Genomic DNA, 257,473 nt, shown 5'->3' on the forward strand with positions numbered 1-257,473 from the left:
GGTCTACAGGGTTTATACAGGAATGAGTAACATACAGATAGATAGATAGATAGATAGATAGATAGATAGATAGATAGATAGATAGATAGATAGATAGATAGATAGATAGATAGATAGATAGATAGATAGATAGATAGATAGATAGATAGATAGATAGATAGATAGATAGATAGATAGATAGATAGATAGATAGATAGATCTACTCCGCCTCAAGCTTCCTTTACAAAGCTTTCCAGAAGCAGTTCCGCACAAAACACACGGAACCAGTTATATCTGATATAATATACATGACGGAATTGTTTTTAAAAACGTAAATGCCAAGATAATCACATTTAATAAATTTTAATGCCAAGCAAGGCCTTCATTTAAATATAATAATTTATTAAGTAACCTGCGGAAACCCTGCAAATGATTCAAATATATTAAACTGCATGAAGTGAAATTTATTTTCAATTATGTTTCATTAAAATTCTATGTCTTATTAGGAGGATATACATTCATAATTATAGTTTTCTATAAAATCTGAATTAGAACTCAAGAAAAAATGATAAATTCAGTTTTTTTTAACATTTGTTTTGAAAAAACATTTAGCAAATGAAAACGAGGATCCTGTCTCAATTCCACTGAAGCCTTATTGTTTTTGAATAATTAGTAAAACAGAATTTGTAAAGAACAAAAATGAAATAGATTTAAGAGACCTATTAGTAATCATGTCTATTCCAGCGCATATCATCAGTAGAATTTTAGTATTATGTCTTCAGTATAGGGGCCATAACAGGGGCCAGGACATGATCGGGAGGGGCACTGGCCCCCATTGGCCCCTGTCTAGCACCGCCCATGCCCTGTTGGTCAATTATTTCAAACCATTTAATTCAAACATCTTAGCAGGGACATTCTAGGATCACAGGTAGGGTGACCAGATGAAGTTGGCTGAAATTCGGGAAGGAAGAATTGCATTTTGCAAGCTTGTCACATCTAGGCAGGCTTGGACTGGTGATCTGTGATACCGGTCCTAATTTCAGCATGCGAGGGGCGGCCCATACCGGCCCTAAAACGTACTCTCCAGCCGAAGCACCTACCTGTGACAATAAATAACTCAAGGAGCTCAAGAAATAATACAATGTTAACTAAATAAATTATGCATGCAGTATATATAGCCCTTTCTTGTCATCAATGGCGTAACTATCGGTAAGCAGAGACTACTGTTGCCTAGGGGCCCCCCGACCTCTTAGGGGCCCCGTCACTAGGACGTCTCTTTACAGATGTAATGGTGCGAAAAATTCCTCTTAAACCTACCTGATACTGGGATGACTGACAGGACCTTAGGTATACCCCAACTCATGGCAGATTTCAACAGGATGGTGAGCCGTTTAAACACAACACCAATAGCAAAGCAGACAGCGGTACTTTTAATTACTATGTTAATAACTGTGTATAGCTCATTAGACGGTTGGTAAAAATACACTCATATAATATGTTTCAAACCGCAATAAAGATCTTAAAAAAACAATGCATTTGAGTATTTCATTTTTTACAATATAACTTGGAATTATGGGTAATCCAGAGCGTAGATCAAAAGCAATAACCGTTACATACTATGTGTTAGCGATGATGGATACCAAAATTAGGTGCTTAGAAAAGAAAAAGCGAATAAGAGCTGCTGGAAGATTGGCAAAAACTTCCCCAAAATAAACACATAAAGAGGGAACGGTGGATGTTGCTGCTACTTGAGTGAAGTGCAACCAGAAGATGAATGGAGGGGGCGCGGGTAAGGGGGGAGCTGTTAAACCCAAGGTAGCCCGATAAAACTCATTTTACAGCGGAATATACTAAAGTATATCCATATCTAGTGAAGAATGATGAAATGATGGACTGTGTATGTATGGGGCACATTTCGGGTCGTTGTCGGCTGCAGTGGCGACAGCGTAGGGGCTGGGGGTGTTGTACTTCAGATAATGTTGCTTACGGGCCTATTGTTGTGTCGTTACACCATTGCTTGTCATGCAGATCCTTGTGACGGTTGGCATATGGTGTAATTTTCTATTTCTTCAAACTGTAAAATCCTATTTCTTCAAACTGTAAAATCCTTGCAACAAACTAAATTATAATAAAACTAAAATATGATTTTCCTCTTATATTTGGCAAATGTATATTTGAATATTTAGCAAAAATATGTTTCAGTGCATGATGGGGCTTTGCATCTAAAGTCTGCCGTCTTACATGCATTGTTGCCAGGTTGGGAAGTTTCCCAATCTGGCAGTATAGGATGGCCGTCTATGGTTAAAAATGTTTTCTTTAGATTTATGGCCTAAGAGATCAATACACTTTGGTTAAAATTTGGTTCAAAGATTTTGTATATCTAGGCAGTTTATGAAAACTTTTTGGGCTGGAAAACGTGAGTCAGTGACATCTGGCAACCCTGCTGATGTGGTGAGTGGGGACGTTACGCAGCAGCAGTCACTGCCGCGTCCGTCTTAAAAACCAAAGCCAGAAAAACTGTTAGACTTGGTCACAATCTTTATTCGTATTGGGTTTCACATTTGAGACGCATGCGTTTGACTGTGCTTCTATTTTCCTTTTTTGTGGGTGGGGGCTGCATCTAGGCCTATGCTATTAAAGTCTTTATAACCTATATTAATCAGATGTGATTACAAGAGCAATAAAACTATGACTGCTTGTGGGTGACACACTGAATCAGGATGTTATCTCAACAGCAGTAACTTTATCATACACTGTGTCATCCTGTTTCTTAAAGAAAGAAGACACCAGAGTGTTTCTTTTTATTGTTGTGGCATTCTACAGTGTAGTTTACTAGCATGCAATTTCACATCTGACTCTCCTTCGTGAGAAACACCAAAATCTTTTCTGCACAGTTTACAGAAAACCTTCGAATCACCTGTAAATTAATTGGTAATCCATGAATATTTCCCTTCTCATTCTGTTTTTCACACGTGGGGTGGGGCTCTTTGTCTGCCATGTCGCTAATGTCAGTGAAAGTGAAAATTTGCGCCGGTCATCATTCTGTTGCAATCAAATACAATTAGGATGTCAGAAAGATTACAAAATATACATTCTAGCGGGGGTGGAACACAGCCACTTAACTAATTTGAGGAGGCACAATAAGCCTCTCGGCAGCACAGACAGCAGTAGCAAAGAGTTTGAGATGTGTACCTGGGGTGAAAAAGTTATGATGTGATATAAGTTTAATTTTCGAGACACGCACAGCCAGATTTGGGATTTGGGATGAAAGCTTAGAAATCGGGACTCTCTGGACTTTTTCTGGACATCTGGTTACCCTAATCTGCGGTTTAGGGGTGCTGAGCACCCAGGCCGCTGTCTGGACAGGCAAGATACATTTCACTGTTTTTTACATACAGTTTCTACATTTTTGAAACTTGCACATTGCCTTTTGCTAATAACTAACTCTATTATTCACCAACACATCGTATCAGGGACTTTTGTGTTCAGTCTTTCTGTGTCTTCTAGGACGGGCTGTACTGAAACTTACCAACTTTTCCTGACCTTCCACTTTGCTCCTCTCTAACCCTTGTAAACCTCTCCCTCTTTGGACTGGCAATCCTAAAATTGATTATAACTATTCTAATGACAAGAAGCTGAAAACGATATATAAATAAAAACATACAAAATTATGATATGATAGATTGAAATATTGATTTTTAATTGTGGTTTTACAAATGACAATGAGACACATTAGAGCAGCTTGTTCCTGAACATTTCACCAACAAACCATCAACAGGAGTAGAAATCTGACTGAACATTTAAGAAAACACCTGATTGCAGTGATGCCCGCAACATTTTAGTTTAGGAGCTCCATCGTGCTGCTTTACCTTTTTTGTTTATTTGATTGTTTATTATTGACATTTCTGTTGAACCACTATTCTAAATTAATGGCACGACTTTCATGAAATATTTACTATTTCAGTGGCATTTTTTGCTGTAGAGTATATTTTTAACTTTTTGAGTATTTTTCTTTTTCATATTTTGTAGTTTCTTTTTCTATTCTGTTTTGTAATGTAGCTTAATTAGATAAGCATCTATTTTTTCCCCTAGGTAAGTTAAACGTTATTTAAACAGACCACTGTTGGTTTTATTTTGGACCCAAACAGTTTCAAGGCTAAAACCAACCAATGACCTTCCATCAGACCTCTAAACAAATCATGTGCTTCTGAACTTCCTGGAAGCTGGGAAGAAGAGAGATGAGTCACACGAGCCAATAACTCTGTGATAAATAAGGCCATAAATAACTCTTCAGGCAAATACATTTGTTCAAACAAAAGGGGTGTTTGGAACGGATGCAGTTACATCAAATTAGGAGCTGAATCAGAAATTGACATGAAAAGTTATCTTGTACTTTGCAGAGGACAGTGGTGAGTCTGAAAAGTTTAATATCATCTTAAAGTTTAACCAAAGGAACTTTAGAGTGCAACATCCATCTATGTTTTCTGTTTGAATTGATGAATAAGTTGGTTTACAAGAGGAAATTTTGCCTCTGGTTTTAGGAAAACTAATTTGAAAAAAACAAACAAAACAAAAAAACAGGAATATCAAGGACCCAAGATGTATTTGGAGTCCCAAAGAGAGATGAGGGACAGCAGACAGCAGCTTATCTGGTGTCCAGACATTCAGTGATTTAGTGCCTGATTAGTATTCCTGCATTTGGTTGTTACTCAATGCTGGCAGACAACATAATAATGGGAGGATTTCCTGGAGGAACACACAGCAAAGTAATTTCAATTTGTCCAAACAAGTAAAAGGATAGAAAGAGGGAAACCTTAAAGGAATAGTACACCCAAAACATGATTAGCCTTCATTTTCTACTCACCCCCATGCTGAACAACACTCTGGAGTACTTTTTTGATATCTCAAATGCATCTGGAGATCTGGGAGCTTCTTGCTGTCTGCTGACATTCAAATAATGGAGGTCTATGGCGCCCGAGGCAGAAAGGTCCATAAAAGTCCACAAAAAACGTGTCAATATTCCTCCATACTGCTCGTCCAATGTATTCCAAGTGTCCTGAGTGGGTAGCATCCAGAATTTACTCGAAACGAAGTCATTTAGAATGTTTTTAGAGCATAAACAGCATAAATTACAATATTTCACTGTGACATATAGAGGAGTGAAATATATAAGTGTAAGTAAAGATACTTGAAAAACAGGAACTTTAGTAGAGAAGCCAAGAGCAGTCGTACTCAACTTATCGTACTTTTTTTTCCTTTGCCTTCTCGAGATAACGACATAACTATCTTGTTATCACGGCTTAACAAATAATTATTTTCTCCACATAACAAGATAATTATCTCCTTATCGAGAGGAAAACAGTTACTGATTTCCCGAGATAACGAGATGATTTACCTGTATGAGTTATAAATGAGGCTAGCCAACAGCCCTGGATTCCCAGTCCATCCATGCTCGCTGTGCCAGTAGTTTTGCAGTTGCAGTACCTTGTGTGTGCAAATATTTTTTTTTTGTTTTCTATTTCTTTTCATTTGTTGTCAGGTCATGTTGGATGATTGGATTGCATGGATTACAGCAGAAAGAAATCGGAATGTTTTTCAATGAAATTTGGGAGTTAATGCATCTTATACCTGTTACAGGCGTAACACTGGGTCTGTTTAGAAAACTAAGGCACAGGCCAGAAGCTAATGCACAGGGGGCATAAGTCTAATTGCTTATGAATCAGAAGAGGAAACAAATCGTGAAACCAACAACTTTGGATTATTTAAAGAATTACACATAGGCTGCCATTACTTCCGTACTTTAGTATAGTAATCAAGTAAATGTATTACGTTACTTTCCATCACTGATATTTAAATACATGTATATTCATGTGAGGTTAACATAAGAATGTACTGTTGTTTTTTTTACAGATCAAAAGGCCAAACCTGCATCTTCACCAGTGTATGTTGTTTTCAGTCATCTGCTCATATCCTGTCCATTCAGATGTTAATATTTATATTTCAATATGTTTTATAGTAGTACTCACACAGTTTGGACATCATTGTGGTCCAGATCTGACAGGCCAGTTTCTAAAAGGCCTTCCTCTAAAAACATACCCTCCGTTTTTAGGTACCACACAGGGATATTGTGTTACACCACAATATCCCTGTGTGGTATATTTTTATTTTCTTTTTTATCTACTTGTGTCTTTAAGTATAGAATCTACATCTCTTTTTTCAAATGTGTACTATTTCAAAGCAATGCGGTTTGTATAAAAACCTCCAATTATTGTCAAGAATTAAATACGTTCTATTGCGCTCAGGCTGGGAATAGTCTAGGAATGAGGGAGGACATGGGGCAGACATGGGTGAAAGTTCGTTGGTGTGCACAAGGAAAGCTAAGCTGGAAGCTAAATTAAGGGAGTCCTGAAATATGACTTGCTTCGAAGGAGGTGAGGACCCATGATGCTGAATGGCTGGAGCTGGAATGTGGGACATCAGCAGGTGAGGCTAATGAGACTCTTCCAGAATTAATTTTCACTTAAATTCGTAGGGAAGCAGCTGTTCCAACGGTTGCAGTTTAGAATTTTCCCGAGTGGTGCACGACTTTACAAGAATGAATAAAGTGAATGTTATTGGTCAATTATCAAGAGGGCGGGATTGTTGTGGCGGAAGGTTCGCAAGCTTTTTGGTTGTGGCTGGTGTCTTGGAAGCATATTGCTAACCAGTTAGCAACTTAGTGCTAGTAGGTTCCCAATGGGAAATTCCATTGGATTCAGTAGCACTAAATTGGTGACTTAGAAACGACACTATCAATGAACGCTATGGACAGTGGAAACATGCAAGAGGAAGAGAGTTTTGTGTCGGAGGTTTTGTGTCAGAGGTCATACATTTTTTTATTTAGAGGAGGAAAGCAGAGACGAAGTTGCTGTGGAAGAGGACACCAGGGCGGCAGAAGCTTGGTTTGGTGTAGAAGGCTTACAGCCGTACATGATTGAGCCCTTGCCTCACAACGCTGCCAGTTCTGTTAGCTCCAGAGATGGGAAGTAACGTAGTACAAATACTTCTTTACTGTACTCAAGTAGATTTTTCTGATATTTTTACTTTACTTGACTACTTATTTTTATGGCGACTTTTAACTTCTACTCCTTACATTTTTACACAAATATCCATAGGCGGATCTACTGGGGTGGCATAGGGTGGCAAATGCCACCCTAAATGACAGCCTTGCCACCCCTGCTGCCACCCCAGTTGGTTGTAGGGGTGGCAAGGCTTATAAATTATGGATAATCTGAGAATTACGACCGCTAATTTCCAATGTCGGACTGCAGTGAATGCAGCACGAGATGACGCGAGAGCGACTGAGACTGATTAGTTTTGAAAACCGAGTGGGGCAAAGCGAGGGAGCCAGGGGTGATGGGGAGAGGAGACACAGGATGAAACAGGTAAAAACTGATTAACTATCTATCGAGAAATTAAATCATAATGAAAGCACAATGTTGCTAGCATAGCTGCAATGCTGAATTTGAGATGATAAAAATCAGGTTGCAGAACGTTATTTCTCTGACTATGATGTTAGTTAGGCCTGACGTCTCAGACTCATAAAGACATATTTGCGGTCAACTATGACAGAAAAGAGACTATCAAGTTTGGTTGTACTCAAATCAAAACGCACAAAGGCATTGGATCTAAATAAATTTGTGAAGCGTTTTGCTGAGCAACATGGAAATCACTGCATTCAGCTGTTATAGTCATGTTAACTTTATGTTATGCTCTCTGGTGAGCCTTTACAGAGCTGCTACATTTTGTTTTGGCACCTGAGAAAATGTGATATTTCCTTTAATAAAACCAAAAGTGTTAAAAGTTAAAAATGTGATACTGGTGTGAATCCTGCTTAATATGAAGCAGTGTTGTTGTTTCCTTTTTTTTGTATATATAGTATGAAACTATCCAGAAATGACCTGTATGAACCTACTCACTAAATGTTTTGTACTTTTTCAGACTGGAAGCAAAATTAATTTTTATGTTGCTTCTTTTCAGATTTTTGGAGATTTTGATCTAACATACAGTACCTGCCTTTTTGTTGATTTGTTGATACAGCAGCTCTATCTACAGCATATTTACATGCATGAAATGTCCCTTTCATGTTGCCTAAACTGCTGTATGTCAAGTTACGGAGGAACAAATGGGGTAAATGTGTGTTCAGAGTAAACAATACATGGATGTCCGGTACCTTGTTTGGGTGCCTTGACCCATTTATTTCTACTGTGTAGTTCTGCTCACTTTAATACAGCTCAGTCCATAGATCTCTGATAGGTAACTTTTTCTTTCTATCGTTTCTTGTTGTGCAAATGCTGCAAAGCTGCCTCTCTGACAGTCAATCTCACACATCTGCCACTCAGCACCTGTGTCTTACCTTAATACCTTTCCTGTGATAATGCCCCTCTAGAAGTAGTGTTATCATTCTTCTATCTCCTATTAAGTGAGATCACATTGTACGATGTATTACTAATATGAACTGTTTCACATGAAACACTTACTGTACATACTATTCTCACCAAACTGTGATAACTGTTAAATTCAGTGTAAACAAATGCCATATGTCGCCACCCCTCAAAAATTCCTGCCCCCCTCTCGCCACCCCATAAATATTTTTTTAGATCCGCCACTGCAAATATCTGTACTTTCTACTCCTTACATTTTAAAAAATTGGCTCGTTACTTTAGTTTTGAATCATTTCAATGGAGTTACCGTTATTATTTTTCACGTCATCAATACCAAATTCAATCTAATTGGATGGGAATCTACGTTGCATTTGACGCACCACTACAAGATGAATCGACAGATTCGGCGGTATTCATTGGCGGCAAATCATTGCAGCTTGGTGGCGGTGGCGTTAGCATAGTAGTATGGACGACGAGATGATTGAAAATGAACACAACGGAGATCTAGTCCTATTGGCAGACATCCATTTAAAATGTAGGCAACGGCATGAAAAAAGTGGTTTCTACTTTTACTTTTATACTTTAAGTAAATTTACAAGCCTGTACTTTGTTACTTTTACTTGAGTAAAGAAGTTTAATCGGTACTTCCACTTTTACCAGAGTATTTTTTAACACAAGTATCTGTACTTTTACTCAAGTACGGAAAGTGAGTACTTTAGCCATCTCTGCCGAAGACACAGACGTCCATCCCCATGAACACTGGGATGGAACTCAATGGGAAAGTCAGTTATTCTTATTTCTTATTTCAACCATTGCATATATTAGCTGTGACATATTAATCAAAATGCTATGACCGAAAAAATTTGATTGACAGATGACCTTTGATATATGATTGGAAGAATTTAGGTGTACAAGCTGACGTATAACTAACTGGCCTGCATAAAATAACGGGGAAAAAAACACAGATTTTAAGACAGGATTTTTTTTTTGTTTTTTTTTTTCTAACTTTGGGGACCATATATTCCAATAAAGAGTACAATTATATACATGTTTAAGCCAGAAGGATTTAAAATTTTAATTTGTCTCCCCTATGACTTAATATGTATTTTCCATTTCATTTATTCTATGCTTATATAATCGTTCTTACCTTTAAAAAAAATGTCAAAAATCTGATCAAATGTAAATAAAAAATCAGAAAAAGCATTCAGACCCTTAAACTATTTCTTTAAGATTTTAAAGTAAACACTTTAAAAGGGATCTTTTTCAACTGAACTCTGTTGCCTTGGAAACCAACACAACCAACTGAGTTACAAAACAAATAAAAAACAAACAGATCTGCAAAGACCAGCTTGTAATCTTTCCCTGAGAAACGGTAATGTTTTCATATGTATTTCATAGTTATTGGCTTAAAGTGCAAGGTATTCAAAATGGAGCATAGTTTTATTTGTAAGGATTAAAAAGGGTAAATAGTATAAAGTAAATAACTGAAGCTGTTCTGCTAGAGTCGTCTGATTTACATATATACCTGAGTAAAGTTCAAGCTAAAATTAATTAGATATGATTAATCAGACTGAAATAGCTACAAATCGGTTCATAGTTTATTAAAAACTTACTAGATCCCATGTAACAGATCAGGCCATACCGCAACCCACTCATGGTTATACAGTATATCTTTCTAAATCCTATTCTTTATTGTTGTTGTTTGTTTTTTTTCTGAAAAGTGAAATACTGAATTACAAAAGCTAAAATGAACCAAAAAAGTCAACTTTTTCATAAACTATATGATTTTTTTATACACTATTTGCTGGTAATACATTGTAATTACAGACATGAATGTATTATTTGCTTGCAGTAATTTACACCAATTTCAAATGGAAGGCTCTCTGGATTTTCTGGATTTTCCATTGAACAGCAGCATAAGTTGCCCACTCTTAACTTCAGAAGAGGTGAGTCGTTTAAAAAGATGTTCCCACTTAAGGTATAGGATATAAGTCATACTTACTCCTCTATTCTGAATTTCTCAGTATTACGTATACTTTTTTAAACATGCAGCTGGCTGGTCACTCAAGTCATATTACAGTCATATAATCAATACATCACAGCAGTGATTTGCAAAGTCATCTTGCCTGAACATAACTTCCTTACCTAGTGATCTTTAAAGTTAAACAATTGTTTTGGTGATTTTGGGAAGTTTTCATTTTCAAACAAATAAGCAAGAATGCATATATCATGTTATAACTAGGAGATTATCTAGTTGTTGGACCCCAGCAGGTCAAAGCCTAAATTGCCTGCACTTGTATAGCATTTTTTCCTAGTCAGAAAACTCCTACCTGCTGTTATTCCAGTTTGATTAAATGTGGATATGCTTTACTTCTCCTCAGACAAAAGACTCTTGTTCTGAACCTTCCAAATCACGACATTTAAACTTTTGTCAACTATTTGTGCTTCTAAAATCAGATTGCTTTTTTAATTCTCTCTTGATACAAGGTTTTATGAAATGTGCAGCTGCCGAGATCAGGTAAACCTAAAGAAATTGAGATTTTCTAAGAAATTTCAGAGGTTCCTTTTAACCAAACTCAAACTATTTTCCATGCATACGATACACTTTTAAAAAGGATGGGCCAACTCACCTCCAGTGAAACATATTTATTATTGCAGAAACTGCAAAACAGAACAAACAGCAGGTTATAGGAGTTGCTGGGTGCGTTCGCTCTGAACTGCTTCACAACACGCCGGTCAACTTCTTCTGTTTTACAACAGAAGTAAAACAATATATTTGTACTGTGCATTCTCAAAATCAAACAATAGTACTTCAACAGTCCTTATTACGTCCAGTCAGAAAGACCGTCTCTGTGCTTCACTGTTTTATTTTAACTTACATCATTTTCATGAACTGCCTAGATAAACAAACCATATTTTATTATATGAACAAATACCATCATGAACTCTTATCATGTTTTAACCAATAATTTTTTTACCTGTTTTGTTTCCTCAACCTGTTTAATCCTGCACCGCAACTCCGCAAATAGTCCACCATTTCCATCAAATTAATCATCTGCAACCACACATTAATCACTTAAATGCATGGTTTCACCGGTTAACTTTATGCCACACAGCACTCAAAAGAAGGCTTTGTTTTGGTCCACTCTATAAAGCCTCAAACTCAACACTATTTCTGACATTTTGAATTAAAAAAGCTTGATGGGAAGCAAAACATCTTCAAACTTGAAAACAAAGTCCAGTGGATTGTTGTTGTTTTTTTGTTTTTTTTACTTTTTTGTAATCAAATATGAGAAACTACTACTGATAGCTACCATATATTTCAATCTGAAAAACTCACACGAAGAGAAAAGATAATTAGATGAAATTTATTGATACAATTACTTTGTCTTTGGCGCTCAGACCTCGGCAGGAGACATAGCACTTAATTGTGATAGATATGCATGAACAAGAGCAAAGAATAGGCTGTTTCTCCCCAGGCCTGAAACTGGTTGTGGAGCGGAGATAGATGAAGTTGGTCAGTCTGTAGACTGCTGGTTAGCGAGAGGGTACGCTGAGCTTTATGGGGAGATCCAGTGGACTGCGTGAGCTGATACTAGAAGTTCAGGGACCTGGAAGGTGGAAGTCCATTTGGATAACACAAGTTGAGAGAAGCTGTCCATAATGAGCAAGCATGAAGCGACAGTGGAGAGGAAAAACTCCCCTAACCATAACCCTAACCTCTGGCAGAACCAGGCTAAACATAGCCGTCTTCTGCCAGACCGGTTAAGATGAGACAGGGAACGCGGTAAGAGTGCAGGATGAATGAAACACTGATGAAGCTTTAGCTACGAAGGTGGAGGAGGGGCTGGAGGTGGGTTAAAACTGTGTCATCTGAATACAATCACAGTGCATACGCTGCCTGTGCACAGGAGCAGACAGGTGCGTATTGGAGGCCTTTTAAGATGAACTTTGGATGCCGATTGGCTTTCTTGGACGTGTGGTTCAAAGCTGATTGGCTGTGTCGCAGGTGAATGAAGGAAAGCAATGAGTTTCTTCAGTTGAACTTCCGTCTAGGCTCCATATATCATTAATCAACCAGCTTACCTGCAAAACAGAAACATACGGCAGGTTATAGGAGTTGCTTGGTGCGTTCACTTTAAACTGCTTCACAACACCCTTGCCAACTTCTTTTGTTGGCCAAAGCATCAGAAACTTAACATTGCGCTGCAAGCTGGATTGTCGTGAGATCAGAGTTTTTTTTGGGTGGGACATGTAAGAAGGCCAACAGTCAGAAGCGCTTGCTGGAGCATTACAAACATGCTGGAGGACTCCCCTGTATTAACTAAAATAGTAACAATATCTCATTTAAAAAAAGAGTAAATAGAAGCACTTTGTGCATTTGTAAATGGGAAAGATGTCTGTGATTTTCTTCCGACAGGATTGGGAAAAGGTTAGATTTATCAGCTTATAAAACGGAAGGCAGGTACTAGCTGGCATGTCACTCAACCAGCTCGAAGTATTGTACTAAACATCCCTCATTTCATGGACAGACTGAAAAGAAGATTGATAACATAGTTGAGTGTAGTTAAGCTAGAACTCAACTCAGTTCAACACATATCAATCTGACTACTGTTAGCAGCAACTGGTATATGCTTCCCTGAGCACCCTCTGCTGGCGAAACTCATATTATTCTTTTAAAGTGAATAGAATAGAATTAAATAGAATAGAATTAAATTTTAATACCATTACACTGTCACAAGTACAAAGCAACTAAATTTAGTTTGAAGCTATCCAGAATTGCTATACAGCATATAAATATTAATTTACATGTGTACAGAAACTATGCATGTATGGACTACAAATGGTATATAGGCCTACTGTATTCACAGAGAGATAGATATAGTAAATCCTAACAGGGGTTTGTTTAAAAGAAAGTGACCTTACAAATTAAAATAAAATGGGGGAGACTAATTTATTGCAAACATTTCTTTCTTAGTGCCACATATAGATGCTTCACATTGACTGCTAGATCTGTGGTACATCTACACAAATATGAGGGCTAACATTTCTTAAAAATTAAGTAAAACTACAGCATAGGCTCTGTGAACGTAGTCCTATTTGCATGTCTATTTTAGCATGGAAATAAACACTGCATACATTTTAAAGTTTTCCTTTTACATTTGTTTTATTTCCAAATATGTCAGGGTAGATTTTTCTTTCTATTTTTTTTATGCCCCTTAACATTCAATCATATACTTTCTGTTTCAGCTCTTTTCATGCTCACAGGAGGAGTTCCTCACCTTGCTTAATGCCATTTTTGATGAGGAAGCCATCTTTGATGAAAGAAAGCATGATCAGTCAGCTTGTGGTAATGAGGATGTGCATGGCTATGATGCCAGCAAAAATAATTGTGTTTCCTCCTTGGATAATCAGCTAGTTGACACTGAAACGAAGGTTCATATCTGTGAAGTCAACCAATCCACAGGGTTAAACTATCATCAACACATCCAAAAGACAGAGAGACTATTTAGCTGTGACCAGTGTGGGAAAACTTTCACAACGAAATCCATTTTGAAAGCTCATCAGCGCATCCACACTGGAACAAAACCATACCGCTGTGACCAGTGTGGGAAGAGATTCACTCAGCAAGGTCACCTGGTTGTCCATCACAACATGCATGCTGGCATAAAGCCATACAACTGTGAGCATTGTGGGAAAAATTTCAGAAAGAAATACCATTTGACAGTTCATCAGCGCATCCACACTGGAACAAAACCATACCGCTGTGACCAGTGTGGGAAGAGATTCACTCAGCAAGGTCACCTGGTTGTCCATCATAACGTGCATGCTGGCATAAAGCCATACACCTGTGAGCATTGTGGGAAAAATTTCAGAATGAAATACCATTTGACAGTTCATCAGCGCATCCACACTGGAACAAAACCATACCGCTGTGACCAGTGTGGGAAGAGATTCACTCAGCAAGGTCACCTGGTTGTCCATCACAACGTGCATGCTGGCATAAAGCCATACACCTGTGAGCATTGTGGGAAAAATTTCAGAATGAAATACCATTTGACAGTTCATCAGCGCATCCACACTGGAACAAAACCCTACAGCTGTGACCAATGTGGGAAAACTTTCACAACGAAATCCCATTTGACAGTTCATCAGCGCATCCACACTAGAACAAAACCATAAAGCTGTGACCAGTGTGGGAAGATATTCACTCAGCAAGGTCACCTGGATGTCCATCACAACATGCATGCTGGCATAAAACCATACAGTCTACTTGAGCCATACTTGTCTACTTGAAAGCTCACCAACGTATTCACACAGGAAAATAAAATAAAAAAAGACATACAAGCGTGAAAGGTGTGGGAAGAGATTTACTCAGAAGGGGAATCTGTTAGCCTATCAGCGCATTCACGTTACAGGAAAGTCTTTCTGTAATGTTAATTGCTGGTTGGTTTTAATTAAGTTTTTTTTTTTTCTTTTTTTTTTGATAAAAGTAATAATATACCCAAAACTGTCAGATAAATTCCAGAGTGTCATCATTTTTATGGAAGCCAAATTAATTTGTGCTCTCTATGGATGCATCCGTACTGTCTCAGGGTGAAATGATTAAGATCAGGACAAATTTTATCTGTTCCATATAAGATCAAAACTTGTCCTGTCCTGTCTGTCTGACAGCTTGGATTTTACTGTGGTGAATTGGGTCGGTTTGCCTTGCAATGTCAGGGGTAGATTTGCCCTCAACAAGGAGAAGCAAACTTGCAAAAGGATCCAGGTGGTGGTGGCCTTGACTGGTACTTAAGTTCAATTGGTTGTCTTCCTATTTAGCACTTGTTTTTAAACAAAGTATAAATAGTAAATGTGGACTGTGAGAAGAGATTTACCCAGAAGGGGAATTTTTTAGCCCTTCAGCGCATTCACATTACAGAAACCTCTTTCATATGTAATCAGTGAGGAAAGAGTTACATTAACATTAATTGCAGTCTGTTCTAAAGCATCAGATGTCAAAACAACATTATATATATATAAATTGCCTCAAGTCTTAATTTCATTATGATTTCATTATGAATGTTTGGTTAATTTTACTCTTAAATTGGCTACATTTCAGCCTTGTAAAGCAAAACAAACGTTATATAGAAATGCAACTCAATTAAATGTCTTAAAGGGTCATTCAGTCATTTTTGTTCAAGCAAAAGCTTTCTCCAGATTATCTGCAAAAACTCAAACTAGAATAAAACTTCATCCTAGCATTAATGTAAAAATTATATTAGTTCATGGTTCAGAATTTACATTAACAACTGTGGACCTTTATTGATAAATTATAAATAAACTATTTGTTTGTCATTCAAGCCAAATGAGGTAAAAAAAAAAAAAAAAAAAAAAGATAAAAAATACTGTACCAATATGTTTCAAAATTGTTGGGAGCTGGAGAAGTTCCACCTTTCTCCAGCAGAGTCCGCCGTGGATCATCCTGAGTGAGCCTCCTGCAGAGCTGCAGCCCATCAGAGGATCCACTACTTAAGCTGTCTTCAGACCTTGCCTCAACGCCGCAGTGTTGATCCAGTTGGTCAGCGCCTAAGCCTAGACTCTCAGTGAATCTTTGTGACCTTTGAATCCAGCCTGGATTCTAACCCTTGTCTCTGTCTTCCAGGAAACCAGTTTCTCCTCTGTGGAGCTCAGGAAGAGCTAACCTGCCGAGCCTACCCTCAGAGCCAAACCTGAAGAACCTCAGAGAACTTCCATGCAGCTCAGGACTAAGAGCTGGAAAACTCAAAGCCAAGGTCTGCTCAGAAATAGAAGTAAGACGCTGAAGCAGCTTGCGGACTCTGCTGATCAACTCCTCTCCAGATCCAACAGTGACCCTCTCAAAGCTATCTACAAGAACCCTCAAGGTACAATCAGTAACACTGCATGAAAAGTGAGATTTTCGTCCCCGTAAACCCCCGTAAACTCCCGCAGATCTGCCTGATTTTCGTCAGTTTCCGACAATTTGCAACCCGTGCTTGTCCGCGTTTGTCGTGCCACAAATTGTCGGAAACGTACCATGACGTATGTGGAGAGCGATCAGCTGTACTAATGGCCCTAATTAGCATATGAATGCAGCAAACCCGCGCGGCTGGCCAGGTCTGGCTTGAATAACCTTCTCAGTATTGGCTGAAACCACTATTCTCAAACAAGTGAAATCGCTTGTGATTGGCAGCAAAACCACACGTGGCCACGCCAGGCTTTAATTTTCTTACTGAGTATTGGACGGAACCGCTTCTTTTTAAACAAGTAAAGTCGCTCGTGATTGGTTGGCATATATATATATTTACATATATATATTTATTCATATATATATATATATATATATATATTTATTCATTCATATATATATATATATATATATATATATATATATTTATTCATTCATATATATATTCATATATTTATTCATTCATATATTTATTCATTCATATGCTGTGTATTTGTGTTATCCTACACTACTACACAATTATTATGCTACCATCAAGGACATGAATGAATTTATACAGGAAATGAAGATTTGCCAGGAAGCTGTTTATGCAAAGAAAGAGCTTTATTAAAACACACACACAACTATATACAACGCGTATCCAAACACATGCGTATCTAAAAATTACAACTCCGTGAACGGTCCGTTTGCTTCCTCGGGGTTGGAGGTAACTGGCAGCATTCCCTCCGAGGCAGGTCCGATGTGCAGACGCCTACTGTGCGTGGCCCTGTACTTCGGCATCGCTTCTAACCGGGACTGCAGCTTAACACAGAGTTCAGTGAAATCCGGCCTACGAAATGGCGGCGACCGTACAATCCATCCAGAGACACCGCCGACGACGCCATCTTCTTCGTCGACATGAGGTCGACGGTGGCGGACTTACAGAGTTCCACTTCCTCATCTGCCAGCACACTCTGCCTCGCCTTCAGCAGCTGAAAAAAAAACAATGAATCAGCGCACTGCATATGGACACAACACATCTATCAATGCACCTGAAAAATTGTCACCAAATAAAGTCTTACCCTCTTTCTTCTGGCCCGACTCCGAGCAGATAGCCTGGCAGCCTCCGCACGCAGCGTGCTGGCTAGCAGTGTGTATCTGAAGCTCCTGCATATAGGGTGGCCATTTCTATAGCACCAAAAAGGAGGACATTGTGCGGCATATCAATAAATTACTAAAAGAGGATGCTTGTGTAGCTGAATAGAACAAAATATTAAAGAAATGTAAAAAAGAATTGGTTCCCAGCATTTGTATTTATTTAATACATTGTGGTGTTTAAAAAGTGACCATTTTTTAACACGATTAATTTGCGCAGAACTCCTGCAATTGATCATAAAGCAGTTGTTTGGAAAAGAAGCTCGAGAAAGAGCTAGAGAATAGGACAATGCAAACTGCAAAAAGTGGCTGGAAAAGAGGTATTCATGACATGGCCGCAGCCTGTCGAGAGTAAAGATGATTTCACCATGTTCTCTATCTATCCATATCTATACATATATATATAAATATATATATATACATACATATATATATATATATATATATATATATATATATATATATATATATATATATATATATATATATATATATATATATATATATATAAACTTGAGTCATGGAACTGTGCTTACAGCTCCTTATTTCATGTAAACTAATAACTTGTGTACATGATACTTGTTGATGGCATTAAAATTATTTCTAATAGCATTAAAAGAGCATTAAATTAGAGTTCCTCATTCCTGTATAAAACCTGTGAACGCTTAATTTAATCTGACATATTAAAAAAATCCCCATCATCATCCAGCAGATGTTCAGTTTCTGCCCAAATATTTTCTTTCTGTTGTGGATTTTTGTAACAGGGATAACTAGGATCATACATAGTTTGTATGAACTCTGTTTATTCTCTGCTTCCAAACTCATCATCTCTTCATCCATTCCTGCAATAAGAATTTTCTTTTAAAGTTGTGAGATTCACTCTAGAATCTCACAACTTCTTCCTGGTCTGATTATTTAATTAATTGCTCTTAGTTTTTGGGAATATATACAAACTATGCTCTAATTTCTAGATACCAATCTGTTTTTACTATAATTTAATTTGACAAACCGGGTCTTCTCTACATTCTTTTTTCTGTTTGGTGCGATTGCAATAGCGGGTCTTGATCTGGACGGACCGGAGGGGAGCAAAAAATAGCTCAGCTCCGTATTTTGACGGTGAAGGAGAAGACGTACGTGGGCGGTGACGAGCGGAGGATGTGGAACAGCTCTCATTGATTTACATGACAGACAAGTACTCCGTACGTGAGCGGGGCGGAGCACTGACGGAGTATGTGGAATCTGGGAGTAAAGGAGGACAAATACACGTCCGGCTGGGTGCAGCGCCGGACGCCGGACAGTGCAATGAAAATCCGGACTGTCTGCCCTAAAGCCGGACATCTGGCCACCCTACCTGCATACCGTCTCATAATACGTCTTACAGGCAGCTGGAAAACAATTAAATGAGAGTGGTATGAATAAAAAAAAAAAAATCAAACGCAAGTCACAGTAACAAGGAAGGAGAAAACATTAAAACAAGTCACTTACACACAATGTCGTCTTTATCAACATCGTGCAAATCCGAGCAAATAGGAGGTCACCGCCTCATTGTGAGGCGACTGTAGTCTGTGAAAAAAAAAAAAGTACAGCTATGGTCGGTATTTATCCGTATCCATGTCCTTTTACCGCAGAATGAAAGCATATTCTTTAAACCTTACCCCTGCTCCGGTTCATAGCGCCTGCAATTAGTCTCCGAGTTGTTAAGACGGCATACTGCTTCCTGTGAATCACAAAAAATACACTTTAATAAAGCTTTAGGCTAGGCTGCTTTTAGCTTACCTAGCTAGGCTAGGTTGTCTTTAGCTTGCCTAGCTAAGCTAGGCTGCTTTTAGCATAGCTACCAGTAATCGAACATATATTTACCGCTAGCGTGGCGTTGTGCACCCGTCTTCTCTTCCTCGAGTTCGTATATCCCGCAAAGTTGCTCGACTGCAGAGCCGCCATCTTGTCCTCTATGGACTGCAACCTGGAGTGCATCGAATTCTCCAGCTGAGTGAGGCGCTCATTCATGTCGGCAGTATGTTGGGCAAGCTGACGAGACAGTCCGCTGATAGCAATCAGCAGTTTCTTCTCGTCAGTCTGCGGGCTGGCCGAAAGTTGTGGACTAAGAGCAGTTGGAGGCGAGTTGAACGCGAGACGTCGTGCAGCCATTGTTCACGTAACAACAAAATACAAACACGGTAACTGGAGATGAAGTTCTTCTGAGTATAGTAACACAAACATGTCTGCTAATATGCTGGTCTCGCGAGAAGTCGTAGTGCACAAAAGCTCACACGTGATTGGACGATGGGGCCGAAGGCTCATCAGGCTCCTCCAATCACATACGACGTCATTGTTATACGGAAGGACTCGCGAGAAGAGCTCGCGTCGCTCCATTCTGGAAGGTGGCGGTAATGCACCTATAAATTGTTTGCAATTGCAATTGTTTGTCTCCATAAGATTGAATTTGAGCAGGTGGACATTAGAGATAATAAATGCAACAACAAGTTTTTGAATCAATATTCTATAAATAATATGTACCCAGGAAGAACAAAAAGCACAGCTCTCTTACAAAATTTTAAGAAATCTATGATAGTCAAAATTAGGACAAATTATTTGAAATTCCCAATTCCTCCTAAATATAAAGAATTACAATTTAAAATAATAAATAACATATATCCTTCAAATGAGTTTTTAAGAGAGAGATTTAAGTTTAATGTTGAGAATTGTGGCTTTTGTACAACTCAATTGGAAACAACTAAACATCTTTTTTATGAATGTAAAGAAGTATTAAACTTATGGGATCAACTTCGAACCTTTCTGTCTTCTAAAACAATCAATTTAGATTTTATTTCCTGGCAAAACATTCAATTCGGTTTATCCATTAAAGAAAAAAATTTTTGAATTTTTAATCAATATTCTAATAATTGTAACAAAGTATTATATCCATAAATGTCGCTATGCAAAATGCTCCCTCTCAATCTCTGCTCTCAAAAATGAACTTTCCCTTTTCAAAAGATGTCTGAGAAAGATGCAGAATTTTAATGCAATTAAATTGTTTGAGTTAATTGAAGAATTTCAGTTGGTAGTCCCCACTGATTAATTTACTTTAACTACTATTATTATTTTATTTATTTTTATTTATTTTATTTTATTTTATACTTTGTTCCAGCCTGTGCATTTAATTTTATTTTTCAAAAGCAGGAGTTGTGATATTTCTTCTTGTATTGAAATATTTGTTATTGACTTGTTATTTGAGATTGTTATTGTTTTCTTATATATTCAATAACAAAAAAAAAAAAAAGTGGAAATCTAAAAAAAAAAATTAACCATTACAGCCAACTGATTCTGATTAAAACTAATTTTTGAAGTAAATTATTTTGTGTATTTTTTTTACATCACATTTGCATACACAGTAATCTAGCGTACTTTAATTAAATAAATCAATTCAAGCTAAAATGTAAGAGTCTATAATTAGGCTATACTGAGCCTGATCTATTTCTACCATCTATTTGGGGGATATTTATTGCCACACTTTGGGCCACTTAATACCAATTTAGCATGCTGACCTATGTCCTTATGATCACAGTGTACCAATCTTCTGATGGCTACTTCCAACAGGATAATGCGCCATGTTATAAAGTGAATCATCTCAGAATCATTTCTTGAAACTTTTCCACTTAAGTAATTGTGAATTGAGCATATTGACAGACAACATTTTATTTTTTATCTTAAATGCAAATTTAAAAAAAAATAATTACTGCTCTAAATGTATTGCTCTGTCAGCTAAAGATCTGTTTTGGTCTCTATACTTTAATTAAATAAATCAATTCAAGCTAAAATGTAAGAGGCTATACCTGATCTCTTTGTATCAGAGATTTTCTTACCCAGAAAGATGTCACTTGGGGTAAAACCCCCCCTGCAACCCTGGTTTGCATTTGTATAGCTCACAGCATGTTCATTTACATGTTAAAGCCTCCCCTAGAATTCCATGGGGGGGAGGCATGGGGGGAACACTGCCTAAGAAATTCCACGTCAATTTCTGACAATTTAGGGGAGTTTTCGGCGAAGCCTGCAAATTGCCGTAAACTGCCGCTAACCTGAAGTTCCACCACAATCTACAGTGCCGTATATTGACGAAAATCCCACTTTTCATGCAGTGTAACAATCAAGAAAGCAAACTCCAAAGTACAACGCTAACTGAACTGTCTCTCATGTAGACTCCGGTGAACCAGTTTCCAGGCCCGAACCAGAACCAGTCATATCAGTGTGCTTGTGACAAAATAAACTTGTGAAACTTTTACTCCTGTGTCCGTCTAGTGGTGTTCTGCATATTTGGGTCACTCTCCGTGCACCCATCATGACAAAAATAAAATAAAGTTCACAAGTGCTTTAACACTCAGTATATACAGAAAAGAAAAACATTTAAAATAGACAAATTATAACAGTAGTTAGTATAGTTCTTGCGTCATTGGGGATATTTTTTTCTAAAGAAAAAAGATTATCAAATAAAACAAAACAACTATTGTGCTGCTCAGTGCAGTCAAATCTAATAGAAAAATAATTTATAAATCCCAGAGTTAAGTCAAATATTTGACGTGCATTAAAATGTACTCATTGATGTTAAGGGCCAACCAACTAAATGTTCAGTTCATGGGCGTTGGTTTGCATAGAGACCATAGGGACATGTCCCTGCCAAAATTTTGGACCGACCTACTTGTCCCTACCAATAATTGGATGTGAACAACATGTTTATAATTTACAATACAGCATTGTTGCAGCAGTGGATTCTGGAAATGAGAGGCTCGTTTCACGTGAAATGCCAGAAGAAAGCTAACTGGAAGTAGCTTTCGTTTTTCCTGCATCAAAAGTCACGGATCGCAGTGTTCCATCGTACATAGCGGCTGCGCTAACTGGGGAGACAGCTGACTGCTGAGTGGAGTGTTTTTTTTCCCCTTTTTCGTAAGGATCGGCCGAAGGGATGCCTTCCGCCGATTACCTCCACAAAATCAATCTTCCTCGACTTAAGAGCACATCAAGCCCTCTGCTGTAGCATTGGACTGACTGAAGTTTCCCGAGAGCGGATCCGGTGCTGAAGGAGAACCGCATGGCCGGAGCAAGACCACGTGCTCCCTCGGAACCCCCCCTGCTCCTTCACGGACCGAAGGCAACTCTCAGAAAATCAATTTCTTTTGATGCATTAATGAGGTACTGCGCTCGGCGAGAGAGACAGGTAGATTCAGGGATTTGAATTAATGCTGATTTTAATCTGTGTTGGTTACAACACAGATTAAAATCAGCATTAATTCCCACATGTGGAGAGGGAGGTCCCTCATTCATTTACATGCCTTCCCCACATGCACATACTGCTGTGTTGATGCTGTTTTGCTAAAACGACTTCTGCTGCTGTTTGTTTAATGCATTTTAATCATTTACCATTTTTAAGCTAAAGTATTAATTTTATGTTGATTAATTGCACTGTTATCATCATACCTGCTGCTATTCCAACGGACATTAGTGAATGTATTAACATTTTGTCAGAAAGCGGTGTTGGTTTGGAGGAGCCAAATGCAGACGAGTTGGCAGAGGTGAATTTAAGTGGTTTAATAAGGTTCACAGGCAATGAGGCAGGAGGTTCACAGGCACTGAGGCAGGAATCAAAAAATCCAACAAAAAATAACTCACGAACCAGAACCTAGGAGACATCAGGGGAAAACCAAAATCTAGGAACCAGGAAGAGACGAGGAAGGCAGACAGACGATTTACCAGAGGTTAGACGAGGATCCAGCAAACAGGAACTGAAGAGGGAGGGCTTTTAAAGGGGACAGAGACAGGGAGAGGGCTAATGAGGGAATTGAAAACAGGTGAGGGCTGAACAGAAAACAGAGCAAGAGAAAGAGGGCACAAGAGGGCAGCAGAGGACAACAAATGGAAAACCTGGAAGACAGGAACTAATAAGAAAACAACAACAAAATAATCAAATAACTAGGATAAAGAAACATGGTGAAAAGAAAACTAAACACTAGAAATCAAGGAGCAATAGAAAAACATAACAGAAACAGAAACCTAACACATTTGGCATATTTTGGACAATCTCAGAAGCCAGTTAAACGGACTTAGGGTTTCTTCTTTTTTTTCATTCTTTATTTCGATTTCTTTTAACTAGTCATTAAATCTCGTGTTTATTTTTCTAATAGTGTGTAGTGTTTGCATAGATGTTAGATTATTTGTAATCCTGAAATATTAGAATAAAGACATCATTGTTTAACTTGTAGTAGTTCTGTGTTTCCATATAGCGGACAGTTTAACACTCAGGTCAGATTCACCCCCGTTTGGCAATAGTGTGAATAAACAGAGATAAAAGGTTCTTTATTGATAATTAATAGCTCTGCTGATAACTTAGCCTGGGCCACTAGATTGGTGGATACCTGGATTTTAACAGCCGGTCTAGGAACCCTCCAGAGGTGAAACCACAATCCCTGGTAAGTAAGTAAATTAAAGCTACAATTATTCAACTAAGAACACTAAATTGATTTCACTTTTGATTTTGAATAGGTTAAATAACTAACTATAACTCCAGTTCTAGTTAATAATTTATTCATTATCTGCAGAATATTATTTTGCACAACACATCGCAACGCTGCCAGTTCTGTTAGCTCTACGCCTGCCGAAGACACAGACTTCCATCCCCGTAAACACGGGGATGGAACTAAGTGGTAAAGTAAATAATGATTCTTTTTTCAACCGTTGTGTATATTAGCTGTGACATATGAATCAAGATGCTATGACCAAAACAATTTGATTGACAGATGACCATTGATATATATGTTTGGCTGAATTTAGGAATACAAGCTGACATATAACTAACTGGCCTGCATAAGACAACAAAGAAAAAAAAAAACATAGATTTTTAGAAAGGTTTTTTTTTCTTGGGACAATATCGTCTGATAAAGAATACATTTATATACATGTTTAAGCCAGAATGATTTGACTTTTAAATCTGATTTCCCTACGACTTTAAGTAAAGGGCAGTCTTTATAGCAGTTGTTTTTTTTGTTTTTCTCAGGTCATCTAGCAGATAGGCATGTAGTCCTCACCTACAGTATGACACAGTATAGTGTGTTTTCAAGTCCTGCACCTGTGCAGCCACGCTGTTGTAAAGAGTGGACAAAATGTGTTTAGGTATGAGTGTTTTTTTCTATAGAATGTATAATAATGTCTTTGTTCCTACAGTGACTTCATCCAAACTTTCTCATCACTGCATTGAATCTGTCACTGGCTTTGCTCTGGATTTTTTGCAACAAAACTCAAATCCTCATTGATGCTACGTGACAGCTGTTGCAGATCATAAAGCCTCTGACTTCTGAAGGTCTTTGTGAGAGATGACAAGGAGTTTCTTTTTAACAAATAGAGCAAAACATTCTGCTATGCAGACAGAATCATCATTGCCAAAACTGTGATCCTTCTTTCTTACTGAAATTATATAAATCAGTTTTATTTTTAAAAAAATATCAGCACATAATAAATATTTCATTAAATCTTTTTTTTTTTTTTTTAAGTTCATTATCAACATACACAAACGGCAGAGAAAAGACTAGAATCTATGTTTGAGTTAAGTGATACTTTGCGAATGTTTGGTTCATTTTACTCAAATTACTTTACTTAAATTGGCTACACTTCAGCCTTGTAAAGCAAAAATTCAGAAAATTCTAAATACACGTCATATAGAAATGCAACTCAATTAAATGTGTTAAAGGGTCATTCAGTCATTGTTTTTCAATCAAATTCAGGAAACAAGCTCTAAGTCCATAACACTCACAGTAAAATTCACAGCTCTGAGCATCTTAAACGCTGTCAGTTTCCGCCCACAGTCCGGAGACAGAAGCTGTGAAGCTGTTGCTCCAAACTGCCTTCTTTATAATGATTTCTAACTAAAACACAAATAAAAATGAGAAACTGAATACAAACCACTTCATAAAAAATGCCTTTTTTCTGTAAATGTGTTTGTATGATTGCTGGTCTGTTTTTATTTCATTTATTTTTTTATAAAGGAATAATATATCAAAAACTGTCAAATATATTCCACACTGTCATAATTTGCATGAATGTCGAATTAATTTGTGCTCTCTATGGATGCATCCGTACTGTCTCTTTACCAGGGTGAAATGATTAGGATAAGGACAATTTTTCTCTGTTCCATATAAGATCAAAAATTGTCCTGTCCTGTCTGTCTGGCAGCTTGGAATTGACTGTGGTGAGTTGGGTCGGGTTGCCCTGCAGTGTCAGGGGCAGATTTTCCCTCAACAAGGAGAAGCAAACTTGCAAAACAATTCAGGTGGTGGTAACCTTGACTGGTACTTTAGTTCAATTGGTTGTCTTCCTTTTTAGCACTTGGTTTACATATATATATATATATATATATATATATATATATATATATATATATATATATATATATATATACATATATATCCACTATGAACCTGTCTACATCACAGAGATGGGGATCTGGAGTCAGCAAGTATTCTCTATGTCATGTATTTGTTCTGTTAAGCCATTTTGGTTTCACCTGTGCAGATTGGAGTCAAAGGGTTGAGTGGCTGGGCAGAAAAAACACCTGATGTAGAGACGATTTGATGACTCCAAATCCCTAATCTCTGCTACATCATTACATATTATGCAACTGTGCAGTTATAAATTATGTTTTTATTCCTTGACAACAGAAGTATCTGTCACTCACAGGGGGACACTGGTTTAATTTGTGGTTCTTTTGTCAAAAGAAAGAACAGTCAGTGAGCTCAATGTGAGACCAAGCTACTATTTAGATAACATCTGGAAAAGAAAATGGATAGAAAATTAAGAAAGGATGTTCAGCAACATTTTGCAGCTTGAAACTCTTCAAAAATGAAGGCCTGAATTACTGTATTTAATTACTGACTGACATGAATGATTTTTTAGGTAGTAAAATAAAATAGGGCTTGGATTTGTTTTGCTTTCTGAGGGCCCAACTGAACAATTAAACAAGCCTCTAGCAACCAAAAAGTAGGTTTTTATTATATGTTTGAATTCACCTTCAGCTTTGACACACATCCAAACCAAGCAGAGGAACAGACTGGATGTAGAGAACAGCCTGGGATCAGCTGTTTTTCACTCTGAAGTATCGGAGCTCATCAAAGCAGCTCAGGTGTCTTGATAAAAACAAAGCAACGCAAATTAACTCGGTCTGACTAATTTTTTTCCTAATTCATCAAGTTGAAATGTGATTATAGGGAAGCTACGTTTTTTTTTTTTTTAATTCAGGTTTATTTCAATTCCTTACAAACTTCCAGGCAACATATTTATGTTATTTTTATATTTGAGAAGGAAAGCATACATTTATAAAAATCAAATGGTCCAATGAAAAGATTCAGTAAAACAGTCTTTATTTCAGTTATTGTACGTTCCTCTTTTGGATAATTATCAATACTTTTGACTGAGAGGGGAACTCATGGTACAAAAAATTCCTGAGGAATGCTTCCATTACCTTGTTGAATCTATGCCACGAAGGATTAAGGCAGGTCTGAAGGCAAAAGGGGTCCAACCAGTACTAGCAAAGAGTCCTTAATGATCTGGCCAGTGAGTGTCACTTACAAAATGTACAATGTTTCAGGTTAAGAACAAAAAGTCCCAGTATTCGATGCGGAAAGACAGTTAGATTTAACAAAATGTTTATTTAAGATTGAACTGCAGAGATCAGAGTAGCTTTCTAAGGCAGGAACCTCTGCAGGGGGAGAACACAGGTTAGTGATCACGTCTATCTGGTAGCAGATGATAATGAGCATGAGTCACTGACCTAGTCTTAAAGTTCAGTCCAACTCAGAGGATGAGGTTTGGTCCATCTGGTCGGCTGCCAACAAGAGGCAGAGAGTAGGATAATTCAGAGGGCGAAGCCAAAGCACATGTCAGGGACATGCTCGGGAGTCAGAGCCAGGAGATCAAAGGTCCAAAGAGGTTCAGAAAGGAAATCCAGGACGGTGTCGGGAAACAGTTCCAGGTTCTGCACACAGACAGGCAGAATCTAGCGGGAGTCCAAAGACAGGTCAGGCAAACAGATCAGAATGGGGACAGGCAAGCTCAGAGATCCAGAGGCAAAACGGGTCAGAATCAGGCAATCAGAAATATCATATATATAATATCAATATAATAACGTCAAAATCGAATAATCTGGCACTGATGACTGGTTGAAGGCTGGTTGAAGGCATTTGGCCCAGAAAAAACAACAGGCTAAATAATTTTCTATGTGAATAAACCCTTTTTTTTCTTTAATCCTATAAATTAGCCCTTTCAAAATTTGTGTCCTTTGAGGTATTTGCAATAAAGTCAAGACGCCTAAATGAACTACCAAATTCTGCCAGGAAGATTATTCAAAAGCATGGCGGCGTTATGCAAAAAGCTTTTTTAATGGCTAAAAAGTTCATTTACACATGACTGGTGGTTAATAAATGAATTAATTAACTTGATATGCTTGGAGGTATTTCATAATTTATACAACCAAAAACATTATTAAAAAAACAGTGTTTTGCAGACATTGAGTGGGTTCTTCTTCATCCATTCATTCTGTTGTTGGGTTGCAGTCCACTACTGTCCTTTTAGAAGACAAAAAGTTAATGTTGTTATGCATAAATGATAAATTATGGATTAAGATTAAACAGTGATTCTCGGAGCAGGACATGGAGAACCAGTAAACCTCAATAAATAATTACATTGACCTTAATTACCTTCTTGCTGCGAGGGAGCAAAGAAAAAAAAGGTATTTATAAAACATTAGAAAGAGTGGAGAGTACAAAATGTCTCCTCAGCCACTCAGGCATTAGTTTTCTTGCTCCTGCTGAATCAGCTGTTGAGGCAAAGACATGAAGAGATAGTTTCTACCTTAAGTCCAAAATATGTCAGTTTTTTGCTGCAGTATTGCCCCAAATTTACAGTTTCTATCCACAGGAGAGTAGCAGAGTCCTCCATGTCATTTAAAATCTATCTTGCAGTTGTTACATCGATTGCCTGGGGAGATATATCAGTGTTAAAGTATTCTGTAGATTTATATAGAATGTATTTTACTTCTATTTGGTTCAGATTTAACTACACTTTGCTTTGAATAAGAAACAGGAAAATCAAAAATTATGGTATTTTCTCTTTTTAATGCTCCATAATGATGTGGTGGGCATTAAGATGACCTCACCATTCTGTTATAGGCTCTCTGCACCTATGTTAGGCCAATCATTTCTCTGCCAAGCTCTCGTCACACAGACGTAGCATTTACAGTACAGTTTTCTCCCAACCACCAAATGTGTGGCATCTGTGTTCTCTGCCTGGTAATGTTTCCAACGTGAGCATGTGCAAATGATCCAGGCTGCACAGAGCGAGAAAAGAAAACACTAACTGAAGCTCGTAGTGGATTCTGTTGTATAAAACAGCCACTCCTGGATGTTTACATTTAATAAGATATCTGATTATACATGAGTAGTGTAAGCAAACCTGTCATATAAAAATGTACAGGGACAGTTTCTGGCTCATATATAGAATGAAGATTCTGATGTAAAACAGCGGAGAAACTTCAGCAGGATGAAGTTTACTCTGCATCTCCACTAAATAACCGCTGCTGGCCCTTTAATAGCAGATGTTTACTTTTTATGAGCACAGCAGGGTGGCAATTCAAAATATACTTTCAGCTTCCCTTTTAGGTTTAACTTCAGGACAAATTAATTTATGTAAAAAAAAAAATCAGATTTGGATTACATTCTTTGAAAGATGATTTTTAATTCAGTTTATTGTGTTTTTTTTTTATTTAACAAATATTTTTTGACATACATTGCTGCGTTATTAGATTGATTTTGTGTGTAGTTTCTCTTTATTATAAAGAAGTTGCACCTTGTAAAAAAAAAAAAAAATATATGAAATTCTTCTAAGAACCAGGGTTCTTTGCTGGAGTTATTTTATCCCTTTTCATTTCCAGTCCATTTACCAGGATTAAAACAGATTAGCCAGGTAGAAATCTGCAACAGAACACATCTCCGGCTGGAAGTGATGACTTTTGTCTTACCCTGAATCTTCAGGTTGGAGCTTTTGTGGATGAAGCTGCTTGATTTTTCAGATTAGATTGTTTCATCTGGAATCATGCTTTAGTCATCCGAATTCAAAATCTCTGCTAGTTCTGCAACAAATATCACTGAAGGAAAGTCAGTATCAGTGAAATAAATGTAAAACCTGTCACAATTTTAGTTTTACAGCACTAGTAGCTATTTTTTGGACAGTAGGCTGACAGGAAAGAGGATATGAGAGAGAGGGAGAGACATGCAGCAAAGGACCACAGGTCAGATTTGAACCTAGGTCAGCCCCATTGAGGACTAAGGCCTCCATACATAGGTCATGTGCGCTAACCGCTGGGCCACCAAAGCACACCCAAAACCTGTCACAATTTTACCTCTTATCCTTTTCATCACATCTTGTTTGTAAAAGGTCCATAAAAGTTTAATGCATTCAGCTGCTTTCTTTACTTTGAAAAATCCTGTGTGTGATCCTTCAGCAGATCCAGTTAGCGATTAAGCAATCATCTCTGTCTTTCAGTCAGGAAATAAAGACTAATCAGTTAGAAGGAATTCATTATATTAACAAATTTGGAATGATTATTTAAATCATGAAGTTTGTGTCCAGCTTATCATGTCAGGTACGCTTCCTTTTCAATCATAGTCATTTGCACAAAGAGTAAAAATATAAATAAATGTAAACTGTCCACAGCAAAATGCATGTGTTTGTTTTTTGGTACCAACAAATCTGTCTATTTAAAAACGAGATTGTTAAAACTTGTTAGCAGATATAACTATGCAGCAACAGTTGCTCAGCAGGATTCCTTTTCAGCAGAGAAAAATAAGACCATCACCAGGGAAATGCAGTTTTATTCTGAGAGAGGTGGAGCAGTCATTTTGCAAACCACCTGCGCTCAACGTTTTATTCACCATAACACGTGACATAACAAACATGGCCAATTGGTTCTCAATTTGTACATCACTTCCTGTGGAAATAAAAGGACAATTTAGAGCATAAATCTTAACCTAACTCATGGGACACAAGGGCTGGGTTTATACAGGAAGTGGAAAATGTTGAGTGCAAAGTGTTTAATGACTAAGTCTTGTAAAGCTTGAGGTACATTTTTAGTTAGAGGGCACTATTGCTCGTCTTCAACTGGTTCAAAATGCTGCTGCACGTCTTTTAACTGGCACACTTAAGTACAAGCACATTTCACCTATTTTAGCTTCACTCCACTGGCTGCCCATCCATCTTAGGATTCATTTTAAAATTCTTTTATTTACTTTTAAAGCCTTGAATGGCCTTGCCCCAATTTACCTCTCTGAGCCGCTGCACCCCTACACTCCCAGCCGATCTCTCAGGTCAGCTGATCAGCTGCTCCTGACAGTGCCTAAAGCGAGGCTTAAGCTCAGAGGGGATCGAGCGTTTTCTGTTGCAGCTCCAAAACTTTGGAATGGATTGCTGCTGCACATTAGACAGGCCACCTCTCTGTCTCATTTTAAAACTCTTCTTAAAACCCACCTCTTTTCTTTGGCTTTTGACACCATGCCACCGTGTTGATTTTATGTATACACATGCATATTTTTATCCTGTGCGGGCAGTGCTTTTATTTTATTTTATTTTATTTACTTTTATTTATTTTAGTTATTTTATCTTTTTTGTGCAGCACTTTGGAAACCTTGTGTTTATTTAAATCGTGCTATATAAATAAAGTGGATTGGATTGGATTGGATATTGATTATGAGCAGATTAGCTCAACATTATATGCAGAAAAAATCACTCAGTTGTATTTTAGAACCAGTATAAAAAACAAATATGTGAGAAATTTTAAATATTTTGAAAAAAGCTTGGCTCGTCACAACCACAATTGAGCATTTTTCCTTTTGATAAACTTTACATGCACAAGTGCACTATCACAAACAACTACAGGTGCTTGGTTCCAGGTACTTAGAGATTCACTTTCATACAGAAAGCCCATATTCTTATCTTAACTACCACAGTATACATGTCAGTATACATGTCAGAATAATACTAATAATACTATAAAACTACTTATACGTATTGTATACGTATCTCTAATACTATATCCATTGGTTGTGCTGTTCTTTTTACATCTCTTTGCAGGTGATGAAGCAGACAGAAGACGTTTTATCGTTATCTCCCTTTTATCTCCTCTTTCTTTCATATTTTCTCCTTTTTCTTGTTTTCCCTTTCCTGTCCTACCTTCCCATTGCAGTGTCCATATAATCTGTCATACTCCCTGCATGAATTATAATAAAGCTATTTACATGCTTAAATCAAGCAGCACACTGTGGCGATAGCCGTACTGCTCCACTTGTAAAAGTAAAATCTGTTGGGCTATTTTTTGGCATCAAGACAATTATTCTTATCACACATGGCCAGACAGGACACTGAGAAAAATAAATAAATATTTTTGTCTGAGTTTGTGACTAATAAGGATTTTGCTCACCAAAGTATGTAGCATTTTTTAGTTTTAGCTTTCTTTGGCTCATTCATCAATCCTTCCCTGTAGGCCTGTAGCAGCCCACAAGGCTTAAAGGTTACAGATAAACATGCTGCACCTGATCCTCTCCTGTGGCGTCAATCACATTGTGCACACAGGCATGCTGCGTGTGAGGCCATGAATTCTACAGGGCTAAGAAGAGGAGGGTTGTTTCTTTTCTTTTTCATTGCATGATTGTGTAGATCAAGTGATTTAAAAATTATTATGGTCCATAAATCCTTAATTTATAAAATAAAGATGCTCTGAATACGGTTATTGCTACTGCCGAAATTGCAGAAATTAAATGTAAACTTTCTTAATAACCAAGCATGAATTTAATCTTCCCTGAAGTCATTTCTAGCCAAACTAAACATTACTTTTAAAGCAGAAGAAGTATTACAAGCAGATTTAATATCCTGTGTAAGTATGCATAGGCATGTGTGGATAAAAATAGCAGCAGCTGCTTTTTAATGCAGATTGATTGTCTGTGCTGCTTGACGCCACTGCAGTATTTCTCCCCCCTGCAACATAATAATAGGAAAGACAAATTACATTTTGCATTGTATTCTTTTGATATTTTTCAATCAAATCTTCATTTCTGCTTTCATATATGGTGCTAATGGGAATCATTAACTCTTATTGCAAGATTTAAAGGATATTGTACATTATAGGAAAGGGTGGTGAAAATGTCAATTGGCCTACCAGTCTTTTTTCACACAGGGGTGCTGCATATATTCTCCAAATGCATAATCTGAAAAAGTATTTCTGCTGAGGGAGCAGCTGGTTCAGCTTATTCATGGAATACAGCAACTTTTCATGAGGTGGTTTGCTTAAAAAACTGGTTTACTTACAAGGCAGAGGAATAAAACTGTAAAAACAGCTCAAAAGTAACAAGGTGCTCCTTTTCCAGTCCTTTCCAATGACATCCACATGTTAGAGCTTTAGCAAATATTTTTGTTTGTTTTTTAGACCAATGGCTAAGAAATAAATTCACACACAATAGATTCAAATTTTGAAATCAAGAAGAATACATATACTGGTCAAATTTGGCAGTTTAGGTGATTACAGATAAAACAGTTAAAATCCTAACTCTCAGTTTTAATGGTGAAATTGATGTTAGAATTTTGTGAAACAGACCATATGATGTTAGCCTGAGGAGGCACTGAATGATCCAGGACACACAGCAGGCAATTAGCACATATCTCCCCTAATCTCTTTGCACCATGCCTGCGGTTTAACACTCATCTCAGAGGCAGAATGTTTATGATTCATAGGATTGCTTTGTGGTTTACCAGTCAGCTGTCAGGCGGGAATGGTTTCCACAGAATAAATTCAGACACTCCGTTTGGAAGGCATCAGTCTCCGAGGCGACACCTTCATTAGGCGATCATTTGGTTAATTAAGTCAATTTGCTTGAAGAAAGGATTCGTAAATGAGCTAATCAAGGTCATTCACCCACAGCTACTCTCACTTAATAGCAGATTTTCAACCAAATAAAACTTTGCTGCTGCCTCATGGGGGTAAATAAAGCTAAAAAAAATAAAGAAAATCAGCCTCAAGTCTGATGCATCTTACAATAATGAACTTTAGCAAAACAGAGACTGTGAAAAATACATTCATTAACTCAAACACAGCAGAGAGGTCAAGTTTACTTGCTAAAGCTAATTTGTTTTTTTCTTTTCCAGTTTTTATTGTCAGTACACTGACACAAATACAGAGCAATGAAATGAACTACACAAAACTGCTGAACAATTTTCTTGGCTCACTTTTCTCGATATGTCTGGAGGGAGAAAGTATACATAAGGTATTAAAGTGTTTCAGAGTTTAGTTCATGAGCTGCAGGTTGTCTGTGCTAATGGGGATTAAAATGATGGCGTTCACTCTGTCGCCAAAGGATATGGAAAATTACATTCATTTATTCACTTCTTTGATTTGCTATGTGATCCTTTTTTAAATTTAAGTATTTGGCCATAGCAATAACCTACAATGGAGTGCATTTCCTTTAACATAAAACCAAATTAAAGCTTTTTTTAGCCTGTTTCTTTTAAATAGTCATTACACTGTCACAAGTACAGCACAATGAAACCTACTGTCTGCATTTAACCCATCCCCTTGGGGAGCAGTTGGCTGCCATTGTGCAGCGCCAGGGGAGCATTGTGGGGTTAAGGGTCTTTTGCTCAGGAACCCAGAGTGGCAGTCTGTGGAAGTGGGGTTCGAACTCAGAACTTCAGGATTCCAAGTTCTATGCCCTAACCACTCCCCACTTTGTTAAGAGTGTTAGAAGTTTAAATATTTACATTTTCATCAATGAAAATAAGATTTTTTTCTGGGTGAAAAGCTGAGTAAAATTAGAACAGTATAAGCAGAGTAAAAGAAAATAAAGAAAACAATATCATACAAGCAGGTAGTAAAACAAATAAAACAGTTGGATTACAACCTTAAACTAATATTACCTAAATTAGCAGTTTAACTTCAACAGTCAAAGGCAGCTCTAAACAAATAGGTTTTTAACTTTGACTTAAAGAACTCAGGCTTTCAGCACTTTTACAGTCATTTTGCACCAGATAAATGGTGTCTAGGAACTAAACACTGCTTCTCCATGTTTGGTTCTGGTTCTGGGTGGACATAATCGTCTGGAACTAGAAGACCTCAGTGGTCTGGGAGGTTGATACACTGACAACACATCTGTTATGTATTAAGGTGCTGATCCATTCAGTGATTTATAGACTAAGGAAGGATTTTAAAGTCTAATCTCTGAGCTACCGGGAGCTAGTGATGGGCAAGTGAAGCCTCATGAAGCAATGAAGCTTTCCAAGGCAAAGTGTTGAAAAAAGTTCATTACTCGATGCTTCATTCATCACTCACTAGTGACATCTGCTGGTGAAACTGTAACAGCCTTGTTACTCAGTTGGATCATACTTCCAAATATTAGGAAATGCAATATTGTCACAAAGTTTTCATCAAACTCATGTTTAGTAAGAGGAGAATCCTATTTAATTATCATGTTTTAATGATTAAAATGATTTGTAGCCAATCTAATCCTTGACCATCAGTGGTGGTGTTAGGTTTTCTTTTATGTCATGGACTTATTAGACAATGAAGATATGTGTTACTTTAATGTATTGAGAACTGAGTGACTGTTGCTGCAGACTCTGTATACTTTGAGCTTGAAACTTGCTTCCTTAAAGACAGAATTTGTTTAAAATCATCTCTTCCTAGGAGTTCTTTCTGATTCTTAATATTAAGTTTGCCTCTTCTAATGGCTTTTAGTCTGGTTTTGATGTGTGATTCTGATGCATCTCCTGATTAAACAAAAGAAAATATAGAAATTTCTGGATTTTAGGTTTAATTGTTTTTATTTAGGAATGGGATTTTTTTCACTGTTTCAGGTTTTACACGGTTTCTTCGTCGGCAGATGACCTCCCCCGCCTTGGAAAAAACTCGTTCACACGGCACTGATGATGCAGGTGAACAGAGGAACTTCAGTGCCATACAGTACAAGTGGGGATGCACATGTTTCTGTGTATGCCAATACACCAATGGATCTTCATGTCTCCTTAGGTTCTTTTCAGCAAGGTATCGCTCCACTTCAACGATGGCATCTGCTGTGGCATTGGAGCTATGCCTCTTCTGGTCCACTGTAGTATCTAAAAGAGACCACAGTTCACCTATAAATAAAAACAAAAGATCATTACAGATAATACACAACTCCAAGAGCTGAAATACAGTAGTACAAATGTCACAAGAAAATGTCAAAATATATAAAAACTCACAGGATCTGCTAGCGCCTTCTCCTGCATCTCCTGATTCCTGTAGCTGGACTCCTTCATTACTTGCAATCAGTGTCGAACATTCTGCTTTCAGCCGCCTTACCGCCTCTTGTGCTTTGCTTTGACTGAGAAAACCAAGAGTTTTGAACCTAGGGTCCAGCAATGTGGCCATTGTCATGACACTTAATGATTCAATATTTGAGACTTGTTCTTTGACACGCCTCAATAGGTTTTCAGACAGAAGTCTTGCAACATCATTTTTGATATTTGCCATCTTTGTAAGCACTGCATGGTGCAGCATGTTCATTAAAGGTATAACCTTGGATATTGACACTCTTTTCTCTTCAGAGAGCTCTGAAGTTGCTTGGAAAAATGGGAACAACACGGGTAAGGATTCCTCAATTATCTCATAATCCTGAGAAGTCAAAGGAATTATATCAGTTTTGAGTGTTGTGAGGGCTGCGGCCACAGGTTCTTTTTGTTGAAACAGACGTTCCAACATTAGGTAAGTGCTGTTCCAGCGTGTCTCCACATCGATTAGGAGCTTTTGTGATTGTCTTCCCATCTGTATTTGAGTCCCTTCTAGCCTTTCTTTACCTGTGGTGCTTGAGTGGAAATATGCCACAATTCTTTTAGCCTTTGCGCGGATGTCACAGAGGTCAGGGATCTGGTCAAATGATTTTCGGACTAATAAATTCAGTCCATGAGCAATGCAGATGGAGTGCCTGATCTTTAATGCCTTAGCACATGCAATCATGTTAGCAGCTGCATCAGTCACCAGACAGTTCACCTTATCAGTAATTCCCCACTCCGCCATGTGATTATGCACTACCCTGGCCAGACTGTCAGATGTGTGAGTGGAAGGGAAATGCTCCACTCCAATTAATACAATGCTCAGTTTGTCATTGGGATCAATGAAGTGGCATGTTACGGCCAGGTATGCCTCCATATTCATGGACGTCCACATATCTGCTGTCAGGCTGACGGCAGTCACCTTTTGGATGTCTTCTTTGGCCTTTTCTTTTGTTTTGTAAAAATTTATCTTCCACCATCTTTTTTAATGCCTAAAATAAAAAGCAAAATTATTCATTTTAATAACTGAAATGATTTCAAATTACCACATTAGCTGTTATTGTTTACACATATAAACCTTTCTAGTAGGAAGAACATAGGTTGGATCCAGCAAATGAATGAGCTCTCTGAAGCCCTCATCCTCCACCACTGAAAAAGGTTGGGAATCCTTTACAATCAGATTTGCCACAGCCTCATCTAGCACCTGCTTCCTGGAACCTGCAAGACGCATAAATATAAAACAATTTAATTGACACAATAATATACTGATAGATATAAATATGAATGAAATAATTTACAAAACATAAGACAATGTCATACTCTGGCTGGTGTCTCCTGTGTCTGAAGTGTGCTTATTTTCATGCATGGCCCTGTAATGCCTAATCATTGATGATGTGTTGTTGTTGTAGACCAACACCCTGGGCCTGTTTCAGAAAGGAGGTTAAGTGAAAACTCTGAGTTTGTTAACCCTGAAATGAGGGAAACTCTGGGTTTTCTGTTTCAGAAAGGGAGGTAAGTTAAACCTGAGAAAGCAGAGTAAGTCAAGCCGGTTTCTGAAAGAGAGGTAACTTATACTCAGAGTCAGTTACCATGGGAATTTACTCTGTGAACCTAACCTGGTCCGGAGCAGGTTTTCTTCAGAAAATCCAGAGTTTATTTTGGTCTCCTCCCCTTTTTTAAAGAGGAAGTGGTGTTTAAACACCTCATTGATTCTTTGGGGACATACAGTATTCATTGCACACATTTCAGTCACGTAGAGCGCATTAAAGGGAATGAAATGGCATGTCCTTTTATGGATGATCCTGTTTGTAAAGCCAGGTAGCTACTCTACCCCCATGATGTGCTCAAGGCTTACCTGCTTGAAGTATGTTTTTATATTTCATTTTCAGCTGCTGCCATGTTCTTTTGATGCCTGCAGGATTGCACCTATCCATGAAAACTAAATTAGGTTTAATAAAATACTGTTCTTCCAGTTTCACCTCTGATATTATAACAGTTGGGTAAGTTACTCTAAAATAGTTCTTAATTACTAGCTACAAATTTTATCTTCAACAAGTCTAATTAGATTAATGTAATAATTACTGTCTCTAGAAAGTATTGGTCTACTTACTAATTTGTTTTACTTACTTATTAATTACTTTCTAAATCCCAAATCAACCTCAACCACTTGAACAATACAAGGAGAGACAAGAAACTGCACTTCTAATGCTTTCAAATAAACAATATTCAATCTCATGAATTAATCTTAAATTGACAAAAGTGTGTAACTAGAGGGAGAAAGTTCAAATCAAAATATACCTTTTAAAAATTTTATATTAAATCCACTATTTTTTAATAGTCTTTAATTTAATTACAGTATTTATATGACTTAAGTAACTTAATTCATTACACCCAACACTGTATAAAAGTAATTAAAATGTAAACTTACGCATTGACTCTAGCAGCTATTTTCACCCAAGCTAACTCTCTCTCCTTCGCCGCTGCAGCCGTGTTGCTTTTTTTTTAAAATACATGTTCAAATTCTGCATATGCTTGCATAAGCACATCCAGTTCTGCTGGTGAGAAATATGCACACCTTTTTTTGTCTGACGCTGTTGCCATGGTGACTCGTAATATCTGTGCTCCATTGATAATGGCTTTTTATAGTTGTGGTGCACGCACTTAACTCAGAGTCAGTCAATTTAGAGTTGATTGAACTAACTCATTTCAGCTGTTCTGAAACCCAAAACTCAAGAGTTTCCAATCTCAGGATAAGTCAACTCAGAGTTCAAGTTTTAATTCAGAGTTGGTTGAACTTCCTTATTGAAACAGGCCCCCTGTCACACAGCAAACATTTCACCTGAAATAAAAGGATGTGGAAGTTAACACAACGTTGCTATTAATGAGGAAAATGTAGTCAGATCTTGGGTAAACATTTTACAAACCTTATTGTGATCTGTCATCTCATAATACTCCCACATATGAGAGGTTTTTCTCTTTTTTGACGGCTCCATTTCAACCACTGCTGATGGAAACTATTCTGCTGATACCAAACCACCTACTACAACCCACGAAGCAACAGGATTCATCGCGCTTTTATTTTGAAAACCGACACGCAAAATGAAGCAGTCACGTGACCAATGCAATTGAGGCCTCGTTTTTTGGCAGTCACGTGGTTTTCAACAAGACAACACAGGCCTCGAAGCGGGGCTTCATTGACACGCCCCCTTATTACTCTGTACAAGCCTCGAAGCCTGGCTTCAGATAGCCCATCACTACAGGGAGCCAGTGGAAGGACTTCAGACCCCGGCTGATTTGTTCAACTTTCAGCAGCGTTTTGGATCAGCTTCAGCTATCTGATGGACTTTTTAGACAAACCAATGAAGATACAGTAGCAGATATCAATACTAGTATAAATAAAAGCATGAATGAGTTTTTCTAGATCCTGCTTGGACATTAGTTCTTTAATCGTGGAGATGTTCTCAAGATGATAAAAAGGCTGACTTAGTAATTGCCTATATTTACCTCTGAAGCTTCAGGTTTCATTACCTCTTAACGCCAAGATTTCCTCCATAATCAGTGGTTTCTAGCTTTGCTGAAGCTGTGAGCTAGCTCAGGATCTCTCCTCCTTTGATCCAAAGGTTATGACCTTAGTTTTGTTCTTATTCAGTTGGAGAAAATTATAGCACATCCACATATTGATCTGTTCTAAGCATCTAGGCAGTATTCTGATGGGTTCATAGTCACCTGGTGCCATTATGATGTAAAGCTGTGTGTCGTCAGCATAGTTATAGTAACTAATCTTGTTGTTTGCTATAATCTGAGCTATGAGGTTAATGTAAATATTAAATAGGAGGGGCCACAGAATGGAGCCTTGAGGAACCCTGCATGTGATTTTTCTGGTCCTTGATTGAAAGTTCCCTACTTACACATTGAAGTCCCTGCCCTTCAGGTAGAATTTAATCAGTCCAGTGCGGGACAAGACCTGGTTTTCCAAACACCTTCATAAAATCAAGTAATCAACAGTATCAAACACCGCACTGAGGTCCAATAATACCAGCACAGTGGTTCTTCCATAGTCTGACTTTAAACAGATGTCATTGAACGCCTTAATCAGGGCAGTCTCTGTACTGTGGTTGGCATGGAAACCCGACTGGAAGACATAAAAGCAGCTGGTCATTTTTTAGAAAGAATTTAACAGTTGAAATATTTTGTTTTGATAATCTTAATGATGAAGGGGAGGTTTGAGACGGGTCTGTAGTTCCGAAGGACCAATTTGTCCAAGCTTCTCTTTTTCAACAATGGTTTGATAATTACTTGTTTTTAAAGCTCGGGGGATACCGACATGAGGGATGTGTTTATGATTTGAATTAAATCAGATTCTAAAACAAACAAAACCTTCTTAATAAAACCTGTGGGTAAAAAAACGAGACAGAAGGAGGAGGAGCTTAGCTGTTGAACAGCTTCTTCTAAACTTCAAAACAAAGTTTATTCTAATTGGTGACAGTATTGGTGCTGAAGTTGGCGTTGATGTGTAAACTGTTTTTCTCATACCTCCTATTTTCCCACAGAAAAAGTTTTCAAAGTAATTGCAGGCCTTTTTAGATTGGAGTTCATCAGCCACAGAGATTGGATAGTTTGTTAACCTGTCGACTGTGGCTAAAAAGGTACGAGCAATGTTAATGATTTTGTTGATAATATCATAGAAGAAAGATCATCTTGTATTTTTTAGTTTAAAATTATATCTATGAAGTTTCTCTTTATAGATTTCATACCATACTTAAAGTCAATTATTTCCCCTCCTTACACTGGAAAAAATCTAAATCTAGATAAGTAATTTCTTCCTAAAATAAGTGCATTTATTCTTGAATGTAGAAGGTAAAAGAGAAACTTTGCCAATGGAACAAGACAACTTACACCTAAAATAAAAAACACAATTGCAATGTCTTATTTCAAGTGCATTGTATCCAAGTATCTTATTTTAAGAGTAAATACTCATTATATTGGCAAATTATCTTACTTACAGTACCTACGCAAATTAAGGTTAAATACACTTGAATAAAGAATTTTTTTCTTATTTCTAGATCGTTTTTCCAGTGTAGTCCGGCTTTTCAGCACTCCTCCTTTTTTTTTTTCCTTGCTGGAGCATTTCTCCACGGACATTTCGTCTTTCCATAGACAACTTTCACTTTAACTGGAGCAATGGAATCAACGCTGTCTGCAGCTTTAGAATAGTAAATATTAACCAGCTTATCTAATGAGTGTAAGCGGAAATAAGGGGATAAACCTGGGTAAAGTTTTCAGTTGTACTGTCCTAGGTAACACATTTTCTTATAAAAACACTTTTGGTAATTATATCAGTTGAAAAAAAGGATTCAAAGTAAATATAAAAATATGGCAAAAGGCATGTCATATCCTACAGTGGCTGTCATATCCTACACAAGGACATGCTTGGGAAAGAGGGAGTGATAGAACAGTGTGGGGTCCTCTAACTATGCCATCGACTAATTATGCACCTTGGCCCGTTGGTCAAACGGACATCCCGAGGACCGGGTCCTCTGCTGTTGGCATTGCTACACATGTAGGTGTCAGAGTTTTTTTTTCTAAGACCTTTTTTTCCTACAGTAAAAAAAAAAAAAAAAAATCATCTCAGTCAAAACTCATAAAGAACACGGTATTGAAATATCTGACCCTACAGGTTGGGGCAGGAAACCAGCCTGCTGCAAGTTTTTAAACACCTCCACCATTATTTGGTAAAGAAGACAGAAGACAATAAAAATGTTTATAAAATGACATTTAGTATGTTTCAAATTGGGATTATGTGAGATATAAATCACTAACAGTTTCCTGTGATAGAAGAATGTTTCTGTGATGGACTGCATCAGGCCTGACTGTGCCTCTCGTTCAGCTTAAGATAGACATCAAATCCCCTAAATGACCCAGCAAGGAGAAGAGGGTACAAGCAATGGGACAATGGATTAGATTAAACATAAACAAGCATCTGAATCATAATGAAATACTGGATGCATTCGCACATATAAAAACCACTGTGTATGTGCAGGGTTTGTCGTTTCTAGTGATATCTTAATATCATTAAGAGTGAAATCTGCAGTGAGCTGGTCGGGATTGAATGTGACAAAAATGGTTAATGTGATCTAGAACCTTTTCCAATGGAGCATTAAATAAACACCTTATCTGTAACTAACACAACAAAATAAATGAATAATTTAATCCTCAACAGAATCTAAAGCCCCCCGCAAAAAACAAACACCGTATCAGATACACTAGGAACTGCCAAGGAGCTTAGGATTCCAAGCACAATACCCCAACCTCATCCTTACCATTTGAGCTAGCCAGCCGCATAAGATATAAGTAATTTATTTGAAGGGTATAAGTAATTTAAACTTTACATTTTATTTTATGATAATGTAAATAACAGATCTTTGTGTGTTGAAAAAGTCTTTTAACATTATTTTAGTGTCTTTTAGATCCCCATCTATACTTATCTTTTCCTTCGTAAACAAACTTCATTCTAGATCTGATGGGTGTGAAAAACTTAAAACTTTCTTGTTCTGAACTTGAAAGTTTTAGAGAATCACAGGTTCATGATGTGTAAATCATTGCACCCTGGACAAAGGGATATTCTAAACAGAGCTTTGTTAAAAACAAAATGTAACCTAAATAACCGATAGGTTCTTGATGTACCGGTATAGTTCTAATCACATTTCAGCACCAGGAGCCACCATGTCTTCACCGGTTTATTAAAGTCCAGTGTTTATTTCAGGCCATACATGAAAATTCAGATACAATTTTCAGAAATTCTATGGTCTAATGAAAAAAAAAAAAAAAACATATAAAAAAAAATCAACATTAAAAGCAAACAAACATGGAAATTTGAAAAAACATTTTTAAACTTGCTGAACGGCCAAAAAAAAAATCCCAGACAAATCAAACCCAACTGACAGGAGATGATGTGGTAAGCAGATAGAAAGTGATGTAACTTTAAAACAAAACTTTATAACGAGAGAAACAATATTAAACTATTATAGTCATACTTGCATCAGAAACTCTATAGCCAATCTAATACATAGAAGAGGGAATGGAAAATAACTTTTCTTTAATGTCGGGAAACCAATTTAAAGAAGAAGAAAATAAAAACTAAACAATCTATGTACATCCATGAAAAATATGAAACAAAGGAAAGGTTAGCGAATATGAAGATGGTATTAGTAGCTTTACATTCATCCAGCTGCAAAAAAATACATTTAAAGATCCAAATATAGGAAAAAGACGGAGAAGGTTCACAGAATGTCTAAAGATAAAAACAAAAACCCAGCATTTAGGAACTTTTCATAAAGATGCCCCAGTTTGGTTAATTCAATCACACCTTTTAAAATATGAACTCTTTTGAATCAGCATCCAGAGATGTCTTTGGTTTTGTTGCGTCTCTGAAAACGAGTGTCTGCGGGGTCGAACCCTTGTTCGTTTGCCCCAAACAGAGCCCAACTGGGGGTCTTAGCGATGTAATCTAAGGCTGAGAAGCTCTGCTGCCCTCCGCTGTCATCGTGAGCTTTGACCAGCTCCTGGAAACGGTCGTAGTCGATCCACGTCCACCACTCACCATTCACCTTGAACTGGAAAGACGGGGAAGAGAATTCAGTATCAGCAATGCGGATCTTTCATAGGGCTATTTTAACACAAAATTTTCACATTGTAAAAGCATACATACTTATTTGTTATACCCCTATTTTGTTGTTACAGCTTTAAACTTCAAAACAATCCACTAAGATTTCATGTACTGTATGTAAAGTTAAATTTATGCTAACTTAGATATGTTATACTGGCCGGGCAACTATAGTTTCTGTTATATTGCAAGTTTGATTAAAGCAGACAGACGTTTTAGGTAATCTAGGAGCTGCAAGTGAACTATAGTTAACACAAAACACCTCGGCAGCTACACATGAATGCTAAATGATAAAACGAACTGAAACTATTTATCAGGATAAGACAAAATAAAAATAATATGCCGCACATAATTCAGAAGAACTTTAACCTAGATTTTCATACACAAAATAGCCATTGCTAGGGGAACCACTGCAGGGATTGGGACGCAAACTCCCAATGTCTTTATTTGGTGACATAAAAGGCTGCTCTGTTTATCTGCACATTACAATTACAAGGACATTTGATTTGAATTGGCATGAATATTAATACAACCAAAATGCATGCACACATAAAAATGTCTGCAATCTATTTCTGCCTAAAATGATAGTTAGGTTGTTTGTATGAGTTTGAAATGGATGGTCAAATGTAGTTTTTACAGAGACTTAGTTTTTGTCAAGGAAAAAACAGACCTATATGCTACTTATACACTTGGAATTCCTGTTATGCTGTGCATCTATCCTGACATTGTATTAATTTCTGTTCCAGACTGAAGATACACCGACCACCAACAACCACCCAGAAACAATGACAGGCCAGCTATACAAGCTTCCTTAATTGCCCACACCAAATACAAAGCTGACTCTCAGGACAAGAAAACTATGCCTTTTTCACCTTAAATACTGTACCTTTATATACCATGTGAACTAGCGGGCAGGAAACTCAGTTGGAGATTTTTTTTTTTTTTAAACAACATTGATCTCAATTCTATTTATTTTATTATTCTATGTGAACTAGCTTTAAACAGCCAGCACTTGTGTAAAGTTCATAAGACATTTTATTTAATTTATTTGTTTCCTTTGTCAGGTGTATTTTATTTGTTTTAATGTTCAAAATAAATATGCAAATATTTTTAGAACATCTTCCATGTCTGCATGTGTTCCTTGAAATTGTGTTTTTTTTTTATCAAAAAGATGAGAGAAAATGTTGAAATGCGTAATCATTTTAGGAAATGTTAAATATTATCTGCTGACAAAAAAGTAAAAGGATAAAATTATGTCCTGACTAAAACTAGAATAAAATGTTGACAGTTTTTCTTGACTAAAACTATACGAATAAAATTATGTTTTCTTGGACTAAAATAAAGACTAAAATGCTCTGGCTTATAGTCGACTAAAACTAGACTAAATAAAAATGGGATGATGTCGACTAAATATGATAAAAACTAAAAAGCGATTCTGAAACTGGACTAAAACTAAAACTAAATTTAAAAATGGCTGCTAAAATTAACACTACCATAAAGAATACATTATGAATGGAATATCTTCAGAACAGCTCCAAATGACACAAAACTAATATGGGTGAGTAGAACATGGTGTAATAACATAAAATCAAGGGCCCAATTAAAAAAAAACGGTGTTCCCCTTTAATTTTGATAAGGACTTCCCATTTAAAACCCATGTCAAAGAGCTTTCTAGAATTGTTTTCTTTCAAATACAGAATATCGCAACAACTAAAAAGGCTGATCCAAAATGCGACCAGTTTTGATAACAATAAAAAAGAGAGGTATTAGTTATCTTATCTTAGCTTCCCTTAATCGGCTTACTGTTTAAAATTGTCCTTCTCACAAAACAAAACCCCAAATAAACAAGCTTAATCTTATATCACAGATCTGATTGTTCCATATGTTACGAACAGTGTCGGGCACGTTACTTTGAAAAAGTTATTAGTTATAGTTACTAGTTACTTTTCCCAAAAAGTAACTGAGTTACTAACTGAGTTACTCCACAATAAAAGTAACTAGTTCCAAGTAAAAGTAACTATCCCGTTACTTTTGCATTTCTCGACCCCGTAACCCTCACCACCCAGCCCCCACCTTCTCTCCTTGTGTTTCAAAAGCCAGCTGAATAGAGCGGACGACAAAGACAAGTACCTGCAGAGAGTTTTGCATTTATTGCAACTCAACATAAATGACATCGGGGGGGGAAACGCTATCTCATGGGCCTATAAACCCCTTCAGATAACGTTCCCCCTGCTTAACATGGGGGGAACGGTATCTGATGCGGTGTAAATATCATCAGGCTGCATTACCTCTACTCATGGGTGTGAACTTTTTTAACAGTTTAACTGTTGGGCTCTTTTTGGCATCAAGACAATTATTCTTATTGCCACATTGCCAGAGAGGAAACTGTAAAAAAAAAAAAATTGTTTTATGTCCTACCCTGCTAAAATAATAATAAAAAAGTTAAAGTAACTAAATATGATTAAGGAAAAGCCGAAAACTGTTGAATTATTTTTTCAGAGTATGTAGAACCTACAGCCAGGCTTGACTTATGTGGGCGGAGTTTATAGTTCCCGCCCACATAGTTTAGAATTCTGATGACATCATTACAGACATCAGAATACTACCAAGCATTCAATTTCCGGAATTCTCCTGTAACGTGTGCATCTCTTGAGTTAACTCCTTGTAATTAGAAAAGTAAAGACTTTTCCACAGAACAAATCTGCCCGGTTATCAGAAAAAGAAGCTTTTAGTTTAAAACAAAGCTTTGTGTTTTAATCCAACCAACAATTTTATTGTTTTCCTTAGGAGGCTGACTTGAATCAGCAACTAAGGCTGGAATTGACCAATTCGTCCTTTTTCATTTGCAAATCAGGTGAATTAAACGTTATAGCCGCCATGTCAACCATATCTAAATCAGGTAATACTATGGGAGTTACATCTGGTAGCACAGCTACAAACCCTTCTGGAAATGTGACTTGGGCTCAAGTTCTTACAAGTAAGAAAAAGCCAGAAAATGCTCCAAAAATAGCAGCGGGACCCACTTTGAGTCAAGTTTGTGCTTCTAAGCCTGTGGTGAAGCCATTGCAACCAGCCCCAGCTCGTGTTGAGGGACCAGCTAAAGCTGCAAAGCCTGAAAATCCAGGAAGAAATCCACTTTTACAACTCCAAAGTGAGAAAGCTGTTCATGGAGGACATGGAGCTTACAACAAGACCGGACGTAATATGATTTCTAAGATTGAGTTTCACAGAGCCTTAAGCTCCAGAGACTGGATGATCACAGAACTTCAACATCAAAACAGGAGTTTAGCCCAACATACCAATGATCTCACTGCTGAGCTCAACAAATTAGAGGAAGCTCGTCAACATACCAACGAGAAAGCTAGGCAGCTGGAGTCTGAGCTAACTCCTAAAAGGAAAAAGGGTCAGAAGGCTGGGATCTGTTTAAGCTCAAAAGATTTGAGGATCATAGCTTCGCTACAAGAAATCATCAAGTTATCAGCAACAATTAAGAAAAATGTTGCTGTGTCTTTGGATGCAGGGTTTGGATATACCGATGAGAAAGCTAGGCAGCTGGAGTCGGAGATAACTGCTGAAAGGAAAAAGGTGCAGGAAGCAGAGACCTACTTACGCTCAAAAGATGAGATGATCACAGCACTGCAACAAGAAATCATCAAGTTATCAGAAACAACTAAGAAAAATGTTGCTGTGCCTCAGAAAATGGATGCAGGGTTTGGATATACCGATGAGAAAGCTAGGCAGCTGGAGTCGGAGCTAACTGCTGAAAGGAAAAAGGTGCAGGAAGCAGAGACCTACTTACGCTCAAAAGATGAGATGATCACAGCACTGCAACAAGAAAACATCAAGTTATCAGCAACAATCCAAAGTTTTGTTGCCTTGCCTCAGAAAATGGAGACAGCGCGTCAGAATACCCACGAAAAAACTAGGCAGCTGGAATCTGAGCTAACTGCTCAAAGAAAAAAGGACCAGGAAAATGAAATCTACTTAAAATCTAAAGATGAGAAGATCGCAGCACTTCAACAAGAAAATATTAAATTATTAGAAATCTGCCAGAGACAAGCTGCTGATCTTCACAACATGGAGGCAGTGTGTAAAAATGCCAACGAGAAAGCCTGGCAGCTGGAGTCTGTGCTAAATGCTAATATGCAAAGGGTGCAGGAAGCTGGTTTCTGTATTAACTCAAAAGATCAGGAGATCGCCGCACTTCAACAAGAAAATGCTAAATTATCAAATTACTTGCAGAGACAAGCTGCTGATCTTCACAACATGGAGGTAGTGCGTAGAGATGCCAACGAAAAAGCCTGGCATCTGGAGACTGCGGCAACTGCTTTGAAGCAAAGGTTGCAGGAAGCTGCTATCTGCATAAGCTCAAAAGATAAGGAGATCGCAGCACTTAAACAAGAAAACATAAAATTATCAACAAACCAGAAGACGCATGCTGAGCACGAAACAATGCCAAAATATACCGACGAGGAAGCTAGACAGCTGGAGTCCACGGTAACTGCTCTCAAGCAAAGTGTGGAGGAAGCTGAGATCTGCATGAGCTTAAAAGATGAGGAGATCGCAGCACTTAGTGAGAAGACTGAACTATCAGCTCAATGGTTAAGGAACGCTGAGCTCAAGTTAAGGTTCACAAGAGAGAGGGTAGCAACACTTCAACAAGAAAACACCAAATTATTAGAACAAATTAAGAATCTCACTGTCTTGCCTCAGAAAACGGAGGCAGCTGTTCTTGCTGAGACGGCAAATGCAAAGGAGGCTGAGATCTGCTTAGCCCAACAAGTGCAGGAAACCAGTGAAATCAAGGCTGCAATGGAAAAAATGCAGAAAGATCTGGAGGAACAGCGGCAGCAGTTGGAGGAAGAAAAATCCCATTTTATGTCCAACCAACAACAAAGAGATGAGTGTGAGCAGCTGAAAAAGCAGTTGGAGTTACAGGAAGCTGAGTTAGAGCAGGGGAAAGCTTCTGCAAGAAAAGTCATGGATCTGGAAATTAGTCTGCTTGCTGAGACAGCCAGAACAAAGGAGGCTGAGATCTGCTTAGCTCAGAAAGAGCAGGAAACCAATGACATAAAAGCTGTTTTGCTCAAGATGGAACAAGATGTGAAGAACCAAACACAGGTCTGGGCCCAGGAAAAGTCCAGTCTCCTGACAGAGCAGCAGAACACTCTTAGAGATATGGAAGCAGCTATGAAACACCTTCAGGAGGTTCTGCATTGTGAAAGGCAGCTGTGGCAAACAGAGAAGTCCTGCCTTCAAGAGACAGTGGCAAACGCTAAGAAGGCTCTGACAGAGATGGAGGAGGAGAAGAAAAGATTAACAGAGAGCCTTATGGAGGAGTTCAAAAATCTGCAACAGGAGACTGAAAGATCCCAAGAAAGAAAACCAAAAAATAAATCTTTAAGGAAAAGAATTTTCAACCTCTTTCAATGCCATCAGTCAGAAAAATAATTTCTGCTAAACCTCAAGAAACTGTCCTCCAAACAAACTTAAAACTGAAAAAATATTTACTGAGCCCCAGATCTCAAACCTTATCACCTACACGCTTTACAATTACCCCCCAACACCCCCACCCCCCTTCCCTATAACCGTTACCCTTAACCCTTCCTTTAACCCTTAACTCCCCACACCCATTCACTAAATCCATAATCCAGTCCACAATATTTAGCCCTCACCCTCCATAAAACTCTATGGTTCCCTTTAAATAAAAAAGTACCGCCTCCATACCAGGGTCTTTTTCTGAGGTAGATTCCTACCTTGGTATTGATTAGATCCTGGTAAACAGAGTGGGGCTGCACGGTGGAGCAGTGGTCAGTGCTGTTCCCTTGTAGAAGGAGACCTTTCTGCATGGAGCTGCCATACTCTCCCGTGCCTGTGTGGGTTCTCTCCGGGTGCTCCGGCTAGCCCACCCTTACTTTGTCTTCTTACATCACACTCAAATGTATTTATACAAAAAATATATATTTATTATAAATACAAACATTTATTGATGATACAAACAAAAATTTATTTAAAAAAATTCTAAAAAAAATCCAAAACACCTTTACACATACCTCCATTACACTTCATATATACACACACACACACACGCACATACCCACACACACCCGCCCACCCACACACACACACACACACACACATAATAATCCTGCCACAAGGGGTCCACAGTCCTAATGTGCTCCTGGTGCTGGTCCCAAGCCCAGATAAAAGGAGAGGGTTATGTCAAGAAGAGAATTTGGTTTCAGTTATCAAGATAATATTCATACTGGTGTAACATTTTTTTAACATCTTGAGGGAAAGAGTGGTCCTTTACAATAGTTTTATTTTTAGTAATCTCTCTAAAAATAATATAAAATTACACAAAAGGCTTCTTAACATTCCATATATGAATTTTCCAGTATAAATGATTGGGTAGCTGTTAATGATTAAAGCTAAGTGCTGAATTACAAAGCAAGCTTAAATCAGACAGCAACCTGGCTTTCACTAAGTTATTTGAAGACATTTCAACATCTATCCAGGAGTCTTTAGCCGGGCATACACTGTGCGGGCTTCGTCGTACAATCTGAGTTCACAGCTCACGATGTATGTGCAGCACGATCCTCTCATACGATCTACCTGCTCACACTGCATGACTAAAAAGAACGTTGGACTCAGCTCCGCAGTGATATGGAACTGCTCTGACTCGTCTATCTGGAAGCCAAACAAATAGAAGCAGAATATGAAGGCCACCATAGTGAAACGTGCTGCCTTAACTAATTGTGCAATTTTGTGCTGAAAGCCCTAAAAAGAAAAGGCGGCGAAATATTTGGGAAAAAGACATGACTGAACAAACGTGGCTACTATGGTCTGTCAATTTTACAGACATAACTGCATTTCACTCATTGCATCCCTGCCATGTTTCTGTGTTTACAGAAGAATCCTTGTTTGCGCATGCGCACTGAGCGATTCGCCCACGACGGTCAGGAGAAATTTCCCCTGACCTCACGATTCCTGATCGGGAGGTGGTTGTGAGAGGCTTATCGCCCCTTGTTACCCCCTGTACACTACCAACTAACGAAACACGATGAAGCTGAAAGTCTGCCCGATCGAAAGATTCTCGCACGACTGGAAAATCACCCTGAAAATCATACAGTGTATGCCCGGCTTTAGTCATTTTGGTCGGCTTGCAACAGAGCAATCAGTAGTTGGACTGCTAATGTATTTAAGCAGCATGAAGGTCCATCCTACTAGGATCATTCCAAGCAAATAGCCATCCCTTGTTCTTCTGGGTGGCTAATTGGTCTGTGTCTGCCTAGGAAAGTGCTTGTATAAAAAGATAAATAAATAAATCTGCATGTTCTCTCAATGGTAGCTTTATCTCGTCTGTTCCTGTTTGGCTGCTTGTCCTTGCCTAAATAAAAGTAACGTTCCAATCTCTGCTGCAATGTAGGCAGTTGAAGCAGGGGTGATAAAAAGCAGTTGCCCGTCTACTCTAGACAAGGATAAACATGTCCTTAATGTGTTCAAGGGTCTCAGATCCTTCTTCTGTTGTGAGCTCCAGACAGTTGATGTCATGAAGGGAAAACAGTTGTTCTGAAATGTTTATCTGGATGGATTTAAGTCTTTGGTGAATATAAGTTGTTTTCCTTCTTTTCTTCAAGTGTGTGAGAAAGCTCTTTTGTGCAGGGGTGGGTTTAGTTTCACGAGAGAGAGAGCGTGCTGGGAGTTCTGAAAAGTATAAATGTACACTCACCGGCCACTTTATTAGGTACACCAGTCCAACTGCTCTTTAACACTTAATTTCTAAGCAGCCAATCACATGGCGGCAACTCAGTGCATTTAGGTATGTAGACATGGCCAAGACAATCTCCTGCAGTTCAAACCGAGCATCAGTATGGGGAAGAAAGGTGATTTGAGTGACTTTGAACGTGGCATGATTGTTGGTGCCAGAAGGGCTGGTCTGAGTATTTCAGAAACTGCTGATCTACTGGGATTTTCACGCACAACCATCTCTAGGGTTTACAGAGAATGGTCCAAAAAAGAAAAAACATCCAGTGAGCGGCAGTTCTGTGGGCGGAAATGCCTTGTTGATGCCAGAGGTCAGAGGAGAATGGCCAGACTGGTTCGAGCTGATAGAAGGGCAACAGTGACTCAAATAACCACCCGTTACAACCAAGGTGGGCAGAAGAGCATCTCTGAACGCACAGTACGTCGAACTTTGAGGCAGATGAGCTACAGCAGCAGAAGACCACACCGGGTGCCACTCCTTTCAGCTAAGAACAGGAAACTGAGGCTACAATTTGCACAAGCTCATCGAAATTGGACAGTAGAAGATTGGAAAAACGTTGCCTGGTCTGATGAGTCTCGATTTCTGCTGCGACATTCTGATGGTAGGGTCAGAATTTGGCGTCTACAACATGAAAGCATGGATCCATCCTGCCTTGTATCAACGGTTCAGGCTGGTGGTGGTGGTGTCATGGTGTGGGGAATATTTTCTTGGCACTCTTTGGGCCCCTTGGTACCAATTGAGCATCGTTGCAACACCACAGCCTACCTGAGTATTGTTGCTGACCATGTCCATCCCTTTATGACCACAATGTACCCAACTTCTGATGGCTACTTTCAGCAGGATAATGCGCCATGTCATAAAGCTGGAATCATCTCAGACTGGTTTCTTGAACATGACAATGAGTTCACTGGACTCAAATGGCCTCCACAGTCACCAGATCTCAATCCAATAGTGTGTGATGCCATCATGTCAATATGGACCAAACTCCCTGAGGAATGCTTCCAGCACCTTGTTGAATCTATGCCACGAAGAATTGAGGCAGTTCTGAAAGCAAAAGGGGGTCCAACCCGTTACTAGCATGGGGTACCTAATAAAGTGGCCGGTGAGTGTATGTGCTTAGGATGGTTAAGTCAGAGCTTTTAAATATACTCTCCGTCTCACCTAAGGATTTTAAATAAATTTGAATATTATCTCTTGCAAGAAATGCTTCCCACTAAGTTTCCTAACTTCACACGAAATCCTGTAGATAAATATCAGCTGGCCTGCAGCCATCCACACTTGGGGTTTCAGATGATAGTGTTGGGTTAGTAACTGGTTTATCTCTGGAAGGTGAGGCAGCAACTGAGGTAACTATGACCCCTAAACTGCGTTTGGTGCCTTCTCTCTGATATCTGTGTGCACTGCACAAAGTATACCTGTTGCAAATGCAGGAAGAACTCACCTTGGGTTTGTGCAAACTACTAAATGGGACAGTTGTAGCTTATATAGTGCTTTTCGTTGGGTGAAATAATGTTACTCCAATACTGAAGTCATACTGTTTGTCATTTTCTAAGTTGAATGACATGAAAAGGCGAGACAAGACAAAATACAATTATTCTTTAAGTTGTTCTTTCTTTCACATAGTGAACTTTGCAATATAAATGAGTCTGTTGGTGAATGGACAATATAAATAGGCTATGCCTTGCCTTGTTGGAAAAGCATGGTTATGAACTGTTCTCAGCTCAGGAACTAGAACCCGTATGATACCTGGTTGTTCCATAGGTTTGACTAAATAAAAGATTTAGACATGAATTATCAATATATTCCTGCAAAAAGTTCTGATGTTGCAGGGGCAGGTAATGAGTGCTTGGAGCATGCTCTTGTTCTGATGCCAGTTTGTTTCAGCCTTCATCCAGTCTCATGTAGAAGGGCTGGTCATATCATAGGCTATTTGCATTACAATAGGGACATTTAGGAAGGTAGAGTAAATACACAAACTTGAAGAGGGGAGGGGGGCTTGCAGGAAAACTGAGGCCCCGTCCACACGAAGTCAAAACGAACACGAAACGCTGATATTTTCCAAAACGTTTGCCGTAAAGACGGAGACGTAAAATAAATGTGAGCGTCCACACGAATGCATGAAAACGCTGCAAAATGTATGCCAGGCCTGTAAGTGGCGCTGTGGTGCCAAAGCAAAAATAAGCGACGAAATGTTGGGCATGTGCACTAATATTTATACAAGGTTGCCCTGCGGGTCCATTTTCGTGGTTAAGTTAAATTCAGGTGCTGAACTGAAATTCTCTAGGACTTCTAGTGTTAACTTCACTTAACTATGACCATTTTTACCTTTTTGGTATTGGGTTGAGTTCTGGAGACTTTTCCTATATTGAAAGCACAGCCTCTGGGTAAAAATGTTTTTAGTACAGAGTTGGAATGATGTTGTTATTGGGTATTCCTGCGCATTGGAAATATTCAGAGTATCAGTCAGAGCAAAGCAATGAAGCAACCCCAAACAATGGTGTTGCAATCTTTTTGCTTCTTTGTCAAAAACATCTTGCTCATAAATGTTTATCTTTTTGTTTTTGCTAATCTTGTATTGAAACAAGAAAATAAATTATTAGTTGAGTAAACAGATAGCGAATACAGACTGTTTTTCAGACTGGTCTGTCATTACATTTGATTTTATTTGTTCCTGCTCCCGATGGTTGGCAACTTTGTTCCACTCTGGATTCTTGGGAGTGTAGTCTTTGTTCACTTTATAATAAAAATAAATAAATAAACCAACAGTTTTGGAAATTTTGGTATTCATTCTTTTCCTGCTTTCTGTGTCAATTTTCACAGTTGCTAAGCAACAGACCATACGGAGATAAAACCCGCCGAAGGGTAAACCTGTCCGGTCGCATTATTTTCACGGACTTCGAATGATCCAGTCTAGGTAGACAGCGTCCTTGAAGGATGCAGCCAAGGATTTCGAACAGAGCCATAGTATAGTTTAAATTCATCATCCAGCTGCTGCTCTGCAGAATTCTCTCCCCAAGAGCTGAATCATGCCATCTAACGGAAAATCACGCGAGAATGTGTACAAAACAAAAATGGCACCGGCAACGCTTGTGGGTCGTATTCAGCGAATGTCGGTGATTTTAAAGTAATTTTGAGTGATAAATAATTGTTGTTTTTTTTTGCGATCATTATTGCACTTGCCCGCCGGGCAAATGCAATGAAATTTGTAATCTCCTGACAATAAAAACTACTTGCCCCGGGCGATCGGGCAATGATTAACATTGAGCCCTGAACATGTAGACGAATCACTGTCCCCCAGACATCCGCGGTTATATTTTTTATATTTATATCTTTTAAAAACAAAGCGGCACATGTATGACGTCATCCACGCGCCAGACTAGATTAGTGACAGGCAGCCTGGGGAACAGGCGGCACGACACTGTAAAAAAATTTAAAAATATAAATATGAAAAATATAACCGCAGATTTCTGGGGGACAGCGATTCGCCTACATGTTATGAATGCTGGCGTACCATAAAGTGGTGTTAATTTCGTTAACGAAAACTAAACGAAAATATTTTCGTCAACGCACATTTTTCACCGAACGAAAACTAGACGAGACGAGACGAAAATCCCCACTAATAAACAATAACTGGGAGTAGATCAGAAATAATTTTTGTGGACTAATAAAGACGAGATGAAAATGCAGTTCGGTAAATAAAGACTGGACTAAAATCTATGGACATTTTAGTTCACGAACAAAGACGAGACGAAAATTACATATTATTATTTTATGGTTTTTTCAAACCCTGTCTCCTCCGCCACACTCGGAGGAGACAGGAGACGTGATATATGGACATATTTTCACTTCATTGAAGTGGAGAACAAAACCAAATGCTTGATTTTAGTCGAAGGGAAGGAATGGGGCCACATAGTAGCTGGAAAAAACACAACAAACCTGAAGAGACACGTCCCAGTTCACCACAAAGACATTACGGTAAGTTAACAGAAATATTGTTGGTGGTTGTTTATAATGTGACATTAAATCAACGGCTATAATGTCCCAATGATAAACTAACTAATGTTGGCTAACTTTCATAGCATTTAGTATCCAGGTTGGCTACGTTACGTTAGCTTCTTAGCACGTAGCGACCGTAGCCACTTGTTGATAGCATTGTACTGTAATGTCCAAAAAAAAAAAGTGAGTTAAATGTAGGTGATAAATAACATTGAATGTAACCTTTAACCTTTAAAAATAGGTGACCTTTACTACCAACATTCATTAGTTTGGCTGTGCGAGGTCGAGAGGCTAAACCATTTCCTTTGCATATATTCCAGAGTCCTGCAGGAGTCAGAGTTTTCAAAACTGTATCTGTAGATTTTAGAACAGAGACCTGATCGAATACCTGCAATTATCCCCATTTAAAACCCATAATAAAGTGCGACCTGACCTGTGATAACAAAGTGTAGCTACACAGCTGTTTTAGTGCCTAAGCGCAACATGCTTTATTTTTCCAGCTGCAGTAGAATACTGCCTTAATAACAGAAAGCAAGAAGGTTCCGGATTCGATTCCCAGCCCGGGGTCTTTCTGCATGGAGTTTGCATGTTCTCCCTGAGCATGTGTGGGTTCTCTCTGGGTACTCCGGCTTCCTCCCACAATTCAAAAACATGACTGTTAGGTTAATTGGCCTCTCTAAATTCTCCTTAGGTGCCAATGTGTTCAAAAACGGCTGTTTGTCTTGACTGGCAACCTGTCCAGGGTGTACCCCGCCTCTCGCCCGTAGACAGCTGGAGGCACCAGCACCCCTTGCGACCCCGCTTGGGACAAAGCGTGACAAATCTATGGATGGATGGATGGATATTCTTGAATCAATTTGTTTATTAAGATGCAGAATTAATAAATAAAAAATATATAAATAATAAGTTTCAGTCATGTTGTAACTCTGTATGATACCTGCTTGCATTTTGTTTATTTATACCCATGCCTGCATCCGTGAAATAATATGGATATTATTTCTACCACTAGCTTTAGTTTTATACGGGTTCCCACTGGATACAATTTTTTTCTGAATTGGAGTTTAAAGAAACCATTGAAAATTAGAGCGATCAAGTGTCTATCGCAAACTTGTTATCGATTTCTTAGCCCTACAAACAATCAAGTTTGGTTCTGTAAAGCGACAAAAGTGGAATGAATAATTCTGTGAAGGGCTGCAAATCAGTGATCTGGGACAGAAAAGCAGAATCAAATCAAAGTCAGGCTGTGAAATAGGGAAATGTTAACAGCTCCGTCTACTATCTAGCAGGGCAAACTGCACAGTAAAGTTTGATCTTTAACATAGGTCATGCTGACAGAAATTGTATCATCAGTACAGACTGAACCTTTCTGATAAGCTATAAATGTTGGTGAAACGGTGCTAAATTGGTCTTGAAAATGACTGCAGTGCTGTTAGGGCTCAGCTTTTAGCATTCAAAAGCACCTTTAGGTTCATCGCCACTTTGCCAGACCTGTTGCAGGACGCTGGGCTGACACATTTAACCAGGACAACTTTCACCCATAGTGGAGTGGAAAACATCATGGTTTATGCCTGATGAGTTTTTTTAAACAAACACAATTATAAAACAAATATAAATGATGCAGGACTAACAGTTATTTGCACTGCAGAAGACCCTCCTGCTGAAGAGTCCTCACTAAGGGAGCATCAACTGTTTGTGTTTGATACTTTGTGCTGTGACATTACAGAAAAGAAAAACTCCCCTGCTGCATTGCTAATGAGGCTTGAGAAGTAACGCCTGTTGGGAATGATTGTTCGTGGTAATGAGAAAGGATCATATTTATTCAGGCGGCTTCCTGGGTAATATTTTCTGTCTAAGAACAAAGTAGAGTTATGGTGTCTGGGAAGAGAACATGCCCGCATGTTGTTTTAACTAATAGTCTCTTACTGACAGTCACATGGCTTCTATATTATTATTCCTCCCCCCCACAGGTAAACATTCAAACATTTACAGAAAAGGATTTTTATTTAGGGTTAAAAGATGAATAGATGGATGGATGCAATGGATGATAAGTGTCGCACAAAGATGAAACAAAATAGCATTCTCTCTAAAGTCTTCAAATACCTCTCAGAGATTTGTGTGTTCACTGTTATTTTCTCAGTGCTGTTGTCTTAAAGTAAAAAAGAGAAATACAGATGAAGAAAAGAACAGAAGAAAGGGTACATAGAAAAAAGAACAAGGATCTGGCAGAGAGAGTGAGAGGAGGGATGCGACACCAGGAGAGATCCAAACAAATGCCTTGCTGTGTTTCCAAGGGATCTAAAAATGATGTGTCAACAACATATAATAGGATCTACTGGAATTTGTAGCAGAGAGAGAAAGCAAAAACACTTGCTAACAACAAAAATGGCATGTGATTGTAATGCTGTTTAAACTTTGATGTTTCAACTATCAGTACAAATTGTTTTTAATTACTTTTCCTGCAGAAATAGTGCAGGTAGAAATGTATCCATCACTTATGTGCAAAATGCAACCTTGTTATCCCCAATGAAACACAAATTCTTTAAAATCAGCGGGATTATTAATGAAACAAAAAGGCCTTTAGTTTTTCATATTTAGACACATGGAGCTTTAAGGATTTCTAAAATGATTTTTTTTTTTTTTTTACCAGAGAACATACCATTAGTGTGTTGCAGTCTCTTTTTAAGGTTTGGTATTTTTGGATTAATCAGAAACTCAACAATATAGGCACCTACTTGATAAAAGAATATGACCTTAAGTTTTTTTTCTCTTTTTTATTCAACTTGAAGTGCATTCAAAGTGCTTTGGGTCATAGGATGTACAGTAAGGAAAATAAGTATTTGAACATCCTGCTATTTTGCAAGTTCTTCCACTTAGAAATCATGAAGAGGTCTAAAATTGTCAAATAGACAAATCCAAAAAAAGAAATCATAATATATATATATATTTTTACTATTTATTTGTATGATACAGCTGCAAATATGTATTTAATCACCTGAGAAAATCCATGTTAATATTAAGTACAGACCACACCAGGTGAGATCTAGCATGGAGCCCCAGTCCGAGGGAGACTGACAGTCATGTTAAGCTTCTTCCATTTTCTAATAATTGTTACACCAGTGGACCTTTTTTCTACCTTTTTTCACCAAACTGCTTAGCAATTTCCCCATAGCCTTTTCCAGCCTTGTGCAGGCATATGTTTTTGTCTATAGTGTCTTTTGGACAGCTTTTTGATCTTTACCATGTTAGTAGTTGGATTCTTACTGATTGTATGGAGTTGACAGGTGTCTTTATGCAGCTAACGACCTGAAACAGGTGCATCTGATTTAGGATAATAAATAGAGAAGAGGAGGACATTTTGAAGACAAGCTAACAGGTCTTTAGGATCAGAATTCTGGCTAATAGGTGTTCAAATACTTATTTGCCGCTGTATCATACAAATACATAGTTAGAAAATCATATATTGTGATTTCTGGAATTTTTTTTAGATTATGTCTCTCACAGTGAACATGCACCTATGATGACAATTTCAGGCCCGTCCATGATTTCTAAGTGGGAGAACTTGAAAAATAGCATTCCTCATTATATTATATTTTATATATATATATATATATATATATCACTTTGGATCGACCTTGTGAATAAAAGGTGCAAAATAAATGTATGCTTCTGAATAAATAAGCTCAAACTTTGTACCTCAATGTTTTTTTTAATACTTTTTTTCTTATTTGTACATTATAATGTGAACCAGCAGCATCGGTTATTACTTCAGAGTAGCCTGAACCTAAAGGGAGCAGAAGTTTCATTGACACATTTTAATGATTTCACTACAAATGCTTGAACACGTGTGCACTCCACTTCGCCTGAATAATTGAGGAGGAATTTTCCCTCCTCACTGCAACTTGAACTCAGCTCAGCTCATTATGCCTAAAAGCAAAGCCAGAATGTTTTGAGTAGTTTGCCGTTCCATCTGCCAAATTTCATGCTTCATATTAGTAACTGCAGTCACTGAACTATGACCTTGATGTGCAGGGCAGTCTGAAAATAAATAAAAATCATATGTCCTTTTCACTCCTGCATGGAGCCTCAATTATTGAATAAATGCAATAAATGTGAGCAACCTGCAGACCCAAGTTCATCCATATATGTCTGCCCAGTGATTTGTAAATGAATATCATACTTTTTGTTCCAAAAATCTCTATTTTACTCTTCTTCATGTTTTATCGACTTTTGTTTACCTGTCAGGATAATTAAAGTTTTTTCCAGCTTCCTCACATCCTGTTTTAGACCATTAGGGACCAATTAGCAGAGCTGTGGTGAATCTCTACCACCATTCTCTTCCTCTGTATGCAAAACAGGGCTTAGATCTGGACAGCTCAAACCAGAACTTATTGCTTCAATAGTTTTGGGATTAAAATGTGCAATAATCTTCCTTAAGTTTAATACTGTCAAATCTATGGATAATATAAATGCTGCAGTAGAAGAATCCTGGAATATTTAAATATAACTTTAACTGTTTGCAATATTTGTCACAGGTTATCATTCCCCGCTGTGATAAATCAAAGAACGACTAAACACTTTGCAGAACACCTTTAGGTCCCTGCATAGGATCCTGTTCCATCTCCAAACTGGTACGAACAAAGATTGATCTCTTTCATTCTTTTGGTCACAAATGTTACATAAATGCTAATTTTATAAGCTTATATCTGAGATGGAAATGTTACTCTCATAGCTTCTACTTGGGTGGCCAGTGTTTTATAACCCGACAAAGTTTGGACTCACCATCTTGGCATTCTCACCCTTTGCCAAACTTTTGCTGCATTTTTTAACAACTTAAATGTCTTTAAATGATATTTTACCTCTAAATTTGTAAAAGATTCTGCTTAAGAGATACAAAGTATGGCAAACAGTAAGAGGAAAGCTGGGGAATTTATTCATTTTGTGTCCAATCCGAATTTTTTTTTTTTTTTTTTTTAATGAAACTGTTGAATAAGCATGCTTTAAAAGCAAAGTGCTTTGGCATTTAAAAGGTTTGAGGGGCTACATACAGATTCCATTAATTTGGTGATAGAAATGAAATTCAGGCAACAGAGACGTGAAATCAGAGGCTGCTGAATCTATATCCTTATAGAAAGATCTCTTAAAAATTATGTTCATCATCCTTTGATACAACTGAGCACCAACCAACTCTGAGAGGTCAAAGAAAAAGTTCAAGTAGTTAAACAAGTTGTGCTATAAATCAATAAATCCATGTTTTCAAAACTGCTTTGTTGAACACAGCGTGGAATCCATCATTCATTCTGGCAGCATGTTACCGCTGAAGGTTGTGTGTTCATTTTTTTTCATTGGGTTCAGCTGCTGAGCTCTTACCTTAGTATGTGCAATGAGCAAACAGTTGGAGTGCTCATGCTCACAGGCAATCTCATACTGAGGTAGCATGTCAGCCAGCTGTTGGACGAAGGCGACCACTTCCTGATGCCAGGGAACATTGGCCATGGTCAGACTGCTGGCAGAGCTCTCCCCGCAGTACGTCACACCCTGCAAAAGGACAAGGACGTGGTCATAAATAAAGAACAGAGAAAGGCTTCTAATCAACGGTATTCCGATAATGCAAGTGGGAACAGAATATAAATTTAGAACGATAAAAGGAATTAATTAACATACTAATTAGAATGAATCAATCTAAAGTTAGAATAGTTCCATCAAACTAATTTAATCAGGCTTCAAAACAAAGAATCTGTAGAAATACAGTTTCTCAAAGCATATACTTCTGCTTAGTTAGCTAAGGTATTAAAAATGGCTTCTGTTTAGCTTCGTTTAACATAAGAAGCACCTAAGCGTAAACTGAGTTTAGGAAAACAGCTCTGCTTTAATGTTAAAGCAGCCCCTGTATAACCCTCTTATACCCTGTAACCCTGTCCTTAAAACAAAGGAATGGCAGCTACAGTTTTAAGCTAAATTTGAAATGTGTTAAATCAAGCATATAAACCATAATTTAAAGTTAAATCACATTTAAAGCAGTTAAACATTTCAGAAAATTCAAGAAGAATAATATATATGGAAAAAAGGTTTTCTTTGTTATCATTGGTGTTGACACATTGGAAATTAAAACAGCGTATTTCAAGTTCACAATACAATGTATTGTGAACTTGAAATGTTTAGATTAGAGCAAAAGCAAATAATTAGGCCAACAAATAGTTATTATTTAGCAAATTGATTAATCTGTTGATTATTTCTTCGATTAATAATTGATAGCCAAAGGTTCCTTACAGAAGTATTTTTTTTTTTTTACGAAATTAAGCCAAGTGAAACTAAAACTTTTCCACTTGAGGAGTTCTGGAGAGAGCATATAGTCAGAGGAAAGCATTTTATTTTATCTTATATGCAAAATTTTTCTATATTTGTTTAGTGTTGCACTGATGCCAATATCGGCCAGGGCCCTGATCCAGCACTAAAATGGAGGTATCGATATCAACAAGTACCAACATATAGGGCATTGATACCTTTTTTAGAGCCAAAAGTTTATTCAACTATTGTCACCCATCCCAGGTAGGAAATAAAAAGTTCTACTGGATTCACTTTGTGCTAGTCTTTTTCCTGCTTCACAAAGGTAGGCAGCAGCTTGACAAAGCCATGATGGCAATTATTTTACATCCAAGTAGTATGCAGTTCTATATATATATGCACACACATAAATTTCAAACGGATTGTATAGGTATCGGCCGATATTTCACAGCCGGGTATCAGGTATCGTATGGGGGCCAAACAAATGGCATTGGCGCAACACTAATATTTCTTTGACAATTTTGGTATAAGTACTGCTCTAAGTGGGTTGCTGTGTCATGTAATGGCATGTTTTAGAGTCTCTATACTCCAGTTAATGATTAATCTATTACTAAACTAGTTGACGGTAATTTTAAAAATCGATTAATCATGATTAATCCGATTAATTGTTTCAGCGCTACAAATAATGCTAAGATTAAGGGACAAACTACTGTATAAATTTGAACTAATAAGAGAAGATAAAGTGAACTGAAAACCTCAGTGACTATAGACGTAGAAACAGGTGTTTTTTACTCGATAAGGAAAATATTCCCTTTGTTTTAAATCATGAGAAATTCAATTAAATTTCAGGACAGACTTTTGAAATGTTGCTTGATATCACATAAATGATCTAGCAGCACATTCTTAATATTTTTGCTTACTCAACATATAATGTTTAACTCAAAACAACAAAGCATTAAATAATAGATCTTTTATTTAAAAGACAATCAATCATGCTTCTCAAGGGCAAGAATATTCACAGAAAAAAATTAGACGTTACAGAGCCTATGCAGTATTTAAAGGATATGTTTTAAGGTGGAATTTTAAATAGAGGATTGAATCAGTATTCCAGTTGCTGATTCCCGAACTGGGAGCAGAAGAAGAGAAAGTTCTGGTCACCACAGAGCTGAGGTGGACAGAAAGGACAGAGCGGCAACTGGAACAGAAAGAGCTGAGGGACCAAGAGGGTTTAAACAAATAAAGAGGGGAAAGGTTGTGGATGGCCAAAAGTAAGGATACGTGATGATGTGGGCCCTTTAGAGGAGAACATAGAGAAGATAATCACTGTATTCACTGTATTCAAAACAGGAGGTGACCAATCCATGAGTTAGGACAGGAGTTGAGGGGAGACTTGGGGAAATAGTGAGACGGTTTTTGGTGCGTAGATGGAAATAAAAAGATCTAATTTTGTTATCAATGCGGAGGTGAAAAAAGAGGAACGCTATCAAGGATGAATCTAAGACTCTTTATCTGAAGGTATGGGAGATTAAGGAGTCATCAATGTTCAATGAAAGTTTTTTCATTTTAGAGAGGGTTGAATTGTTGCCAATTAGATGGATGTGTGTTTTATCTGAATTAAGCTTAAGAACGGTTGTTGTGATTCATGAGTTGATAGCAGAGAGCGGTGAAGAGAGATGACAGGGAAATGATTTGCAGGAGAGGTAGAGGTGGGTTTCATCCAACTAGCAGTGGAACGAGATATTGAAAAGATGAAGAATAGAATCGTGAAGGAAATGGGGCAGATCCAGGGATGAAGCCTGAGAGACCAAAGGTGCCAAAGGTGACAGGAGAGGGGCTGGGATGGAAGGTTTATAGGCGATTAAACAGAGTGCGGTCAGGCAGAAAAGGTAAAATCTGTAACAAGAATAGAAGAGTTCTTGGAGGATGACAGAGCGAGAGATGGTGTAGAAAAAAGAGTCAGTTCTGGATTGAATTATGCTTTACCCATACATGTACATATAGATAGCTGATATTATACTATAAAAAGTTTATGGTATTAAAAAAAAACATACAAAAATAAATCTTATCAAGGCTAATTTCAACACAGTCCCACAACAACCAGATAAGAAAGTTTTGTTTTGCCGCACAGTACATTAATACACATTGAAACCTTAAATGCAAAAAAACGACACCCCACCTTCTAAAGCCAGTACTTTGTAGAAAGAGATTTTGCAATTAGAGCTGAAGCGGGCTGAAAAAGTTTTAATAAGCTTGTCATATCTTGCCATCAAGAGATTTTCAGTTCTGACCATAAACTCGCAATTCGATTGAGGTACTTTAACTACCCTTTCCAACACACTTAAATGTTTCCCCTTAAACAGTGTTGGGCACGTTACTTTGAAAAAGTAGGTTGAAAAGGCAGAGTATCTATCTATCCATCTATCCATCCATCCATCCATCTATCTATCAATCTATCCATCAATCCATCCATCCATCCATCCATCCATCCATCCATCCATCCATCCCCCTTTCTCCATATAGACAATCATTTGATCGTTCACGCTCACCGTAGTCCCCATGTGGCGCGAGCACAGGGCGACTGTTGCGCGCCTTTAGCGAGCATGCGCGTTTCCTGTCGCTTGCGCGGTGAATCGTGCCGCCTGCGCTGTGCGGAGATGCAGGGGAAACCGTATGTGATGAGGAAACGCAGCTTGACGTAACACCGGTATTTCCATCTGGAAAACGCTGTTTTGCTGTTGGAGTCATCCTCACTCTCCATCTCTCTGTGTGTGCTGTACGTTAACACCCACCAGCAGAAACACCCACCTACCCAACTGACAGACGGAATCTCACTATACATCAGCCATTCTCATCCTCCCCTCTCTCATGACAAGGCGCGCACGAGTCCTATCATGAAAAAAGGTTCATTGTGCGACCTGAGTAACGCGCAGTAACGGGGTGTCTGCAATGGTAACTGTGTTATAGTTACAGTCAAAGTAATTAGTTAGATTACTCGTTACTAAAACAAGGTAACGGTGTTAGTAACGCCGTTACTTTCAACGCTGTTAGTCCCATCACTGCCCTTAAACAAATTCAATGCTGCTTGAGTCATCTCGCTGCTAAAAGGTCAATCTATATCCCAGATAGACTGACACAGGTTTGTTAAAAAAAATAAAATAATTGTTTGTAACTGATATTTCTCTCAATTTGGGCCAGCTTATCGGTCCATACTGATGAAACAAATTCAAACAGCATGATCCTGTCACTACAATGTTTTCTTGTGGGGATGTTGACCCTGGTATGATAGAAAGTGTTTGGTTTGTGTCAGACATAGTGTTCTCCCGAAAATCTAATCTAAGTCTTATTTGATCATAGAACTTTTCTCCATAAATTTAGAGATTTTTCCACATGTTTTTTTGGTAAACTGAGGATATTACTTCTTACTGTTTACACTAAGTGTCCTGACCACTTCTCAATAGATCCAGCTCTAAGGATTGTTTGGCTTAATGTGGTCCAATGGGCAAACATTCTAGTTGTCGTGGTGGAAATCTGCACCCCGCCTTCATGGCTGTCTCTGTTCTCTGTGCAGCCTTTATTATGAATTCCCTCCTTGCATGGTCCATGAGTTTTGGTGGATGGCCTTCTCTAAGCAGGTCTGTTTTAGTACCATGTGCATTACATTTGAAGCTGATGGATTGGATGGCTCTCTGAGTGAACATCACAGATTTAAATATTTTCATAACCCAGCCCTGACTTATTAACTACTAAGTCCTTGACTTGATAGTAGAGCTCCTTGGTCCTTATGACTTGTGGTGCTGCTCCCTATCTGACATTTCAGGTGTTCATGTAAAACTTAAGCCTACAGTCACTGATATGACTATCCATCTGTGTTTGGAAAATTTTGTTTCTCTTATTTCATATATTAATTTATCTTATTTGACTCACTATAAAAGTTTTCACTCCGTCTGTTTCATATGGAGCCCCTAAAGGGACATGAAGGAAAAAATTTACTTTTGCCAGATCCCGCAATACTTTTGCAAGATCTCGCAAAACGTTTAGTGAAATGTCGCAAAAGGTTTTCCCATGTCAGCGAACCGGAAGTACAACAGACACACAACAGTGGTAGCGCAAAGTGTACTGCTATGGAAGGATAATACGCCCATGTGTCAGCTACAACCATGGAGGATGATTTGGAGAGGTTCTTAATTTCTAGAGAAGTCCCAAAAGAAGACATTACACGAATGAAGAGAGACAATGTCAGTATGCAATTTTTTTTTTGCTTTGAGAGATCTCGCAATACTATTGCGGGATCTCGCAAAAGTTTCTTTTTTCCCTCCATGTCCCTTTAGGGGCTCCGTAGTTTCACCTGCAAAGCCACACAATTCCCCTGCGTCAGGGTGTTTTTAGACAAGACATGCCTTCTTCCCATAAGAAGCCAGATTCTCTCTCAAGGTTCATTCAGAATATTTTAATGATAACCAAAGTGTCTGTAATTTGTTTTGACTCTGACTACTTTCCATTACTTTAAGTAAAGGGGAACAAATGCTGCCCAGACAGAACAGGGCTGATTACCAAGCAAAAAGCGCTGTATGATGAACTTTTCTCTCTTTGCAAAGATATAAAAAAAGTTACGACTGAGTGAAACCCATCAATCTCCTTTTATTTAACTGGGGTGAATAGCTGAATACTTTTTTCCCACTACACCGTATTAAGAATATTTTTTACAGATCCGTCACATAAACTTTGATAAAAAAAAAACAAACAGATTTAATTGCAGGATGGAATGTTAAATCAATAAAAAGCCAAGGGAGCGAATAGTACTGTATCCTATCTATGGATGGTCTGTTTGGTATCTGTGGCTTAAGGGCTGCTTGTGCATCCACTGTGTAAAGAATACTAAAACAAATGGAAAGTCTACAGCATCAGTAGGGGGTTGTATTTTTTTTAAGAGACAGTAAGCAGCAGGCTGGGGGCAAAGGAAAGAACACTGTACAGAATTGATGATAGACCTTGGAGATACCAGGTTTGCCTGGAGGCCGTCTGAATAAAAATAATCCTTCTGGGACGTATAAATCACATAGAGTAGCAGAATCAGGAAGAGGGCAACAACAGATTGAAAATTAGTTTTAAGATGAATTGAAGGAGTCTGTGTTTTGTATCAATAGAGGGCATGTATAGAAGCAAGGAAGCAAAAGAATTCAAGAACTTCAATGTTCAAATAATCTATTGCTTCTACCTGTAATGGAAATCGTAAATATTGATTGCTGAAGCCGAACACGCTTCAACAGACACCTGTGTGCGTTGCACCAAATTTATCTCTGCCACATTGACACTGTTGGCTGAATCTTTTCACACTCCCCCTCTTTCAACCCATTTCTTACAGCAGAGGAGGAATCAGTGAAAGGCAAATGGAACCAGTGCTCAGCTGACATGGTAAATCACACACTGGACAAGAGTTGACTAGATTTTAAATTGCACAGGGAGAATACAGTGTATCACTAGGAGGACTAGATAATAGCTGATGCTATGATAAAGACTGTACGCTGTAGTTTAGGTGTAAAAAAAAAAAAAAGGAAGTACGTATAGCCTAATTAATATAGTCTATTAACCTAAAGCAATATGCATGGTATGGTTGTTACATGTCAGGTACACCGGTGATTGACCTTGACCAAGGCACCTTACAGTAGAACTGCAGTTAGTCCCTGGACTGGCATGGCTATCACTGACCCTACATACCGTATTTTCACGACTATAAGGCGCACTTAAACGTCTTTTTTTCCCCTCAAAATGTGCGGTGCGCCCTTTGGTGCGGTGCGCCCTATGTGTGTTGTAACTGCGACTTTTGAGACCACCTCATTGAGGAGATGATGAAAGAGTGGCTGAGGGAGGTGAATGTAAGGAGACCAGGTGGTTTTTTTCCACTCATCACCATCGCTGTTAATCTGTGACTCCATGCATGCCCATCTCACAGCTGATGAGAAAAACATGGTGAAACAAATTAATGCTGTGCTCGCTGTTCAACCGCTTGACATCGGTGTGAACCGGATGCAGCAGAAGCAGCGAGTTTACATGCAAAGTCAATGGTTGACGCGCGTATAGGCGCAGCAAAAGCTCCCGCAGCGCGTTTTGAGCAGCAGGCGCAGCGCGTCGGGAGCGTTTAAGCATCTGACGCACCGCCAACGCGCTGCTGCTGCTCGAGATGAAAAATTGAAGTTTTGCTGCTGGAAGCGCCGCATCAACCAATCAGAGAAGCTGATCTGGGAGCTGACAGCGAGACAGACACAGCGCTCTGATGACATATGATATTAAGGCAAATGAAAAGGGCTGGATGGATGAGGAGATGATGAAAGCGTGGCTGAGGCAGGTGTATGTGAGGAGACCAGGTGTTTTTTTCCACGCATCACCATCGCTGTTAATCTGTGACTCCATGCGTGCCCATCTCACAGCTGATGTGAAAAACATGGTGAAACAAATAAACGCTGTGCTCGCCGTTATCCCGGGGGTCTGACAAAGGAACTTCAACCGCTCGACATCGGTGGGAACCGGCCGTTCAAAGTAAGGCTGCGAGCGGCGTGGGAGCGATGGATAACAGACGGAGACCACAGTTTCACGAAAAGTGGAAGGCAGCGCCGAGCAAGTTACGCCACCGTTTGCGGATGGATTGTAGATGCTTGGACTAACGTGTCTGCTGGCTCTGTTGTTCAAGCTTTCGCAAAAGCCGGCATTATTTCTGAGGAGCCGCGCTGCACGGAAAGTCACTCTGACAGCGAAGAAGGGGCAATTGGCATTTCTGATTTAGCGCGGCTGTTTAATTCAGAAACAGAGGATGATGACTTTGATGGGTTTGATTAATACTTTGTAATAAATACATGAATAAAGCACAATCATACTCAGTTTTGCTCTCGCTCTATTTTTCTACCTGAAAACTTAATTCAACAGCAGCCTCTGGGCTGCGTCGCCTCTGGTTTCACCGTGGCGGCTGGCAGGTGTTTTTCATCTAAATAATCTAAATTTTGCAGCTATATTTGCTGTGATCAGTGGGAATAAAGTAGTTTTAATATGTTTTAAGTGAGAAAGTCCACCTGAAAACTTAATAATTGCAGTCAGTTCATCCAGATTATTATCGTGCCTATACTATTTCTGTCGGAGGCGCTCAGACCCCCACATAACCAGCGGTGCGCTGACAGTAGAAATCCCTTCATCAGCAGCCTCTAGTCTGGGCAGCCTCCGGGTTCACACGGTGGCTGGCAGGTGTTTTTCATCTAAATAATTTAAACTGCAGGCACCAGGATACCGGTAATAAAAGCGAACATATTCCGTCGGCAGATTTCAGGATTTTAAGTTAATTTAGAAGTGATCACAGCGCTTTGTCATCTGCGATGTGTCTGTCTCACGGCCAGCTCCCAGGTTTGATTAATACTTTGTAATAAATACATGAATAAAGCACAATCATACTCAGTTTTGCTCCTGCTGTATTTTTAAATATGCAGTAGAGGTATTTAAACGTAGCAGAGGACATGTACCTGTATATAAAAAACACACATAACTGAGACTGCGCCTTTTAGTACGGTGCGCCTTATGGTCGTGAAAATACGGTAGTTAGGGACAAATGCAGGGACATATTTCCTACTGGGGATCAGCTTCATAGTCATGGTAGGACACTTCTTTGATTTTATTTATTTTGCTCAGGCTACACTTCAGCCCACAGCACGCTAAATGTTGAAAGGGCGATATTATTGTCATTACTAGTGTTAATATATAATAGAAATTTTACACATTCAGAAAAAAAGATGTCACAGGGGACTGTCTTTTAAAAAGTGGGATAATTTAAAAAAAAACTTTCATAAGCGGGATGCCATCCCCCCTCAACTCGAGTACTAATTGTACCCCATTTAATCATAGAAAGCCCTAATTTGGCCTACACTATCAGATGACCAAAAGGTAGCCATGTACTGGTTATAATCTGGTTCTTCACAGAGAGCTGTTTCCATGCATATTTATAGAAAATGGAGTGGAGTGAAAAGGTATTCTGGATAGGGGCCACAAGCTACAGAGATAACCACAGGCTCAAAGGACTGTCGAGAAAAATCCATTCAAGAATTTATCTTAGACCATGAAACCTTTTCCTTTCACGTCTTAATTTACTCACCACTTTGTGTTCAACTATTGTAAGGCAAACCAAAGGGGAACAGTTTCCATTACTGTACCTCTTACTTTGTTTCTTTAAATACTTTCATACATTTTTAATGTTATGTGTAAATCTCAAAAGCACAAATGAAAGTCCCCACTACCTTAACTACAGAAGGAGTTTCAAGGGGACCATTGTAGCTTCTTCCATCAGTCAGCGCTGACAGCTAATTTTAGAGTCATGTATGTGATTGAGCAGCTCGGCCGTACTGTCACCAGTCCAGTGTGGGATCCACCAATTACTGGGCTCATGATGAAGTCGATAGCCTGCTTGCAGCTCAGGAGGCCAGAGTGTTTTTATCTCTTAACCATTGGGTAATATACTGCTCATAGGAAGGAAGAAGAGAAGGGAAGGGTCAGAGAGATAAGAGGGAGTAATAGAGAAGATAATTATGTGGGGAAAAAGACAGAAATAAGAGCAAAAGTTTATTCTGACAGTGTGGAAAAGAATCTTAATATAAACCAAACACCTTAAGGACAAAGAGATTCACTGAGAACCACACTGACGTCAGGAAAAACATAATCATCTTTTAGGATTTGTTTGATATTTGCTTCTATAATGTCCAGACAATATACCTGTAACAAACAATGACTAAAAAGAGTTTTTTCTCCTTCTGGCTGTAAAGGGTGAGATGCTTTAAACTTTCACTTGGACACATTTACTTTGATTATGTGTCCGTTTTACCACTAAAGCAGCCTCATAGGCACCGACAGGATACTATAATATTAAATCAAAATTGCTTTGTCTCAATAGACCTACACATAAGAAAGAAAAAAAAACAACCAAAAACAGCAACTGGTATGAAATCAGATGTAGAATTAATTGCATGAAATATGCAAACAGAAATGCATTAAATCTCAATCTCTGAGCGCTGGGCGAAATATCTTAAAAATAAAATCTCAGATTTACTTTTTATAGATCACAATCCCTTTGGTTACATGAAAAAAATCAAATAAAAATGACAGATATATGTACAGAAAAATTCAATCCACCCTTTTGGGAGTTGACCTGAATTTGAAAAGCAGCTAAATCCAAACTGTGAAACATGCTTGATAAACCAGCTGGCAGGCTGTTCCATCGTAAACAAAGAAAATATAACACCCCAAAGGTTTGCAGAGAGTGGTACTATCAGCTACGTTGTCAGTGTTAAGCATATATCTAAGAATGAAAACAACAGGCTGACATCACTGAACTACTAAACACTAAGGAATGAATTAGAGAAATCAATCTGTTTTTCAAATAATGAACCCATTCATCACCAATCCTTAGAATCTGCTATGAAAAGTTGATACTAACAGTAAAAGGGTTAACAAAGAGTTCAAATGTGTGTGACTATACAACTATATAGACTTGCTGGTGCAACTGCAGTAAAACAATACTGTAAAAATAATTTAATGAGAATTTTTAACCAGCATGAGAGAATTAAGGGTCAAAGATGAAAACTTTCAAAGACTTATGTCACATATTTTCCCATGGCCTAATATGGAGCAAAATGAACCTATAAAATGGTGCAACAACTAGTTAAAACGAAGTACATTCTATAAAGCTTTAATCCATCACTAAGTAATATAAAGGGGCAAATTATTAACCAGGTTCTGAAATGATTTAATAGAAGCCAGGAGCTGCTGATCAAACTGGTTTGATCAAACTTTGTAGATGAAAAGACGACACAATTGGCCAATTATCTCTGAATATAAAGACGAAATCCATTTATGACTATTTAAAATCTGTTCACATGACAGAATCTTAGACGCCCATCTACAATCCCAGGACTGTAACAGAAAATACATTCGCTATTCAGACTGTGCAAAGCTCAGAGTAACTGTAAAATACCTTAGAAATTGATCTTAGAAATTCCACAGACTTCAGTTAGTATGTTGAATATACAGAGAAAAACCTAAAAAATAAGATGGGATGACATTTCAGGTTTGCAAAATGCATCTGAATTAGCTCTGGAGCAAATGTCCTTTGGACAGATCATAAGAGATCCCTGGCAGTAAATGTAGGTTGCAAAGTTGAGTGAGAGTTAAATGGAATAGATTATTGCTATTGTGGAATAGCACAAATTTCTTAACCTTTTACGGTGGAAGAAAACTGATTTGGACTTCTAATTTTGGAGACACAGGATCTAAGCATCTGATAGACACTGAGTTTACAATGAGCTCCTGTCTACAAAGGTATTGTAGATTGAAATCTGATTATTTCCTTAAGAGCTTAAGGTTTGCTTTTGTAATCTGTCCTTACATCTTTTTCTTGACTTCTGCTTCCAAAGAAGCAGTTTTTGTTAAATTTTCTTATCCTTTCCTTGTTATGAATATTCATTAGTTTCTTGGCACATCCACTCCACGGAAGACTTGGAGTAAAATGTTCTTAACTTGGAAAAAATTTATTTATCTGTAAAACAGCTGTACTAAAACTTTAAGGAAATGCTTTCACAGGTTTAGAAGGTAGAAACCGATTCCCTGTAAACATTGCTGATCAGTAAAAGAATTGAAATTATAGAGCCCTTTCAGTAATACGACCCTAAAAGGATTTTAGGCAGAATGACTTTAGGAAAACAGGATATACAACTATATTGGTGAATTCTGCAACAAATATACAAGTTAGGGTAAAAGTAGTTGCAGAAAGTAGTTGCAGACTGCAGTGTATAAAAAAACTCTCCTCTAATCGGCTAAAAGTCAATGAAACATCAATGATTGCTTTTTATGCCATGCAACAGTGGCAAAAGTTGAACATTTCTCAACTTTCGTGTGTCGTATTATAGTATACACATTCCTGTGCATAAGCTTGATATCTGACACACGACTTTCACCACTCACAAGTTGTATAGAGAACTGAGGGACAGGAAGTGATGTCGCCTCCCTTTAGTATGCAACTCAGGTTTTCCCATTAACATGGTTTGTAGATTTGAGAGTGATAAGATAAGTTTGTTACACATAAATGATCCTTTAGCACTCTTCTCAGTGATTTATAGTAAATAATATATTTAATAGGATGCAAACAGAATTCATCCTTTCTTTTGAATGTAAATGTATTTTCTTGTTGAATTTTTTGTGCTTTTAACTTTCCACCTTAAATGTAAACTAGAGATGTACCTATATTTATTTTTTTTTTTACCTCTAATCTAATCCTAAAACCTGAAAGAATTTGAATATATGCTGATCCTGATAATCTTCTGATAGCGGAGCTCTATTTGCTTTAATGTTATTATATAAATAAGAGTTTATTTTTTTTAATAGGCCGTAGTAAACTTTCGACAGGCATGTAGGGAAGTGTTGGCTTAGTAGGTTAGAGCAGTGTGTTTTTGCTCTGAGAAGATTGAAAATTCCTGCTTCGATCAATACAGCCTCCACTCTGGGTTCCTGAGCAAGATCCTTAAGCCATTATTGCTCCCTGGGTGCCGCACAATGGCAGCCCACTGCTCCACAAGAGAACAAATCCCCCCATTATAGGACAATTAAGGGATTTACATCTTTTTTTTTTATATGTTATACTTTATAGAAAATGTTGCTTAATGCTATCAGCACAGAATAGGTACAAAGATGCATTATTTAAAGTTAAGCCGATTGTTAAATGACTCCAGAAGTGATTCCTGCTACAAAAAAGAAAGAAAATGTGATCAGTGGTTCTAATATTTCAAATAACTGAGTAGAAATGTTATAAGCTCTTTTTAGGTTTTAGTTTGATTTACTGACACCCTGTTTGGGTTAATGAAAGCTTCCACCGCAAGGAAAAAAATCAAACACTGTCAAATAGCCAAAACGTGTCCTAAATTAGACTATGTGGGAAGTTAGTGTTGTGTTTGCTTCTGTTTAGGAACAGGTATTTCATAAACACTCAGAAGCTTTTCAATTTTTCTTTTGTGTTTTTTTTTTGTCCACAACTTTATAAATGACAGCTGCTTTACATTAGAAGTATGAAGTGTATTCATGAATGAAGACTTAAGTGACCAACTCACTTGCACCTGAGCATTAAAATAGGTGTAATTAATCCCAGCTCTCACTTAAATAGAAGATCCTGGCTCTGATTAACTGAAGACGAAAAACAATGAATGTCCTATAGGAGAAACTTCAAAACATTAAACTCCACATGTATTCCTTGTATCCTAAACTCATTCTCAGTCGTTTGTTTGTTTTTGTTCTTTTTAACAATGAGGGGCTATTACAGAGAAATAATTCAACAAACCTTTTCCTCTGATTATTGTTCTATTCTGACTGGAACAAGACCTTGATTTTCTGAAAAAATGAACACATACTTGCTGCTCGTTTGTTGCTACGACAACCACAACTCAAACTATCACCAGGTGCCACTTCCAGCTGTAATAATACAATGTTCGCCAAATCGCCACACTCAGGTCAGCAGGGTCCACAGCCCACTCCTTTTACGACTTCTCCCACTTAAAGGGCTTCAAAAGGATTGAAATTCATATAATATTTAAGAATATCATCTTAACTTCATCTAAGCCGGTTAAAATATATAGATTGGTGAGAACTAGAAAAGGGAATAAAAATGCTGCAAATCTGACTTTACATTTTAGGCAATGAAGCAAAGAGGAAACCTTTTTTCTGTACAAACAAATCCCAACAATAAACAAAAAAAAACCTAATCAGCAATAAATAAATATATCTTTACAAATGCATGTATTTTTTACGTTACAGTAAATACAGTTTAAATAATTTCATCTAATGAACATTTTTAACGGAAATAGCTCCTTATGTGGCTCAAGAAAAGGAAATGGTAATTCATTTTCCCCAAAGTCTTGCACAAGAAACATAAATTGTTGTCAACTGAAGCTCAAAAATAAAATTCAATGGGCAAAATGAAAAGTTCAATGTTATAAATGTAATTAAATATCTTTAACAGAAAAAATGTAAAAAGTTCTTGTTTTCCACTTTGTGTGAAAAATTCGATCTGCATTCTCTGAAACAATCGGTTTCTCTACAAAAAGATGCACTTTTTATTTAAATACAGTAAATGAGGTTTTTTCATTAAATAAAAGTAAAGCAGTGCTGATTAAAAATGTTTTGATGAGATAAATGAGGGCGATCAGCTTGTTTCACAATCCAGAAATTAAATTAAGTTAATGATTATTTCCCTGATCAAAATACTTGCTTGAATATAAATTCATGCATGTACTCATTTTCACAAAACTATGTCAACGACATCTGACATCTCTTACAATTTGCTTTAATTTGTTCTTTTTTAAAGTATATCAACCAAACATTCTGTCTATACTTGTTTATTTATGCAGAAAAACATCAAAGATAAGTAGATAATAAGAATTGCTCCATAAAAGAGTATGAATAATTAACTATAGATATTTCATAAATCTTGACAAGTCTTACCTTAACCTCAATAAAGTCGGGTTGTCCCAGAGCAATGAGCTCAGAGTAAGCCTGCATCTCCTCCACATTCCATGCTTTCACCAGCGTCAGTCTGTACACTGTCCTCTGTCTCTAAGTGGGGGACAGGAGACACGGAGTTAAAAAAAATATCTATGGAAAATGTCTCAAAAACTGTTGGAAAAAAGGAACCAAAAAAAAAAAACAATGACTATTGGGCAATATTTGTACTTACTTTCAGCTCAAACATTGTACTTGATCAAAACTATATTTAGTGTAGCGTATGGTTACAAATAAGATAAAATGACCAAATTGTGGACAAAAATTCAACAAACATATCTATCTATCTATCTTTCTATATAGATATATGTATAAAAAAATATTGAATCACGCATGTAAAAGGAGCAAAATGATCAAAATCAACAGTTTTGAAGACAGACAGGATAGAACTATTGATGATAATAACTATTAGATCTAGAACCAAAATGTAAAGAAAAATACAGCACTATAAAAAAACCTAATTCATAACTAGAAGACAGATTTTCTACGCTGGTTGTTTTAGAAAACCCAGCGATTATTGCTCCTGATTTATACAAATCTAAACATCAAACATCTAGGTCAACACTCAGGTAAACTCTTGTGAATAACAAAGCATGAACTGCATCACACAGGGACTCACTTTAAACTTAATAAATAAAAGAGATGAAGAGGCTTTGCTTGACGTCCACGCAACAACTTTAAAACATTACTGTCGGTATTGGATACGTGACATGATGGAGATGAGAATAAGCACAAGAATAGGGATATGAGAAGTTAGTATGTGATGGTGAGAATAAATTATCATGAGAAATGGCTAATCCAAAGAAAAGAAATTGCTGATGCTTCTCATTCGTCTCCACTCTGACTCTGCTACCCAGCATTATAAACAGTGAGGAGAGGAGACCGCAACCTCCCTTCATTTCCTTCCAATTTCTACCTTGCACTGGAAGGTTATCTGCAACATTAGGTCCTTTCAGGCTGGTAGAGAAGGGGATAATTGGCCAGTAGCAGCAGGGAGGTGAGATATTTCAAGCTGCCATGATTCCAAATCTGACACAGACCCACAACTCTGACAATTCCCAAAGCAATGGCAGGGGGCCAGGTGGAGTAAAGAAGAAAGGCTGTCGAAAATTAGGCAAAGAGAGGAGTGGTAGGGAAAGAATGGAGATGAGCACACTCCAAAATAAAAAAAAAAAAACTTTGGGGTTTAGACATTTATTTATTGGGGTCTAGATATTTACTTCTGGAGGGTGAAAGAAAATAATCGAATCACAAATAATGGTATTAACCTTAAATTATTAAATCTCTTATTTTTTATACACTATTTTTATGTCTTCTATTCTTCTGATTGAACAGTATAAACAGAAATGTCGTAACATTTTCCACAAATACAAATCCTGATTACATTTTGCCACATTTAACATAAATTCTATGTTCTCTAAATATAATAAACAAACTACATTATTTTATCTCCAAATGGATTCAAGCAGCTTTGTATATTTTAGCATATAAGGTTAAAAAAATTTAAAATCCAGAAATCTTAATATGTGATTTTTTTAACTATTAATTTGTATGAAATAGCTGCACATAAATATTTGTTAATATTTGGTACAGTAGTCTTTGTTTACAATTCCAGAGGTCAAACGTTTCCTGTAGTTTTTCATCAGGTTTGCACACACTGCAGGAGGGATTTTGGCCCACTCCTCCACACAGATCTTCTCTGGATCAGTCAGGTTCCTGGGTTGTCACTGAGAAACTTGGAGTTTGAGCTCCCTCCAAAGATTATCTGTTCGGTTTAGGTCTGGACACTGGTTTGGCCACGCCAGAACCTAAATATGCTTCTTCCAGAGCTACTCCTTGGTTGTCCTAGCTGTGTGCTTTGTGCCTCTACACATCTTCAATGCTCCAACTGAGAGAAGGAGGTTGTTCCCTAAAACCTCGCAATACATGGCCCCGGTCGTCCTCTCCTTAATACAGTGCAGTTTCCCTTTCCAATGTGCTGAAAACACCCCAAAGCATGATGCTACCACTCCCATGCTTCACAGTAGGGATGGTGTTCTTGGGGTGGTACTCATCATTCTTCTTCCTCCAAACACGTTTAGTAGAATTACAAACAAAAGGTCCTATTTCTGTCTCATCTGACTACATGACTTTCTCCCATGACTCCTCTGGATCATCCTAATGGCTTTTTGGCAAACTTGATATTTGCCGGTTTAAGCAGGGGGAACCTTCCATGCCATGCATGATTTCAAACCATGACGGCTTAATGTATTACCAACAGTAACCCTGGAAACAGTGGTCCCAGCTCTTTTCAGGTCATTGACCAGCTCCTCCCGTGTAGTTTGAGCTGGTTTCTCACTTTTCTTAGGACCATTGAGACTCCACCAGGTGGGATCTTGCATGGAGGCCCACTCCGAGGGAGACTGACAGTCATGTTTAGCTTCTTACATTTTCTAATAATTGCCCCAACAGTGGACCTTGTTTCACCAAGCTGCTTGGCAATTTCCCCGTAGCCCTTTCCAGCCTTGTGGAGGTGTTTTTGTCCCTAGTGTCTTCAGACTGATCTTTGGTCTTAGCCATGTTAGTAGTTGGACTCTTACAAAGGATGGAACGGTTTTTGAAAACCGTCCGAACCGTTCGGTTCGACTGTCTCGATTTGATTCGCGTGTGTTGCGTTCGGTTTATGCGCTGCTCCTTTTTCTCATAAGCTAAGCGTGTACACTCAAGAGCAGAAAGTGGTGGTACTGTGACCAGAGCCAACCACCACTAGTAAACAAGAAGAAGAAGCGAAGCAGCGTAGCCGGGTGTAGCAGAGAAAAAAATCTGTTGTTGTGGAGAATTGTGTGGGTATGGCGAGTGGGAAAGAACAGGAGTTGGAAGACGCGCCAGCAGCACTTTATAGGTCTGCTGTATGGGAGCGCTTTGCATTTAGAGTGACCTATGATGACGGTGGAAAGAAAGTTGTGGATAAAACAGTGTGCAAGCATTGTGCAACACGTTTTGTTTATGCTAACAGCAACACGACCAACATGTCAGGCTAACAATCAACATATACAGAACTGAACCGAAAACCGTGACCACCAAACCGTGAACCGAACCGTGGATTTTGTGAACCGTTCCACCCCTAATTCTTATTGATTGTATGGGGTGGAAAGGTGCCTTTATGCAGCTAACGACCTCAAACAGGTGCATCTGATTTAGGATAATAAATGGAGTGGAGGTGGACATGTTGAAGGCAGACTAACAAGTCTTTGAGGGTCAGAATTCTAGCTGATAGACAGGTGTTCAAATACAGACAAATAGTTAAAACAAAATCATATATTGTGATTTCTGGATTTTATTTTTCTGGATTTTTTTTTTTGTTTTAGACTTTGTGATTTCTAAGTGGGAAGACTTGCAAAATAGCAGGGTGTTCCAATACTTATTTTACTCAATGTACCTTGCATACAAAAAGGAGGAGAGTGTTGTGAGGGTCTCCTCTGAGGCACCATTAAACCAATGTTTTACTTTTTAACTTATTTGCTTGGTAGTTCACCATATCCCTATTTATTTTCTTTAGCCTTAAGCAGAACACTAAGAGAGACCTAACTTGTGCAAACGGTTCAACATTGTGAAGGATAAAAGCCTCTATGATTTACTAAGACTACAGTAAACATGACTGAGACACTGAACCCCCACTAAAGAAAGTGGCCAGTTGTTAAAGTTTGCTAAAGTTTAAAACTCAATAAAATTAAGCAAATCCATCTCAGAATGTTAGAGGCTTAAAAACCTTTCAACCTGTTTAATACAGCCTCCCATCATGGAAAAGAACAAACAAGGAGCTATTTAAGCTGTTAGCAGCAGAGAGTACAGTTTTACTTCACTGAATTTCTCCCAATGACAGTAATGGAAGTTAGATAAGCATGTTTCAGGAATTAAAGCACTGTTCGAAAAATCCTATAAGGATAAATGTATTTTAAGTAAAGAGATGATACACAACCATTTCAAAATGGAAAATAAAGACTAACATTTAGAGCATTGTTAAGAAAACAAAATACAACACATCTTTAATTAGATTATCCTGGTTATCATTGCTTAGCAGTAGTCCAAGCCAGTCAATAAGAGAACGTAAAATTAAATACAGTGTAATTATAGTGACATTATAACAACACTGAAACCCATTCAATATATTAATGCACACAGTTTCCTGTGTGAATTAGTGCTGCTCTTAATTAAAGCCTTAACTAAAGCATTGTTCTGCAGATAATCTAATCATTCAACACAAGCCTGTTTGAATACATACAAAGGTACATAATTAAAATGACTTATCAAAGCAAACATAAGAAGCTATTCTGAGCTCACAGCACAAATAAGCTATCTGGAAAATGCCTAGGATGGACCTCCATGCTGCTTAAAAACATCAGCTCTCCAACTACAGATTGCTCTAGATCAGCAGACTCCAACTCTGGTCCTCAAGATGTTCTGTCCTGCAGATCTTAGATGGATCCTGATCAAACACAGCTCATTCAAATGAGTGAATTATTCAGCATGCCATGAAGTTTGGCAAAGGTCTGTTAACGAGACATTCATTTCATTTAGCTGTGTTGAAGCAGGGATTCATCTCAAACAGGACAGTGGATCTTGAGGGTTTGAGACCTCTGATCTGGTGCAAGCTGACAGAATTGACATATGCTGAGTTCAAATTCAGTGGCTGCGTCCTCCAAAGGCCAGATTCGTCAGCGTATTATGTCATAACAGGGCGCCATAGCCTGTTCGGATTGGAAAACTCCTTATCATGCGGCTGACAAATGCAGCCGGCTGCTCTGTGCTAAGAGGAAAAAGGGAAATGGAGCCAAACAGTGCTGAATATTGTTTAATAAAATACAATATGTGAATCGATCCATCCTAAATTAATGAAAATGTTTTTTTATGGTTACTGTGTCAGATATGTGGCAGATGTTTGGTTTATTTAAAAGTTTTATTTGTCCCTCTGCAAATGGGTTTGGCTGACATTTAAGCACAGATTCCAATATCCCTACAGTGTGAGGACTATAAATATGATATTCATGACAACGGTACTGCTGCTGAAGCTCCTCTAAAATGTAATTAGCACCCAGAATAACAGTAGAAGTTTGACATCCATTCTTTGTCTGCTTTGTGTGACAGGTGTCACGGTTGCTAGGCGAAAGAGCTTACAGGCGGTGAAAGCCGGGGGAGGCTGGAGCTCTTTGAATCCACAGCCAAAACTCTTCCGGCCTCCTTATTTTCATGGACCTCCAAGTATCCGGTCTACCTGGACTTGGTATATGCAGCCTCTGAAATCCAACACACCCATAAACTCCTGGACTGGTGTTGAATTGTCTTACTTTATTTTCTTTTTTTACCTTGTTTGCTGCAACAGTAAAAATGAGATGGGTTGATGATACACTGAAGCTGCTCCAGTCAGGGATTATTGGTAAACAAAGCTACCATGTTAAAAAAAAACACGGCTGACACGGCTCAGAAATCGGAATGATATCACTAATATCTAACTTACCACGAAATTGATGTCTCTTTCCTGCCGCCGCTATGATTGACTTGTCATTGAGAAGAGGTCTTTTTTTTTCCTGGGCTGCACTCATATCTTCTTTCTATTATGTGCATTTGATAATCATGTCCACTCCTATTTCTTTTAATACGGTAGTTTCTCCACACAGAGGTGATATTTATGTCTCCCCTTCATATGCAAACTGTCAGATTTACCCTATGAGACATTGCTCTAGACTACCTGCAGCTACAGCTACACAGTTGCAGAGCTATGATTCTTTTTTCTAAACCTGCTGAACCTGAACCAGCTACCCGTCTTCAAAGGTTGGTCTCCTGTCAGCTTGCGGGGCAGGAGAGCAGCTATTCACCTGCCTCCAAGCACCCATGCGATGAGTCTGAGTTAATGACAGAGTCTGGACTGTGTGGAGCACGCGACCAGTCAATGTTTTTAAAGTGCTAACTGGAGATCCGCAAACAAAACGGTTTCTTATGTGTATGTGCAAATATGGAAGTGTTTAAAAACACAGTTTCTGTTGCAGTTACAATTATTGGAATTAAGCATCGACCTAATTCCAGCATTTGGACTGTAATCTCGCGACAACAAATCCAGGGAGAGGAAGCCTAGATGTCAGCCAAAGGGCCGATACATTTATACAAAGTGAGCTTCATTTTTGCATAGAGGGTACAGATTTATTATCAGCCAGCTCTTCTGAAACGTGTTGATGTAATCCTTGATTTCTGATACTTAACACAGTTTGAATGGTTAATTAGGATAAGAGAGGAAGAAACTGTTCCTCAAAAATACAAGAAAAGCATAAAAAATGCTGCAGAATTGTTCATGTAAATTAAGAGAAGAAGACGTAGACATAGACAGATTTATTTGTCATTTTGTTTACAGAAGTGTAAAACAAAAAGAAATTTTGTTTGGAACAGCTCTCTGGACAACTTCTTCTTTTTAACGAAGTCATTTAAAGAAAATGTGACATAGAACGGTACGACAAATCTGTTTCTGCTCTTTAATGTGGTTTCTAACTACATCTAGCCCATGGTCTCTCATCACGTGACATTCAACATTTTAAGGCTCTCTCACCTTTTCAGTTAAATGTTAATCAGAGCATTCTTGCTAACATGAAACATGTCAGCACCTCATTGCATGACATCTGATTAGCTTTTTTTTTTTATATATATAAGTATATATTCTCTGCAGAAGGATGTAAAACTGAAATCAGACAAAGTTCTAAAATGTGCCCGAATAAAATCAAATCATACCAAATTTTAAGAAATTAACAAGATTTTGCTACACTGGCATTGTTCATTGATGGAGGCAGTCTATCAGCCTATTGAATTGTTTTCAAATGCTAAGCAAGCATAAATTCTGAGGAACATTAAAGATTGATTATCTGCAGCTTTATAAGCTGTAAAACACAAAGTAACAAACAGCAAAGTCAAAAAGGTTCATGCAAGTAAAATGATATTTTTTTTTCAAGGAAGGAAGGAAGGAAGGATGGATGGATTTGTGTTTTCAGGCATTAAAGTAAAATATAGATTCAACCAGCAACACCTAAATCAAAATAGCAGAACTTACTTTTTCTCCCAAAGCCTCGAGACTGTCCAGGAAACGAGTCCAGAAGTCCTTGAAAAGCGGCCGATCAATCTTCTTCAGACTATCCTTGGTGCTGGCATCCACACTGACATACAACTGAGTCACTGGCACCAGGTTCCTGAGGGGAAAACAAACAGCAAATATGTGTAAGAAAGACATTCAGGTGAAGATTAAATTTAACGCTTTAAATAAGAAAGAATTGTACATAAAAAAAATGAGAAGAAATTGGAATATTGATAAAAAGTAAGATATTTTTCCACTCTTTTCCATTCTTAGAAAGTAAAACTTACACAGTATATTGTAATAGATTCAATACACAGGATGAAATATTAGTCCACTGTCTCCATAAATCAGAATATTATATTAGAAAAAAAAAAGATGTTTCATAAACACAAAATCTGGCTTTTAAAAAGTATGTTCTTTTATTTAACTGGACCTTCTTTTGCATGTATTAATACATTAGTTACCTGCCTTAAATGTACCAAAATAGTACTTATGGGTAAACGATTTAGTCAGAAGAATATCAGTCATAACCAACCATCTATCCCAAGGGTCACCAATTAAAAAACCAGCGGGGTCCGAATAAAGAAAATCCTCAACCAGTAAAGGTCCGGAGACATTTTTAATTATAATACATATATATATGTATAATATATATATATGTATATATATGTATAATATATATATATGTATATATATGTATAATATATATATATGTATATATATATATAATATATATATATATGTATATATGTATATATATATATATAATATATATATATGTATATATATATATGTATATATATATATACATATATACATACATATATATATATATATATATAATATATATATATGTATATATGTATATATATATATATATATATATATATATATATATATATATATATATATATATATATATATATATATATAAAATAGAACAATTTTCCATTTTAAAATCTAAAGTTTTTCTTGAAGTAGAGAACAGCAATCTTTCAGTTTGGTATATAGACAATTTGCCTGATTCATACATTTTATAAAACTATTGAACTGAAAGTTTGATCTTTTTTTTCTTCTTTTTTCTGGCTTAATGTTCGCAGTGGGTGTTATGCTGCCCTGCAAGGCTTTAAACCTGGGTTTGAATGGAGACAAAGCCATTCTCAAGCACATATCGAGGTGATCATTTTGAGCCTGGATCCATATTTATTTTTGATTCTGTTCATGGTGGAGAATCCTGCTTCACAGCAGTAAGTTTAGCCAAACATATTCAAAATGTGCAGGGTCATCTCCAGTCCGGCCGGGTCAAGATCTGCTATTACAATCGCACCAAACAGGAAAAAGAGCAGCGAGAAGTTCCGGTTTGTCAAATTAAAAGATGCGAGTGCTCTAGGAGCTGCTGCTTAACTTATCAAGGCTGCACTTTAAAAAATTAAATTGTCTAGAAAGCTGTTCTAAACTGAATTTCTTTTTGAGTACACCTGTGTATAGAAAACGACAAAATAAATATAAGTATAAAATATAGTAACTACAGATCGGTAGCAACAAATTATTATATATTTCAACTAATGCTGTTTATTTAAAAGATTGGATGCAAACTATTGGTACTTCAACAGACCAGGAAGCAGATTTCTCATCTCCATCAGAAACTGTACCTATAAGTCGGAGCGCATCAATACGTGAGGAACAGCGGAGGCTGTAGGCTTTGCTTCGCACAGGCGGTCTGGAGCACAGCTAGGCGGAGCGGTGACAGAGTATGTGGGATTTCGGGGTAACAGTAGAAGCGGTGCAAGTGACGTTTAGACACTGTCGTCAGACAACATGTGGTAATTTATAAATGTTTCAAATCAGGTTGGGTCCGGATTAGCCAGCAGGTGGGTCTGGATCCGGACAGCGGTCCGCTAATCCATGACCTTTATTTTGGGAAATAGACTATATTTCTTATAATTAACTAATGAATAAATGAAAAGCAAAATTAGAACAGAATTAATTGTAAAAAAGGTGAATATCTCTGCCCTCTTAAGGAAACCAAAAAAGCTCTTCTTTACCAAGGCAGCTCTCTGGACAAAAAAAGAAGAAAAAAAAGAGGAGCTGCTGACTGGTATCCTTGCCTTCACCTTAAAGGACAAGTGCGTGATAAGTGAGTCGCTGACAGGCTGGTTAGCTGTGTGTGGGATGTCTTAACAACCTTGAAGTGGTTCTGGACAGACAGGTTTAAAGTTGCTGAGCACTGCAAAATCCACGCGTCAAAATGTCACTTCATATTCAAAGAAACTCAAAAAAGTTGGAGTGTAGTTAATATTTAAGAAGGTTATCCAAGTTATCCAAATTCTGCTTTGAGACTAATTAGTGTTTTTGAGGAGCATATCTGAAAACTACATCTTCCTTCACAATGAAAACAACACCGGTCATGTTTCTGAAGCGTTCAAATTAACCACAAACATCTGCAAAAAACGTCTGCTACATGTGAAGGCAGTGATTTCTAAAAGAATGCCACAACCTGCCTGCTCTCTTTGTTTTCAACCATAACTTTCTCTCTGTCCTCCCCATGCACCTTGCAGGCAGTCAAGCTGTTTCAGGTACTCAAACTAAAGATTTTGAGACACATTTTAATTATTTGTATATAACTCCCCTAAAGCCAGATATTGTTTGAATGAGTTAGTGTTCTTGATCAACACTTCTTAAGGCTTTCTGCTGCCCTTGCACAGTTTTTTTAATTTCTTATGTTTCTACAGTAGGTAAATAAAGCATATACCAAAAAAAATATCAGAGGAACTTAAAGCTACAGTGTGTAATTTTTAGCGACATCTAACGTCCAGACTGCAGACCGCAGCAACATGAACATGCCCCCCCCCCCCCCCCCCCCCCACCCAACAGTACGACGAGCGTTACTGGACAAAATGTCTTCCACGACGTCCGCATCACCTACCTTCTCAAGTGATGAGGTTTGTTTACATAGATAATTTTACAGATAGTATTTCATTAGTCTGTGTAGGGTATAGATTTCAGTACAGTCTCAGTTCATCTCTCTCAACTTGCCGTAGTTACTTTCGAGCGTAATGGGTGATCTCGCAATCGCTAGTTTTTTGGCTCTGCGCTGCCGTAGCAAGATGTCTGCCTCCATGGCTGCGAGACCCGCTCCTATGTAATTATAAATAACGAATTCTAAGGCAACGCAAATATTAAGGTTAAGAGGCTGAGCTCGTAGATGATGATAAATAACATAGTTATGTGTAATATATTACATTTCTGACTGTATATCCCTGTAATTATTACACACTGTAGCTTTAAAGTAAGACTTTTTAAAAGTAAAATATAAAGGGAAAAATAAGATTTTTTAAGATATGTGAACATATTCTCATATAAAAATAAGAAACCTCTCTCCAAACAATATAGCATTAATTCCACCCACCTGATTTCCTCTGGGAACTGTGCATTCGTGACCAGGAAGCTGGAGATGCCATGAGAGTGAAGGAGGCGAAGAAAGGTGTTGATTTCCGGATACATGATTGGCTCGCCCACCAAGGACAGGGCACAGTGCTTGACGGCCAAACCTTCCTCATACCGCTCAGGCTTCACTCCAGGGACACCTGGAGGCAGAGAGTCAGGGGAGTCAGGACATTTGAAGGTCAAAGAGTTTGGATTAGTCAATGACTTAAAGGTATAGTGGAGGATTTTTTTTTTTTTTTTTTCCGGGTGGATCAACAAAATAAGTGGTCCTCCTAATTGTCAATCATTTAGTGATATGTTTACGTTAAGCTGTCCTACTGTATGTGCTCGTCCCCAGCTAGCTATATTTTTATCCAGTCAAGCTTGCCTTTCTCACCGCGATTCTTTGAAAACTGCTGCGGGTTGTAAGATAAAAAGTGTCAACGAAGTGTATGAGAGGAAGAGAAAGGCCTCAGAAGAGAGAAACAAGAGTGTTTTTGGGAGATTCTTTCACGTGATGGCGTACACTTAAAGGACAGGACGGGTTTCCCACTGATGCCTCGTTTGCAAAATTTCTATTCAACAGGCAAAGTTTGGCATACTATTTGGAGATATCCATTTCACATCACTGATAGTAAAATGTATCTACCTCTATATTGAAACTTTCCAGGGCAGGTAAGTATATTTATTTTGTAATTTGCATCATCCTTGTTTACCCCAAACACGTTTTTTTTTATTTTTTCAATGTACCAGTAGTCTTATTTGTGTCTTGTAGTCTTATAAATACAGGTGCTGGTCATAAAATTAGAATATCATGAAAAAGTAGATTGATTTCAGTAATTCCATTTAAAAAGTGAAACTTGTATATTATATTCATACATTACATACAAACTCATATATTTCAGATGTTCATTTTGTTTAATTTTGATGATTACAAATGACAACAAATGAAAATCTCAAATTCATCATATCAGAAAATTAGAATATTACTGAAGACCAATAAAAACAAAGGATTTATAGAAATGTTGGCCAACTGAAAAGTATGAACATGAAAAATATGAGCATGTACAGCACTCAGTATTTAGTTGGGCCTCCTTTGGCCTGTATTACTGCAGCAATGCGGCGTGGCATGGAGTCGATCAGTCTGTGGCACTGCTCAGGTGTTATGATAGCCCAGGTTGCTCTAATAGTGGCTTTTAGCTCTTCTGAATTGTTGGGTCTGGTGTATTGCATCTTCTTCTTCACAATACCCCATAGATTTTCTATGGGGTTAAGGTCAGGAGAGTTTGCTGGCCAATTAAGAACAGGGATACCATGGTCCTTCAACCAGGTACTGGTAGCTTTGGCACTGTGTGCAGGTGCCAAGTCCTGTTGGAAAATGAAATCTGCATCTCCAAAAAGTTGGTCAGCTGCAGGAAGCATGAAGTGCTCTAAAACTTCCTGGTATGTGGCTGCGTTGACCCTGGACCTCAGAAAACACAATGGACCAACACCAGCAGATGACATGGCACCCCAAACCATCACTGACTGTGGAAACTTTACACTGGACTTCAAGCAACGTGGATGAAGTGCCTCTCTTCTTTTCCTCCAGACTCTGGGACCTTGATTTCCAAAGGAAATGCAAAATTTACTTTCATCAGAGAACATGACTTTGGACCACTCACCAGCAGTCCAGTCCTGTTTCTCTTTAGCCCAGGCAAGACGCTTCTGACGCTGTCTGTGGTTCAAGAGTGGCTTGACACAAGGAATGCGACAGCAGAAACCCATGTCTTTCATACGTCTGTGTGTGGTGGTTCTTGAAGCACTCACTCCAGCTGCAGTCCACTCTTTGTGAATCTCCCCCACATTTTTGAAGGGGTTTTGTTTCACAATCCTCTCCAGGGTGCGGTTATCTCTCTTGCTTGTACACTTTTTTCGACCACATCTTTTCCTTCCCTTCGCCTCTCTATTAATGTGCTTGGACACTGAGCTCTGTGAACAGCCAGCCTCTTTAGCGATGACCTTTTGTGTCTTGCCCTCCTTGTGCAAGGTGTCGATGGTCGTCTTTTGGACAACTGTCAAGTCAGCAGTCTTCCCCATGATTGTGTAGCCTATAGAACTAGACTGAAAGACCATTTAAAGGCTTTTGCAGGTGGTTTGAGTTAATTAGCTGATTAGAGTGTGGCACCAGGGGCCATCAATTTTGAACCTTTTCACAATATTCTAATTTTCTGATATGATGAATTTGAGATTTTCATTTGTTGTCATTTGTAATCATCAAAATTAAACAAAATAAACATCTGAAATATATGAGTTTGTATGTAATGTATGAATATAATATACAAGTTTCACTTTTTAAATGGAATTACTGAAATCAATCTACTTTTTCATGATATTCTAATTTTATGACCAGCACCTGTAAATATGGGTGAGATGAGATCCATCCATATTTGCATTCACAATATCTGTATTACGATTGGCTTTACACATATTTTTTTTCTAAAGGTTTGCTTGTCATAAATACATTTTTCCTTACCTGTGGAGAGTGTGAGATAGTGGAAAAAATGCTAATCTTCTTTTGGAAAGTAAGCTTGCATGAGCGATGCAAACAATGACTTTTATACAGAGCGTGCACGAGGAGAAATGGGCCTCGTGCAGGAGCGGGTACAGGGTTGTGCATGTGCATTATTTTTATTTTTAATTGGAGAGAGCGTGTCTTTTCAAAAATTCCTGAAAATCCCCTAATATACCTTTAAAGATGAACTGAAGAGATTCACAGGTCAAGTTTTAAATTCAAGTTCTACCAATGGAAACATTCAACATGGAGTTCTCAGTGTCCTTCATGATACAGTGCATCATACGGTGATATTTATGTTTGAGCTGTACACTGTCCTTTTCAAATAAAGTTTAGTATTGTTATTATATGAAATGATTCACTGCTTCAGCACCACTGAACTGAAATCATGTGAACCAGATATGTCAAGTAGCTCTTGACACGAATTTAGGTGAACAAATTATTAGATGTTTGTTGAAACATTTTATCTCTCCTCCAAGTGATTTCTGCAGGCTGAGGAGTTACAGGTAAGTTCAGCCTTATTAGTATTATTAGTACTTACAAAATGTTTAAAGGCTGCAGCATGTCGTTCTGTCCCACTCTATAAGATATAAAACGTTTTCTATTATGGCTGCATAGAGGCTATTTCTATAGATCACCGGGCACTGGGCTTGATTGAGCATTCGCAGAAGAATATGTTGCAGGATACAAGCAGAGTGTTGAACGTTAATATGTGGTTGCTGCTGCTGATAAGTTCAAAGACAGTCACTGTTTCAATGTATCTGTTTTCTGTACAGAGTAATTGAAGTGTTTATTAAGGTTTTTTACTAATTGGGTTTATCCAAGTCTGCCCTGATTTTGTATGTACATATTGTTTTTTTTTTCTTCCAGATGAACCCATACAGGCAAACCTGGCTTGTTTATCTTACAATCAGAGACTTTTCTTTGTACTTTGGCCGACAGCCAGCTGCTTCCAGGTAAACTGGAAGCTTCGAAAGGAGGAACATTTTAAACCAGAGCAGTAAAAGATCAAGCTGAAAAATCATCCCATGTTTCTATTTTTACATTTCTCATCTCTACCTGAATAGACATTTGTTGATTAATGCAAAGTGATTTTTTTCTTCTTAAATATGATTTATTTTTGTTTTGTGGAGCTTTGCTTGTAAAATTTAGTTTCTTTTTTGTACAATTTAGTTTTTGTGTGCATCTACTCATTTTACCTATATAGCACTAAAATATCCGGAAGGTTTTTTTATTTATTTATTCTAATTTCTTATTGAAAAATGGTCAAAAGAGGCTTATATGATTTCGGTTTTGCGTTGGCTTTAAAGCTCCAAGTGAACAGACAGAAATAATGTACGTTCAGACAGGAAGTTCCAGATGGTGAAAGTGTACCGTGCGTGTTAGTGTGTGAGGAACACAGTTGAAAAGTGATTTATGAGGCACGGTGGCAAAGCTGTGACGAAAAAGCGGGTACAACAGCTGCATTTTAATTTTCACTCTTCTTCATTAAACTCAAGGTTGGAAGAGGTCGTGAGCAGGAAGACTGCCAGGATGCAATGTGCACATGATAAAGTGGCGCTGAGTGCAACTGTTGCTGTTTGTAAAGCATAAGGGGAGAGCCCGTTCCTAAAATCTGATTAGTTCCAGCATTACACATGAACTCCAACCCAGAACCTGCTCAAACACTCACCTCTGAACTGCCGTATCATGAGTTGGTGCTTTTCCAGACCATCCTGCAAGATTTTCTCTGCTGGGTCCATTTTCCAGCGCCATTCAGTCCCCACTGGGTTGGTGTGATGTCTGATAAAAGTGGTGACAGTTGACACACCGAAAATCACTAAAATTGTTTTAAAACATTAAAAAAGCATAAACAAATCAGCTGCTATTCTTTAATCCTAGAGAGGGTCTAACATGGCATATAACTCTGTTGTAACGGCAGACTTGGCCTTATTGTGGGAGTATGAGGCTGCAAATTTGGAGACACAACATATGTCCTGCAGACAAGATGCGACAGTTAAATAAAATCGACATTCTGAAACTTAACACTATTGGAAGGCATCTATGTTGCCTACTGCAGAATTACACCAGAGTGCATTAAGAAGAAGTCATCTTTTCAATAACCTCTCTTAGAGAAGGCCTCAAGCTGCTCCTGCAACATGTTTCATGAAAGTATTCATACCTGCTATTAAATATACTTTGATTATCACACATTGCTTATAGAAACTAGAAGAGCACTCAGAGTGTAGACCTCCACCAAGCAGCAAATTTTGCCCCCTCTTGACTGAAGTATAACTAGAACTTGCACGTGATCCAACAACATTCCCTTTTCTTGTGTTTTTGTCTTCAGTAAAACACCTGCAGACTTTTTGAGTCCGATACTGAGGCGGTCAATAGTCACTGCTGCCACCCTCTGGTTTAGAGGGGAACTGCCTGATTCTGCAATCTCATAATGTCTGAGATTTTTTTTTTTTAATCCTATATCCAAAATATGATCTGGATCCTCACCAAAATGTAATGGATTGTTTCTTGGCATGAGGCACACCTCTGATAAGAATGTCATAAAAAATTGTTCGTAACTTTTTTTTAGGCATTTTGGAAAGATCTGGTGAGTTGGCTTTACCATAGAGTGTACTCGATGAAAGAACTTCCAAGTTTATCACAAATCTCTAGTTGTAAGACTTGACTCAAGACTTCATCATAAAAGCTTGAAACCAATTTGAGACTTGCAAAACATGATAGCCTTTTTTAAATTCACCCTACCAAGCTCTACTTTTGAGTTTTTAATAACCAATTGTAATATTGTAAATCTACCTTTACTGCACAGCCTCCTTTTGTTTGTCCATAAATGTCACCCTAACTTTTTATCTTTTAAATTATGACCGTTTGGCTTCCTGAAGAGTCTCTCCCTGGATAAGTCAATTAAAATCCTAATGGGCATCCAAGGTGAATACATTTTAAATTCTATATAATCTATATTTTTATCAGTGTGAAAAGGGTTGTCTAAAGGCTGATGTCTATTTCAAATAAATGTCATCAGTGCTGTGTGTAGTCATCTATTATAAGTACTAACATGAATTCCACTGTTATAAGTCTCAACATTCTAATAGCAGCTGTTGTGACAGCAAGGTGATGGCCAGAGCAGCAATGCATCTGTGCCCTGAAATAGCTTATTTCCTGTCATCCCACATAACAGCCTTCAGAAAGACTAGCAGATCTGTGTTGACAGGCACGCAGTTTCACCGCAGCACGTTCTTATGGCGACCTTTCATAGCCTCTGTTTGAAATGGAACTTGAGGGGACCAAACGCTCAGCTCTCTCGCCAGTGCCAGAATGAATCAGTGTTCACATTTAGACTCAACACAAGTGTTTTGTATGTAAATAATTACTTTGACTTACTAACAGGTGGAAGTTCTAAGATATGCATTTTTTTTTGTTTGTTAATGTGACTTATTACATGTTTTATCCAAAGAAAAGGCCAAACATTATAGATGTTTTGGTTCATGGCATATTATACCATGAACAACTGTATATACACACACATACAGAGGCTTATGTACAAGTCTGTGAAATTCAAGAAAAAATGCATTTTATTGCATGACATAAGTATTTGCTACATTAGAAAACAAAGCTAAATAATTTGTACAGAAACCTTCTTTTGCTATTTCAGATATCAGAAGCTTCCTAAAGTTCTTGACCAGATTGGCACACACTGCAGGAGGGACGCTTGATCACTTCTTCATTCAAATCTTCTCCAGACCCTTCAGGTGTGTCGCTGGGCAAAACACACTTTCTGTTCCTTTCAAAGATTTTGTATTGAATTTAATTCTGAAGCCTCGCTAGGCCATTTCAGCCTTTTATTTCTTATGGGCCTCAGCTCTGGCTGCTGCTCTGACTGTGTGCTTTGGGCTGTTTTCATGCTTAAAGACCCAGTCTCGACCCACCTAAGATGTCCTAAGGCCAGGCATACGCTGTACAATATTTTGAATCGTTGTACTCAACTACAGCTCAAACTGTACGACGAAACCGCAGAGTTTAATGTGGAGTGTTGGCCTAGTGGGTTAGAGCAGTGCACGTGTGCTCTGAAAAGGTTGCAAGTACCCAGTGCGATCCCCACTGCCTCCATTCTGGGTTACTGAACAAGACCATAACTCCCGATTGCTCCCCTACACAACACAAAACAACGCCGGACGCACAATGAGGACGAAACTCAGCCCGATCCCAACAATTCTCGCATGCCTGGAGCATAGTACTGAAAAGGGCAAAAACTCGGACAGTGTATGGCTCCATTTATCCTTCCCTTAATAATTTGCAGTTACCCTGTCGCCCTACGTGCATTATGGTTGGGACAACATTATTGGGGTTGCATTCATCCTGGTAAGTCATAACACGGTGGGTGGAGTTTAGACCAAAGTAGCTTTATTTTTGTCATATCAAACCATATGTCCGTAACCAATTCCTTCTATGGATCATCATAATGGTCTGAGGCAAACTTCGGACAGGCCGGGACAAGTGCTGGCTAGAACAGGAGGACCTTGTGTGTGCTGCAGGATTTAAATCCAGAGCGGGTCTTTGAGAGTGGTCTCAGCTCCATTCAGGTCATTTACCATAGTCCTGCCATTTAGTTTTGGGCTGATCCTTGACCTTCCTCATATTCATTAATGCCCTGAAAGGTGAGATCTTGCATCGAGCCCCAGATTAAGGGAGATTGCCCGTCATTTTGATCTTCTTTCATTTCTTATAACTGTACCAGCACTTGTTGCCTTTTGATCTGGCTGCTTGCCTATTTTCCTGAAGCTCTTCCCAGGTGTGCAGGTCTATTAAGCCTGATGTCGTTCACAGCTCTCTGGTCTTTGTGTGGAGAGGTGTCTTTTATAGAGATAACGAGTTCAAATAGTTAATGCAGTTAATGAGTCAAGAACAGGACTTCCTAAAGAAGGACTAATAGGCCTGTATGAGCCTGAATTTTTACTGGTTAGTCAGAGATCAAATGTGTATGTTATATTAATAAGAGAAAAATCAGACAATGTCATTTCTGGATTTTTGCTTTAGATTCTGTCACATTTGAAGAGAACATATGATAAAAATCAGAGACTTCTACCACATGCCTTGCAAATGAAAGGAAAACCTGTCAAATCCACAGGCAGGGACAATAATCTAATAACAATTTAAATTGAATGGTAATTCTATTCTATAACTGTGATGACATTTTTGACAGGGAGCTGTCCTGGACATAATACGGTTTGTGAATTTACTAATTTTGTTTTGCCTGAGCCGTAAAATGAAGGTTTGGTTCAAACGTTACCAGGGTTGTCAATGCTTGCTGAAAAAAAAAGAAAAAAAAATGGCCTCTGATATTTTTTTGTTTTTAAGTAAAGATAAGAAATAAAAATAAGCCAAGCTTTTAGGTAAAAAAAACAACTGTTTTTCTTAAAAACAAAAAAAGCAGTTTATTGTAAAGTGCTGCCTAGAATGTCAATAGAGTTTATCAAAGTTTGACTTCCATAAACTTATTTCTAGCATTTAGTGTATCTTTTTAGAGGTAGTTAAGGTTGTTAGTTTTGCTCAACATCCAAATCCTGCCCAAGGATTTGGACCTTAGTTGAAAATGAATAAATCCAATTAAGAAAAACAAACTTACCTCCAGCAGAAGACACACTTGTTTGCACAGGCCAAGCTGGGTGTAGTCTCCATGCAGCGGTGGGACTCAATACCATAGAATGTGTGCTTGTAGCAGCCTCCTCTGCCTCGTAACATGGACTAAGAACATAGAACAAAAGAAAAACTCTAGCTGTTATTCAAACATCGGTTGCCTGCTGAGTTGGTAAGAATTTCAAATCTTTTCACCTTAGTCCATCTGCAGAGCTTCACTCCAGAGTGACTTCCAATTAATTTATACCCTGAAAGACACAAAGTTGAAACATGTATGAAGTTTGAAGAAAAAGGCTTTGATTAAGACAAAAATCAGCTTAAAGTTAGCAAACTGAAACAAGCCTTTAACTTGGGGTTATTGTTAGCGTTAACCCCTTGGTGGGCCCAGCAGCCTCCAGTGGCTTATACTCATTAGGCTAGGCTTTAAGACAAATTAAGAGGTATTTTGTTTAATCAAAAATAGCAGTGTGCTCTATTATACTACAAACTCAAACTGAACAAATTGGCGTAATGCAAAATCTGAGGTTAAAGCTTTCTAGTTTTCAGCCTACAGACGTTTGCATTCTCCATGGCCACTAATACAGCCATAACAATGACAAAACCATTTCTCAACCATTGCAGTATTTAGGCCACACAGCATTAAAACATATTGCCTTACCAACACTCCATAAATAATTAAGAGCTGAAACAAAATTTAACTACCGCACTGTTCAGTGGAATAGCGTCCATCTTGACTGCAGAAGTTGGCGTTACGGCTGAAATTTAGGGATTTTGAAAGTAGGAAAGTTCCCAGGACAAATTAAACGCACCATAAATAAGCCATGGTTACATCTAAAAATAGCTGAAAATGCAATAAGCTTTTTTTTGTGTTGTCTTATTATTATTTTTTTTATCTTTACACCCGTTTGCATCATATTTGATTGTTCTTGATTTTTTGTTGTTGTATATTTTCCGATGGAAGTTAAGTTCTAAAACTCTCTGGGCTTAACGGGCAAATTCTTTGCAGTCTGTACCTCAGGCCCTTGTCTTATGTTAGTACCTTTGTCAGCATCTCTCAACCAGCTATATAAAAAAAAATATTTTAACGCTAGCAGGCAAAGTGTCTTGCCCAAGGACCCAACGACCGATTAGGGGGGAGCTGGGGTTCTATCAGAAGAAAATCGGTCAATCTGATTCCAATCAGTCACCAGAAATAACACCTGATAATGATCAATAATAATAAAAAAAAATAATAATATAATTAAAGAATAGGGATGGGAGAAATACCTAGCTCTAGACTTGAATGGCTCCGAGTTGATACAAACATAAATAATTAGGGGGGCCACATGCCGAAGGCATGGCCCACCTATTACTATTGCACATATTTATTCCGCGTATTATTATAGCTTATTGGGGGGCCACATGCCGAAGGCATGGCCCACCTATTACTATTGCACATATTTCCGCGTATTATTATACGAAACTTCGGCACCTAACTATTCCCGCACGGTTTGGCGGATCGGGCCCAAAGTTGGCACACGTGTCGGGACCAATGGTGCGATGCGTGCTTGTATAAAACTTTCTCATTAGTCCGAAGGTTCGCGAATTATTAGCGAAAACGTCGCAAAAAAAACCCCATAGGAAATGAATGGGGAGAGGAAAAAATAGCATAAAAAACAGCACTTCACTGTGTCGGCATACATTCATGTAGAAAAACAGTTTAAAGCTCAGTTTGTAGATAAATCCTTCGTCTGCATAAAACTGAAGACGGCATGTTGATAACTGCTACGGTTTTTGTATAATCAGACCTCAAGCGCCACAAAGTTTTGGCAAAATCCAGCCTTCTAGAGTGGAGCAACTGAAAAGCTAGAGTGTGAGGCAGCCGTTTTTTTAAGACCAAAAAACATTTTAAACTCGCCCTCACGGCCACATATTTATAGCTAGAGTCACCATTTTTGGTCAGTTTGTAGACTAAAATCTCTGGACCCACACAATGTCTTCGGAATTACGGTAGGATTAATACTTTTCCTTAAAAACCCTCCAGACCGACCTAAAGTCGATCAAAATCAGAGCCGTTTTTCATTGGTTTTGGAGCAGAAGAGGGGAGAAAAACGATTGACAGTATGTGTTTTAAACTCGTCATAAATATTGTTCTGAAAGACACACATACACCAAAGTTGGCATAGTTGGAGTCGAAGGATGCCTGACGCTCACGGTGAAGAAATTTTTTGAATAACTCATACGGTTTTTGCTCAGCAGTCGTTTGTTCGGAGGGTGTTCTAAGCACTTTAAAGCTAGGGGACAGTGAGCTGCTGCAGCTAGCTCAGTTAGAAGCTAAGGACTGAGGACCCGTTTTTTCTTATTCTTTCTCTTCCCATTCAGGTTGTAGATGACCTACAGCCATGAAAGTTACTCCAATTGAAGAAAAGATATAGCTGTCGCTTAGATAAAAAAAATTTTTCAGATATCATTTATGGTTTTTACTCAGCAGTCGTTTGTTCGGAGGGGTGCTTTAGCAGCAAAAAGATGAGTGAGAGGAGCTGCTGTAGTTAAACCAATGGTAGGAGCAGGTGGGACCCACCCTTTTGTTTGTGCTTCGTTTTGGGTTGTGAAAGACCTACAGACATGAAGGTTACCCAAGTCTGAGACAAAGGATAGATGTTTCTTTCACTGAAAGAATTTTTCTAATACCTTTTACGGTTTTTGCTCAGCAGTCGTTTGTTTGGAGGGTAGGCACCTGGAAGCTAGCTGACAGTTAGCTTCTGCAGCAGCCTGCTAGTGTGCAGCTGCTGACATCTTAGTGTGAGGCGGCCGTTTTTTTAAGATAAAACATTTTAACTCGCCCTCACGGCCACATATTTATAGCTAGAGTCACCATTTTATGTCAGTTTGTAGACTGAAATCTCTGGACTCACACAGTGTCTTCAGAATTACGGTAGGATTAATACTTTTCCTTAAAAACCCTCCAGACCGACCTAAAGTCGATGAAAATCAGAGCCGTTTTTCATTGGTTTTGGAGCAGAAGAGGGAAGAAAAACGAACAACACTATGTGTTTTCAACTCGCCATAAATATTTTTCTGAATGACACACATACACCAAAGTTGGCATAGTTGGAGTCTAAGGATGGCTGACGCTCACGGTGAAGGAATTTTTTGAATAACTCATACGGTTTTTGCTCAGCAGTCGTTTGTTCGGAGCTGTTCCTCCTATTCAAAAAAGCCTGAGAGCGAAGGAACGATAGTGCTGCGCTTTTCTCTCTGTCACTGACAGGCTCGTTAAGCGTTGTCAAAGTGACCGTGCTTCAAAGACATTTTACCTCTGCTCTTTTAAACAGCACATATTAATCTAATGGAGGGTGAAAGCACTGATTTAACATTGGGAAATGGATACTATATGACTGCTGTCCATGACACTTCCCTTGCCACTCAACACTGATAGACTTTCAAAATAAGACTCCAGGGACCCTACAAAATAAAAGCCTCTATATTTTTTTACATATATTTATTGCCCTATATGGCTCAACATTATGACCCAAACTCAACCCCACTTTAGAGAATAGACTCTAGGAGACTGTTTTAAACACCCTATGGCAAATTTCAAAATAAAAGCCTCCCTTTCCGCTTCATCTACTGCCCTAATAACATAGAAAAAGAGTGATTTAACGACTGGAAAGTCATCAACTATCATTGCTGGGTCTTAACATTTTCTCTAAACACAACTGTGTTGGACTTTCAAAATAAGACTCCAGGAACCCTACAAAATAAAAGCCTCTAGATTATACTAATGCAATAATTGATGCAAATGGCTCAACATTATGACCCAAACTCTTCCAGGTTGTTTTTATTAGACTCTAGTGACCTTTTCAAAACACACCCCAGAGCAAATTTCACAATAAAAGTCTCCCATTTACTCTGTAATACAGCAGCTATTCACCTAATAACATGGAAAACCAGTGATTTAACATTTGGAAATGGATTCTATATCACTGCTGGGCATGACCCATCTTTTGATGCACATCCATGATAGACTTTCAAAATAACACTACAGGGACTCTACAGAATAAAAGCCTCTTCCTTATACACACTCATACATTCTGGCATATTGCTCATAGCCATTTGTAATTTCATCACTGCAATGGCTCTGAGCATGCGGGCGGAGCCCGCCATTGGTGATTTCATCACTGCAATGGCTCTTAGAAGGCGGGCGAAGCCCGCTAAAGGTGATTTTATCACTGCAATGGCTCTTAGCAGGCGGGCGGAGCCTGCCATTGGTGATTTTTTTCATCGCTGCAAGGGCTCCTAGCAGGCGGGCGGAGCCCGCCAACTGCGCTTTACCCACTGCGGTTCAATATGGACAACCCATATTACCCTTGTGCATCTTATGCTGTGCACGTCTATTCCCCAGATTTCAGCACAAGTGGCACACAGCTCTCTTTGCCCATGACCTAGCCCTCTTTCCTTCCCTCAGCAGCCCTCCAAGGCGTAAGCAGTTGGTCTGGGGAGCCCCAATGTCACTTGCCAGGGCCGTATTGGCCCAGTTACCCAGACGGGCAGTAGGTGGCCCCCCTCAAAAGTTCTTTAGAAATTTTCTAGTTAGCTTAAATATTAACCAGATTTTCATCAAATGTGTCAGTCTACAGGATGAACTTCATACCAACTTCCGTATAACAGGGAGCGAAACGTAGACTAATCGATTAGTGTAGCACACATCTTAGTGCCATTTCAACCGATATCTTCTTTGCTGGATCAGTGCAATGATGCTGTGTCACCATTTGCCCCGCAGCTGAATCAATGTTTAGGAGGGATTGCTTTCAGCGCCTTTGGGCGGACAAGGGGAACAGGGGCAGGAGCTACAGCTGCTGAAGAAAAGTTAAAGACTTCAGCTTTAAAATGCATGACAGCAGGTGTTCTGTAAGCTTCAAAGAGAAGCAGGGAAGGAGAGTTGCTGAGCTCTAAATATTAATGGGCTGTATATAAATGTAGCAGGAAAGGCAGATAGCGAAAAAGAAGGTTATTTTTTGGTCAAAGATGTGGTGAGACACTTTAGATTCAGCTGTTTTTTTTGGTGAAGGAATATGCTGCATTGGTTTAGAGATGGCAGAACATATATATACATAGCTTGTGTTTATTAATGATCTAGGGGCTGACGCCTGTGTGCTGGTTTGTGTGTGTGGTGAGGTTAAATGTTGCACAAATAATTATCTTTTAATTGAATCATAGCTATTTGAATCACAATCGAATTGTGCAGTGCAAACATATTTGCAGTCCTATTACACAGACTTTATAAAATAGAATAATGATGTCTTTTATCTTTTATTCAATTTAACCTCCTTCTGTGACACAAGCGCAGGAATCAATGTCAGAATCTTTGTTCTGTTATATTCTTCTCTGTGAGGTCTTTCACAGAGCATATTTCACCTCTATCACATAACTCACTGCAGAACCGCTTTCTGACTTCTAAAGAAACGTTTAAAGGGGTGGATTCATTCACATTGAAGACTTTTGGAAATGTTAATGGGTTTCAGCTGCCAATACACCCAGAAATACATGAACAAGGTAATTCAAAGAACAGCAGGGAATTTGTAGAGAGAACTGAAAGATCCGGGAGAGTTGTAGCCTTCCCAGGCTGGATGAAAGATTAGTCCAATTAACATCTTCATCGAGGCCAGAAAACCTTATTTTTCCCCGTCTCGTATACTACTAGAATTAGAACAAGCATTGCTTAGGATAGTTTTGTTAAGAGGACAAAATATGACGCAAATAATAAATTAAAGAGCTTTGTTCAGACACCAGATTTTTTTTTTTTTTTTAAAGAAATTTCTTTAGAACACAAATCCTCATCCGGCTTCGCTATTTCCTTGAAGTAAAGCAGAAGCAACCATTTTTTATTGCCTTTTTTATGTTTTTGAATGTCTTGACTACCTAAAATGCATGCTTATTTGTATAATTAAACAAACATTACGGAAAGAAAAACATAAATTTCACATAATCACCATGTCCTCCGTTGACCCCTGCATTTTTCCATGGCTTATTGTTAAAAATGATGACCTGCTTCTTGTTTGCATGGCTTGTTGAACTGCGTTATTTCCTCTATAACCTATTAATTTGCTAGAAAATAAAGGCTCACTTATCTGTCCAAACAGTCTCTTTTCTATCACAATAGAGCCATCCTGCGAAATTCCAACTTTGGTTGAATCAAAGCATAAAAAAGCTTGTTAACCAACCTGAGTGGCTGGTTAAAGCAATAATGTGTAACTTTTGATCCAGGTATTAGCTTAAATTAACATATACTAAATTATCATTTATGCAGAAATACAGCACTTCGATATATCGTTGCTGCCTCTCTGAATAATGGACCTATATAACTTTAGAGCAGAGGTCACAGATTAGCGGACTGTGATCTGGACCCACCTGCTGACTAATCCAGACCCAACCTGATTTAAAATATTTATAAATTACTGCATGTTCTCCAACGATAGTGTCTAACTTTACTTGCGCTTTTTCTCCTGTTTATATGGTAATGCCCTCCAGAGCGTCAGGCACCAGGCTGCACTTCATACAAATTAGCCAATGAGCTGTGTGGACTGCTGGAAGAACTGTGGTGAACTGGTGAAAGTGAAATGGTGTGCTCAAAGATGACCCTGCACATTTTAAGTATGTTTGGCTCAACCTGCTGCTGTGAAGCAGGATTCTCCACCCTGACCATAATCATAAATAAATATTGATCAAGGCTCACTAATGAACACCTTGATATGTGCTTAAGAATGGCTTTGTCTCCATTCACACCCAGGTTTAAAGCCTGGCGGGGCAACATAAAGCCCACTGCTCTCATTAAACCATAAAAAAATAAAATAAAGTTACAAACGCTCAGTTCAGGTGTTTTTTTTTATAAAATATGTGAATCAAGAAATTGTCTATATACCAAAGTCAATGATTGTTGTTCTCTACTCCAAAAACCATTTGACATTTAAAAATGGAAAAACATTCTACTCGTTATAAAAATTCAATCTATAACATGGATGCAAAAACACCTCATTTATTTCAGTGTTAAATTATTTTTAAAGTAACAGATTATAATAAAAAATGTCTCTGGACCTTTACTGATTGATGATTTTCTTTATTCACATCCCGCTGATTTCTAATTGGTTACCCCTGACTTAGAGGGTCGGATCCGTAATTGAATGAGTTATGTCAATAGAAAAACAACTATACAGCAATCTGATTTTTTAATGGAAGACCTAACTAAGATAAAAAGTTGTTAGGCAACAAATCAGACACTTGCATGATCACAAATGTTTTAAATTCTGCAGGATTAAATCTGGAGGGTGAATGTGACTTTGTTTTTATAAGCATGATGACTTCTTCATCCGGCTTAAAGGTGTAGTGGAGGATTTTTGTGAATTTTCTAAAAGATCTGTCCTTACCACATTTAAAAAAAAATTATGCATGTGCACAACCCTGTACCCACTACCGAGAGGGAACGCCTATTAAACGCCTGCCAGAGCATGCACGAACCCCTTTTTTTCCTCATGCACGCTCTGTTTAAAAGTTGCTGTTTGCATCACTCATACAAGTTTACTTTCCAAAAGAAGATTTGCAATTTTTACACTATGTGAGATTCACCACTGATAAGTGAAAATCGGGACAAGCACGTAGGACGGCCTTACGTAAACATATAATCAGACTGATTGACAATTAGGAGGACCACTTATTTTGATTCTCACACCGTAAAACGAACATCCTCCACAGTACCTTTAAGGGTTCACACCCTATGTTCTACTCTGTCCAGTAGTGGATGGACCACCTTTTGCTTTCAGAGGAACGCCAAAATATCACTTAATTCAGACCGGAATAAAGATTACATTTAAAATGAAAGTTAAATGATAGTTTTTAATAAAAAGAAAACACAACACACGCTTTAAATCATGCAGACTTTTTGGAAACTCTGCTTTTGGCTGCTCAAAATAACTTCAATGACAAAGCCCAGGGTGCTTCATCAGTTACTTGGAAAATCCGCCAAGTCAGGATTTGTCGGAACCATTTCCAAGATAAAAAAAACTAAAACAGAACAAGCTTGATTTTATTATTTTTAGCCCCAACTTTCTTCAGCCAAAATGAATATATTCCCATGTGTAAATACTACATTTGATAACTGTCATCTAAAACCACCACAAAACAAAAGCATTTTTTCTTATCAAAGCTAATTAGTATTACTTTTTTTTTTTTTTTACAGAAGAGGTTTTTTATCTTTTCACACACAGGAAAATAATTTGACCTTTGTGAGCCCATTGAAGAACACACGCTAATAGAAATGACTTTTGGCATTTTAAGCAACAATCACGCTGACTGGGGTGTCTACTTTAAACCAGACAGATAAAACATCAAAACAATTCAAAGCTAATTTAGATCATCTTAAAAAAACAAAACTGTTGTAATATAAAAAGCTTTAGTGATGGAAAAAAATAGATTAAAACTTTGCTGGATGCTCAACAACAGTTTCATCAGGATGTGACTTTTGCGCAAACACTCTGCCAAAAAGACTGTACAGGAAGCACATCTCCCCCAAGACTGAATGCCATGAAAACAAAGCCAACACTTCCATCCTCCATTCTTTAGTTCCAAATACACCAAGCACCTGCCAGGACTGACTGCTGCCAGCATAGCACACAAAACAGGTCATTATTTGGTCAAACAGAGAGAAGTCTTGCTAAGAGGGTCCTATTTTTAGTACGAGCCTTCAGCAGGAAGTGTTGGTGGAAAATGGCTGGACTGTGCTATAATACTGAAAGGTAGAAAAAAAATAAGAAACATCATAGAAAGTGGCATAATACAGTTTTCTTCACAACTGATGACATACTGCATAAGGAGGAAGAAAAATATATATATAACTTTTAACAAAAATCTGACCTAAATTAAAACAAATGTATTCAGCTGGAGGAAAAAAAATGTTTAGATATATTTTACCAGAATCACTTCTTCCTTTAAAATAAAAATATAACTGGGCCTTTTATTAATTTATGTTTTACTTCTTTTTACTGTTCAGCGTAAACCTACAGCTATGATTTCAATTGGTATAAATATAACACATATCAAAGGCTACGTTCACACTGCAGGCCTTGATGCTCAATTCCAACTTTTTTGTGAAATCCGATTTTTTTGTGTTGTCGTTCACATTTCCAAATATGTGCGTCTTGTATGTGATCTCCTGTGTGAACTGCAGACATACAATGCAAGTGCCCCGCATGCGCAGTAGAGGACACAATGACGTCACAGGCCAGTGGCTCTGTGTTTACGGACGTCAACATGGATGGTAGTGCCGGAGCACATCTAGCGATTCCCAACCATAAAAACTCAATGTTTTCAAGATGGTTAAACATAAATACTACTCTCTGCATCATCGTCTGCCGTGGTTGTTGTTTTTCTTGCTGCTTCTTCATAGCAAGACCCAGAATAGTGACCTTTGTCGGGTATTAATGGGGTTAAGGTCGGATGAATGCGACCTGGACGTTCAGACACAGGTCGCATTTGAAAAAATCTAATTCATATCGTTTTCAGAACCACAAAGCCAAGTGGCCTGGGTCACAACGGAAAAAAATATCGGATCTGTGTTGTTCAGACTGCCAGGAAAAGATCAGATCCAGGTCGCATATGGGCCAAAAAATTGGATTTGGGTCACTTCAGGATGCTGTGTGAATGTAGCCAAACAGGCCCACATCTTTTGGTCACAAAATGGAAAAAGATAAGGACGGATGCCAATTAGGAAACTATGGATGCATTTTGAAGACAACTCATATCTACTGCATAATCAGAGCAAAAATTTGCAGTTTAAAGCAACTGAAGTGGAAAATACCAGGCCTGGAGAGGGATAGTATGGTGGAGAATGTATGATGCTGTGGGCTTACTTCTCTTCCAAAAGACTGGGGAGCACACTAAAAATAATTTGGCATCACAAAAATATTTGAAATGAGAGAAAACTTGACACAAAGATCTGGTGGTTTCTGTTAGAAAATTAAAAATGGATCTAGATTAGATCTCTTAGCAGGATAGCTTAAAAACAATATGGCTAAACCGACACAGAAAAGGATTTCTATAAACAAGTTTCGGTGTCCCAGTGAAAGCCTCAGATTTAAGCCTGGTTGCAATTCCCATGACCCAAAAGACTGAGAATACACACAGGCAACAAGTAGGAAAAATACATAATTATTAATAAGAATTTATACATAAAAGGGTTAAAGCAAAACAGTAATTCCTAAATAACTGTATTTCGGGGACAGAATGGCCTCAAATTCTGTTCAAATGGGCCAGGCTGTGATTCAGAAGTGAAGAGTAGTCGTCCAACAATCTGACTGATTCTGGTTGAATTATGTCATAAACTGCGTACCAACCTGAGAGCAACTGTACAGGTGAGTTTAACTGGCACTTTAAGTTGTAAGGTCAGAAATGTTCTGTTGCAATCAGCACCAATAAAATGAGATGTTTACTTCCCTGCACTGCATCATTAACTATCATCAGACAGCGTACTCTTTTTAAATTCCTTGTGCAGCGCTTTTAATCAGCTTTAAGCAACTGGAGAAAGAATCAAATAAGATGTAATTTCTCCACCTGATTATCTGAAACATAATTATCAACAAATTACCTCTTTCCTTAGTAGCCTAATGAGCATCTGAGTCTACAGAGTGCTTGATAAAACTCAGAAAGTGAGATATAAAATAGTGGTCAGCCTCAGTCTCTTGCTTCCTTATGCAGTTCTTCAATCTGAGTTTTACCAATGTCTCAGCAGAATGAAGGGTTCAAGTGGACCCACCACTGCAGTGATAGACCCTGTGATGTGGTCACAGAACCAAAGCAGACATGGCATGGAAGGGAGAATTGGGATTATTGGGCATATTTGACTCGGACCTCATCTACCAACGTACAGGCCACAAAAGTCAAATGTAGACAATTCTGCCATTTTCTTTTTTTCAAAAATTACTTATCTTACTTTACTGTTGTAACAATAAATCTAAATTCTTCTCATGAGAATAAATGTATAGATGATATCAACAAATTATATGATAATTGCCGAAACCCAATCCTCTGATGGAGAAAGTCTTACTACTTCATGATCCTGCAAAGGCCGCTAATGGTAGCAAAATCACACTAGTTTTATAAATGGAAAACCACACACAAGGAAATGTGGATTTATTGCAAATTAAATCTCTGTAATTGTCTAAAATGTAGGGTTAGGGCTGAATAATTATTTAAATAAATTGTTCCACTTTATTTTCAGTCCAAATGATAACAACATAACCATAAGTAAAACATCTTTTACATCATTTTGATGAATGCAACCTTAAAGGTATGTTTTAATTTCTTCTGCCTGTTTTGGAGGCTAAGCAGCTGTTGCCACTGTTGGTCATTATATTATGAGACTTTTTTCCAGAAGAATTATATTTTTTGTTTTCAGGCAAACAGGGAGGTTTTTAAGAGTCATTAAAGATATTATGAAGTCATTTTTTTTTCTTTTCACTAATAGCCCTATTTTTGCTAAGGGCAAAGAAAAAACAGAAAACAATAAGAAATGGAGGAAACCCTAATGTTTGAACAAAATATCCTCCTTCGAAAGTGCAACAGATGCTTTTGCAAACCTAATGAATAGTTGTTTTAAATGACTGCTGTAAATGAATAATGATGAATATTTATGAACACATATGCGCTCTGGAGGGTTTGCTTTTCAAACAAGGACTGTTATTCCAATATAGAAAGAAAGCTAAAAGGTTTCCTCCTAAAAATATCTTAAAACGTTCTTATAAAAAAAATGTCTAAAATATTTGGCTGCTTTTCAACAATTTTTAGGGACCTTTATAATTACTAATGTAGAGTTGTGAATGAAAAATTTCACTTCAAGTATTGACTAGTGCTTTATTTCCATCCTCTTATGAGTATTTTAACACAAATGTATTCTAACAGGCGCAAATAGAGTCAAACAAGTGCATCATCCATTATCCTCAAGATGCTGAAAAAGGCCGTATAACTGAAGCATCAGGTTCCGCCTCCTAGCTCCCCACGCAAATGCTTTAACACATTTTTAGAAGAAAACAGAGATTTTAGCAAAACCCCTCGACACTCTGCTTGACCATTTCTAGCCGATTTAAAACCACTTTAGTAAATTATTCTGTTTTTAACATTTAAACACCCTTTTCAGTTATCAGCAACCTCTTTAAACCTTTTATATTCTTAACTTCTCCTTCATAAAAACAAAGTTCTTCTTACCTTGCTTAGTCAGAGCTTCCCTTAGAGCAGGGGTGATCATCTCTCTTCTTTCCTCTTCACCTTCAGTCTTTGACACTCCGTTCAGTTTGGACAGCTTCACCATCTGGCCGTTTACCTGATCCTCCTTCCTAACCTGAAAGAAATGCAAAACCTTGACTTAGTTATTCTTTTTAGGCACTATTAGCCTTTTATTTTTATTATTTTGAAAGTTGGCAGAAAGGAAATGGGATTAGGAGAGGGGCTGTAAAAGTTATTTGGTCGGCACTCAAACCAGTGGGAGCTGCACTAAGGACATAAGCCTATATATATTATTTATTTCTAGTCTTATTCCTTAAGGGTAACTGTTAGCTTCATGTGTTGGGATTATACTAAACTTTTCATAGCTGAGTTGGATGCTTTGGAGAATCTCAAGATTGTCACAACTGGAATCAGCGTATCAGATTCCATGTTCACCCAAAAATGTAATAATTCACTAATCCTTCTTGCTTTTCTTTAGCATCCTTGTAGGTTTATTTATTTTTAAACAACATTTTATGACCAACATTTCGGTTCTATGAGTTACATTGCTTACTGATTTTGCTTCCAATAGCTTACATTTATTTGACAAATTAAACAGAGTTTGAAAGAACCGGACTGTTTTATGGCATTTCTGTGCTTTATGGCTCAGTTTTAGCTTCACTTTACTCTTTTAGGAAACCTTGATGCATGTTTTTCCAGATATTAGAAGGTTATTTATGAAGACCTAAACTCAGTTAACTTAAAAAAAAAAGTGCTTAATGACTATTAAAGGTTCTATTAAATACAACATTGAGACATGCAATATAACTATCAATGTGCGTAATTCTGCAGTCCCAACAAAACTGCTCGGAGTCAATGTTTAGTAGGTAATTAAATTACCTGAGTGGTAACCATAGATGGTATAATATAATGCAAGTTGCAAGAACTTTAACTGGGCTTTATGTCCACTCCTAAAAAGAGGCAAATGTTCTGAAAGTGTGGTCTAAATTGGACAAAATAGAGGAAAACAAAGGTTAAGTACAACAAATAATGGCCTAACAATTTTCAAAATTTGATTTTTTCCTAATTTGCATTCCATACTTTAATAAAATAAATAATTGTTTCTACAAGTAGGAGCTGTTTCTTCTTTTGCTGTTAAATCCGATTAGTTTGAGAGATGAACACCTGATTCCATTTCTGCAATAAGCACCAAAAGTTCAACATTCCAGAGACATCCAGTGTTTCACAAGGAGAGGATCAATAATCCACAGAAAAGCCACCAGAGAGCAGGAGCAGACATTACTTTTCAGAAAGGTGTGATTAAGGGGCTGCCTTTAAGAACGAACCCGTTTTAACGACAACTTCTCCCAATTAGAGTACAGCTGCCACTTTCTCAGCTGGTCCATTGGGATTTAAATGTCACTGGGTCGCCTCAGCAGAGCTCATAAAAAGATGGGATTGTGTCAGCAAATGTAGCTGAATGTTCAAACCATAAAGACTTTTAAACTACACCTGATACAGTTTGCAGATATTTGTGTAGCTTGCTGCAGGAGACATTCTACATGAATAAGAAGTTAAGGTATAAAAACTTTAACAGCAGAGAGAATATAACAAGTACAAGGATGTCCTTACAGTTAGGACTTTCTAGGAAAAAAATGGTAAAATCATTTTTAATCCTTGCATACTCTAAGGATTCATTTGTAGATAGAACTGCAGGTTTCTGAAGTTCTCCTAGGTATAGAGGACGATCATTTATCTCCAGGTGGGTCATCTAAAAAAAGTATCCTCCTAATTGTCAATCATTCTGGTGATATGTTTACGTCAGGCCTTCCTACGTGCTTGTCCTGTTAACTATATTTTTCTGTGCATGTTCACTTTCAGCCATATATATATGTGGTGAGCTACGCTTTCAGAGAGTCATCAAAGCTCAGCTTTCTCACCGCGGTTCTTTGAAAACGGCCGAGGCTGGTAAGAGAAAAAGAGTCTACCAACTGTATAAGAAGAAAAAAAAGGCCTCAGAAGAGAAAGATATATCCCAGAATGCTTTGCGCGGAGAGCTCTCCTCGCAAAGCATTATAGGATTTGCTTTGACCAAAGGGGAGAGAAAAGCACATCTGTCCGAACGGTCAGTTAACAGAGTGCACTCTAAAGTCCACTATATAGTCCCCGCTCTATATAGTGATTGAAGGTATTTAGTATAGTAACCTGACTCCGCCAGATGGATGTGCTCCGCATATCCATCTGGAAACCTTCCGTTGAAGTAATTTTGGGAAGGGGCGAAAATACTGGTTAGCTGATTGGCCTATGTTGGTGATAGACGGGCCAAATAAAACAATCAGATCAACGAAGCATATGACGTACTAACAGAGCGACGACGAAAACACAACCACAAGCCAGGCTACTCTTGCCGAAACCAGTCGGGAGAATAGCAAAAACATCTTTTCCTCTGAGAAAAGCCTCCAGAGCAGTGTTTTGCTCTTCTTTCAGTGAAGAAATACTCTAATTCCGATAAAACTTGCTCGATAGCAACGCTAACGCTAGTTTCATCGGCTGAAGCCGCCATGTTCTTTAGACTGAACTGTCGCGCTTCTCGTTGCGTCACACCTCAACCCGCCTCAAAGCCAACGCTGATTGGACGTTCGTTTGGTTAACGGCTCCAAATTTTCTTTAACGGAGAGTCTCCAGACTGATCTGCGAGTGAAAACTTGAAAGCTCGCGAGATCAGGATGGTCTCACGAGGCTAATTTAGTAGGGGTGTAAATAATAATCGTTTTGTATCGATGCATCGATCCAACAGCCGACGATCCGATGCATCGATACGTCCGCAAGAGTATCGATTCAAGTTTTTTTTCTCCTCCGGTCTATTTTTTTCCATTTGCTCCTGGACGTATTTCTCCCTCCCGTGCTGCGGTGGCGCTAAACCTATTTTGTCCTCCTACCTCGCTTCCTGGTTATACTCTTACAGCAGTGTGTTGGAGTAAGCTTGATATAGACATTTGTGATTTATGCTCAATGTTGAAGTGTGGTCTGTGCTACACACTGTGGGTCTAAATACGGCTGAGGCGGTGAGGAAGAGGGGGTGAGTTAAATCCGACGACGGAGGGACATGAAGGCCAATAAGAGCGGAGATCCAGGTGGAAAAAGGATCCCAGCGTTCTCGCGCACCTCGCTCTTTTAGCAGGTCAAACTTCAAGAGTTGTTTTCGAATTTCGGTCATAAAAACAAAACAAGCCGGCCTCCTGTCTGCGTCACTGAGGTATTGCATGGCACTCATTGCACTGATTTTATGCAGTATTTTTGCAGTATTTTTTGATGCAACTTTTCTACTTCTGTTATTTGCTGTTGTTTCTCAAAAAAATGCATAAAGATATTACAGCTTTCATTGATTTATTTCAAATTTGAAACATTGTCTAGCCTGTAAGGTAAAAAAAAAAAAAAAATGAACCAATTAATCGAATCGAATCCTATCGTGGTTTATTCTTGACCTCTTCTAAATAACCTTCGATGACTGAGTATTTACATCTCCAGGGTAGGTGTCCTGCAGGTTTTATATCTGCCGGATCTAAACACCTTATTCAAGTGATTGATTTATCTCCTCAGCCAGACACTAAGGCCTGCATTCGCCTGCTAATGACTAAATAATTTCAAATCATTTCTCATCAGGGACACATCTAAGGTATTATATTACAATACCACTTAAATTAAATGAAGAGTGACACTTTGGAAGCTAAATAATTGTAACTAGGCCTGCAACTGATTATTATTTTGCAAATCGATTAATCTGTTCATTATTTTTTCGATTAAATGATTAATAATCAGATAGTGAAAGGTTCTTTAAAAAAATAAAAAATACTAATATAAACCAGGTGAAACTCAAACTTCACCACTTATGGAGTTCTAGATAGAGCATTTTAAAAAGGATCACATAGCAAATCAAATAAGTGAATGAAGGAATGTAATTTTCCGTATCCTTTGGCAACAGAACCGTTTCCAACAGAACGCCATCATTTTAATCCCCATTAGCACAGACGATCTGAAGCTCATGAACTAAACTCTGAAATACTTTACTACCTCATGTCTACTTTCTCCCTCTGGACATTATATCGGGAAAGTGAGCCAAGAAAACTGTGCAGTTTGGTGTAATGATCCAATTCAAACTACTCCTACCTGGCAACCGTCCCACAACATGAAACTGAGCTTTTTGGCAGGAAATCAGCATCCTTTGTTACAAACCCACAACCATTTTTGTAAAACATTTAGTCCAACAATGGAGATGCTGGCATTCTGCAGGATATAAACAAAACCAGTGACTAATATTGATTAACTTTTGGGAGTATGAAGCCATGCTCAGCTTCTAATGGATGCAGGAAAGCAAGCCTTTGAGGCGAAAAGCTGCAGATCTGTGTTCAGCACAAACTTTAACAGTGATCCATTTATCCTAATTTCAGCTGAGCTGCAAATGAGGTAAGAAAAGCTCTCAGTTTAAAGGTCCTTCTAAATGTCAACATGTCTGATAAGTAGATGCATGATCAGGGAGGTCAAAATAGAGATTTCCCAGGATCTTTCCACTGAGAGGAGATTCAAGCTCAGTCCCAGAACACTCTGGATGGACTCATGACAAGATTTTATAAAATCTCTTGTTGAGGTTATTTTCTGATCAGTTTTTGACTATCAGCCACCAAAATCCATCTAACCCAGGGCTTTTGTCGGGGAAAGAAAACTAAGCTTATTTCAGGGTTTGGAAACAGAAACTGAGTGAATCAAGTTGCCAACAGCCAAGTTTCTGTCATCACCTATTGGACCAAAAAAAGCCAAAGTAATTTTATCCCCAGATCCCATACCTAAAGTCTATTTTATCCAGCTTTAAAAATGACGGCAAATACAATTTAATGCGTCTCCCAAACATCTGGTAGATTCATTTTTTCCCCCAAAACATCTGAACTTCTGCACATAAGCCGCCTTTTGGCTTTAAATTAACCATAACGCTTTATTCAGGCAGAATTTTCTCGGTCACACAGTTTGCCTAATTATGCGCTGTCTCTAGCAAATGTTTAATGCTCCAACTAATTACATCCTACATTGAAAACTCAGCGTGACCAAATTATACAAAATTAATAATGACTTGTGATCAAAGACTTGAAAAATCAGCACTCTGGCATCTTAAGGGGGGAGACAGAAATTAGGCCTAATAACATATATTATCTGGGTCTAGGAGCAGAGTTTTTATTAAAACTAGTTTAAAAAGATATATCAACTCCCAACATGCCACATAGAAATCCCCATAAAGAGCAAAAACCAACAGTTTGGATATAATGATAGAATATACACTATATTGCCAAAAGTATTTGCTCACCCATCCAAATTATTGGAATCAGGTGTTCCAATCACTTCCATGGCCACAGGTGTATAAATTCAAGCACCTAGGCATGCAGACTGTTTTTACAAACATTTGTGAAAGAATGGGTCGCTCTCAGGAGCTCAGTGAATTCCAGCGTGGAACTGTGATAGGATGCCACCTGTGCAACAAATCCAGTCGTGAAATTTCCTCGCTCCTAAATATTCCACAGTCAACTGTCAGCTGTATTACAAGAAAATGGAAGTGTTTGGGAACGACAGCAACTCAGCCACGAAGTGGTAGGCCACATAAACTGACGGAGCGGGGTCAGCGGATGCTGACGCGCATAGTGCGAAGAGGTCGCCAACTTTCTGCAGAGTCAATCACTACAGACCTCCAAACTTCATGTGGCCTTCAGATTAGCTCAAGAACAGTGCGCAGAGAGCTTCATGGAATGGGTTTCCATGGTCGAGCAGCTGCATCCAAGCCATACATCACCAAGTGCAATGCAAAGCGTCGGATGCGGTGGTGTAAAGCACGCCGCCACTGGACTCTAGAGCAGTGGAGACGCGTTCTCTGGAGTGACGAATCGCGCTTCTCCATCTGGCAATCTGATGGACGGGTCTGGGTTTGGCGGTTGCCAGGAGAACGGTACTTGTCTGACTGCATTGTGCCAAGTGTAAAGTTTGGTGGAGGGGGGATTATGGTGTGGGGTTGTTTTTCAGGAGCTGGGCTTGGCCCCTTAGTTCCAGTGAAAGGAACTCTGAATGCTTCAGCATACCAAGACATTTTGGACAATTCCATGCTCCCAACTTTGTGGGAACAGTTTGGAGCTGGCCCCTTCCTCTTCCAACATGACTGTGCACCAGTGCACAAAGCAAGGTCCATAAAGACATGGATGACAGAGTCTGGTGTGGATGAACTTGACTGGCCTGCACAGAGTCCTGACCTCAACCCGATAGAACACCTTTGGGATGAATTAGAGCGGAGACTGAGAGCCAGGCCTTCTCGTCCAACATCAGTGTGCGACCTCACAAATGCGCTTCTGGAAGAATGGTCAAAAATTCCCATAAACACACTCCTAAACCTTGTGGACAGCCTTCCCAGAAGAGTTGAAGCTGTTCTAGCTGCAAAGGGTGGACCGACGTCATATTGAACCCTATGGATTAGGAACGGGATGTCACTTAAGCTCATATGTGAGTCAAGGCAGGTGAGCAAATACTTTTGGCAATATAGTGTATATGAGCCCATTTAATCTACCGCAATTAAAACTACCTACAGTATGACAAAAGTGTATTATTATTTAACACTTAAATGAAGTTTGGGTCTCATGATCTCACATTGTATCATCTTATTTTCAGGGTCAGAACAGTTTAGATGAGGAAAATAAAAAAACAGACTCATGCTTAATGTTTTCTAACAAAGCTAGGATACGCCTTACATATGGAGGAGAATTTCAACCAGGCTATGAAAGGTTAGTTGTGAAGGTGAGAAGGGCTTTTTTTTCTGTGAAACATTTATTTATAAAAAATAACATTTAGCTTTAGAATCAAAACCTGTCCAAAGAAAAGGTCAAGGAAAAACAGAATGTAGGGAAAAATATGTTAAGAGGAGGAAATCAAGACATAAAGGTCAATAATACCATAGGTCAGTATGAGATGTTTAAACTAACAGCTTTATTATACAGGTGCTGGTCATAAAATTAGAATATCATGAAAAAGTAGATTGATTTCAGTAATTCCATTTAAAAAGTGAAACTTGTATATTATATTCATACATTACATACAAACTCATATATTTCAGATGTTTATTTTGTTTAATTTTGATGATTACAAATGACAACAAATGAAAATCTCAAATTCATCATATCAGAAAATTAGAATATTGTGAAAAGGTTCAAAATTGATGGCCCCTGGTGCCACACTCTAATCAGCTAATTAACTCAAACCACCTGCAAAAGCCTTTAAATGGTCTTTCAGTCTAGTTCTATAGGCTACACAATCATGGGGAAGACTGCTGACTTGACAGTTGTCCAAAAGACGACCATCGACACCTTGCACAAGGAGGGCAAGACACAAAAGGTCATCGCTAAAGAGGCTGGCTGTTCACAGAGCTCAGTGTCCAAGCACATTAATAGAGAGGCGAAGGGAAGGAAAAGATGTGGTCGAAAAAAGTGTACAAGCAAGAGAGATAACTGCACCCTGGAGAGGATTGTGAAACAAAACCCATTCAAAAATGTGGGGGAGATTCACAAAGAGTGGACTGCAGCTGGAGTGAGTGCTTCAAGAACCACCACACACAGACGTATGAAAGACATGGGTTTCTGCTGTCGCATTCCTTGTGTCAAGCCACTCTTGAACCACAGACAGCGTCAGAAGCGTCTTGCCTGGGCTAAAGAGAAACAGGACTGGACTGCTGGTGAGTGGTCCAAAGTCATGTTCTCTGATGAAAGTAAATTTTGCATTTCCTTTGGAAATCAAGGTCCCAGAGTCTGGAGGAAAAGAAGAGAGGCACTTCATCCACGTTGCTTGAAGTCCAGTGTAAAGTTTCCACAGTCAGTGATGGTTTGGGGTGCCATGTCATCTGCTGGTGTTGGTCCATTGTGTTTTCTGAGGTCCAGGGTCAACGCAGCCACATACCAGGAAGTTTTAGAGCACTTCATGCTTCCTGCAGCTGACCAACTTTTTGGAGATGCAGATTTCATTTTCCAACAGGACTTGGCACCTGCACACAGTGCCAAAGCTACCAGTACCTGGTTGAAGGACCATGGTATCCCTGTTCTTAATTGGCCAGCAAACTCTCCTGACCTTAACCCCATAGAAAATCTATGGGGTATTGTGAAGAAGAAGATGCAATACACCAGACCCAACAATTCAGAAGAGCTAAAAGCCACTATTAGAGCAACCTGGGCTATCATAACACCTGAGCAGTGCCACAGACCGATCGACTCCATGCCACGCCGCATTGCTGCAGTAATACAGGCCAAAGGAGGCCCAACTATATACTGAGTGCTGTACATGCTCATACTTTTCATGTTCATACTTTTCAGTTGGCCAACATTTCTATAAATCCTTTGTTTTTATTGGTCTTCAGTAATATTCTAATTTTCTGATATGATGAATTTGAGATTTTCATTTGTTGTCATTTGTAATCATCAAAATTAAACAAAACAAACATCTGAAATATATGAGTTTGTATGTAATGTATGAATATAATATACAAGTTTCACTTTTTAAATGGAATTACTGAAATCAATCTACTTTTTCATGATATTCTAATTTTATGACCAGCACCTGTATAACCTCTGCCTAATGCCTTCCAAGCAGTTGTGGTGCATTGAAGTAAACAGACAAAGAATGCCTCAAACACATGTGATCACTACCATCAGCCAGGTTTGTTTAGCTATTGTGATAAATAACTCTGGGGTTTGGAAGATGAAAGAGGCATTTCTTGCAAGGAAAAAGGTCCTCAGACGGAGAGATAGAGGTCTGACTGAGGCAACTTCAGTACATACATTTATACCTTAAAAAGTCCAAACACACACCAACTCCCCCCAGAGGAACCAACCCACCCCTGCATAAAGAACTTTCTCACACTTGAACAGTTGGAGGAAAAACAACTTGAGTTCATCAAGGCCATTCCCTGTTAGGTTAAAATATCTTTACTGGCCAGATGGAACTTCTGTAAACAAAAGTCCTCCCATTCATGCCATGAAGGAAGCTGCGTAACTCATTCTCATCTCTCATGACCTTCGTTTGGAGCACGTGAGGCTAAGAACAGACATATGGGTGTCAGCCGACGTGTGCGGGGTGTCGGCCAACGCGTGCGGGGTGTCGGCCGACGCGTGCGGGTGTCGGCCGACGCGTGCGGGGTGTCGGCCGACGCGTGCGGAGTGTCGGCCGACGCGTGCGGGGTGTCGGCCGACGCGTGCGGGGTGTCGGCCGACGCGTGCGGGTGTCGGCCAACGCGTTTAGGTATCAGACAATCTGTGCTGGTATCGGCCAACGCAGATACAAGAAAATGTCACTACAAAATATTGTCCGGCTGACATACCGTTCTATTAGCCTGGGTGCCATTCCGAACTTAGTCCTGCCCACAACGTTTGAGGTAGGGAAGTTCGGTCTGGCATTGCTCAATAGTAGCGCGAGTATGCTCGCCCAATATCTGGTGGGACAATCAAATTGTCAGGGCGGGCTTTATACGATGATGGACAGATGATCAACAGTAACATAATCAACCACGTCACCAAAGCACGCTTGGGTGACAACAACAATGGCTGCCGCTGGAGAGTTGAGGTGTGTAGATTCTGCTATTAGGTCTGTTCTAGAAGATATCGACAGCAAATTATTTTTTTTGCAACACCGGCAAAAATCGTTCATGCTCATCTTCTTATTCTAGGCGTGCAACTGCACCCTTTGATTTTGAGTGCAGAGGCATTTTTTTTCCTGGTTCGTTCGAAACACTCCCCATAATCACAGCTCTATGGAGCAGTATCAGACTCATATTCTGACTAGAATTGAATAGGACTACGTCAGGCTACCGTTCTATTACTATCTTTGAGAAGTCTATATTACGAAATGTTAAATGTCTCTTCAGAAGCTATTATTGCTGTTGTCGTAAGGAGTATATTGGTTCTGTTCTGCATTTAATTTGCACAAAGTTGAGACCTAATTTAACAAAAACACTAAATTTCTTATTTATACTATTTTTATTCAAAGACATGTTATTTTTTTCTTGCCATGCTGTACTTCAGACGGCAATAATGTGCCTAAAACGGCATCTTAATAACTCTGCAGTAACAAGATTGTTATGCTTTTATTCGTTTTGGTGTATAGTTTTTTTCCTTTGGTAGATAACACAACATAACCCCAAAGCAATAAATCAATTAGATTACATGAATCTTTGAGTTAAGATCAATGAGAAAAATGCAGATTTTTTCCCCCCCATGTTTTATTATTTTTGAAATAAAGTAAAATTATTTCTTTCCTTTTCGCTCAGTTTGACCACTTCACACAATGAAAACCTTTAAAAAGGGGCTGATAACATCTCTTTCCTCAAATATTCTTCCTGCTTTTCTTGACTCACCCATTCCTCACATATCTGTGGAGTGGGCGTCCTAGATATTACGCAAGCCTCCACTTCTCCTCCACCGTGGTCTGGTGTCTATCAACCCATCTGCCATTTCTCCTTCAGTGACATGTTGTTTTTTCCTATTCACTAGTAAAGGTTAGAATGGATAAAGGCTCTATAATGTAGAGCGGCTTCCAGATCTTAACATGGAAATGCTGAAAATAGCCTGAATGTGGGCAATAAAGCTTCTTTTCAGGTAGAGATCTACACCTCTGAGGTGCATAACCACCTGAGGAAGATCTCCTACTAAAGCAACCTGTAACCAGCTACCAAGCAGTTCACCCTTGCCATCCTATTGCATTTCACACTACTCCCAGTCCTAGTTTATAGTTAATTTTTCTGCCTTCTTCCGCCCTCCTATTTTACCCTTGAACCCTTTACCTCCACACATTGCTCTGCATATTCTTACTTCTCCTTACAAGCACTCTTCTGTTGATCCATAGCAAAGATGAGCATGTTGCTAAACAGGATGTCATGAAAAATCTCTACTTAACAGAGACAAGCAAAAAAAAAAACAGGATTTTGGCAGAACACTTAGACAAGGAAATTATAACATCAAATTGTAGATTTTTCCCTTTTGTGTGTTTTGGTATCTTCTACTAAATCCTCACACATCATACACACTCCCTCCTTGATTAGTCTATCCCTTTGGAGCATTTGAGCTCTAACAGAGTTCGTCATGTCTTCCTTTATTCCCTCCATGTAAAGTGGCGGAGACTACCGTAATTTTGGGACTATTAGCTGCACCTGAATATAAGCCACAGAAGCTACATTGCATGATTTGTACATATACAAGCCGCACCGGACTATAAGCCGCAGGTTTTTTATGTTTAATGTCCGTCTTTCTCGCTGTCGTTCTGTCTCGTACCACTCGCGGTAGAAGTCTGCTTCCGGAGGACCTCCGCATTCCCCCGTGCACGGCTACCATGCTTGTGTGTTGAAGCAAATGTGACGTCAACATGGTGGATGGTAAAATCCATAGATTTAGGTATTACCCTAGTGGCCGTAAGCTGTAAAAGTCCATAGATAAGCCGCATTGTTATATAAGCCGCAAGGTCGAAAAATGGGGAGAAAGTCGAGGCTTATAGTCCAAAAATTACGGTAGTCATTTCTGTTATCTTCTACCACCTTTATACTTAGCCTGGGTGCCAGTCAGAACTTAGTCCCGCCCACAAGGTTTGAGTTCGGGGAAGTTCGGTCTGGCTCTGCTCCATAGTAGCGCGAGTATTATCGCCCACTGTCAGGCGATCCAATCAAATTGTCAGGGCGGACTTTATACGATGATGGACAGATGATCAAGAGTAACGTAATCAACCACGTGACCAAAGTGCGCTAGGGTGACAACAATAATGGCTGCCGCTGGAGAGTTTGGGTGAGTAGATTCTGCTATTAGGTCTGTTCTAGAAGATATCGACAGCAAATTAATTTTAAAAGAGGAACAGAGAAACGCGATCAAGTCTCATCTTCTTATTCTAGGCGTGAAACTGCACGCTTTGATTTTTGTGGACAACAACTATGCCTCGCTTAACATACGTCACGCACTCCGTTGCTCTTATTGGTTGTAGGTCTATCCAATTGAGTGCAGAGGCATTTTTTTTCCTGGTTCGTTCGAAACACGCCCCATAATCACAGCTCTATGGAGCAGTATCAGACTCATATTCTGACTAGAATTGAGTCGGACTACGTCAGGCTACTTTATACTAGCCTTCTTGCCAAATTATACAGCTTCCCCAATGAGTTTGGCTTGAATTAGATGACACTAACTAACTTCTTACTAGCTACCTCTCCCAGCAGAGTCGCTATACTGTCCAGAATTGGTTTTGATGAAGGGGGGTGGTCTGTGCATGGGTGCAGTTCATGGCCCCCCACCCCCACCTGGCATCACAACCATCCCAATACAAAATCCATTGACATTCCACAGTAGCAGGCTTTTGCACTTAACACAGTTTAGTTTGCCATTTTCTGTCATTTTTGTATATTTTTTTTATTTTAGAAAGGCTGCCATTTATTAGGATGTAAATAATGCAGCATATACCAACTGCGAGTGTGTCCAGTTTGACTTTTTTTTCTTTTCTTTTCATAGAACCAAGTGTAGTTGTATCCTGGGTGATTATACAACTACTTTAACTCATGTGAAGGATGAACATTTTTTTCTGATGGAAACTATAATCAGGCAGATGTTAAAACTGAAGAGGAATGGTGAAGATATCAGTTGGGTGAACCAGAAGAAAATCCTCACTACTACTAAAACAAATGCATTTGTACAAACCTCTACTCTGTTTACATTTACATAAATGTAGAACAAATTGGAGGCAAGACTTGATCAGTCTACGCTCAGAACTGCTAACTGTAATGTCCAACTGAAAAACTAATAGAAAACTAATAAAAATAGAAAAGACACTCAATGGGAGATGCTATTGGTTAAAAATTAAAGATCTGTGTATTTTGTGCCATAATGCAGATCTGAAAGGATTTTACCCACTGTTAGCCTAGGAGTCATTTCATCTGCACTTTGTAGCTTCAGCTCAACGGTTTAGGCCTTGTTGGTTGTCTTTACTCATAAACACTGTTCAAGTTCTGTTTGCCGATCTGTTAATTTTCTTACATCTGGGATACAGTCTTTAATGGATCTGATGTTGTATACATTCACAAAGAAATGCCATAAATTGAGTTATCAGCTTGGTCATCAGACAGTCTGATATATTCACTGATGCAAAGATCAATGGTGAAGGTACGTGCAGCATAAATGAGGTGTCGTTTTAACTGCAGATGAAGCCTAACCTTTGCTTTCTTGACGTTATTCATAATGTTGCCTAGATCCTCCACGTCTACCACGGATCGTGATGCTTTCTCATCTGGCAGGACAGACTCTTCCTCCTCACTGCTGGATTCAATCAGATCCATCTAAAAAGAAAAAGAATTAAAAAAACAAAAACGAGAAAAAAAACTGAATATTATCTTATTGTGTCTTCAACCAAACACAGAGTGTGGAGCTTTTTAAAAGTTTCTTCACTTAGGATCCTGTGGATTCTGAATGAATGTCACATTTCTGTAAGAGCTGCACCCTCTGTGAAGCCCGCTACCATGACAACTGATCCTCTGTGTCTCTTCATGTGAATGACAAGTGCTTGCAAATACAAAACAATGTGAAAATCTAAATTGTGTAAAGTCAGTGAATGATTAAAAAACCCCGAAATGCTTCATATTAGAGAGATGGTTTGACTGAAGGGTAAAAACGTGCAGCAACTGACGAAACAGGGTGCAAATATGTAAGTGAGTGCATTATTTTCTCTCTGCAGCATTTATTGTTTGCATTTATTGTTTTGATTCCAGTTTTTGCTTCCACTTTTACTGATTGCAGCATTTTTCTGTTTGCATTCCAAAAAAGTTAAATACGTTAACAACAATAACAATCAACTGGACTTTGTTTTCCAAGTTTGAAGACATTTCACATCCCATCCCTGAACCTTTTTCAATTCAAAATGTCTGGATTAGGACTTTTTTGTTTGCAGGATTTTTTTATTGCATTTGTTTGTCTACGGCCACCCTGGAGCTTATTGACAAGATCAAGTTTAAACTGTTTAGACTTTATAGTTATTCTTAAACCATATAAAAGAGAAATTAACAGAGTTTCTGAGTTTTTATCAGATTTTACTCATCTTTTTGGAGGGAATAATGAGACTAATGCTGAGGCTCCTCTTAATGAAGAAAATATTTAGGGCTTTTAGCAACGAGCTGACATAATCATCAAATTAGACCATAACCATTTGCTGTATATTAACTCAAGTCTTATGAGTTTACATCTTTTTTAACATCTCAGTAAAAGTGTTGAGTTTATTGTGTGAAGCAGCAGTCTGCATTCTGCAGCAGAGAATGCTCATCAGTCTGTTATGTTTGGCTCATCATGGCGTACAAAGCTCCACACTAACAGTGGAAAATTAACATTTTCAAGCCCCAAAGAGGTTTAAAATTCACTATAGTGTGCTGGTGACAGTAAAGAAAGGGTTTGGGGACACTTTGTGAATAACACCTGAAGGTATGACATAAAAGGTCATGTGCAAATAGGACAAACAGTTTAAAGTCGTAGTGAAACGGCTGTTCCAACCGTTGCATTTCCAAATTCTCCTGAGTGGTGCAGAAATTTACACGAGTGAATAAAGTGAATGTGATTGGTCGTTTTTGTAAGGGGGCAGGATTGTTGTGGCGGAAGGTTCGCAAGCAAGTTTGATTGTGGCCGTTTGTCGGAAGCATCTTGCTAACCAGTTAGCAACTTAGTGCTAGTAGGTTCCCAATGGGAAATTCCATTGGGAACCTACTAGCAATAAATTGACGACTTAGAAAGGACACTGTCAAGGAACGCTATGGACAGTGGAAACATGCAAGAGGAGGAGAGTTTAGTGTCGGAGGTCGTGGATGAGTCTCTTCTGTCATACATTTTTTATTTAGAGGAGGAAAGCGGGGAATAAGTTGTTGTGGAAGAGGACGCCAGGGGGGCAGAAGCTTGGTTTGGTGTAGAAGGCTTACAGCCGTACATGATTGAGCCCTTGCCTCGCAACGCTGCCAGTTCTGTTAGCTCTACGCGTGCTGAAGACAAAGACGTCCATCCCCGTGAACACTGGGACGGAACTCAATGGGAAATGATTCTTATTTCTTATTTAAACCGTTGCGTATATTAGCTGCGACATATGAATCAAGATGCTATGACCGAAAAAATGTAATTGGCAGATGACCATTGATATATGATTGACTGAATTTAAGTGTTCAGGCTGACGTATAACTAACTGACCTGCATAAGATAACGAGAAAAAAACACAGATTTTTAGACAGAATTTTTTTTTAAATAGAAATTTTCTAAATTTTGGGACAATATAGTCTGATAAAGAGTACATTTATATACAAGTTTAAGCCAGAAAGATTACACACTTCCGTACGACTTTAAAAAAAAAGAAGAACTTGGAAAGTTAAACTATTTTGAGCTCAGATTCTTCTTGCTGTGAAGCAGCAGTGCATACAAAATGAATGTCTATAAACAGTTATATAAACTATTAGTTACTAATGCATTTTTCTACCAAACCCTCCTTTCAGGTTTAGGAGCTGTTATATAAGAAATCACCAGTTTCAAAAAGTCTCCTAAGCAACGTAAACAATGCATTATCTTCACAGTTACTCATAAAACAGAAAGATGTTTTCTGTTACCTCGGAGCTGTTCTCCTGCATCACAGCTTTCTGCTCCTTTTCTTCTCCATGTTTCTTTCTATTCTTGCAGCAACCTTCATCCTTGCAGCTCCTCTTCTCACCTTTGGCCAGCGCCTTCAGGCGGCTCAGGAACTTTGCCTTCCAGGCCTGGAAGTCTGCCTGAACGCTACCGTTTCGACTCTTCACCACGTTGCAGTCGCCCTCTCCTCTGCTCATGATTCTTTTGGCACTGAGCATCCACAGCCACTTGTCTACATTTTTACCCACCTGCAGAACAGATGAAGGTGTTTAACTGTTTTCTGTTTTATTATAAAGGACCTTACTGTAATTCCCGGTTCTGACCGTGTTGTAGTGACCAACGTAGACCGAGTTGCCGAGGCCGAACACTGCGTATCGGAGGCCTTTGAGGAAGGTGTTCCCGTACCGGAAGTCGGTGGAAGCCTCTTCCAGCCACTTACAGAACCACTCGGCGTTCTCTGTGGGTTGTCCGTCAGTGTAGGTGGCCACGAGAAACACGCAGACTGACTTACTGCTACACTGAAGGAGGACAAAGGCACAAAGAAAACAACATCGTCACATTCAGATGGCAACATAAAACTAAGAAGCTACAATACATCACGGTAGGAAACAGATCACCACATTAGCTGCAGAGGTTCAAACTAGATTAGCACTGGAGGAAAAGCCTCATATTCATGCTGCAAAAGGGAGTATTGAGGGAGTGGCGGCCTAGAGGTTAGGGCATGGCGTTCTGAGTTCAAGCACCACTCCTGCACAGCAGCAGACAACTGCTCTCAAGGGGATAGGTTAAATGCATAGGTGAATTTCTCCAGTGTGAGATTAATAAAGTTCAATTAGTATTATTATTATCACACCATAGGAGGAGAAGTTATTTCTTCTCCATCGACTGAAAGCGAGTCAACATGATAAGGAGCCTCTACTGCCTGGGTTTATCATAACTGATTTCTCTCTGTTGATTATAATGATTTCCCTCATTTCATATTTATGTTTTACTGCAGTAAAAATAAACTCTGCCCAGAAAATAAAAACTACTTAGAATCTATTCAGCTGAACATGACTGATGAATATCTGCTTAGATTACCTGAACCTCTTCAGATTAGAGAGGAATGATTGAATAATATCTCAGATAATCTAATAACAGGACTAATTTAACACATTGAAACATTACGGATAATTAATGAAAGATATACCGTAATTTAGAGCGTATGTGGGAAAAGTGGCTTTGAAGAAGTGAAACTTATTCAAATGATGCCCATTCTCCAAGTATTGTCCTTATCATTGATCAATTATCCTGGGTGCATACGTACTACTCCAAAAAAAAAAAAAAAAAATCCAAAAAAAAAGTCCATTAAGTGAGCAAATATAATTATTGATATACTTATAAACATTCACATGTGCAAACACACTTCTGCATCCATACGTGTATTACTCTTAGCCCAAATAGACCACAAATACAGAAATATTTATACACCATCTCCAGTGACTAGGAGAGCAGATTCATGTTCCTCGCCCTCCTTTCATCTCATATAAACCAGTTTGAGTCTTTTCCTAAACAGTCTGATGCTTGAACTACAGGAGCGGTCTGCGAACTTTCATATCTAAAAAGCCATTTTACGCTCAGTCCAAATAGAACAGCAAAATATTGCAGGATTTTTTTTTTTAAGTTTTGTTAAATATCTGCTATAGGAAAATGTGTTGCCATCTTAAACAACCAGCAGCTTATTTGCATTTCTAGCTTTTAAAATATAAAAAAAATTTTCAACTAAGAGAAAAAAAAAAAGAGGAAAAAATTTTATTTTTTAAAATAAAGGTCTGTTTGTCAAATAAAAATTTAAAACGGCATCAAAGGTTGTGACTTAATAAAATTATTTAATTTTGTGTCGTTTGTTTCCCACACACAGTTCCCAGATATCCATCATGTCAAGGCGTTTATACTTCTCTGGATTTAAATAGAGTCCAGAATAACTTCCCCATCCTTTCTAGAAACTCTTTTCAAAATAGATTTAAACCAAAAAAAGGCACAACCTTCTTGAACAATCATGCATTATATTAAAACCCTATGGTTCCCGTTTAAAATATCCACCAGCTCCGACCAACAGATACAAACACTCCTTTATTCCCTCTGCTGTTCAGCTGCTAAACTCTACTAGGAAAAGCAGATAGTCATATGTTGCATGCATTTAGGCCCAAGCTTTTATTCATCCCCTGCACTGCACATATTTATTAATTTATTTATTTACTTTTATCTTTTTACAATATTTCATGTGTTTTTATTTGTGAAATGTGATTGTGTGTGTGAAAGGTGCACAAAATGACCCATACTGGGACAAATAAAAGCTACTGAACTGAACTGAATGATGATAAATTGACTGATGGATGAACAGAAATATGTTGTACCTCGTCTGCGAGCCGATCATCTGGATCGTAGTCTTTCATGTCAATCACCTCAGCTGGGAAACCCAAAGTCTGCACATCCTTTGAAAGCTCTGTGGCAAAACCCTGAAAAAATACAAATAAAACATGTAGAAGGCCAAAGAAGCTGGAGCACAACAGTTTTATGTTTTATTTCATTCAATATGCCTAGAACAAATATATATTTACCTTTGCTGTTCCAGTTTGTGAGCCATAAAAGACTTTAACCCCTGAAACATAAACATCATCATCTTTCTCTGGACTGTTGTTGTTTTTTGCAGCTTGTTGGATCTTTGAACCAGAATCCTTTGCATTGATTATCTGAAGAGAAAACAGGAAGTCAAACAGGACTGCGTGGTGTTAAAGTTTAGGCTGCTGCTACTAAAGGAGAGGACAAAACTCACCTTCCTGCGTCCAAGAAAGAAGAACAAGCCTAAAAGCAGAGCTGCAGCAGAATAAATGTAAAGTCTGTTGCTCCACATCCACAGCAGGTAGTTCTCACCGTGGACATCCTGAGCAACTACGGGGTGGAAATCTTCTGTTATCACCAAAATTACACAATAACACAAATGTCTTAATGCTCCTTTTACCAGAAATCAACACAGATGTTTGGCTGGAACGTAAAATACTATAATAGATTAACATTAAATGCTTAAATTGACCCACCTTCAGAGTCCAAGGTAGAAAAAGAACCCTTAAAAAGGGAAATGAGTACAAACAAAGCTAACATAACTGCAAAACGTGCAAACATTAAAACACTTCGTTCTCAAAAGCTACAGCGCGCTGCCATGTTGGACGGTTGCAAGGAATGCTGGGAATTGTAGTCTTTGAACAGTAGCGACCAACAAAACGCAAAAAAGTATTACTACTTAATGCCACAACAAAGATAATAATAATAATAATAATAATAATAATAATAATAATAAAAGAAAACGTTATGAAATATTATTTTTAATTTATTTTTTTACGATTCTGCAAGTTTGACTAATGTCTGTGATACGACATAGTATTAAAAACATGTTTATTTTAGATGGAGATGCTACAGCAAATCAAATAGTACGCTATTGTTGCTGCTGTCCTGTGGACATTAGAGGAACTGTTGCACCAAATGTTTTTCGTTAAATTCCTTTAAATTATCACAGATTTCATTTCAAGATCAGGTTAATATAGTGCCTTCTTTCACATTCTTGAAATAAAGCTGTGAACGAAATCATTTCTTACCACAAATTGGGTGAAATTTTGGAGTCTGGAAAGAACATTTATATGCGTTGCTGTCCTCTGGTGGCCCAATAATGTATAGCATCTTGCAGTCAAGGTTTCTTGGTTGCAGATTAGGTGTTGACTTTAAAAGTAAAAAAGAAGAGATTAAAAAGTCGCTGAAACTCTACCAATTTCAAACGGATGAATTTAAACAATCATATAAATTGAATGTGTTTAAAACAATCATGCAAGTTGTTTTATTTGTATTTATTTATTTTGGGGGAATACATAAATATAATTATTAAAAATATTGTTATTATTGTCATGATTGCTTGTAATGATTATTTCTATTATATTCTGCTCTATTTTATCTTATTCTATTCTATTCTATTTTTATGTTTGCAGCATAATTTTAGCTCATTCGAACAACTAACCAGTCAAAGTACTATTTAGAATAAAGTACTTATTAGGCCAAGGTGCATTGTATCAGTAAATAATTAAAGTACCTAAAATAGATTAATTCTGGCATGAACAATAATCACATATATTTTAATATAATTGAACCAACACAAATGTACAACTACAAGATGCATTTCTTCCAAACAGCCACCCGAGGGCAGCAGACACACATACAAAAAAAAAAAAAAAAAAAGTAATTTGCTCTTCTTTTATAAATAGATTTTACAGAAAATTGTTTGGTTTTAAAGTAATATTTCTATATGGATGTATTGTCTTTTAAAAAGACAAGAAGTCATAAAAGAAAAATCCATAGTTTCAGATTGATTGATCATTTCCCTGATAAGAAGCGTAGTCTGTTACGTAATAATGACTTCTTAGTGTTTGTTTTCATCTTATGTCTATATTTTTTTTTTTTTTTTTTGCTGTTATTTTAATCAAAAATCATGCTTTATAAGCAATTTCCTTTTGGTTGAAGTCGAAACAGTAAGGTGGTCGGAACTGTTTCATTCCAAGTTTCTTACCGGACCCGGACAGTAGACACACCGTCGTGGATTCGCGTCATTCGCTCTGGTAGCAAGTTGAAGACACTTTCAGGTGTCTTATCAAACAGAAACATGTCTATATTTACTCCAACAAATCAGATCCGACTGACCAACGTGGCGGTGGTTCGGATGAAGAAAGGAGGGAAGCGCTTTGAAATCGCGTGTTACAAAAATAAAGTCGTTAGCTGGAGATCTGGAGCGTGAGTCACTTAAAAACGTTATTTTCCTGCATGTTTCGCTGATTTTATCGGCGTAACAAACGGGACTATCTGTATTGGGTAAAATCAAAATGTCTTGTTGTGGTTTCTGGTTGACCTTGAGGTTTGTTGTTTTCTTCCAGAGAGAAAGACCTAGACGAGGTGCTGCAGACACACTCTGTTTTTGTGAATGTTTCTAAAGGTCAGATGGCGAAAAAGGATGATTTGGTAAAAGCTTTTGGCACAGATGATCAGACTGAAATCTGCAGACAGGTAAAGAAAACATGACATTTCACCACCAGATGTCTGTTAACAATTTTAACCAAAAGCTTTGCTAAATGGTTTGTCTCCTTGTGTGACAGATTTTGGCCAAAGGGGAACTCCAGGTCTCTGATAAGGAGAGGCAGAGCCAGCTAGAGACCATGTTCAGAGACATTGCCTCCATCGTGGCAGAGAAGTGTGTGAATCCAGAGACTAAAAGGCCTTACACCGTCAGCCTCATCGAGCGAGCCATGAAGGACATCCACTACTCTGTGAAGCCCAATAAGAGCACCAAGCAGCAGGTATGCTGGCAAACTGAAAGTCCATAGAAGTAGGTGGAATCACATCATCGCTGGTAGGGATGTAGCAACATGAAGTCTATCATTAGACCTGATCAGGGACTCATAGTGGCAGTCTGTGGGAGTGCGGCTCGAACTTGGAATCCTGAGCTTCTGAGTTTGAGCCCAACTCCCACAGACTGCCACTCTGGGTCTCTGAGCAAAACCCTCAACCCCCGATTGGTCCCTGGGCACCCCACGATGGCAGCCCACAGCTCCCCAAGGGGGTGGGTTAAATGCAGAGGTATATTTCTCCAATGTGAGATAAAAAAATAAAAAAAAGTTCAATTATTAATAAAAGACTCACTTGTATACTCAGTAAACTAAGGTTCTCCAGACTGTCAAAATTTTCACGTTTTCAATTCCTTAAATTCCTAGTTTTCTTTTCTTGTTGTTTTTCTGGGTCAACTATAACTCTGTTTCTCATAGAGATAATTTAATGATGTTGCTGCTTTCATGTTAAAGTTTATAATTAAACATTATGACCTTATTCAAAATGCTATTGATCCAAGAGTTTATAAAGCACTTATGAGTAGGGCTGGGTATTTTCCCCAAAGTCCTGAATCGATTCGATTTTTGATTCATGGAGTTCTAAATCGATTGATTTCGATCCAATCTGTTTTTACAATAATGAAAGTGGTTCAACTGTGTTTCAAAATACTTATGTATTTTATTTTTTCCTATCATATTAAACACAAGGTGCAAACTTGTAAATCGGACAGTTTAAACTTGAGATGTGAACAAAACTGTCTCATAAGTGCAAACTTGTTTGTGAAAAGTGAAAAAGTGAAGCCTCGCTTGAGCGAGCAGACGTGACACAGCGGGGACACAGCAGACATGCATGAGCTGCATTATTTCCACTGTACAAACCATATTTGCAGCGTTGTCTCTAACAACTACAGGGTTTTTGCTGCTCAGCCCCCATTTGTTAATATCTTCAGTCAACCTATTTGCTATATTTGCAGCTGTCTGGCTTGAATTCATCTTGAGAGCATCTTTCCTGCTCATTTAAATGTGAACGTCACGCGCGACACTTTAAAACCAATTGATCTTATTCCCTAGACATCGATTTTGCAAAAATGTAAACGAATCAATTCAAAATCGATTAAATCTATTTTTTTTTTACCCAGCCCTACTTATGAGGCTGGTTAAATATCACAAATTATAAGAGTTATTCATATCATTGCTACTGCAAGATTTTCATATAATACCACTCCCAGTTTTCCATTATCTCTGCCCCTCCTTCCTTATTTATTTCACCTTCTTGTTTTAACTCAAATCATTCATACCGTCCCTCCTTGTTTCATTCCTTATTTCTTTACAAGACAAACTAATGGTTTATTTTAAAATGTATTTCTTTATATGGGTTATAAACCAAATATAATGGAGCTTAACTTCACTCTTTATTCCTGTTTGAAAATCTCTAAATCATGTCACAGACTCTGCATCACACTGATAACACCAAACCAAACCATAGATATTTATGCTCTGAACTTCCATATAAATGTGTTTTTTGCACCATGTTTTTTTTTTATCCCACACAGTTTACATTTGATCACTGCTTCACTTTATGGAATGGAAATGTTCATTTAATGTCTGAAGAGCTGTACTAAACGAAATTTTGTTTACAAAATGACAATAAAAGTTGTCTTTTTGCCAGGACCTGGTTTCCTGCATCCTTTAGATGTTTCCCTGACTCAGCACATCTTAATTTAATGAATATGTCATTAGATTTTTGTCCTGCAGGACAGCGGCCATTAAGGATGTGAGTTTCATCCATTTACTCTCTGTTTGCTCCTCTGCAGGCCCTGGAAGTGATTCGGCAGCTGAAGGAGACCATGGAGATCCAGAGAGCCCACATGAGGCTGCGGCTGGTGATACCGGCCAAGGAGGCCAAGAGGCTGAAAGAGAAGCTCAAACCTCTCCTGCAGGTGGTTGAGAGCGAAGAGTTCGACGAAGAGCTGGAAATGGTCGGTTTACAGCTCGGTAAAGAGCAACGATTCAGGGTGTCTAAGATCACAATCAAACCCTCGTCTTCATCTTCCCTCTCAGGTTTGTCTGGTGGATCCTGGCTGCTTCAGGGAGATCGATGAGCTGATCCGCTGTGAGACCAAAGGCCGCGGATCTCTGGAGGTTGTCAGCCTGAAAGACGTGGAGGAAGGAGACGAGAAGCTGTAGGCGCTCACCGAGCTTAACACCTCACTGGAGCGCAAAGCCTAAAACTGCTAACAAAACAGACTGTTTATTGTCTCTTCACCTTATATTCAGCCTTGCAAAACAGCAGCTATGTTTAAAAACAAACTAATTTAATGCTGAAAAGAGTGGATTTTAAAGCAGGGTTCAGCTCTGAAAATGTACAAATGGATGGTCAGTAATAGGATCTGACTTACATTTTCATATTTATTATATTTTTGTCCTGGTGGGGACTTTTTTTGACTCTAGCTTCTATTTGCATCGCTTTCTTTATAGACCCAGAAATATATTTAACTGCAACAATTAATCCTGCTCTGAAGCTAAACTTCACAATGATTGTTTTAATTTGTTTAAACACAGATTGTACAAATGTAAAATAAATAGAATGGGTATAACAGCAAATAATTATACACATCATTGCACTTTGGTCGCCCCTGGTAGAAATTTGTCAGATAAACTAATCGCAATACATTGCGAGGGAATAAAACAATCATTTAGACATAGTCATATTTTGCAGTATGACCTTAGCAATATGACTAACACAATTTACAGAATATTTGTTTCCCATTTCTTTAAAGGACTAAAATAAAGTGACACTAAGGTCCTTTTAAGTCACTCTGAAATAGGAAAGACTGCAGATGATTGTATTTAGAAACATTCTCCGACTGTATGGCACCACTAACCTTTAGAAAAAGGCAATTAAAGTAAAAATCCGGTAGCGTCTGTCAGGAAAAAGGAATTTAGATAGATATTGGATCACTTTTATGATCTAAAACATCAGGTCAAGGCTCATCACACAAAACCTGAATCACTTCAGTTTGACTTCAGGCTTTTTAGCCAGCTTTATCAGGAGGCAGATATTAATCCTGGATTCATCTAGTGTTCCTGAAGAAAGCATTAAATATTGAACAAAATAAGGAAAGCAAAACCTTTATTATCATTTTTAAGAATTCACACACAGGGATAAAAATTCAAACACATGGTAAATCTGAGGTTTAAATGAGACATTTTGTTTTATCTGATGTAAAGCTTACATACAGAAAGAAAAAAGGGCAGAAACTTAAGTTTCAGTGTGTCACACTTCTGTATCTTTCACTGTCAAGTTTAATCAAATAAAGTTAAAAACTAATTTAACAATAAATTGAGTTTGTTTCCTTTTATCCTGTACAAAGACCTCTATCTGATACGTCCACTTTTTGGGGATTAAGTCAGAAAGTCCAGGTTAATTTGATGAAAACTCGAGGATCTTATTGGAACTTCTGACACTTTTAAAATATAGAAATATCAGAAAGAATATGAATTACAGTATTTCTGGATTTGAGATGATGGAGTCCACATCACCAACCTTTAAAGGAAGACTAAAAACAGACTATCTGTGAGGAAGATGGAGGGCGGGCGTTCAAAACATTTAGCTCTTTCAATGTTCCGTTCTAGGTGCCCAAAGGAGCATCATCTCAGATCCTCCCTCTTAGCAGATATCAGACTTTACAACTAAAACAGCTAACAAAACCCAATACATTGTTTATATCCCTATTATTATCTTTCCATTTAAATGATAATTAGCTCTTTTTTATTAACTTAGATAAATCACAGGTTTGCATATTTCACATATTGTTTTTTGTAATGCTAAAAACCTTTTTTCTCCACTAAGGGATAATCCACCCCATTCTGTTCTATTTCTAATAACTTAAGTATCTGCAAAAAAAATGTTTGGTCTTTATATCAAAGAGTTTTCCTATTTTCTGTGAGAATTGTTGGTAAGCAATAAATTAGGATTATGTCACTTTTGTCCATTTTGTCTTAGTGCTAAAGAAGGCTACTCTGCATCATTTCTCCTGTTTATTTGATGTGCTTTTCTCTATTGATCCTCTACATTCCTCTTTTATCATTACATTGTATCTGATCCCAGCACATCCAAGCATTCCAGTTTGACATAAACTAAACCAAATATATCAAACAGAAGTATTTCTCAGTCATTTTTTATAAAGGAAAGTCAAACTCTGAGCAGCCAGATATGAAATATAAGTGATCCTGCTCTATAAAGTGACAATTTTTCCCCCGATTCTTCTGAGACATCCCTCCTACAATAAAATAAGCTGCCAATTCAGTGCAGCCAGTTTTTAATCTGCAGATGCAGTAGCAGTTAGTTTTAAGGAGTTTACATAACGGTCGTTAAACTTTATTGGAATAAACCACCAGATGTGTTCTTGTTAATGCAACAAACCGAACAGAGCCGTTATTTTCCTGCAGTTTTCAAGCCTGGAAATGATCATTCAAACATACAGTAAATGTAGAAGAAAACAGCAGAAGAAAAAAAAATCCATGTTAATAATAAAGTGAATGTGGTTCTGCTCATTGAAGGTAATTCTAACCAAATATTTCTAAAAAGTGCAACCACACATCTTCCTGAGCAGATCATCTATGTGCATTCATTTCACTTTTCAGCAGTCCATTTAAATATTGCCCTCCAGTCCCCTCAGATGGCCTGTGATCTACGGTTGTATTGGCTGTTTGTGAACGCAGTTCTGTTGATGGTGTTCAGCGGGTTACTGGCCTCCTCCTCGGGGCTCAGGCTCCTGCCGGGCTGCTCCCCCTGCCCCCCTGCAGTGGGGCATCTGGTGGTTAAAAACACACCACCAACCAGCATCAGGCCAAAGGAGATCCATCCAAGGTACAGAGCAGGTCCCCAGTCTCTCCTCAGTGACACAGCGCCCTCCAGTGGCTGACTGGTGTGATGGCAAGTCCATGCAATGGGAACCAGCAACAGGATACCTGCCACAATAAAGAAACTCCCAGAAAACACTTTGATCTGGCCTCGCTTTGGAAACCACACCAACCCCACTGCTCCAACCACTGCTGCGAATCCCCCGACTCCAATGGCGGCCATGATCAGGGCTCTCCACGTGCGAAAACTTCCAGACAGAGACATCAGAGACTGGTAGAAAGAGCAGTGCAGGCTGCCATCATGAGCCAGATCCCAGTGATCCCATTGTAGCCACACCCCATCCCAGTAGGCAGGCAGGCTGGCTGTGGTGTTGTCCACGGTCCCGCTTACCTTCCACAGGGCCAGGCAGCGTGTAAGAATGGCAGCCAGCCATCCTGTGGTGGCCACACCGAGGGCAGCGATCTCCAGCTCCCTCTTCATGACTCCGGCCTCGTTGGTCCTCCTCCTCTCTGTTGCCGGGTCCGGCTGCCAAAACAGAAACAGCTGGCAGGAGAGAGCAGCGAGAAGGGGAGAGGACGGGGCGGGCTGTTATTTTAATGTTCACATGTGCAGCACAAACACTGCTGGGTTTGTGTGTCTGTTTTGCATGTCTGTTCAGAGAGGAGGGAACCAGTTCTCTGGCATTCTTGAAAAGAAGGCACTGAGTTGGCTGCAGCTGGGTGGAGCAGGGAAATCCCTCTGTTTTCTCTACCATGGTTTCAAAACAATCCATTTATCCCTGATTCTAGAGAGGAGAAAACAAAGCTTCCTTTGTCCACCGAGGCTTCAGCCGCTGGGCCTTGACTCTCAGAGGAAACTCGATTTATAAAACTAAATTCAGACAGCATGGAAGTTTAGGTGTGAGCTTGGCAAATCTGAAGAGTGAAGTTGGCCTGTTTTCAGTCACAAGTTCAAACTTGTCAAGGCTTCATATTTTCCCTGCTGCAGACTGGATTATTCATCTGTTAGACTTTGGAATTTAAAAGGAAACTTCAGGACAATAAATCTAACAAGACACCCATATTCTTTAGCCTTTATTTCCCTCAATATAATACTGTATTCCTTTTTTTTTTATTGTTACACACAAATGTTTGACTTTATCAGCTAGGACAATAAATCTATGAAGTGTAAACCTCATAAGTCCTGAATGTATAAAAGTAATTAGTGTCTGGAGGTGTATAGGGAGTGGACTAGCAGATGCCGCTGCTCGTTGCTCAGAACGAGTTCAGGTTAGAGCTAAAGACCATAAATATTCTATTCAATTCAGTTTATTTATACAGCACCAATTTACAACACATGTCATCTCAATGCACTTTACAGTTCAACCAGATCTTATAGTCAGATTAGTTCAAAGTTTTCTATCTAAGTAGAACCAGTTGATTGTATCGGCTGATTGACTCATCAGCAACCCCTCACACCGAGCATGCTTGCTGTGACAGTGGGGAGAAAAAGTCCCTTAGAACAAGAAGAAACCTCCAGCAGAACCAGGCTCAGTGTGAGCGGCCATCTGCTGAGGCCGACTGGGGTTCAAGGAGACAGAAGCAGACATAGAAAAGGCAACTGTAAACCAGCTCCACAGACAGCCCCATCCAGGAAACACACAGCCAGGCATTAACTGCAGTAAATAGGCAAACTAAGATTCAAAAATAATATTAAAACTTCAGCTTTCTAACTTTCTGCAACGTTGAATCAAATCTTGATCATATTTACGATGCCGTCTGACTTTCTTTGTTAAACTAAAGGAAAGAACACAAAGCAACTGCTTTAACAAGATGTTTTGGTACAAATGGAGGCATTTCTGGCCTCAAACAGTATTTGGTTTGTTAGATGTAAAGTAAAAACAGAAACATGTGCAAACTGTTTAAGAGTCCTCTCAACATGTAAGGAGCGTCTTCTAATAGTGGCAGACGTGCATGTCTCATTTGATTAACAAATGTTGGAACTATGTCTGCAGAACTCCTATCAATTCTGCAGACATGAAAGGAAACCAGAGGTTGTATCAGTTCTATAATCAAACGTGGTCGTGGCGGTATTATGTGATCTTATTTGAAAGGAGTTAGAGAATATTTAATTCAATTAAGTTTATTTATATAGCGCCAATTAACATCAAAATATGCAATCTCAAGGTACTTTACAATTCACCAGATCATACAGTCAAATTGATTCAAAGTTTTCTATCTAAGGAAAACCAGTTAATTGCATCGACTCATTGTCTTGAACTAAGCATGCTTGTAGTGACAGTGGAGAGGAAAAACTCCCTCTTAACAGGAAGAAACCTTCAGCAGAACCAGGCTCAGTGTGAGCGGCCATCTGCCAAGGCCGACTGGAGTTCAAGGAGACAGAAGCAGGGACACAAAAAGCAACTGTAAAAGGCGGACCCATCCAGGAAACACACAGCCAGGCAGACAAGCTCCGAGCCAACTCCCATGTCAGAGAAACAGGACTACACTGAAAAACAGGCAGATCTCGAACATCTATAAACACAGTTGTTGATGGCAGCTGCGCAGCTGATATTTCTCTCCAGGATGGAGTCACAGCCAAACAGGAACAGACCAGATGAAGCTACTATGAGAAAAAGCAGAGAGAGCAGAACGTTAGAGATTGAACTATCTGAACTACTACAGATTCTGCAGAGTGGGAGAATAGATGAAATAGGGGTCCCTATGTCCTCCAGCAGTCTTAGCTTATAGCAGCATAACTATAAAGTTTTAAGCCCACCCTTAGGGTGTCTGCCTCATGGACTAAAACTGGTAGTAAAAGGTCTGCCTCCCATGCTACTCTTAGAAATTCTAGGAACCACTAGTAGACCTGCAGATTGAAAGAGAGGCTCTGTTAGGAACATAGGGAATGATCAGATCTCTGATATCAGATGGAGCTTGGCCATTTAAGGCTTGATATGTGAAAAGGAGGCTTTTAAATTCTATTCTGGATTTAATAGGAAGCCAATGTAGAGAAGCCAGGATAGGCGAGATATGATCTCTCTTTTTAATTTTCATCTGAACTCTGGCTGCAGCGTTTTGGATCAGCTGAAGGCTTTTAACTACAGTTTGTGGACTTCCTGATAGTAAAGAATTACAATAGTCCAGCCTTGAAGTATCAGATACATGGACTATTTTCTCAGAACCCTGGTCAGGATATTTCTAATTTTTGCAATATTCTGGAGATGAAAAAAGGAAATTCTAGAAACCTATTTGATATGGGATTTAAATTACAGGTCCTGATCAATAATGACACCAAGATTTTTTACTTTATTATCTGAGATCAATTTATTCGATCCAAATGAAGTGACTGACTCATCAGCTTCTTTTTCAAAGACTCTGGTCCAAAGACCGTAACTACTGATACAAGTCCATTATCTGAGGCCCTGAGAATATCATTGTTCACTGTTGCTGAACAGGAGAGCTCCTTCAGTGACAGACTGCTGCACCCTAAATGCACCAGGGAGCGTTATCACAGATCCTTCCTCCTAGCAGCTGTAAGAATTTATAACCACCACTGTCCCCTATAGCCTTAATAAGTTGTTACATTCATACGGATTTTTGGAGAGTTTCTGTCTTAGTTAAATGACATAACATTTTGTACATCTGATGTTGCTGCTATTCATCACATATCCATTACTGTAAAAATGTCCACAGCTGTTTATTGACTATTTTACTCTCCAGATACAGAGCATTTATATTGCAAAAACACTGTACAGTAAAGTACTTATTTATTTTCTTAACTGTTACTGTTACTTATTTTGTTATTTTTATACACTTTCTAAGGTCCACATTGTGTGACCTCTTCTGCTATAACATTTTGCTGCTGTAGCACCACAGTTTCTCTGTTGTGGGACAATAAAGGGAATTTTTATTCTATTATATTCTATTCTAAAAACAATCTGCAAAAAGGGGGGCTTTTTAAAAAAGAATATAACTAAACTACCCCTAAACAAACACAGAATATGTTACCATAATTAGTTATTTCCTGTTATTTATTTAACTTAATCAGCATGTCTTTGAAGTTTACCAGACTTTTCAAAAGACTAAGAAAATAGAGACATTTAGTGAACAATGGCCTCATTGTTCATTCATTCTTAACAAAGAACTCCAATGATGGGAACCTATAAGATGGCCTGTTAATGCTGCCTCAAAGAAATAATATCTGTTTATCTAATAAAGATTATTCTGAAACTTGATTGTTTAAAAACCTAAACTTTTCCAAATTTACCTTTAGATTTGTTTTTCTGCTCAAGCAAAAATCATTTTGAATTTGGTTGAAGGGATAGAAGATTTTCATACAATAAAGCCTACTGCTTATAGTATTAGTTTCTATGAAGATAACATGTCTGTAAATAAAATAAAAAATGCTTGAAATAAAAAAATCTTTCTTCTCTTTTCTTTTTTACTTTATTTTTTTTATGACTCTTAGGTTTGTTGTCAAATAAGCCCATTATCACATTATTTTATCACATTTATCACATTATTTTAACAGTTTGTCTTATTTAGGTGTTAGATTCCTATATTTGAAGAAAAATAATCTTTAAAAAATCTTGGAAAAACCAATTTGTTTTCAAATAATGAATTTAGGCAAAACAATTAATTTATATCTTCCACCCCAATATCCAACTTGTGATAGTTTATGGTATAACCAATGGCTTTTCCAACGAAAACACCTTGCTTTTTGCAACACCACATTTTTGAGATAATGCTAGAAAGCTTTGTTGCATTTATACTGTTCTTGTACATCATGGTTTTTCAAATAGATTTTGAAAATATCCCAGTCTCCATTGTCCTACAGGAAAAAGAGGGTCTGCATGAAGCAGCTTTATGTTTATGGTGGTGGAAACCAGCAAAGGAAACATCAAAGTTAAAAGCAATGATGATGGTTGAACCTTTTTTATACTCAAGGTAATTGGTTTAACAATTGTTGACAGTTATGGAGACAAAAATCTCACAAAATTAAGTCTGCCTGTTTATGAAGATCATGCTTTCTGGAACCTTAGTAATAAACAACCAACCATCACAAAACAAAACCCCTAAATATGAACACAAATTCTTAGATGACAAACAAAAGCCAAGATGAAAATTAATTGAGTAGTTTAATGTCACTTTCTTAGACATAAGCTTTCTGATCATCTATCTAGGCCAGGGCTTCTTAAATCCACGCCTCAAAAGCTACTATCCAGCAACTTTTTGACATTTGACATTTTTAACACCCCTGAATCAAATGAGTGGTTTGTTACCATGCCTACCATTCTGAGCCAAATGAGGGGATTGAGCCTTTAGATTCAGCATTTGAGGAGAAATGCATCTAAAAGTTACCGGACGACAGCTCTTTAGGACTGGACTTGAGCACCCCTGATCTAGGCTTATTTGGTATAATCTTTCCATTATCGAATGGAAATTACATGAGTCAGAAAACATTAATAAGAAAGCTTTTTAGAAACAAGAAAGGAAGGGCAGCTATCTTCTCTCTCTGGTCACTGTAAAGTAGTGTTTTAACCATTTCCTTAAAAAAAAACTGCAACACTGATGGGATAGATTATATATATTTTAGAAATGATGATCTGAAAAGACCCAAAGATGTTTCTTAATGATCTTTTATTTAGATCTATTTTTACTTACTACACAGAGATTGTAATTAAGCAGAAAGCATCATAATAGGCATAAACAAAATAAATCTTAAGGTGAACAAGATTTCAGTTTTTGTGTCTTGTTGTCTAGGTTCCTGTCTTCATACATAGTTTTTGATGGCATAGCTGCTTCGTGTGGGAGTCTTGGCTAACTGGTACCCACTGGAGGGGAATCTGGATCTCTCTTGTGGACAGGTTGCACAAAGAATGGCGCCTCCACAGAAGAGCAGCCCAGATGTTACAAATCCTATGTAAATGGCTGCTCCAAGCTCTCTCTTTAGCACCTCAGGTACTCTGGGGTTGTGGAAATCTGTGATGATGGTGTTGGCGGTCCAAGCGACAGCTACTATTGTAGTGAGGGCTGAGAGGCAGAAGATGACCCCAGAGCTGAGCACCACCCGGGCTTTGATTCGGGGGTGGCTCAGGCAGTTGGTGCACCGAGCTCCCAGGATAAAGATGAGAAACCCCAAACATCCCAACACCATGCTGACGCAAATAAGGCCGCGGGTTGCCTGGAGTTCAGGTGAAAGGTCCAGGAGGGCATCGTAGAGCTTGCACTGCATCTGACCGGTGTACTCACTGACGCAGGTCATCCACAGGCCTTCCCAGAACACTTGCATTACCACCAAATGGGTGCCGATGAATGCGGTGACCTTCCACATGGGCAGGCCACAGATCAACATGGTACCAGCGACACCCGCCATGGACAGACTTATGCCCAACTCCTGTAGAGCCATGGGAAACTGGAAGCTCACACCCTATCAAACACAAAACAAAAAGAAAAAAATTTGCTTGAAATCAGTACATTTTGACACTAACATTTTTACCCAATTCTGTTGCAAACTTCTTGGGGTTGATGATGAAAGTCTTTTCTTCTAAAAACAGACTTCTACAAACAAAAGTTACACAGATAAAACTAAACATTGAATTTATTAGCAAACTAATTTAAGTTGAAATAACAGGGGAAATTAGGTAAAGGTCACATATCAAAACTGAAAGTTAGAATTGATTATGTTGATGTTGATGATGTCAATCCAAATATATTTAGTGCATGTTTTGCGGCATGATTCCAAATGGCCACTAGAGGGCGCAAGGGGACAACAGAAAAGACTACAAACAAAGCTTAGTAGTAGATAATAAGTGAATGCAGTAATAATTCTTTTGCATGGCCACAGGTTTGAATGATTACTTTATGTATATTCAAGCAGGCAGATTTTAATGAGAGCTTTCTGTCTCGAAAGCTTCTTAAACTATAGATTGCCAGCATTATTAGTAGTTTTTACATTTTCACAGATTTTGCTCTTGTACTGATAGAATCATAACATACCACACCCTCCAATCAAAACCACAGTTTTCACTCGTACAACTGTATTTCCTGTGTGGTCACACTTTTTTCTCACTTGTAACATTTCAGAAGATTAAAGTATAAACAGATAGGGACATTTCTCATCCTTGATTTTTTTAACATGCTTCAAGAATGGGTTTGTCTCTTCCTTTGAGGTTATATAACGGGTTCCCCAAAGGTTTTCTATAAAACAGTTATAAAATCTGGGAACTCAGATATGGGAAGTGGTATTGTGCGTCAGTTTAACTCCATGGGTTTAGAGTCACTCTCCAGCTGAAAGAGAAAGAGTAATACATTTCTTTTTCAGGAGAAGGCTAAGTGTAAGCATTAGCATTACCTATTGCAGAACAGAAAGGATTTTCCTGGTTTGATGGCCCCCTATGCTCTCTTTCCCCCACCATGATGTTTGTTTTCACGTTTCTTCTCTTCCCTGGTGGCAAAACAAAGTTGGATCCTTCCCCAGCTTTGTTTAAAATGTTTAAATTGTTGCTCTGTTGGGTGACTAATCTGTATCCACAGACATCTGCTGAGAATTAAATATATTTTTTTATATTGTAGAAAGCGTTTTAAAGAAACCAAACTATGATATTTATGAAGTAGGAAAAAGGGAAGCCTATCAGGTTCTTTTAAGTCTTTATGATCAACATCTAACAACAAAATATGATAATATTTTCTTATAATTATTTAAAGGGATTATTGATGATGATCACAACTGTTAGACCAGCAATCAAGAATAAATCAGCAATTCAATATTTTCTACCAATTAAATACATTTATTCAAATAAAATGTTTGTGTTAAGATATCTGACTGTAATAATAGATCATATTTAATGTGTTTTTTTTTTTTTTTTTTTTTTTTTTTCGCAGATTCTAACCAGTTCTGCCTAAGAAGATGTTAGGGCGGCGGCTATAGGTCAGTTAGAAAACCCCTTTTTTTTCCAAACGAGGAACATTATAACATTGGGATATAAACTGGTTATCCCTAGTTGACAACACATCTATAGGTGTTTTACTGTAGGTGCATAATGACTTCTGAGTAATTACTTGTGAACAATACTAAGGAATCAGATTTCCAGGAAATAGCCTACTTCCTGGAAAAGAAACATTTAAAAATTGTCAAGGCTTAAAAGAAGAGTTTAGAGTTCATACTAACGATTAAAAGATACTATCAATAATTATTTTATTCATTTCCCTATGATCATTTCATTCCTTTAATTTTACTTTTCCATTGTATTTAGTTTTACATTTTTCTTTCTTTCAAACTATTCCACTGCAAATATACGTTCCTCTCATTTATCTGCTGCTGTCATTTCTTTGTTTTGTTTTTTCATGTGTAGCACTTTGACTTGTCCTCCGACTGAAATATGCTCCATAAACAAACTCAACTGATCTCACCTAAACACTGAATTAAACCCGATATAAATTATGATGCTCATTTGTGAATCCAGACATCTTTTCATGTGGGCTTATAGAGAGATTTGTCCTCTTTTTAAGCAATAATCTATCAAAAATAATATTAAATCTTGATCTATCTAATTTGTAGTTAATGTGTGTGTAGAGGAGGAAGTGTCATGCTGAATGTCGTAGGGTGACTATGTAATTCGACTCCTTCCTCATTATCTGTAGTGCACTTGTGATTGTATGTAAAAACATTGATCCCACCAGTGTGATGGGATCAATGTTTTTACATTGATCCTATCACGCTGGTGGGGCTGTCAACTAAAACAATCAATTCTGATTAAAAAATCTAAATTTGAATTAAATTGTTTGTGAGTCCAAATATTTCTTATTATTTGTAAAGGCAACAATCTTTTAATTTATTTCCTTTAAATTTTCCATGGATGCAGGACACTGAAAAGTTTTTAGTAAATCCTGCTTCACTAAGCACTGATGAGTCAACAGGAACATGATTATCTAAGGCTCTCCTTCAGTTCCTGGGATTTGAATCTGGTAGGTACCCGACAAACCGGTTTCTGCTTTGTTTGGTTTAAATATCACTCCGGGCAGGTTTTAAAAACAAGCAAACAAATGTCCTCACTAAAAACATTTGCAACACAAGTTCCTTTTAATGAAAGAGAATAAAATAGCCATAGCTCTCTTAAGATAAATTTGTGTACAAATGAAACCAGACAAATAAAAGTAAGTAAAGTTTCTAGACCATAAATTTAACACAACATATGCATATTTTAAGACAAAAAGTAATACAGTCACAAACAGAAAAGGTCTTCATTTACATTTGATTCTCATAAAATAAAAGTGCAGATTTCCTTCATTTTTTGTGTTAAATGTGAGCTTTCTTTCCCTCTATGACACGTGTAAGTCTTCCTCTAACAGACCAAACATCCAGTTTTCTCAAATATATGTCTTTGTTGGTGTGGAAGATCGGTATGACTCTCCGTTGCTGTTTCTTCCAGATCCTTTTAAGAGGTATTTTACAGAGGGGGCTCGTTCCTCCTTAGGGGGGCAACTGGCACACAGCATTCCTCCACCAAGGATCAGTAAAGCTGCAGCTCCCCAGCCGATGTACAGAGATGCCCCAATCTCTCTTTTTTGTGCATCCACCAATAGAGGATTGTAGAAATCCTGTATGATGATGCTGGCAGTCCAGGATACGGGGATGAGGCAGAGGACTCCGCTGATGATCAGGATCGCCCCTGCAGCCACCATGGCCTTAGCTTTGACCCTCTCCTCTGGTATGAAGTTAGTGCATTTTCCTCCAACAAAAGCAATCAGAAGTCCTACAACACCAACGATGATGGAAACCACCACCAGAGCTCGGGCCCCCTGAAGGTCGTTGCTCAAAGCCAGCATGGAGTCGTACACCTTGCACTGCATCTGACCTGTGCTCTGTACCACACAGCTCATCCAGATGCCCTCCCACATGGTCTGTGAAGTCACTATGTTGTTGCCGATGAAAGCTGTGACCCGCCACGTGGGCGTAGCGCAGACGATAAGCACCCCGATCCACCCGAAAAGCGCCAGACTGCAGCCAGCCATCTGCATTCCCATGGAAGCCATCGCTGTGCATCTCTTAGCGTCTCTGACGGTACAATGAGAGCAGCTCAGGTGTAAGAGAGCATCAGGAGCCGCAGAAGAATGGGAGGTGTGAGAGCCAACCTATTGAGGAAACACTAGAAGACCTGCCTAATGAATCCACCCCTGCAGGTGGTTTTTGTGTTTAATGACAATAAAGGTCGGGGTTTCAACATTTTTCTGAGTATAGATGAGCCAGGATGTAGCCTCAGCTGTTCCTGGAATATTAATAGCAAGAATGCACGCTACAAAAATGGTATCAGCTCTGAAATGTTGATAGTTTGTCTGTTAGAGCAGAAGAAGTGTTTGGCAGAAAACTCTAAGAGTAATACGAATTCTAGGTGTTTAAGTTTCTGTAGAGAGAAGGTTTGAAAGGTTACTCACAGACAGCTCACCTTAAAAAGTAGGCTTGTGGCTTTCATCCTATTATTCTGAAATATTCTACAATTTTAAATCTGGAAAACTGTAGAAGAATTGTTACAATCTTTTTTCACAATTGTTGAAGGTATGAAACCATGTCATGCATACTATTGGCTAAAATGATTCATTTTCATGAACTTATTAAGTAGGCAGTCATTTATGTGGCACTAAAAGGCCGACATTACCTCATTCATGGCTTTTGAATGCATTCCAGCTTCAACACACCTGAAACAAAAGGCCAGATTACCTCCTTGGCATGTCGGTAAGTTTATCAGAGGCATCAAGCAATCATTAGTTTCAGGTGTGCTGCAGGGATGTATGCAAAACCTACAGGACAATGGCATTTGAGGGTTGACGTTCGTGCTTCAGTCTCTACTTGTGTCTTATGCCACTTGGCATCAAATACTGTACTGTATTTACAAATACTGTCATTTCTTCTTCTCAGTTAGACTTTTCCTCTTTTTTTAACACCTCTCTTGACTGTTGCTTGGCTCTGTTACTCATACCCCTGGTTACATGCTCTGGCTTTGGCAAATACATAACATTTTTATGATTTCTCAAAAATAGAGCAAAAATAAAGCGAAACAAAGAATTTAAAATATAATATATTTTAAAAACACTTGAAAGTGCAAGAGCTTTATTTTTATGAGATGGAAGATTAAAAAGCTGGAATGAACCTACTGTATGTAAAAATCTACGAGATTAAGTGTTCATACTTTGGGTTCATACTTCCTTTGGGTTATCATGGTCCTTGGCAAACTATGTTTTCAACAAGAAAGATGTTAAAGAGCAATTTTAAAAGACACCAAAGCAAAATCGTCACGTATATCAGCCAAGCATTTAGTCTTATCGTCAGTCCAATTTTCTTAGAAGGCTCTTTAAATTAAAACATGTGCTGAGACAGGTTATATCATTAAAATGTACAAAAGTAAATCTGTTCTGCAGACAACAAGTAACACGGTTTTTACTCCTATTGTTTACCTAGTTTTATTTACGTATGGAATAGATAAGTTTTTTTTTATTTTTATGTTTTTTATATTCTATGTTAGATGCTCTAGTTACTAAATGAATATTGTGTTGGTGAGAATTGGTGAAATTAGCTGTGAATGTAAATGAAGCTCAGCTCAAACAATCTTTCATGTTGACATTTTGTCATCGAGGCTAATACCACTTTATCAATGTCCAATATATGGTTTTAGGTAAATAACATTCCAGAATCTGCAAACAGCAACCTCACTGAAAACTTGAATGATGTGAGTCGCACACCTCAGAGATGTCACACATTCAACATATATGGGCATTAACTGCTACGTGAAAATGATGATAATATTATCTGCCCTACACTATGCAGATGTTCTGTCTGTGCTGATGAAATGTATAAACTAAACTCAAACAGCTGGCTAATTCAAACTTTTTTTAATGATTTACGTACCCTGCCTTAAAAAAATAAATAAACTTAAAACCTGCTGATCTAAATAAAAATTAGACAAAATCTTAGCTTCTCTTGAGCCTTGATCCTCTCCTAAGTTAAAAGTGTGAAACTACGACAAGCATATTGAAGGAAGAAGTGCTGGTCCCTATGAATGAAGATGCCCTCTGATTTCTGTGATCCACTATTTGCAATGTAGCCTGGGTGCCACTCCGAACTTAGTCCCGCCCACAAGGTTTGAGTTCGGGGAAGTTCGGTCTGGCTCTGCTCCATAGTAGCGCGAGTATTAAAGCCCACTGTCAGGCGATCCAATCAAATTGTCAGGGCGGGCTTTATACGATGATGGACAGATGATCAAGAGTAACGTAATCAACCACGTGACCAAAGCGCGCTTGGGTGACAACAATAATGGCTGCCGCTGGAGAGTTTGGGTGAGTAGATTCTGCTATTAGGTCTGTTCTAGAAGATATCGACAGCAAATTAATTTTAAAAGAGGAACAGAGAAACGCGATCAAGTCTCATCTTCTTATTCTAGGCGTGAAACTGCACGCTTTGATTTTTGTGGACAACAACTATGCATCGCTTAACATACGTCACGCACTCCGTTGCTCTTATTGGTTGTAGGTCTATCCAATTGAGTGCAGAGGCATTTTTTTTCCTGGTTCATTCGAAACACGCCCCATAATCACAGCTCTATGGAGCAGTATCAGACTCATATTCTGACTAGAATTGAGTCGGACTACGTCAGGCTATTTGCAATGAGCTTCTAATTGCAAATTTGGACAGTTCAAGACACTTTGTCACATTTTGTCATAATGAAGTCAAAACTTAATGGTAAAGGCCTCAGGTCCTCAAACCCCAATATAGCTTAACTGAACTTTCAAAACCATAATGGACCAAGTACCATACCATACCGTACCGTACCGTACCATACCATACCATACCATACCATACCATACCATACCATACCATACCATACCATACCATACCATACCATACCATACCATACCATACCATACCATACCATACCGTACCGTACGGTACCATACCGTACCGTACCATACCATAGCGTACCGTACCGTACCATAGCGTACCGTACCGTACCATACCGTACCATACCATACCGTACCATACCGTACCGTACCATACCGTACCATACCATACCATACCATACCATACCATACCGTACCATACCGTACCATACCGTACCGTACGGTACCATACCGTACCGTACCATACCATACCGTACCGTACCATACCATACCATACCGTACCATACCGTACCGTACGGTACCATACCGTACCGTACCATACCATAGCGTACCGTACCGTACCATACCGTACCATACCGTACCGTACGGTACCATACCGTACCGTACCATACCATACCATAGCGTACCGTACCATACCATACCATACCATACCATACCAAACCATACCGTACCATACCGTACCATACCGTACCATACCGTACCGTACCATACTATACCGTACCATACCATACCATACTATATAAAATGTATTTATAAAGCACTTTCAACACCCAACAGGACCAAAGTGCTTTACAAAATCAGAAATTACACATAATCAATCATAGAAATCAATAAATAAATTGGTGTATAAAAGTAGAAATAAAATAAAAAGCAATAACAGAACAATTAATGAAACACATTAAGACAAAGTCAACATCTCAGATTGTGTTAAAAGCCAAGGAAAAAATGAAATGGGTCATAAGAAGAGATTTAAAATCAGAAAGTGAAGAGTCTAATGGCCAAGAAAGAACGTTCCACAGCTTAGAGGCTGCAACAGATAAAGCACTGTCTCCTGTGAGCTTGCGTTTTGTCTTTGGCATCCTCAGTAACAACTGGTCAGCTGATCTAAGGAAGCCAGAGGGTGTATAGGGAAGAAGCAGCTCAGAGAGGTAAGGTGGGATAAGACCATTTAGAGCTTTAAAAGCAAATAAAAGGATTTCAGATCAATCCTGAAATGTACTGGCAGCCAATGTAATGAGGCTGAAATAGAGGGAATATCATAATATGTACTTGCAGCAGCATTCTGTACCCTCTAAAGCTGGGAAATGCATGAATCACCGGTACCCTTATAACATGTATCACAGTAATCCAGCCGAGTGGTTACAAAGGCTCTGACCACTGTTTCAAAATGCTGACGTACACCTGTGCTAGCTGCCTCAAGCGTAAGATGCTGGATTTGACAACAGCTCTAATGTGAGATTCAAACTGCAGACCAGCATCTGTTTTAACCCCTAAATTGGTATTAATAGGCCTGACATGCCTGGCCAAAGATCCAATATCAATCAGGGAGTCTTTACTGGATCTGCCAAAAATCAGCACCATGGTTTTTTCTTCACTGAGTTTTGAGAAATTTAGGGACATCGAGGCTTTCAAGTCTTTCAAGCATAAAAGCAGAGACTGAAGAGAAGTGGAGTGATTTGGCATTGACACATTTCATTCCACACTGGTTTAGTCAGAGAATATATGTAATGTCAGGTTTTGCAAATTCTCAAAATTTTAAACAAATTATACACATTTTCTTGAAAAGCTACTCAACCTCTCTGCCATTCAGTGATACAGTGGAGTTATTTTCTGTCATACTTTCTAAAAACAAACTGAACAAATTCAGTGAAAAGACTTTACATTTTAAAAAGCCACACAAAATATTTTTATTTCAAGCCTAAGTTGTTCATAAGAAGCCCAACTGGGCAGAAACCCGACAGCTTGGCCTGGTTTCAGATAATGTAGGGAGGAAGCAATAGATATTAGGGTGATGGTAATTTAAATAATTACATTTTCAATATTTTCTTTTTTTGGGGGGACAGATGCCTGTCTCACTTTTTGCTTTAAACTTCTGGAATGAATGAAAATGATGTTACATCTAAATTTGCAAGAAGATTTGGGCTTAGTTCCGTAACTATTTGCAACAGCAGCAAATCAAAAGCAAAACATATTACTCATAGACGTGACAAAATGTAATGATTTAAAAAATAAACCAAAATTATTCAGATTTAAATCCCCTTGAAGCACATTTTCAGAGACAAACATACACAGCAGGATTAGAACCATTTTGACAGTAGCTTCAATAAAATCTTTACTTCACTATTGCATTCTATTTTTACCTTCTCTCAGCCTATTGAAACCTTTTTTGTGCCATTTTTTATTATTATTTTGTCTTTTCTTCAAGAATGTATGCTTTATTTGCTCATTAAACCAAAAGAAAGAAAACAAAACCAGTTTTAACTTTGTTTATTAAAAATCCCCTTTTTATTATAGACTTTTCCTTAAGGGTTTTTTTTTCGGTGAGCTAGAGTGCTTGTAACTGGTTTTGGGACATTTACCCTGTGTTGTCTGAAATCATCGAGAGGAATGTGATACCAGATAAAACTGGTGGAAAGAACAGGGTGTGTTATCACCAGCCACACCTTTAGGTGACGATGTCCTGACTTCCTCTGGCACATGATTCAGGACGTCATGGGCATACAGTTATAGTTTCCTGAAAGTCACCATAATGACACTTGATTACACAATGATTACACTTTTTTTTTTTTTAGACAAAAAAAAAAGTAAGCAGCACAGGTACAACTGTAATAGTTTAAGAAAATAACACCTGAAGTGTTTTTAAGCATTTTGTCTGCTATTCTTTTAGGCTAGATCAATAAAACAGTAAAACATAGGAGTTAAAGTCACCTAAAAACACATTTAATGAAGTTAATCAATTTTAACATACTAATAATTTGGAAAGTTTGCATTGGTAAAAGTAAAAAAAAAAAAAGTTTGTCATTAAGATTTAGAGTTGCTGCAATTAGGGCAGCTGCACAACTTTTACAACAAAGTCCAACATTGGTCGAAAGAAAGGTTTCCTTTATGATCAGGATTTAATGACCATGTCGGTTCTTTCTTCACCAAATGAAAGCAGTTTTATACTTATCAATCTACATTTCTCATTTTCCAACCCTCGTTATTGGTTCTTGATTTTTCCCAATTTTTTAATATGATTTCTTTTTTTATTTTATGTTAGTCTATTTATTACCGTAATAGCAATATTTTCTGTCAAAAGCCTTTAAGTAGTTCATAAACAATTCTATGTATCATTGATTTTCAAAATAGGCACAAAACATCTTTATGGTGGAAATAACTTAAAGGAATAGTACACCCAAAACATGATTAGCCTTCATTTTCTACTCACCCCCATGCTGAACAACACTCTGGAGTACTTTTTTGATATCTCAAATGCATCTGGAGATCTGGGAGGCTTCTTGCTGTCTGCTGACATTCAAATAATGGAGGTCTATGGTGCCCGAGACAGAAAGGTCCATAAAAGTCCACAAAAAACGTGTCAATATTCCTCCATACTGCTCGTCCAATGTATTCCAAGTGTCCTGAGTGGGTAGCATCCAGAGTTTACTCGAAACGAAGTCATTTAGAATGTTTTTAGAGCATAAACAGTAGTGTATAGGATTTCCTAAAAGCGCGTTCACGAGTCTACGGAAACCGCGGCAGACCAAACCAGACGAAAGTGCGCATTCAGCTCGGCAAAGAACTCATGCTCTTCCTCAACACTGAAGTCCTCAGACATTTTTCTTTCGTTGTTTCTTTCTTTGCACAGGTAAACAGCACATTTCTTCTTCTACGCTTGCATTATCGGCAGAGCAGACGCTGAATGCGCACTCATCTGGTTTGGTCTGCCGCGGTTTCCGTAGACTCGTGTTTGTCTCTAAATGACTTCGTTTCAAGTAAATTATGGACGCTACCCACTCAGGACACTTGGAATACATTGGACGAGCAGTATGGAGGAATATTGACACGTTTTTTGTGGACTTTTATTGATCTTTCTGCCTTGGGCACCATAGACCTCCATTATTTGAATGTCAGCAGACAGCAAGAAGCCTCCCAGATCTCCAGATGCATTTGAGATATCAAAAAAGTACTCCAGAATGTTGTTCAGCATGGGGGTGAGTAGAAAATGAAGGCTTATCATGTTTTGGGTGTACTATTCCTTTAAGGTGAGGTTGATTCAAAACCACTTCAGGCCAGATGGCTTCTTTTCATTCCGGCAAGATCAGGCATTAAGCAAACAAATCCACAGAAAAGATGACAAAGGCTGCAAAATAACCAGACACTTAGTCTACTTGTTTGCAACTCCAGTAGGCCAAACAAACATTGTTAGGCCTGCTAAAATGCCTCACAATGAAGCTTGTAAATCCAGTGTGCGTAGAAACTTAACATCACAAAGAAAGGCTTCAACCATGATCTGTGCTGTAAAACTGGTTTAGCTGGTTTGAAAAAACCTGATAGTTGGAATACAGCATGTCTCTAAATACTTTCACTGTGCAATTACTCCTTTAACTTCCCCTCAAACTCCTTCCTGAATTAAATACAAGTCTCAGCTTTTGTTCATTGTATTTTATAGCTTTAAATATGTATAATTAGTTAATAAATATAGAAAGGTTCATGCTGTTTTTTTTTTCACAGGTTATAGCTACACTTTAAGAAATATCTTCAGGTTTAACATTTATTAAAGAGTTGCTCTTAAAGTATGCAAGGAAAAACATGAAATATCACTGCTCAATAAAAGCTCTTTGACAACAATAATAATATGACATTCATGGTGTATTAGAAACATATAAGTTTGAAAAAAAAACAAAAAAAACATTGATCTTCATGTGTAAAATAGTAAGAATACAGCACAATGCAATACATTCACAATATATCACTGAAGTCTTTCACAAAGTCAATCAGAACTTCTAAAGACCATAAACCATCTGCAGGCAAACTCAGACTTCAGAGGCCGATTAGGTCTAAATAGAACCTCTCTTACTCTTACAAGTGTTTTATAGTCCTGTTGATGTAAATATTGGGGATCCTTAGTGCCAGGACCGCAGTTCACACCATAGCTTTGTCCCTTCTTGTTCAGAAGCTATAGTCTTTTTTCCAGATGGGGATTCTTAGATTTGTTAAAGAATCCAGCCTCTCAGAATGTAAATAACCCTGAAGGTAGATTGTTTAAAAACGTTAATAATTTACAGTCATTTCTCAGCAGATTAGTGCTGTCAGACGTAGGCTCGGCTGTTAGCTGAGGATCTGGCTACTGATCTGGGTGCGCCGTAGCCTCCGCTGTAGCCTCCGCTGTACTTGACTGGATACTCTGGAGCATTATTCTTGGGAGGACAGGAGCTGCACAGGAGGGCTCCTCCCAGGAGAAGAAGCGCAGCCGTGCCCCAGCCGACGTAGAGCGCAGCCCCCAACTCTCTTCTCTGGGCGTTGGTCATGATGGGGTTGTAGAAGTCCCTGATGATGGTGTTGGCAGACCAGCACACAGGGATCAGGACAAGCACTCCAGCGCAGATGAAGACCACCCCAGAAGCAATGGCCACTCTGACTTTGGCTCGGGGCTCCTCCACAAAGTTGGTGCACTTTCCTCCAGCGACACCCAGGATGATTCCCATAGCAGCCACGATGATAGCGACGACTACCAGAGCCCTGGCAGCCTGAAGGTCTTGAGGCAGAGCCAGCAGAGAGTCATAGATCTTGCACTGCATCTGCCCTGTGCTCTGCATCACACAGTTCATCCATAAGCCTTCCCAGATAATCTGCGCCGTCACAATGTTGGCTCCAATGAAGGCCGTCACCTTCCACATGGGCAGAGCGCAGACGATGATGGTTCCTATGAAGCCAATGATGGCCAGGATAAAGCCCAGCATCTGCCGTCCCATGGACACCATGTTTAAGTTCGAGTTGTAGCTGAACCAAGCGGAGAAGAAAAAAATGAGCTGAGCTGTCGGATTGCAGAAGCGTTGTGAAAAACAGCTTCAAATCCCTGCTGGTTTTAAACAGATCGGAGTTAAAGGTGGAGCCAAGAAAATGTAACCTCTGATTTTAAACCAGTATGGATTTACAAGTCTGACCAGATTCTTTACTTGATCTTTGTCAGGATGAGGTGTAGTTTCGACGAGATGGACCTTAGCTTCAAACAACGCTATGCAAACGATGGACCAACATTCCAGATTTAAATAACAATCAGAGACACAGATTGGTCCATTGACCGTGACGTCACATCCACCAACTGGTTTCAGGCTTAGAAAAAAAAAACACCATCTCAGATGAAAGTTTCACCGGATGTGAAAAGCTATTCCAATTTAGGGAGCTCCTTCCTGGTCTTACAGTTTATTTTTATCCTTGTTAAAACATACTTTAATTAGTTAACTGTTAGACAAAGCAAACTTCTATTATATAGAGTATTTTTGTAAATATGAATATATATATATATATATATATATATATATATATATATATATATATATATATATATATATATATATATATATATATATATATATATACATATATATATATATATATATATCAAAATGTTTTGTTTTATTATTTAACCAACACAGTTCTTTATTGTTGCTTTTGACTGACAGAAAATAAGAAAATAGAAATTCTGTCTCTTGTGTCATTGACTCTCTTTTACAGTAATAAATGGAAGGAATCTACTGTCAGTATCGATGACTAGCACTTCTTAAGATTGCAGCTGAGTTTTTCTATTTTTTTTTTTTCCTGTATCCAATGGTATTTTTTCATAATTTGTCTTATACAATGGGCCAACAATATTTGAAATTTGGCTCGTTTTCACACACATATTATATCTAAAAAAAAAAAATAAAATTATTCTTGACAAATTATGAAATTAGATGGCTTGATAGAAAACTAAAGAGTTAATTGTTATTTAATTGTTATATTATGTAGCCTTTTTTCTAATTCACAAAAAAGATGTATATCTGTAAATATAATAGTTGATATAATAAAAAAATTATGCATAGCGATAATAAACCCAAATCAACTTTTTAAATTATGATTTAATGAAAACTGATATCATTGTTTATAAGTTGTTCCTGATGTTGGTATGACTGTGACATAAAATGACCTCACAAACACACAGAAAGTAAAAAAGGCCCATAGATTTTATTGAAGCAATTTTGTGTTTCAGAAAACAAACAATAAATCAACACTTCAGAAAGTACATTCTGCAATCAGAGAAATAAATAAAATGACAGTTGTTTGTGTACAAACGTTACCCATTTTATTGGTTGCATAAGGAACAACATTTCACTCATGTTACTCATGAACTTTTGAACAATTAACCAATGAGTAAGAGTAATCTGTTAAGAATCATTTAATGAAATAAGCAGTTTTTACATCACGTTTTGTTGATTACATACCATGCTCTAAAAGTACATGTATTTTGGCACAGTTTTATCCACAGTTTCATCCAGTGGCAACATAACTTCATGAAACCATGTTGTATTTTTCAGTCTCTTTGTGCTGTCTGTCCATTTAGTTTCAAAGATATCCCCGAGTGGAGTATGTAGTTGGTGCTGCGTAAGGTTTTGTGGGGGCGTAGGTTCCAGAGTAAGTCCCTGAGTATGCCTGGCTGGATGGAGGAACATACACTGGACCGTATGCTGCTGTGTTTGCTGGTTGGTATGGGTACATCGCTCCTAGGTAGTTTGGAATCACGGGTCGGTTGGGGGGACATGATGTGGTCAGAATTATCCCTCCGATCAGAAGGAATGCAGCTGAAGACCAACCGATGTAAATAGAAGCTCCAATTTCCCTCTTCTGTGTTTCTATGGTCAAGGCGCTCTGAAAGTCTGAGATGCTGATGGCTGCAGACCAGCAGACAGGGACCAGGATCAGGATTGCAGACAGAATGATGAGACACCCACCTATGATCACCACAGTGGCGTTACTAGACTCCTTCTTCAGGCAGCTGGTGCACTTGGCACCGATAAACGAGATAATGAAGCCGATGAAGCCGAACACCAGGCAGATGATGACCAGCGCACGTGCGGCCTGCAGATCCTGCGACAGCCTCATCACAGACTCGTTGAGCTTACACTGCATCTGACCCGTACTCTGCATCACACAGTTCATCCACAGTCCGTCCCACACGATCTGGCCTGTCACGATGTTGGCACCGATGTACGAGGTCACCCTCCACATAGGCACACCACAGCAAACTGCTGCCAAGACCAGGCCTACGAAGCTTAGGACCTGACCTGCCACTTCCTTGCCAACCCTCGACATGGTGAAGAGGTTTGGTCCGAGGCAGGAGCGAGGAGTTTCTCAGTGCAGCAGCTATGAATTGCTCTCGCAGTGACACAGCTCTCTCATCAGGTGTTTGCCACAGAATGTGAAGGAGGAGGTGCTGTCCTGTTGTCAGGTGAGTTCCTCTGGACAAACAAGATTCCTTCTCATGTAGCTAGAGGAGTGGCAGTCACTTTGAACAATGCCTTTCCTGAGCTTTTGAAAAACACACTTTAATATGTAGATTTAGGGTATTTATTGGAGGCAATTAAAACTACCTCAAAAGGGCTGGAAAAAGTCCTGAAACTTTCCTAAAGATGGAAAATCAATCAATTATATCAAACTGCTCTGATATAAAAGAAGCTCTAAGAAAGAACACAAGCAGAAACCCCACCTTAGATCGACTTAACAAAGAGATAAACATTGCCCCCCTTGATAGTTCTACAATAGATGTTCCTGATTCAATTTTAATCCCTTTGTATAACTGATTAGATTGTTTGTGGCTGAAACCAAAGAAAAAAATTTAAATCTTTTTTTCTCTCTCTGTGTAATATAAATTCAGACTAAACAGTTTTATCTCAGTAAAGGAATGTCATTAAATGAATGGTATTGAGTCAAACAAAGTAGGTATTCTTCTACAAGCCTTTCAAAGTAGTTTGCTGCCATTTTAGCCCTTATTCCAGATAGAACTGGTTGAATTGAGTCCGCTTTGCAGATGTCATTAATGTGATCAATTTATCCAGGTACTGGATATTTACTAGAATAGCTTTGGACACTTCAATGCACAGAATTCCCTGACCATAGAAGAGTTTACAACAAATCTGATGGTATGCTTCAAATTATTGCATAGTTTAAACTCAGCTTTTTAACTTTTATTCGCTGCCTTTGATATTTGAAAATATCCTATTCCTCTGTTTTGTGAATTCCCTTTGTTTTCAATGCAGCCAAAGATCCACACAACATGATGCTTCCACCCCTGTAGTTGACAGTTTTGCAAGCTTGGAAGATTCCCTCTTATTCCTTCAAAATTAATGATTGACATTATAAAAGGTTAAATTTTAGTTTCATCAGAGTAAAAAAAGAAAAAAAAATACACTCAATGACCTGTTTTTTGTTTAGGATAAGTATAACACTAGATTGTTTTTTTTTGACCACTCCTTAAAATGAGGAATACAGTGAAGCATGCTTTTCTAAGTAGCACATATCTGTGTTTATATTTGTAAGATAAAATAAATAAATTCAAGACCTTAAAAGAAAAAAGAAAAAACTATATGTATAAACTTGCTTCTAATTCAGTACTTAAAGTTTAAAGCAACAAAAACTGTGACAGACAACATTGGATGGGGACAATGTTACCCCTGTCCATCTTCTTTCTCCTCCTCCTTCCCCCAAGTGAGAAGTTGTACAGCTTGATGGCTTGAGGAAGAAACCAGTTTAGCAGTCTGTTGGTCCTGCATTTGGGGATGAGCAATTTCCCACTGATCAGGCTCCTCTCTGGTGACAGTGTGCAGAGGGTGGCTGGCATTGACCGTCCCCAGAAAGTCCAGCTTCTTGCCTGTCATAGAGCCGGATTGCCTGACCAGTTTGTCCAGTCTGGACTTGTCCTTCTTGGATAAGCATCTCCCCCAGCACACCCCGGTGTAGAAGAGGACACTAGCAACCACAAACTGGTAGAACATCTCCAACAGCTTGTTGCAGATGTTGAACTGCCTCAGGCTTATTAGGAAGTACATCTTGCTCTGTGTCTTCCTGTGCAAGTGTTTGTACAGGTGATTGGCACAGGAAGTGCAGAACTTCATTAGACCTTATCTAGATGCTTGGGGGCATTTAAAACAACAGTGGAAGAGCCTTGAGCCATGTTAGCTTATCTAATAACTTGCTTCATTCACCTGCCATTCCCTCACCGCGCTCAAATCATCATTAATCTTATCAAACTATTCAATCTCTTTATATACGGTTCAGCTCAGCTATTGGGCCATATCATTATCCCTAATTTTTCATGTTAGTTATTCATGTTTGTTTGTTTTTGAGTTTTAGTTAAGTCCCTGGTTCTTGTCCTGGCTCTTGGGGACCTGTGTGTCGAGAGAGTGCTTGTGTTTATCTCCTATCTTCTGATTGTGTCCCGGCTCTTCACCGCATAGCCCTCAGGGTTTTGGCTCGGCGTGCGGGGGGGAGCTGTGGTACTGGTCCTTCTCCATGGAGTTCTCAGGGTTTGGGCTCGAAGTGCAGGGGAAGTCAAATTTAATTCCAGTAATCCTGGCTCCTAGGAGGAGTCCAGGTAAAAGTTCTAGAGTTATCCTGGTATCATGTCTTGTCTCTGTTCCTCTCAACCACGGCGCCCACCTGTTTCCATCTAAGCGTCTCTGTCTGAGCTCGCTGCTGGACTCACTGGAACTCTGAACCTGCCTGAATGCTCTGTGGATTCCTGGAACCCTGGATCTGTCAGTTCTAGTTTGGATCGGAACCCCTGGTCGGGCTAAGGACTCCTTGATCTCAGAATGGTCCTGTTCTGAACTGTTTCTGTGTTTCTGCCTGCTCACTGGGGTTGCTGCATCGGGGACACCTGGACGGCCCAGTGCCACATCGTGTTGGCAGTGCATCTGCTGATCCTGCCTCTCATGAGATGATGTTGTGAACTATTAAACCCGGTACAGGACTCACGCGGATAATCATCTTCTGTCAGATTATCATGGTCTCTTACCAGTGTTTCTCCCACAACCAGAGTGCCAGTGATGAGCGATGCTCTGCCTTCCCCCTGGAGCAGCTGCAGGTCCGCAGATCCGCTGCAGGCCGCGTTTTTGTTCTGTTTGTTTATTTTGTCATTTAAATGTTTTGAAACTTCCCACTGTCTGACTCGCCTTGAATACTGGGTCCATCTGTCTGGGTTTATGACAATATGTCTGTGAAAAAGCATTTAATCTCTTCTGTTAGACAGGACATTTGTATTTAATAAATTAGAATACTACTGAATAGTTAGTTTAATTAATTTATTATGATATATCTTGATTAGGTAACACACAATCACTACTATCTGTAAATGATGAGGAATTTCAACTTAAAGCTAACGGAAACAAAACATTAAATATGAGCATAGTGGAACTTTAAAACAATGAAGACAAAAATGTAACCTTGATGAAATGCCTAAAGCTTGATGTTTTATACAAGTACTTTTATTTGGACAGAGAGGCTAACTGGGACACATTATAGCATATTTGGCAGGGCTATATCGGATCTGTGATGATGTTGGTCTGTTGTTTTGCAAAAGATCTTGGCATCATTAACTCCTTATAATGTAAAAAATTAAGTTAACTTTTCTCACTAATTGATAACTAAGTAATGAACAATTTCTTGACCCAATCTTGACTTTAAAATGGTCTGATCAGCTTAGATCTCGTTCCCCAAACACAAACCTAGCCTATTAAAGTTGGCCTTCTCAGTCTGCTGGGCAGAATTGTTTGTAAACTGAATAGAAGAAAACCAAAGAGAGACTCAGTGAAATTAGGGGCTCCAAAGGCGGAGTCCAACTCTGAAGAGCTGGTAAGCATCACCCATTCTGTAATTTTCAGATGAGTTGCTCTCAAGAACTGGAGTTAGGAACCCCTGATCTGTAAAGAATACATAAAAAACACTCATAGATCCCAATTCCAATGTTAGGAAAATGTGCTTCTCTGTTGCCAGAAAATTTTATGGTTTGGTTCAATAAAAAACTCAGCAACTACAGATTTTTTCAATAAAATAATTCATCAATATGAGATTTTTACCCCCATTTTAAAGAAAATGTGCGAAATATAGCAACAAATTAAGATGTACACTTCTGTTCTACCAGTGCAGTGAAAGCTGCAGTTATGAGTTATGAAGTTCGAAAATATTGTTTTAACAAGAGTTTAATTTATAATGCCAGTCTGCGCAAACTACAAAAAATATTTATTGGATAAAAAAATACACTGGAGAACAAACAAATTTTACTGAGGCACTAAGTTAAGCGTAGATGTGAAGAAAAAAAAACTTTTAAATAAGTCTGTGATACAGTTAATAACTTTGGAAAACCGAGATTTAAAAGATGTTTAGGGTTGCTGCTTTAAGTAAAAAAAATTATAAAGACAGTGAATTTGCTGGTATCCTGGAAGTCTAAGGGGTGGCCCCTCAACGCTGGAAAACAAACTCTGAATATGAAAGTGATCTATTCCCTCTGAATCGAAAGCAATTGCTTTCCAGAAAGCATAAACAGATCCTGCCCCACAACAGCACATGACAGAAACCTTTCTATAAACAGAACTATGGAGACACACCTGTGTCACATGATACTGCTCTTACTTACCTAAAAAATATTACGAAAACAATCTAATGCTACTTTACTTTTATTCATTTTTTTACAGCACAGCAATGTAAAATCCCAAGAGTCTTATTAGATATAACTCTCTTTAACACCTTTACAAATGTTCAAAGAACAATAATAAATTCATATTGATGTTTAAAAATAGGAAAAGTGTTAAAAGCCACCAACGTTTACATGAAGAAGATTTTGAGACAAACATTTTCAACCAGAAAATAACTGTATAGCACATTTTACTATTATGCTAATCTCTGCTCTTTCAACAACAGATATATATGATTAAGAATAAAAGCTAAATGACCAAAGTCAAATTTTGAAGGATTCATATGCTTTGAAAATGCAAAGCATGCTCATATTATGGCAAACTATTTTACAAGATAAAACATTTGTATATTCAGACATGTTTTTGTTAGACTTGCTTCTTTCTTTTTTTTAAATTTCAACAATTTTTCTTAGCGATACCTACATTTTTTGATATATCAAAAACCATGATAATCACAATGAAATTAAATAAAGTTTTAAAATCTGTTTTTCAACCAATACTCAAAAGAGACAATTTCTTGAATTATCACAACATACAATCTTAAGAATAAATGTCATAAAAGCCAACTCAGAGTGGACATTTTTGTGAGCTTGGCTATTAAAAATGCATAAATTCTAATCAACCTTCCTTTTTAGGATGTTAAAGGCTGAGAAGTCCTCTTTATGGCCTTTTTTGGCTTCTCTCATCCAATCAATATGACAGTTGTGAGCTGTCTTATACTTATTAGTCCATGCTAAAAAGAAACATTTACACATATTCTCTGGATGTTGAGGCTGTCTTCACAGGAGTGAATCTGGATTTGGTTACATAGGGAAGGTCTTCATCTTTGGGAGGACAGTTCCAGCACAGCAGCCCCCCTCCTATCATAAGCAGGGCAGAAGCTGCCCAGCCGATGTAGAGCGCTGCACCTAACTCATATCTCTGGCTGTTCAAAAGCATTGTGTTGTAGAAGTTGTTAATGATGGTGTTGGCGGACCAGGACACCGGAATGAGGCAGAGCACCCCGGAGAGGATAAAAAAAACCCCGGACACAATGCAGACCTTTGACTTAGATCGCTCATCCTCAATGCAGTTGGTGCACTTTCCACCAGCGATGGCCAAAAACAAACCACAGATCCCCAGCAAGATGGAAATGACGATCATGGCACGACCCGCCTGCAGATCCTGAGACAGCGCCAGCAAGGAGTCATACACCTTGCACTGCATCTGACCCGTACTTTGCACCACACAGTTCATCCACATGCCCTGCCAGATGGTCTGAGCAGTGATGATGTTGGCTCCTACAAAAGCAGACACCTTCCACATCGGTAAGCCACACACCACTATGTCCAACAGCCAGCCGATCGTAGCAATGATCATAGCGGTGATCTGAATCCCCTGAGAGACCATCTTCCTGTGTTGCTGCAGCACACCAAAGTCAAAGGGGAAACAGTTGAAATGTCGCAGGCTGGAATATAAAGGTTCTTATGTGAGACGATTGCGTGGAAACATGAGGGTGCCTGATACCACAGTCCTCAGCACCTATTGGCTGGAGCAAGTTTACACACAAACACAAGATGTCCTTTTTGCTGTGCTGACCTGCAAGAAATCCTGAGTTTGAAGGTCAGATATCAACATGATACTAATACCAGAATGACCAGAACCTAGATTCTCATGAAAGGCAAAGGTTGATATATTATCTAAATGTCATTTTAAAAAATAAAAGGGATTGTCACATTAATACCACCCCTATTTATCTGTAGGAACATGTTAATAATACCTATTGTTCCCTGCTAAAATGTTCATGCTGTGACGTCTTTTACAAGGGCAATGCATACAGAGGTCCACCAATCATAAAATAAGCAACACTTTGTGACTTTTACTCATAAAAGCTATAAAAAAGTATAATATATAAAAAAGAAGCACTCCAATGAGTTTGCAAATTCAAAGGGAAGAGCAAATGAGACTCCCTTGATCTGCTGCTATATAGGTTTTTAATAATGATATAACTGAACTTTATTGATCTCACATTGGAGAACTTTACCTCTGCATTTAACCCACCCCCTTGGGGAGCAGTGGCTTCCATTGTGGGGTCTCTGGTGAACAGTGTGGGCTTCTATATTTGACACAACCAATCACAACATGACACGACTGATAGAGCTTACGTGGCAGACCAGGAGACCTTTCTGTTTTTGTAAATTTATGCTGACAAAAAGTCAAGATGTGGCCTTTTCTACAGATTGCAGTCTTGGTTAACTTTTATTTCCTATTAAAACAGTCATCCTTGTGTTGAATATAGACTATGACAATATTTTTAATAAAAATACCTATGGTCATGACTGCAAACAATATATTTCTGTCTCACCACATGACCACGGTCTCCCATGGTCTGTAACTTATTGTATTGTGTTATCAGTGAGTACTCTGGCAAAAGTTTCTTCTAAATTAAATATTGTATTAAATTAAAGGTTTCAAATGTGGACTAAGATTATAGTTAATAAGGTAAAAACTAGCCCTGTGATAGCCTGGCGACCTTCAACCACCTTATGAAAAAATATTGACATCGTATTAAAACTTATGTGGGCAAAAAAGTTAAAGGCCTGCAGATACATTTTACTCAAATAAACTACAAGGATTACTATATATACAGCTTAACAATGGGAAAAATGCAGTGGTGTCAAGTAACGAAGTACAAATAATTCTTTACTGTACTTAAGTACACTTTTTAGGGATCTATACTTTACTCCATTACTTATTTTTCTTCCTACTTCTGACTTCTACTCATTACATTTTCACACAAGTATATGTACTTTCTATTCCTTACATTTTTAAAACAAACATTACTTGTTACTCTTGGCTCTGGTTAATGTTTATGAATATTTTTCACGTCATGTGCGCCATCCAATGTAGATCATTGGTGCCATCCACATCTAGTGAAAACTGGTGTAATTGGATGAGTCATATAACGCAAACACTCATTAGCTATTTGTCAAATTTATGCTGACGCCAAAGAAAATCATCAGAAGCAAGCAGGTATTCTTCAAAAACTGCAAACGTTAATTGTCTATGCCATGCTACAATGTCGGATTCAGAAAAAGATGTTGAAATGTCTGAAAGGTCAGACACAGGTGAGAGCGTATCGGAAGATGGAGACAGAGACCAACAAGACCTCCCTCATCCTTGGCCCTATCAAAGAATTTTTTGAAATAGTCGAAAAATTTAGCTTTCAATTCATATAATGGCATCTGTCTGTTTTTTTTTTAAAGGTTACTTTATACTTTTATACTTTCAGTAGTTTTTGGAGCTCGTACTTTTTCACTTTTACTTGAGTAAAGAGGTCAAGTTGATACTTCAACTTTTACCAGGGTGTTTTTCAACTGCATTATTTATACTTCTACTTAAGTAACAAATGTGTGTACTTTTCTAGCTCCGAAATCCGTCTATCCTGTGACCCAACTGCGCCCTCGGTTGATGTCACACGGTCACAAATATCCAAAAGCGCCGCTTTGAGACTGGAAATTGATCCGTTGATCTCATATATCTCATATATTGATATCTTTGTCTTTCTTATTAAGTTTGGGCTTGGTCGTTCTGTTCATATTGTGATAGTGCACTATGAATATGCTAGGCAGAAGTTTAAATATTATTATTTAGGGTGAGAAAATAGTGGAGTTAAGTCGGAGCTCCCTCAAAACACGTCTACCCCATGTTGAGACCTAGGCCACGCCCAAATGTGTGTACTTTTGACACCCCTGCAAAAATGACATAAATATATGACAAGGCAAACAGGACGTCGCTTTAAATTGCCAGTAGAGTTCAGGTTTAAGGAAAAAAGATCACAACTACGGCCCTAAAAAAACAAGGGCCAATAACTGATCAGTGTCTAACATTTATCAGCTTTTCAAACTCATGGGATGCTACTGCGGTTAATGCTACTTTATGAATTACCTCGTAAAACAGAGGTCTGCACCCTTTTGAACTCAAATTGTCACACCACCACTGAATAAAATCTGCTAGTAGCCACACTAAAGATTTTATGTACGTATATTGTATGTCAAAAGCCACGGAAATTAAACAAAGATTTTTCTTTTAATAATAGAAAAATGCTAATTTAACCTGATACCAAGGAGGGGGAAAAGCCTTTATTTTTTAGAATAAGTCAAGCTGGGTGAGCCCCATAAATATGAGAGATGAAGAACACATAGTTAAAGCTGAAAAATAGTAAATTGATTTTGAAACTGTTGCACCACTGGCGATAAGATATTCTATGCAGATACTGCATGATAACCACTATTGCCTTGACTATTAAAATATTACTTATTTGGTTTAGTTAGAGCCACAGTGAAGGGGCAATTAGCCGCAGGTTGCAGACCCTTGACTTAGAAGTTCGATTACCAAGTTGCTCAAACAAACCTGTATATACCTTCCCTAACAGAGTGCTAAAATAACAGCAAATAGCAAATGTGAGCATTAGTATGAGCAAAATAAATATTTTCTCTTCCTTACAGTGTGGGGCAGTATTGCATAGCTGTCTACTTATACAACAATTCCCCCTATTTAAGCCAGTCAAATCATTAAACTTATTCAAAAAATATTGGAATTAGTATTATACTAGTTTATCATGGTAGCTCGAAATCCTTAAAAATGCTCATTATTGAAAGTTATCACTGTACCTGGGTTTTAGGTGATGTTTTTAAAGGATTTAGACTACTGTTGGTAGAATCAGAAAGAGTGCTTTAGGAGAAATACACATGTTTAAGTGCTCTACATATGTTATCTGCCCTACTGTTTGTATTCATCACCACAGTTTCCTTTGATCCACAGATGTGGTGGGCAGGTTTTGTCTAAGTTCCCCTGTACAAGAAAAAGATTAAATAAGGCCACCATAAAAAATTCCAGCTGCAAGAACGCTACTCTTCCTAGTAAACCAAATTCCCAGCACCACTTAGTAGACAGTTGAGTGGTATTTATTTATTTAATTGTTTTATTGCAAAGAAGGCTTGAAAAAAACATTTGAAAATTACCCTGTAAAGTGTCTGAATCTGAAAAGGTCCACCTGGGGGAAAGATGGATTGTGGATTTTAAAGCTACTAAAAAATAATGACATGCTTGTCCATTTATGAGGCCAGTATTACTTGCACAGTTTGTTTTTTTTTTTTCCCAGTCTTAGATATAAGAGTTATAAGAAAATCAATATCCTTTTTGAAAGGTATGTAGGTACATAAACTCATATATATTCAAATAATGGTACAAACCAGAGCAGATCTATAGAAGCCCCTGTTTCCCTAATTTCTTTATTTATGCTCGTCTTAAAAATAAATAAAACCATGTGTTCAATTTGAGAAGTAATAAGAAATATTTTTTATTTACAGTTTCATACAGAATCTTTTATAACAGGCATTTTGAATGAACAATTTAAACAAGTAAAAAAAAAAACAACAACAAAAAACAAACAAATGAAATGCATAAAAAATATAATATATTGAAGTAACACAATAGAAGATGTTCAAAAAATGTCTTCATGCTCTTTCCCGCTTCTCAAACATTTTTACGCTGCAGCTACAGTTATTTGGGTGTGGTCCGTGTCTTTTTCCCATGATGATTCAAAGAGCTCAGCGAGAAAGCATCAGACTAAATCCTAAACACAAAACAGTCACTAGGAAAAACATTTCAGAAATAAAGCACAGTCTTTTCTTAAAGCTTTCACCCTCTCAGACGTAGTCCTTCGGAGCAGTTGAACGAGGAGCTGAGTACTTGGCAGAGTACTCATCTTTGGGAGGGCAGGTGGCACAGAGAAGTCCCCCACCCAGGATGAGCAGAGCAGCGGACCCCCAACCGATGAAGAGTGCTGCTCCCAGCTCCATTTTCTGTCCATTAACTAACATTGGATTGTAGAAGTCTCTTATGGCAGTGTTTGCCGTCCAGGAAACAGGGATGAGGCACATAACACCAGCGATGATAAACATGGCTCCTGCTGCAATGCAAATCTTGATTTTGGAGCTCTCATTCTCCACGCAGTTGGTGCACTTGCCCCCTGCAACGGCTAGAAGAATGGCAACGATGCCGACAAGAATGGCAACTATAATCAATGCCCGGGCTGCTTGAAGATCTTGGTCAAGAGCCAGCATGGAGTCATAAACCTTGCACTGCATCTGGCCTGTGCTCTGAACAACGCATTCCATCCAGATTCCCTTCCAAATGGTCTGAGCAGTGACGATATTACTACCGATGAACGCTGTGACCTTCCACATTGGGAGAGCGCAGGTAATGATAGACCCAATCCAGCCGATGATGGCAAGGGCAATGCCCAAGATCTGTATTCCTGCAGACACCATGTCTCAGAAGGTAACTCTGCTTCTAAAAGGAAATTGTCCAAAAGCTTTGTCTTTATCCAAGTCTCACTTGAGGGAGATCGCAACAGTGAATGTTAGTGCAGGGTACGAGCAAGTCTTTTATACACAGTCTCCCCAGGAAGGGGGTTGTCTCATGTTAACACTGTTTCAAGCAGAGCTGTGACGTTGGTTCTACACTCACCCCAACTCCCCACCTCTAGGCATGTGTCATCATGTCAGGTGTTTGTCCTGATCGGGTTTTCAAAGCCTCTGCATGACTCATAAACATTTAGCTGCTCTGGTATACCCAAATATTAGGCAAAAAACAACCACTCCCCAATTATCAGATGAAATTTTTTTTCTTGTGCTGCTAAAGGACTCTGTAAGAAAATCCTTCAGGTTTTGAATATCATCGTCAAAAAAAAAAATGGATTCAAGTACTTTCACAGATTAATCCCAGAGCTAAATATGCAGTATTTGTATTGTATGCAGAGGGGCAAGATGCCTTCTTTCTCTTGTTTAATTTTTTAAGCCTTGCTTTCAATTAATTTTATAAAAAAATTATTTAATCAGATCTTTATTGACTTCAAAATTAAGTTACTACTGATATACAGAGCAGGAAGTATGCCCTATCAATTGCAGTGTTTGAACAGTGCTTTATGTATTAAACCAAGGTATTCATTTACCTGCCCTCAGGATTAAATGTTGTAGCTACAGCACTTTGCAGATTATTCTAGCCATTTACCTTGTTTACATTTTGTTATAAAGGAATCGTAAACTTCCTTCCCTACATTCAACCCTTTTCCCACTGGTGAAAATGTAAAAAAAAAACTAATGTTTTTAGGCAGTGAAACCACAAACATTCAAAGGTGTGTGGATGTCTTTTTAGATGTAGAAAAAAAGACCTTTAAAATAAGTTTTTTAATTTTGATTTGGCTTTTTTATTATTATTCCATGCTAAAATTCCCATGTTACAAAATACAATACACTCAGCATTACACAAAATATAATAGGTTATAAAATTCCAAAATAGCTCCTATTAGTTCTTTTAACTTCATAAACCCTAATGCAGCAAAAGCAAAATATTTCTATTCACAGTTAAAAAAAAAAAAAAGCTGCTTCGGTTGAGTGAAAACAGAATGATGCAAATTTATATTTCTTTTTTTCTTCATGAAAGCTGTCAATCAAATCTATTAGAACCTGGACCACGTCACTGAAACTGGTCAATTTCTAGATTTTGCCTACAAGTAAAAACGTTTTAGGGTCGTCTTTCCTACAGGCCTATTTTGTGGTAACCAAGAAATGAGCAGGAGAGAGAAAAAAAAAAGACTGACCTTGTTATGATGTCAGTTGTTAAAGGATGAACGGCCGGAGCAGCGAGGAACAGCTTGTCTTAGAAGGGAATGTACGTTCTGTAGTCCAGATCCCCGATTGAATTATCAATAGCTGTTCCAATGCAGTGGAAAGACATCAGGTGGGAGAAGTTTGAAAAATGGCGAGCACAATCTTCGAAGGTTTTCTGCTGCAACACACAAAAAAAAGGGAGACAAGGGGCCCGAGTGAGGTAAAGGGAGACCAGGATAGTCTAAAAAAATGAATGGAGGTAGTGTCTAAGGGCCAGGGCTACCCTTACAGTCATAATGCCTCTATTTTATCCAAGGAAGGGATCAGTATGGGGACCTAAGGAGGGCAGCGGAGATTGAGTTCTGTGCATAAAAAAGGCAAGGAGGAATTTCTACAATTAAGATGCCGAGGACAGATGCTTTCATGCCTGGATGAATCTGATGTTGAGGTTCTATAGAGAAAGGACCATCACTGCAAAGACATATTGCTCACAAAGAGCATTGAAATAAACTTTAATTATTTAGGCCAAAAATTTATATTAGTTGATGCAGGTGAACCTTAACACCGATCTGCTAATTGTGCTTATATGCCAGATAAGTGAACTGTGCAAAAAAACTGATTCTTCAAGAGCAACGTGACATATTTCTTGAGCAACCACTCAGAAGTTTGGCTCCAACCATGAGAAAATGCTAGAGGGAGGAGAAGTGACAAGTGTCAGCAGGTACGCTGAAGAAAGCCCAGTCCTCCGAGTTTAACGGTTCACAGTGAACCAAACTCTTTACACAGTCTCATTCAGGGGTGTGACGGTATGCAGAACAAACATGGATTCAGTTTTAGAATAGAGACTGTTCAATGTAATCTAATTAATGATTTAATATTCCAGTTCTGCGCATTGTGCTCAAAATCAAGGGGAGCTACATTTATTATTACAGTCACAATACCAATTAAAAAACATCATCTCAATTGCAGAGAGATTAGAAGTCAGGAACTGTTCTTACGTCATGAATTTAACTTTTTTTTTTCTCTTCTTGTGACATGAAAACTAAACCCGTAGGATCAGATCTGAACTGCTCCCAGTGATTGTTTGACACCAAACATTGAATAATTTGATTGATCCAAAAGGGGCAGGTTATTGTGATCAGTGCACCCTCAGGGTAATTACTCAGGAACAGTCATAGTTTCAGTGGGCTATTTATAAACAGTAATTTAGCCATTACTCAGTAGCTTATTGAGGCATGACAAAAACACTAACCTCACCTTTTTCAATATTTTTAACATAAACATTTCAGCTCATCAAATCTATTGATTGTAAGAAGAAGGTTTTGCATATATTAAGGGTAGAGAAGAGGATCAGAGAGGATTACTGATAACACCAAACCAAAACACTTCATATTTACAACATATTTATTTAATGCTCCGAACTTCAATGTCAATGCGGTTTTTTTTTTGGTTTTTTTACATATTTTTTCTCCCACACTGTTTACATTTGGTCACTGCTGCATTTGAAATAATAAGAAATGGAAATGTCATGACAGTTGTACAAAACAACATTTTATTTTGTATACACAAATTTGACAATAAAAGTAGCCTAAGTCTAAGTCTAGTTTAAGTCATCAATGCACCGCTGTTAGGATCATACATACGATTTAAATGTTTTATTCATCTTTCATTTGTTACACCTAATAAATTATGCTATTCAAGGAGTTTCCCTATTAATCAGTTGTATAAAATATTTTTTTATTTAATAGAGGAGACAGTTTTTACATTTTTAATGCATTCTGTTGAACTATTCAGTCCAGTTAAAGGTTTGTGCTTGAATAAAAGAATCAGGAAAAAACTTTTTTCTTATTACTATTGAACTTTATGTCTCTTGTTGTTGTTGTTGTTGTTGTTAATCAAGTTATAAAATATTTGATATTAGTTACATTTATTTCATGAGATATTGTTGTCATCAAATGTCAAGCAACAACATCAATAAACAAAAACTGCTGAATGGATGGAATAAACGTGAAAACTCCCTGATTCACAGTGGACCCATTTACACGTTGGGCAACACAGGAGGCCATTAGTGCTTGTTTCTAAGGACCAAATTACTGTGGAAAAAGCACAACCTGTCATATGTTCTTGGAAGTGGTCAGACTGGTTTCCACTCCCATGACAGGTGAATATAAAGTTGTTCCGCCTCTAACTGACTTCTTGCCAGGAAGTAGTCGAGACATGTTTGTTGCACCTGCTGAAACTGTGGAGCAACCTCAATGAAGTCATTGGTATTTAATCACCGCGTCAGAAAAGTGTTTCATCTCCCACAATGAAAAAGAAACATTTAAAAAAGTGAAGTTGTAATATTGAAAAAACCTTGATCACATGAGATCAGAGATGTTTTTCCTGTCAGTTAAAGCCTTATGGTTCAGGTTTTACCTAAAAACGCTGTTATTCAAAACCAACTGAGGAAATATTGAAATGAGGAACTTTAAAGCCAGTCACGCATCTAAATGTTTTTTCCTGCGTCAACATTCAGAATATATAGCTGTTCTTCAGCTTTTTTCCAGACAGACTCTGACTTGCCGCATAAAACGTCACAAGAAACAAAAACTAGAACAACTTTTCTATTGCTTGCTGGCACATCTAGCGAGCCCTCTTGTTTTTAAGCAGGTTTCTTTAAATCCCTGTTAAAAAATTCAGCTCTGGCAAGTCTTTGTATGATGGCTTTCCGTGACAACCCCTAAGGGGACAACCAAAGGATTCATAAATAAAATGTCTAGTCAGTGACAGGGAAGAAGGCCCCACCCAAGTTCTACACTGTGAAACATTTTCATAAAACATGGATGAACACCGAAACTGGCTAATGGTGCTGAGATTGGTGTCCTATTCAAGAGTTTGGGAATAATCATGAATTCTATGTTCAGTTTTAAAACTGTATCTTTAAAATTGGATTATTTAAACACTGTTTAAGATTTATGAAATCTTTATTCTAACTTTGAAAACATCTTTTAATGTTTTTTTTTTGGCAGCAAATCAACCTCAGATTGAAACAAGTATGAAAACAACAATTTGTAGACTGGCTGAACCTGAATTCATTTCTGTTCTCTTGCTATTCAAAATGCTGTTGCGTATCTCAAACTATTATAAAATCTGTTACCAAATCATCAGGCACTGAAGGAAGGTTTTTCCCAGAAAAATTTCAAATTCATCCGGACATTCTCTGTTTACACTGTTGCCTTCAGGCAGACAATACAGAGCAATCAGAACAAGAACCAACCGTCTTAGTGACAGGTTTTACCCGACAGCAATAACAAAACTAAATGCAACCAAAAATAACAATTAATCATCATGTATGATGTGTGTGAGAATGTACTATTCTTATTTATTAGTTGTTTTGTATCAGTTATTGTTATTTATTTCTTATATTGTGTGTAAATGGTGGGACAGTGATTTTTGATTTTGTTTTTAGCATATGCACTGATCGATGGCACTTTTTAAAATGTTGTTGTTCTTGTGACAATGACAATAAAGATAAATTGAAATAAAATTCAAAATTGTCTTTAATTATTTGTAAACTCAAGAGAGTTTGAACCTTGTTTAGATCTTGTGTTATTTGCTTAACATTTATGCCTCCCATGGTGCTTCTAAAGGACAGACTCGGAAGCAACGAGTTATAACATGTTAGAAAGGTTTCCACCCTAAAAAAACGAACACTCCTGGTACAGACTGTTACAAAATGGCATCACAGCGAGGTTGGTTGGGGGGGATGGAGGACAATGTTTACTCAAAGGTGAACAGAGTAACGAAACAGAATTGTTATTATATATATAATGTTATTATATTTACATTTTTTTGTGTCTACAAGAATGAATACTTTTCATGTTAAATGCTATAAATTAATTGTTACATATCACAAAAAAAAGTGTTGACATTACAAAGGCATGGCACCTCAACAGGGGGGTAAACACCCAAATTTTCACGCTGTTAAAAACACTTTCTGTTGTAGCCATCAGACTTTTGGAGTCTGGAGACTCAGCAATATTTGTTATCTCTGTCTTCAAATTGTGAGAACTTGTCTCTTCCAAATATCTACTGCTGAATGCTGTTCTGGGCTCTGGTCAAGCTGCTCCAAAACTTAAATTGTTCACTCCTCAAATCATTTTAATGATAGTTTCTTAATTCACAATGATAATATTTTTCCTTAAAGAGAAAAAGACACCCTCAAGTTTTCAATCAAAATGCTTCATTCTCTGCAGCATCCTGGTTTGTTGCAGAAAAAAAACAGCATAAGCAGGATGTTCTCTTGTTATTGTTTTTGTGATACATTCATCCATAAAGTTTAGGGAAATTCTAACCAAGCCTGTTGTCAATTGTGAAAAAAAAAAAAAAAACAGAGCCAACCGTATGGAAGTAAATATGTGCCATCAGAATTTGAATAAAAAATACCTCTGAAATTTGAATGTTGTATATTAGTGCTTACTTTTTCAGTATTAAAATAAATTCAGAATATATTTTTAACCTAAAAAAAATTCAATGTCATTATTTGTACATAAAAAAAAAATTCAGTGTAATTTTTTTACATGGTTGCAATTTTCAGTTATTAAAAAAATTCACATTCCTATTTCAATGTGATAAAATTTTCAATATACATATTTTTCACAGTTTAAATTTTCAGTGTTAAAAAATTCAGCATATAAAAAATTCAACTTTTCAAAATTCAAATGCAATATTTTCATTGTCCTCCAATTCAACTTGCTCAAATTCACTGTTTCAAATTCAGCGTCTAAAAATTCGCTGTAAAAATGGCCAAGGTTACTTCAGGTCACAGACATTAGCAATGGATGTCCGATTCCAACATCCACCTAATCACGTGACACAACCGTGATATTGAAGAAGTACCAGTATCACCCAGGCTGGCGACCATGGAGGCGAACTCAAACCCAACGGTGAGTTTAATGCTTTCATATTTCTGTAGTATATTTTATTTTGCGCATGAAGTTTGATACATTATCTGAAAGCCTGATTTAAAACACTGGTTTGGGCCGTTGTTAATCTTACACCGTGTAGTGCCGGCATATTACTTCTCGCTACCTCCGAGCACCCCCCCTCCCCCACCCAATTTACCCCGTTTTATTTCAAAAAGAAATACCACTTGCGCCAAGTCTAGAATCTTAAAGAGAACTGATGGGTGGTGACTTTCTGGGTTGTTTGTATGTTGTCTTAGGTGAGACTGAGACAGGCAGTCGATGCCTACTGTGCTCTTCTCCCATTAAAATTGTAGAAACTATATCAAGCACAAATAAATCTACAATTTGGTAGGTAACTGGTATTTTGAATGATGTTGTAATGACAATACATTTCTTAATTAATTCATAAATGAAGTCACCTAACAATACAGTAGCTGATCAGAGTGGGGTCGGAACTGTTCACAGCCCCTCTTTGAAGCACACAAGGCAGCCATATTAGCTTACTACATTAGCGGTAGCATCTCCTGAAAAATTACGACTTTACTAAGACTGCCTGGAAAAGTGGTATTTCTTTTTGAAATAAAACGGGGGAAATTGGGTGGGGGGGAGGGGGGGGGGTGCTCGGAGGTAGCGAGAAGTAATATGCCGGCACTACACGGTGTAAGATTAACAACGGCCCAAACCAGTGTTTTAAATCAGGCTTTCAGATAATGTATCAAACTTCATGCGCAAAATAAAATATACTACTGAAATATGAAAGCATTAAACTCACCGTTGGGTTTGAGTTCGCCTCCATGGTCGCCAGCCTGGGTGATACTGGTACTTCTTCAATATGACGGTTGTGTCACGTGATTAGGTGGATGTTGGAATCGGACATCCATTGCTAATGTCTGTGACCTGAAGTAACCTTGGCCATTTTTACAGCGAATTTTTAGACGCTGAATTTGAGACAGTGAATTTGAGCAAGTTGAATTGGAGGACAATGAAAATATTGCATTTGAATTTTGAAAAGTTGAATTTTTTATATGCTGAATTTTTTAACACTGAAAATTTAAACTGTGAAAAATATGTATATTGAAAATTTTATCACTTTGAAATAGGAATGTGAATTTTTTTAATAACTGAAAATTGCAACCATGTAAAAAAAATTACACTGAATTTTTTTTTTAATGTACAGATAATGACATTGAATTTTTTTTAGGTAAAAAATATATTCTGAATTTATTTTAATACTGAAAAAGTAAGCACTAATATACAACATTCAAATTTCAGAAGTATTTTTTATTCAAATTCTGATGGCACATATTTACTTCCATACAACCGGAAATGTAGTTAACTCCTTTACTGTTTATATCAGCCTCTAATTACCATTGTCCTTTATTTTCTATAGTATTGATAACTGTCTATAATGCGAAAAAGTATGAATTATATTATTTATTTATATTATTATCATTATTATTATTTGCCTGTTGTTAAAGAACAACATGCAAATGTGCAGAAGCCATGAAAATCCTGCTAGCAGGGCTGAAATGCATTCATAGGTCATTTCAATCGGAAAAACTCACATTGAGAGAAAACACAATTAGAAGAAATTTATTGATACAATTATTTAGTCTTTGGGGCTCAGACCTCGGCAGGAAACATAGCGCTGATTTTTTTGATTGATATGCATGAAAAGGAGTAAAGAACAGGGCTGTGTCCCCCCCCCCCCAGGCCTGAAACTGGTGGTGGAGTGGAGATAGATGAAGTTGGTCAGTCTGTAGACTGCTGGCTGGCAAATCGGTATGCTGAGCTTTATGGGGAGATCCAGTGGACTGCGTGAGCTGATACTAGAGCTTCAGGGACCTGGAAGATGGAAGTCCAGTTGGATAACACAGGTTGAGAGAACCTGTCCATGATGAGCAAGCATGAGGCGACAGTGGAAAGGAAAAACTCCACATTGGGAAGAAACCTCTGGCAGAACCAGGCTCAACATGGTGGTCTTTTGCTGGTCCGGTTGAAATGAGACGCGGAAAGCAGTAAGAGTCCGGGAGGAATGACACTGGGGTTGGAGGTGGATTGAAACAGGGTCATTTGAATGAAGTCAGACAGCGCAACCACCGCCTGCATACTAGGTAGCAGACGAGTTGCAGGTCGGAGGCCTTTTAAAATAAATTTTGGATGCTGATTGGCTTTCGAGGAGGTTTGATTCAAGCTGATTGGCTGTGTCGTAGGCGGATGAAGGCGACTAGTCAGTTTATTTAGTTGAACTTCCACCTAGGCTCCATTTATCATTGCGAAGGTAAAGTAAAAGGGCTGAAAATTGAACTAGAATTAAACGACAATCAAAGAAAATATAGGCCTGCACAATTATTTACAAAATATTGTGGCTTGTTTCATTTTTACATCCTCTCTAAGAAATCTGTTTTTTAAATTTTAGCGTTTCAATATTGCAGTTAAGAGCCCCTTCCTTATCCAAAGACCTGCAGGAAGAGCTTCTCTGCTCAGCTGTATTTCTTCCCTACATGAAGAAGTTAAAAGAGCTATTTCTATCATTTGTTTTTTTTTTTTTTTCAAAGTCCTCCTGGATATACTGTATGCTTTATTTTCTAAAACCCCCAGTCGGTCCTGACAGATGGTCACGAACAATTAGTTGGTTCTGTTTGTGCTTTCCTCCTGTCAATGACTCAGAGCAATTTGCCAAAGTTACTCTGGATAAAAAAAAAAAAGTAAAGATTATTAATTATTCTGTCTGTATGATCTGATTAAATTTGGACTTTGTAAAGTACCTTAAGATTACTTCTGTTGTGAGTTAGGGTTACATAAATACACTGAGATTAATTCAATAATGCATTATAGATATCATATAAAGGAGGAGAGAACTTTTTTATAATTGTTCATTTTTTTTATTTACATAACAAAGTAACTGGCAGTTTATCAGGGCATATCTGGAGTATCTACTTAGAAGCCTATAAGGGTAACTCCAGATGGTTCTTATTAAATAAATAAATGAATGAAATAAAATAGATTCTACTTTGTTCTGTCCTAATAAAATGCAGCTCTGAGAAAGAAGAGAAGCCAGCATTCACAGCAAAGCTGGCTCCCCCTACCTGTCAAACCATGTATTATGCACCTTTATTCACAATGGAACACAAAAGAATAACTGTTTAAATGGGTTTTTTAAACTCACATTTTTTTTACTTTCCTTCATAAGTGTTGCTTTTAAAGTTACTAAGTAGACAATAAAGCAATGTAGAAATATGCTGTGTGTGTGTGTGTGTTGGGGGTTGAGAGCATGGTATGTGTGTCTGTGTATTCAAGGGTAAAACACAATGAAAGCAAAGATGCTCAGCCTGACCTGACCACTGACCCCAGATGACCTTTGTTAATTAGTTGAGAATCTTTAATGACAGAAAGTTCCTAACTTGTTTGAGAAACCTTTTAGACTCAGTTAAATACAAGGTAAAATAATATAAATAATATTTCCAAAGGTTTGGGGTTTCTTTGATCACTTTATTGGAAAATGGTACAAACAGATATACTGAAATGGATAATGATGGAAATACCAGACTCTTTCAGTCACACATACATACACTATATTGCCAAAAGTATTTGCTCACCCATCCAAATTATTGGAATCAGGTGTTCCAATCACTTTCATGGCCACAGGTGTATAAATTCAAGCACCTAGGCATGCAGACTGTTTTTACAAACATTTGTGAAAGAATGGGTCGCTCTCAGGAGCTCAGTGAATTCCAGCGTGGAACTGTGATAGGATGCCACCTGTGCAACAAATCCAGTCGTGAAATTTCCTCGCTCCTAAATATTCCACAGTCAACTGTCAGCTGTATTATAAGAAAATGGAAGTGTTTGGGAACGACAGCAACTCAGCCACGAAGTGGTAGGCCACGTAAACTGACGGAGCGGGGTCAGCGGATGCTGACGCGCATAGTGCGAAGAGGTCGCCAACTTTCTGCAGAGTCAATCACTACAGACCTCCAAACTTCATGTGGCCTTCAGATTAGCTCAAGAACAGTGCGCAGAGAGCTTCATGGAATGGGTTTCCATGGTCGAGCAGCTGCATCCAAGCCATACATCACCAAGTGCAATGCAAAGCGTCGGATGCGGTGGTGTAAAGCACGCCGCCACTGGACTCTAGAGCAGTGGAGACGCGTTCTCTGGAGTGACGAATCGCGCTTCTCCATCTGGCAATCTGATGGACGGGTCTGGGTTTGGCGGTTGCCAGGAGAACGGTACTTGTCTGACTGCATTGTGCCAAGTGTAAAGTTTGGTGGAGGGGGGATTATGGTGTGGGGTTGTTTTTCAGGAGCTGGGCTTGGCCCCTTAGTTCCAGTGAAAGGAACTCTGAATGCTTCAGCATACCAAGACATTTTGGACAATTCCATGCTCCCAACTTTGTGGGAACAGTTTGGAGCTGGCCCCTTCCTCTTCCAACATGACTGTGCACCAGTGCACAAAGCAAGGTCCATAAAGACATGGATGACAGAGTCTGGTGTGGATGAACTTGACTGGCCTGCACAGAGTCCTGACCTCAACCCGATAGAACACCTTTGGGATGAATTAGAGCGGAGACTGAGAGCCAGGCCTTCTCGTCCAACATCAGTGTGCGACCTCACAAATGCGCTTCTGGAAGAATGGTCAAAAATTCCCATAAACACACTCCTAAACCTTGTGGACAGCCTTCCCAGAAGAGTTGAAGCTGTTCTAGCTGCAAAGGGTGGACCGACGTCATATTGAACCCTATGGATTAGGAACGGGATGTCACTTAAGCTCATATGTGAGTCAAGGCAGGTGAGCAAATACTTTTGGCAATATAGTGTATTTTAACTTTGCCTATTCCAGCCAAAGGTGTTTTTTTTATTGTGGAATTGAATAATTTTCAGATGTTTGTGTGCAAAAGCTTGAAAACATAAAAAAGAAATCAGAGGAAACTTTGTTTTTCATATTACCTCAAGGTTTTCCCCTATAAACAGCTGGAAAAAGAACATTTTTTCTTTCTTTTTTAATGCAGAAGGGTTTTATTTATATGATATTACAACACTTTCCATATAGGCCATATATGGTCTGAATACTGTTCAATACTGTGTCTCAACAATTTTAAACTTTGGAGATAAATCATGATTGAACAGTTTTATAACTATGTAAAATCCTTATGTCCACTTTCATACTGAGCTGTAATTTAGATTTATGGGGAAAAACAAAAAAGAATTCTTCTTCAGTTGCTTATTGAAAAGTTTTCTATATCCACCTTTAAATGAAAATGCCCAAAGCAAACAAGCAAACAGTAACCCAATCTTTTGCACCTGAAGATATAGTTTTAAAGTAAGGCCGATGCCACCTTAAGCTGACTCCACCTTCAATCGTCTAAGCTGTATAAGGAATCTGTTTCTCCCTCCTTACTGAAAGTCTTGGACAGGACTTTCAGCCTCAGAGATCTAATATCGCCTTCATCTCGGGCCTGCGGACACAGAAGGCCTTCTATCCCATAGATCCCTTGGAGTTGCTTTTATCTTCGTCTCCAGCTCCTACAATGTACTCCGCCGGCTTGGAGATTCTTGGGATGATCCTGACTGTGGCTGGCTGGCTGGGGGTGATGGTGGCCTGCGGGCTGCCCATGTGGAGGGTGGCAGCTTTTATCGGACAGAATATTGTCATCTCCCAGGTGATCTGGGAGGGATTATGGATGAACTGTTCGGTGCAGAGCACGGGCCAGATGCACTGCAGGGTGCATGAATCCATGCTGGGGCTTCCAGGGGACCTGCAGGCGGCTCGAGCCTTGGTCATCATCTCCATGGTTCTGTCCATTGTGGGAATCGGCCTGTCAGTGGCTGGTGCCAAGTGCACCAACTGTAGCCGGGATGTGGGCAGCAAACCCCGCCTTGTGGTGGCTGCTGGAGGGACTTTCATCGTTGCCGGACTACTGATGCTGGTGGCCGTTTCATGGACGGCCCACGCCATTGTGGTGGGCTTTTACAACCCGCTGTTGGAGGAGACAGGGAAGAGGGAATTTGGGAATGCTCTATACTTTGGTTGGGCCGCCTCCGTTTTGCTAATTCTAGGGGGGGCCCTGCTTTGTTGCTCTTGCCCTTCTAAATTAGCTACATCTCCAGGTGGCGACGACTCTGCACCTTCCAGGGTGGATTACTCAGCAGTCAAAAACATTTCCATCAATGGGTACTCCAGGAGAGACTACGTTTGAATATCTATCAGGACTGAAAATGTTGGAATTTTGTAGATAACAGCGAGACAAACCATGTGGTAGAAAAATATTCTCCTTTTCGTATTCTGACTGTTTGCATGATTTTCTATAAAAATGAAAGAAAAAAAAACATCGTAAAGCATCTGTGTATTATATTACTGAGATTTATGCAGTGTTTTTTAGAATAAATAAAAAATAAAAATAAATGAATAAAAAACCCTTTTAAAGAATAACTTGTGAGAAAAATGGATTTCTGCTTTAGAACTACGAGTCTCTCATCCTACAAAGTGTCATCGGTATGCAAAGCTTGGATACATGCCAGGTCTACTGGTCAGCAGTGTCTGACCAATAAGAGCAGATCCTCTGTATGCGATAATGAGGAGTTTCATTTCAGCCTAAGTGCAGGTAAGAAACAATGGGGGACTTGTTTCTGAAGAGCGCTTTCCGTCCTCTGTGACCTGTCCTCCATTTGTGAAGTGAAACTCAATAAGAAATAGAGGTCTCCATCTGTTCAGAGGGGGGGGTGTAATTTGGGCTGTAACTGAGCCCAACTAACTGACAAAGAGTCTATTGATCAGTTGGATACTGTTTACTTCAACCTTCAAAGGAGGCTTACAAGACCCAAACTATGTGTAAATTCAAAATTTATTTCAGCTTTTAAAAATATGAACATGAGAATGAAGGCATGTACTTAAAATATATATCTAGAGAAATTCTGATAATACAGAAGAAACTTTTTCGTTTCAGAGGAAGAACCGCAGTATTTGGCTTCCTGCAAGTCATGACACTGAAGCCAATGATGTCTAGAGATTACAAAACCACTGGTGTACGAGAAGCACAAATATCTCAAAGATAAAATGCAACTCATTAGTAGGAAATGAAGGTAAACCCACAAAACAGTCAAAATATTTTCCATTTTAGAAGAAATGCATCGAAAACAGTGGTTTGAAGTTTAGCTAAGAGTAGCAGGGGATCTAAACTAATATGTGAGACAAGGTGGTATAGTAGGTAAAGGCTTTTGTTTATTAATCGTTGCATAGCAGCCTTTTTGGCTCTGACTTTGTTGGTAGCGCTTGCACTGGAAAAACGATCTAGAAATAAGAGAAATTTCCTTAAATTAAGTGTATTTACCTTAATTTAAGTAGGTAAATAAGACTGTTTGCCAATGGAGTATTTTTACTTTTAAAATAAGATCATTAGATAACATACACTTGAAATAAGACAATGCAATTGTGCTTTCTTATTTTAAATGTAAATTGTCTTGTTCCACTGGCAAAATTTCTCTTTTACCTCCTCAATCGAAGAACAACTGCAATTGTTTTAAGAAAAAAGTACTTATCTAGATTTTGATTTTTTCCAGTGTGTAGCTATGTTACGGTAGCTAGAGCTCTCTCATTCAGATGATAAACATCTTCTTTGCTGTGTGAAGCACTTTAAAGCTAAAAAATATTTGTAAAAATATCAAAGCATATATTCCTAGGGGATCCATTTGTGTTACTTTTTAGGTATATCATTGAGTAAAATACTAGAAAATTGTGATAAAAAATAACTTTTGTCCCAAAGACTGATCAGGCTTCATTGACTCTATTCTATGATTCTACTTAGAGCTCAGCCCACCCTAACAAAACATACAGTTTCCTCCATCTCCAAGGCTGACTTTAGAAGTAATATAAAGGAAGCCGCTTGTGAGTGAGATCTTGGTTTGTTAATGACCTATATCTAAAGACCACAGGTGAGGATATGGAAAACAGGTCAGTGGGTCAATTGAGAGGTCTAATCTTTTGATTTTTTTCTTAATGGCAGTCTAAAATAGCACCCAAGTTATTCTACCATCTCTTATAAATAACATACCATTATATAAACATGGACAAAATTGTTGGTACACCTCGTTTTAATGGAAGAAAAAAACACAATGGTCACAGTAAAACTTGAATCTGACAAAAGTAATGAAAAAATGAAAACCAGACATTGCTTTTCAACCATGCTTCATTGGAAGGATAAAAAAACAAAAAACTAATGAAACAGGCCTGAACAAAAATTACGTTAAACTTAGCTTAATATTTTGTTGTAAAATTTTTTGAGGCATCACTACAATCAGTTGATTCCTCTGTCAATGAGACTTCTGCTCTTTTAAGCAGGTATTTTCCTCCACTTGTCATGAGCAGACTGCTTCAGTTATCTCAGGTGTGAAGGAAGTCATAGAGGGCCACTTCAGAATTGTCCAATTTTTTCCTCTTGGCCATTCTTGGGTATCTTTAGCAGTGTGTTTTGCACTGCAAAAAACATCTAGAAATAAGTAAAAAAAAAAAAAAAGGCTCAAATTAAGTGTACTTACCCTTAATTTGAGCAGGTAAATAAGACAAACCAGTTTTTTTTTTCTTATTTTAAAATGTAAATTGTCTTGTTCCATTGGCAAAGTATCTCACCTACCTCCTCAATTCAAGAAAAAATGCACTTAATTTGAGCAAAAATTACTTATTTAGATTTCAATTTTTTGCAGTGTGGGTTAGTTGCAGGCCATGACCTACACCTGAGACCAAGCTTTCTGACATTGGGCAGCACATTTCTCTCTAGAATCTCTTAATAGCCTTGAGATTCCATTGTTCCCTGCAGAGATTCAAGACAACCCTTACCAAATGAAGCAAAGCAATCCAAGAGCATAACAGAGCCTCCTCTATTTTTCACAGTAAGGGCAGTGTTCTCTTCTTAATATGCTTGTCTTTATTTAACATCAAGTTTGGCAAATTGTTTATGATTTGTTTTTAGCAATAGTGTCCTTCTTGAATTTCTTCAATTTAGTCCACTTTAGCTCAAACAGTTATAGATGACCCTAATGTTCCTTCAGCTTGAAGTTTACCTTTAATTAATTTGGGATGTTTTCTGGGCAGTTTTGTTATCATTCATATTCTCCATCTCTTTAGTTTGTTATCAGTTTTCCTGCTGCAGTTATGTTCAGGGAGGTTAGCTACAGTCCCACTGATCTGAAATTTCTGAATAATTTGTGCAACTGTAATCAGAGGAACATCAAACTACATGGAGACAATCTTATAGAATTTATCTTTAACATACATGTCTGTAATGTTCTTTCTTTAAAAATATATTTCAGCTTTTAAAAATATGAACATGAGAATGAAGGCATGTACTTAAAATATATATCTAGAGAAATTCTGATAATACAGAAGAAACTTTTTCATTTCAGAGGAAGAACCGCAGTATTTGGCTTCCTGCAAGTCATGACACTGAAGCCAATGATGTCTAGAGATTACAAAACCACTGGTGTACGAGAAGCACAAATATCTCAAAGGTAAAATGACTAATTAATAGGAAGTGAAGGTAAACCCACAAAGTAGTCAAAAATATTTTCCAGTTTAGAAGAAATGCATCACAAACAGTGGTGGGAAGTTTAGCTTAAGAGTACAACCTTGACACTTAATGAACAGTTAGAGCATTATTTTTTGTGTGAGGAAAGAATTTAAAAAATAACTGATACACGGACAATTGAACACAAACCAAAGGCTGCTTAAAGTTACGACAAGCTCTTAATAGCTTGCATTTAGTGAGTGAGGAGTCCTGAAGTAGCAGTAATTTAGAATATCATTGAAATTTAGAAAGAGATTTAACAGATAGTGACGAGACAAACCTTAAAACAGTTGTAAAAGTAAGCAAAAAAAAGTTAAAGGGCTTGCTGGATATAGTTTAGGGCAAAAACCTACACTTCGTCTACCGTTTTCCTCCACTGACATGATGGCAGGGAATCTAAACTAATATGTGAAACAAGGTGGTGTATTAGGAAAAGGCTTTTGTTTATTGATGGTTGCATAGCAGCCTATTTGACTCAGATTAAGCACTTGGACTGGAAATACAATCTAGAAATAAGTAAAAATTCCTTAAATTAAGTGTATTTACCCTTAATTTGAGTAGCTAAATGAGATTGTTTGCCAAGGGAGTGTTTTTACTTTTTAAAATAAAATAATTTGATAACATACACTTGAAATAAGACAATGCAATTGTGTTTTCTTATTTTAAATGTAAGTTGTCTTGTTCCACTGGCAGAATTTCTCTTTTACCTCCTCAATCGAAGAAGAACTGCACTTATTTTTTTAAAATTACTTATCTAGATTTTGATTTTTTCCAGTATGTAGTTACATTACGGTAGCTAGAGCTCTCTTAGTCAGTTGAAAAACATCTTCTTTGCTGTGTGAAGCACTTTGAAACTAAAAAAAATATTTGTAAAAGTATCAAAGCATATATTACTAGGGGATCCATTTGGGTTACTTTTTAGGTATATCATTGAGTAAAATACTAGAAAATTGTGATAAAAAGTTACTTTTCTCCCAAAGACTGATCAGGCTTCATTGACTCTACTCTATGATTCTACTTAGAGCTCAGCCCACCCTAACAAAACATACAGTTTCCTCCATCTCCAAGGCTGACTTTAGAAGTAATATAAAGGAAGCCGCTTGTGAGTGAGATCTTGGTTTGTTAATGACCTATATCTAAAGACCACAGGTGAGGATATGGAAAACAGGTCAGTGGGTCAATTGAGAGGTCATATTTTTTTATTTTTTCATATGGCAGTATAAAATAGCACCCAAATTATTCTACCATCTCTTGTAAATAACATACCATTATATACACATGGAAGAAAATAACATAATGGTCACAGAAAAAATTTGAATCTGACAAAAGTAATGAACAAATGAAAACCAGACATTGCTTTTCAACCATGCTTCATTGAAAGGATAAAAAAACAAAAAACTAATGAAACAGGCCTGAACAAAAATTACATTTAACTTAGCTTAATATTCTGTTGTACAAAATTTTGAGGCATCACTACAATCAGTTGATTCCTCTAACTGTCAATGAGACTTCTGCTCCTCTCAGCAGGTATTTTGCTCCACTTCTCATAAGCAAACTGCTTTAATTGTCTCGTGTTTGAAGGGAGCGTTTTTCAGACTGCATGTTTCAGCTCCTTCCAAAGATGCTCAGTAGGATTAAGGTCAGGGTTCATAGAAAGCCAGTTCAGAAAAGTCCAATGTTTTCCTCTTGGCCATTCTTGGGTATCTTTAGCAGTGTGTTTTGGGTTAGTTGCAGGCCATGACCTACACCTGAGACCAAGCTTTCTGACACTGGGCAGCACATTTCTCACTAGAATCTCTTGATAGCCTTGAGATTCCATTGTTCCCTGCAGAGATTCAAGACAACCCGTACCAAATTAAGCACAGCAATCCCAGAACAAAACAGAGCCTCCTTCCTCTGGTCCATGTTGAGTGTGGTACACACCATGTCACCAAACAGTACAATGATTTTTGGTTTATACTTGCACAGTGAACTGGGCACAAGGATGTGCGTGCAATCATGCAATCATGGTGTATAGCACTTCTATGGGCAATTTGTATTTTTTCTTGAAAACCAAAACTGGATACTACTTCCGTTTTTCAGTTTTTCAATTTAGAAAACAAAAATGGAAAAACGGAAGTAGTATCCCGTTTTGGTTTTGGTTGTGAAGAAAAAAAAACGTACACGGACCCGTGTACTTTTGCACACAGACCCACAAGGCAAACCAATATATCCAAACTTTGACTACATGTAGCTCTATATATGGGCCTGCTGACTACTTACAAGGTTTAGACACCTATTATGCTTATTAGCGGACACACCTTGATTTCATATTTGCCTTTGGTAACATTTTTAGTTTTCTATGGGTACCAAAATTTTGTACCAAAAAAGTGATAATTATATATTTTTTTATTTCATTTAACTAGGGGTACCAACTATTTTGCCCATGTTTGAGCATCTACACTGATATAACCCACAAACACAAGGTAGCAAATCAACTGATGTTGTGTAAATAGACTTTAGTGAAAAAATCAATAACGACTCATTGTAAAAATGCTTGAATTGGTATTTAACCTTTTGATAATTTAGATGTTCTGAAAAGCCTGCAATCTTCTGCCTTTAAGATATCTTGCTAATAGTTTTTCAAAACATCAAGCCGTGGTCTTTATATGCCTGGTTATCCATGAGGGGGTTGAGGTGGGAATGCTAGCTGCAACCTTTAGTGGTCATAGGGTACACTCTATACTGGTTGCTGATCCATTAGGGGAAAACCCAAGAACACAAGACAAGAACACATGAAGATTGGAGACCTCACACTAATTCATCATCACATTAATTATCTGATTATAGAAATACCCCAAACTACACTGATCTTTATAGAGCATTTTTGAAAGTAGTCCACACACAAAGTCCACATGCAGAGGGGAAAGTGATAAGACCATCCCCCCACTATGTGCACACCGAGTTTCATCAGCTTCCACCTCACTGAACACACTGGCATTTTCTATTTGCAAGACCTGTCCTTGGAATGGCAGATACGTGTCATTGTAGTGTCCTAGGCATCTTATAACTTATTTTTCAGCAGTGTTGCTAAACCCTACTTTCAGTGTTTACCAGAGTTTTGTTTGGTTTCCTTTGCAGGCCTCACAGGTGGTTTTGAGTATTATCTCTCCTGACTAAGCACTAAGCAGTTATGATCTATGCTAAATTAAATTTTAAAAGTGAAGTTCTAATTTCCTAATAAAAAAAACAATGCTGTAGATAAATGCATGTGCTTCTGAATTCTTAGCATCTATCACACAGAGCTGAAATGAATCAGCAGCAGCAGCAGAGGCTTATATTCTGCACATTGTTTTCAATCATTCACCCTCTGCTCTTTACTTTCTAAGTTATGCTTTAACTACTCCAGTCCTGAGAGATGCAGGTCACTTGTTTACTCCCCCTCACCCAACCAGGTGGGAGAGCTACCGGCGTTGGGAATGTTGAATGATTAAGCTGAAGCTGTTTACATTCCAAGGCCGAGCTTTCGACAGTTCAAACGACAGAGACGGGAGAGAATTTAAATGCTTGTCTGGCCAATAACCGAGAGGCTCCACCTCCAATTCCACCAAAAAATCTGTTGCTTATATGGGGATTCAACTTTCCAAATACTCACTAAATCCCTCTCTGGACACTGGCATTAAACAAGCATCTGTGTGTCACACCCTTCAGACATGCCTTCATTGGGATTAGAGATACTAGGAGTGACTCTGCCTCTCCTAGGATGGATCTCTGCCATCGTTTCCTGTGTCTTGCCTATGTGGAGAGTGTCCGCGTTTATTGGGGTGAACATCGTAACAGCGCAGACAACCTGGGAGGGCATTTGGATGAACTGTGTGGTGCAAAGTACCGGGCAGATGCAGTGTAAGATCCATGATTCCATGTTGGCACTGAGTGGAGATCTTCAGGCCGCACGTGCCCTAACTGTCATCTCCATTGTGTTGGGAATTTTGGGACTCCTGATGTCTGTGATGGGGGCAAAGTGCACCAACTGTGTGGATGAAGAGACAGCTAAAGCTCGGGTGATGATTGCCTCTGGAGGGGCTTTTATTTTGGCCTCACTTACCCAGATAATACCAGTTTCCTGGTCTGCTCATACTATCATCCACGAGTTCTACAGTCCAGTCATACCAGAGGCCCAGAAGAGGGAGATTGGCGCCGCTCTTTACCTGGGGTGGGCCGCTGCCGCTTTTCTTCTATTAGGGGGTGGCATCCTCTGCTCCAGCTGCCCTAAGAGGCCGGAGAAAAGGTACGGACCTCCATCAAAGGTGATGTACTCCCAGCCTATATCGATGGCCCCGAGTGGATTTGATCGACGAGACTATGTCTGAAGCAACATCTGCTCCTTTCTCACAAGGCAACCAACCTTTGAAATAGCAACAGAGACTCAGCCAAGTCAACCAAAAGAGAAAATTACATTTTTAAAACGTGATCCTCTCCGCATTTGTGCTGAGAAGTCAAAGTCCTGCATCAAAGAGGCTTTTTTTTGTACTTTAAATGTGGTATTATGAGAACTAAGACTAGGTAAATTTGTGTTATCATAAGTTGCAGATGGGCTTTACCCACCCCTCTATACTTTAGAATTAGTAATAGACAGCATTTTTTTTATATAATAATAACTTTTGCAGTAGCTTAGAAATTTTGTAAATGTTTGTTATTTTGCATTAGAAAATGCAAATTGTCTGTTTTTTAAGAGCTCATTCCAATTTTAAATGTGTTCAACTTAATAAAGTTGTTTTAGAATATAACCCGAAATCTTTCTAATGTTCTTAAATTGATATACCTTTTGTATTTGATTTGCATTTAAGATAAAAGTCAAAGCAAATTTCTTTATTACTTTTAAGTGCTGTGTAAAACTCTTTCTAGGGCCATACATATATCCGGATGTCCTCAAAAGTCAGAGAGGAATTTAAGCCTCTCTGCTTGATACTTTGAAAACTTGAAATTGGTTCTAAATAATTGTATGCATTTTTTTTACTGTTTTATTTAACAAATTTCCGATGTATAAAAACTTTAACCAAACATCTTTTACTTAAATGTATCAAATAGTGTTTTTAAACCATCCTGATGAATGGGGTAATGCAAGTTGGAAATGCTTGAACTAACATAGGTTCCCAACAAGTAGCACAATTAAAAGGATACCAAAAAAACATCTCCTCGGTAATGTTATTTTATGTCTCATGACTGAAATTATATTTCCTTCCTGGAGTTGGATAGTTAAATGTCTTATATGATTAATTTCAAACTGTGAGAGGATTTCTTTCTTATACTTGGAGTTTTTAGTATTTATAGCTATCTAGATATGATGCTGGTATTGTTTAGAAACTGCATTAATGGGACGTGTTAAAATAGGACATTTGATCATAATGTGACTTGAATCCAGAATACTGTGGTTAGATTTTACATATTTCTAATGACAGAAATGTAACCTATCCTGTTCCACTAATTTTTTAAAACAAATAAAAAATAAGGACATGTTACAGTTAAAAGCAAAGCAACCTTTGCACATCTAGTGTTTGCAAAGACAAACAGTGCTGAATGTTTCTACCGTTTTTACCATTACAAACATGAAATATGAGGAATCAAATCAAAAATAAAAGGGGAACAATAGCTTTTTTTAATAAATAAAGGTAAGAGTTTCAATGAGTAATTGTAGCATAGAAAAAAGGGAAGTTTTATTTAGATGTCCCTGTTTTAAAAAGGTCCAAAGCCCAGACCGAAAGTCAAACATGTCCGTGTTTCTGGTCAAAGCACATTTTTATCCATCTGTTGACTTTGTGATAACTGCTGTGTTTTCAGTTCCTCCAAAGTCCTCAGCAGCCTCTGAAACAATGCAGCCATTTTTTTCAATTTCATTGAGTAGAGGGAGGTTGGGGTTGGCTGATCCAAGTTATGTGGTGGGAAGCATTTCTCTGGAGACTGTCCAGAGTCCAAAGAAATTCAATGCCATTCTGGAGAGAGATTGATTGATTAAGACTAGGACTGTTATCAGGTAAAAGCAGGTTAATTTTACCACTGACTTAAGATGCAGATGTTTGTTTCTGACTGTTCCTAACACTCAAAGGTCCGCTAAACTAAAAAAAGGTCACTTTTAATCAAGGTTGCTTACAACATTAATTGGATACCTTTAACTTATTTACAGTTATTTGTTGTTACAACAAGAAACTTGCATCTATGATGTGAAATAGTCTAATTAAAATAGAAGGATTCTTGTCTTTCTTTGGTGAAAAATAAAAATATTAAAATATGTTTGACGTTTCTTTTTATTTAGCCTTCCTGACTCCAAATTTGTTGAACAAACTTTTGCTGCAATGACACCTGCAAACATTTGGCCATGACACTTCTTGCAAATAGGCTCAGTCAGGCTTGACTAATAACAGAGGTCATGAGTCATTTATAGGCCTGCTGTACTTTCCCCATTGAATTTGGACCTTGACTTGGCCACTGTAACGCATGAATATGATTTGATCTAAATGATTCTAGTGTACATGTTCTGTACAATTATATATATATATATATATATATATATATATATATATATATATATATATATATATATATGTATATATATATATATGTATATATATATATATATATATATATGTATATATATATATATATGTATATATATATATATATATATATATATATATATATATATATATATATATATATATATATAGATATATATATATATATATATATATATATATATATATATATATACACAGAGAGACAGACAGACAGGCGGGCAGGCAGGCAGATAGATAGATGATATGTCATTATAATACAAACTCACAAGTGAATCATATACATACACTCATCCTAACAGCATGAAATCAAAAAAAAAAATTCAAACCTTCAAAAACTGAGAGTAAGCAATTAATCACTTACACAACATAAAATATCTCTACCTCACCATATACAAATGAACTCTTGCAAGTCTGACACCATCTTATAATAGGCTAACTCTGTCCTAAGACGAGCAGCTACCAGCCCTCTGAACATCAGGTCAACATCTACAGAACCTTTCTCCTTCATTTTATTGCTCCTGCTGAATCAAATGCTCATCTTTGCCTGACCAAACAAAAAATTAACCAGACAAATACTACGCCATTGTGCCACTGAGTATCTGGGACCAAAAATAAACAGTTTGTTATTAAAACTGAATCCTAATCCGCCCACCCACTGCTTTAACAATGAGAAGAGAGGAACCAGTCTGGATGGATGGATGGATGGATGGATGGATGGATGGATGGATGGATGGATGGATGGATGGATGGATGGATGGATGGATGGATGGATGGATGGATGGATGGATGGATGGATGGATGGATGGATAGATAGATAGATAGATAGATAGATAGATAGATAGATAGATAGATAGATAGATAGATAGATAGATAGATAGATAGATAGATAGATAGATAGATAGATAGATAGATAGATAGATAGATAGATAGATAAGCAGGCAGATGAATCAACACCATAGAGGAGCCAAACACCAGCTACTGCTTCACAGAACAGTGTACAACCAGACAAACAAACTTGGAATGCCTGAAGCTGTAGAAGATCAGCAGCACTCTTAGAGCCTTAATAGCAATCTCCATAGGTCTGTGCAAAACCACACTTTAGGCCAACTTCAAGCCACTTACAAAAATCTCCATCTGATGTGGATTATACCAAGGAGATGCTCGGTCCCCCCTGCTGTTCTCCATAGGCCTCCATAGCCTCTGAGCCAAATAATCTGCAAGACTGGCTATGGATACAGAGTCAAAAAATGGGGCCACTACCAGGCACCTCCTGTACATGGAGTACAGGTACTCTGGCTTCCTCCCACAGTCTAAAAGCATGACTCTTAGGTTAATTGCCTTCTCTAAATTGTCCTTATATAGCTGAATGTGTGTGTGCATGGTTGTTTGTCTCTGTGAGTCTCTGTGTCAGTCTAGTGACCTGTCCAGGCTGTACAACGCCTCTTACCCATAGAGATGGGCACATGATCCCTGGTGGAAAAAGCAGGAGAATGTGGATGGATGGATAGAGGGATATCCAGGAAAAGACAAATGCTATTACCAAAAATAAATTTAAATAAGTTTGCAACTTAACAGATGTAGGTAATATGTACTTTGATATTAGGACTAAACTTCATGATTTTTTTCCTTGCCTGACCATGTTTAGGTCCAAATTAGAAAATATTGTTTAGTTGTTGGCTGGACAGTTGAGCAGTTTATAGCACTGTTGCCTTGCAGCAAAAATTATCTGGGTTGTATCCCTGGTCCAGGGTCTTTCTGCAAGTGTTTGGCATGTTCTCCCCGTGCATATGTGGGTTCTCTCCAGGTACCCTGACTTCCTCCCAGTCCGAAACCATGACTGTTATGTTAATTTATTTCTCTAGATTCTCCTTCTGTGTACCTCTCTGTGTAAAACTAGCAAAACAAAAGTACATCTTTTGTTTGTAAGAGAAATTTGGTAGTAAAATTTACTTGAGTTTGTTTGTGAAATCAACCCTTCTTAGTTATTAAAATCTATTTGGATTTCAATGAGTGAAATTTACAAAGAACTTCTGTGTGGAAAAAAATACCTAGCTTTTAATACGTAAACGGAACGCCAAATGTCTTTTAGTGCTAATGATTGATATCATTAGCACTAAAAGACATATATATATATATATATATATATATATTTTTTTTTTTTTTTTTTTTTTTTTTTTTTTTTGTTACGGCTGCAGTTGGTTTCTCCACTCTTCCTTGCAGGGTTCCGGATGCAGGCCTTCTGCAGGTGTTCTGTTTTGCCCTAATTGGTGCTCGTCTGCTTTAAAAGCTGACATGCAAGCAGCAGACAGGAGGCTTCTCTCTCTTACCTCCTCAGAACCCTGTTTGGCTTGGTTTGGTTTGTATCCTGTCCTATGGTTGGGTTTTGTTAGGTTTGGTTGCATTTGCTTATTTCTGTTTAGTTATTGGTTTTGCAGTAAGCCATTTTCTGTTCCCCATTTTATTTATCCCTTTTCAGGTATTGTTTCTTTAGTATAATTTAATAAATTAAATTTTTACTTTAAAGAAAATCCTTGTGTGGTCTCCTTTAATGTTACCCCCACCAAACAAGCCGGTTGGACGTAAATATACATATATATATATATATATATATATATATATATATACACACACACACATAATTGTCCTACTATTAACTCTAACCTGCTTCACAAAGCATGATGCTACCACCACCATATATCGCGGTTCTAAGTTCAGAAAGAAATCAAATGTTAGTCTTAGTCTAGGTATAGATTATCTTTTAGATGAAGGCAATAAAAGTCTGAATCTGATCTGCCCTGTTAAGACAACCTGCTTCCACCTGTTTGATACATATTTTGAATAATTATGTGAAACTTTTTTTGGCTTTTGTTTAACAAGAGCTTTCTTATTGGAACTTTAAAAAAGGCCAGGTCACATAATTTAGTTCATATTAAATTCTCCTATTTGTGTTGTGGATTCCTGCAGCTCCTCCAGAGCCACTTATCTGATGAATCCTCTTCATGTCCTTTCATTTTTTTTATCATAGATTATCCTCCAGCTTTCAGAGTGTAAGTCAATGTTTTAAACTTCCAATACAAAACACTGAAATTTGGCACAAAAAAAAAGCCGGAAAACAGCCTTTGTATAACAAACATGATGGCAGCATCTGAAAGTTTAGACTAAAAGCAGCTTAAAAACAAAATTAAAAATGACAGATTTAATTTATTTTGCAGACTGCTTTGAAATGCCACAATATTGTTTAAAAAAAGTAATTAAAGGTATTTTTGTCATATTTATGTGGTATTTCTCATTAACTCATGCGGAAACTGTGAAGCCCCCTTAGGGGGGCATTTCATGGCTTTATGCCCTTTCAGCTGTAAAAGGCTTCTTTATGGCAGAGCCCTTTGTGGATCTGAGCATGTAAGCTGATAGGAGAGAGTCTTGAAAGTGTCCTTCCTCCCTTTTTAGTGATGTCAGCTCCATCCAAGACTCCTCCCCTGCACCTGCCCAGTAGTATAAAAGGGATATTTTTCAGGTTGAGGTAACACAGCATCACACACTTGCAAGTTCAAGACCTGACGTTAAATTAACTGCCAGCTGGGTGCCTCTCTTACTCTTTACACAGCCAGTTTGTGATTTTCTCTTCCAGTGTGACTTACAACCAGCAGCAGAGGAAGAAGACCTTCCAGTATGTCTATAGGACTGGAGTTGATTGGTATTTCCCTGTGCATACTGGGATGGATCATTGCAATTGTAGCCTGTGCCCTTCCCATGTGGAGAGTGACGGCCTTCATTGGCAGCAACATTGTGACGGCTCAGATCATCTGGGAGGGTCTGTGGATGAGCTGCGTGGTCCAGAGCACAGGACAGATGCAATGTAAGGTCCACGATTCTATGCTGTCTCTCTCTCAGGACCTCCAAGCAGCGCGCGCCCTCACCGTCATCTCCATCCTGTTGGCCATCCTGGCTGTGCTTGTGGCCATCGCCGGGGCAAAGTGCACCAACTGCATCGAGGATGAGGCCTCCAAATCCAAAGTGATGATCATCTCTGGAGTCTTCTTCATCGTTTCTGGTGTGATGCAGCTGATTCCCGTCTCCTGGTCGGCCCACAGCATAATCAGGGACTTCTACAACCCGCTGATCATTGATTCTCAACGGAGAGAGCTGGGGGCAGCGCTGTATGTCGGCTGGGGGGCAGCCACGCTCCTGGTTCTCGGCGGAGGACTTTTGTGCTGCTCCTGTCCGCCAAAGGAGACCAGATACAACAGCTCGCGAATGGCTTACTCTGCCCGGTCTGCAGGTGGCCAGGTTTTAGAGAGAAAGGACTATGTATAAATGAAGTTCAAACAAGAAGAGACATGACTGGATCTCTACAACACTTTTTTAATTCAACAGGAACAATGTTGGGGAAGGAAGATGAGAAAAAACAAGCATTTGACTTTTTTTTCCCAGTAAATCAAACAATTCAGAAACAGTTCTTTAGCTGCAGAAGAAAAAAAAACACACAAAAAAGCACATTTATGCTTTATTTTTTTGTGCACTGTGTTTTTAAGATAAAAACTTACTTTCAAATTACTGTTACTTTTTATAAAATTGTAGATGTAATGTTTGCAATTCAAGAAAAATGTTCCAAATTCTACTGTAAATCTTGTGAAGTACTCCTCAGAATAAAAACAAGGACAAATTACAGTTAAGAAAAGAGAAATACATGTAAGTATAATAGAGACATTTCCCCTTCTAGCAGATACAATAGATAATAACTATTTTTGAACAGTTTATTGTGGTAAAAAGAGATTGTGGTGTCTTACTTCATGGTTTGCAGTGAAAGAGGAACAAACGTGTTTTCTTTTACAATCAATTTATCTTAATGTTTTACATGCTCACTCCTATGATGTTATTTTTTAAATAAAACTAAGTGTTATTAGGAACTGATTTGTCTTGTTTTCATTTTAAATGTTTAGATCTTTTGTAAAACCCTGCATCTTCAGGTGAGATATTGACCTCTGCATGAGTCAGTGAACGTTCCTCAGAAATGATAGAGCGTGCAGGAGCCCGCTGTAATTGTAAGACTACCCTGGACATTCAATCCCAAGGACCGTGTTACGTCAAGGTGGTAACTTGGTTGCACACGCGCCACAAACAATTAGCCATGAGATCGGTGTAACAGGCAGAGGTGAGAAGAGTGAATACAAAATGAAAATGGGTCCATCCAGAGCATGTGCTTCCCTCAGAGCTGCACAACATGTCCTACTGTGATGTTACTTACATGCCTTTTGCACATTTTAGATATTTCACTCATGCCTTTCAGGGTGGTTTCAGAAAACACATGGTGACACTAGGACAAAGACCTGAAAAATTCATGAACATTTCACAGTAAATATGGGAGACGTTTCCTAATTCCGTATCAGGTTACTGATATCCGTGTCATCCCAGCAGAGAGGATGGTCACAATCACAGCAACTACAAATTAGTTATGATACAACTACAAATTAGTTATGACGCATAAAAGACAGAGTTAATTCTGCTAATCAACTCCGTCTTTTATGCGTCATAACTGCTTAATTCTAATAACTGATCAATATGAATTGTCAATTTTCAAGTATAGCTTCCATTTCCTGTCTAACCAACATGTTGGGAATGTTTGTTTATTTGTTAATCTCAACACTGAATCTCTCTTGCATGCCGGCATTCAGTAAACAAAAATCTAATGCAACCCTTTTTTTTTGTATGAATGCAGTTTATTAGATGATTAACGAAACACACAGAGGAAGGCCTGCTGCTAGGTGACCAAAAACCCCCAAAGGCTGTGATGAAATGCTATCTCATCAAATACCTCAACCTGGATAGCTGCAGGAAAAGAGAAGAAAGGAAGTTCTGTGAGTGTGTGCTGTTGTGCTCTGTTGGTTTGGGCCAAACTCTGCTCATGTGACTGAAACTGGGGAATGCGAAGGGCAGGGAGGCAGCCTGGCACCTGGAGGGAGACAAGGAAAACTCAACCCCCCAACCTGATTTAACATAGACTCACTGTGTCCACTCACTGGGAACAGAAACTCACCAGTGTGCCGGCATGTGTGTTCATTTGAAGTATCTGGTAGAATCGTGTCTTCAAACAACTTCTCTTCTTGATGCAGACATTGTCTTTTGGAAGAGGAAATGTTTGCATAAGATTATCCTAAAACTGATCTGCGACTCCACAACCTTATATTGATCTTATTAACCTTAAAATGCAAAGAACTAAACAATGTTTTAAAATACAAAGGTAAAAAAAAATGCTTACTTTTTTACCTTAGGTTGAAAACTACTTTTTTTTTCTATAAAAATTGACCTACGGTACTAAGAAAAATGTATTTATAGCCTTTATGTAAAAAATAAGATATTTTATCATCTGAAAATATAAAGCAAAAATAAAACTTGTTTTTAAACAAAAAGAAATATTGCATTAAATCTTTAGAAAGAGGCTAATGTTTTTAACGTGGTTTAAATTATTTGCTTTTAGTGGTTTTTGTTTTTTCTTTAGGTTGCTGACCTCATAAAATCCCCTCCAAAATTTGACCCAGTAACAGTTTCCTCCCAGCTGCAGCTGGATCAGACAACATATCTGTCAGAGACTCCAGTCAATTCCAACAAAGATAACATATTTACCGGTCCTGACCTCTGAGACCATTTAGATTTTTTTAACACAGACTTTGGACCCCAAAAAAATTTCACAACAATGTAGCATCAATAGAACAATTTCTAATAGGTATTGAGGAACAGAAAATCATAAAATCAATAACAAAGATACACTTTAAAATTCAAAAATCACAAGCAATATATTACCTGTGAACTTTATTTGTGGTACTTTAAAGCCTTAATAGAAACTATTTTCTTTTCTTTCTAAGAGGAAAAAGTGTGTCTGTGTGTCTGTGGTTGGTTATCTAAAATGATCTCCCTTGAAAAAGGTCAAAATTGTTAAAAAAGAATAGTTCACATAGTTTTCTGTCTCTATGGAGTTTTGGAAATGTTTAAAGGTTTGGCATTATATTGCCCCTGTAAAAATAGTCCCATAGATCAGTGTTTTCCAACCTTTTTTAAGTAACCCGTTCAGTCAAAAGAATTGATAATTATTCACAAGTGGAATATACAATAATTGATTATAAAATAAAAACGATTTTACTTAATCTTTTAATTTGTTAAATGGTAATAGCAGATAGTATATTTTACCATTTACCATTTCAATTTGAACATTTAATTGTTAGGAATTTTATTCTTTCCATTTCAAATAAAAACACAAAATAAGTACAGTAAGCGGCCCTGATGCTAGTAAAGAATCAAAATAAATACAACCTAAAATCTCAAAAAACCTGTATTTATAAAACAGGAGCCCTCCGCTTGGTTTGGATGTGTGACAAAGCTGAAGGTGAACTCAAGCATCTAAGAAAAACACATTTTTTGGTTGATAAAAGATTGTTTAATTGATTCTTACAAAGCAAAACAGATCCCACCCCTATTATATTTTAGTACCTAAGAAACAAAATGTTTCTGTACCCTTTGCAATGCACTTGCAGACCACTAGGAATACATATACCCCCGGCTGGGATTCACTGATATTGAGCAATCATATTTGAACCATGTAGTGTGAAGAAGACATGGTCTGAGGAAAGTCTCTAGTCTTTATCCTAATTTCAAAAATCTCAAACTTCTAATTTTTAGTTCTTCTGAGTCGCTTTTGTAATCAAGTTGAATTATATTTAAAAAATTACAGAACAGATCATGTTTCCTTTTTTTAACTTTTTAGATTAGATTAGATTCAACTTTATTGTCATTGCACAGGTACAGGTACAAGGCAACGAAATGCAGTTTAGGTCTAACCAGAAGTGCAATAGCGGCAAGTTCAGGATAAATAATGGTTCTAATTCTGTATCTTCTTCAACAAGCTGTGAAACCAGTGTAACTAAACATTTGTCCATAAGGCAAAATGAGCTGAAGTTTGCTATATCATCATAGAAAAAGAAAAGTACATTTTTTTATGCAACTTCATTCAGAAAAAGTTGTTAATTGTTTCGGCTCCATCTGTGATTCTTTTCATTTAAGTTTGCATTTTATCTTGAGTACTTTAAAGTGTATGTATTCCTTCAGTAATTAGCCTTATATTTGGAGGATTCTTTTTTTTTTAAACCTGGCTACGTAATTTGATTGCATGTGCCGAGTGATTAGATTAGATTATCGATATGTTTATATGAAATAGAGATAACAAAGTAGGTCTGATAACTTCATTTACAAAGCAAATAAAATATCTACGGTATCATAATTAGGTTTTTATCAAATTTAAAAATCAGTTTGTTAAAGACAATCTCTACTTTTTTTATTCAAATATCTGCTGTTCTGTTAACAATAAGAATCAAATTGTTTTGTGAAAAGATATTTGAGATGAAAATAGACAGAGAGGGTCAAAAGCATGATGTTAACATTTCCAGCCATCTAAAACAGAAATATGGAGTTAATATAATGGCCAATATTGTATAATGTTATGTAAATGAAACCAATAAACCAGGTTAGATTAGGAATACTTAGTAGAGATTCAGATTCTATTCCCACATAACAACTCCCCATACGTTAGATGTAAGCTAAGATAAATAGTGGACAAGATTGTTTTAATAAAAAAAAAATGGTTTTAATTAGACCTTGTTTAAATTCAAATACTGATTTAATCAAATTTTTATTTGAATAAGAAACTTCTGACTGAGGACAAACTGTTTATGTATAACAGTCTGATGAAAAGGAAGCTTAGTTTAGTCCTTAATGTTCTGACTTTGTAAAGAATCCTGCAGTTTAGCTTCCTCTCCCACATTTTAGCTTTAATTATTTATTGACAGCGACCTTGGACAGCAAATATGTTGGATAGACCAGATATACACTATATTGCCAAAAGTATTTGCTCACCTGCCTTGACTCACATATGAGCTTAAGTGACATCCCGTTCCTAATCCATAGGGTTCAATATGACGTCGGTCCACCCTTTGCAGCTAGAACAGCTTCAACTCTTCTGGGAAGGCTGTCCACAAGGTTTAGGAGTGTGTTTATGGGAATTTTTGACCATTCTTCCAGAAGCGCATTTGTGAGGTTGCACACTGATGTTGGACGAGAAGGCCTGGCTCTCAGTCTCCGCTCTAATTCATCCCAAAGGTGTTCTATCGGGTTGAGGTCAGGACTCTGTGCAGGCCAGTCAAGTTCATCCACACCAGACTCTGTCATCCATGTCTTTATGGACCTTGCTTTGTGCACTGGTGCACAGTCATGTTGGAAGAGGAAGGGGCCAGCTCCAAACTGTTCCCACAAAGTTGGGAGCATGGAATTGTCCAAAATGTCTTGGGATGCTGAAGCATTCAGAGTTCCTTTCACTGGAACTAAGGGGCCAAGCCCAGCTCCTGAAAAACAACCCCACACCATAATCCCCCCTCCAACAAACTTTACACTTGGCACAATGCAGTCAGACAAGTACCGTTCTCCTGGCAACCGCCAAACCCAGACCCGTCCATCAGATTGCCAGATGGAGAAGCGCGATTCGTCACTCCAGAGAACGCGTCTCCACTGCTCTAGAGTCCAGTGGCGGCGTGCTTTACACCACCGCATCCGACGCTTTGCATTGCACTTGGTGATGTATGGCTTGGATGCAGCTGCTCGACCATGGAAACCCATTCCATGAAGCTCTCTGCGCACTGTTCTTGAGCTAATCTGAAGGCCACATGAAGTTTGGAGGTCTGTAGTGATTGACTCTGCAGAAAGTTGGCGACCTCTTCGCACTATGCGCGTCAGCATCCGCTGACCCCGCTCCGTCAGTTTACGTGGCCTACCACTTCGTGGCTGAGTTGCTGTCGTTCCCAAACACTTCCATTTTCTTATAATACAGCTGACAGTTGACTGTGGAATATTTAGGAGCGAGGAAATTTCACGACTGGATTTGTTGCACAGGTGGCATCCTATCACAGTTCCACGCTGGAATTCACTGAGCTCCTGAGAGCGACCCATTCTTTCACAAATGTTTGTAAAAACAGTCTGCATGCCTAGGTGCTTGAATTTATACACCTGTGGCCATGGAAGTGATTGGAACACCTGATTCCAATAATTTGGATGGGTGAGCAAATACTTTTGGCAATATAGTGTAGCTACAAGCTATTTTATATTTGGAAATGGTAAAGAAACCTGCATACTGTTAAAATAAATAAGTATTTCCCCAAAGTTTATTCCTGTCAGAATTTTGCCCTGTTATTGTAGTTAGGAAGGGATTATGTTTATTCTTTCATTTATCCACAATTTCTTCTCCTAAAAAAAGAAAAGATCTGTAGGCAAAACATTTAACATTTAATAGAAGCACTCTGTGAAGAAAAATCCAATCTTAAAAGTCTCAGACTTGAACTCATGGGTGGAAACAAAAATGAGTCCATGTCTTTGCACAAAAAATTCCAATCAAATGAAAAATACTTTCTCCTCCCTTACATTCCTGCTCAGCTTTAATCTGAGTCTAGATAAGACTGCAGAAACTTCATACTCTAATCTAAGCTGCAATTAAACATTTCAACATTGTTTTCGGGTGGCTCACAGTTGAGCAGTGATGTAAGACAGATCTGTGGAAATAATCCAGATAAGAAAGGCAAGTGAAAAGCTTCCTACCTTGAACAAGTCGAAAAAGTTAAATGACACCAGTAAATAAAAATCTTTTTAGAACAAAATTAACACAGATAAATAAACCAATACTAGATTTAGTTTAATACATTGGATACAAAATATTAGAGCTAAAATAAATAAGCTTACAAGCCAATAAGCTTCATTTTCACCATCAATTTCAAAATACAAGAAATCTGTAAATGAATTTCTCAGCCAGAGAAATTTCAAATTTTTGATATATGGCTTATCGAGAGTCCTGAACTACACTCACTGGCCACTTTATTAGGTACCCCATGCTAGTAACGGGTTGGACCCCCTTTTGCCTTCAGAACTGCCTCAATTCTTCATGGCATAGATTCATCAAGGTGCTGGAAGCATTCCTCAGGGATTTTGGTCCATATTGACATGATGGCATCACACAGTTGCCACAGATTTGTCGGCTGCACATCCATGATGCGAATCTCCCGTTCCACCACAACCCAAAGATGCTCTATTGGATTGAGATCTGGTGACTGTGGAGGCCATTTGAGTACAGTGAACTCATTGTCATGTTCAAGAAACCAGTCTGAGATGATTCCAGCTTTATGACATGGCACATTATCCTGCTGAAAGTAGCCATCAGAAGTTGGGTACATTGTGGTCATAAAGGGATGGACATGGTCAGCAACAATACTCAGGTAGGCTGTGGCGTCGCAACGATGCTCAATTGGTACCAAGGGGCCCAAAGAGTGCCAAGAAAATATTCCCCACACCATGACACCACCACCACCAGCCTGAACCGTTGATACAAGGCAGGATGGATCCATGCTTTCATGTTGTAGACGTCAAATTCTGACCCTACCATGCAAATGTCGCAGCAGAAATCGAGACTCATCAGACCAGGCAACGTTTTTTCAATCTTTTATTGTCCAATTTCGATGAGCTTGTGCAAATTGTAGCCTCAGTTTCCTGTTCTTAGCTGAAAGGAGTGGCACCTGGTGTGGTCTTCTGCTGCTGTAGCCCATCTGCCTCAAAGTTCGACGTACTGTGCGTTCAGAGATGCTCTTCTGCCCACCTTGGTTGTAACAGGTGATTATTTGAGTCACTGTTGCCCTTCTATCAGCTCGAACCAGTCTGCCCATTCTCCTCTGACCTCTGGCATCAACAAGGCATTTCCGCCCACAGAACTGCCGCTCACTGGATGTTTTTTCTTTTTCGGACCATTCTCTGTAAACCCTAGAGATGGTTGTGCGTGAAAATCCCAGTAGATCAGCAGTTTCTGAAATACTCAGACCAGCCCTTCTGGTACCAACAATCATGCCACGTTAAAGTCACTCAAATCACCTTTTTTCCCCATACTGATGCTCGGTTTGAACTGCAGGAGATTGTCTTGACCATGTCTACATGCCTAAATGCACTGAGTTGCCGCCATGTGATTGGCTGCTTAAAAATTAAGTGTTAACGAGCAGTTGGACAGGTGTACCTAATAAAGTGGCCAGTGAGTGTATATTTGACAGAAAACCCAGAGAACACCTAAATAACACAACTAATGCCCTAACAGTGAGATATAAGAGGATAACTTCTGGAACAAGCAGCTGGTAAATATTGCCAAGCCAAGACATAGGATGCTAAAATATTTCCAAGCAGGACTGAATGCTGCAATTAAGTCTAAAGGTGATTCATTAAACATATGTTACCACTAAGGTTGCTGGTACCATAGCTGGGCAGACTTTGCCCTTACTGTATCCCATTACCAATGCCCTATGACAGCATCCATCCATCCATCCATCCATCCATCCATCCATCCATCCATCCATCCATCCATCCATCCATCCTATATAGATTAACTGCAAGGGATAAGACAAGATACAAATTTACATTTTTATTGTATTGCTATTATTGTTTGACATTGATATTGTGATTTAGAAAGAAAAAGAAAACATTAAAAAACAAAGAAATTTGAACATAGAAGTTTCCTGAAAAAATAAATTTAGTTTATCTATATAGCACCAATTCAAAGCACATGTCATCTGTTGCTGTGGGATTTAAACACCTTTTATGACAATGTAAAGCCTTAAGGATAGATGACACACATTTGGTTGTACCCTGCAACCAGCATTGACTGAAAAAATCCCAGCAAGCTGATAAGGGAGGCTGGTGCTCTGAAACCTGCTCTTTTCTGGCAATGATTAAGAATGTGGTCTTAACGAGAGGCTCTTATCTCATCAGAAACTGGCATTTGTCCTCAGTCTCTGCAGCCCCTTTCCATTTGTATCCCAACTTCTTTGCAAAACAGCCTTACTCTTCTGTTGACTTCAAGTCCTCGTCCTCCTATTGTCATACATTATTACAATGTTTTTTGCTCCATAGTTATGCTTCATACAATTTGCCTTTGTTAGAGAATGTCAAGTTTTACCAGGAAGCAAGGGAGAAGGCCCCGGTCTTTCTGCATGGGGTTTGCATGTTGTCCCTGAGCATGCATGTGTTATCTCCGGGTACACCGGCTTCATCCCACAGTCCAAAAACATGTCTGCTGCGTTAATTGGCTTCTCTAAATTCTCCCTAGGTGTGAATGGTTGTTTGTCCTGTTCGTCTCTGTGTTGCCCTGCGATGGACTGGTGACCTGTCCAGGGTGTACCCCGCCTCTCACCCGTAGACAGCTGGAGATAGGCACCAGCAACCCTCGCGACCCTACTTGGGATTAGCGTGTAAGAAAATGGATGGATGGATGGGATTATCAAGGACAGAGGTGTCAAAGGTACTCACATTCCTTACTTAAAGGTAAAGCTGAGGATGTTCTTTTTCCAGGTGGATCGTCATAATAAGTGGTCCTCCTAATTGTCTATCATTCTGGTGATATGTTTACGTGAGGCCGTCCTACGTGCTTGTCCCCATTTTCACTTAGCGGTGGGGAGTCTGACAGTGGAAATATTGGAAATCTTCTTTTGTAAAGTAAGCTTTTATGAGTGATAAAAACAGCAACGTATAAACAGAGCGTGCACGAAGAGGAATGGGCTCCTGCATGCTCTTGCACTCGTTTAATAGGGCGTTCCCTCTCGGGAGCGGGTACAGGGTTGTGCATGTGAATTTTTTGTTTGTTTTTTTTTATTGGAGAGGTTGGGTCTTTTCAAAAATTTGCAAAATCCTGAACTACGTTTAAGTAAGCTACTGTTAAAAGTGAAAGTACCAACTGAACTCCTTTACTTAAATACACTCACATTGTACTTTAGTACAAAAGTAAGATGGAGTGTTCGCCTTAAATCTCACGTCAAACTCATAACTGGCTGAATCCGGCCCTCTATGGCAAATTATCTGGCCTTCAAATAGTTATGTTTTAATGAAATAGATATAGACTGTTACGCTGGTGAAGTTTCCCAGTTATCCAGGTCATAGTCATTCCAAAAATGTAAACAAAAAAATTAAACTGGACTTTTTTTCCAAGTTTTTTCAAACTTTGAAGACATTCAATATGCATGTTTTCAATATGCAAGCCAAAACAAGACTTTGTTTTAGGTCCTCTCTATAAAGTTTCAAACTCAATGTTATTTCTTTTTTTTTTTCTTTTCTCAACAGTAGCCGACAGGAAAGGGGGTATGAGAGAGAGGGAGAGACATGTGGCAAAGGACCACAGCTCGGATTTGAACCCAGATCAGCCACATCGAGGACTAAGGCCTCCATACATGGGTCGTGTGCACTAACCACTGTGACACCTGCACATCCATTACTGACATTTTGAATTGAGAAAGTTTCCTGGATGAGAGGAGAAATGTCTTCAAACTTGGGGGGGGGGGGGGGGGGGGGGGGGGGAGTCCAGTGGATTAATTTTTGTTTTTACTTTTTTGGACTATAGACTGATGTTTTTGGCAGATTTTATTTTTGTAGCATCTTTATTAATCAGTGCATGCATGTGCTCACCAATTTGTTAGAGCATTCAGCAACCAAAACTTAAGCTCATGTTAAATGGATGCAGTCATGTCTCTATTTGCAATTTACTGTTTTGTTTATTAATGCCCATCTTCATCAGTGTTGCTGTGTTTCTACCAACAAACTGGACTTCAAGTGGACAGATTTTCAGTTTTGTTGCAGCTATTAAATTCATTGTTATCAATATGCATAAAAATAATGAGATTGTTTAAAGAAAGTGAGAAGTAGAAAGTACAGATATGTTTTCAGAGGCACTTACCGTAAGTAAATAAATCTTCAGAAGAATAGAACAAGGGCAGCAGCTAAGGATTTACACTATGATTACTTGGCACCTCTAATGTATAGTATAATTTATAGTGTTGGACCGCACTTTATGTCTAACTCTTCCAATATTAAACTGTTGTTTTAGATCAAGGGTGCTTAAGTCACCTTTGAGTCCATCCTCAAGAGCACCCCATTTTGAATACCCTGAATCAAAAGATGGGCTCGTTACCACACCTCTGCTGAGCTAAATGAAGAGACTGAGCCTTTAGATTCAGGTCTGTTAAGGAAGAGATGCATCTAAAAGTTACAGGATGGAAGCTCTTGATGACTTGAGCACCTGTTTTGGATGGACTGAGTAGGATGCATGACTCTGCTGCCCTCTAGTGGAAACAAACTAAATGAAAAGGAAATATTTTTCTGTGCATCACGAATGGGTCCATCTAAAAAGGATTATGAGAGAAACTGCAGTAGGTTTTATCATTACCAAAACGATTCTTTAAATCCTCTTGCAGAAATCTCTTAATTCTGAATGTTATGGCACAAAACTTGAACAATATGCAAACATAAGGTGCAGTTAAAATGTGCTTAGACTAGCATCTCTTTGGGTGAATCACCTTGTTTTGCAGAAGCAGCAGCTGAAAAACTAGAAATGTAACCAAACAAGCAGTCCTTAGCAGGGTGTTCCCTCTGCTCTGACTCACTTGTTTTGCTCCAGGCTGCGGTTCAGGACCAGAGTTACGCAATGTATGATCATCAGTTGCGTTGCAAATAGCAACACACAAAAAAATCTAAAGCTTTGAACTTATTGAAAATATCTTTTTTAATGATTTCTAAATTTAAATTCTCATAATGAAAAATAAATTAACAAAATTTTGGTGAAACAACAGTTGGAGTAGAAGGCAAACATTCAGTAATGCCCTATTAGTAATTTATGTACGTGTAAAGCTCACAGCAGAAGGAATAATAAAAAAAAAAAAAAACAGTTTTGATCATATATGAAGTTCTGATTTAAAGAAATAACAGCTTGCTTGATTTAAACAACATTAACCCCTTTAGATTTTTTTTTTTTTGGCACAGAAACACAGAAGATAACCACAGTCATTTGCTGTCCACATTCAACGCCATCCCTGCATCGTTCACTGGAGTGTAAAAATATGCAGCGTCATCCTCTTCGTAGATGATGGCCACAGTTTCACCACCATCCGACACGGCTGCACTGGTCTGCAAATATGCCTGAGGGAGGGAGAGAAAAGATACAATAAGAAAAAAACTGATTATAACATTTATCAGTAGGGATTACTCCTGACAGTAACAGGAGATGAAATCTAAGCGGCAGAAGTACCCTCTCTAGAAGCTGCAGCCGCTCTTCGTTGAGCATGTTGCTTTGCCTCAGCTGGCTCACGGTGTTCTCCAGCCCCAGGAGCTTCTCCAGGTGTCGGCGGTGGCGCTGCTGCAGAACCTTCACCTTTTTCTGCAGCTCAGCCACGACTGCCTCCAGCTGCTCCTTACTCAGACTGTTTTTATGGTAGCTGTTTGTGAAATGAACACATAAGAGAAAACATTTAAAATCGGGAAAACCCGTTAGTGAACTTTTTTTTTTTTTAGTACTCTGAATAAACTGACTAAGTGATGTAGTTGGGCTTTGTTTGTTTTTTTGCCTTTAAGGAAAATTAAACCGTTATTGGCAAGAAGAACGAAACCAAAAAGGAGTGTGAGAGAAACCAAAGTCTTTGAGAGGTTGCAGAGAACCCATTTGCTTTATATAGTCATCATATCTATATGGATGCACTTTTTTTTTAAAACAGAAGTTATTTTAATTTGTAGTATTTCGGGCACAGACACTGCTTTTAAGCTTGGTTCATACATTTCTAACAGGGCTGAGGTGTGAGTCATTCAGCTGATCCACTTTAAGCCTATCAGAGTCCTATTAGAATACCGAACTGGTCTAAGTTTCCATCATGAAGGTATTGATTTAATGGGTTCAAGATCTTAAGAGTTTGTCCTTTATTTTAAGCATTTAGTGGAAAGCACCAACAAACATAACAGGAAAGCAGCTCACAGTATGATGCTGCCATGTTCTTTGTCACCAAACATAGCTCTCATCATTTCATGCTAAAATAATTCAATCTTTTACTTCCAACCATGGAAACCTTCTGTATTCACACCAATGTAAACAAGGCTTTAGTACGGAGATCAGCCTACAGTGGGGGTTGGGTATTTAGTTTCCTTTATGGAACAGTGACCGTTTGGGTCAGACAGTTCAAAGATCATAACCAAACATTAATATTCAACCTCATCACCTCAACCTCACTGAGTATTGTTGGCAAATGCTTAAAAATCCATCTCAGATTGATTTAATATTGAGTTATAATCATGCCAGAAGCTTTTTAGGTTTGTAGTTGATGTGCAGCTTGATAAAGGGGCATCTGACAAAGGATTTATCCACACATTTTACCGTTTGTATAACCTTAACTTATGTGGATTAAAAAAGAAAATCCATAAAGTATACATCTCACTAATTTTTTTTACAATCACATAAGTTACTTGTACAATTATTCCATCTTTAAAAAAACACAAAGATAACTGTGGTTTGAAAACATGATTAAAAGATAATTATCCTGCGATAGCAGGGGTCGGTGCTCACCAGTGCTCCTCCAGCTGGTGATTCTCCTGCTCCGCCTCATCTGCGTCCGACATGCCTTCCCCTTCCTCTACCTCCTCCCTGTCCAGCCGTTCCACTGCGAGTACGAGTGATGAAGGTGCAACGTGTTTGGAGACGATGGGCAGAGTGGACGAGATGGGCTCGGGGCTCAGAGCCGACGACAGCACTGTGTCGGGCGGGAAGGCCAGCGTTCCGCTGGGAAGGACGTTGGGTACCGTCTCAAAATAGGCAACAACTTCCTCCCCTTGGTGGACCTGCAGGAAATCTTCAGAGGAGGGAGTGAGATGCTGGACTCCAGGAGGAGCCTCCAGCATCAGCTCGTTTAGGACCAGCATTCCGTCGGGACTCAAAATGGCAGCGGTGATTCCGTTTATGAGCTCAACCTGTCCACCCTGCGCAGAGCTTTCAGCCATCATCACCACCTCTGCACTTTCCCCACTGTTTATTAGATCGTCTACAGTCTGATACAACGTTAGAGGAAGATTTACACCTGGTGTTACTCCACTAAGTGATACTAGCGAGTCCACTTCAGTCTGGCGAGGGCTTTCACTCGACTCCATCAAACTGGTTTCTGCTTGTTCTAATGGGTCGGCCGCCAACTCAACCAAGCGAATCGTATGCATTTCTCCCAGGTGGGAGGCCTTTGTCCCATCATCTGACGCTGTGGGGCTTTGTGTTTTTTCATCTCTGAGGCGCTTTGGCTTCTTCTCACTGTGATTGATTGCTTTCCGTTTCTGTAAGCAGAAGCATCGTGCTCATCAGCACAGCGGTAGTGTTTCAGATAAACAAGAGAGAACGGTTTTATTTCTGCTCACCTCGGTTCCCTGGAAGACTGTAGGCACAGCGTCACTGTCGAGGTAACGGATCCCCCAGCGCACCTTGAAGCACGACGGGGCGAAATGTTCGTGGCAAATGTACTGATGTCGAGAAGGGGTCCAGTTCTCCCGCCTCATGTTCTTCAGCCACTGCTGCAGCCGCGCCGGGTCCTGTAGGGGGAACCTTGGAAAGCACAAGAGCTGCTGTCAGAAAGGAAGGCTAAAGGTCACATCTATGGCAAAAACAAAATAAAAATGTATCATGGATGAAGCTTAACGCTACATTTACAGACTAGTTCACATCAGTGACGTGCGGTGAGGTTCATAGCTGGTGAGGCACTGACGTCATCAGAATCAGATTTGCAAATAGATGCATAGATTGACAGCAGTTTACAGGTTATGTTTCACTTCTGCATCCTTACACATACAAACTGTAGCTCACAAAACACACATTTCCTTAAAAAACAAAACAAAATAAATGTTATTACTGTCTTACCTTTACTTATAAATGAATAGAAGTCCTCCTTATCTTCCTTCAGTTTTAAAAGTCTCTCTGTCTCAATGGAGATCACTGCCAGGGAAGAAAGCCTTCCTTGATCCGTCCTGTTCCTGCCTTATGTTTTCAGTCTCTTGAGCACCCCCTGCCATGAGGCAAGAGAACTGCCTGCCTCACCTCGAACTTGTTCTCTGCCGTTTATAATCGCTCATTACACGAAACACGTTACACAAACACAGTTGGTGACAAAAAGCTCTGTACATTATATACATAAGCCAAATTATTAGAAATAAGTTCACATATTACATTTGTTTAAACCATTTTATTGACGCCGTACAGCAACATGCTCTCTCCGCTTTGCAGCCAGCGCAGAGCCAGGGGTTGCGCAATCCAAGGTGAGGCAGAGCTCGCTGCTGCCTCACCGGCATCGCTTCCAAGCATTTGAATGGGAAAATAAGAAAATTCAGCGATTTTGAACAAATAAAAATCGAAATTGGTGAAGCTACATGAAAAATGAATATTTTTTAGTACAAACCACCGGATGAATATAACAATTTAAATTACTTTATGATTATATATTTTCTTTCTTTCCATGATGGCTGGTGAGGCACTGCCTCACCTGCCTCCCCTGACCGCACGTCACTGGTTCACATAGACAATCATAAAATGATCCAGTAACATTATAGCTGGTCCTATCACTTTCTAAAGTCTGACTCCACTTTCTCTGCTGCTACTTCGGAAATTCATTCTGCTGGAAAAATAGAAGCGAACAGAAGCCTTACTCTTAGTTTCCAGGAGAAAAAAAATAAATGAAGCTTGCATGTTGTTAACTACATTCAAAGTAACTAAAACAACATCAGCTTGAACTCCTTAACTATCAAGGTCGTTTAGAGAACAAGCCCTTTTATAACACCACATTTAGACTTTTCTTCCTTTGAATGTTTTGCTTTTGTCTTTTTTTGCTTGTTGTGTTTTTTAAATTATTTAATTATTCCAGAGCTTTAATTATTTCAGAGCTTCATTTACAGAAATAACTAGTGTACTTTCAATCCTTGCTCCTATGCAGATATGCTTTTGGTTTTCACAGCCAGGACAATTTCCCTTCTCTAAAATTAACGTGTTGCTAAAAAGACGTTTGTGAAATGTTAGTTGTCCTGTTGGAAGAAAAAAATCCTCCATCGTGTATTACTGATGAACGTATGAACTGGGCTTCATCATTACAAAAGACCAGATTCCTGCAGGCTAAAGCAAATCTCTGCATTTCCTCTTCTAGTTTTTATATGTAATATCTAGGATATCATCTCTCTAGTACTATGAACCCATTCCAGAGCTGCCTACATGCATAGAAGAAATCACTGCATGGGTTTACCGAAGTTTTCTTTAGCTGAATCATGACAAAACTGGAGTAATAGTCTTTATACCAAAAGAGGATGGAATAAAAGTTACCTCACAGCTTCAGTTAATACAGCAACAAACCACCAATCAGACTGTAAATCTGGGCGATGTGATGGAGTCAGACCTGAACCTTCAGAGACTCATACAGACAGTAACAAAGTCAGGCTTCCATCACCTAAAGAACATTCCCAGGATTAAAGAACTAATGCATTGAGCTTTAGTAGATTCATAGTCGGCCTAAACAGTGGATCAAACAGTGAAGCGGATCCAGAATGCTGCTGCCAGCATCCCCACTAAAACTAAGAAATTGGAGAAAATCATCTCAGTTCTTAAGTTCTTCAACTAGGTCCCTATATATCAGATAAGAGACTTTTAAATATTTATGTTAGTCTATAAGTCGCTGAATGACTAAGTTCCAAAATACATTACAAACTTCTTGTCAGAGTGTCAACCACCCAGACTATTCAGGTCTTCTGACTCTAATTTACCTTGCATACCCAGAACCAAACATGGAGAAGCCACCTACAGTTCCCAAGCTCAAATAATTAGGAGTAAAATCCCAAAAAACCGCAAAAGTCCTGGAACGATTAGTTGCTTTGAATCATGATTTTAAAAAATTATGTGTTTCAAGTGGCCTTTGACTGAACTGTCTAAACATCATTAGTCAAGATGTCAGTCTGAATTTTAAGTCTACAGTCTATGTCAGTCTACATTTTCTTAAATATTATCTATAATTTTCTTAAAGAAAATATTTGTTTTCCTCATGTTCGTGACACTGAATCGTCTTGACACTAAATGTGTTTTAGGGCTGAATGATATTGCCAAAAATCTAAATTGAAAATTTTTCAACCAAAATTGCGATTTTATTGTAATTTCCCTTTAAACTAAGTACAAGCATGTGGGTGTTTTACTCCAGGGTTTCATGGTCTTGAAAGTCTGCTCGTCAAGAGTTAAGTGCTGCAGGACTTCACTGTAACATTTGCGTGAAAAAGTTCTACTTTAACGCACAGATCTATGTGCTAGCTGCAACTCTCTGCTCCCTTTTGTGCGAAATTATATATCCATTTTAATATATTTACTGCCACCTAAAGGACTGGAGGGAGACATTTAGTCCTTACTCTTTGTTAAATGTGACTAAATATTGAGGACCTCTGCGATTTGGAAATTGCATTTTTCTAAATTTCAATTATAATGCAAATGCAAGTAATTGCCCGCCCTAACGTGCTATAAAAATATAAAATGCCTATCAATACAATTACTCAAAAGAGTTCTGCAAAACATCACATAAATTATGAAAAATCTCAGGACCTAGCATGTGCTTTCTTGACAAGAAACAAAATTTGCGGTATAGACCAGGGAAATGGCTACAATCACAGCAAACAATGACAACATTTTACTTAAAAAAAAATAAAATAGAAATCTGGGGAGACAGTGGCGTCAGGTGTAGGGGTTTGCCCTAAAAATTGAAGGGTCGATGGTTCAAGTCCTGGCCTTCAGTGTTGTTGTGTCCTTGGGCAAGACTTTACCTGCATCATCTACTGATGGTGGTCAGAGGGCCCGGTGGAGGCAGTATATGGCAGCCTTGCTTCTGTCAGTGGGCCCTAGGGCAGCTGTGGCTACGATGTAGCTTACCTGGGTGTGCAGGTGGAACAGTGGTTACAGCGTATGACCAATGTACCGAGGCCTTAGTCCTCAACGTGACCGACCCGGGTTTGAATCCGACCTGTGGTTATTTGCCAAATGTCTCTACCCCTCTATCATACCCCTTTCCTGTACCCTCACTAAGACTAAGAAAGTAGAGCACATCGCCCCGGTTCTTAAGTCCTTACACTGGCTCCCTGTATCTCAGAGAATAGACTTTAAAATACTTCTGTTAGTCTATAAATCTCTGAATGGCTTAGCACCTAAATACATCATAGACTTGCTATCAGTGTATCAACCCTCCAGACCACTCAGGTCTTGCGGTTCCAGCCTGCTCTGCATACATAGAACCAGAACTAAACATGGAGAAGCAGCATTTAGTTCCTATGCTCCACTTATCTGGAACAGACTTCCAGAAAACTGTAAAAGAGCGGAAAGCCTGAGTTCCTTTAATTCAAGACTAAAAACACATTTGTTTAGGGTTGCCTTCGAGTGTTCTAGTGAAACAGTTAAACTAAAACATCATTATTTCAACTTTATTTTCTTTAGTCCAACTGTTTAATATTCTATTTTGTTTCTGCATTTTTTATTTTATTTTTTCCTACTTGCTTTGATTCGGTTTTATTCTCCTATATTTTAATCATGTAAAGCACTTTGCATTGTCTTTGTACTGAATTGTGCAACACAAATAAATTTGCCTTGTCTTACTGTCAAAAAAAAACGAGCCACTACTGCTATAAAAACTCAAAAAATAAATACAATGTAGCGTTCCACCATCAGTGAATGAGTGTGAATGGGTGAATGACTGAATGTAGAGTAAAGTGCTTTGGTCAAGCCTCCTGACTTGAAAAAGCGCTATATATAGTAAAGGCCATTTTTACCAATAAGTAAATATACAGTTTAAAGTGTTGTACCATATAATTTGTGATTTGTGCGTGTTATTTTTTTTTTTTGGGGGGGGGGGTGTTTTTTGGGGGGAATTTAAGCTTTTTTCCGAGTCAAGTATTTTTCATTCAGAGTTGTTTCCTTCTTTTAGTCATCCCCCACCAATGGTTCAAATGGTTTCTTATGCTAAAAGCTGCACTTTCTTGTTAATGCTTAAAACAAGCCATTCTACGGTGATTCCTATTGGTTGCAGACAACAGCAGCCAATGGAAGGAGTTTGTTAGTCTTTGATGACTCACAGGTTAATGCCACGTGGTTTAACAAATACAAAACCATCCTTAGGAAAAGAATTAAGGACTCGACGGGAATTAAGTTTAAAAGCAGCCAAAGTTCAAAGAAAAATCAGAAATGTAGGAGAATCATTGCTAAAGCGAATGAAAAATGTAAATATATTAAAACACTTTAATTGTAATATAAAGGAAAAGTCAGCAAACCTTGGAGCAAATTATAAGGAAGTAGTGGATGACTTAAAAATTGTTTTAGATTTATACTACCCTATTATTTTAACAAACTCAGGAAGAATTTCAGAATAATAACGTTATTAACATTCCCAGGAAAGGAAATGTAATAATTAGCGTAAACCATGTCTTCAGCAACAAAATTTTAGAATTAAAAAAATGGGGGAAAAAAGAGCACCTATCCATGAAGCTTAATCATCTGTTTGTCCGTTCAAACATACAGACAGTTTAAAGTGAGACTTACTTATAAAAGCTCTTCCTTCGGCCGCTGCTCCCTGCGTCGCTCCGGCAGTTCGGTACCGAGCAGTACTTCGGCATCGCTGTCAGAACCTCTCCTGGTTCTTCGAACCAGATGTCTTCATAACAAGGTGAAACCAAAGTCCTTCCAACTCATACGTCTGCTGGAACTCGTGCAGTGCGTGTTGTCGACTCACGGCGCGCGGCTGACGAACGACGATCAGCTGGTTAGAAACGTCATACGTCATATACATGCGACTGCCCCACTATGATACGTCCTGTTAGGCTGTGATTGGTCCATTCGCGGTCAGACTGTTGATGACGCAGTAAACATGCGAAGATTTCAGCTGCTCAGATTATATAATAATAACTAATTTGCTCTAATTTGAGAAGGCATTCTCTGAGTTTGTTAAATGGGTTCACCAAAGACTCACTTTAAAATCTCGCACCATTTTTACCCAGTGGCAGAATTTTTGCACAAAAGATTTAAATTTGATTTAACATGCCGTGCCTTTTGTGAATGTCCGCATGAATCCCTTAATCATCTTTTTTTTCTGTCCTTTTTCTTTTAAACTATGGAGAGACATCAAAAATTGATTGTCCCTTAAAATTGAGGAGATCCAAGAAATAACAATCATCCACCTGTTGATGTTGACATGTTGATGACCTTGATAGTAAAATTTCAGATATGCTTAATATTGTTTTCTTGCTTGTCAAATATCATATTCATTGCTGTAAATGGAGAGGTTCTACTTCTTTTGAATTTTTCTTAATCAATTTTAATTGTATTACACCTCATCGAAACATTTGAAATCTGTTTCTGCCAACAAAAAAAAAGTAACTGCCAGTATTTCTACTTCTCTTTTATTTTAAATCTTTCTCTATATTTATACATTGGCCATTATTGTTTATGTATCTGTATTTGTTTTTAGCCCCATGTTCTATTTTTTTTTTCTCTAACCACGTTTTAATGTTTATACCTCAACAAGTCTTTGTACACTATTGGTTTGTTATATAAAGTAAAAAAAGATATATATATAAAGATAAATAATAATAATAATCAGTGGAACATTTAAACATGACTAAGTTCCTTGAAGTCAGTCAAACTTCTGTGAAATTAACCTGTCCAGTTAGGAAGAAGAAGCGACTGATCTGATTGCACATATTTTACCCGCTCTGTAAAGGCAAGGCAAGTTTCTTTGTATAGCTCAATTCAGTAAAAAGACATTTCAAAGTGCTTGAATGAATTAAACAATACAATAGAAGAAAAAAAAATAAAAGCATATAAAATGCGAATGAAGAAAAATGTGATAAAAGCAGGTAGTAAATCAAATAAAACAGTTGGACATCAAACTTACCAAACTAATTATATCCTAGTTAACAGTTCAACTTCAAATGGAACAGAAAACAGATGCAAATTGTAGAACAGTGCAGGTGGTGATTAAAAAAAAAAAAATTTTTTTCTTTATTCTTATCCATTATGTTCAAGATTTTGGTCACTTTGTCAGTGCTCTAACCATGGGTGCTTATAGAAAGAGGCCAGCAGGGGCCAGTACCCCTTCAGAACTGGTCCTTGTCCCCATTAGATCCCTATACTAAAGACATAATACTAAATATCTTTCTAAATATGATATGCACTGACACAGAAACCATAACTGACGGTCTCTTGGACTAGTTTTTTTTTTTTTTTTTTAGCTCACCAGTATCATTTTAATAATGCTATAAAACAACTTTAAGCTCACCCCATATTCAGATAGGATCACAGTTTTTATCTGCAAAACTATATTTTAGATGTCCAGAGCTGCAAGTGTGCAAACATTGCAAAATATGAGCTGCACTGTTTCTGTTAGTTTTTGTTTCATTTCCTCTCTGGAAAAAAAAAGGCCCATCCCAGCCCCCTGGTGCATACATTGCAAAAAATGGAAATCTAAAAAAGTTATTTCTTCTTAAAATTAGTGCATTTTTCTTGAATTAAGGAGCTAAGTGAGACACTCCAACAATTAAACAAGACAATTGACATATTATTTTAAGAGTACAAACACTCATTCCATTGGCAAATCATCTTATTTACCGACTCAAATTAAGGGTGAATGCACTTAAAACATTTTTACTCATTTCTAGATGGTTTTTGTGGTGTATGCTCTCGAAACACTACTTGCTCCCCCTCAGAGTTAGCATGAGAAAGTGCCTGCAATCCACAGAGGTCGCTCAGGCAGTGCAGCACATCAAAGAAGGTATATTAGAGGAAGAGGAGTAGCACTGCTATACCCCTACGGCTCACCACTAATGTGCATGTTTCTGCTCAGATTGTCAGAAAAGGACTATAAGGATGGTGAGAGCCCAACATCATGCGAGGGAACTGGCATTTGACTGGGAGCACCAAAATTGGTGGATTCATCACTGGTGCACTGGTGAGCAGGTTTACACTAAGCACATGTGACAGTCTGGAGATGCCATTGAGAAAATAATGCTGCCTTCAACATCTTTCAGTTAGGCTTTTGAAGGAGGTCCGACCTCAAGTTTTTTTTTTTTTTAGTTAGAAGTTTAACAATAAAAAATAGGTAATATGAAACAGAATATGTTAAAAAAAAAAGTGAAAATGAATAACAATTGCCTTGAAAATGACATGGCAGCACGAAGTGAGAGAAGCGACATTATGCATAGAGCCATCATTCTAAACCAGTATGTCAAAGCTGAATTAAGTGGGTTTTTAGGTCAAGTTATAAAGTTTGTTTGGTAAATGAAAAGTTGACATTGAAATAAAACATCTGATCTTATTTTTGCAAGTTTTACTGTTTAGATTTCTTATAATGACCAATTTAACTGTGACATAAAGATCAACTAACGGAAATGGTATCTTCTGGACGGCATCTAAAGGACAATAGTACAAAAAGGGTTGTAAATGGGATATGCATGTTACAGGTAGATTTAAAATAAGATCAATGTGTAAGATAATATTTATACTGATAATCTCAGAGTGATGGTTTTGACGTTTTTTTTTATTTTTACTATTGATGATTATGGCCTGTAGACTAAAACCAAACCTTTAGAGCAAAAAAATCTTTTACAAAATATTCATTTTTAGATTTAACAGAAATTGTTTTAATATGTATCCATCTACAACATTCTTACGTTTTGAAATCACAAGTTTCATAAAAAATGTGTACCCATAATTTGGGAACCACAAAATCTAATTAAACAATATTTTTCAGAATGTCTGGAAACTCTGACCGCCCCGTCACAGGTTAAGCATGTGTATCTTATAATACATTGGATAATGAAGCCTGCAGGGTGAAAAAATCCACTTAGAATGGAATCCACTCATGAATAATAAACTCTCATAATTATCAGATATCCAAGTCATAATTCTAACTAGCCATCTCATAAATATGAGAAACTATATCAAGAGACAACGTCCTTCATGAGTGGCAAAAAAGGGCTTCCATATGCAAGAGTGAAATTTTAAAGATGTGCAAAAAAGCTGCAAAGCGTTTGTTTAGCCCTAAATGCTCATTAAATCCTAGCATTTCTCCATTTTTCATTCTCCTTTTGAACCAGTTAGGAATCATCAGACAAGACCTATTGATTTAAAATGTTTACTATTAATTAATTGATTAATATTACTATTAACTGAGTGTTCTTATGTAGCTGCAAAGATAATTTAAACTTATCCAAGGATGCCTTTATGGATAAACGTACATAAAGCAATCTGCAGGATGTTCTTTTCAGTTTGGGTTTTTGGACACAAATCACTGAAAAGATTCAAAAATTCACCCTGAGCTGAAGATCATGTGCAATGATTTTGATGAAGTTTTATCAACAGCATAGAAACGACATAAAATGATTAAAAAAAAAACTTTGATCTAAATTTATCAAATCTCTTAAACAATCTAAATACAGATACTTAAAAATAAACATATAAAACCTGGAAAACAAGTTCATTCTGTAAATAAAGATACCAGTTTGTTTCTAAAATCACTGGACTGGCTTTCTTTATTCAATTTTCTCCAAACAATACACAGAATCTTTAAATGATACAGTATATATACATACACTAAAGTGTATTTATTTACCTAAAAAGTTCAGGGCCATTAGACAATATAACTGTGCGTTTCACGACAGGATCGTATTCTGGACGTTTGTGTTATGTAGAAATTCTCACATGGGGTAATATGTCTGAATACATCTTGAAGTGCCATCAGTGTTTGCTCACTAGTTGGAGTGGACTGTGCAGGAGCTGCCGAAATAGCGGCACAATATTGATGAAAGATGGAAAACTTGGAGCGACGGCATCTTCCCCAACAGGAAGCATTGCAGAAGTGCAAAATAAACGCTACCAGCAAAATACATCACTAATGGTAAACAGGACCTTTAGAACTGTACCCACAGTATATTTTGATTAGAAAAAGTCTGATTTTATTCTGGAAATATAGCTGAACTGATATACTGTAGATTGGTTTGAGAAACACTGACAGACATGTGGATCCATACATCCTCCTGGAAACCGTTTAACTGTGAATGGAGTTCAACATTATGCAAATTTCCAGAGTCAAAAGTTCCTCTAGCTAAAATCTGAACAATCATTTTCATTACATATCTTTGGTACAAACCAGTTAATTCAAGCCATTGTTTAAAAACCAAGCAGCTCAAAGAAGATGGATCTGAAATTCTCATGGTTGGTTTCCTTAACTCAGCAATGGTACACATTAGCAGGCAAATTGACAACGGAGACGTGGAGTTTTCCAGTTCCATTAAAAATATTGTGAAGGAATAAAAAGAAAACTGGACTGGGCTTGTCTAAGTGCGCTCGTCTCATCAGAACTACGCGTCGGTTTCTGTGCAACAACTAGCTGGAGCTTGAATGGGAGAGGGGATCCCTTAGGCTAAGCATGAATGAGGACATGTCCGAGCACCGGAGAGACTGAGGTGGCAGGGATGATTCGGGAGCGACGGCCGGTCAGGAGCGTCGCCGGCGGGATGTGTGCTGCCTCTACATCATTCCCAGCTGCATTAATGTGTTGGCATAAGCCATCGGCTTGACATTCGGATGAGGCTGTGGAGGAAGAGTATAAGAAAGGTAAAGATTAGGAGGTTCTGACGGACATGCCGACGACTTGTTGGTTAAAACTTATCTGCTTTCTCAAAGTAAGGCGTAATTATATAACATCTGCGAAGGTTTAATTCTAGAATCATCAAGTATAAATACTTAAAGGGGAACGCCGTTTTTTTTATTTTTAATTTTTTTTTTTTTTACATTGGGCGATTGATTTTACATCTTTTTTTTTACATATCCAAGTAACGTCTTCCTATGGGCAACGACTTGAAGGCACAAACTAAACTGTTCATAATTTATCATCTATGGTATGCCAGCATTCATAACATGTAGGCGAATCACTGTCCCCCAGACATCCGCGGTTATATTTTTTTATATTTATAGCTTTTGTGGAGTGTGTATGACGTCATCTGTGTGCGCCGGCTACCATTCATTCATCATGTCAGCTGAACTGCTGCTAGTTTTACTCACATGCCTGGGAGATGTCTAGTGCTACTACCACCGATGATCTCGCTCTAGAAATGGAACTGAACGATTCAGATTAGCTAGCCGAATGAATTGAAGGGGTAGAGCGTAGCCTGTGGCCCGGGCTGCCTGTTACAACTCCAATCTGGCGCATGGATGATGTCATACACACGCCGCTTCGTTTAAAAAAAATATAGATATAAAAAAAATGGGCTGTTCAGTGGCGCACTGCTGCCTTGCTGCAAGAAGGTTCTGGGTTCGATTCCCGGCCCGGGGTCTTTCTGCATGGAGTTTACATGTTCTCCCTGAGCATGCGTGGGTTCTCTACGGGCCCAGTGTAAAAAAACAAAACCCTTTTAGTCATGACAAGATCAGAGTATCCTGTGTGTCAGTGTCATAAGCCATCTGCATGGCATAGGAAATAATTGACTACCCTGGTTGTAAAACAGAGCTGGAAAATGGGGTATGCGTCAAGATAAGAACCAGGGCATCCCTGCCCACAGACCCTTTATACCGCAGCATTTAGGAAAACAGTTGAGGACCATAACAACATGGACTAACAGACTTAAAGGCAGCTTGTTCCCAAGTGCTGCCTAAGCCATCCGTCCCCTTTAGACTCAACAGTCATCGTTTTCTGCCCTTTATTGCTCCAGTTCTATTTTTTATTGCTTTAATTAATTTGATAGAAGTTATGATGCTTCAAACTAAGTTTCTTCATGTGTATTGGCCTCTGTATGCATAAGACTATTCAGATTCTTCATGTTTGGTTAAAATAATTATAGCTTATATATAGGTTTAGCTTTTTAAGCTGCTAGCTTAATTCTAGTTGGATATTTGAGACATGCTTCTATCATAATTGGTAGATTTTATTCTAATTGGCTAGATTCCTTTCCTTTACTCCACTTTAAAGTAGAAGTACATAAAATTTTCAGTTTTTTTCCCCCCTGTTTGTACATTGCTAACAGCAGCAGAACATACACTTGGTATACTGCCACAAATTATTTCTTTTTAAAGTCTTTCGTTAGAAAAACAAGTTTCTTTTTAAAGTTTTTTTATTCAATTTTAGTGGATCTGCAGACTTTCTTGGTGGATTTACAGTAACATCAGTGGGGGGAGGCTGAAGACAGGGGTGCTCCACTACATGCCATAGAACAGACAGGCTTTAAAAAACGTCATAATGATGAGGGAGAAGAAGAAGAATAAAGACAGTATACTGACCACAGCAGTGAACTGATGAAACTCTGGTTTGAGATCTGATCCCCTGAGATGGATGTATGCTCCTTTGTTTCCCATCTGATCACTGTTGGAAAGTAGAAACAGTTCAAGCGTTCAGCCTCATTCATCAGAAGATTTTACAAGTAAAACCTAGAGTCTTCATTCAGATGAATGTCCAGTGCATCATGTAGCAGGGAGATGAAGAGCAGCTGGGTGAGCCTACATGACAACATACCAGTAATTGGGTGCTGAGAACACGGTGATGACTTTTTCTGAGTGAGTGACCTCGTAGCCTTCTGATTTGACCTCATGACTTCGCACGATGTAGTCCAACTTGTTCTGCTCCAGGAAGCGCTGCGTCACATCTGGACCAAACTGACAGCTCACTCCTCGTTTGCTGATCGACCGGCCGTTCTGCTTGAGACAAAACAAAATGAACAAAAAACGGAAGAGACTCGACAGACCCCGAATTAAGTGGTGGAAGCAAACTCACCCGAGGCTGTGGATCGGACCACAGCAGGTCACACATCGGACCTGGGGAAGAAGAGCAGATGTGACTCTCATACTGACACATGCTTTCATTTGACCATAAAGGTAAACATGGAGTGTGAACCAACCTGAGTCTGGAGGCTGTCTGTTCCGATCAATCTTCCTGAGGTCCTCCAATGTGACGCCATCTTCACTGAAAAGTCCTCCATGCATGACCTGAGGCAAATGAGCTTATTAGGGTCATTGTGAATGTAGAAAAATATCAGCTGCAGTTATCAGGGAAGATCTCTTCTGATAGCCTTTTCTTTAATCAAATGTAAGAAAAACAGGACATTTAAGACCCTTTCTCTGTAATAAAGCTCATTTAAAACACTGAATAAACTCAAAAGTAGGAAAGGTATTGGGATAACCTACAAAACAACACATTTAATGTAAACCAAGCTGTTGCCATTAATCTAACGCAATGCAAACAGAAGGCATGGGTCAGTAGGAGAATTACAAAGTACCATAAGCCTGGGTTACAACACCCAAAGACTTGAGACAGAACTTATATAAAAATGAAATACGTTTTATTTCAGGCATCCTGCTAGCAAAAACAGAAAGACGGCGCTAGTATTAAGAGCCTAGTTTCAGAAACTTTCTGACCAGCTCAGCAGCAACACACAGATCAAATAAGCCAGAAGGGGGCAGTAGAGAGCGTTATTATAGTTTGCAAAAAGTGGCTTCCTTGCAGAAATCTCAGCAGCTTTAAAAGCCTCACGTGTTCAAGTCTTCCTGTGATCAGACATGTGATTTAATGTCTCTGTTTTCTCAAGGCAATAATCACACTTCTTAAACTCAATCAAGCATTTGTTTTGTCAGCACAGTTTAAAACTAGCTCTTTTCCCTGCATTAAATGTGGCTTTTATAAGCAGACATTGGAACATTTGATGCCAAAATAATGAACAAATGCTATAGTTAGTGAAGGAAAAGGGATTATCTAAAAAAAAAAAAACAAACAAAAAAAACACAATGAATATGTATATCTTTATCCAGGCCGGACACAGAAACTTCACTACAAAACAACAGATCATTTGATTTTGAACTTATCTTAAAATTATACTAGTAAGCAAGAAACATACATACTCTAAACAAGCCATTTGCCGAAAGAACAAACCACACAAAAAAGCAGCTATGCTAAAAATTTAATATTTTAGTGGTTTAGTTAAGATAAAGCCATTTAGCTCCACTTGGTTCAATTTTTTTCCCCCCAGCTTTTATTGTCATTACACTGTCGCTAGTGCAGCGCAATGAAATGAACTCTCTGCATTTAACCCATGCCCTTGGGGAGCAGTGGGTTGCCATTGAGCAGCGCCTGGGGAGCAGTGTGCGATTAAGGGTCTTTTCTCAGGGACCACGAGTGGCAGTCTGTGGGAGTGGGGCTTGAACTCAGAACGTCAGGATTCAAAGCTCTATACACTAGACCACCACTCCCTAAATTCTGTAAGAAAACCATAGAGCATCTTTTGCAATCAGATTAATAATTAGATCATTAACTAAAATAATAATAAAAAAAAACAAATACCCAAATAACTCAATAAAATCAGTTTCAGCCCCACAACATTTTATTTATACATTACCAAAAACCACAAACCATTAAAACACCTGAAGTGAAACTGAATCATAACCAAAGGCTGATAACTAGTGATGGTGAGATGAAGCCTCATGAAGCATTTAAACCTTTGGCCAAATAATTAAATGATCCCCACAGTTCATGAGGCTTCATGTGAACATGTCCCCACCTACTGGTGTAGTGCAGAACTACAGTTTGTGATAAAATCTGTGATTTTTTTCACAAGTGTTTTTCTTTTTTCCCCGTTTTAAGTTCCTTTGAAATTGTTAATGGTTGATGTGTATAGTAAAATATTTTTTAATTTTTTTTGTTTTTCTTAAATGTAAAATTTCTTAGAACAATCATTTAAGGTGCACAGTTTCTCTGCCATTTTAGTGAAATAAACTCAAGCAGTGAAAGTGTTTGTGCAAATTGGGCAATAATGAGCAAAATGAAAGCTGTTAGTCATTTTAATGCAAACATAATAGTTTTTCCACATTTTTTGGTTTTAATAGGATTGGAAGTTGTGGTCAACTAAACTTTTGGCTTAACCAACCTAATTTGGCAGCATTTTTACCCAATCTATGTTTTTACTGGGGCAAACCAATACAAATTAGTCTCATTAGCCAAAATACTTTGGCAACTCCTGTGGCTTGCTCATATTTTGATCATTACATTGTTTATTCTAACCAAAACAGTTTTAAGCAACTAGATTAGGTTGTTTTTCCAACCAATCTATTCTTAGAATCTATCCAACTGACAGCAAATTTCCTACAAACTCCCACATCTTGACTGAATACTGAAGCTGTTTAAATGTCCGTCAAAATTCTTGCGCTTTCTGAACCACTTCCCGAAGCGGTCACATGGTATCACCGTAGCAAGGCCTCGGACGTCATCAATTTTGGCCCCTCCTCTAAATGAATCACGCCTCGACTTGCGCTTCAGGGAAACGTCCCCTCCATTACTCGACACAGGCCTCAAAGCATCTCATAACATCAACGCCCTCCTTAAGTAAAATTTTATAAAACATACTAAACTCTTTATTCATTTAATGTTTTCTACCATTAAAACCTACCAGTACTTTGCTGTTGATACACTGAGCAAGAGGAAGCCACTGAAAGACCTCGCTGAACAGCTGGAACATCTGGGCTGTGTATTTGGCTTTGACCTCCCCTTCAAACCCATACATCTGGTTCATGTTGTCCGTCTCATGGTTACCTACAGGTAAATATAAATACTTTTATTATTGTTGACTTCAATATACAAGTCATTATCTAAAAAAAATTCACAACAAACATTGAATCCAATGGTTTTCCGTTTGACACTTAAAGTCAAAATAACTGATGTCAGATTAGCAGGTTATTACAGCTGCTACACCTGCATCCAGAGTGGGATCCGCTCACCTCGAAGCAAGTGGAAGTGGTCTGGGTAAAGCAGCTTGAAGCCAAATAGGGTGAGAATGACCTCAACAGAGAAAGAGCCCCGGTCCACAAAGTCACCATTGAAGAGCTGGAAGGTGTGGTTAAGTAAAGTGAAGCATAGATTATGAGTCTGACATATTTGGCTTTTGTCATTTTAGACCAAATCAGAACTCAGGAGGACATAAACATTATGCTTTTGTGGCTTTCTTTATTATTAGGAAGGATACGTAAGGATTGGTCTCTGAGGGTAAACCGTTCAACTCAAAGATGTTAAGGAGATCGTAGTACTGCCCGTGGGTGTCCCCACATATGGTTAATTTTTCTGTCTGGAAGAGAGAAAAATTACGTATATACTTTCTGCAGACACCTTATATAAATGTTTTTTTCTGAACTTAAAGGACCCTAAAATCATTTTACCTCTTTTATTGTGATTTCAACAAGACTTGGTAGCTTTGATAGAACATCCTTTACTTGAACTAATATCTGTGAGAATACAAAACAAAAAGTACAGATGTGAATCAAGTCCAGTAACAGTGACTCTGTATTCTTTAGCATCTATGACCAGGACCTCGTGTTTACCTGATAAGCACATTTTCTATGCAGTTTCTTCTGATCTTTAAACCAATCCATCATGTCTTTCATGAACTGTAACGTCACCTTCCCATCTTCAAGTTTGGGCCCTACGTAGTCGTCCTCGATGGCTGCAACAACAATAACGTTTAGGACAAACTTGTTCTTAACTTACAATGCAGCAAAATCAGCACATGTTGAGTTTAAGGTAAAGGGCAAAACAGAAAACGTACTCATGCTTTCGATATCCAGAGAGTCAACAACAGATTTCTTTTTGTCATCACTTGCGATGGCTCTCTCAAACGCCTTCTGTTTCACAATCTTGTTACATTCTTGCCACTTCATTCTTGCATCCTTGTCATTCGGTCGCACCTTTACTACCTGGAGTGACAGGGGGATAAATTAGACAATTAATTTTTCATACAATGTTTAACTTGCATTTGAACCTAGATCTCACAAAGACCAACAGTATAACTTTTTATAAACTGATTAGAAAAAAGTTGTGTCCAGAGCACCAATGAAGACGCTGCAGTTCATATGCTATGCCCTTTGGTGGCGCTGTGACAAAGCAAACTGCTACCATAAAGGCCAGGGATTTGTCCAGTCTGGGACTCTTAATTTAATAGTTATAGTTTATGCTTTCCAAACTCACCAGCAGGAAAGCTTCAAAGGAAAAGTCCAGTCATATTCAGAACTTCTGAAAATACTTTAAATTTAAATTATTAAATACTGTTCAATAAATGATAAGTGTTTTTAATAAAGTGTAATTTTCATTTGAATGTGCTTTACTGGAGGCAACCTTGTTTGTCAAAGAAAACTACTGCCACCCGCCGGTTTGTGATGTCACGGTGCGGTATCGGCTGTTGAGCAAGTCCCAGTGCTGTTTGTCACTAGCGCTATTATCCAAGTAATCTTTAAAACATTCTTCTTCCAAATGTTGGCTACATATTACGTGTTTTTTCTCTGGCCAGAAGTTCATTGGCAAATCCTCCCTCTTCAAGTTGAGAACCCAGTGACAAACCCATGGTGGATCATGAATCGGAAAGGTGAAATAAGTCATTTTTGTTTCTCTTTTACCTGATGTATTACAACATCCAACTGCCATGCACGTGGGCATTGTCAGTTTAACTATAGCTCTGGTGAATTTCAATGGTGAAGTCCTCTGGAAATCTTCAATACTATATTTTCACGACTATAAGGCGCACATAAACGTCTTTTTTTCCCCTCAAAATGTGCGTTGCGCCCTTTGGTGCGGTGCGCCCTATGTGTGTTGCAACTGCGACTTTTGAGACCACCTCATTGAGGAGATGATGAAAGAGTGGCTGAGGGAGGTGAATGTAAGGAGACCAGGTGGTTTTTTCCCACTCATCACCATCATCTGTTAATCTGACTCCATGCGTGCCCATCTCACAGCAGATGTGAAAAACATGGTGAAACAAATTAATGCTGTGCTCGCTGTGAACCGGACGCAGCAGGTGCAGCAGAAGCAGCGAGTTTACATGCAAAGTCAACGGTTGACGAGCGTATAGACGCAGCAAAAGGTCCCGCAGCAGCACGTTGGCGGCGCGCTCCCGACGCGCTGCGCCTGTCTTAAAACGCGCTGCTGCTGCTCGAGATGGAAAAATTGAAGTTTTGCTGCTGGAAGCGCCGCATCAATGAATCAGAGAAGCTGATCTGGGAGCTGACAGCGAGACAGACACAGCACTCTGATGACATATGATATTAAGGCAAATGAAAAAGGCTGGATGGATGAGGAGATGATGAAAGCGTGGCTGAGGGAGGTGTATGTGAGGAGACCAGGTGGTTTTTTCCACGCATCACCATCGCTTTTAATATGTGACTCCATGCGTGCCCATCTCACCGCTGATGTGAAAAACATGGTGAAAAAAGATAAACTCTGTGCTCGCCGTTATCTCGGGGGTCTGACAAAGGAACTTCCACCGCTTGACATCGGTGTGAAGCGGCCATTCAAAGTAAGGCTGCGAGCGGCGTGGGAGCGATGGATGACCGACGGAGACCACAGTTTCACGAAAAGTGGAAGGCAGCGCCGGGCAAATTACGCCACCGTTTGCGGATGGATTGTTGATGCTTGGACTAACGTGTCTGCTGGCTCTGTTGTTCGAGCTTTCGCAAAAGCCGGCATTATTTCTGAGGAGCCGCGCTGCACAGAAAGTGACTGACAGCGAAGAAGGGGAAATTGGCATGTCTGATTTAGCGCAGCTGTTTAATTCAGAAACAGAGGATGATGACTTTGATGGGTTTGATTAATACTTTGTAATAAATACATGAATAAAGCACAATCATACTCAGTTTTGCTCCCGCTCTATTTTTCTACTTGAAAACTTAATTCAACAGCAGCCTCTGGGCCGGGTCCCCTCCTCTTCACAGCGGCGGCTGGCAGGTGTTTTTCATCTAAATAATCTAAATCTTGCAGCTATATTTGCTGTGATCAGTGGGAATAAAGTAGTTTTAATATGTTTTTAAGTGAGAAAGTCCACCTGAAAACTTCATAATTGCAGTCAGTTCATCCAGATTATCCATTTCTGTCGGAGGCGCTCAGACCCCCACATACCAGCGGTGCGCCGACAGTAGAAATCCCTTCATCAGCAGCCTCTAGGCTGGGCAGCCTCCGGGTTCACCGCAGTGGCTGGCAGGTGTTTTTCATCTAAATAATTTAAACTGCAGGCACCAGGATACCGGTAATAAAAGCGAACAAATTCCGTCGGCAGGTTTCAGGATTTTAAGTTAATTTAGGAGTGACCACAGCGCTGTGTCATCTGCGATGTGTCTGTCTTACGGCCAGCTCCCAGGTTTGATTAATACTTTGTAATAAATACATGAATAAAGCACAATCATACTCAGTTTTGGGCCCGCTGTATTTTTAAATACGCAGTAGAGGTATTTAAAGGTAGTAGAGGACATGTACCTGTATATAAAAAACGCGCCCTATAGTCCGGTGCGCCTTATGTGTGTGTTAAATACAGACATGGCACACATAACTGAGACTGCGCCTTTTAGTACGGTGCACCTTATGGTTGTGAAAATACGGTAATTGTTGTTGATTGCAGATGTGTCAGCAGTTCCCATTGATTTTGCTTGTAAAGCGGGAAGAATGGCGCTAGGCTTACCGCACCGTGACGTAACTGCCGGAAGATGTCAGGAGTGAGGTGCTACTATATTTTGGAAAAAAATGGCCGGTCTTAAACTCAGTAATCACGACGAAAATTACTTTTATTTTTTTACTGATTAATGCTAAATTCATTAGATCCCAGCGTATTAGTTTTAGCTGTAGATAATGATCCATTGATTATTGCTTGCGGACTGGACTTTTCCTTTAATAACACACCTTTGCGGTTACACCTTATATTATCCCCATATGGATGAAGTTCTTGTTAAGCATAAGGATAATTTCTGTGAAATGTGACAATTGACAAAGAATTAAAATTTTAGAATTCAACTTTATTGTCACTACACTGTCACAAGTACAAGGTGATGAAATTAACTCTCTACATTTAACCAATGGGCTGCCATTGTGCGAAGCCCAGGGAGCAGTGTGGGGTTAAGGGTTAGGAACCCAGAGTGGCAGTCCATGGGAGTGGGGCTTGAGCTCAGAACCTCTGAAACCCGAGCGTAATGCCCTAACCACTATGCCACCCCACTCTAGTCAGTTATTAGAGCTTTCTTGTGGCATGAAATACGCTAAAATATATCTAAAAGCACCACAAAGCCTCAAAAAATTATTAAAAGCAGAACAGAAAGCGACTGACTGCTATTCAGAAAAGCTTAAAGGTCTACAGCATCTTTTCTCACATTTAGGACTATAGCAGACCACAATAAAAACACTAAACATTGGACAACTTTAAAACGAATGGCTACTTGAATTTTAGCAACAGTGCTAATAAGCCATTCAATGAGAGACAATTTTGCCGTTCCATCTCTTTAAGGGCTGGTAATATGCATAAAGCAGGATTGCTGCCACGCAGAAGGGAACAGAGGGTCACACAGAAACCCATGCATACGAGCTTAGAGAAAGTATTTCTCTACACAACAATAAAGTAAGGTGACCACGGACCCTGCAGGCACATTCAAGGCCATGAAAATAAAGAAACCCTGAAACCAAACGTGTACAGATGCTGGTCATAAAATTTGAATTTCAGGAAAAATAATTCCATTGAAAAGGTAAAACTTGTATATTACATTAGTTTATTCCCCAGAGTCTTCCTGATGATTGTGCCTACAGAACTAGACAGCGAGCATTTAAAGGTCTTTAAAGGCACACTATGCAACATTTTTCAGTTAATGTGTTCCATAACGTTTTGGATGATTAAATGAGTCATTTCAGGTTGAACAAAGGTATTCTCGGCCGCCCTGGTGGTCTGTGGGGGAAATACCGCACTTGCAATTGCAGGAGCACCGACCCGCACCCACAGGCTCAGAAGTCTCGTGAGAGTCAGTCTTGCTTTACGGCGAGAACTGCTACACCCCCCCAGTTAAAAGCATTCTCGTTGCTAGCACAGTGGCGATCTTTGTGCAGTTATGCTACGTTCACGCAGCAAAAGCAGCAAAATCGCGTCTGCTGCTTCATTTTTGCTGCTTGTACCAGTTAGTTCTTACGCTGAAGCAGCTTTGCTGCTCTGGCTGCGCGGTGCAAAAGTGGGTCTGACGCGCGTTGGGCGGAGCTTCACTATCCTTTCTTTGCCTTGCAGCTATATTTGCTGTGATCATTTGGAATAAAGTAGTTTTAATATGTGTTTAAATGAGAAAATACACCTGAAAACTTCATCAGTGCAGTCAGTTCATTCAGATTATTATCCTGCCTTCAATATTTTTTCTGTCGGAGCCGCTCAGACCCCCACATACCAGCGGTGCGCCGACAGAAGGAATCCCTTCATCAGCAGCCTCTGGCCGGGTCACCTCCTCGCGGTTCACCGCGGCAGCTGGTAGGTGTTTTTCATCTAAATAAGCCAAACTGCATATTCTGCCGGCAGATTTCTGCATTTTAAGTTAATTTAGGCGTCAATAAACTGTTTAAGAGGAGTGATCATCAGCGCTGTGTCTCTCTCCCTGCGTCAGATGATTAAACGCGCCCGACGCGCTGCTTCAGCTGCTCAGACGCACTGCGCCTGCTGCTCAAAACTCGCCGCGGGACCTTTTGCTGCGCCTTGACGCGCGTCAACCATTGACTTTGCATGTAAACTCGCTGCTTCTGTCGCGCCAGCTGCGGTGTGAACGCAGCATTAGTCATTCGTTGCGTTCGCCTGTCTGCTAAGCTCAAAACAACCGCGCCTGGCTTGACGGAGAAACCAGGAGAACAGCTGTGCATATTTACGACAGTGCACTTTTACTTTCGCCCTCTGGGGGGAGCCTCGCTGGAAAATCAACACCGGTTGCATAGTGTACCTTTAAGTTTTTAGAGAGAGATTGCTGATATGACTGTGGCACCAGGTGTCTATAATATTAGCTGGTTCCATATTATTTCCACAGTATTTCTGATGCAATACTTGAAAATGCACATTAGAAAAAGCTGATTGAAAAGAAGAGTGAACAGGGATTTATGGATCAAATCACAGTGCGTTTTGTTTTTACTTTTGAAAGTAGAATAAGCCGTCAGCGTCTCTGGGTTCACCAAATTCCCAGAGATGGAACCAGTAAGGAGAATGCCACCACCTCCTCCAGAAGCTACATCTGGATGCTTTCAGCTGTACTTCTGACTATCCATGACCCAGTTTGGGGCCCTGTTGTCCAATGTTTGGGGACGAATCACCTGCTCGCGAAAAATCCTGATCATGCATCTCTAAATTTTAGACCACAGATCAAAGCAAGTATCTACTGGTAGTCATATTTGATTTCTCACCGTTTCGTAGTCCTTAAGTGCAGCTTTAAATTTCCCCAGCGCCATGTTGGAAGTTGCTCGGCGGTAATATCCTTTTATGTAGTTCTTGTCTGCCTCCAGGGCCTTCGTAGCATCTGCCAGGGCATATCCATAGCACTCTGTGCGCAGGTATGCCAAGCTTCGGTTGCTGTAGTAGATGGCATTGGATGGATTAAGCTCAAGAGCCTCCGTGTAGTACTTGATAGCATTTTCGTAGTCCTTTTCTGGAAAAAGCATATAACTCATTGAAAGGCTTAACAGTGTTTTTAATGTGGAAAATCTAGAAGATTATGCCTTTCTTGATATCTAAAAAAAAAAAGACCAAAAAAAAAAAAACAAAGTACCGTACACAGAAATATATTATTGAGGTTCTTATCAAGTTTGAACCATTTAGACCCCTCAGATCAGCAGAGACCAAATGACAGGTTTTCTCAGGCCAAAAAAAAAAAACAAAACAAAAAAAAACTGAGGAAGTCAGAACTGATCTATAATCTTCAGCTCTAGAACAAAGTCTCACAAAAACCGAAATGTGCAGAAATTGTTGGCTCCTTTAACTGAGGAACAGAAATACCTGTTTATTCATTGCAACCTTTGAGCAAATAGTTTAACAGGTGAATTGTTTACATGACTGAAGTAAAGGACTAAAATAAACTTCTGCAATGTTTTACAAAGATTTGAAGGTCTTTCATACATTTTCATGCAAAGTGGTTTGGATTCCTTTATGTATGTGATGCCAAAACTAAACACCCTTACATGGAATATATTTAGATGAAGAGGAAAAATCCAAGAAATTGTGAGCTTGAATCTATTAAAGGTTGATGTTCTTTAGTCTGAATTCAAGAGCAGAGGAGTAAATTTTTTCTGTCCTGTTGTGCCAATGTATTTCTGGGAATCAATGTCCCAGAGCTAGAAGATTGCCCAAAAGATTTGCTTTAACAAGGGGACTGTTATGATTGTTGCCCTAAGGTACTTTGTGTTTATAAGAAAACTGGGCTCTACTGGTGGCCAGTAACTCTTAAGGTGGACCCAGATGAGAGCCCAGGGGTGAAAAGTCTGAAGGCAGCCCCTAGTGGGGACCCCAAAGGGCCAGGAGGCTCAGGCCGGGCAGCCTCCAGGAATCAGACAGTGCCCAACAGAGTGCCCAATCATGTACTTAGAGAGTCATCAGCAGACACAGGCACTTCCCATAACCGAGGAGCATAAGAGGAGGGAAGAGACAGGCCCTGCTCATGCTGGAGAGCAATAATCTAAGTAGATGTGGGTGCTATTCAAGGAATGCTGCACAACATGTCATCCCATTATCCGTGTGTGCATCAGTCCTATAGCAAATTACCATTTTAAATGCATAATCATTGGCTGATATATTTTAGGTGTTATACACTACATTAGCATTATGCATGCCAATATGGAATTCAGCCAGTTGGGATGCAGTCTCTTAGTAGAGGACGCCAAAAAAATAGGATTGGCACAAACAATAAGGACCCCAATGTGTGGAAGCAATGATTAAAAAGGAGGAAAATAAGCATATATCCCATATGAGAGCATTTCTGCAATATTTACAACTAGTGTCGCCATCTCCTGATTTCCTCACAATAAACAGCCCAATTTTTTTGTTTTATATCAGAGGTATTTAAGGTCCATGGTCCAAAACGACTAAAACTAAACCTTTTTTTTAAACTTAGAGTTTAAAGAGATAGGTGCATTTTGATCTTCCCTTTTTGTTTTTTGATTACTAACCTCAAGTTATTTAAAAAAAGAATGACAATAGCAGACAATATGCATTCAGACAACCTTTTCAAATTAAGGATATGCCTGCTTCAGATTTTTTTTTATTATTATTATTTTTTTTTTGCTTTGACAACATATCCATGTTACAGTGTCGGGCTCTCGCCGTTTAAGCTGACACTTCAATTCCACCTGAGAAGATATCTAAATAAATGCTCACTGTTGACACTATACATGATTATTCCCAAAACAGTAAATAGGTCATCTATACAGGGTTAACTGTATGTCTCCAACATACATGAAGGCTTTTAGCAAAATACACTTAAACTGAACTGGGGGAATTGAATAATTGGAACTTAGCTGTTTTGCTAGAATTAATAGTTGTATATTTGTCATCTTTCTACTTAAAAAAAAAAAAACAGCAAAAAAGTTTAGTTACAGTCCATCAAATTTTGCACAAAATTCTTTTAAATGCTGTAGTTAAAAATATCTAATCTTCTGTGCTATATAGCTGAAAATATAGCCCAATATAAACCTTACATATCAGTCAATTTAGATTATTTTCATTTCAACCACTTCAAAGAAGGGTCAGGAGAAAACAGGTTGGAATTAAATTATAACCAAAACCGTATTTTAAAGTTAACCTTTTAAAAAAAATAAAGTTCAGCCCTACTTCCAAAGGTTGGCTGTGTAAATTTTAGGGCCTTAACACCTCCCAGAATGCCAAGTTCTGGATCAGAAATCACATTGTGGAATATTCTGCTAAATGCATTTTCTATTGATAATAATAAGGTGTTTAACACTAGATATATCGATAATGTTTTTATTCCAAGTCCTATTAGGATGTCGTTTTTGAACATATTCCTTGAAAGTCATGGTATAAAGTAGTTTTATGTGTTTGTTGAGATGATCTTTTAAGTGTAGGTTGTTCTGGGAATTTCTATTATGCTTTATAAAAATTAGTTGATCAAAGGTTAACAAAAAACAACAACAACAAACAAAAAAACACTCTTGATAACAGTGAAACTGGTGTCAGCATAAAACTAAGAATTGTAATCAGTAAAATGATTAATTGAAAGGTTAAAGATTTCAAGAGGAATAGTAAATTACAGCTTAAAAACAAATCCCATGACAAAACAAGTCAGTCTGAAGTTACAGGGATAGTGCAGCAATACTCAGTTTTAATCTCTGGGAATGAGGACTTTGACTTGCATTGTCCATAACTATTGGCAGTTTGGATTTCAAATCTGTCTAACTAAAGTTCAAAGTCAAAACAACATGGTTAGCATACCTAACGCGCTAATTCAAAGGATTAACATATCCTTCACCAACTGGAGGCAGGGTATCGAGTGTGTTGGTTTAAGTTAAGAAGGCTCAACAACTCCCAGCTTTAAACACGCGATGACTAACTAAGAACATTCTAGGAGCTTTGCCTCAACCAAACACAACAACACCACCTCTATTCACTCTAGTGCTATATAAAAACCTCAGTCAGAGGTTTACACCACACCTCCGCAGGTTCCAAATCAGATCCGGCGGCGGCGTGTTTCACAGAGCACGCTGACAGCTGCGTAGCTAATTGCTAACCGCTGCTGGAATGAATGGAGTTTAGTGTTAGCATCAGCTTTGCGTAATAGTTGAACCTGCCTGTGACTGCGAAGCGACGAGAACTTGTATCCCAAAATAATTACTGACGGCGTGATAGTCAGTGTCCTTCTGTTGTAATAAACGCCATACTTGACAGATTCTCTGAATTACCTTTGAAGAACTTATTTGCCTTCTCCTTGAGTAGCTCTGCTTCATTCGTTACCTCCGCCATCTTCTTCTCACTGCCGTAATACGGTAGTCAATGGTCGCAAAGAGCTTCCTCCTCTTTTTCTTTGTCTTCTTCTTGATCTGTATTGGCGGTTTACCGATAATTCATTACGTTACTGCCACCTACCAATAAGGAGTATGAACATTATACTAATTAACCCAGTGTGAAGTTCTTTAAAAACTTTTTTTTTTTTACTTTGTGTGTGTCCAAAACTATCTCAGCTGTTCAAAGAAAGACAGCATAAATAAATATAAATCAAATAGTGAGGGTCCATAAGCTTTTTATCAAAAAAATATTTTAAAAAAGGGTCTGAAACCCAAGGTCTATTTGTTTAAAATGCTGGAGATCTTATTTGTATCAAATATCTACTTTTTTTTGGACTTAATTGAAGCGTACATGCTTCGTTATTTTGACTTTACTTAGTTTTATACAGCACAATTTACAACAAATGTTTTTTTTCAGCACTTTACAAGATAATCAAGTCTATACTTTAAGATTTAAATAAGAATAACCCATTCAAAATGGTTAAAATTCCACTGCATATATGTTCCAAAGGGATCCTGGTGATAATACATTTCAGTCACATTATAGAAGTCACGTCAAGCAAGCATGAAGGGAAAGTGGGGAAAAAAGAAGATTATCTAGTTCAGAGACAGACTGTGAATTTAAGATAACTCAGACAAAAATACAGGATCATTGCTCTATGAACTACAGAGATAAAGCTATCTTAAAAAACAAAGTAATGGTAGAAAACAGAAAATATTGATGTTTGACTTAAGTTAAATTGTTATTAAACTTCATACAGAAACTGTATATATGATGGTCAAAATATGACATCAGCCTTTCTCTCTCCCCCATACGCTTTATTGAGTAGGACACTATTATGCAAAATAGTTATGTGTCAACACTGTTTCTAAAATAAATGGCTGGAATATTTGGCCAAATAAAATTACAAATCCATGTTTTATATATATATATATATATATATATATATATATATATATATATATATATATATATATATATATATATATATATATATACGGTATATATATATATACGGTATATATATATATATATATATATATATATATATATATATATATATATATATATATATATATATATATATATATATATATATATATATATATATATATATATATATATATATATATATATATATATATATGTGTGTGTGTGTGTGTGTGTGTTGGTGTGTGTGTTGTGAAATGGGTTTTTGTTAAGCTTAGGGTAGGGATTTATGGTTAAGGTCAGGCTAAGTGTTTTGTGTGAGAACTGAGAACAGGAAATAATTTTGCTGACATATTAATTTTTTGTTTTGAGGCCTCCCTTTTTTACCACCAGGGGTCAGTATATACCATATAACCGCATATGAATACTACAATACCTTTTACTTTAAAGCTCCTTACATAACACTCAAGTACTGCAAAAGACAAAAACAACAAAAGGACAGTCAACAAAAAAAAGAAACCTAAAGATAACAATAATTACAGAAAACATGCATATCTTATAAGGTATATGAGGCAGGTTTCAAACTAAAGAAGGGAAAGAAGACAGAGAGATAAAAAGAGAGGGAAGAAATGTGAAGGTGGAGGAGCTGGGACAACAGAGGTGGGCAATGCTGTGGATGGCCTTCAGGAAGGAGGAGTAATTTAGTTGGATTCTGGGTTTGATTAGGACAAGTGAAATTGTTGTAGATATTTTTTTGAAGTTTAAGACAGAGCTAGGATGTTGTTCTATTTTATTAAAACATTTTTGTAAAACAGGAGTTTATTGTTAAGAAAAGGAGGTTATTGATGTTGCTTGTATTTTGCAGGTGATGTACAGCTGGGTATCATCTATCTAGCAGGAAAACTAGAAATACAAGTGATAAAACCCAGGAAAGGAGCCCTGTGGCACCCCAGAAGTGAAAGTAGAGGAGTGTGAAGGTTTTTGTTCGAATGAACTGAGAGTAGCCAGGTAAGTACCTATCTGTGATGTCAATAGATGGGGAGTGGGTGGAGTGGGGGTGGAGTGAGATGTTGTCAAAGGTCAAACTCAGATCATTGAAGATGAGGAGACCATAGTCACCTGCCAGAAGGAGGGTGTTGGTGATTCTAATTGGGGATGTTTTGTTGCCATGGCAGGGGCAAAAGCCTGGCCTGGAACTACTCATAATAGCTGTTGGTGGTTAGATAGGAGATAGGAGACAATTGTTTTTTTTAAGGATTCCCAAGATAAATGGAAGGTTGCATATGGGGAATATTAGGGTCAGAGCAAGTTATCTTGCAACTTTGAAAGGAGTGGGAGCAGGTCCAGTTGTCAGGGAGGAAACGAAAGACAGGACCTGAAAAGGACTGTGGAGAGGATGGAGGAGGCAGAGGATTTACAATCATGGAAAATAATTAGACCACCTATTCGTGTTCTGGAGGAGTATTACATGAAGAATACAATACCCTTGAGGTGGTGGTAACATGAAGAAAGGAAATAGGAAATGGCTGTTTAAGGGTCGGGGTGGGGGTGGAACAACAGTGTTGAGGTGCTGATGCATGATGAAATTTTTTTCATTGAAAAGGTGTCAAGTAGATTAAGTGGTCAATATAATAAAGATGGAGAGAAATACGTTTTGAAGGTTTGACTACCTTGACTATTGTTATTGTAAGCACAAAAAATGGTGTTCATGGCTCTGGAGCAGCTTGATAAACTTGAAGATATTAAACGGACAACCAACTATAGGGACAAGAAGAGCAACACGTGGAATAAAAGAAAAAAGCTATTGGGTTTCTTGCATGGAGCAGAAAAACAGGAGATTACATCAAAAAGCAACTTAAATACTAGGAGAGAATGGAGAGGAAGGCAGGACAACTAGATGAAGGAAATTAGGTGAGATTGAACAACAGCTGGTGTGGACTAAGGCAGGGATCTAGCTAACTAGGAGGAACAAAGCAGACAGAAAACTTAGAAACCCAAGGAAAAGTCTAACAGAATTATCCAAATGTTATAAAGCATAAGTTCAAACAAAGAATGATTGACTAATGGACAACCTAAGAAAAACAAAAATTCTGGAGAACATAAACAACAAAAGAAAAAAACACAAATGTCTACATTAGTAAATGATGGTTCTGTGAATGTCCACCTAGGTGTTTAGCTTGCTTTTCCTTGAGGGCCCCCATTCTTCCTCACTGTCATGATTTTCTTAAGGGATCTGACCCACATGCAGTAAACCACTCAGAGAACCAGGGTAAATTTTGAACAGGTTTATTGATGAAACCAGCGGGGTAAGATTCAGGAAACACAGTGAACTAGTGAACCGGAACTGGAAGAGGGAAGTATCAGTGGTTAGTTCAGGATCCGTGGGAACTTTGAATGATGGCTTTAGAGAGACAGAGAATATGGGACTCACGTTAGTGGAGAAAAACTTTCCTCCCAAAATCCAGTCAGTGTGGGTTTTTCCAGAGGTTGATACTCGTTGGAGGGCGGACAGGTATACACTAAGTTGGACCCAGAGGAGCTATTGAGCGGACTTTCACTTGGGAATCCAGGAATCCAGGAGGAGTTGAACTGAGCTTGTGTAGGTTAATCCCCTGCTCAGTTTGAGACTCAAACAATCCTTCCAGGGGGAGAAGGCCAAACATCCAGCTTGCAGGAATGCTTCCTGCCGAACAGGGAAAGACAAAAACAGGTTAGGCTCAGCGAAAAACAAAGACTAAGTTAGACTCAGCAAAACTCAGCTTGGCTAGAGTACCCAAAACTGGCAAACCCTCTGGACCGAGGTAGTGACAGTCCATGGCTTAAATAGTCCTCAGTGATTAGTCAACCAGCCGCAGGTGTGTGAGAGGACCAACGAGGTCAGGGCACTACCTGGTGGTGGAGGGAGAGAAGACACAAAAAACACAACCTACACAGCTGGATTCCTAACACTCATTTATACTAGGACCTGCAACTCAAGTTAACCTGGGGTATAGACCTGGAGAGGCTGATAAAGCAAGATATAAAATGCACGAAGAGATTGAGTAAAGAGTGCAGAATGTCATGAAAAGTAGCTACTAGGCCAGAGGTGGGCAATTCCAGTTCCTGAGGGCCTGTATCAAGCAATTTTTAGATGTGTCCGTGGTCCAACACACCTGAATCAAGTAATACGATTTTTAAGGGGACTCTGGAGAAGCTGACCGCATACTGAAGAGGTAATTCAGCCAATTGATTCTGGTGTTTTGGTCCCAGGACAAATCTAAAAGTTGCAGGATACCAGCCCTCAGAAATTGGAATTGTCCACCCCAGTACTGGGCTGTCTGATGTGGAGGAATGGTTTGGATATTTCTGTAAGTGAAAATGCTAGATTTGTCAATGGTGGAGGGAAATCAAATCTGGGAGCCAATGAGAGGAGAAAAGCATCACGAATAGGGGAACAGGCCATATGACATGTTGTCAGTAGTGATGCAGAGGAAGCAGATTAATTTCAAGGTGTGCCTTTTGACGTACAATGGAAAGTTTGAAAATGAATATAGCCAAGGGTGTCATAGCATTTGAAAGCTCCTTTGTCCGTGGATGGAAGGAGGAAGTTTCGAACAAGTGTAGCTAGATGAGAGTTGTTCCACAAGAGAAGAACTCTTTGTGTGGTTTAGGAGAACAGTAGACTTTGGCATTTCTGATCAGTAAGGAACGGGGCAGCAAGCAATGCTTTCCGTAGAACAGACTCAAAGAAGAGAAACTTAAACACTTGCCCACTTCTCACAGTAGATAATCATGTGCTGGCTATCTCTTTGTGGTCAACACCCCAACCAGAGATCTGAGGGGGACGGTGAGTAATGGACTAGATTGAGTTCATGGATGAGGACTATAGGTACGACATTCACTCATGATGAGATTATTTATAGTCCAGCAATCTCTTTGGAAATATCCATGAAATAAAGCAGTATAATCTTTTAGTCATTCATATAAAGTAAACCACATTCACAGGAGGCTTCCAAGAAAAGATTTAGGCATGACACATGCTGCCGTAATTGTTCGAGTGTGTTATGTGTGGATCATTAGATGCTGATTATTATAATGGTTCATGTAAAGGGAATTCTTCCCAGGTATGTCTGGAATTATGACTTTGCCCTTTTCTCAAGTATGCACTTAAAGGACCACTTTCTGCTGGTAAATATCACGGTTTGTGTCGCACAGGGGTGCAGAATTACTCTCAGTTTCCTTTTGTTCCAACAGCCTCCAATGCTGTCAGATGCTGGAGTGGAAATTTCCTGTGGTGAGTGGTAGCCTTCTGTTAGCCACAAATAAAGCAGGAAAGGGGACATGGCACAGGTGCACAACTTTACTCACCCATACATGGCAGCTGACGCACATCCAGTCTCTCATTACTAGTTTGCAAAAACATCACGCAAACTTAAAAAGGAATGCATTCAAGCCAGGAAAAGCTTTTTCTTTGCCCCAGATATTGTTGTCAAACACTGTGGCGTCAGGATCCAGACATGCCCTCTGCGGCAGACAGCCCTCTGATTTGGGTTTTGTGGCTTTGGTATATTTTTACGATTAGGGTTAGAAGTTCAAGCGATGCACTCAGGACCAGTGTGTGTCACAGAGGATGCAGTCCAGTCCAGTCTCATCTTGTGACTCATGAGTGAGATCCCCGCAATGAGGAGTAAACGGCTAAAACTTGAGTGACTCACTGCCATCCCTTTCACATAATACTTACCTCAGAGAGTGGGTTCACTTTCTCTTGCTGCGAGTGGCACTGACTTGTCACTCTCTCTGAGCCATACAGCTTGTAATTCTGTGATGGTTTTATAGCAGTGCTTGAGGGAGGTGGTGGGAAGAAGGAAAACACAACAAGGCTGAGTGGGAGCGAGCTGACGTTACAGTCTCAGTAAACGCAGACAGTGAGTGGGTGAGACGGTGTGGGAAGGGAGAGTGGCAAAGGAAATTTGGCTTGCTGAGAGGGAGCCTGAGGGCCGGGGAGTGCTGTCCTCACGAGTGTACGATGCATGAGCCTTGGGGGGGGATCCTAGGAAAGTTAAAACAAACACAAACGGAGGAACAGGGAGATATACGAGCAACCAGAGAAAAAAAGAAGGATGAAGGTCAGGGGAATGTGAGTGAAATTCCAGGGCTGCAAACCAATGAATGATGAGGTCTCAGAGTGCTCGAAGGATATGGTTACACAGGGTTGTTCCAGACCTTTTTTACTATTTATTATCTTCCAGCTTTTACAGTACATATAGTACAGAGGTATTCATGACCCTTGAACTCTTCCACATTTTTTTATGTTAGTAACTGAAACAGAATTGTGCAGGGTTATGAAATGAAAATGACACATGGTTATCATTCTGAGAAGTGCGGAGTGCTTTTTTATTCATCTTTCTTTACTTTGATTTAATTAAATAAAATAATGATTTAATGCCACTATAATACCTGGATAGAATCTGGAGACCTGAAATTCAGCCAACACATGCAACAAGCGTTTAAAGAATGTATTTTTCAGTAAATTGTTGTTGCAGGAACAGGAAGTGACTTAAACTAGAATCGCTGTGGAGAGGAAAACAGGGCTAGTGGCTGAGAGCAACTCAGTGGTGTTTGGGAAGCACCTAATGAAAGCCACTTACTTCCTCACAAGCAGAAATGTTGCACTGGCTCAGATGATTGATTCCATAATTTGACAGAACAATCCGGAGAAGGGCAGAGGAAAGCAGACATGGTCATAAGAATGTCCAAAGATCAGATTCAAATCCACAATTCTAAATTGATATAGCCTAAGGTCGGGAACTCTTGAGTTTTCGTTTCACAACGTCTGCAATAAATTAGTTCAATCAACTCTAAGTGAGATTTTAATGAAGAAATAAAAAATAGGAGAATGTGCTTAAAAGACCAAGAAACAGGACTACAGCTGCAAAGGAGCGGAAGATGGCAAAGCAGAAGATTGTTGCTCGAGTTAATACGTACATTTATTTGAAGTTTACTATGGAAGGCTGTTTTTATATTTAATAAAAACACTCTCCTCCTTGTTGTCCCATTTGTAGATCACTAAAATAAGATTCTTCCTGATCAAAATCCCATTCATAGACTGAACTGTGCTAGTATATTTTCTAAATAACATTTTTTGCAGCAGAAACTGAATTTCAGAAAGCAAAAACACAAAATTATTCTTGTAAGAATTAAGCTTTATATACCTAGCCTGTTGTGACCATGATAACATTACGGGTTTATTTCTTGAATGGTAGTGGATCAATGTATCCATTTAGATAAAAATCCTCTGGCAGAAATTGAGGATGAAGTCTAAAAACGTTCTAATAGGTAGGATCTATGCATTTTCCAATTGGGTTCCTTTTCAGTTTGATTTTGTCTGCTTTTACACAGTAAATACTAAGTGGCTGTTTGCAGCCGCGCTTCAGATGTCATCATCCCAATATAAGGCCGTTGTTAGGGGCTATCAGTTCTATAGAATGGCTCCAGATTGTGCCAGTATGCTCAGTAGGTTGTTATCACGTGAGTAAATCCTAATACCAACCCTAAGGTAATCCCCCCCCCCCAGAATCAAATATTTCTGTATGTAGCTACTGTAAAAATGAATAAATAATAAAATTATCCACGTCGCTCATATTAAACAAACCAAAAACAAATAAATCTCATATAATGTCAACTGAGTTGTAGAATCACCCTCTGATAAATAGGCCTATTCAATTCTCTGTGAAAAAATTGCAATCATTCTTTCATAAGATCCTTGTCAAACGATCAAACGATGTTTGTGTTTAAAACCTAATGTGTCTAACGGATCTAGTGATTCTATTCTTTTTAATGCAAAAACTACGACAAAATCTAATTAAATCTGAATATAATATAACACGATTGGCTGTAAGAAGACCCAGGACAGAGGACACTCTGACTTTACTGAACAAAACCTGCTGTCGACTAAGGTTAGCCGTGGTGAGAATGTTACCACAGTGACTAAAACAGAGGTTGAGTAAACTCTTTGTGAAACGGAAAACTCAAAGTTTCCCACATTTCAGGTTTAGAAAATGTTGAGTTTTCCGTAAACCTGCTTAGTGAGACGGACCCCAGAACCCAACAGAAGTATGCAACAGGGGGATGGCAGACGGCAGAAAAACAGGAACAAGACAGCTTTCAAGAATCTGGCAGTTACCCACTAAGAGACCCGGGAATATCTATTGCTCCTCCCAGCTGTAGTGGCTCCTGGTTATTTGAGCTGCCGTAGCTTTAACCGCTCAAAGCTTGTTTCTAGTGCAGAAGAGGGAGCAGGGAGTGACATCATGGGACTGGACACAGCAGCTTCATTGGCAGAAACAGAAATTAATTATCACAGCCACAGCGGTTTGCTTGAGAACATTAGTGAATAAACAGCATAATAAAGATCAGAAATCAACATGTCGGAGAAACCGTTAAAAGCTGTTGGTCATTTACTCAACATAGCTGTACTTTATGGAATATTGTTTTGAGAAACACATAGGACAAAAACCACCCCGCAGAATAGTTCTTGTCAGATAAAACAGAAACTAAATATATCGCCCTCCCCTTTGAAAAGCTGTGTGGACAATGATATTTCTAATATTGCAACAGTCTGGTAAAGTAAGAAAAATGGTAAATAAACCAACCAACCAATATCACTAACCTGAAAAGCAACAGAAAGTTTGCACAACTCACTATTCCAACTCGCTACAGAGGCATGTAGGAAATGGAGCATTTTTCAATACCCCACAGAGGTAGAGATACCAGTGATATCATAAAATTTTTTTTGAGCCAACGATCACAATAATTAAAAAATTCAAATGCGGTAAAATGATTAAACATGAGGAGAGAACAAACAGGTGGACAGAAAAGCAGAATTTTTTTTACAAAAGGGCAGTAAATTGTCTAAACCATGCCTGGGACACGTAGACAGCACTATAAAGCATTTATTCAAGGTTGATTTTGCCAGGTAGTTGTTCTTAAAGGCTGCATAACACTTGAGACTAGAACAGAGGTTAAAAAACTCTTATTAACATGCCTTGCTGTAAATGGTTCCAGAGCTGTCCTGGAACCATTTAGACTAAAGAATAATCCAGTGTAAGAATCACAAAGTCAGAGTTCATAATTTCAATTTACAGCCTTTTCTGTCACTTTTCAAATGATAAAAAAACATAAATGTTAATTTTTTATTACATAAAATCCCAATATAATAAATTTTGTAGTTGCAGCAAAATGAGAAAAATACTATATTTCTGAGGACTTTTGTTTATCCATTGTCAGTAAGAAGAAAACTTCTCCTAACTCCCAGCACCGACTCTTGAAATGTTTCTACTTATTGCCAGAAATAGTCCTCTGCCCCCTCTGACCAAGTAATTCACTAATGAGCGCTCGACTTCATGGAATCTGTGGGGGGTTGCACTTATCTGAACCACATGTTTTTCTAAGAGGCAGGGCAGGGATTTTTAAACCCAAACGAAAGATAAATTGTGAATTAAAAAAAAAAGGAGTCCCACCCTTTCTGCACATTTTCGTTCATGTTGTATGTGCTGTTTCAAAAGTAATCCCCCCTTTTTTTTGTTTTTTTAAAATCCCCTTTTACGCTGAATTGTTTCTGACTCACAAATTGCAGCAATTGCACAAGCTCTGAGGTATTACAAAATCTAACCTCTGGGTTCCAACGAATCCTCCTGCTGATTGGTTTAGCCATCAGCTAGTATTAACATGAGATACTGTGAGTTCAGTCAGGAGAATGTGGAGCTGGAAACTTTATGTCAGTGGAAAAAGAAATGTGATGCATACCTGCTGCTGTTTTACCTTTCCACATTAAGAGCTGTTTTTCCTCTGTGTTTCTTGGCCTTGGAAGCAGAGTGGTTAGGGTGGGGACTGGGTGAGCGTATAGAATGCATTCATGTTTATATTTTGTTCAGCTTCTGTTTACATTTCTTGAAGAGCTGTTCGAGGTATAAAATAAGATTGTTACCTTAAGTTCATCCAATAAAAGCAGCTACAATTTGCTCTTTGGACCTTAAACTATGTCCCTTAAATAAATCTTGACCCATCTCTTTTTTCTACTCAATGACTTATTTAAGTTTAATATATCAATTCTGTTGGAAACTTATATCTGAGCTTTAAGCATAACACAAAAATATCGCTGAAACAATCAATTATTAAAATAATTGTCAACTAATTCATTAATCCATTAATTGTTTACTGGAGTGTAGAGACTCTAAAACATGCTTTTAGCTGACAGAGCGACCCACTTAGAGCAGCAATTATAAGATTGTAAAAAATATAAAACATTTTTGCCTTTAAGATAAAAAAAATGTTTTCATCCATCAATATGCTCTAAAGAGAACTTCACTGGAAAATTTCCAGTTTAATTTTCGTTAAAAAAAATTACTTTAAGAGGCTATCCAATTATTAATTGAAAAATAATTCGACAGATTAATGGATTTGTAAAATAATTTTTAGTTGCAACCTTACCAAAAAATCTTAATCTTATCTTTGGCCGTTCCATTTCTTAACTGTAAATACATAGAGACACATAGACATATATATATATATATACATATATATATATATATATATATATATATATATATATATATATATATATATATATATATATATATATATATATATATATATATATATATATATATATATATATATATATATATATATGAAGAATAATACATCACACACAAAGGAAAAGAGGACCAAAATGACAAGCAATTGACTTTTAATAAAATAGGCAAAACATTTTGTTATTACAAATGAATTATCTGAGCGTTTTCTTACTAAGCATGTTCTTTGACAGAAAGCTGAATGTTACGTGCACAAAGATGGTTTCTCACAGATCTTTCCTACCAGTACAATTCTATAATTCTCTTACTCCAATATATTTTTTCTTCTTGCAAATTTCTCCTTACTCCACAATCACATTTTCTTGATGATTGTTACCCTTCTGTGTATCTGGATATGATTCTATTTTATTCTAATTTTCAGAACTTTTCCAAAGATATGTGCAAAAGAGTATCTATATATAAGGGCATACTTATCCCAGCATCTGGTGTGTGCCTTATTTCTTTTAGCAGAAATATCTCTGCTGGTCTATAATAAAGGTAGCAAACAGTGCTTTCCACCCTTGTGCCTGCCAAAGATTTAGTACCACATATAATAAAGGGGATTGGGAAGTAAAAGAAATATTGAAAATCTTATCCTTGGAAAATTAAAATCTGCAGAACAACCATTAAACTCTATGCACGTGATTCCATTTGAGTGAAGGTGGAAGGAATTTTCTGTCCAACCACTGAAAGTCCAAATATATGTGTTGTGCTAAATGGTTTAAACTGGAAAGTGTCACGGTTTTCTGAAGCTGTTTTACCCACATACAGAAAACACTGAGGAAACAGGAGAAAGTTAAACAGTTTATTTACACAGAATGGTCATATTGCAAATTGACTTCTGGGAACCAGGAACGGGAATGGTAGGGGTCACTGAAAGATGGACAGGAAAGTTAGACATATTAAACTGAATGGAAGGAAATCTGACTTGTAGAGAGAGCTTACTTGGAGGTTGGGGTTTATCCGCCAGGAGAGAGGATGAGTCGGTCCAGGAAATTATGTGATTCTATGTACTGAAGGAGTCCGCGTGGAAGCGAAGGAATCCAGGTGAGCACAGAGGAGAGCTGATCTGGTCAAAAGGAGCAGTGACTTTAAAGGTGCTCAGGGCTGCCAGCTGGAAAAAGCACCAAAGGCCTTACCTTGAGCTTTGTGGATGTCTGAAGAACTCAGAAACTTTCTCATAAGCTTGAACCTTGGGAACATTAGTCCACAAAGGTTAACACTTTGGCACTGAAGAGCTGGCAGCAGGCTCCTTAAGTAGTCCGATGCTTGATGGGGAACAGGTTAAAGGAATAGTACACCCAAAACATGATTAGCCTTCATTTTCTACTCACCCCCATGCTGAACAACACTCTGGAGTACTTTTTTGATATCTCAAAAGCATCTGGAGATCTGGGAGGCTTCTTGCTGTCTGCTGACATTCAAATAATGGCAGTCTATGGCGCCCGAGGCAGAAAGGTCCATAAAAGTCCACAAAAAACGTGTCAATATTCCTCCATACTGCTCGTCCAATGTATTCCAAGTGTCCTGAGTGGGTAGCATCCAGAATTTGCTCGAAACGAAGTCATTTAGAATGTTTTTAGAGCATAAACAGTAGTATATAGGATTTCCTGAAAGCGCGCGCCTGCGCGTTCATGACGCTACGGAAGGCGGCAGACCAAACCAGATGAAGGTGCGCATTCAGCGTCTGCTCTGCCGATAATGCAAGCATAGAAGAAGAAATGTGCTGTTTACCTGTGCAAAGAAAGAAACAACGAAAGAAAAATGTCTGAGGACTTCAGTGTTGAGGAAGAGCATGAGTTCTTTGCCGAGCTGAATGCGCACTTTCATCTGGTTTGGTCTGCCGGCTTCCGTAGCGTCGTGAACGCGCAGGCGCGCGCTTTCAGGAAATCCTATACACTACTGTTTATGCTCTAAAAACATTCTAAATGACTTCGTTTCGAGTAAATTCTGGATGCTACCCACTCAGGACACTTGGAATACATTGGACGAGCAGTATGGAGGAATATTGACACGTTTTTTGTGGACTTTTATGGACCTTTCTGCCTCGGGCACCATAGACCTCCATTATTTGAATGTCAGCAGACAGCAAGAAGCCTCCCAGATCTCCAGATGCATTTGAGATATCAAAAAAGTACTCCAGAGTGTTGTTCAGCATGGGGGTGAGTAGAAAATGAAGGCTAATCATGTTTTGGGTGTACTATTCCTTTAAACCTATCAATATGCCACTCAGAGAGAAAGGGATTCAGTAGGACCTCTGGAGGAGAGGCTGAAAACTGGTTAAATAAAGGAGGAAACTCCCAGATCCCAACACAGAGAGATAAAGCAAAGGTTGAGCTTATAGGTATTAAACACCCTAGGTGGATCTATCAACCAAATTTAGCTCTTATTTTAAAAAATTAATAAAAAGCTTGTTTGACTTAAGCTGAAATGATCTTAAAATGTTGAAGAAGAAAAAAAAACTTAATAGCAAAAATAAAACATCCAGTGACGCTCTTTCCATAGGAATTGAAGTATGTTCAAAATCATTCAGTTCTGTTGTAGCTTTTCTTTTTTTAAGGTGAAAGGAGCATAGCAGGCGATTTTTCAGCCCATTTTTGTATAAGCATCAAAGGATTGTTGAATGTAACAAATGTCTGTGAATGGAGGCAGTGGTTGTTCTATTTACGGTAATTGTCAATTAGGCTTCTGCTTTTTTTTTTTTTGTTTCCCGGGAGTGAGAATGCTTAAAATTGTTGTACTGTTCTTTTTTCATGGTGCAACATACCCACCACTTTGCTAAACCATGAGGTGTGCTTGCGGTTGCATGTTTCTAATTTTTACACCAAATTAAAGCTATGTCATTGTGAACAAACTATTTTTTATTCTTGTGTCATCTAACCATAAAACAATGGATCAGATGCCTTGATGTTTCAGATGTCAAGAAGGATTTTATGTTTCTTTCTTAGAGGAGGGCCCTCCACCATGTTATCATTTGTGGGACCCAGAAGCAGCAGCTCTGTTGGACTCTGTGCTTTGAGATAAAACCACTGGTATTGCCCATGTCCTGGAATTAATTTGTAATTAATTTTTCCTCTTACATCATTTTTTTTATTTTACATTGTGACCAGTGGAGGTGGAACATATCTAGTTCTGTAGTTTTGTGATACGCAGGTATATAACATATCAGCCTTTCATGATGAAGGAGGGAGAAGGACAGTTATTTAATGTAAATATCCTGCTAAACATCTACTAGCGTTTAGCTGATGTTAACCATCTGATAACTATGGTGATTTCCTGTTGCCTGGTCTGGTTGATAAAGCTCCCTGAGCTTTCTGGCTTAGTTGTTTGGCGTCTGTGATATTTACAGACACACAATAGGCTTTATAAATGTTAGATTATGGTTTATTTTGGTTTAATGTTCCTTGAAAACTAAAAACGAAACACATCAAAATTATAAATGCAATCATGCTCCGTTTCAGACAGCACCCAGCTTTACAGCATCATTAATGATGTGATTCTGAGCATTGAGCAAGAATAACTCAGTAGTTGTATCCAGCAGAAAGCTATCCTATTTTACTCAACAGGTCAATAATCCATCGTTAATTTGAACTATTCAGTTAACAAACCTTTCTGAAAAAACTAAAGGGGAAAAACTGGGTAACAGTATCGGACGCCTTCTCCCTCTCTCCTCTATCTCCTTCCTTTCTGTTCTTTTTTGAAACCCAGACTTTGGGGTGCTGCATTTTTCAGCCACAGACATTTTTACCACACTGCTGCTTATTTACACATGACAGATGTGGAGACCTGAGCACCAAACCATTTATTGCAATTTCACGGGAGGGGTGTGTCAATATATTCATGCTTTGCTTCGCTGTTTACTGCTGAAAAATGAGGGATAACATGAAGATTATGTATTTTAGTGCTTTATTTTCTTTTCATATTTGAAAAATATAGTGGGACACATCTTAGGCGGAAAGATATGTGCATGGCACCTAACCCTTTTGTTGAATTCATGGGGCTAAAGTGGCGTTGGATGTAGGAGTTTACCTTAAAATTGAAGGGTTGACAGTTCAAGCCCTGGCTCTGGTTTTCAGTGTCTATGTGTCCTTGGGAAAGACCCTTCACCCGCATTCTCTAATGATGGTGGTCAGTGTATGGCAGCCTCACTTCTGTCAGTGAGCCTCAGGGCAGCTGTGGCTACAATGTAGTTTGCCATCATCTGTGTGTGAATGTAGTAAAAAGCGCTTTGGTCAAGTCTCATGACTTGACCAAAATCGCTATATAAGTACAGGAATTTACCATTTAATAATGTTTAAAGATAACCAGATACTATGCTTAAATGTCAGTTTGTCTATTTATCAACTTAAGGAGAGTATTTTCAGTTTTTATCCCATTTTTGTCACGAGGCACTTAAATCGTGAACTAAATCCTTTCCAAGATGTAGACATGTGTGACGCTTGAACAGATAAAGTAAGAATAATTGTGTTAGCCTCTGAAACCATGACTCCATGGCTGACTCTGGGGCCACACACAGTCTGACTCCAATTGATTCTTTATGGTGAAAATGCGATGCAGACATGTTGACGTTTTTTTTGATTGTTTAACTTCAAGCAGCTCTCTCATCCAACTGACTGGCACCACAGGAAATAAAAAAAAGGACCGGGTAAACAGATAATTAGATGAAATAAAAGCAAATTACAGTGGGAAGTGAAAACAGCTCACATTCCTTAAAAGTTAGATAAGGATAGAAAACCATCTTGCTGGATGAGCTCATCTTTCAGCAGAATTTTTGCCTTATTTGGGCTGTGCATGTAAATAACTATCTTACATTTCCAACCTCCTTTTTCCCCCTTTCTTTTGTTTTATTTCCATGTGCCATCAATCAAGATGTTCCTATTCACCAATTCCCCCCAATTCATCCTAATTCTTTTTAAACACACCACTTACACCTTTAAATCTTGTTTAGCCATCATTCTCAGGGCTACATGCCTTTTGCGTATCCTCCCTGGCCAATTTTGTTCTTTTTTTCCAGCAGCAGTTTAGTGTTTGATGTGTGCTGGGCACGAGAACAAGTGATGGGATACACACCCCAAACAGGAAATGAGAAATTCAGGCAAACAGACTGGTGCCTGTGTGGTTCACAGAGAAAGACAGAAAGTTTCATGAAGGATAACAGACAGACAGAATGGAGGATGTGAAATAGACGCATGAATCAAGAGGGTGTAGATGTTGAAAAGGTTGCTGTTTGTGAGCACAAGGGAAGAAGGATTGGGGATGTCCTGGATTTATTAATATAGCTGGCCACCCATGATGAGGCTCTTCAATTTCCCGTGACAACAAACACCTCAATTAATCCAAGAATGACAGTTTTATATGACCTCACCTTATTTTTTCCAAATAATATGTCCACTGCTTAGAAAAGTGTTCATCCCACCTAAATTTTTCCTCATTATGTTAACACATTATGTCAGGTTAAAAGTGCCCACCTGAATGTATTTCGATTAAATTTTTCATGGTAGGGGCCAAAATCCAGATGTATACTGAAATAACATGTAGATGCAGCCATTTTTCAAAATGCTTGAGTCAGACTGGCTCTTAATTTCTCCTCAGCAGAACTGGATGGCATGTTAATAAGGGATTTTGCCATTTACTTGAGGGGTTTTGGAAAAAATGAGTTGGAATAAGCTCTTAAAAACAAAGTTTGGCACTCTTGTAATAATATTAACACAGTGCTGTACATAAGTGTGGATAAAAAAAAACATATATTTTTTTCTTATTTACAAATTAAATTCTGAAAAGTGTTGTATGCATTCGTTTTAGCACCCTTTAATGTAACTCTCCTCATAAAATCTGGTAAGACATACAGCCTTCAGAAGTTGCTAATCATTATATGGAATCTTACCTTGCAAGAAAGATGAATAGTCATGAGATTTTTGAATTTAGAAAGTCAAGAAGATACATCTTTTCAGAAGTCAATAGATGCATTAGCCTTAAATACAGAAATGTTGCCAACCAATGAAATACACTGACACGTAGGACGTCTACTGGAAGCGGCAGGATGAAGCAAAACAAACATGGCTTTACTGGTGGTTGACCTGTAAACTCTGCTATTTAGTCTGTTTTAGCTGAAGCACCCTCTATTTCTTTTTTGAATAACGAGCAAAATAATAGAATTGTGCATTTGGGAATCAGAAAGATGTCTGCACATTTCTTCCAGCTGGATTTGGCAAGAATTTGATGTAGGCCTAACTTTGCTAGTTGTGAAACTTCCAAATCTGACACTTTAGGAGACTCCGGGACTAGAGTCATGGCTTCTCACCTCTAAATGCTTTCATTCAAGGTGTAGGAAAACAATGCTGGAATTTGTAATGGATGAAGTACATGCCACATACAAATGGTAAGTAAATACAAAACCCATACATTTGCACATTTGATACTTCAGCGCTGCTACTGCTGCTTTGATTGGCAAAATGCTCGACATGGGAGGCAGGTGCCACTTGGTGATTTACCCAGTCAGCTCGAAAAATTGTACTGAATGTCTCTTTCTTTTGTGAATATTTTCCACAGGAGCCTTTCCAGATGGATACTGTGTAGGATTCAAATTAAACTACAACTATCAATCTGGCTTATGCCAGGTTAAATAGAATCCACCTACATGTTAGTAAACCTCAGTAAAGATTTAGCTGGGCATGGAAAGCATTAACAGTAACATGCAAAGACAAAGAATATTTATTGAGTAGGAAAATGTTTTTTTTTTTTTTTTTTTTTTTTTTTTTTTTGTAGATGTAAAACTAAGAATAACAATGTAGATAAGAAGTGCATTAGTTGGAAAATCAGTCAGGAGCGTGACTGTGACATGATGAGCTCCAGAAAGCAAATGATATTAATTGTCCTCTAACCACCATTTTTATGGAAGAGACCAATAAGTGTTGTTGTTAACGCACAACAAGAAATACAGGAGACTAATAGAAGGCTCTTTGATTAAATAAGACCGAAATCAGAATTTGTGGCCTACATGCATGCTAGTTTTCAACAAGCCAACTGAAATTACTTTTCAGTTGGACCAAAAATATAAAGGCTATAGGAGCAAAATGGCCCCAAAATACCTGCAGGTATAATTCCATTATAAGATGGTACAGTATTGAGCAGGGACAGAGTTTGGATTTGTATCATCATGCATTTCTTTTCTTTGATCTGGTAGCTCTGGTACTACTTTGTGTTGTTTGATCACATAAAGTCCCAAGTAACACATTAAAAGTTGTGATTTAAACACAACAAAATAGGAGGCAGGGACAATCCAGCTACATCAATGCCGAAAATCTTTGTAGAAAACAGAAAACAATGTAGACAATAATTTGCAATGTCCACAATAGTTTAAAAAAAAGTATATTGCTCCAATTGATGATGGATCCCTTTAATATAAAAAATTGGATATTTACATACTTGTTACTTACTATTAATGCAGTTTGTCACGAGGAGCTGCATTTTGGAATCCCGGTTAATTTAACCAGGATGTTTTTTCTGCCTTTGCTCCCACATTAAGCAGCGTATCCAACATTCAGTGCCTCTTGATTAATAGTTTTGCAAGCTGCTGTATTCACTATATTTTTTAAAGCAGGGAAACACACCAGTAGCTCAGTGGAAGTCTGATTAAGTGTGTTTATTAGTTAACCTCACCTGGAGGTAATGTCCTCTGTGTCACTCCCACATCCTACAGCTGTGCTAGCATTTTAGAAAGACAGACCCGTCCAGTGGCTGAGCCCATAAAACAAGAGGAAGGCCTGAGGATTATCTATCAAAGTGACAGTGGCACATAAGCAGAGCGCTTGTGTGATCTACGGCGGCCCTTTCATCTGGCCTCTCAGTTGTTTTTTCCTCTAGTAGTTAACAGTAGCAGCGACATGTTGTGGCCAGTTTATTTTCCTTCGCAGCCTCTGCTTCTCCTGTTTATGAGCAATGAACGACACATGGTCAAGTTTTCCCACAAAAAGCAAACCAGCATCATAAGTGACTCAGGATGTCTGGATCCACACGGTCTGACCATTACATGACTGTAGAAGATGAAAGAGAAGATACGACCCTGCTAACAATGTGGAGGGAAAGCTGGACTGTTGACTGAACGGTTGTGATCATCAATCAGACTAAATTGTCTCAGTGGTGTAAGAAGCTGAGATCTGATGTGGTGAGGCATAAATAGCCAGAGAAATCTTCAAAACAATCTTTAGATTTATATTTTGTCTATCCAAACCACTGCATAATTTTACACTTAGAGAAACTGGAACACAGATGTTTTTTATGCCACAAATGAAACAGTCAACTATGCCAATACTAGATGTGAAGCAAAAATACAGACGGAAAGTATCCAGGCACAAACACGCTGACCATCCAGGATGTTGTGCAGGAGAGTTTCCTCTTCCTGTTGCTTTTACTGTTGGACTTTCCTGTAGGTTAGCACTAACTGTTGGTAGACCTTTGGGTACCTTCCAGACTCATCACCGAGCCCCCGTGTTTTTTATCTCTAGGGAGTAGAGTTCCTTACTGTAAAGTAAGTATTAGTTCATATCCTGCTCTCCTGGGTGGCCGGGCCGGGGGAGAAAGCGTAAGCTCTACATGTAGGTTCTTTTTGCAGCAGATGGCCTCCTCCCAGCAGGTGCGTCTAAGAGAAAATGAGGACCACACGAGGTGATGGAGACACATCTGTTTTTCAGGTGTTATAACTACAAAAATAAAAAGCAGATATAATTCATCTATGTTTCACTGGATCTCTGGACAAGAATCCAAATTTAGTAACTCCAATTTTAAGATAAAAAGCAGACTTGTTAGATCAAGCTGAGAATAGAAGCATGAGAATAATCATAGTGTCAGATAATTGAATTACTTTCAAAGTGCATATTTTCTTTTACTAGAGCACCATTATTGATTTTATTTTGGTCGGGATTCTTTAAATCTATGTAGAAGCTGTTGTAAAGTCTGATTTATCTAAGCAATACTTTCCAGCCCCACAAGACAGTTAGTAAAACTATTACATAGAAAAATATACATGATGAAAATCAGTGGTTGAGAAAGTATTTAAGATGATTGATCTAAATGAAAGCAGCAAAACCACTTTAGCAAAACACTCAATTACAACTACAAATCATGCCTTCGGGATTCTGGATGCGCAACTGAAGCGTGCCTTTTCCCTGACACACAGAGAGGGATAATTCCATAGTAGAGCTTGTCTTTATGTCTGCACAATCATGTATTTCGGGAAAAGACTGCTGTAAGAGTTGATAATACTACTGGATGAGGAAGACATTCTTTTCCGAAGAATGGACCATCCATGAACAACCTCCTGGACAATTCTGTAGTGTACAATAAATGAGAGTTAATTCACTGGCTGTGCTCTACATGTTTCATTGGATAAGTAGATTAGTCAGTGTTTTGGACAAGATGCTAAAACCATGATACCTACAAATTTTATATTCTAACACTCAATGCTTTGTTGTGGCAAATTTGTTTGTGTTTTGCGTGTGACTGATTTACTAAATTTTTTATGAGAAACCATGCCTGGAGTTTACATAGAGGGTCCAAAAGTAGAACATGTCAGGTGGGTAGCAGTTCTCAGGACAGAAATGCCTTTTGTTTCATAGGTCAGAGGAGAACCAGCATGGTTTGGAACAATAGATAGACATGAGCTCAAATAACCACTCATTACAACCAAGATATTTGGATGACCACCACAGAACACATCACTAGAATAGAAAGCAGATGTGTCACAGTCTTTGGAGACCACAGTCTGTCAGATAAGAGAAGCTTTAATTTGCACAGGCACAATAACATCCCAAAGCAACAGATTTGAATTGTAAGATTCTGGTTTCAGGTCAGAGCTTTTATGCAAAACCTAGTAAGGTTTGATCACATTAGTACAAACTGGGAGTGACCAAAACTTAACAACCTACCTGGGAATTGTTATTGATGCTGTCCATCTCCTTATGACCACAAGGTACAAATCATCTGACTCCAGCAGGATGAGCATTTCTGATGGATGTGAAAAGGGGTCTGCAACCTGATGCTTTGAAGAATGAGAACAAGCAGAAGAGTGCTGCAGTTCTGTGTTTGGGCCACAGTAGAAAACTCCATCCTACCTCTTTAATTACAAACGTGTTGGGAAATCAAAGGTAACATGGTGGCATGGGCTTTAAATATTGATACACAGCCTGATTATACATCTGAAAAACACAGCCAAAAGGACTGGGTGTATCTATTTCTGCCTTAATATAACTTTACTGACTTGATATAAACAAAAAATTTTGGGAACACATTGAGATTGCTTAAGGGCCTCTGGGATTGATTGACAGATAAAGTCACATCAATTTGTTGGATTTAGTCTCTGACTAATAGAGGTTGCAAACCCCTAGAACTGATCTGGAGGCAAAGTTCAGTCCAGCAAATATAAAACAAACAGAAATGTGATCTTTCTTTTTTTGGAAATAATGTGGAAAGTATTTTCTCAATTTTTAACCTCCTAGGACCCCTAAAATCCTCCATATAAAAACCCGTCTCCCAAAGGGCAAATTCTATGTATAATCTCATGGCCCACACAGGACTACACAGGGGAGAAATTGCTTAATGGTCTGACCCTGCTGGCAAGGGACAGCATTTATTAAATCTTCATCTGCATCTGCTTTTCTAAGAAATTAGCAAAGAACAAGCTGTAATCTTCTTTTCTCTGATTGGTGTCCAATCTTACCAGCAGATCATGAATATATTAAATAACTGGAACTGGTTAATCAATAAGCTATTAAAATCAAGGGTGAAACAAATTAATGGTTATCAGTTAAATTTTAAAAATCCGATTCTCCTCTGTGTCCCTGAGCAGTACTGCAGAGGGCAAAAGTTTAGTTTATTCCCCTTCACAGGTTGATGATTTTGTTGATGGGGTTGGTAGTTCTCTACGTACTGCCTTAGACAACGTAACCCCTCTTTGAAAAAGAAAATTTTAGAAAGCTGGCTCCCTGGTTTAATGCAGAGCTGAGCAATCTGAAGCAAAATGCTTGGAAACTGGAGAGAATTTATCGCTCCACAGGCCTACGGGAATCCTACCTAGTCTGGAAAAATAGTGTACTGCTGTGTGACAGGACCCTTTGTAAAGCAAGAGCATCATATTTCTCCTAATTAATAGAGGAGAATAAGAATAATCATAGATGGGTGAATTTGGCCCAGAGCCATAGCTCTGTTGAACCGTCCATCCCACCTTCTCTTAGCAGTAATGATTTTATGGGATTCTTTATAAATAGGATTGATCTTATAAAAAGTAAGATCATTAGCACTCTAACTATGACTGGTTTATCTCTGGAAGGTGAGGCAGCATCTGAGGTAGCCATAGAATCTGAACCGCGTTTAGACTACTTTCATCCAGTTGAACTTTCAGAGTTAGCAAAACTATTGTCTTCATCTAAGCCTTCAACTTGTATGTTAGATCCAGTTCCAACCAGATTATTTAAGTAGTATTTAAGTATTTAAGTAGTATTTAAGAAGTATTCCCCGTCCTCCATTTTAGATGTGATTAATCTATCCCTGTTACAGGGATATGTTCCAAAGGCTTTCAGGTTACTGTAATTAAAGCTACAGTGTGTAACTTTTAGCGACATCTAGCGGTCAGACTGCAGACTGCAGCAACATGAACATCTCCCCCCCACCGCTTCTCCCCCCCAACAGTACGGCGAGTGTTACGGGACAAAATGTCTTCCACGACATCCGCATCATCTACCTTCTCAAGTGATGAGGTTTGTTTACATAGATAATTTTACAGATAGTATTTCATTAGTCTGTGTAGGGTATAGATTTCATGTAGACTTAAGATAATAAATATACCCGTTATTTTTTCTACATCGTTGTGACATTTTGGCGATCTCGCAATCGCTAGTTTGTTGGCTCTGCGCTGCCGTAGCGCAAAGATGTCTGCCTCCATGGCTGCGAGACCCGCTCCTATGTAATTATAAATAACGAATTCTAAGGCAACGCAAATAATAAGGTTAAGAGGCTGAGCTCGTAGATGATGATAAATAACATAGTTATGTATAATATATTACATTTCTGACTGTATATCCCTGTAATTATTACACACTGTAGCTTTAAACCTTTACTTAAGAAACTGTCTCTTGACCCAGATGACTTGGTCAATTATAGACCTATATCCAATCATCCTTTCTTATCTAAAATTCTTCAGAAAGTAGGTACCAAACAAGTGTGCGACTACTAACACCATAATGAACTTTTTGAAGAGTTTCAGTCTGGCTTTAGAGCTCATCATAGCACTGAAACAGCTCTGGTGAAAGTCACTAATGATATTCTCATGGCCTCAGATAATGGACTTGTATCTGTGCTCGTCCTGTTGGATCTCAGTGCTGCATTTGATACAGTTGACCATAATATTCTTTTAGAAAGACTTGGATATTTTGTAGGTATTAAAGGAACAGCACTAGACTGGTTTAAATCTTATCTATCTGATTGATTTCAGTTGTTCACGTTAATGACATACTCCAGGGTTTCCTGTGGAAAAAACATCAGATCAGTACTAGGACCAATTCTCTTTACTATATATATGCTTCCAATCATTAGAATTTTTAGACAGCATGGGATTGATATACACTCTTATTCTGATGATACTCAGCTATATCTGTCTATAAATCCAGATAAAGCTAACCCACTACAGAGATTACAGGCATGTCTGTAAGACATAAAAACCGCTGGAGGTTTCTTCCTGTTAAAAGGGAGTTTTTCCTCTCCACTGTCGCTACAAACATGCGTAGTGTGAGAGATCGCCTTCCAGTCAATGAGTTGATGATATTTTTCTTATTTTTCTGACAACAAGTCTGACAACGGAGAAAAGAGCAGAGATCCAGGTGGAAAAAGGGTCCCAGTGTTCTTGCGCACCACGCTCTTCTAGCTGGTCAAACTTCACTAGGTGTTTTCTGCAATTTCGGTCATAAAAACAAAACAAGCCGACCTCCCATCTGCGGCACTGTCTGCACTAAGCATGGAACTTCCCATGCTAATGGCTTGGATTGAATAGCAAACATTGCCCCCCTGTGGTACTTGCATGTTACTATCACAGGTTGTTGAGGACCACCCAGGAACATCGTTGGTTCTAATCATAGCCCCGGCCTGTATAAGAGTCCGGCCAGTATTTACCTCCACCGACAGCCAGACAGGCCATTATTAGAGACTCGGCTGCTAATGGAATACAAGCCAATATTAGAGGATTTATGGTATGTTATATTGTTTTCCATGAGTTTCCCAGATTGTTCATGCTTCTTTGCCTTCTTTAAAAAGTACTTTAAGTCAGCCCTACATGTCTTTATCTATGTTTATCTACGTTTGAAAAAGGAAGCAGGAAAGCAGAATAAAGCGTTAGCCTCACTGCATACAGTTAGCCAAGCCTTGTAGTTAAACCAGGTCCTGGAAAAAGACAGAGTGTCCTCTCTCCATCTGTCTTTGGACTGCTGATAAATGTTAATGTTCAGCTAATATGGTCTAAACTATTTCCCCTCCAGCTTCTCTTGGTAAGTTTTCTTTAAGCGACTTTACTTCCATGACTCGACCTGTCAATCAGCCGCATTACGACTGTGACGACAGTTCCTGCTAGCGCGGGGCGCATCTCTCCTGTGCCCAGGGCTCTCATATCCTTTGTATTGCAGAGGTGCTACTGCGCATGTACAACTTTTAATGAATCAGTGGCCAAAGCGTGAAAATACATCACCAATCCAAAGACGAACAAAACAGCTTTACTCGTCATTAAAGATTAAATATTTATATTCCACATGGAAATACTATATATTAATGTATTTAGAAATATTGTATTTCATAATTTAGTTTTTATTTGTTTTTTTATGTCTTCGGGTGAGTGGGGCGGTGCCCTAGCACCCTCTATTGGCCAGCCGTCACTGGGGGTGATGAATAAAGTTATGACAAACTTTATTTAAAAAATGGTTTAAGCACTAATTCTAGATAAACACTAATGTGTCATGATCATAGCTCTGAGAGCTGGCCTAATTGCTCATTTCATTCACCTGCCTAACTCTGCCCGGTTTCCAATTACCACTCACCTAATCCACCTGCACCTGTTTCTTCATATACAGGTCCTTCTCAAAATATTAGCATATTGTGATAAAATTAATTATTTTCCATAATGTAATGATTAAACTTAAACATTTGTATATTTTAGATTCATTGCACACTAACTCAGGTATTTCAGGTCTTTTATTGTTGTAATATGAATGATTTTGGCATACAGTTCATGAAAACCCAAAATTCCCATCTCCCAAAATTAGCATATTTCATCCGACTAGTAAAAGAAAAGTGTTCTTAATACAAAAAAGTCAACCTTCATATAATTATGTACAGTTATGCACTCAATACTTGGTTGGGAATCCTTTTGCAGAAATAACTGCTTCAATGCGGTGAGGCATGGAGGAAATCAGCCTGAGGTGTTATGGAGGCCCAGGATGCTTCGATAGCGGCCTTTAGCTCATCCAGAGTGAAGGGTCTTGTGTCTCTCAACTTTTTCTTCACAATATCCCACAGATTCTCTATGGGGTTCAGGTCAGGAGAGTTGGCAGGCCAATTGAGCACAGTGATACCATGGTGAGTAAACCATTTACCTGTGGTTTTGGCACTGTGAGCAGGTGCCAGGTCATGCAGAAAAATAAAATCTTCATCTCCATAAAGCTTTTTACCTTCTCCCCAGTCTTTCTCCAGACTCTGGCACCTTGATTTCTTAATGACATGCAAAACTGAGCAACAGTCCAGTGCTGCTTCTCTGTAGCCCAGGTCAGGCGCCTCTTCCGCTTTTTCTGGTTCAAAAGTGGCTTGACCTGGGGAATGCGGCACCTGTAGCCCATTTCCTGCAAACGCCTGTGCACGGTGGCTCTGGATGTTTCTACTCCGGACTCAGTCCACTGCTTCCGCAGGTCCCCCAAGGTCTGGAATCCGCCCTTCTCCACAATCTTCCTCAGGGTCCGTTCAGCTCTGCGTTTTCTGCCACACTTTTTCCTTCCCACAGATTTCCCACTGATGTGCCTTGATGCAGCACTCTGGGAATGGCCTATTTGTTCAGAAATATCTCTCTGTGTCATACCCTCTTGCTTGAGGGTGTCAATGATGGCCTTGTGGACAGCAGGCAGGTCAGCAGTCTTACCCGTGATTGGGGTTTTGAGTAATGAACCAGGCTGGGAGTTTTATAGGCCTCAGGAATCTTTTGCAGGTGTTTAGAGTTAATTTGTTCATTCAGATGATAAGATGCATAGCCTGTTTTCATGATATGCTAATTTTGTGAGATAGAAATTTTGGGTTTTCATGAGCTGTATGCCAAAATCAAAATATTTCAGTTAGTGTGCAATGAATCTAAAATATATGAATGTTCAAGTTTTATCCTTACATTAGGGAAAATAATGAATTTTATCACAATATGCTAATATTTTGAGAAGTACCTGTATGGCTCAGTCCCAGCTATAGGGGCCAGATTGTTCAGGTTGAGATCATTGCTTCGTGCTTTAGTTCATGTTCTCATTCTCTGGGGCCAGTGGTTTGAGAGTTTTTTAGTGTTTTGTAGTGTTTTTGTTTTTCTGATCATGTTCTGCATCTCAACTTCTGAGCTTGCCTGTTCCCATCTCAACGTTCTGCCTGAACTCTCTGTGGACTCTTGGAACTCTGGACCAGCCTGTTCCTGTTTTCATCAGAATCCCTGACTGGGCTTCGGACTCCTGGACTTCTAAGCCTTCCTGTTCTGATCTGTTTCCTTGACCTGGCTCGGACGTGGCTCAGATATAAAGAAGCAGGAGCAGGTGGATTAGATAAGTGGTAATTATGAACCAGGCAGAGTTAGGCAGGAGAATGAATTGAGAAATTAGGCCAGCTGTCAGAGCCACAATCATGACATAGGCCATTTATCAATTCAAAACAACGCGAGTATGGAATCTGTCCTTGCCAAGTATGTTTTTGTGAAAGACACAGGAAAGTAGAATGGGAGCGTGCAGCATAAATATGGATCAATTGGAAAAGAAGCGTGACGTCACCACATGCTTGGCTCGTCTGGTGCTGCATTTCCCCTCCTGTTATTAATAGCCACATAATAATAAAAAATATCACTTAAATAAATAATAATTAACAAAGTCAGATAAACACAAATCAATTTACCTTTTTGCCAAATAAAACATAAAAAATTGGCATCAGAGCCAGCAATATTTCACACATAGGTATGCTGAGAGCGGGCTGCTGCAGACGGGCCAAAATTAGCCCTGGCTGCGGTTACCCTCGGAGATGCACTGATTGGCGGGGCGCTCTTAACATCAGTACTTTTTTTTTAAAATACACACTAAATCAGTAAATGGGCCATATAGTGATGCTTAAAACTATAATGTTCTTGCCTCAAATGATCTAAAAACGTACTTTTATAGAACAACAGCAACAGAAAAGACACCTTTTCACTTAATGCTCTGAACTCTGTTGTGAGCGTTCCCCTGGAAGCTGCTGCTGCCGCAGTGCATTCTGGGACAGCTGTCAATCTCAAGAATGGACAAGTCTGCTCTGATGCATACTCGGTAAAGAGGGAGGGGCAAGAATAATCTAGGGACTTTGAGCGTTCTCGGTCTTGTGTTCTTGTGAATTGGAACAGTACTAGGGCTGAGGCTGATGATGTTTCATGGGTACGCAAGGACATGAGAATGGACAAGGACACATATTGAGAAATGGCCCCAATAACATAGCGCCATGCTAAAAGCTCTTAATTCAGGCAACTGAGACAAAGTTAAAGAGTTTAATTGTTATTAGGTAATGTACTCAGAGTGAGAGGGAAGCTATGATTGAGTCCACATGGAGGTGTTCCTCAATAGAGTACTGATACTGTATAGGTTAAAGAAATTATGCCAGAGCATCTGAGGAGGGAGTTAACCACAGGAGTTTGGAACAGGCTTAACCTGTGAAAAACACAGAGCTTTACACAGGACTTGGTCTAACACCTTTCTCAAGGTTCAAGCTCCTAACAAAGCTCCACTGATGAGAAATAGATGGAAAACACCTGTGGAGCTACACCATGCAGAGAGGAGGAGAGGAGAACACAACCAGCAGAGCACAAACCTGCTCAAAGCCTGG

General features: G+C 38.4%; 15 protein-coding genes across 17 annotated transcripts; 4 read left to right on the forward strand and 11 right to left on the reverse strand.

Annotated features, from left to right (window-relative positions):
• Window positions 1–27,400: 27,400 nt before the first annotated feature.
• LOC119784070 (zinc finger BED domain-containing protein 4-like) lies at window positions 27,401–39,006 on the reverse strand. The gene is made up of 7 exons (XM_038285930.1): window positions 38,814–39,006; window positions 38,706–38,728; window positions 37,210–37,307; window positions 36,968–37,107; window positions 35,821–36,232; window positions 35,444–35,715; window positions 27,401–27,520 (listed from the first exon to the last, which is right to left on the reverse strand). Exons 1-7 carry the CDS (start codon window positions 38,880–38,882, stop codon window positions 27,401–27,403), a joined length of 1,134 nt encoding a protein of 377 aa, XP_038141858.1. The 5' UTR covers window positions 38,883–39,006.
• A 3,602-nt stretch (window positions 39,007–42,608) lies between these two features.
• tyw1 (tRNA-yW synthesizing protein 1 homolog (S. cerevisiae)) lies at window positions 42,609–124,991 on the reverse strand. 2 transcript variants are annotated; one of them, XM_038285963.1, is made up of 16 exons: window positions 124,854–124,991; window positions 124,592–124,707; window positions 124,377–124,508; window positions 124,173–124,274; window positions 122,100–122,294; window positions 121,758–122,024; window positions 119,343–119,465; window positions 106,100–106,232; window positions 94,064–94,116; window positions 93,858–93,976; window positions 89,910–90,019; window positions 85,667–85,844; window positions 82,237–82,372; window positions 75,111–75,221; window positions 60,684–60,851; window positions 42,609–43,502 (listed from the first exon to the last, which is right to left on the reverse strand). In XM_038285963.1, the coding sequence occupies exons 1-16, from the start codon at window positions 124,936–124,938 to the stop codon at window positions 43,281–43,283; spliced, it is 2,250 nt and encodes a 749-aa protein (XP_038141891.1). In that variant the 5' UTR covers window positions 124,939–124,991; the 3' UTR covers window positions 42,609–43,280. The 2 variants fall into 2 exon arrangements, with proteins under 2 accessions (XP_038141891.1, XP_038141890.1); XM_038285962.1 differs by having other exon boundaries at window positions 124,592–124,725.
• A 1,370-nt stretch (window positions 124,992–126,361) lies between these two features.
• On the forward strand, window positions 126,362–130,063 carry sbds (SBDS ribosome maturation factor). Its single transcript, XM_038285951.1, has 5 exons — window positions 126,362–126,588; window positions 126,729–126,858; window positions 126,948–127,148; window positions 128,990–129,154; window positions 129,237–130,063. The coding sequence occupies exons 1-5, from the start codon at window positions 126,461–126,463 to the stop codon at window positions 129,360–129,362; spliced, it is 750 nt and encodes a 249-aa protein (XP_038141879.1). The 5' UTR covers window positions 126,362–126,460; the 3' UTR covers window positions 129,363–130,063.
• A 228-nt stretch (window positions 130,064–130,291) lies between these two features.
• On the reverse strand, window positions 130,292–132,699 carry LOC119784084 (claudin-4-like). The gene has a single exon (XM_038285952.1). The coding sequence runs from the start codon at window positions 132,520–132,522 to the stop codon at window positions 131,854–131,856; it is 669 nt and encodes a 222-aa protein (XP_038141880.1). The 5' UTR covers window positions 132,523–132,699; the 3' UTR covers window positions 130,292–131,853.
• A 4,407-nt stretch (window positions 132,700–137,106) lies between these two features.
• LOC119784077 (claudin-4-like) lies at window positions 137,107–165,312 on the reverse strand. Of its 2 annotated transcripts, XM_038285940.1 has the most exons (3): window positions 165,048–165,312; window positions 147,359–147,429; window positions 137,107–138,453 (listed from the first exon to the last, which is right to left on the reverse strand). In XM_038285940.1, the coding sequence occupies exons 2-3, from the start codon at window positions 147,392–147,394 to the stop codon at window positions 137,797–137,799; spliced, it is 693 nt and encodes a 230-aa protein (XP_038141868.1). In that variant the 5' UTR covers window positions 147,395–147,429; window positions 165,048–165,312; the 3' UTR covers window positions 137,107–137,796. The 2 variants fall into 2 exon arrangements, with proteins under 2 accessions (XP_038141868.1, XP_038141870.1); XM_038285942.1 differs by lacking the exon at window positions 147,359–147,429 and having other exon boundaries at window positions 137,108–138,453; window positions 165,048–165,310.
• Window positions 141,087–142,158, reverse strand: LOC119784079 (claudin-4-like). The gene has a single exon (XM_038285944.1). It carries the CDS (start codon window positions 142,056–142,058, stop codon window positions 141,393–141,395), a length of 666 nt encoding a protein of 221 aa, XP_038141872.1. The 5' UTR covers window positions 142,059–142,158; the 3' UTR covers window positions 141,087–141,392.
• cldne (claudin e) lies at window positions 149,734–150,747 on the reverse strand. The gene has a single exon (XM_038285943.1). It carries the CDS (start codon window positions 150,656–150,658, stop codon window positions 149,987–149,989), a length of 672 nt encoding a protein of 223 aa, XP_038141871.1. The 5' UTR covers window positions 150,659–150,747; the 3' UTR covers window positions 149,734–149,986.
• cldnf (claudin f) lies at window positions 151,883–153,140 on the reverse strand. Its single transcript, XM_038285939.1, has one exon. The coding sequence runs from the start codon at window positions 153,024–153,026 to the stop codon at window positions 152,280–152,282; it is 747 nt and encodes a 248-aa protein (XP_038141867.1). The 5' UTR covers window positions 153,027–153,140; the 3' UTR covers window positions 151,883–152,279.
• Window positions 156,895–158,848, reverse strand: LOC119784080 (claudin-4-like). The gene has a single exon (XM_038285945.1). It carries the CDS (start codon window positions 158,789–158,791, stop codon window positions 158,150–158,152), a length of 642 nt encoding a protein of 213 aa, XP_038141873.1. The 5' UTR covers window positions 158,792–158,848; the 3' UTR covers window positions 156,895–158,149.
• On the reverse strand, window positions 162,940–163,825 carry LOC119784081 (claudin-4-like). Its single transcript, XM_038285946.1, has one exon. It carries the CDS (start codon window positions 163,714–163,716, stop codon window positions 163,093–163,095), a length of 624 nt encoding a protein of 207 aa, XP_038141874.1. The 5' UTR covers window positions 163,717–163,825; the 3' UTR covers window positions 162,940–163,092.
• Window positions 165,313–175,510: 10,198 nt separating the features above from the next.
• Window positions 175,511–176,363, forward strand: LOC119784072 (claudin-4). The gene has a single exon (XM_038285932.1). The coding sequence runs from the start codon at window positions 175,537–175,539 to the stop codon at window positions 176,203–176,205; it is 669 nt and encodes a 222-aa protein (XP_038141860.1). The 5' UTR covers window positions 175,511–175,536; the 3' UTR covers window positions 176,206–176,363.
• Window positions 176,364–183,158: 6,795 nt separating this feature from the next.
• LOC119784088 (claudin-4-like) lies at window positions 183,159–185,832 on the forward strand. Its single transcript, XM_038285957.1, has one exon. The coding sequence runs from the start codon at window positions 183,258–183,260 to the stop codon at window positions 183,912–183,914; it is 657 nt and encodes a 218-aa protein (XP_038141885.1). The 5' UTR covers window positions 183,159–183,257; the 3' UTR covers window positions 183,915–185,832.
• A 3,796-nt stretch (window positions 185,833–189,628) lies between these two features.
• On the forward strand, window positions 189,629–191,027 carry LOC119784067 (claudin-3-like). The gene has a single exon (XM_038285927.1). It carries the CDS (start codon window positions 189,786–189,788, stop codon window positions 190,428–190,430), a length of 645 nt encoding a protein of 214 aa, XP_038141855.1. The 5' UTR covers window positions 189,629–189,785; the 3' UTR covers window positions 190,431–191,027.
• Window positions 191,028–201,897: 10,870 nt separating this feature from the next.
• On the reverse strand, window positions 201,898–209,777 carry LOC119784094 (THAP domain-containing protein 5-like). The gene is made up of 5 exons (XM_038285968.1): window positions 209,563–209,777; window positions 204,384–204,567; window positions 203,551–204,302; window positions 202,249–202,435; window positions 201,898–202,139 (listed from the first exon to the last, which is right to left on the reverse strand). Exons 1-5 carry the CDS (start codon window positions 209,634–209,636, stop codon window positions 202,005–202,007), a joined length of 1,332 nt encoding a protein of 443 aa, XP_038141896.1. The 5' UTR covers window positions 209,637–209,777; the 3' UTR covers window positions 201,898–202,004.
• A 3,740-nt stretch (window positions 209,778–213,517) lies between these two features.
• Window positions 213,518–229,845, reverse strand: ppp5c (protein phosphatase 5, catalytic subunit). Its single transcript, XM_038285961.1, has 13 exons — window positions 229,715–229,845; window positions 226,214–226,455; window positions 220,593–220,740; window positions 220,369–220,490; window positions 220,207–220,272; window positions 220,017–220,115; window positions 219,772–219,877; window positions 219,444–219,586; window positions 216,906–216,993; window positions 216,782–216,822; window positions 216,524–216,702; window positions 216,292–216,373; window positions 213,518–214,608 (listed from the first exon to the last, which is right to left on the reverse strand). Exons 1-13 carry the CDS (start codon window positions 229,773–229,775, stop codon window positions 214,546–214,548), a joined length of 1,440 nt encoding a protein of 479 aa, XP_038141889.1. The 5' UTR covers window positions 229,776–229,845; the 3' UTR covers window positions 213,518–214,545.
• Between the last annotated feature and the right edge of the window lie 27,628 nt (window positions 229,846–257,473).

Source organism: Cyprinodon tularosa, unplaced genomic scaffold (genome assembly GCF_016077235.1).
Source record: "Cyprinodon tularosa strain WSP-4 unplaced genomic scaffold, ASM1607723v1 ctg218, whole genome shotgun sequence".
NCBI lineage: Eukaryota > Metazoa > Chordata > Actinopteri > Cyprinodontiformes > Cyprinodontidae > Cyprinodon > Cyprinodon tularosa.

Bases quoted from the DNA above. Each gene is read 5' to 3' on its own strand.
- LOC119784070 (XM_038285930.1), bottom strand. From the start codon at position 38,882: ATGGAGCCGTCAAAAAAGAGAAAAACCTCTCATATGTGGGAGTATTAT. The intron at 37,308-38,705 runs GGGGCCTGTTTC...AAACAGGCCCAG, and splicing joins AAATGTTTGCTGTGTGACAG to GGTGTTGGTCTACAACAACA. The intron at 27,521-35,443 runs GTAAAACCTGAA...GTCTGTGTGCAG, and splicing joins TCTGCCGACGAAGAAACCGT to AACCTGGAACTGTTTCCCGA.
- tyw1 (XM_038285962.1), bottom strand. From the start codon at position 124,938: ATGTTTGCACGTTTTGCAGTTATGTTAGCTTTGTTTGTACTCATTTCC. The intron at 122,025-122,099 runs GTCAGAACCGGG...TCTGTTCTGCAG, and splicing joins ACGTTGGTCACTACAACACG to GTGGGTAAAAATGTAGACAA. The intron at 60,852-75,110 runs GTAAGACTTGTC...GTCCTTTTGCAG, and splicing joins CCGACTTTATTGAGGTTAAG to GGTGTGACGTACTGCGGGGA.
- sbds (XM_038285951.1), top strand. From the start codon at position 126,461: ATGTCTATATTTACTCCAACAAATCAGATCCGACTGACCAACGTGGCG. The intron at 126,589-126,728 runs GTGAGTCACTTA...GTTTTCTTCCAG, and splicing joins GTTAGCTGGAGATCTGGAGC to AGAGAAAGACCTAGACGAGG. The intron at 126,859-126,947 runs GTAAAGAAAACA...CTTGTGTGACAG, and splicing joins AGACTGAAATCTGCAGACAG to ATTTTGGCCAAAGGGGAACT.
- LOC119784084 (XM_038285952.1), bottom strand. From the start codon at position 132,522: ATGAAGAGGGAGCTGGAGATCGCTGCCCTCGGTGTGGCCACCACAGGA.
- LOC119784079 (XM_038285944.1), bottom strand. From the start codon at position 142,058: ATGGCTTCCATGGGAATGCAGATGGCTGGCTGCAGTCTGGCGCTTTTC.
- LOC119784077 (XM_038285940.1), bottom strand. From the start codon at position 147,394: ATGTGCCAGAGGAAGTCAGGACATCGTCACCTAAAG. The intron at 138,454-147,358 runs GTGTGGCTGGTG...TGTGTTTGATAG, and splicing joins CAGGACATCGTCACCTAAAG to GGTGTGAGCTTCCAGTTTCC.
- cldne (XM_038285943.1), bottom strand. From the start codon at position 150,658: ATGGTGTCCATGGGACGGCAGATGCTGGGCTTTATCCTGGCCATCATT.
- cldnf (XM_038285939.1), bottom strand. From the start codon at position 153,026: ATGTCGAGGGTTGGCAAGGAAGTGGCAGGTCAGGTCCTAAGCTTCGTA.
- LOC119784080 (XM_038285945.1), bottom strand. From the start codon at position 158,791: ATGGTCTCTCAGGGGATTCAGATCACCGCTATGATCATTGCTACGATC.
- LOC119784081 (XM_038285946.1), bottom strand. From the start codon at position 163,716: ATGGTGTCTGCAGGAATACAGATCTTGGGCATTGCCCTTGCCATCATC.
- LOC119784072 (XM_038285932.1), top strand. From the start codon at position 175,537: ATGTACTCCGCCGGCTTGGAGATTCTTGGGATGATCCTGACTGTGGCT.
- LOC119784088 (XM_038285957.1), top strand. From the start codon at position 183,258: ATGCCTTCATTGGGATTAGAGATACTAGGAGTGACTCTGCCTCTCCTA.
- LOC119784067 (XM_038285927.1), top strand. From the start codon at position 189,786: ATGTCTATAGGACTGGAGTTGATTGGTATTTCCCTGTGCATACTGGGA.
- LOC119784094 (XM_038285968.1), bottom strand. From the start codon at position 209,636: ATGCCGAAGTACTGCTCGGTACCGAACTGCCGGAGCGACGCAGGGAGC. The intron at 202,436-203,550 runs GTGAGCACCGAC...TTTCACAAACAG, and splicing joins CACCAGCTGGAGGAGCACTG to CTACCATAAAAACAGTCTGA. The intron at 202,140-202,248 runs GTACTTCTGCCG...TCCCTCCCTCAG, and splicing joins GGCTGCAGCTTCTAGAGAGG to GCATATTTGCAGACCAGTGC.
- ppp5c (XM_038285961.1), bottom strand. From the start codon at position 229,775: ATGGCGGAGGTAACGAATGAAGCAGAGCTACTCAAGGAGAAGGCAAAT. The intron at 220,741-226,213 runs GTGAGAAATCAA...CTGTCACTCCAG, and splicing joins CACTTAAGGACTACGAAACG to GTAGTAAAGGTGCGACCGAA. The intron at 220,273-220,368 runs GTAAACACGAGG...GTATTCTCACAG, and splicing joins ATAGAAAATGTGCTTATCAG to ATATTAGTTCAAGTAAAGGA.